The following is a 242,751-nucleotide window of genomic DNA, read 5'->3' as shown; positions in this document are numbered from 1 at the left end:
TAAAAGCAGACCTGGATTAACCCGGTAAAGGCTGGCTACCTCTCATAAACTGCTTTTCCTAATTCTCTACCATCTCTTCAACCTCCAGGACATCATTGATTGTGTGCCATAGTGTTGGGGGCACTTGTCACTCTCCTCACTCCCCAAGTCTCTCCATTTGATTTTCGATGGGAAAAAAAAATAAAAAAATCCATTTCTAATGACGATTCTTTTTCTTTAACATTAAACCACACTCAGAATGGTGTGAGGAGTGTAATCGTCAGCTGCGCAGCCATCCTCTGTCTTCTGAACTTTGAACTTTTCACCCCTCATGAACTTTATTGACCTTCTTCCTCCCCTTCTATGTTCATCAAACTGTTTGGACTTAAATCTCCATTCCATCACCAAAACTATTTGAGACTGTGCAATTCTAGTTGAAATGATTGGATTTTTTTTTGCTTGTTTCTCATCACTGGGGCAATTCTCAGAGATAAAGAATGAAAAATCATCCACACAAAAAAATACAGACAAACAACAACAACAAAAAACTAAACAACTGTTTCTCCACAATTTCATTTTTTCTCTCATTGTAAATATTTTTGTCAGATTTTGTTGAGCTGTAAAGAGAGGCGTGTTCAACAGAATGGGGCCGGCAGCATAAAACCCACCTAGTGGAAAGAGGAAAAGAAAGAGGCACCCCATACATCTACTCATTTGTTCTGCTACAGTAGCTTGTTGTATTGACATTGGTGTGACCTGCTGTATTTGTTGTTGTTTATTTCCATGCTAGCTCCACTTAGATAAAAGGATGTAAAAACGCAAAAGAGAATTCAGTTCTGGAGCTGAAAATCATCCTCATGATAGAATTGTTTACATTTGCTACCGTAGCTGTATTCGTTGGTGGTTTCATTTTGCTTAGTGTGAGTCGTAATTATTGTAAATGCTTGGTAGTTGGAAGAACATATCAATGTGGAGAACTTGCTAGACTCGGCACCTTACACTAGATGTGGGACACACAAGACTAGGGAAAACCTGTGTCGCTCCCAAACCACAAAAAGGAAGTTGAGCCCTCTTTAGTGCAATAGAGTAAAAGTGATATCGTTTATAACTACGATTATGTTAATTGGGCATATTGTAGGTGGGCGTTGCTGAATGTAAATGCCAACATGACAAAGGTGCCCGTAGTGCCAACTGAGACATATCTCGGTCAGTGGGTTTAGTAGATCGAAGAAGACTGAAAGTATTCATTTGACACAGCTAGACTGGACTGACCATATCATTGCTTAGCTTTGGGCTCCACTCACAATGCTTTATGCTGCCAGCCTCATTTTCTGATAACACTTCATGAGCTATTTATTTTCAACCTATTATATACTATTAATAAATGACAACACAACAAGAAAAAGGGAATGACTGGAAAGGTGAATTATTGTTTTGTTTTTTAGTATTTTAGTGGTTGCTTTTAACACCATTCATTAACTGACTTAAAGAGTATTGAATATTTAATGTAATTGTAGCATTGTGTTTGTAAAAAAAAAAGTTTAAAAAAGTAGTGAGCTGTGTTTATTGACTTGTGGATTACCAGTGAAGTCAGCAATCTAGTGCTAATATATATTTAATCTTTTTTTAAGGATTATTCTTTTCCGACAGCAACAACAGTCATTATAAATGTTCATTTTAGCATCACCTGTCTTCTGTTGTCTTATTCTTCACCTCCCACTACACTCAGTCTCATCCAAGTAACACATTGCAAGTTTGTGCCTGAAACCATGTGCTTGGTCTGGGGGCGGGGCCATATGGTATGAGTGGCGTGTGTGTATGTGAGTGCGTGTGTGTGTGTGTGTATGAGGGAGAGAGTGTGTGAATGGAAAGGCTGCTGTCTGAGCCTTGGTGGGTGGGTGTTCTGTCCAATGTCCACCAAAGCTAAAACCTGGAGGGCTTCCATTCACCAATGGAATCCCCTGACGTTATAGCTGGAACTTCATCATGTGACCTGAGCCGACTCTATCGTTCATAACCCTCCCACCCAACCACTCTCCACCACTACCCTATCCCTGAGTCATCCCCTACCACACGCCAGCACCATGTGATGTTCTCCATCGATAACATACTACTCGACCAGATCCACATTAACATGTCTCCTCCATGTTTCCAAAAGGAGCACGTTGCCAGTCAACCTGCTTCCCACATGATACTCAACCATCCTCTCTAGCTGCCGGGGCCAGGCCCATTCGTCTAAAAACAAGAGGATAGACAGACAGAGAAATAGTGATTCTCAGGGTATCTTCTTGATCTCCCTTTATATCCTGCCTTCTGCGGTTGTCCCACTTTATTCTGCCCTAATGATTTCTATGGAGCCCAAAGACGACGATGATTTCCAATGCTCATGTTAATGGTTGCTTAGCAATTATTCTGAGGGATGATGTGCACCCACTTAAAGGAGCAAGCAAATGCTGTATTGTTTACAACCTAAATGAGACCAACGCTGTTGAAAAGGAATGTGTAGGACAAAAAAAAATTATACGTATTGCAAAATGATGACATTTCAACAACAATTTGTGTGACATGAGTTAATGTAATTATGAGTCATTGCATGTTACTATTTTTTGCAATGAAAACATCTTTTTTTGAACTGTTAGAATGGATGGTACATTGTCAAATTAGTGCAACATTTAGACGCTAATAATAAAACAAACATTGGTGTCCGTGTTAATGTCACCATCAGGAGAGGTTTTGGACCAATGAATGCAAAATGTTGTAACGGTTTTGTTCATTTGTACATGGTAATAATGGGTCAAATAAACCATTGAAGCTAATTGTCAGGTAGACATCATTAGTCTTACTAATTAATTCATCAAGGCCCACACAATGGTTTACCATGTTAATACTCAAAGAGGTGCTTGAAAAACAGTTGATATTGGACAGAATACAGTTCTTACTATAACCAAACCCCAAAAGAGGTAAGTTAAACACCCCTTGTCCTGTAATACAACGTTGCACATGATATTGCTGTGTTTCACAAACACACATGTTTACCCGAGGCAGAAATAATATTTCAAAAAGGTTTAGGTATTTAAGGAGGACATGAATGACAATGTTGGACATTACCATGCTTTTGCTGAACAAGCAGCATAGCAATCAGAGGTTATGAGACGATCGGAAAGGTTGGGACTCGTCTCACCTCATCCAGTACACCCAATACAATAGAAATGACACAATCAAGATGGAGGCTATGTTGCTCTTTGACATTTTCATCCTCCCACTATCACTGTGCACCAACCAGTTCATCCAGCCAGCAAACACCACCCCCCGCATTCACCATGTCTCCACAGCCAACCTATCAGGATCTGTGGATGTAGGCAGATCCAAGCAACTTCTGGCCAATGGGCTTAGACCTCTCCATGCATTGGCTATTGGTTTATTGACCTGCAGCACAGCAGAGTCCCCAGGTTTATCAACATTCACGGCATGGTCTGAAAACCAAACCTGTCTCACAAACCTTCCATACATTAAAGAAGTACCTCCAAGGTTCAGAATGAAGCAGAGTTTATGGTTTACTGCACACACCTCCCAAGTCATTAAATCGAGGCAATTTGTAAGGCAGCTAAAATAACGTTATGGTACAATATGAAGCCAAAAGTTGTAATGAGCCCCTGAGCTTTCGTAATAGAGCAATGTCAGAACTTTGATGCACCTTTTGTTAGGCACTGCAGTAGATGTGTTTGTTTTGTCTCCTTGATAGCTTTGTAGTCATTCCAGAGCGTCAATGAACTGAAAGGAGGTAAGTTATGAGATTAATGGAGAATGACTGAACCTAAAAGGGATTGTTCACCCAAATTACAACATTACACATTGGTTTCCTTACCCTGTATGCAGTCTATGGACAAAGTATGACAGCAATACATGCTCTACGTTTTAGAATTTGTGGCACAAATCCCATTCCAGTCATGGGACCAGTATTAGCATTTTTCACTCATCATGTCCAAATCATCCAAGGTCTTTAAAATTGATTGTGAAGCTCAACAAATTCACATATACACCACCGTTCAAAAGTTTGGGGTCACTTAGAAATGTCCTTGTTTTTGAAAGATTTTTTATGGAATATCTACATAGGCGTACAGGGACCCGTTATCGGCAACCATCACTACTGTGTTCCAATGGCACGTTGTGTTAGCTAATCCAAGTGTATCATTTTCAAAGGCTAATTGATCATTAGAAAACACTTTTGCAATTATGTTAGCACAGCTGAAAACTGTTGTTCTGATTAAAGAAGCAATAAAACTAGCCTTTTATAGACTAGTTGAGTATCTGGAGAATCAGCATTTGTGGGTTCGATTACAGGCTCAAAATGGCCAGAAAGATAGTGTATGTTTCGAAAAGAATGCGCAAAAAATGACTTGAATGGGATTTGTGCTACAAATTTAAAAACGTTAGCGTGTTGAAACAGTGCTAGGGAAACCAAACCAAAGCATTGATTGCTGTCATACCTTGTCCATAGACTGCTTACAGGGTAAGGAAACCAACATTTCATTTTTGGAATTTGGGTGAACTATCCCTTTAAAGGGTGCGTTTGCACTGTATTATTCACTGTACGGAATACTACTCAATCCCTGTAAGCCCCATTTGTGGCTTGTGTTTTCCGTGAAACCTCTGGGCATCTGGTGAAGCCGCTACAATGACAGATTAGGCTCCTCCATATACCTCCCATCTATCTCTCCTGCCAGTTGGACTGGATTGGTGGTAGGACAGCTTGTGTTTCATCTTCGCCAATGCTGCCAATCCTGCTAATTGTGCATCTCTCCTGCCTGAGGCGACATTGATTTTCCTTCTCCTCCTAGCTGCTCTTTTTCCATTCCCTTGTTCATCCCAAGAATCCCTGTAAATCCCAGACCGGCTGTTCCATGGAATTCCCTAGTCCCATTCGGAAAGTTAGATAGGAGAGGTAGGATAGACGGGGGGGGGGGGGGGGGGGGGGGTTGTGCTACATTACACATATAGTAATGGATGTGTACAAAAATGTGTTGCTAATAATTCTTTTTTACCTGCGTTTTGCACAATCAGACTGTAAACCGGACCTGCTTTGACTGTGGCTACAGTACAGTAGCATTAGTCCCATCACCAGAACTACTGTATGTAGCTGTTCAGATTCCTGTCCGCAACAGCACACCCGTGTCCACCCACACCCTACTGCTCTGTTACCTAGGTCGCTGGTAAGGGGGCTATGCATTTGCCAGAATAAACAGCAGATGTTTTGAATTTGAAAAATACACAAGCACCTAATCCTTGGCAAATCACAGTGCCATACTGCCTAATTGAATTCCATGGAAGCTCATTTCTATTCTCTTGTGCTTGGCTATTCCAGGCACAGGTTGATACAGAGGATAAGAATAATAATGCAAACAGCCAATGTTTGAGATTTGTTCCCTTATGAGATATTTTGACCAAGAGTTAAGAGAAAGTTCTGACCAAGAATTAAAGATACAATTTTGACAAAAAAAATGAACATGGCTACAGAGACATTGAATGACAATTTCACCCTACCTCTGCTTGAATCAATAGATAAATGTATTTTTAATGCAATATTTTGTATAAAAATTAGGGAAGACAAATGTTTAATTATAGTAGACTACATCAGATTTTAAAGTATCGGCTGATAAAGGAGATTATTTGTAATTTAATTACATTTGAAATTGGAATGTATATTTTTGACAAACAGAATGCAATTTGTATTTCGACTGCCAGCGTAAGACCAAGTTTGTGTTCTAACAGTTATACCGAAATTTTCGAATTTTTACAAGGACTCAGGTCAATATTTGGGTTATTTCTTGAATGTTTTCATCTACTTATTGCATGTTTGTCTAGGAAACTAATACTTTGTCTTTGATTGAGGAAGATACAAATTGTAGACTGTCATAAGACTGAAATCTTGTAACTAAATCCACACTTGTTTTTCAGCATTCAATTGTTGCTGTCTACCATTTGCATGTACCTTCTATGCATTTAACAAGTATCCATCATTAAGAAAGTGATATCAAATTCCTGGACCTGGAAATGAGCTTAAAACCACTGAGCTACAACAAACCCCAAGGTTGAAGAAAACCTCAACGGACCTCTCCCACTTAAACTTGCCATCTGCACTGGTACAAGAGCTGTCCATATTTGACTAGCAACAATGCAAAAATGATTCCAACATCCTAAGCAACTAAAGTGGAAACTGCCTATTGTCCTTTGGCAACACTTTACATTACATAGGCATTGAACTTACTAGCCTGTTAGTGTAATAGGCTGTTCCACAGGTAGTTAAATTTGTATGAGGGCGGGGCCTATGCAATGACAGGTGTAGCCAATGATCTTATAATTATGATACTTTGCATCACGGCCAGTTTATAGATTATATTTCAGAACATTTATTATACAGACCAAAATCTGTATTTATTCCATCTGGTTTATCATTCTCTTTAAATCAAATTGATTTAATCATTTATGCCAGTCAGATAAGCAAAATACTGAACAATGATTGTACGTTTTTATATGTTTATTTTTGTTGTTGTTGCTGTTGTGATATTTCTAACCAACATTACAGACTATGTTTAAAATAAGAAACGCATTACATTCTTAACTATTCCAAAAAGTACTTTAAATGTAATTCATGTTTGATTATTATGTGTACAAATACAAGTTAGAATAATTACGTTTAAATTGCGATGCAAAAGCTGTGATTTTAAAACACTGTAGCGTGTACAGTGATTCCTTTATCAATTTTATGGTACATGATATGTTCTGCAATCTTGCAGTTGTTGTTTTCAGTTCTCGAGCATATGCTTTAATAAATACATTTTCTACGGTATACAAGGGAAGCCTAAGCAGTGCCTGCTGTATTATTCCAATATCCTATATGTGAACTGTCTCTGTGTGGTTAGTATCAACATGATCCTACAGGGAAATGAAGTGGGTGACAGTACAGCATACCAATAGAATTCTGAGCCTGGGTGGGTTGTGGGTGGGTTTGCATAATGGAAATGTTTTTTTGGGTGCATATAATTTGCCAACCGATGATGGTGTGTGTGTGTGTGGGGGGGGGGGGGGGGGGGGGGGGGGATGCTAGAGGGATGCGACAATGCCATCACTTCCGTCTGTACAATAGCTTTTCAATAGTTAATGTTTGTATGGTCCTTAACTGTCTTTGTAAATGATACTTCATTTCATTACATTATCCCAAGGGAACTGCATACTGTATTTACTAAATGCTCACATAATTGATTATCAACCATAGCTGTGCCATGTATAGTCATTGTCCCAACAATGTGTGTTATACAGCTCATTTGAACAATTACAAAACAAGGCAGACAGGTATATTAAACGTACACTGACTCACCCATTTGCTTATTGTTAATGAGTTCCAGCCAGGGCTTGCTAATCGATCACAGAGGTACAACACTGTGATTTCCTTACAGAGACAGCAGGGTACTCTTAGGTACTCTACACTGGTCGATACAGACTGCATGGTGAAATTCAAAGTCCTTTGACACCAACCGACCACTCATCACCTGACGCCTGACATCCTGTCTTGCTACAGACTTATACTGTACACCCGCCACCCGGAGACATTCCAAGGATGGCTTTAACCCTAAAGGCACACATTAGTCTTTTTCAGGCCGCGGGAAACACAAACATATTTGACCTTTCTAAGGAGCCCTGGCCTGACACTTAGGCGGCCGGAGATGGAAGATTCTGCAACATGCCAACGAACCATAAGGGAGAAGCCAGGGGAGATCCAAATAACTTGGCCCAGTTTGAGACAGACGGAGGCAGTTGTGGATTTTACCCCGTGGGCTGATGGGTAAGGAGCTGCTACTTTAGCCTTGAGCAGGCACACAGGGGAAGAACAGGGAGTCTGAGAATGGTTATACAGAGGAACACAGGGGACAAGAAGGTAAAGGTTGAAGAAAGTACAAAAGGTAAGACATTATTCAACTGGGGAAGGTCCTAGACTAGACACATTAAGTAGTACACAATGAATAGTGGATTAATGACCTTGATACTATCCCTTTTGGACTGAACCCCTCCGAGTTATTATAGGCTTTATGGCCATTCAGTAAGTCAGACTAATCTAATCAGATAAAATAGGCAGGAAAACAAAACGTCTGCTGTTTCTTCCTCCCAAAGACCAAGACAAAACATAACGGTTAGACAATCGACATCTGGCAGAAAAATGACTTATCAAAATAGATCAATTGTCAACTAAACTGACTTTTAAGGCTGAGGATTGAAGGGTCACCTTTGTATTACAAAACAAAAATGGATGAACACCACACAGAGAATTTAGAATGACAGGGGTATTTATGCAATACTTGCAGTAGACATAATCCTGTTTTACATAACTCAGATTATTGAGCCTGCTTTCTGAGAACTCATAATGGGAGGAAGTCCAGTTTCAGCCGAGATAAAAATGTTCTACTATCATACTAACATGCATGGAGTACTCTCTGATTGTAGGACCACTAATGTGTTAATATCCAGGACTAATCAGTGATTATTTAAGGAAGGAAATTAGCCTACTGCAATCTTGACCCACTTAACTCTAATTTGATACTATTCTGAACCAAAAACTCTGGCTCAAGCTTCATGCATACTGTAATACTGAAAATGGCAGGGGGAAAAAGCCTCTGCCATATTTGTAATTGGATCACACGTCAGGATTTCCACTTTGAGTCATATAAAATGCCTGTCCACGGTTCCAGTGACAGCAGCAAGTACTTGAAGGTTAAACCATACACATGGAGGAGGTATACAAAGCACCCGTGACCCATTTTCCTCCGCTGCTTCCCCATTTATCTAGTTCACCCCTAAAAAAAATGGAGACGGTGGGTGAAGACATGTAAGTGTGTGTGTGTGTGTTTGGGGGGGGGGGGGGGGGGGGGTACTGGACAGATGGAGCCGTGTGGGCATATTGCTGCCCAGCGGCAGATGGGTGCACAGCAGGGTTGGCAGGGGCAGCGGTGGCCCTCTTCGACAGGTTACGTGCTCCTCATCCAGCGCCCTGGCCCCTGAAATCTGGCCTTTGACAAAACGACGGTCCCCCAGGCCACACAGAGAGACAAAACTGTCCACAGCACACACACACAAACAAATCTCATCCACTTCTAAAACACATTGTGTTGGTATGACAATTTATACAAGGTTGAATTAGCTACACTGCTAAAAATAAGGATGTTGTGCAAAATAGACAATCCTTTTGTAGGGCTATATACAGTTGAAGTCGGAAGTTTACATACACTTAGGTTGGAGTCATTAAGATTTGTTTTTCAACCACTCCACAAATTTCTTCTTAACAAACTATAGTTTTGGCAAGTTGGTTAGGACATCTACTTTGTGCATGACACAAGTCATTTTTTCATCAATTGTTTACAGACAGGTTATTTCATTTATAATTCACTGTATTACAATTCCAATGGGTCAGAAGTTTACATACACTAAATTGACTATGCCTTTAAAGAGCTTGGAAAATTCCTGAAAATTATGTCATGGCTTTAGAAGCTTCTGATAGGCTAATTGACATCATTTGAATCAATTGGAGGTGTACCTGTGGATGTATTTCAAGGCCTACCTTCAAGCTCAGTGCCTCTTTGCTTGGCATCATGGGAAAATCAAAAGAAATCATCCAAGACCTCAGAAAAAAATTGTAGACCTCCACAAGTCTGGTTCATCAATGGGAGCAATTTCCAAACGCCTGAAGGTACCACGTTCATCTGTACAAACAATAGTACGAAAGTATAAACACCATGGGACCACGCAGGCGTCATACCGCTCAGGAAGGAGATGCGTTCTGTCTCCTAGAGATTAATGTACTTTGGTGCGAAAGTGCAAATCAATCCCAGAACAACAGTAAAGGACCTTGTGAAGATGCTGGAGGAAACAGGTAAAGTATCTATATCCACAGTAAAACGAGTCCTATATCGACATAACCTGAGAGGCCGCCCAGCAAGGAAGAAGCCACTGCTCCAAAAGCGTCCACAAAAAAGCGAGACCATGGTTTGTAACTGCACATGGGGACAAAGATCATACTATTTGGAGAAATGTTCTATGGTCTATGGTCTGAAACAAAAATCAAACTGTTTGGCCATAGTGACCATCGTTATGTTCGGTTGAAAAAGGGGGAGGCTTGCAAGCCGAAGAACACCATCCCAACCGTGAAGCACGGGGGTGGCAGCATCATGTTGTGGGGGTGCTTTGCTGCAGGAGGGACTGGTGCACTTCACAAAATAGATGACATCATGAGAAAGGAAAATTATATGGATATATTGAAGCAACATCTCAAGACATCAGTTAAAGTTAAAGCTTGGTCGCAAATGGGTCTGCCAAATGGACAATGACCCCAAGCATACTTCCAAAGTTATGGCAAAATGGCTTAAGGACAGCGAAGTCAAGGTATTGGAGTGGCCATCACAAAGCCTTGACCTCAACCATATAGAATATTTGTGGGCAGAACAGAAAAAGCGTGTGTGAGCAAGGAGGCCTACAAACCTGACTCAGTTACACCAGTTCTGTCAGGAGGACTTGGCAAAAATTCACCCAAATTATTGTGGGAAGCTTGTGGAAGGCTACCTGAAACGTTTGACCCAAGTTAAACAATTTAAAAGCAATGCTACCAAATACTAATTGAGTGTTACGTAAACTTCTGAACCACTGGGAATGTAATGAAAGAAATAACAGCTGAAATAAATCATTCTCTCTACTATTATTCTGACATTTCACATTCTTAAAATAAAGTGGTGATCCTAACTGGCCTAAAACAGGGAATATTTACTTGGATTAAATGTCAGGAATTGTGAAAAACTCAGTTTACATGTATTTGGCTAAGGTGCATGTAAACTTTTGACTTCAACTGTATGAAGTGGTACATTAAATAGTATAGCACACATTTCTGCTAACAATGTTTGTTTGATTCCTTCTGTTAAATGAGATACTATGAAGTCTTGAAAGATCGCAAATGATGCCAGTCAGACTGCATTAGAGACAGTGAGTTGATACATTATTAGGGACTTATTAGGTATGGTGTCATCTGGTCCTTGTGAAGTCCCAGGAGGAGATAGTGCTGCTCTGCCCTTGAGAAAAGCACTTAACCTGCACAGCTTGTCCAGCTGCACAGACAGATCAGCTGTGCAGTCCACTCTGAATTAATGGAGGAATTACGGTTACAATTGACTGTAGTTATGTGATCTATTTCACTGCATTGAAGTCAATGACGTCATTCTCGAATAAAAGTAACCCGCATTACTGTCCATATTCAATATTTACTGAATGTTTTAACATCCCACCAATATTATGTATATTCTATGCCATAATGTGTCTTAGGGTGTACAGTACATATACACATTCCATTCCATACCATACATGTGAAATGTTTAAACGCCACTGACATGGAACTAGTTGAAGTTCATATGTTGGAGTGAAGGAGGGAATGATCTTCAGTATTATATGGCTAATGCCACAGTGTTTAGTGGCACGGCACAGCATGCAGACAATGTAGTATCACCAAGGTTGATTTTTAGGAGTCTTAGTCTCCAGTGTATGGGCTACGGGGATGTTTGAACTGCTCACTGCTCCTTCTTCCCTGCTACTGTGAAGGTCAAAGCAAGGACTTTTCTCTCCCCGAGGGGACTGCTGTCTCTCTCTGCTGTCTTGTTCCTCCAAAAGTCTACACTGCCTACTGGGAATAACGACTAAGAATACATGCAAGCCCATAGAAGGACATCCAGGCTTTTACGAATTAGGGTCCAAGAAACGCTTTCAGGATGTCTAACGCTGGTCCAAGACAACAATGAGGGAAATAGCATTGAGGTTGTCATGGAGACTGGCTGCAAAGACAGCTCGGCTGCTTTCATAGCATATGTCTGACTTGACTTAGTGCATAGCAACAGATTTTCCTCAGTGCAGACCATTCCCCATTGAAGTTTTGTTCATTTGAATGGCTAACATCAAAAGTAAATACATTGTTTGTCAATCACTTTATCTTCAATCCTCAATTATCTACACGCTTATCTACATTAGATAGCCATTTGTGCTGAATGCTTTTTCCCTCAAGCACCAATAGGCACAGCACGTTCATGGTGTTCAGTTCTTCAAGTGACATTCAACAGAAAAGAAGTAGAAGTAGACAAGAGGAGCCCATTCAAATCAACATGAAGCCCAGGAGAAGAAAAGACCCCAAGCATCATCAGCGACAGCTTCCCAAACCCTCGTCCACCTGATCAACGGTACAAGGTTGGTCTCCGTTGACAGGACGTCTTATCATTCTGAGCACAATGTGTATTCAACACTTTTAAAGATGACGTACCTCTGTATTGTGTTTCTTCTAGATTGCAGAGGCGGCCTCAGCCTGTTCGGTTCAATGACATATTTCAGCTCTTTGAATGGGAGGGCTGAGTGTGCGTCATGTTAAGGCATTAGTATGCAATGAAGTTGCTGGTGTGGTAGGAGCTTGTTTTGGAGGCGCTCTCCTGCAGCCAAAGCAATGTCAGGGAGGCACTTATTCATCCAAGGGCAAACAGCGCCAGAACGCAATGCCAACTCTCATTACATTTAGCGACACAGACCAATTTCACTGTCATCCTTAAACCAATGGACCATTTCGCTCTGCATCGATCTATGCACTTTAATCCCTGTCAAATGCTGAGTGTTATGGGCTTGGAAAGAAAAGGACAGAGAGGAAAGCAGAGGGGGACTGCAGCTTTCCGAGACACCAATCTTAGCATGCCCAAAGTGGTGGAGCTCACGTATAATACATTGATGAGCCGAACCCCTCTCGCGCTTTCTCTCTCTCTCTCTCCATTGCCACAGAGCAGAGCACCATGGTCCTTGGCAGGTCTGCGTTGCCATGGAAACCCTCACATTGCAGCAGGCTGGCTAGAGAGCGCTGGTTGAAAAGGAGAGCACTACAGAGGGAGAGGGGAGAGGGGGAGAGGGAATCGCTGCAGTAATGGGGAGGGAAGAGGGGGGAAGAGAAGGAGGGGGTGGGTACAGCCGGCGAGATTGGTTCTCCAATGCATTACCCCCACTAGTCGCTCCCCTCTCCCTCCCCTCAAATCTTATCATTTACATCGGTTGGGGCGCGCAAGGCCCAATCCTGCTCTGCAGTCTGGACACGTTGTATCTTAACTTCAGACTGCATTCAATTATTAATCTGCTTCACCAGACAGCAATTACTGTTCAAGCTACTTGCAGCGCATATAGCAAAACCATCCCCATGAAACAATACATCAACGCATAGAGATAGAGGGGAACACACTAAGAATTCTACTAGAATTCTGTTTCACGTCCAGGTGCTTCACTTGAGGGCCTCATTGTCCCAGCTGTGACTTGACCTGGTGACCCTATGGCTAATCCACTGAACACTAATGACCGTGTGCACAATGTGGAGGAAGACACAAGCACCAGAATGGTTTGTTGCTGGAGGACAACGACTGCTCTCCTCAAGTGGATCAAATGGAAACGGACAAATAACCAGTCATGGTTAAATCTGTTAGCCCGTGAGACAGCAAAGGTGGGCAGTGGTGGTGTAAGAGACGCCCACAGAACAGGAGTCAATGTTCTGCTGTTGACCTGTTGTGTAACCCACTAGCTAGGAGCCAAGTTATCTGCAGCACCATACCTGAAGCAGATCCCTAACACACACACACAGACACACATTGCACGTGTCTGTGAGACGTGCAATGTGTGAATACATAGAAATATCGCATAAGATCCAACATCAAAGTTCTATTCTCTCCATACCAGAGCTACAAAATTGCAGCTGTTGTCTTCGAGATACTCTCTGAGCAGCAAGAACGAAAAAATTATTCTGATTCGAATTTCCATGCAAGTTTTTTAGTTATTCAGGAACAAAATAGTTTAAATTAAAAAATTTAAAAAACATAACCTTTTATACCATTTTTAAAAATGTGTTTTATGTTTTATGGATATTCAACAATATTTTACTCACAAAATCAAACCAACCAAATGCAACCTTCAAAAATACAATAATGTGTCTGAAAAGAGAGGGAAAAGCGGCTCTGCCACAGCCTTGCAGTGAGTAAGTGATGCATACATGTAGTGTAGTGGGAGGAAAGTACAGACATGGAGTCGGATAGCACCAGAGGTGTCTCTGAACTCATTAGAAAACAGGACCACACTCCAGTGCAGAGTGAGAGCAGGCAGAGGCAACCCACCGAATCTGTGTCCGGTAACCAGGGAAGAACCACTGTACCACAGCGCTATCTGCCTGTGGAGCCAGAGTATTGCAGGACTGCAGCAGAATCAATAGTTAATGGTAGCATTGAGGATAAATTAACTACACTGAACAAAGATAGAAACGCAACATTCAACAATTTTAAAGATTTGACTGAGTTACAGTTCATATAAGGAAATCAGTGAATTTAAATAAATTCCTTAGGCCCTAATCTATGTATTTCATATGACTGGGAATACAGATATGCATCTGTTGGTAACAGATAACTTAAAACAAAAGGTAGGGGCGTGGATCAGAAAACCAGTCAGTATCTGGTGTGACCAACATTTGCCTCATGCAGAGCGACACATCTTCTTCGCATAGAGTTGATCAGGCGATTAATTGTGGCCTGTGGAATGTTGTCCCACTCCTATTTAATGGCTGTGCGAAGTAGCTGGATATTGGCGTGAACTGGAGCACGCTGTTGTACATGTTGATCCAGAGCATCCCAAACATGCTTAATGGGTGACATGCCTGGTGAGTATATAGGCCAAGGAAGAACTGGGACATTTTCAGCTTCCAGGAATTGTGTACATACCCTTGCAACATGCAATATCATATTGAAACATGAGGTGATGGCGGCGGATGAATGCCACGACAATGGGCCTCAGGATCTAGTCACGGTATCTCTGTGCATTCAAATTGCCATTGATAAAAGGCAACTGTGTTCATCTTCCTTAATTTACACCTTCCCATACCATAACCCCACCGCCACTATGGGGCACTCTGTTCACAACGTTGACATCAGCAAACCGCTTGCCCACATAACGCCATACAAGCCATCTGCCCGGTACAGTCGAAACAGTGAATCATCCGTGAAGGGCACACTTCTCCAGCGGCCATTGAAAGTGAGCATTTGCCCATTGAAGTCGGTTATAACTCCTAACTACAGTTATGTCAAGACCCTAGTGAGGACGACGAGCAAGCAGATGAGCTTCCCTGAGACGGTTTATGACAGTTTGTGCCGAAATTTTTCGGTTGTGCAAACCCAGTTTCATCAGCTGTCCGAGTGGCTTGTCTTAGATGATCCCGCATGTGAAGAAGCCAGATGTGGAGGTCCTGGGCTGGCGTGGTAACACATGGTGAGGCCGGTTGGACGTACTGCCAAATTCTCTAAAACAATGTTGAAGGCAGGTTATGGTAGAGAAATTAACATTCAATTCCCACAGTTATCATGTCAATTGCACACTCCCTCAATACTTGCATTGTGTGACAAAACAGCACATTTTAGAGTGGCTTTTTATTGTCCCCAGCACAAGGTGCACCCATGTAATGATCATGCTGTTTAATCAGCTTCTTGATATGCCATACCTGTCAGGTGGATGGATTATCTGGACAAAGGTGAAACGCTCACTAACAGGGATGTAAACAAAGTTGTGCACAGAATGAGAGAAATACACTTTTTGTGAGTATGGAAAATTTCAGGGATATTTTATTTCAGATCATGAAACCAACACTTTACATGTTGCGTTTATATTTTTGTTTCGTGTGAATAGAGGCACAAGTCTGTACACTCCAGTATGTGTTATCGTCTCGGCTTTATTAGATGATCAAATTTCCCCCCCAAAATCCAAATGACAGTACAGTAGCATAATAATTATTTGTTGAACTGCTTAATTGAATGATACTATTATTATAATTATAACTTCACAAAGCCAGATTACCACAAAAAAACAACAGACTAGTCATCATCATGCCTGTTTTTCTTCACCTTTTTCTTCCTTTTTCCAGAATCTTCAACTTCACCATAGGAACTGTCCATTGGTTCAACTTTAACTTCCACCTCTTTTTTAATTACATTAAAAGATGAATATACAGTGTCCTCCACATCTCCCCTGTCCTTATCCTTCTTTTTCTTCTTCTTCTTCCTCTTCTCTTCTGAGAGCTCAGTTTCCTGCCCAGGAAGTTTATATGGCTCCTCTGGGCTGTGAGTCATCTCTAGCAGCTCCTGCTTCACCCTGACCCCCTCCTCCATCTCCTCAGTCTTTATAAGTTTGTCTTTCTTCTTTTTCTTCTTGCTCTTCCTCTCCTCCCCCGGGTCCAGTGTGACCCTGAGAGGCGTCTCTGGTGTAGACGGCAGCGGAGTATCCGGTGTATCCTCCATCAGTCTGGAGAGGGTGGGGGTCCTGCTTCCGAAAGGCTGGAAGCGCTGGCGGAGCCCCGGGGGCACAGTGGGGGCTGGGGTGGCTGGGATGGCAATGGGGGTCTGGTTGGTGCTGCAGTCACCGTAGCTCTCACAGATGTTGAGGAGCCCGCTGAAGGCCGGGGCACAGACCACCAAGTCGAGCGTCTGGGGGTGACTGGTGAGGAGATGGAGGTCCGCAGCACCAGAGGGCCCACCCAGCACGCTGTAGATCTGCCTGTTGTTCCCACCACTACACGACTGCTGGGCAGGGGCCTGCATGGTCTGCAGCCCAGACAGAGGCATCTTCAGACTGCTGAAACTGTGGGGGAGAGAGAGATTACAGTGTGTTAAGAGGTTACGCACACCAGATATAGACCATGTGGGTGTAAAGCAATGGGAGTGGATGGTGTCTCACTTCTAATAACTGACCGAGAAATTCTGAGGACTTTGTTAGATATCTCTGTCTGTTATTAGAAGTGAATCATGACACTTCTATGATAATTCATATAAATGGAAAGAAGGATAGCCTACCTGTCCGGGTTGAAACTGCTGGGAGCTTTGATGAGCCATAATTCTGTGTTGTCCTCACAAACCCTTTCGATGAGGGTACTGGCACAGGGTTTGTGGGCAAATGCCACAAAATCAGCTGGACACTGATACCTTGAAGCTGAAGGGTTAAACATAGTTATTGTTATTAGCTAGATAGCTAGCTAGCTAGCGAAGTGAACGTAATCTGTGTGTTTGTTTTGGAATTCGCCATATAATACACAATGCTGTCTGCCCATTGCAGCATCCCTAATTTTGATTCCTAACAGGATTTACTAGATACCTGGCAGACAGCTTTGATGGACTTGATTGTAGTGGCTAACATTAGCTAGATAGCTAGCTAACGTTTTTAAGCTAGAAAAAACTTACCCTGCTTCCTCCGTTTTTGCGGAACCTCCTCGGTGTCACTTGCCTCATCACTTGACGAAGATACATCGTTTGACATGACCTCTGTGTACTGCTAAAATGTGAAATGTAACTTAGTCCAACTAAATGCGCATGGGTGCAAGAACATGTGTTGTTAAAAAAAAGTAACCTTTGACCTGGATACACTAGCTAGCTCGGTTCGCGAGGATCTGGGCTGCGTGAGTTGCGCATGTCGGTTCCTTTGTAAATATATATTATTTTACATACAGTGTTTATTAATATCCATATGATAACTTTTCGTAAACATTGGTCTGTGTGCAGTCTATATTCGCATTTTAGACGCAACTGATGCTATTCACGAGGCACGTACTCACGAAGGCCCTCGCAGAACGAAAACAATAAATCCCAGAATGCATCATTATCATGGAGTTGTGTAAGTTCCAGCAAACACAGTCTTCTAGTAGAAACACTTCATGGGCGCAGGCGACCGAAAGGGGGTAAACACTATTTTTTGTGTGTTTATTACAAAAAAAGTGTATCGTATATATTTTGGGGGTTATTTGAGAAGTAACAGAAGCGGCGATTGTTCCTGAACTATTGAAAGCTAAATCTGTTTAACCAGGACCTCAGAAAGCCAGAAAGATAAGAGGGCCTATCAAATATGTCCTCCTCCCAGTCGTCTTCAAGGCGACAGTGGTGCTGTTACCTTTGCGATTTGCCTAAGATGCCATGGGCTATGATCTGGGACTTTAGCGAGACTGTCTGCCGAGGCTGTGTGAATTATGAAGGGGCAGACCGTATTGAATTCCTCATAGAGACGGCCAGGCATTTGAAAATAACTCATGGTATGCAGGGTGACAGGTCCCCGGGTCCACAGCCCACCAAACATGGCCCAGGTGGAAGAGATGGACCTATGGAGGGTGGTAGGCCACCTCCTGAACGCTTTGAAAGGGGTAGAGGGGACTACGGAGCCCCAGCACGGCTCCCCAACGGTCTGCACAGAATCGATGACGGGGTCCCACAACAAGATGTCAGTGGACAGAGCCCTAACAACGCCAGACGACCCATGGTGTGTACCGTTCCACCCAATTTAATGACACAAGGCCTTGTGGGGGCTCCGCACGGGTTGCTAGCAGCTGTGCCCGGTTTAAATACCAGAGTCGGGGGAACCCCCCTCACCCTCTCTGCCCCCATGCTGAACGAGATCACCAAGAGGCAGCTGAGCATGGGCATGGGTGTGGCCTCCTTCCTGAGCCCAGAGTTTGAGAAGGAGCTGAGGGAGAAGCAGAGGAACGCAGAGGCTCTGGCCGAGCTGTCAGAGAGTGTACGGAACCGAGCAGATGACTGGGCCGGCCGACCCAAGGCTGTACGAGGGGCCCTGCTCACCCTCTCCGGCTGCACCCCCTTCAACGTGCGCTTCAAGAAGGACCACAGCCTGGTGGGGCGGATCTTTGCCTTCGATGCCAAGCTGACGCTGGACTTTGAGCTGAAAATCTTTGCAGAGTACCCGTGCGGCTCGGGGTATATGTTCTCCAGCTTGGCGGCGCTGGTCAAGCAGATGTTCCACGACAGCCAGAAAGACTCTGGGAACAAGGTGATCAACTTGGGCCTGAAGTATGTGGAGTACGAGAAAAGGCATGGCGCGGGTGACTGGCGACTGCTCTCTGAGCTACTGAGTGATTCGGTACGGGCCTTTAAGGACATCCCCGGCCCTGACGTTCTCCCCCAGCCCTACCTGGACACCAGCTGCTCCATGCTGCCCACAGCGCTGTGTCACATGGCCCGCTCGGCACCACCAGCCCGCCTGCGCCGGAGGAAGGCTTCCCCAGAGCTCCAGGGTGGAGAGGTAGTGACCACAGAGGAGCAGCTCCGGCAGCACTGGCCCATGGGGATGTACCCGGGCATGGCTATCCACCTAGCTGCCTCCTCCCTACCCAGCACTAGCCAGCCACCTCCTCACCAGGAGGGCTCGGCCTCCCACTCCCACAGCAGTGACCCCTCCCCCATCACAGCACTGATGAGCGTGGCTGACAACGCGGGTGCAGCCGCTGGCCAGTCACCGAGAGAAGCCCCTAGCAGCAGCAGTAGTGGTGGTGGAGGCCTGGGCCACTCCTCCTTGGCAGTGAGACAAAGCAGCAGCAGCCCCATGGCAGCCTGCCCTGCAGGGCAGCAGCGCCACCTGGCCTCCAGGAACGGGGAACCCCAGGGAGCTAGCAACTCTACAGGGGCCACCACGGCAGCTCTCCCCCTGGCTGGGGCCTCGGACCAGGGAGCAGGGGACCCCTCCGGCTCCTCTGGTCCCCCTCTCTGCTGCACCATCTGCCACGAGCGCTTGGAGGATACTCACTTTGTCCAGTGCCCGTCTGTTGCGACCCATAAATTCTGCTTCCCTTGCACCAGAGACTTTATCCGGAGCCAGGGGGCCGGCAGCGAGATGTTTTGCCCCAGTGGAGAGAGGTGTCCCCTGGTAGGCTCCAACGTGCCCTGGGCCTTCATGCAGGGAGAGGTCACTACCATCCTAGCTGGAGACGTCAAGGTGAAGAAGGAGCGCGACCCCTAAATCCTCTGGGACACCTGACTGTAAGATGCAATTTCACTACATCTTGATTTCCTTTGAATTTGTTGTCTTGGAATCAGTCTTTAGGCCAAAGTATTCTCTATGTAGCTAGGCCATCGGCTAATTTAGTGTTTGTGACGTGCTTTATGATAGAGTATAATATATGATATGTAGTATAATTGTCACCGAATATGGTTAATCTGTTTGTTTATGTGATGTCTGTCTGGACAGAAGGCTGTTGACGCTTGAGTGGAGCGGCAGCCTGGTGCCTGCAGATAACGACAATCTCAACAGTTTCTCGCCACTTCACAGCCAATCACCACGACAATCCACCAGGTTTCCCCACCCCACAGCCAATCACCACGGCAATCCACCAGGTTTCCCCACCCCACAGCCAATCACCACGGCAATCCACCAGGTTTTCCCCACCTCACAGCCAATCACCACGGCAATCCACCAGGTTTTCCCCACCTCACAGCTAACCAACATGATAATCCACCAGGTTCTCCCCACCTCGCAGCCAATCATCATACACCTCTACCTCCATGGGGCAGGCCTTACACTACCACACCACTGTCTGGTTGGATGGAGGGTGACCATACCCCCAGCCCTTGCTCACCTCTAATACCTAATTCACCCCTTTGTCCCTCAAACATCAACTTATTAGTATTCGTCACTGACTTTATAAACCAGTGGACCATCTTTGGGAAGTATGCACTTCATCTAGGGCTTCTGAGTGGCGCAGCGGTCTAAGGCACTGCATCTCAGTGCTAGAGGCGTCACTACAAACCCTGGTTCGATTCCAGGCTGTATCACAACCGGCCGATTGGGAGTCCCATAGGGTGGCGCACAATTGGCCCAGCGTCGTCTGGGTTTGGCCAGGGTAGGCCGCCATTGTAAAATAAGAATTTGTTCTTAACTGACTTGCCTAGTTAAATAAAGGTTAAATAAAATACATCTGTCCTGTTTATAGTTGATTTTAGGTCTGTTTTCTGTTTCGTGGAACATCTTTCTAATAGATCTCTGAGTGGCATTGAAAAAGACTGATGACTTCCCTAAACCTTCCAGCAACGTATAGACTTGGACTGTTCCTCTTGTGACCGTTTTTTGGGAGTTTGTTTTGCGTCACATTTGCCCTTTACGTAAAACTGACTTTTTACTGTCACGGAGCTAATTGTTTGCTCTTTGCTGAAACCTCAAACCAGCAGTTAATGTATGTCGCCATCGATTTATAAGACAGAAACGGAGACTTTCAGTGCTACGCGATACAATAAGATGGCTTTCACAGTGCCCAACAAAGATGCTTTATCCAGCATGTAAGAAGTGGGATGGATACCTCTCTATTTTATACTGAATGTAAGACCATCTCTCTCGATGGTAATAGATGTGCAATCTATAGTTTTGATACGATACTGCTTGTGTAGCCTATACACGTGCGTAGAAACCAAAGATAGATTCATGGTAAAGTAGATTTACAGTGCCTATAGAAATTCTACATCCCCCTTGAACTTTCCTCACATTTTGTTGTGTTACAAAGTAGGATTGAAATAGATTTCATTGTAAAAATGGATCAACACAAAATACTCCGTAATGTCAAAGTGAAAATAAATTTTTTAAAATGTTTTACAAATGAAATAACAAAAAAAATGATTCACTGTTATTCAATGTTGCGTAATTATTCACCTCCTTTATTTAGGCGAGTCTAAATTAGTTCAGAAGCTTGACGTAGGCAAAGACTGGGGAGGTTTTCAGGATGAAAAGAAACGGGATGGAGCTGAGCACAGGCAAAATCTTGAGGAAAACCTGCTTCAGTCTGCTTGTACACCAGACACTGGGAGAGAAATTCACCTTTCAGAAGGACAATAACCTACAACACAAAGTCAAATCTAAACTGGAGTTGTTAACCAAGAAGACAGTGAATGTTCCTGAGTGGCCAATTTGCAGTTTTGACTTAAATCTGCTTGAAAATCTATGGCAAGACTTGAAAATGGCTGTCTAGCCATGATCCCAAACACCTTGACAGAGCTTGGAAGAATTTTGAAAAGAATAATGGGCAAATATTCCACAATACATGTGTGCAAAGCTCTTTTGAGACTTACTCAAGAGACTCATAATCGCTGCCAAAGGTGATTCTAACATGTATTGACTCAGGGGGGTGAATACTTAACCAATCAAGGTATATTAGTGTTTGATTTTTAATTAGTCTTAACATTTTTTTAAATAATGTACTTTGACATTATATTACAGTATTTTGTGTAGATTGTTGAAGAAAAAAAAAGTGAATCCAACTTTGTAATGTAACAAAATGTGAAAAAAAAGTTCAAGGGGGTTGTAGACTTTCTGTAATCTTACTATTTGAGTGTTAAATGACTTTATTATTTCAATATGTGCCAGGGAAATAGTGGGTGAAATGGTTCTTGTTAGGATAGTTATAGGTTATCTGTTAACTGAAGTTGTAGAGGGTGTAGAGATTAAACTAATATTGTGTACTTTTATGATGTTTAATTTAAAGGAATTTACTCTATGTAAAGTCAAAGGTTTTTTTTCTATATTGACTGAGATTCAAGTTTTTCACGTGATCCTCTTGATTATTTTTTAAAAAGTTCTATAAAATCCCTGTTTTATGCTCTGTTTTACCAATGAACTTAACTCTTTGAATTGTTTAAAAGATAATATATACATGTATATCAAAATACTTCTCTGTCAGGTTTTCCTTAACCTTTTATGTTCGTCACCAAAATTTTATATATTAATTGAATTATCAATTTGCAAAGCTGGTGCCAATCAATACCTTACCATGTGCATGTGTGAATATGAAATGGAATGAGGACAAGACATCAAGCCATTGCTGATCACATTGGCATGAATGTATACTGTACACTAGTAGCTGTATCTGAAAGTGTATGTAGTACTAAAATTAGGCCTCTTAGTTATCTAAAATTACAGTAAGTCAAATGTAGCCCTCACAACAAAAAATGAATTTCCTACAAAAGCACTATGTTCATCCTCAAGTGATTGGTAGTCCCATAGGGCAGCGCACAATTGGCCCAGTGTTGGCCCGAGGTAGGCCGTCATTGTAAATAAGAATTTGTTCATAACTGACTTGCCTAGCTAAATTAAAAAATACATTTTGAAAATGTGCATTTAATGGTTTCCTCTGTCTGAAAGCACTTGTAAAAAAATAAAATAATAATAATCATACAAAATAGGAGTATTTTGTATTTGGCCCCTAAATTAGTAAAGATTGTCTTGGATTGATTGTCTTGCCTTTCTATTATTATGGTCCTGTCTGCCATGGACTCCTGTTGAGTTGCTTATCTCAACACAGGGTTAAAGGTTAAAGCTTGTATATTCCAACTCTATTTCTACTTGACACTAGCCTATTTCTGCCCTTATTTTTTTGTTATTTAAAAAATAAAAATAAATCCTTGAATGGAAACCTACTCTGGGCGGCAGGTAGCCTAGTGGTTAGAGCGTTGGGCCAGTCACTGCAGGTTGCTAGATCGAATCCCTGAACTGACAAGGTAAAAAATCTGTCGTTCTGCCACTGAACGAGGCAGTTAACGCACTGTTCCTAGGCTGTCATTGTAAATGAGAATTTGTTCTTAACTGACTTGTCTAGTTAAATAAAATAAAACCCTGAATGTCGGCTATAGGACTGGGTGTCCCTTTTTAATTGTTCATGCAACTTTCAATTTCATTTCATATACAGTACTAGTCAAAGGTTTGGACAGACCTTCTCGTTCATGGTTTTCCTTTATTTGACTATTTTCTACATTGTAGACTAATAGTGAAGACATCAAAACTATGAAATAACACATGGAATCATGTAGTAACCAAAAAAGTGTTAAACAAATCAAAATATATTTGAGATTCTTCAAAGTAGTCACCCTTTGCCTTGACAGCTTTGCACACTTGGCATTCTTTCATTCAGCTTCATGGGGTAATCTCTTGGAATGCATTTCAATTAACAGGTGTGCCTTGTTAAGTTAATTTGTGGAATTTCTTTACTTCTTAATGTGTTTGAGCCTATCAGTTGTGTTGTGAGGATAAGTTCATTAGAGTTACCATCCTCTCAACATCAACTGTTCAGAGGAGACTGGGTGAATCAGGCCTTCATGGTCAAATTGCTGCTCAAGACTTGCTAGGGCCAAGAAACACGAGCAATGGACATTCGACCGGTGTAAATCTATCCTTTGGTCTAAATTTGCAATTTTTGGTTCCAACCGCCATGTCTTTGTGAGACGCAGAGTAGTTGAACAGATGATCTCTGCATGTGTGGTTCCCACTGTGAAGCATGGAGGAGGAGGTGAGATGGTGTGGGGGTGCTTTGCTGGTGACACTGTCTGTGATTTATTTAGAATTCTAGGCACACTTAGCTAGCATGGCTACCAGAGCATTCTGCAGTGATACGCCATCCCATCTGGTTTGCGCTTAGTGGGACTATCATTTGTTTTTAAACAGGACAATGACCCAAAACACACCTCCAGGCTGTGTAAGGGCTATTTGACCAAGAAGGAGAGTGATGGAGGGCTGCATCAGATTACCTGGTTTTCACCCAACCTTAACCCAATTGAGATGGTTTGGTATGAGTTGGACTGCAGCGTGAAGGAAAAGCAGCTAACAAGTGCTCAGCATATGTGGGAACTCCAAGACTGTTGGAAAAGCATTCCAGGTGACTACCTCATACAGCTGGTTGAGAGAATGCCAAGAGTGTGCAAAGCTGTCAAGGCAAAGGGTAGCTACTTTGAAAAATCTCCATTTTTTTACATTTATTTGTTTAACACTTTTTTTGGTTACTACATGATTCCATGTGTTCATAGTTTTGATGTCTTCACTATTATTCTACAATTTAGAAAATAGTTTTTTTTAAATAAAGAGAAACCCTTTAATGAGTAGGTGTGTCAACTTTTGACTGGTACTGTATATATTGTTTTTCTTCATTGGGTGTAAATGTCACTTTTGATTTGTTATTTTTCATGAAGCTTCTACGTAATTGACGACAAATTTGAAGCTTAAATAAAATGAAAATATAAATACTGCCACGGTTTTATACTGTGTTGCAAAGGTACGCTCGATGTTCATTGTCTTGCTATGTCCAGTAGATGGCGGACTTTAACCTGTGCAGATCTTGACTTTAAAAATGTTTTGTGAACTACTGCCCACTTTTCTTGTAGTCTACCAGGAGGGCACTTCATTTTCCAATGTTTAGATTTCCTTATATTGGAGGGAAATGGCACAGTTACCGGTTTATCAATTAGATGGCGTCATATTTGACATCAGCCATAATTTCACTTAGATAATAGGTTCCCATCATTACATGACAGAACCTTTGTTTCTCAATGTATTTTACTGTCGGCCTACACTTCTTAAAACCCACCCACATAAAGGTTACCCTAATTGAAAAACGCCGCATACCAAGATATTGTAGAGGGCGAATCTCAAGTCATAACTTCCGGCGCCGACAGAGATGGCCGCCTCGCTTCGCGTTCCTAGGAAACTATGCAGTTTTTTGTTTTTTTACGTGTTATTTCTTACATTAGTACCCCAGGTCATCTTAGGTTTCATTACATACAGTCGAGAAGAACTACTGAATATAAGATCAGCGTCAACTCACCATCAGTACGACGAAGAATATGTTTTTCGCGACGCGGATCCTGTGCTCTGCCTTACAAACAGGACAACGGAGCGGATCCCATGCAGCGACCCAAAAAAACGACTCCGAAAAAGAGGGAAACGAGGCGGTCTTCTGGTCGGACTCCGGAGACGGGCACACCGTGCACCACTCCCTAGCATTCTTCTTGCCAATGTCCAGTCTCTTGACAACAAGGTTGATGAAATCCGAGCAAGGGTAGCATTCCAGAGGGACATCGGAGACTGTAACGTTCTTTGCTTCACGGAAACGTGGCTCACTGGAGAGACACTATCCGAGGCGGTGCAGCCAACGGGTTTCTCCACGCATCGCGCAGACAGAAACAAACATCTTTCTGGTAAGAAGAGGGGCGGGGGCGTATGCCTTATGGCTAACGTGACATGGTGTGATGAAAGAAACATACAGGAACTCAAATCCTTCTGTTCACCTGATTTAGAATTCCTCACAATCAAATGTAGACCGCATTATCTACCAAGAGAATTCTCTTCGATTATAATCACAGCCATATATATCCCCCCCCCCCCCCCCCAAGCAGACACATCGATGGCTCTGAACAAACTTTATTTGATTCTTTGCAAACTGGAAACCATTTATCCGGAGGCTGCATTCATTGTTGCTGGGTATTTTAACAAGGCTAATCTGAGAACAAGACTCCCTAAATTTTATCAGCATATCGATTGCGCAACCAGGGGTGGAAAGACCTTGGATCATTGTTACTCTAACTTCCGCGATGCATATAAGGCCCTGCCCCGCCCCCCTTTCGGAAAAGCTAACCACGACTCCATTTTGTTGATCCCTGCCTACAGACAGAAACTAAAACAAGAGGCTCCCACGCTGAGGTCTGTCCAACGCTGGTCCGTCCAAGCTGACTCCACACTCCAAGACTGCTTCCATCATGTGGACTGGGACATGTTTCGTATTGCGTCAGACAACAACATTGACGAATACGCTGATTCGGTGTGCGAGTTCATTAGAACGTGCGTTGAAGATGTCGTTCCCATAGCAACGATTAAAACATCCCCTAACCAGAAACCGTGGATTGATGGCAGCATTCGCGTGAAACTGAAAGCGCGAACCACTGCTTTTAATCAGGGCACGGTGTCTGGTAACATGACCGAATACAAACAGTGCAGCTATTCCCTCCGCAAGGCTATCAAACAAGCTAAGCGTCAGTACAGAGACAAAGTAGAATCTCAATTCAACGGCTCAGACACAAGAGGCATGTGGCAGGGTCTACAGTCAATCACGGACTACAGGAAGAAATCCAGCCCAGTCACGGACCAGGATGTCCTGCTCCCAGGCAGACTAAATAACTTTTTTGCCCGCTTTGAGGACAATACAGTGCCACTGACACGGCCTGCAACGAAAACATGCGGTCTCTCCTTCACTGCAGCCGAGGTGAGTAAGACATTTAAACGTGTTAACCCTCGCAAGGCTGCAGGCCCAGACGGCATCCCCAGCCGCGCCCTCAGAGCATGCGCAGACCAGCTGGCCGGTGTGTTTACGGACATATTCAATCAATCCCTATACCAGTCTTCTGTTCCCACATGCTTCAAGAGGGCCACCATTGTTGCTGTTCCCAAGAAAGCTAAGGTAACTGAGCTAAACGACTACCGCCCCGTAGCACTCACTTCCGTCATCATGAAGTGCTTTGAGAGACTAGTCAAGGACCATATCACCTCCACCCTACCTGACACCCTAGACCCACTCCAATTTGCTTACCGCCCAAATAGGTCCGCAGACGATGCAATCTCAACCACACTGCACACTGCCCTAACCCATCTGGACAAGAGGAATACCTATGTGAGAATGCTGTTCATTGACTACAGCTCGGCATTCAACACCATAGTACCCTCCAAGCTCGTCATCAAGCTCGAGACCCTTGACCCTGACCCCGCCCTGTGCAACTGGGTACTGGACTTCATGACGGGCCGCCCCCAGGTGGTGAGGGTAGGCAACAACATCTCCTCCCCGCTGATCCTCAACACTGGGGCCCCACAAGGGTGCGTTCTGAGCCCTCTCCTGTACTCCCTGTTCACCCACGACTGCGTGGCCACGCACGCCTCCAACTCAATCATCAAGTTTGCGGACGACACAACAGTGGTAGGCTTGATTACCAACAACGACGAGACGGCCTACAGGGAGGAGGTGAGGGCCCTCGGAGTGTGGTGTCAGGAAAATAACCTCACACTCAACGTCAACAAAACTAAGGAGATGATTGTGGACTTCAGGAAACAGCAGAGGGAACACCCCCCTATCCACATCGATGGAACAGTAGTGGAGAGGGTAGCAAGTTTTAAGTTACTCGGCATACACATCACAGACAAACTGAATTGGTCCACTCACACAGACAGCATTGTGAAGAAGGCGCAGCAGCGCCTCTTCAACCTCAGGAGGCTGAAGAAATTCGGCTTGTCACCAAAAGCACTCACAAACTTCTACAGATGCACATCGAGAGCATCCTGGCGGGGCTGTATCACCGCCTGGTACGGCAACTGCTCCGCCCTCAACCGTAAGGCTCTCCAGAGGGTAGTGAGGTCTGCACAACGCAACTACCTGCCCTCCAGGACACCTACACCACCCGATGTCACAGGAAGGCCATAAAGATCATCAAGGACATCAACCACCCGAGCCACTGCCTGTTCACCCCGCTATCATCCAGAAGGCGAGGTCAGTACAGGTGCATCAAAGCTGGGACCGAGAGACTGAAAAACAGCTTCTATCTCAAGGCCATCAGACTGTTAAACAGCCACCACTAACATTGAGTGGCTGCTGCCAACACACTGACACTGACTCAACTCCAGCCACTTTAATAATGGGAATTGATGGGAAATTATGTAAATATATCACTAGCCACTTTAAACAATGCTACCTTATATAATGTTACTTACCCTACATTATTCATCTCATGTGCATACGTATATACTGTACTCTATATCATCGACTGTATCCTTATGTAATACATGTATCACTAGCCACTTTAACTATGCCACTTTGTTTACATACTCATCTCATATGTATATACTGTACTTGATACCATCTACTGTATCTTGCCTATGCTGCTCTGTACATCACTCATTCATTCATATATCCTTATGTACATATTCTTTATCCCCTTACACTGTGTACAAGACAGTAGTTTTGGAATTGTTAGTTAGATTACTTGTTGGTTATTACTGCATTGTCGGAACTTGAAGCACAAGCATTTCGCTACACTGGCATTAACATCTGCTAACCATGTGTATGTGACAAATAAAATTTGATTTGATTTGATTTGGAACTTCCCCCCACTAGAAAGCATATTGAAATCTCTGTCTTCCTCTATTAATGTCAACTCATTAAAGCTATTGTTAGCTAATTATTGAGGTGTTAATGAACGATCTACTGTCACATTGGCATTAGAAGCGGCCGACCTGCAGGAGGATGTAGGGATGTGTGTTGGGGGAATAGACCGTGTAAAGTCAAAGTATTAATGAGGAAGTAGTTCTGTCTACTCATTACTCAAATGCAGTACAGCCCGCACAGCATCTTCCTCCAAAGCTCTCCACAATGTAGTAGAATCATTGGACGGGTTATCTATATCTATCGAAATAGCTGGCCTTCGATTCAAAACAATATAGCCTAGCTATTTATTTGGCCTTGGGAAACAATTAAATAAAATGTTGGCCCATGCCTAAATATACTTGTTCAAAGCAGTGCTCAAACTTGTTTCTTATAGCCGACTTTAATCATGTACTTGGTCAGGAAATAATTGTTCTGTATAGCTTAATTACTATCATTACAGACCGCCATGTGACATCGGCTGATGTAAAAAGGGCTTTATAAATACGTTTGATTGATCTCATTGAATGTGTTAATCGACCTGACAACATTTTGCAAACGGGCGCAAATCGTTGGAAGTGTTAAGACCAATAGGCCTAATAGAGATCATGCATTCCTTAGTCCTCATGATCTTAATGTTGAATCAAAAATATTTATTAATGAACGAATTCGGTTGTATTAAAACTATTGATTAATTGTGTTGTTTTTTATACATTCAATTATTTTTTTAAACCAAAGTGTCCCGGAGTAAGCTATTTCTGCCTATTGCGCTAAACACGACGTGTCCTTCCTGCGTGTTTCCTTAGCACTTTTCTCAGCTAATCCTGTCGACCACCTATGCGCATCAATTACAGCTCCGTTCATTGGCAATTAGGAAATGCATTGACATTTAGATTTTACTGTCTGCGCCTGACAACGAGATGTGTATTCTGAATCAGGCCAAGGATAGGCCTACACACATTGGATTAGGGCTACATTATTTATTGTTTTTCGTTATTTTGGTTTGCCAATATTTTCATCACTTCATTTTACCTTCAAATGTAACCCTCTTATTGCAGACAACAGCCTGTATTGCACATAAATAATTCAATGTTTCGTTCATTGTAATGTTCAATTGGACTTAAACTGTGCAGGCCTACAACGAGGAAGAGCATAGGCTACGGGAGTTGGGGACCAAAGTGCTTCTGAGAAGTCAATTTCCCCAGCAACTAATCATTCTCCATATAGCCGATAGAGCTCCAGAGAAATGTTAGTCGGGGGTATTAACAGCTCTCCCACTGGTCATTCACCTCGGGCTCCCCTAATCAGACCTCCCACTGATGAAGTTAACCCGTGAGAAGGTTATACCCTCTGACTACATCAAGACCTCATCCAGGCCTGGAATAATCCTTTGAGTTGTCGTCTTCATTTCAGATCTTGACCTATTGAGCTGATCTTTTCAATGGTCAAGTGTATTAAAATGAGAGACAAATAAAATTATTTAATTTCCATTGAGCTACAGATTGACTTCAATTGGCGACTCAGAAGACGACTCAGCTTGAAGCAATACTTTATAAATTCTTATTCTAATAATTGAAAGCCATACATATAGTTTTGATTTTATAATTGTGGTGTAAAATAAATTATGAAAATAGCCTACAATCAGACACATCCAGTGAGGTTTAAGCAGCAGTTTGTCGTCAAGAAGTGGAGGATGCATGCTGCAATTGAGATGGATGTGTCTGTCCCGGGCCAATATACACCCTCACCAGGGGGCAAGAGAGGTCTTTTTACGATATTCAAATAGCCTTGGACGATATTCAAATGCCCTTATGGGGCGGGACCTTACCTGCGTTTTTAAGAAGGCACGTCCAACTTTTACTGTACTTGCCCATAGCACATTGACTCACACGGATCGGGGGTTGCACCGGAGCATTCTGCGGACTTCATACGGATCTAGCGTTCCCCAAAGAGAACGTCAGCTTAATATAAATAACCTGTTACTCTTGATTATGAAACGATGGATGATTGATAAATCAACGAATAAATATTGACATTTAACTGAAGACCTACTCATAGACCGAAGAAGCATTGTTTTTTATTTTTTTTATTCTAGCCTTCTATCTAGTCAGTGGAACTCTTTCGTTATCTTTGGATTTAAATTGTACTATTTTTTGCCGGTGTCCTGAATTTTGAGCAGACTCAAAGCTATTATAAACTCAAACAGGGATTTGCATTCTCATTCGCTCAAATATAGTTTCTTACTATAAAAAGTTGTATTTGGGATGTTGAGCTCGGTGAAGATGGAGTCTCATGAACTGCCAGAGTGGAATGCCTTCTACAGCGAAGCCAGTGAGGTAAAAACATTTTTTATATATAAGTTTACCATATGGGCTATGTGTGTGTGGATGCTGGATATATGTTTATTTAAAGTCTATTCTAGAGTTTCTTAAAATTAAGTCATTGAATCGAAAGCTCAGTATTTTACGAACACAACTGGCTTCATTTTTATATTTTTCACGTGTGGCTGCAATTTCGTATCTTTAATATAGTAATGTTAGAATTTTACAATTCATCATACAACACTGATGTGATATAATTTGGCTCAATTTGTCTATTGTGTGACCTGTTGAAATCGTAAATGTGACATTTAGAAGTCTGTTTACATCAAATCTATCATCTTTTCTTTTTTTTTGTTGCAATTCCCTAGTCTGTTTACTAACACGTATTGGCCAAACTATTTAAATATGCAAATTGTGAATGTTAACGCATCTCGGAAATTAAATTAGCAGTTCATTTTGTTAACGTTGGCTACCTCCGAAAGTTTAAATAAGCTATACATTTCCTCAAGAAATTCATGATTAAATGAAAGGCAACTGAAATCCTGTCTTTAATCAACATTATATGCTCTCAAATAAATATTAGGTTACTTAGATGATTGTGTATTTTACGGCTCTGTGATCCTTTTTTTACGCGTATTATATCACCGATAGCCTATGGTCAGATATTTTGGAACGTTTCATTAAAAGTTTGTTTTATTTGCTGTGGTTTTGTAGTACTTAGTAGTAGGAAAGCTACGAAATGAAAGGGAACGAATCCAGGACGCGCATTTTCAGTTTATTATTTTGAGTCGTATTTTTTTTCTCTCCCCGTTTTCAGGTTTATCAATGCTATGTGAAATCAATATCCCTTTCTCAGCAGTTCTATCATTGTCCGTTTATGCTTTCCATTAGTACAGGCTTTTGGACACAAAAATACAATTACATTATCTGTTGTCTAAACCTATATATCTATATTTTTTTGTTTCCAAATGACTAAATCAACTCTTTTCTGTTTTGTTTTCAGATGTATTCCTCTCCCAGTGTCATGAATTCAATGAGCTCAATGAGCACCATCAACAGCTATATCAACCTGAACCCAGCTTGTTCTCCAGCCACCATGAACATGGGCTATGGCAGCTCTGGGCTCAACAGTCAACTGGCCTCCATGGGCGGAGGGGCCAACCATATGAACATGTCCCCGGTGACTTCATCCCTCAACCCCAACTCTCTCTCCCAGCTGGGCTCCCCAGCCCCTTCCCTGGGCTCCCTCTCCCACTATCAGAACATGGGCCAGCCCATGAGCCAGTTGAACTACCCCTCTCCCACCTCCCTCAACCGGGCCAAGGAGGTGCCCAAGCCATACCGCCGCTCACTGACCCACGCCAAGCCACCATACTCCTATATCTCCCTCATCACCATGGCCATCCAGCAATCCGGCAGCAAGATGCTCACCCTCAACGAGATCTACCAGTGGATCATGGACCTGTTCCCCTACTACCGCGAGAACCAACAGCGCTGGCAGAACTCCATCCGCCACTCGCTGTCCTTCAACGACTGCTTCGTTAAGGTGGCCCGCTCGCCCGACAAGCCCGGCAAGGGCTCCTACTGGGCCCTGCACCCCAACTCAGGCAACATGTTTGAGAACGGCTGCTACCTGCGCCGCCAGAAGCGCTTCAAGATCGATCAAGAGAAGGCTGCGAAGAAGTCTGGCAAGGCCCAGGAGGGAGGCTCGGGGAAGGGGGGCCATGGAGACAGCCTGATGGAGGAGCACAGCCCAGCGGGGGGCTCGGAGGGGGCTGACTCTGCCCACTCTGACAACTCCCACCCTGGTTCCACCTCAGAGGAGCAGCAGCAGAGGAGCATGGTCCAGCTGGACTGCGCCCCACAGCCCCAGTCCCACGTCCAGAGCACCCCGGTGGAAATCCCCTCCTCCGTGCCCTCCTCCATCTCCCCCTCCGTCCCTCTCCTCCACTCCCAGATCATGGGAGGCAGCCCCCACCTCCTTCCCAGCGCCATGCATAATCTGGACCTGCAGAATGACCCTCTCAAGGCCATGGATCCCCACTACAACTTCAATCACCCCTTCTCCATCACCAACCTCATGTCTAATGAGCAGAAGATGGATCTGAAGACGTACCAGGACCAGGTGATGGCCTACAATTGCTACGCCTCCTCCTCTCCGATAGCAGCCAAGCAGATCTACGACAGCGCGGGACCCTCGGCCATGGACTCTGGGGCCTACTACCAAACCCTCTACAGCCGGTCGGTCCTCAATGCCTCCTAACATGGAGGCCTTCTGGACCACAGCCAAGTGGTGCTGACAAGGACTTTTAGCAGCCTTGAAATCCCAAAATGTAAGATGGCTGCCATTGAAGGGCTACTCAATAGAGACCAAAGAACATTTAGCAGTGCTGATACACACTTCAAAAGGGGAACCCTGCAGTTACATGAAGTCGAAGACAAAGGTAAAACCCAGTGCTGGATTGACACCTATTCATCAGAAGGTCTTTAAAACTGATACATTCATAAATTCACACAGAAGTCATGTCTCCCCTTTGCCATTTTGTTTGCTTTTCTCTTTTTTTAGACTACTTCAAACTGGGTTTTGGTTTGTTCAACAGACAAGCAGGACTACTTGGGTTGTACACATTGTAAATAGATGGAGCGGGGGAAAGGAGTTGTGCATTTATTTATGAAGGGAAGAAAATTAATATATCTTGTACAGTGCTGTATTGACAAGTTACAAAACAAATGTGACATGAAACAATTTGAGGGATTGTGGGAGTGAGAAAAGGTTCAGGTTACTGCTTCGAGGCAGTTGTTACTGCATTACAGGGAATTCTTGTTGTGTTTTACAACATATTGCTTCATTCCCATTTTTAATATGCTGTTTTAATCTCTTCAAATACCCATCCATAAACACAAATGTAGCTGCCATGGTTAATTTTTACAAGTGGTGGAAGGCTGTTGTTTTTACTGATAAGAGAGCCATTTCTTGTATTCTTTTACCAGGTATCCTTTTAAAGAAAAAAGATGGCGTCTGTTTAAAAATGGACGAAACTGTGGTAAATCTCATTTCAGCTTTGTTTGTCTGTTTTTTAAAACATTTTCAGAGACCCCCCTTTTATTATCAATAATGAGAGCCTGCTGTTCCCCAGCTCTTCATGGCATAGGATATTTTGGAATTGCTTCACATTATATTACACAACATACCAAGGGTTAGGAGGGAGAGGAGCTATGGTATGTCCGTCACTAAGATAGGAGTTGAATGGAAATGCACTAATAGGACCATTTACATACAGTACTTTGCACGAGATTTCCCACCATTTTACACAGCTGGGGAGGCCCAGTGTGTGTTACAACAATGGTATATAATAACCCCCCCCCCCCTTTTTTTTTTTAACTGCAAATGGCAAACTAGAATTGGATCACTGTAACAATGTCAATGCAACATTGAGCTTTATGTCGCAACCCTCATCCTCAAAGTGCCTTTCAAGATGTTTTGATAATGGAGGACCGATAACTGAATTTTCACTGAAGGAACACTTTTTCAAAGATAAACCATGAGTTTCAGGTCAGAAATGCTGTTTTTTTTTTATTTCTTGTATTTTAGTTTCAAAAATACTATTTAAACAATTTTGCTTTTCAGACTTATATATTGTATATATTGTCAGGTTGTTGTTTATGGTTTGAATGTTGTGATTGGAACTATTCATGTTTTTCTTATTAAAAAGCTAAACTTTGGGGGAGAAACACGATTGTTGCCTGTTCCGTTGAAATAAATATATACATGAAATTATCTATAGACTTGATGAAATGGGTGTATATGTTATTTGACAAAATCCTTATGTCATTTCCATGTTCATTTTGTTTATATTTACAATTGGATGGTAACACAGAGGCTCTGTGATGTAGGTCTTGCTGCAGGATGGACAGGTTCAGCTGAATTGTATAGGGTTGTTGAAACAGCTCCCTACCAAATGACTCTTGTATGTGACTTTTGGGTGGGTTAGACTAAACAGTGTTGAACTCACGCTGGCCCTCTGGCCCCAACACAAACTGGGCCAGGCTTCTAGACACTACTTTACTGTGATGGCCAGTGAATCATCTCACAGTGTTTTAATTGGGATTGGGTGCCTTCACATTTGAACAAAACGTATAATTCTAGTCATTAAAAACGCTCGAACTGCAGTCTGTTTTGTCCTGCTGTTTCAGGATATCCTAGTTTTACTGCAAATACTCCTAACTCATGAACTTCCCCTCTATGTATTTGGACAGTGAAGCAAACTTTTTTTTTAAAAATTCGGCTCTATATTTCAGCATTTTAGATTTGAGATAGAACTGTTTCGTGTTAGGTGACAGTACAGTATGTCAGCTTTTATTTGAAGGTATTTTCATACTTATCTGTTTTACAAGATAGAAATGAAAGCGCTTTAGTGCACGTTTAGTATTTGGTCCCGTATTCATTGCACACAATGACTGCATCAAGCTTGTGAGATGTCTTTGCAGTTTGTTTTGGTTGTGTATTGGATTGTGTTTTGCCCAATTAATAACATGGGAGTCAATGAGATGTAGACGTTAAAAATGATACTAACCATTCAGGCTAGAAACACCAAAACAACTTCAGGAAGATAGAATCACTTCATGAATTCATATTATTATATTAGATTTGCAACTTCAAAACATTGAGTCTAGTGTAAATGATGTTGCTTCTGTTCAGATTTTTTTTTAAATATTATTTATAATTTAGAAATGACAACCATTAAATATGTGCATAATTAACATGGGAGTCAAGGGTGACCATGAGAGCTAGATATTCAAAGTGCCACTGCTTTCTTAACCATTCATGCTAGAAACACCAAACCAACTTTGGGATGATGGAAACACCACGGCAAGACTTAATTACAGTAAACCTTAACATTTGCATACATGGAAAGTATTTTACAATGATTACACATCACACCATATTAAAGTGGCAAATAGCCTACGTATAATGATACTGAAGATAGGTAATGTACTGTAAGATAAGACACTCAACAGAACAGACTATTCCGACTTACAATAAACCTAGACTTTAGTCGAACATTTGAATTTGCTTGAGTTTCTATTGGTTGGACAAATTCCAGAAAGGATGGAATTGAGAATAAGATGATACATACATCAGTGCAGCATAAATAGATGTTTTTCTTAGAAACGACAGTCCTTCAAGTGACCAGTGATTGTCTTTGTGATGTGGCTCTTTGGTTCTTTAAAAAATATCATTTGTGTTATGTATCAGTCAACTGAGCTCTTTGTCATTGTCTGTGTCGTTCATGGATAGGTTATAACGGCATGTTATTCACTTTTTACAAGAAGGAGTCATCCAGGCAGAGGAGAACTTTATGTTGAGTTTTAGTAGAGACCAGCATTCCATTGACAGTAGGACAGCCTTCCACAGCCTTCTTGCTCAACACTGCCCTGTGTTTCCGGAGTTGTCACGTAGGGGTGCAAAACCATTCTCCAGTGTCACGTCGCACTGAGGGAGCCTTTGAAGCTGACCGTAGATCCCACACACACACCACACACACACACACACACACACACACACACACACACACACACACACACACACACACACACACACACACACACACACACTGGCCTGAATCTTTTAATAGGAATCTATGGCCGTTCGTCACCTTCCACACAACATGGTGCAGTTGGTTTGATAAGATAGGCCAGTATTTAGCTGATATGGTAGCCACAGCTACACAAAGGTGCATTGGGAACAAGGGACAGAGTCCTGCCCAGTTATGACTAACCTGGGACAAAATGTCACCCCCGTATATTAGCTGTGATTTGTCTTGTACTCTGTTGTGAACCATGATAACCCCATTCAAACACTTCTCAGATAGTTGTATGAACAGACCACTATTGATGATCAGAATCAGTTCACTTTTGACAACAGCATAATGAGACAAAAACGTTAGCCACAATTTGAGACATTTTTGCCAATTCAACCAACTACAGTCATGTCGCTGAAGTAAGATGAAATAGCAAGTCCATTATTTTGACTCAATCCAGTTTAACCCAGAGGGTCTAGTTTTGCAAAGTATCTCAAAATGTCCTCCTCAAGAGCAACTCCACTGTCGTTTCTCTTGTTTAACGTTTCGCCTAAGGCACAGGAACAGGTAACAGCAATTTGTGCTCTTGTCAGGAGCGCACAGGGGGAAAACACAATGCAACACTTTTTGGATGTTCTGTGCGCTGACAGAAAGAACACGTTAATAATGGCTTCCGGCTAGCTGGTTGATTGTTAGGGAACATGGGTGGATATACGACAAGGACACCGATAGAACAGATGTATTGTTCATCCAGACCACGTATCTAAATGAACTATTATTTGCCCCCTCAATTAAATTGTTGCTTAATGCACTTTGGATTTCCTGGCTTGTCAGCCATCATTCATCATTTGGGAAGTTAAAAGCTGTCATAGAAGGCGGTTAATGTCGGATACTTATGGCCTGGCTGTGTTTTTCTCTAGTCGTATGTACAGGTAACTGCCAAAATAAAGGAAACACCAACATAGAGTCTCTAAATAGGTAGTTGGGCCAGAATAGCTTTAATGCAGGTCGGCATATATTCTACAAGTCTCTGGAACTCTTTTGGAGGGATGCAACAACATTCTTCCCAAAGAAATGACATACATTGGTGTTTTGTTGATGGTGGTGGAAAACGCTGTCGCAGTCGCCTCCCCAGAATCTCCCATAAGTGTTCAATTTGGTCGCGATCTGGTGACTGAGACGGCCATGGCATATGGTTTACATCGGTTTCAGACCATTCAGTGACCACTCGTGCCCTGAGGTTGGGTGCATTATCATCCCATTGGGGCATAGCCATGGAGGCCAAAATAATGTCCGGACCAAATTTATGATACATAACCCTAAGCATGAAGGGATGTTAATTGCTTATTTAACTCAGGAACCACACCTGTGTGGAAGTGCCTGCTTTTCAATATACTTTTGTATCCCTCGTTGACTGAAGTGTTTCCTTTATTTTGGCATTCACCTGTAGATGTGACAGATAAAACGAGAGGGACGGGTGGCTCCTGGCTCATCCCTTGAAGATGTACTATGTAAATGAGAGCTGCATCCTGGATGCAACACTGCATCCTGTTGGATCGTATGTTGACATTTCCCAAGCAGTGAAAGAAAAGATAGAACATGCTGAGGCCTACAGTTCAACCCTCAGGCTATACTCTCATGTTGGATTGCTGGAGGAAAAAATAGTGGAATAATGGAAGACTTGTTGCACAGGTGGGATGACTGCACTTTTAAAAGTAGCTGCCCTTTGAAGCATATACTGAAATATTACTGTGAAATATAAAATTGCGATAATACATGTTTTGAAGTTATAATAGGTAGTATACATTCATCATTTAATCTCTTGTATGATAATTACATTAGATACGAGACTACAAAAACATGCCTTGTTATATATTTCATGTAGATAGTGTACATTAAGTATTGTGTTTATATCGTTGTACACTCTTAGAAAAAAAAGGGTTCCAAAAGGGTTCTCTGGCTGTCCCCATAGGAGCACCCTTTTTGGTCCCAGGTAGAACTCTTTTGGGTTCCATGTAGAACCCTCCGTGGAACGGGTTCTACATGGAACCCAAAAGGGTTCTACCTGGAAAAAAGGGTTAATCAAAGGGTTCACCTATGGGGACAGCCGAAGAACCCTTTTAGGTTCTAGATAGAACCTTTTTTTCTAAGAGTGTAGTAACGGGACACAGATATAGACATTTTATTTTAGACTTCATATCCTGCTCTAGCTCTAGCCTGTTGTGTGTTGTGCTGTGCGGAGGAGACCAGTCAGTGAGTGCACATGGAAGAGACAGAGGCAGAGGCAGAGATAATACGCTGGACTTTGCTCTTTGGGTTGTGGGTGTTGTTAAAGTGGCTCCTGATAAAGCAGGACTGGGAGACAACGAGACAGAGAAGGGGACTGATTACATTTCCCTGTGAGAAAGAAAGAACGAAAACTATTGGATTGATCAGGGTCTGAGTGTTGAGTCAACAATGCAGAGAGAAAAGCTCCATGGCCAGCCCAGTGCCACAGTCACACCTCTGGCTTTAACTCGGCACGTAGGAGCTTATGTCTGCTCGTATGTCTTGGCTGATGTCCAACTAACACATACTGTTGTTATGGCCTGTAATAGTTGCCCTCTGTACGTCTGATACAGCTTTTGTCGCTCAAAACGTCCATTAACCCTCATTTGCCTCTTGGTACTAACACTGCGACAGACGAGCTGACACATTTTGAAGAGGACATTCAGACAGAGGGAGGAATGCTTGTTTCTTCCTTTCCAAAAACACTCCACTCTCCGAGTCCAAACAGAGCAGTGTCTCGCTGCAGGGAGAGAGAGACAGTGTGTGATAGTGTAGCCGGTGATTTACGAGGCAGTGGACAGTGGCTGTCAGACCTGGCTGTGTTGTCTTAAGGTCTAGCCGGGGCTGACACGCTCTTCCTCTGCTCCCGCCGGGCCAGGTCCTGGGCCTGCCACCTCGTCCACATGGACCCCAGATGGCGGAGGACATTCCAGAGGCGTTCATCACCCACCCAGCCACTCCTGGGTGAAGCCACCACCACCACCTCCATCACCTCCACCACCACACTTAAGCTTCTGTTTCTAGTCCTGGAGAGTAAGAACCTGAACAGCCACAACACATGGCCCCTACACATTGCACAATACATGGTCGTTTTAAACGTTTTTTTTAATCATCCTTACAAAAAGGATGGACGGGTGGATTTGAATATATGATAGACCACATCAGGGTATCTTGCTCATGCACTGACACTGATGCATTCTGGGAAACTTAATGTGCTCAACTGTAGACAAGATAGGATCTAACTAGGATCTCACAGGCTTCAGGCCAAGTTTATTGGTCTGATGAAATCTAGATGAGGAAACCTAGAGATCCTCTTCCTGTTCTTCAAGCATGTTGCCAGAGATCACTGGTAGATAACGGATGTAGGTAACAACACTTCAGGAACCCAACAAGGACTTCTGGACTTTTGACACACCCAACCAACGCAATGCCTCCAAGCGGTTATGTGAGTGACATCCGCCCCAGGTGTGTGAGTGACAGGTGTGCCCCGCCCCTTTGCCGTTGCAGCATGTGACCTCGTTACTCAGTCCAATCAGATAAGCTTTTCTCTGTCTTGTCCTGTATCTGATACACACTAGTTTCCCCTGACCCACTGACAGATGTAGTAAAGGAGTAGTAAGGCTATTATGACAGACCTGGACTTTTGACCAGAGGGTTAGAGGTTGTCACATGGGTGTGAGAACTTAAAGTGAATGACCTTAGTGTCTATTCAGCTGTTCAAATGGATAATACCGGAGCTCTGTGAGTGGTGACTATATTACCCTGGAAATGGCAATCCTCCAGAATCGACTTATCATCAATAACACTGGCTGTATTTACTCATCGCGATCATGATCATTATGACCATCATTAGCATCATCCTCACTTACCTGGCAAAAGTCTAGCTAAAAGTACTGACACTTCATCTACCACCCACGGTTATTACACAATCTTAAAAATCGCACTTGAGGGGACAGTTATGGCTGTATAATGATGTTAGACATGTCAAGAGCCAAAGGCAGAATGATAACTCTAAACTGAGTCAGTCCACAAAAAGCCTCTCCTCGTGTCTTGACATGTATAAGAGCCTGTGGAGTATCTGGTTGGTCCATGGTTGGAGTCCCTGTGCGCTCCCCACCCCTGGGTCCTGGCTGAGTGAGAGGTCACAGTTTGGTGGAAGCAGCCCCTGTGGCCTGGTTCCCCGCCCTGTCACGAGCCTGTTACTGGGGGGTTTTGTTTTCATGGCCCCGCAATCCCAGGTCCCCCTCGTTTGCACCAATTAGCAACGACAGGAACCCAGCTGGGCCAGATTACCGACGTCCCGCCTGCCTCTCGGGTGACCGGTGTGAGGGGCTAAAAACAACATGAAGGCGTGAGAGAAATGGGAGAGAGGGCTGCCAGCAACAATCACATCATTCACCGGAGGAGCACAGGACAAATCCGGCATGCCTATCACACTCTCTCAGACACACACTCGGAGTGTCGCAAATTCATACACATACAGTGGCAAAAAAAAGTATGTGAACCCTTTGGAATTACCTGGATTTCTGCATAAATTGGTCATCCAATTTGATCTGATCTTCATCTTCAAGTCACAACAATAGACCAACACAGTGTGCTTAACCTAATAACACACAAATGATTGTATTTTTCTTGTCTATATTGAATACATCATTGAAAGATTCACAGTGTAGGTTGGAAAAAGTATGTGAACCCCTAGGCTAATGATTTCTCCAAAAGCTAATTAGAGTCAGGAGTTACCTAACCTGGAGTCCAATCAATGAGACGAGATTGGAGATGTTGGTTAGAGCTGCCTTGCCCTATAAAACACACTCAAAATGTGAGTTTGCTACTCACAAGAAGCATTGCCTGATATGAGCCATGCCTCAAACAAAAGAGATCTCAGAAGACCTAAGATTAAGAATTGTTGACTTGCATAAAGCTGGAAAGGGTTACACAAGTATTTCTAAATATAAAAGTGCACCTGGATGTTCCACAGCACTACTGGCAAAATATTCTGTGGACAGATGAAACTACAGTTGAGTTGTTTGGAAGGAACACACAACACTATGTGGAGAATAAAAAGGGACAGCAAAAGCTCATCCCAACTGTAAAGTATGGTGGAGGGAGCATCATGGTTTGGGGCTGCATTGCTGCCTCAGGGCCTGGACAGCTTGCTATCATCTTATCATAACTTCATCAACAGAAGTTGGGTGATGCAACAGGACAACGACCCAAAACACAGAAGTAAATCAACAACAGAATGGCTTCAACAGAAGAAAATACGCCTTCTGGAGTGGCGCAGTCAGAGTCCTGACCTCAACCCGACTGAGATGCTCAAGAGAGCAGTTCACACCAGACATCCCAAGAATATTGCTGAACTGAAACAGTCCAAAATCCCTCCTGACCGTTGTGCAGCTCTGATCCGCAACTACAGAAAACGTTTGGTCGAGGTTATTGCTGCCAAAGGAGGGTCAACCAGTTATAAATCCAAGGGTTCACATACTTTCCCCACCCTGCACTGTGAAAGTTTACAAGGTGTGTTCAATAAAGACATGAAAACGCATAACTGTTTCTGTGTTATTAGTTTAAGCAGACTGTTTGTCTATTGTGGTGACCTGGATGAAGATCAGATCAAACTTTATGACCAATTTATGCAGAAATCCAGGTATTTCCAAACGGTTCACATACTTTTTGTTGCCACTTTATGTACCGAGCCTACACCATCATTCACACTCACTCTCATTGGACCTATGTAGACACACTCCTACTCCTTCTGAGTTTGTTTCTCTCTTTCTCTTTCTCTCTCTCCCCCTCTCTCTCTCTCGATCTCACATACATGTTGACTCACATTTACCTTACTATTGTACACAACGACATCCCACCAACACATACGGTATCCCCTTCGACATGGCAGGACCCAGCTTTAACAGTGGAGCAGCAGTTTACGTTGGGTACCACTACTGGTTTGAACACCATGTGTTTGTCCCGGATGTGACCACCACGCATCCCCTGCCCTGTTTCGTCCCGCACACCTCTCCCTCCAGTCTGTTTTCGGGCTGTCGGGCACCATAAACGGCAGCGGTTGGGTGAGGGGGAGGAAGAGGAGGATGGGGGACCAAAAAAAAGCAGGGGAGGGAGCTGGGCCTTAAAGGGATGAATGAGACCTACTGTATGTCCACGGGCTCCTGAGTCGACGGCTCTCTCACAAACAGGACTTCACGAAAGCCCAGAACGTCTCATGCACCATAGACAAACTCAAGGTTTTCTCCACAGCACTGGTAGAACGGGCCCATTCTCACATCAACAACATCAAGTGTCCGTGAGATTTGCTTAGAACACCTGTTCCACACCCCACAATTTCCTGAATCTGTAGCTGGGACACAACGTTCAGTACAATTCCTTTCTGGAACTGCCATGATTCTCTATACTGCGTTCTGTATGTTTTTTTTGTCTTCTTAAAATGGCATTTCTGCCAAAAAAGATTTACATTTCTATATGAAATATACTGAACATTGGCCAATTCTCCCTGAACTGGCTTGATCTCAAAGGGGCATGGGCTGGTACAGTGATATAAACCTTACAGGGCCTTCTGAGTTAGTGGAAGAGAAGGGTCCCAGGCTCTCATTATATTGAGACACCTTGGCTCCCAGTCCACCCTCCACATTCCCTCAGGCTCTGATATTTGCATTCTAACATTTACGAAGTGCCTGAAAACATGTCTGCCATGTTGTCCATCTCAACAGACACTCAATGGAATGTTATTTTCAAAGAAGTGGAATGTCCTACCCCGAAATATCTATCTCTTCCCTCCTTCTTTTCTCTCTTCTCTCTAACCCCCCCCCCCCTCTCTCTCACTCCTCTCTGTCAAAACAAACAGATTGAGACCTCTTTTTTATTTATATGGCCTGAACACACGGTGCATGCTGCTCACTTTGCAGCGGGCATTTATAAACAGCTCAAAAGGTATTTTTCTTGAAAGGTATCTGACATAACTAGTGCTGGTTCTCTCTCTGCGTCCTCTCTCTCGCTCTGCGTTCCTGGCAGATAGGATCCTAACCGCTGCTGGGGGAACTTTCCTGGCTCCGTGGGACCCGGGACAATCAATCCTTTCATAGTGGGCAAAAAATTCGGCCCCTGGCTCCATCCTAGCAGTTAGGCCGCAGGGAGAAGTTCTCTAACTCTCACTTTCACTCTCTCAAGCCACCTTGGTTTACAAAGCTACCTTTTTACAGGTTTATATTTAGAACAACTTATTTTTCACCGCTGACCATTTTTTTAGCTACTGGGGTTGTCGTGGAGGAGGATTTTTTTTTGAAAGACATCTCTAAATGGCTTGCTTCGTGCAAACCAATTTGGAAAAGGTTTGGAAGCATGAGGGGGCTGGGTGTGATGGTGCGCTGTGTGTTTCCCGTAAACGAGCTGTGTGCCTTATTCAAAGAGTTGCGGTAAACGCCAAATGAAGATTAGATCAACAAAGACGCTCAGATTCAGGGGGATTTGAGATGAGTGTCGGTATTCAGTATATCTGAGGACGACCTCGCCGTGCCAAACTCAGACTGGAAACAGTAAACATCATTGATCATCAAAACATACATCACTGCTTCACATCCTGAATGAAAGACATACTGTCGGTAATGAAAGTGATCATTGCTTCCCATACCTTCGCATAGGTAGGACACAGACCTATCAAGTCAATGATAAGCAAGGCCGGATTCACTTAGGAATAAACCACAGCATAAAACCTTTTGGGTTGCTAGAAATTCACTTCATACAACCCACCATCCTTTTGTTTTTGCTTTAAATAGCCTTCTGTCTTACGCAACCACACCAAACACACAAATTTGAGGGTTTTGGATTTGCGTTCACTGTGTTACGTCCAGTCTGACCTTTGCGCTACTATCTTTTGAGTGGCTCTCAATCTCAACATTACAAATGAAATATCAGACATCTGATCAAAACATTGAATCAAGGAGTTTGACATGGAAAACAAATGTCAAAAACAAAAAGAAGTCCTAGCAGTCCAGTCTGTAGGCGAATGAGAATCCCTCTGTCGACTGTAGAGGAGGTAGAAGGCCTGGGGCAGCTAGCTGGATGCCTGGCTGCAGGCTGCGAGGAGGGGTGGGTGATCCTGTTCTCAGGAGCTGTCTTGCATCCTGGTGTCACGTAATACTTTTTTTTCTTCCAGGAACCTGTGAGGATTTTCACTGCGCTAACAATGTGTACTCATTCATGACTCACCGTCACTTATCCCTCACACAACCCACTGGCTTTCTCTCTCTCTCTCTCTCTCTCTCTCTCTCTCTCTCTGTCTCTCTCTCTCTCTCTCTCTACCACAGTAATGTGTGCTGTTAAAAAGAACTCTCTGTGTGCAGGCCTTTTTTCAAACTCACCATTATATCTCCTTATGAAGGTGTGCCTATGGTGTAGCATAATCATACTCTCAAAATGAAACCCCAGAGGATTATTTGATGTTACATGCATGAATCAGGTGATGCTGTTGTTCTCCTCTGTCTCTTTGGCTTTACTCTATCAATATGGGGGCCATTTTCCTTGCTGTTTGCGGCTGGCTGATGTCAATTGTTTCCCCTGTGTAACAAATGTATTATGACCTGTGGTTCAATTTTGCACTTGTCCTTCTTGAATCTGACGTTGGCCAAATGGTGGTATCCACGTGTAAGACCAAAAATGTGTGGCCACATCAGATTCAGGCCACTCCATCAGAAGAGGGCAGTAGTCAGGGGCAAAAATGTTGGTTTTGCACATGGCTGCCGAAATCCTTCATGTCCGGCAGGGCAGGGCACACAGGCTGGTTCTGTTCAGAGTTTCTTTCAGGGGTCTTTTAATTCCACAGGCAGCCGGAGGAGACAGAATTAGTGATACAGTGGGTGATTTTTCACTGCTAAAGGTTCAGGGCTCCAAACCAAATAAATAACACAGATGAATTTACTGTTTTTTTTCCTCTGGTCCACGCTGAAAAAAACCTTCCCCACATTCGACATAAATAGAAGAATAAATAGGAAAGCATAGAGTGGCATAGAGTGGCAATTTAAAGGTTATGGTTGAACTTCCACAGGTCAGACAAGTTCTCAGACTTTACCCAGCGCAAACACCTCAATTGGCCCAATGTAACATTTCTACCTTAAATAGTTTTTTTGTATTGTCAGGAAGGAAATCACCCTTTATTTGAATGTAATAAATGGAGGGTAGTGAATTTTACTTCTCTCGCAAATTACATATACCAGCTGAATGGCCTTTGGACACAGGCTTCCCAAGTCTATCAATGGGTGAATTATGTGTCCAGTTTAAGGCCATGCTTTCTAGTCCATTTAAAGAGGAGAAATAACACGTCTCACCACAGTTATACTTCAGGAACCTGGGAAGGAGACGGGCACAGAAACAGCCACTGGAAGGTACAGTTGGTGCAGCGACGTCCTTAGACAGTTTCCTTCAAAACATCCGCTCCATGAATTAGACATCTTATTTGCAGAGCCCCCCCCCCCCCCCCCCCCCACCGTCTTGACCACCTCCCTCTTCTGTCCAACTCTCTCTGGAATAAATACCCTGGTGTGTTTCCCTACTCGAAGCTGGGTAGAGAGACACCAACACTAAGCTCTTTGTACACTATACATATAAAATGAAAATATAATTACATTCCTTCAATTGCATCGTATATTCCTTTGTATGGGCAGGGGGGGGGGCAGGTGAGATGTACTGTGGACATTGATACGGTAACTCATAGGGGGTGTAGATATAGTTATAGGCCTTATTAAAGAGCACCTCCTCAGTCTGCCTTTACAGGGCTGTGATCGGAACATTGGGATGAAAGCAAATTAATATGCAAGTTCTTTGATATATCGTCATGAATGCAAGCATCAGATTCAAAGTCATTACTTGGTTTTGCCACAAAATAGTCCAATATCCATTTAGAATTGAATAAGCACTTGGTAACATTGTTGGTAAGCATGACTTACTGTTGTGTAACTTGGCTTTGGAATAATAGTTTTGATTCAGTTTCTACTACTCCCCCAACAGGTGCAGGGTGATTAGTAATGTGATGTCATGAGAATATTGTTTTTCCCTCTCTCTCTCTCTCACCTCATGTTGTCTCTCACTTCTTCTTCAACTACTTCCATTACACACTTTCCTCTTCACCTCTACCTCAATCTCTCCCTCACTCTTTCTTGCTCTCTCACTCTTTCTGTCTATCTCCATTTCCTCCTTCCTCCCTCTCTCCCTCTTTCTCTTTCTCTCTCTCCTTCTCTCTCTCTCTCTCTCTCTCTCTCTCTCTCCATTGTTGTAGGTACATTCAGGTGTCCCTGCGATAGAGCACTCAGTCTGTGGTTAATGGATAACTCACCGGGCCAAGGCAGCCACGATGAAACGTTGACATTTCCCTCCGATTATTCATCCCCCTTTGTTCTGCAGGCTGGAGTGTTTGCTCACGTCCTGGGCGCTGGGCGGAGGCAGGGGGGACCTATCTGAGGCACTCCCCGCTGTTTGTTCGTCCTGTTTGCTCAATATGGGCAGCAGGGCCATGGGGCTGGGGATGGGGCGACCACTGGTTGGGGAGAGAGAAGGGAGACAGCCTGAGACAGTGTCAGAACAGATCCCAAGGTTTAAAACTTAAAGAACCAGCAGTGCAGCAGGTTAACGGATCAGTTCCACAATAACAGAGATTTTTAGGCACAAATTGATAGATTATTGAATGGATATAGCTAGATACCTTGGGCTCCCGAGTGGCGCAGCGGTCCAAGACACTGCATCTCAGTTCAAGAGGCATCACTACAGTCCCTGGTTCAAATCCAGGCTGTGAGTCCCATAGGGAAGCGCACGATTGGCCCAGCGTCGTCCAGGTTTGGCTGGGGTAGGCCGTCATTGTAAATAAGAATTTGTCCTTAACTGACGTGCCTGGTTAAAAAAAAATATGGTAATAGAATAGTACACATTTATACAGCATTATAATGTCAGCTGGAGGTTTGTATCTATGATATAATTTTGCCATTTTGGGATGTACAGTACCTCAACATTTTATGTAACTCTACAGTAAACAATGCACAAACTTACAATATATTCACTAAATTACAGTTCATACAATATTGGCGTGTGATTCACATTGACGCACTTTAATTCAACATTTCAATGAGCGCACATTTTCTCTTGGGCCTAGATAAGGTCTTTATGACTCTTATTGAGGCGGTGCATGTAAAACAAGCCAATAGCTGACCCTCAAAATACCCATCTGCCATAAGGAGAAGCTTCCTCTCACTCCCTCAACACAGTACGTGAAGCCGGTTGTTCTCAGACACATTTTCTAGATGACATAAAACGGCTCTATAATCGATTATAGTTGGCTGGTGGCTAAGAGAGGAATTAGCCTCTGGTCTGTGTGAGCCTAGCCCTCCCTTGTGTTATCGCCTCTGTGAGGGGGCGGGTCCATAGTTCCAGATAGCCAGTGGGAGACTCTCCAGATAATTTAATCACCTGGGTGAGGGATAGGGGGCAGGGAGTGGGGGACAGCAGGGGGACAAGCTCAGGTAGATCACTCACATCCAGAGCCGGGGCCAAAACAATGCCTGGCTGCTCAGAGTAAGAGGAGAGTGGATGATCGGGTTGACTGGTATTGTGTCCACTATTTGCTCATTTACTCACCTGGCAGATAGCTCTATCTGTGAATGGATGGCTGGGATGAGGGTTTTAGCCCACTCACAATGCCTGGCTCAGGGATTAGGCAGCAGCAGGGCTAGGATGCATAGTGTTAGGAGATGAAAAGGTTATCAAATGGTATGAATAATATGGAGTATATGGAATTTATTGAATATACTATTAATGGCACAGTCTTTATATTCTGTGTGGGCTGTTATTGTACAGTACGGTTCTAGATGCTTCCCTGAACCAGTTGTAGATGTATCCATTTACAATGGGTTTTCCCATTTAACAGCATCAGTTACACTTCAAAACTTTGTGATTGAACCTAAAAGTTTCTACACTCTGAGAAAGAAATGTGCTATCTAGAACCTAAAATATTTATTTGGCTGTCCCCATAGGATAACCCTTTGAAGAACCCTTTTGGGTTCCATGTAAAAACCCTTTCCATAGAGGGTTCTACATGGAACCCAAAAGGGTTCTACTTAGAACCAAAAAGGGTTCTACCTGGAACCAAAAAGGGTTCTCCTATGGGGACAGCCGAAGAACCCTTTTGGAACCCTTTTTTTCTAAGAATGTAGGGTAAATTCAACAGTGCTGCTCATATTATCACCTGATGATGGAAGTTTCCCACCTGCCGAGACAACCAGTGCATCCTAGAGTTTGAGAGAAGGCTGTTTGTGTACACCTGATTCTGAGAGAAGCTGGGGGAGAGACACTTGGGGAAGGGTCCACTGTGGCTTTTACAACTGAGTCAACACACTGCTAATTGCTTTTAATGGGATCAGCGAGAAGCCTCTGTGTGAACCTGCCCCGGTCCAGCCCTTGTTTGGTCGTGAGGGCATCGGGTGATTGTCTTCTAGTGCAGGAGTTCTCAAACAGAGGTACTGCAGGGGGTCCCCGGCCAGAACTCCCCCGCACCCAAATTAGTTTTTCTTAAAACAAATCTTTAAAAAATGCTAGCAACATCAGATTAAATTAATTTGTGCAAGGGGTCTGTTAAACAAGTTTAGAGGGTGCATTACAATACCATGTAATATTATTCATCTACATTATAAGCTACAACTTAGATGCACAACATTGCCTGGGAGGGTCACAGGGATCCACAGTGCTCTATCAATGATCCAATGTTCAACTCAATACTGTATTGCACTGTAATTTAAGCTTTAAAACGGCAAAAGTGGCTCTCTGCCCCATGGGAAAATGTGTATAATTGCAGGACATTTGCTTTAAAACAGCAAAATGTTATTTCTGTCCCATGGCAAATGTATAAAATTGCAGGAAATTACCTTGGAAACTGCTAAATGTTATCTCCGATGCGAAGAGGGGGGGGAGGGGGGGGGCATTAAAAATGTTATTATCCAGGGCCCGAGACTTGGTTAGTCCGACAATGCACTGCAGAAGTTATAGTAAAACTCCTACTTTAATGCACTCTAAAGTCAGAGTTGTGCTCTGATTTTAAGGGGGACGTTGATGAATTCGCTATCTTTGTTTAGTGTGTCAACCAGGACAGGGAAGGCACACACACACACATGCACTTGCACGCACATGAACACACACACACACACACACACACACACACACACACACACACACACACACACACACACACACACACACACACACACACACACACACACACAGGTGTGTATGCCTCTCTGCCATAATGTGTAGGCTGTCAAGATTGTGAAGGGTGCAGTGTAACGAGACAATGACTCAGCAAGAAACAACGTGCATTGTGGGAAGGATGCACCTTAAGTTCACAGTGACGTCAACCGCGTGATCCCGCAATCTCTACATCTGGGTTACCCCAGATATATAGGTTATGTATTTTGGAAGTTTTCGATATACAGCATAAGCGTGAACCAGTGGTGTAAAGTACTTAAGTAAAATCACTTGAAAGTACTACTTAAGTAGTTTTTTGGAGTATCTGTATTTTACTTCACTATTTGTATTTTTGGCAACTTTTACTTTTACTTCACTACATTCCTAAAGGAAATGATGTACTTTTTTTCTCCATACATTTTCCCTGATACCCAAAATTACATTTTGAATGTTTAGCAGTACAATAAAATGGTCTAATTCACACACTTATCAAAAGAACATCCCTGGTCATCCCTACAGTCTCTTATCTGGTGGACTCACTAAACACATGTTTGGTTTGTAAAATATGTCTGAATGTTAGTGCGTGCCCATGGCTATCCGTAAAAAAATAAAAAATAAAAAAATAATAATGCTGTCCTGTTTGCTTAATATAAGGACTTTGAAATTATTTATACTTTTACTTTTGATACTTAAGTATATTTGATCAATTACATTTACTTTTGATACTTAAGTACATTTAAAATCAAATAATTTTGGTCTTCAACTCAAGTAGTATTTTACTGGATGACTTTCACTTTTGCTTGAGTCATTTTCTATTAAGGTATCTCTACTTTTACTCAAGTATGGTGTGAACCCAAAAAGGGGAAGACGTTATTCATTCAGACTTTTCCCCCCTCTTCTGCATTGCATTGGAATAGTATTGTGAGGAGTACTCGGGAGGGTCTGACTGCTCTCTGGAAATATAGAATGTGCTCTTCATTGTATTTGAACCCAGTTTACCATTGTGAGACTGTTTCGACAGGTGATGTGTGATGTATAACCACTTCATCTATAAACAGTGGTGAGAGTTGGAGGTAATACTAGACCAAGATGTTTGCCAAGCAAATAATAGCACAAACAATAAAGACATTATGATTACCATCACCATTAATGATAGCGGGTTCAATCAGAGAGTACACACATGCACTGTTGAAAGTGTAATTGTTTGGGTTTATCAGTATGATTTCCACCCCTTGTCATGGTGTCTTAATTAGAATAAACAGGAAAGCAATCCAGTCAGTGTTTGGTCTCCAATAATGTCAACAATAATGTGAGATCTGAAACTGAAGAGGGTAGAAGCAGGTATTGTAACATAAATGAAACGCCCATTCACTGTTTACTGAAGTGGTCCAAATCAGGGTCACACAGAGTGTTTCTTGGTCGTCTTAAACAAAACTACATTGAAACAAAAGTAAACATACACTTCAAGCACATGGTTATGGGTAGAAGCAGGTTTGATTTGATTTGATATGATATGGGCTTAACAAAAAATTGGACACCTCTACCAAGTCAGATACAGAGTTGAAATGTATTCAATTTTGAGTTTGCATTCCAATATTCCACTTTATATATATCCCAGAAGACTGAAATATAACAAAACTGTTTGACACAGGAACACCGGATTTGCAGCCTTTTTAAAATGTTATCATTAATTGTGAAAAATATGAATGACAATCCACCCATGAGGCCACTAGGTCATTTGATTGCAGGAAAGGGCTACGATCCATGAACTCAGCTCTGTAGATGATGTAAACCTCCATATTCAGACAGAATGATTAATTGCGCCGCAAATTACATTACAGCTCACTACTGATCCACGGACAGTTCATTTTCCTAGGCCAATGTAGTGGTTATGACCTGACACTGGGAAAAGGTCTGTAGCAACAGTTAATGTAATAACAGTAGTCCATTTAATAACTGTAATATTTTTTCTCTAATAAAATTGGTTATAATAGCGGGCTGATTCTGCTAGTGTGTCCGTTTTCTTTTCCCTTCACTGATCTGAACTTTTTTCGTACGTAATGTTTTCGCCATTGTTTCCTATGACCGAATAGAGCTTCTGGACATCAGAAAACCGATCACTAACCTCTTTTGGATGAAGATTTCTACTTCAACGAGTCGGCGGAGCTAGACATACTGCTCACCCCAGACAAGGCCCTAATCCCAACACTCGGAATACAAAGAGACGGTGATATAGAGGCCACCCTGATGAAACTACGGTGGTGAGTAAATAAACCTCCTCTACCCTCTGTTCTAATGGCGAATATACAATCACCCAGAGAACAAACTTGACAACCTCAGTTTGAGACTATCCTGAAGAGCTGTAATGTCTTACGCTTCTCTGAGTCGTGACTGAACAAGGACATGGATTATATACATCTAGCTGTTGTTTATGAAGCATTTGACGAATAAAATGTGATTTGATTTGACAATGTAATAACTTGCCCGGTTAAAGGGTCAATCAGCAGTTGAAACAATCACAAAGCTTACTGCACACCCCTTTTTTGGTTAAAAAAAAAACTCAGGGATGGGGCTAAAGAAATGTAACCTCGCTCAAATGCATAGAGAGAGTTAAAGATGCAAAGACAGATCATCCATAATATTCAAATGATGGTTTTAACCATGTTTTGAGGCTATAAAATGTTTGTTTACATTTATTTTGTTTACAAAAAATGGGTTATTACATTAACCGGTATGTAATCATTTTTGGGATGAATAATGTAATAACTTTAACCGATCATACAGTATAATAGCATAACAAAATCAATGTTTTTATGTAATAACTCCCTCAATTTGATGCACATGCCACCACCCACAGCCAATTATATAACAAACAAACTCATGCACATCATACAGGAATACTCATACATAGAGACACTCACAAGCACACTTTGAAATGCACACACATGCATAGTCATAGACACACACACACACACACACACACACACACACACACACACACCAAAGTAAGACATTGAAATGTATACACACACACATACACACCCGGGAAACATTGGCAATCGTAATAATAACACCTTTGTGAAACCATTCATTAATACGGAATGTGATTTCCAAAATAAAAGTCTCAATAGAACACAACTTTACTTAGGCCGGGATTCAATCTGATAACGTGATAAAATGTTAAACGATTAACGTAATAACTTTTTCTGACTATAATTACGTTATCCGGTGGTTATTTCATGTAGGGCAATTGGTGTCATTTTAAAATGTGTTAAATTCCTCCAGATATTTCTACTATAAAATGACTTGTAATACTGTAATGAAAACAGGACTTTTATTTCAAAGATTACATATGATTGATGTTGTATTAACGTGGGATGAAGGTTCATTTGAATGATACTGCAACATTCATGAACAACTTCATAAAGGTTTTATGCATTATGTTTACCCCTTTTGGTATTGCAAAAACAAACATACTGAGTAGTGAAATACAGTTGAAGTTGGAAGTTTACATACACTTAGGTTGGAGTCATTAAAACTCTTTTTCAACCACTCCACACATTTCTTGTTAAACAAACTATTGTTTTGGCAAGTCGGTTGGGACGTCTACTTTATGCATGACACAAGTCATTTTTACAACAATTGTTTACAGACAGATTATTTCATTTATAATTCACTGTATCACAATTCCAGTGGGTCAGAAGTTTACATACACTAAGTTGACTGTGCCTTTAAAGAGCTTGCAAAATTCCAGAAAATTATGTCATGGCTTTAGAAGCTTCTGAAAGGCTAAATGACATAATTTGAGTCAATTGGAGGTGTACCTGTGGATGTATTTCAAGGCCTACCTTCAAATGCAGTGCCTCTTTGCTTGACATCATGGGAATCTCAAAAGAAATCAGCCAAGACCCCAGAAAAAAAATGGTAGACCTCCACAAGTCTGGTTCATCCTTGGGAGCAATTTCCAAACACGTGAAGGGACCGCGTTCATCTGTACTAACAATAGTACGCAAGTATAAACACCATGGGACCACCCAGGCGTCACACCGCTCAGGAAGGAGGCGCATTCGGCCTCCTAGAGATGAACGTACTTTGGTGCGAAAAGTGCAAATCAATCCCAGAACAACAGCAAAGGACCCTGTGAAGATGCTGGAGGAAACAGGCACAAAAGTATCTATATCCACAGTAAAACGAGTCCTATATCGACATAACCTGAAAGGCCGCTCAGCAAGGAAGAAGCCACTGCTCCAAAACCGCCATAAAAATCTAGACTACGGTTTGCAACTGCACATGGGGACAAAGATTGTACTTTTTGGAGAAATGTCCTCTGGTCTGATGAAACAAAAATCTAACTGTTTGGCCATAGTGACCATCGTTATGCTTGGAGGAAAAAGGGGGATGGTTGCAAGCCGAAGAACACCATCCCAACCGTGAAGCACGGGGGTGGCAGCATCATGTTGTGGGGGTGCTTTGCTGCAGGAGGGACTGGTGCACTTCACAAACTAGATGGCATCATGAGGAAAGAAAATGATGTGGATATATTGAAAAAACATCTCAATACATCAGTCAGGAAGTTAAAGCTTGGTTGCAAATGGGTCATCCAAATGGACAATGACCCCAAGCATACTTGGGGTCTTGATCCAAGATGGCATAGCAGTCAGACGTCCTTGTCCTGTCGTGTTCCTTGTATGTATCGTTTTACATATTTTTCCGTTGCATATCCTTTAAAATATTTTGCTAAACCTCATCATCTAAATACTCTCCTGCAACCCACCTCACCCAATGTGGCGTGGATCTGCTTTTTTTTCCTAAAGTATTTATATTTACTTCGGATCTGGAATCCCTCAACTGAAGCTAGCCAGCTAACTATCAGATATCAGTCAGCAAACCATTGCCAGCGGTCATCAGCTAACCTTCAGCTCGGAAAGCTCTCGCCAGTTCGAACAACGTGACTCTAACCAGAGCATAACGGACCTGTTATTTTTATCCCCTGTTATTTTTATCCTACCGCAAACTGAACATTTTCATCTGGATCTTCACAACTAGCTAACCGCAATCCCGGATGACAACTCCTGGCTAGCATTTCCATCCCAGAGCAAGCACCAATTTAGCTTGAAGCTAGCCCGGCCAGGGCTCCTGTGCTACCACCGAAGCATACTTCTGGGCTACAATATCGGCCTGCTAGCTACCTAGAGCTACTTGGAACCCTACTAATTCCACGACTGGTCTATCAACGTCACCGCACAAAGAGGCAAAAACAGACTTACCCCCATCGTGACACCCCCCCCCCCCCAAAGGCTAACTTTCTAGCCCCTGCTATCTGTTTGCTTGCTAACTGCTAAACTGCCGGGCCCTGGTCTGCTAACTACTAGCTTGCCTGCCCGGTCTGCTAACTGCTAGCCCTTGCTAACTGCTTGCTTGCTAACCAGGTCTGCTAACTGCTAGCTAGCCCTGGTCTACTAGCTGCTAGCTTGTTTAGCTCCAGCCTACTAACTGTTAGCTTGTTAGCCTGCTAACTGTCTGAATCGCCGTGTCCCCAGCCAGCCCAACCACTCACTGGACCCATATGTTCACTTGGCTACGCATGCCTCTCTCTAATATCAATATGCCTTGTCCATTACTGTCCTGGTTAGTGATTACTGTCTTATTTCACTGTAGAGCCTCTAGCCCTGCTCAATATCCCTTAACCAACCATGTTGTTCCACCTCCTACATATGCGATGACATCACCTGGTTTAAACATCTCTAGAGACTATATCTCTCTCTTCATTACTCAATGCCTAGGTTTACCTCCAATGTACTCACATCCTACCTTACCTTTGTCTGTACACTATGCCTTGAATCTATGCTATCGTGCCCAGAAACCTGCTCCTTTTACTCTCTGTTCTGAACATGCTAGACGGCCAGTTCGTATAGTCTTTAGCTGTACCCTTATCTTTACTTCTCCTCTGTTCCTCTGGTGATGTGGAGGTTAATCCAGGTCCTGCAATGCCTAGCTCCACTCCCACCCCCCAGGTACTCTCATTTGTTGACTTCTGTAAACGTAAAATCCTTGGTTTCATGCATGTTAACATTAGAAGCCTTCTCCCTAAGTTTGTTTTACTCACTGCTTTAGCACACTCTGCCAAGCCAGATGTCTTAGCCGTGTCTGAATCCTGGTTTAGGAAAATCACAAAAAAAAAAAAACGAAATCTCCATTGCTAACTATAACGTTTTCCGCCAAGATAGAACTGCCAAAGGGGGCGGTGTTGCAATCTACTGCAAAGATAGCCTGCAGAGTTCTTAATTACTTTCTAAGTCTGTACCCAAACAATTTGAGCTTATACTTCTAAAAATTCACCTTTCCAGAAACAAGTCTCTCACTGTTGCCGCTTGCTATAGACCTCCCTCTCCCTCTATAGACCTCCCCCCATCTATCTTCTGAGCTCGTGCTACTAGGTGACCTAAACTGGGACATGCTTAACACCCCGGCCATCCTACAAACTAAGCTTGATGCCCTCAATCTCACACAAATTATCAATGAACCTACCAGGTACAACCCCAAATCAGTAAACACGGGCACCCTCATAGATGTCATCCTAACAAATTTGCCCTCCAAATACACCTCGGCTGTTTTCAATCAAGATCTCAGCGATCACTGCCTCATTGCCTGCATCCGTAATGGGTCTGCGACCAAACGACCACCCCTCATCACTGTCAAACGCTCCCTGAAACACTTCTGCGAGCAGGCCTTTCTAATCGACCTGGCCGGGGTATCCTGGAATGACATTGACCTCATCCCGTCAGTAGATGATGCCTGGCTATTCTTTAAAAGTGCCTTCCTCACCATCTTAAAGAAGCATGCCCCTCTCAAAAAAATGAGAATTAGGAATAGATATAGTCCTTGGTTCACGCCAGAACTGTCTGCCCTTGACCAGCACAAAAACATCCTGTGGAGTTCTGCATTAACATCGAATAGCCCCCGTGATATGCAACTTTTCAGGGAAGTTAGGAACAAATATACACAGGCAGTTAGAAAAGCTAAGGCAAGCTTTTTCAAACAGAAATGTGCATCCTGTAGTACTAACTCAAAAAAGTTCTGGGACACTGTAAAGTCCATGGAGAATAAGAGCACCTCCTCCCAGCTGCCCACTGCTCTGAGGCTAGGAAACATTGTCACCACCGATAAATTCACTATAATTGAGAATTTCAATAAGCATTTCTCTAAGGCTGGCCTTGCTTTCCACATGGCTACCCCTAACCCGGTCAACTGCACCCAACTGCACCCTCCACAACAACCCGCCAAATCCCCCACCATTTCTCCTTTACCCAAATCCAGATAGCCGATGTTCTGAAAGAGCTGCAAAATATTCCTCCATATATGTACATAATTTCTCCCAAACTGCAGACCTATATCTATCCTACCCTGTCTTTCTAAGGTCTTCGAAAGCCAAGTTAACAAACAGATAACTGACCATTTCGAATCCCACCATACCTTCTCCGCTATGCAATCTGGTTTCAGAACTGGTCATGGGTGCGCCTCAGCCACGCTCAAGGTTCTAAACAACATCATAACCGCCATTGATAAGAGACATTACTGTGCAGCCCTATTCATCGACCTGGCCAAGGCTTTCGACTCTGTCAATCACAACATTCTTATTGGCAGACTCGACAGCCTTGGTTTCTCAAATGATTGCCTCGCCTGGTTTACCAACTACTTCTCTGATAGAGTTCAGTGTGTCAAATCGGAGGGCCTGTTGTCTGGACCTCTGACAGTCTCTATGGGTGTGCCACAGGGTTCAATTCTCGGGCCGACTCTCTTTTCTGTATACATCAAGGATGTTGCTCTTGCTGCTGGTGATTCTCTGATCCACCTCTACGCAGACGACACCATTCTGTATACTTCTGGCCCCTCCTTGGACACTGTGTTAACTAACCTCCAGACGAGCTTCAATGCCATACAACTCTCCTTCCGTGGCCTCCAACTGCTCTTAAACACAAGTACAACTAAATGCATGCTTTTCAATCGATCGCTGCCCGCACCTGCTTGCCCGTCCAGCATCACTACTCTGGACGGCTCTGACTTAGAATACGTGGACAACTACAAATACCTGGGTGTCTGGTTAGACTGTAAACTCTCCTTCCAGACTCACATTAAGCATCTCCAATCCAAAATGAAATCTAGAATCGGCTTCCTATATCGCAACAAAGCATCCTTCACTCATGCTGCCAAACATACCCTCGTAAAACTGACCATCCTACCGATCCTCGACTTTGGTGATGTCATCTATAAAATAGCCTCCAACACTCTACTCAACAAACTGGATACAGTCTATCACAGTGCCATCCGTTTTGTCACCAAAGTCCCATACACTACCCACCATTGCGACCTGTACGCTCTCGTTGGTTGGCCCTCACTTCATACTCATCGCCAAACCCACTGGCTACAGGTTATCTACAAGTCTCTGCCAGGTAAAGCCCCGCCTTATCTCAGCTCACTGGTCACCATAGCAGCACCCACTCGTAGCACGCGCTCCAGCAGGTATATCTCACTGGTCACCCCCAAAGCCAATTCCTCCTTTGGTCATCTTTCCTTACAGTTCTCTGCTGCCCATTACTGGAACGAATTGCAAAAATCTCTGAAGCTGGAGACTCACATCTCCTTCACTAGCTTTAAGCACCAGCTGTCAGAGCAGTTTACAGATCACTGCACCTGTACTTAGCCTATCTGTAAACACCCCATCTATCTACCTACCTCATCCCCATACTGGTATTTATTTATTTATTTAGCTCCTTTGCACCCCAGTATCTCTACCTGCACATTCATCTTCTGCCGATCTACCATTCCAGTGTTTAATTGCTATATTGTAATTACTTCGCCACCATGGCCTATTTATTTCCTTAACTTACCTCATTTGCACTCACTGTATATAGACTTTTTGTTTTCTTTTGTTCTACTTTATTATTGACTGTATGTTTTGTTTATTCCATGTGTAACTCTGTGTTGTTGTATGTGTCAAATTGCTACGCTTTATCTTGGCCAGTTCGCAGTTGCAAATGAGAACTTGTTCTCAACTAGCCTATCTGGTTAAATAAAGGTGAAATAAAAAAAATAAAAAAATAAAAACTTCCAAAGTTATGGCAAAATGGCTTAAGGACAACAAAGTCAAGGTATTGGAGTGGCCATCACAAAGCCCTGACCTCAATCCTATAGAAAATTTGTGGGCAGAACTGAAAAAGTGTGTGCGAGCAAGGAGGCCTACAAACCTGACTCAGTTACACCAGCTATGTCAGGAGGAATGGGCCAAATTTCACTCAACTTATTGTGGGAAGCTTGTGGAAGGCTACCCGAAACATTTGACCGAAGTTAAACAATTTAAAGGCAATGCTACCAAATACTAATTGAGTGTATGAAAACTTCTGACCCACTGGGAATGAGACAGCTGAAATAAATAATTCTCTCTACTATTAATCTGACATTTCACATTCTTAAAATAAAGTGTTGATCCTAACTGACAGGGAAGTTTTACTTGGATTATATGTCAGGAATTATGAAAAACTGAGTTTAAATGTATTTATTTGTATGTAAACTTCCGACTTCAACTGTACATGTAGTTTGACTAGTAATTTAACTACATTTTGCAATAGCTTGGTGGTAGTTGAACTATATTCTGATCTTGGTAGTGTTTTCAGTAGTTAACAACTTTTTTGCCATTTGGCAGTTTAGCTGGATTATATGTCAGGAATTATTCCTTACAGCCGGAAGAGGAAACACCATGCACCTGGCAACCTTGGTTAGCGTGCACTGCGCCCAGCCCGCCACAGGAGTTGCTGGTGCACGATATCCCTACCTGCCAACCCCTCCCTAACCCGGGCGACGCTAGGCCAATTGTGCGTCGCCTCACGGACCTCCCGGTCGAGGCTGGTTACGACAGAGCCTGGGCACGAACCTAGAGTCTCTGGTGGCACAGCTGGCGCTGCAGTACAGCGCCCTTAACCACTGCGCCACCCGTGAGGCCCTCAGTGACACATTCTGTTAAGATCTGAGTACAGTGTGACACATTCTGTTAAGATCTGAGTACAGTGACACATTCTGTTAAGATCTGAGTACAGAGTAACACATTCTGTTAAGATCTGAGTACAGTGACACATTCTGTTAAGATCTGAGTACAGAGTAACACATTCTGTTAAGATCTGAGTACAGTGACACATTCTGTTAAGATCTGAGTACAGAGTAACACATTCTGTTAAGATCTGAGTACAGTGACACATTCTGTTAAGATCTGAGTACAGAGTAACACATTCTGTTAAGATCTGAGTACAGTGACACATTCTGTTAAGATCTGAGTACAGAGTGACATTCTGTTAAGATCTGAGTATAGTGACACATTCTGTTAAGATCAGAGTACAGTGACACATTCTGTTAAGATCTGAGTACAGAGTGACACATTCTGTTAAGATCTGAGTACAGTGACACATTCTGTTAAGATCTGAGTACAGAGTGACACATTCTGTTAAGATCTGAGTACAGTGACACATTCTGTTAAGATCTGAGTACAGAGTGACATTCTGTTAAGATCTGAGTATAGTGACACATTCTGTTAAGATCAGAGTACAGTGACACATTCTGTTGAGATCTGAGTACAGCGTGACACATTCTTTTGAGATCTGAGTACAGTGTGACCTACTCTTGCAATTTCAGATTTAGATATGACAATTTTTCACAAAGTAGTTTGTATGTAGTGAACTACTTTTTCAAAGTAACTTTAGTTAAATAAACTATTTTTCTTAACAGTAGCTTTAGTGTAACTTAACTTCCAGTGTGAAGTAATTGGTAGCTTGGTAAACTATCTTTTTTTTCAGCATTGCCCCCACAAACAGACTCAACATGTATTACAAACACACGCATTCATACACACTAACCGGAACACATAGGCATGTAACAAAATAACACACATACATACATTTTATTTCAAAATAAAAGTATATTGTATAATGGAGACGATGTCTTTTTGTTGTCAACGTACCCAACCCTATGACACACCAATCACAGAACAGGCTTGGAGCAGAACGGGGTCAGCATTGCTCTTGTAGTAGTTTAGGGTCAAAGTGGCTTTACTCATGGTCACTAAGGCAGTAGGAAATAGCCCCTGAAATGTGATGTGGGTGTGGTTAAACTTGTCTGAGACCTAAAGATTTGTGTAAGCTCCCTGTCTACGCTTAAGCTTAGCTTGGCCTGCAGGAACAGCCAAAATAAAGGGAACATTAGGAATCTGGTGGCTCTGTTATGGTATTGGGTGAATTTTCTTGGCATGGTTTAGGTCCACCCAATCCCATAGAGGGCAATGTAAACACCAATAAATACACAAGCATTCTGAGTGATCACCTTCTACCTATGGTGAAGCATTTCTATCCTGATGGGAGTGGTCTCATCCAAGATGACAATGCCCCCATCCACAGGGCAAGAGTGGTCACTGAATGGTTTGATGAGCATGCAAACGATGTAAACCATATTGCCATCTCAGTCACCAGATCTCACCCAAATGAACACTTATGGGAGATTCTGAAGCTGCGCCTGAGACAGCGTTTTCCACCACCATCAACCAAACACCAAATTATGGAATTCCTGGTGGAAGAATGGTATCGCATCCCTCCAATAGAGTTCCAGACACTTGTATAATTTATGCGGAGGTGCATTTAAGCTGTTCTGGCTGCACCCTAATAAGACACTTTATGTTGTGGTTTCCTTTATTTTGGCAGTTACCTGTAGGTTAAAAACCAGTTTGTCCCATTGGTGCGGTGACCTGGATAGGTATCTGTGAGGAGGTGAAATGGGTGGTGGAGTGTCACATAGGTGGTTCTGTAAGCCACGCTTGGGTGTTCAGAAACCTTTTTTGATACCTAAAGAGGTTAAAGTGGCAGGACAGTAACTGGATGGTTGCCGGTTTTAATTCCATTGTTGTCAGGGAAATATCTGGCTGGTGTGAGCCAGACAGTTGCTGGTGTTATCGACTTAGTTCAAACCTGGGTGACCTATAACCTTGCTGAACTATGGGGCACATGTAACCTAGATGGTAGAGGGGCAGGCCAACAACCGGAGAGTTGCTGGTATCTAATCCTAGATGCCATATCCTGTTGTTGTGCCCTCGAGCAAGGCACAACCACAAAACGGTTCCAAGGTGTAATGTTCTTCTTTATTTCAGGGGAGCTAAAAAAAAGTCTTCAGGTCTCACACAAGGTTACTTAACATGCAAGTTTGGTTCTAGACCCATCTGGGCAAAGACTAGATTCTAACCAAGGTCTCTATAACCCAGTCTACCACAAGGTCTCAAGCAAGGTTCCTCATCATGTAATCTACCTTAGCATGCGTAGAAAGGAGCCTGAGCGGAGTTCCCATAATTTCCCAGGCGAAACGGAAGTTAGGTTGAAAATACTGTATCCCTGAAAACGAGATGCTACAACACTTCCTGTTGTGTGTATGGTGTGTCAGGGGTTAGGTACTGCAAAAAGGGGTTAGGTACTGCAAAAAGGGGTTAGGTACTGCAAAAAGGGGTTAGGTACTGCAAAAATGACAAGATCCAGTTGAACAGAAATTGGGACGGTGACATCTGCAGCGTTTTGCTTTGAGTGCGATCTTCACGGACAACAGTGCCTTTAAACGCTACATAACCGAAAAGAAGGAGATCGGTTTGAATCCGGGCCTGAGTAAAGATGTTTTATGTCTTTATGTGTGAGTATTCCTGTATGATGTGCATGAGTTTGTTTGTGTTGTAATTGTCAGTCAGTGGTGGCGTGTGCATCAAATTGAGGGGAGTTGAACATAAAAACGTAGATTTTGGTATGTTATTACATGATTGGTTGAAGTTATTCAATTATTAATACAAAAAGTTGTTACTTACCGGTTCATGTAATAACTACCAGTTAATGTAATAACTTATTACATTTAGCGGAAAAAGTTAACCGTTCAACATTTTATTACGTTACCCTGCAAGTTATTACACTAACCGGTTTTATTTAATCAAATAAAAAAAAACACGATTACATTTAGAAAAGTTATTACATTAACCAGTGTTATTACACTGACCAGTGTTATTACATTAACCATTGTTACAAGGTCCTAGACCAGCACTTTCTCTTTTCCACACACACATTTCTCTTCCTGCAAAGCTTTTGTGCTACTGTATATGAATCTCTTTCACAGTGTGTGAGAGAAGAAATGTTTCAGCAGACCCATTCCCTTCTGTAAATTCTCAATTTTCTTTATAGCCCTTTCCAACTACCTCTCCGGGCTGCTGGAAAGCCTTCTCCTCTCCACCACTATTGACGGTGCCTGTAAAGCAGTGATGGTCTGGAATGTTTGCCGTTGATTGTTGAGCACTAGGTCAGTCACCTGTCTGATGGATGTGTTCTTTTGACAGCTGAAAACTCCCAAAAGAACACAAGGTGAATACTCCCTCAAAACCTGGCCCGAGAGAGCTAAGAGGGAGAGTTTGGACGAGGATACACTGGGAGGTGACATGGTGGAGGGTGAAGGATGGGGATTCCACGGCTCTCCGTAGACAATGGCAGCAAGCTTTTCTCCCAATTTGTCATGCACATTATTGACAGGCCAACGTTTGGAAATGTTCTCCATTGACGGTTGGGACCAAGGCACCTTGCCATTTTCTTATGGACTTTAATCACATTACCGAAACACTTCTAAATAGAAGCTTGAAAACACAAAGGAAGCACATCCTTAACTAAAGTAGCCTATCGAAGTAACTGCAATCTGCTAACAGGGTTTAACAAAATACTAATCAACACGGTTTGTTGTGTATCAAAAAAGGATGAGTCAAACATTTCAATCCGTTTTTTAAAAATGTTTCCTATGTCAGGGGTTGGCTGCTAGCAGACTTGCAATGTTGTTGTCCAAAATGAACTGATAAGGGCCTTTATATTTTGTTCAGTCCCCACACTGGCTGCTGCGCCAACTGATAAGACTGTCGCATACCACCTGTATTAATGATTGGTCAAGACCGCCTTTTACTCCAGCAGTTACCAGAGAACACGTCAGATTAGAAAAACAGTTGAACCCCTCTGTAAAATCGTAATATTTGAACAACTACAAACAAAACAACTTGAATAGAACTCAACAATCACAAACAGCAACACCTGTCTTTCCTTCTGTTCTTTCAGACGATCCAACCAAACCCAACATCAAAAGGAGTTCAACCCAAACCCCTCAGAGTAGCTGCACTGGAGCCATAGCCTATGTTTAAAAGGGATCTTTTAACAGGACAGCGCACTCCAGCTCACAGTTACTCAGTCAGTATTTGTTTGAAATGTAAAATTCCCACCTAATTATTAGGCCTCCCTCTCATGTTTCACTTGCTAACCTATGTATCATCCATCCTCCCTCCTCAGATTACCCTATTTGTCATATTTCATTGGAAAGGGGTTCCAGGCAGGACCGGCTCACTTCTACACCATGTTCCCTGTGTCTCAGTTTCGCCCCCGGTCCTGGCATTTGCACTAGGCGCTGACCCAGGGGCCGTCAGTCTGTGGTGGATAAAATAAAGTCCTAGTTAATGAGTAGCCCGTGGCGCTGTGGCCTGCTGCTACAGGTGTAGGGGCCAAGGACAGTGACAGATAAGGCCAGCCCAGCAGAAATGGCCAGGGAGAAGAGGGAGGGGACCAACTGCAAAGGAGCTTGTGTTGGTGAAATTGGAAGCCACCTATTGGAAGGTATAGCTTTTATCCTAATCATCCAACCATGTGAATCCTTATTCCATCTAGAGCTAATAGTTATTATTCCTGACTGTTGAGATATACTGTATTATAAGGGCCAGCGTGTGTGAGGTATCCATTACTACTGAGGTCTGTGACCTCTGAACTCTCACCCAGTTGGTCCAATTCAGTCTACTTCCTGTTATTTCCTCATTTTTAAAGTACAGTATATAATATAATCACTGTGAATTTACACAACAACAAAAAGTGAACAACTAACCGCCAATTCTCGGTTTGGCAAAACACACAGAATCCCAAAACTCTCAAAAAGCTTTGCTGGCGTAGGTGTTATTATAAAGCTTTATGCAACAGAAACAGGCACTTCACACTAAACCCTTGTAAGTCAAAAGGGTATCCTTTGTAATTTTCTATAAAGATGCTTACGCAAACACCTTTTGTCCAGAAAAATAACTGCCCGGAAAGCTTGGAGCAACATCTATTGGGGCTTTGCATTAATTTGGATCGATATTTCAGATAGTCCTCTTTCACCACCTCTTCCCGCTCACCGTCCTTGTTCGACCAGATTGGCTAATGAGTTACCTTGGATTTCTGCCCCATCCCACTCACCCCTTTCTCCTCCCCTACCTCTCTCACCCCACCAGCTCCCAGTCACTCTACTCATCCCGTCCATCCCTCCCATCCTCCTCTCTGACCCCCACACCCCCATACCTTAGTCCATTATCTGCCAGCCTTCACCCGGGTGAACAAACTGTTCTATGATCCGCTCTCGTTACCCTGTCCCTTATACACGTCTCCAGGTCACCAGGTCCAAAAAAGAGAGGGCCAACAGAAAGTTAACCCTTTCCAGTGCAGGCTGCCAACCAGGTTATCTCTAGGGCCAAAGACTACTGTCCTCTTAGAGATAGATTGCTCTACCCTATTCTCAAGCATAGGAATTTAACTTTGTTCTGGACTTTTGGATGTCACTTTGACTATAACTGGCAATTGACAGTTATAAAACATTAGTGTTGGGTTGCTGAAAAACTGGTACCTATATATCCAAAATAAAGGATGAAAATAATATTGCATATAATTTACGCTGCAGTTGTGCAAGTTTTCATCCAAGAGCATCATTGTTATGGCCAGAGCATAAGACTAGGTGGGCCCAGAGCTTGTGTTTGAATAGGCGTGCCACCCAGTTTCACACTCTACCAAGCTACAGGATTAGATCTGCACCGTTTCTGCTCCAAATCCTTACAGCTTACAGCGTGCAAAGGGCTTTCTCAAGATCCGGGTAGCAGTAAATGTGTGTGTGTGTGTGTGTGTGTGTGTGTGTGTGTGTGTGTGTGTGTGTGTGTGTGTGTGTGTGTGTGTGTGTGTGTGTCTGTGTGTGTGTGTGTGTGTGTTAGAGAGAGAGAGAGAGAGAGAGTCAGGGTGAGTTGTTTCTAAAAGTCTCCCTTACATTGCCCTGCTGAACATATGTGTGCACACCTTCAGAAAGAAATATTAATGTACACGGAGAGCTAACATGAATAATATGCACATCAATCTCTCCTGGCTCAAAGTAGAGGAGAGATTGGCTTTATCACTACTTACAGTATTTGTGAGAAGTATTGTGAGAAGTATTGACATATTGAATTTACCGAGCTGTCTGTTTAAACTACTAGCACATAGCTCAAACACATAGCTTAGACACACCCACCCACAGGGACAGGCACAGACACACACACATAATAACATGTGCACTATACACACACGTACACATGTATTTTGTCTTGTAGATATGTGGTAGTGGAGTAGTGGCCTGTGGGCACAAACTTCATGTATTGTGAAATCTGTTGTGAAATGTAATGAAATTATTTTAATTGTATATAACTTGTTTTGTACCTTAATTTTGCTTTGGCAGCAGCTAATGGGGATCCATAATACACAGAAATACAAATGTTGAGTTTGAAAGGAGGCCAAAACAGAGAGGTCTTTTTAACATCACACGTCACCATAGTGTGTGTGTGTGTGTGCGCGCGTGTGCACGTGTGCGTGTGCGTGTGTGTGTGTGTGTGTGTGAGAGAGAGAGAGATCCTAATGATGATAAGAAAATATACCAGGTTGATGAAAAATAACAAATGAGTCAGTCGGTGTGAGTTGTTTCTGAAGTCTCCCCTACATTGTCCTGTAGAAAATATTGTATGTGTTATCAAAAAATGTATTGAGACAAACGATTACAGCTATGTTTGACTTGAATACATCCAGCAAAGTGTCCTAAATTACATCAACTACAACTTCAGGCACTGTCTGTACTCATTAACCAAAACAGGAACACTCACCAAAGGTATGAGTACCACAGCGAGTCTCTGGTCAGGTGGTCACTGTGAGTCTGACATGATCTGCTGCATCGCAGGCTAGCTAGGCAGTTCAAAACAGAGCCAGGTGTTTGGCACAGATAAAAACATAATAAGTTAAACAGGTAGTATATGACTTATTTATAATGATGTTTCATTATTATATTATATGACATATATATAATGATGTTTCATTATTACAGCATGGGAAGTGAGAGAGAGAGCGAGAGCGAAAAAGAGAGAGAGATGGGGGCAGAAAGAGGGAGAGAGATAGGGCCCCGGGAGAGAGATAGGGCCCCGGGCGAGAGAGAGGTTGCATCAACAGCAACCTTGGGGAAATCCTCTGCATTATCATTAACAGCAGACTCGTACATTTCCTAAGTGAAATCAATGTACTGAGCAAATGTCAAATTGCCATTTTACCAAATTACCGTACGACAGACCACATATTCACCCTGTGAACCCTAATTGACAAAGAAACAAACCAGAACAAAGGAAAAGTCTTCTCATGCTTTGTTGATTTCAAAAAAGCTTTTGACTCAATTTGGCATGAGGGTCTGCTATGCAAATGGATGGAAAGTGGTGTTGGGGAAAAACATACAACATTATAAAATGCATGTACACAAACAACAAGTGAGGGAAGCAGCTTAAGCACCACCCTCTTCAACATATATATCAACAAATTGGCAAGGGCATTAGAACAGACTGCAGCACCCGGCCTCACCCTACTAGAATCTGAAGTCAAATGTCTACTGTTTGCTGATGATCTGGTGCTTCTGTCCCCAACCAAGTAGGGCCTACAGCAGCACCTAGATCTTCTGCACAGATTCTGTCAGACCTGGGCCCTGACAGTAAATCTCAGTAAGACATAAATAATGGTGTTCCAAAAAAAGTACAAATACCAATTAGGATCTGGCTAAAAATACTTTAATCAGTTATAGAACCCATTGCCCGTTATGGTTGTGAGGTCTGGGGTCCGCTCACCAACCAAGAATTCACAAAATGGGACAAACACCAAATTGAGACTCTGCATGCAAAATTCTGCAAAAATATACTCTGTGTGCCTCCCGAGTGGCACAGTGGTCTAAGGCACTGCATCGCAGTGCTAGCTGTGCCACTAGAGATCCTGGTTCGTGTCCAGGCTCTGTCGCAGCCGGCCGCGACCGGGAGACCCACCAGGCGGTATACAATTGGCCAGGTGTCGTCCGGGTTAGAGGAGGGTTTGGCCGGCAGGGATGTTCTCGCTCTAGCAACTCCTGTGGCGGGCCGGGCGCAATGCACGCTGACACGGTCACCAGATGTACAGTGTTTCCTCCAACACATTGGTGCGGCTAGCTTCCGGGTTAAGCAGGCAATGTGTCAAGAAGCCGTGCAGCTTGGCTGGGTTATATTTCGGAGGATGCACAGCTCTCGACATTCGCCTCTCCCGAGTCCGTATGGGAGTTGCAGTGATGAGACAAGACTGTAACTACCAATTGAATACAACAAAATTGGGGAGAAAAAGGTGCTATAAAGTCTAAATAAATAAAATAAATAAAAAAATATAAAATATCCTCCGTGTACATCGTAAAACCTCAAATAATGCATTCAGAGCAGAATTAGGCCGATTATCAAAATCCAGAAAAGAGACGTTAAATTCTACAACCACCTGAAAGGAAGCGATTCCCAAACCTTCCATATCAAAGCCATCACCTACAGACAGATGAACCTGGAGAAGTGTCCCCTAAGCAAGCTGGTCCTGGGGATCTGTTCACAAACCCCACAGAGCCCAGAACAGCAACACAATTAGACTCAACCAAATCATGAGAAAACTAAAAGATAATTACTTGACACATTGGAAAGAATCAACAAAAAATCTAAGCAAACTAGAATATTATTTGGTCCTACACAAAGAGTACACAGTGGCAGAATACCTGACGATTGTGACTGACCCAAACTTAAGGAAAGCTTTGACTATGTACATACCCATAGCCTTCCTATTGTGAAAGGCCGCCGTAGGCAGACCTGCCTCTCAAGAGAAAACAGGCCATGTGCACACTGCCCACAAAACGAGGTGAAAACTGAGCTGCACTCCCTAACCTCCTGCCAAATGTTGCCCTTTACCTCCGATTATACAGACCCACAAAGAAATCGAAAACAAACCAAATTTTGATTAACTCCCATATCTATTGGGTGAAATACCATATCGTGCCATCACAGCAGCACAATTTGTGCCACAAGAAAAGGGCAACCAATGAAGAACAAACACCATTGTAAATACAACCCATATTTATGTTTCCCTTTTGTACTTTAACTATTTGTGCATAATATGACATTTGAAATGTCTTCATTCTTTTGGAACGTTTTTTTTATTGTTTATTTCACTTTTGTTAATTATCTACTTAATTTGCTTTCGCAATGTAAACATGTGTTTCCCATGCCAATAAAGCCCTTAAATTGAATAGAAATTGAATTGAGAGAAAGAGGTAGGGAGGGAGAGTGAGAAGTAAAGGGAGAGAGGGGATGAAGGTGAGGGAGGGGCGAGAGAGAGGGGCGAAAAGGTATAGGTTCCCTCGGTCAGGTCACATACCGGGAAAGGACTTGAGTACAGCTCCACTGAGGGGAAATGCGTCAGTGGGTTCTGACTCACCCTGTCTGCGATAAGGGAAGTCTCCATGGTAATGCCGCCCCCACCCCCCCTGCCCCCTGCCCCCTGCCCCCTCACCAACCCGCCACATTCACCTGTGCCTCTCACATGAATTTATTATCACTCTGTCTGGTGATATCACCTCTGATATTCTTGGTATTTGATGTCTGGTTTTGCCTGCCCTCTAATTTTCAAACTACATTTGACCCAACGGTTTGGAAATAAACATGAATGAGACCTTGAATCTACACCTCAAGGGCCACAGATTGACAGTCATTCTCCTCCTACGATTATTTTTTGTTGTTTCTCTTTTGCACCCCAGTATCTCTACTTGCACATCGTCATCTGCACATCTATCACGCCAGTGTTAATGCTAAATTGTAATTATTTTGCCACTATGGCCTATTTATTGCCATACCTCCATAACCTTACTACATTTGCACACACTGTACATAGATATTTCTATTGTGTTTTTAACTGTACGTTTGTTTATCCCATGTGTAACTCTGTGTTGTTGTTTTTGTCGCACTGCTTTGCTTTATCTTGTCCAGGTTGCAGTTGTAAATGAGAACTTGTTCTCAACTGGCCTACCTGGTTAAATAAAGGTGAAATAAAAAATGAAATAAAAAAAATGCTCTGGATAGAGAGAAAAAGTCAAGCCAAAAAGGCAAAGGTGAGGACTTTTCCACTGCTGATAGGTGCAACAATAGCTGCCCGGCCACCAATCCTAGACTTTTAATCACACTATGTCAACATTGACTCAAGAGTGTACTCGGTATGCTTTTCATTTGGCCTGAACAGTTATACTGGTCCCACGAACCAGCATGCTAATTGAGCTAGCATGTGCAAAGAGCCTATTGTGAAGGTGTACACTTTGCAGAGGCCACCTACATAAACCAGGTTACATTTATCACTATGGAACCACCAAAACGCAAACATTTGACAGGTTTTTTCTCTCCTGTGGTCGGTCGGAGATTTGTTTGAAGCAGCTTTCCAAAGAAGGGTTTATTTGCCTGCAAAGATAGTTTAATAAAGTGTCCTTTCCTCTGTCAGGATATTGCATCAGCTTTGGGGGGGAGTTTTACAGTGGAGATGTCTCTTTTTAACTACACTGTTCTTGAGGAAGGTAGACTGTATGAGCCTAATGATTTAGTTTTAGTCTTCAGCCTCAAGTAGATTACAGACATTTCACACTGTGAGAGGGCATCCATCAAGTGAACCTAACCTTATCAACTGGATAACCATCCCTTGCAGAGAGGAACTAGTAAGCTTCAGCAAATTCACCATCTCCATCCCTCCTCTTTCAGACTTTCTGGCACCCATGTGGTTACAGTAGGTAGGCCTATTGTGGAAAGCAAAAACATATTTAGGGTCAAATTAAGGAGTCCCACAGGGCTCTGTTCTGGGGCCACTCCTGTTCTCTACATATGGTACATGCTGCCACTTGATATATTAATCAGAGGATTTGGACTACACATTTGTATGCTGACGACGCACACATACACTACGCTGGTTGAGAGAATGCCAAGAGTGTGCCAAAAGTGTGCCAAGAGTGTGCAAAGCTGTCATCAAGGCAAACGGTGGCTATTTGAAGAATCTCAAATCTCAAATATATTTTGATTTGTTTAACACTTTTTTTGGTTACTACATGATTCCATATTAGTTATTTCATAGTTTTGATGTATTCACTATTATTCTACAATGTAGAAAATAGTAAAAATAAAGAAGAAACCTTGAATAAGTAGGTGTTCTAAAACTTTTGACAAGTAGTGTATATGTCAGGACAAAAGGGGACACTGAAACGTTAACAACCAAACTGACAGACTGTCTAGATGCAATCAAGAGATGGATGCAGTTGAACTTCCTAAAATTGAATTGCAACAAAACAGAGCTTGTGCTTATTGGCTCTAAGGGTGCACGGAGAAAGATGAGCACATTCTAACTACCTCTGGATGACATCAAACCGCAAGTAAGCAAAACTCAAGCCCCTCATTTGAAGCACACATCAGCAGCATCAAGAAAGTTTCATTTTTCCACCTGCATAGCATCGCTCAAATCAGGTCATTCTTGCCCACTGCGGATGCTGAGAAACTTGTACGTGCCCTAGTAACATCTATGCTTGACTACTGTAATGCACTGCTGACAGGAATCACAGTCAGGCTCCTGTCTCAACTTCAGATGATCCAGACACAGCTGCCAGGATCCTCTCACAAACTACACAAAGAAAAACACATCACCCGTTTTATTCAACCTTCATTGGCTTCCTGTTCAATACAGGGTTAAATGTAAGATTCTGCTGCTCACCTTTAAGGCCCTCAAGGGTGATGCACCTAAATACATATGCCAACTTCTAGCAAACTATTCCCCAGTACGCACACAATGATTATCAGACTCAAACAGCCTGGTCACACCAGCAACAAACCAGTACATGTCAAAGAGGCCTCTTCAATTTCCTTGTTTAAAACACAACTGAAGACCTACCTATTCAAGCTAGCTTTTAATGTTTGACCGCTTAATCTGCAATGTGAATTTTTGGGGTGACCCAACCAAATTCACATAGAAATATGTTATAGATCTGCCATTCTACCATTCTAATTGAAGGCAAGTCTCATAAGCGGGTAATCTGGTCTATAGGTGCTTTTTCTATGCTTTTAATTCTTAAGTTTAGTTTTTTTTCTTACTTTGTGTTTTGTACACCAGCTTCAAACAGCTGAAAATCAAATATTTTGGGTTATTGAAAATATATTTCCCAACGGTTTAGATGGTACAATGATTCTCTACACTATTCATTGCTTGTTTTGTCAGATAAACTGAAATTAGGGAAACTATTCGAATTTTTGCAACCAGGAAATGGCAGAGTGATTTCGGCATATTAGCCATTAAAGTCTGTATTTTGTTTTAGTAGGTAATGGTATGATGGTGCTTGCTTTTCAATGTATGGTTGACAAATTTTGTCTGCGTTTTGTTTTCTACCTTATGCGCGTTGAGCGTCGGAAATGCAGTTTACAAATTTAAAAGTATTATTATTATTAGTAAATTGATTGGAAACTATACACCTCAGGATTAATTTTGATACGTCATTGTTCTGATTTGTAGGCTAAAATGTGATCTCTGAAAATAAACATCCCTCTGATCATAATAGACCTTCACTTGCGCAAACTGTGTTATTCTGTCATGGTCCTGAATAACTGTACTAACGGCCTACGAAATACCTTCCTGCATCAAGAAGGAATCAGATGGGTAGGCTAAGCAGGTGAAACTCCTTTTACAATAGCAGGTGTTCGATCTGGGTTAGGCTAGGCCCTAGTCAGTCTTCTAACCTGGAGTGTGTCTGGTTTGCCGTTGGCTAAACAAATGTCAGGTCAACCCTCGAGGGCATGAACGGGAAGTTATATCAGAATAGGTATGTATCGTCTTTGACTCTCAGGTGGGATAATTGTCGTGGGAGGGGGGGTCACCGGGTTCACATGAAAGGACCCGCAGACACCGTCCAAACAGTAGGCAAACATTTTGGTCTTGCCTGGTCTCTGGGCTGTCAAAAAAAAAAAAACACCCTAAATATTTGAATGTATGACTTTTCACATCATTTGGCCTAATAAAAATGTTAGATCTATTCTAAACGAATTATTTAAAACATTTCCATTAATACGTGTGCCTTGCAGTCGGCCTAAGAGAAGCAAAACAAGAAACAATAGTCTACATTATCCAACGTCACTTCCCTCACATGCAAGTGATCATTATTTACTTATGTTTATTTATAAATATATATATATATATATATATATATATATATATATATGTACTTTTTCATCACACCATTTAGAACTGGTCAGAGCACCATCGAGTATATGGACAATGTCCATACCTACAGAATAATTCATAGAGAAAGTATCGTTACTTGGTATGACGCGAGGAGTTATACACCTTATCGTATCCTGGATGAGCGGCAGTTTCAGAGTTATTCACCGGATCGTATCCTGGATGAGCAACAGTTCCCGAGGGCCTCGCCCTTCCACCGCTGTCCCCTCCCCGGGGACGTTGTTACCGCTTCGTTTTCCCGCACCTTGCCTCAATGCACTGAAAGACGCAGCCAATTACGCAACACTTTATGATCAAATAAACCATGTGTGGGTGTGTGTGTGTGTGTGTGTGTGTGTGTGTGTGTGTGTGTGTGTGTGTGTGTGTGTGTGTGTGTGTGTGTGTGTGTGTGTGCGTGTGTGATGATGTATAGATGATTGTTCTTTTTTGCTATTATAAGCATATATTTGCCTATTGTTTATGATCAACATTAATCTGAACAGAGTTGGGGTCTTTAGCGGCGCCATTATTGAGTTTGTGACATAACACCTTTGTTGGAGAGTACACACTACAAAAGGGACTTCTCCATTTGGCCTACGCATTACCTGCTTTTGGTATCAGTCACAGTAGTTGTGGATTGTTGCCATAATCAGTATAATCAGATAAAATGGGCCATCATAATAGGTACTGTATATACCTACTGCCTCCCTTAGAGAGGGTTAGACATAAAGCCCCTTTAGGCCTAGGCTACATTGGAGTAGAACATATGTTGAAAATGTGTAAATACATTTAGCAAAAGTTATAGGTGTATCATGAGCATAGGCTACATGGCCATGATGAATAAGTGGGCCTATATTTAGATTATTAGACCTGATACAATTCATTATTCCACAGTCAAGGGTTAGCCTAATCGTATTGCTGCTCTTCTTTTGACAGATAATCCAATAATGTCTGTCTGTAAACAACAGGTTTCTATGGCACTGCCAAGAATAAACCCAATAGGATTTGCTCTGATCTTACAGCGCCCTCATTCGGTTTTCAAAGTACATCGCGAGTGCAGTGAGGAGCTTTTGGTGTGATGTAGCCATAGAGTAGGATAGAGGCCTCCAGTGGTCAAAAAGCTATTTTAGCATGGGCAGCGCCATTGAGGTCTTCCACCATTTTAATGTAGTCAACTAGGTGGGACTTCCAACTTCATTGGCTGATCCCTCCTGGTGACCCTGTTGGTATCATGTCCAACTGGGTCATCAGAAGGGATCATCTAATCGTGAAGGATAAAATACTACTTCCAAATGGAGATTGCCTCAATGGCGCCGGCCATCCTGTCACAGACACTATAATGCCACAGATGAGTCATCTATGTATCTCTATGGATATAGCCTCTGTCTAGCCTGCAGAGTCCCCGACGACGGGATCTTCTGGTTTTCGGGGGCAGTGGAAAAAGAGCCTGTGACGCGACATCCGCTTTTGGCGTTAACAAGGCGACAGACTATTTTAACCACTCCGCCACATTTACCGGATTGGCTGAACCGGGCCGAAGATAACATACCCGGTAGTTTTGTTCTTGTCAATATCAGTATGTAGGGGAACTAGTTTCAGACTGCGATGCCTCACATATGACGTTGGGTTGGATTTTCATTGGTTGTTTAGACTTGTTCACATGACCACAAGCTCGAGACGATGTAGCCTATTTGGAACTGTTTTGCTCTGGTCGTTTCTCATTCTGGCATTGCATTTTGTTTATCCACATGTAACCGGTAAATAACATTAACGATACTTTACTCCATGAAAGATTTCACACGGACTGGCCACATGATTTCAGGTATGGATATGAGGGCCCTTTGTTGTTGTTTTACTCGCTTATATAGCCTTTGATCATCTAGGCACGTTCCAAACAATGTTATCGCTGTAACCTTTTGATGAAGGTATATTCATTATCAACGGGTACAATACTCATGCAATATGATATCTACTTGACTGGCAAGTTCAGCAAATAAAAACAGGCAAATGGCACAGGTCTACACTGGGTATTCCACCCAGATCACTTTTCAATGTGCATAGGCAATTCATTCGTGGTACGGCACTCCAATTTACTGGCAAGGGAGAAAGAGGAACGTAAACATAACATCTGAAACGATATGTCTTATCAGTCTTTATTTCATTATACCATGGATGTGGGAACAACGCATAACTTGTGTTTGTCCATGACTTATTGCCAATTACCATGGGTCAAATTCCAAAAGTAATCTTATCTTCCCTAATGACATGGTAGTTGAAGATAATGACATGGTGTAGTTGAAGAACCATTTCAAGGGTGAAGCTTGAAAGAAACAGTATTTTCTCTAACGCTGACTCACCCCATAAGCATTCTTCCTCGTATTTCCCTGCAAATTTAGATTCGTACGAAGAGAGAAACAGACAAGGCCAACCACAACAGACATGTTTTGTGCGAGGCTCCCTGTTGAATTTAGCACCAACACTATGTCATTTGTTAGACTAAAAGCACTTGTTATTGTTGTGTGTTAACCAAAATGGTCAACGTGATTCTGTTCATGTTCTGCCCTTTTAAGTTTTGTAGCTTGACAGCGTATTCATAGTCGCTAGAGCCCTGCCCTCAGTTGAGACGTGACTTGCAGCCCGGAGACAGCTAATTTAACTTCTCCTCAGAAACGGATGTTTCAGCATATCTAAAATGCTTCTGCTTTTCTGGAACATTTTGTCCAGAAAACGCATATTTTCCTATTGGAGTCATGAGCATGTGAAATACGTTCTACAAATTAAACGTTGAGCCATAAAATGTGCTCTGAAGGATCTCTCCTACTGTTTGTCAAATTATATCTATAGTGTGCACCATATAGGCCTGTGCATTATCGTGAACACCTGCCTGCAAATACTCCTGGCCTGTAGCTTTGACATCAGTCATTCTTCTTCTATATTGTTAATGACGCCCAGAACTTTCCTATTATGAATAGGTCTTGACACGCTCCCATAGAATTGGAGGGGCAGAGGCAGTGTGGAGACAATGGTGTGTCGTGGCTGGAATAACATTACTGACATAGTACTGTACTCCGCCATTCATTGTGATATAGGGGCACAGTGAGTAAGGTCACTCATCAGGCACCATAGAGACACAGCTCAACAATGTTCCTGTCACTTCAACATCAAACAGAAAGGCACTTATCCCTAATTCCTGCTGTAAGTTGCTCTGGATAAGAGAGTCTGCTAAATGACTAAAATGTAAAAATATAGCTTGGTCTTACATGATTTGATGTCATTTTCTTCTATTTCGTTTAGAGCCTTTTCTGAGCTACATTTTCTGATCAGAATCCTGAAGAACTTTGTCCAAAGAGAATACTCTGTAACAATGATTTCTGATATTCCATACGAGAAGGTGAGGTTTTTGTCAGTACTGTTGTCGTAAGTTTTGGTAGAATTTTGTCTAAGTTTTCTAACTTGTTATTATCTTCTTCTGGTGCAGATGTGTGATGTGGAGTCCAGGAGAGAAGAGTCCTGCAGGAAAGGACCGATGGTATCAAACGTTAATGATATTTACCAAGTAACCTAATGAAAATGGTGTCAAAATATGATTCAAACCTACAGTCAGACACACACTTTAGTCAATGGCCAAGGATGTGAGTCAAACCCTAAATCAATTTTCACGTGTATTTCTAGTCAATCCACCGTGCATTCAGTCTGGAAATATCATCATTTAGCATATGGTTGCATCATAAGCTATCAAAAAGTTGCATGTGAGACTTTGCACTTCCGCCCTGCTCTTCTGTGCCAGTGATTGTCAGAAAGCAGCACGCGCTGGTGTAACAGTATAGCTTCCGTCCCTCTCCTCGCCCCGAACCAGGGACCCTCTGCACACATCAACAACTGACACCCACGAAGCATCGTTACCCATCGCGCCACAAAAGCCGCGGCCCTTGCAGAGCAAGGGGAACAACTACTTCAAGGTCTCAGAGCCAGTGACGTCACCGATTGAAACGCTATTAGCGCGCACCACCGCTAACTAGCTAGCCGTTTCACATCGGTTACACTGGCTAACTTCACCTCTTGCGCTGTTCAACTGATGTTGGGCGCGTAATTCAAGTGATCTTCTGTGACCAATGTTTTCTAGAGCCCTGCCTGAGCCCTACCCATGCCAGCGAACTTCAGGCCCTACCCAGGCCAGATTGCTTTTACCCAAAACCCGAAATAACTTCCTCCATTAGCTATTCCTCTCTGGGTGTCACCTGCACCCTGCTCGCTCTGCATGCGCTCAGCTTATCTTGGCTCTGCCTGTGTCTGTGAATAGCCATAGTAATGGCTCTGCTTGGGCTGCTTAATGACGAGACTTGAGAGGGCACAGAGCATGGCTGTTAGATACTTTTCTTCACTCTAAACTCAGACAACTCGAGGAACCAGCCAGTTAGAGAGAGGGGAATCTTGGGAGTTGTAGGAATTGACTCAAACTGGCAATTGGGAACATCAGGACTGATCAGGACATTCAACGCTAAATATCTACTCGGGCATTGTTTTGAAATGCAATTTGTTGTGTGAATGTGTCTCCTATGGACTACTGAAAACAACAACCACTGAATTACAGAGGCAAAATAGTCCTTTACCCAAACAGATTCTCACAGGACTCATGGGGATTATATACAACCTCTGTTCCATAACCGTTATCTCATTCCTCTTTGGTCAGGGTCACCTCTACATGACTGTGCTCCTGATCCAGCCACCTCTGTGTGTAGTATTATAGGTGTCTGCTGGGTCTCACTGGAGTGGCCACTCTGCTATTGGCTGCCCTGTTCCTCCAGACCCTGCTGCTTCCCGTGGTTAACTCCTCCCCAAACAAGCCCGGCTTCAAGCTCCCACTTCCTCTCGCTGACACCTGCACCGACCCCTGCAAGTGAGTGGGACACTGTAAACATCTTATTCTGCTCGTTCATACTCTATTATTCTGCAGCTTTAACTCATTTGTGGTTGCGTGTTTAACCACCATGGTCATTTTTTGCAGAACAGGTCCTATCATTAACTGTTCAAGGTTGTAGTAAAACGCTGACGCTTCCTTTCTCTATTCCAGAATCGTTCTGTTGGAGAGCATCCCAGAGGGGTTAGAGTTCAACTCTAGTGTCACCAACCCATCCATCTACCAGGCTTGGCTCAACCTGATTAGTGAGGCTCGCAGTAGCGTGGACATTGCGTCTTTTTATTGGACGCTCACCAACAAAGATACAGGCACTCACGAGCCAACAGCGAATCAGGTGAGTGTGTTCTGTGATTGGCAGCCAATGCAATGTCAGATCTAACCTGTGGGTAGATGTGGGTTATTTTGGTCTAAACAGTTATGTTTTATCAATAGGGTGAGGATGTCCTGAATAGGCTAGTTCAGGTGTCTCGGAAGCTCTCTGTCCGCATCGCTGTAAATACACCAACAGAGTCCCAACCTCAGGAAGACATAAATCTCTTAAAAAGTTCTGGTAAGGGTTTCTCTGACTGCATTTATGTTTTCAATTCCATTGAATTTGCAAAAGTTAAATTGACACCAATCAAGCTGCGACCTACAGTAAGGAAGTATTATTCTGTTTGCTTTTTGTTGTGATAATGGTAGCTCATTTTTATCAGGTGCTGATGTAAGAGCCGTGAACATGCGGGATTTGACCACTGGAGTACTTCACACAAAGTTCTGGGTAGTAGACAACAAGCACATTTATATTGGCAGTGCCAACATGGACTGGAGGTCCCTTACCCAGGTGAGTCTTCTCTGTGCCCTCACACCCCGCCTCACCCCCATAATTTCAGTTTAGTTTTTATTTGTAAATAAAAACATCCATTGTTCAAAATGAGTTCCTTAAACTGTTTGAAGAGTTATGCTTGTGGTTTTTGGAGGAAGTAATTACATGTCCTTGTTCTTTTCTAGTGTAAACATATCACAAGTTTGTAGTGTTGGGGTATTGTCTAAAATTAGCACATCAAGTGGAGGGAAGGTAGCTTTGGTTTAATCTGTGAAACTTGTCCTCTGTTGCTGTCCTGTTTAGGTGAAGGAGCTGGGGGCTGTGGTGTACAACTGCAGCTGCTTGGCTGCAGACCTGGAGAAGATCTTCGAGGCCTACTGGTACCTTGGGCAAAAAGACACACCCATCCCTTCTCCTTGGCCCAGCAGTTTCAACACTCCTTACAATAAGGACACGCCCCTGCAGCTGCCACTCAACGGCACAGCCTCCAGCGTGTATCTGTCGGTAAGAATTGACTGAAGGTGCACATTTTCAGAGAAAGTAATCCAATAATTGGATCATATAATACAAATTGGACTGGTTTGTGAAGTCTGGTTATGAAATTCTCCATATTCATTTTCTCTGGTCCTTTGTTCAGCATACTACTATATTTCATTTGACTGTGCTGTACCCTCAGAGCTCTCCACCATCTTTCTGTGCTGCCGGGAGAACCAGAGACCTGCAGTCTATTCTCAGTGTGATGGAGGACGCACGGGAGTTTGTCTACATCGCTGTCATGAACTACTTGCCCACCATGGAGTTTACACAACCCAAACGGTAAGCCTTCTATTTTAATGTATTAACCTCACCAAAGTTTGCGATTTTTATGTATTCAGTGTATAATTAATAAAGCACACAAGGCCTAACCTTCTGTGTGGCGCCCACTGCAGTTACTGGGCAGAAATTGACACTCAGATCAGACGTGTGGCATACGAGAAGCGGGTGAAGGTGCGCCTGCTCATCAGCTGTTGGGCGAGCACTTCGCCTGTCATGATCCCCTTCCTGAAAGCCTTGGATTCAATGCAGGAACCCAAGGCCAAGCTGGATGTCCAGGTGGTGAGTAGGACCTCTCGCTACTCATGCACTTTACTTATCATCCTTAGTATGTCAAGCTCCTCCAGAAGAGCAATTGTTGGATAATAAACTCTTCACTGTTTACAGAAACTCTTTATTGTGCCAGCCAATCCAAAGCAGAAAGAAATCCCCTTTGCCAGAGTCAACCACAACAAGTACATGGTGACAGACAGGGTTGCCTACATAGGTAATTCTCTCTCCTAGATAGCATATGCACCAGTCATGCTTCTGTATCATTCCAATCAACAATTTCTCATGTTAAAACCAGAGGTAACTTCTCAGAATTTCTGCACATACCAGATCCTATGCACTACAAAATGCAACTCTATTGTGATTCCCATTGATCACCAGGTACCTCTAACTGGTCTGGAGACTATTTTGTGAACACTGCTGGATCGGCTTTGGTGGTGAACCAAACGGCTGCGCAGTCAGTGGAGCCTACGGTCCAGGCACAACTACAGGCCGTGTTCGAAAGGGACTGGGACTCCGCCTACAGCACCCCAATCCACCAGCACGCCGACCTCAAAATGGTGTGTTAGATACAATACTACACTCTAGACCAGTGGTTCCCAACTCCTCGAGTACCCCCAATAGCACACGTTTTTGTTGTATCCCCGTCAAAAAAAACAACTGATTCAACTCATTGAGGGCCTGATGATTAGTTGACAAGTTGAATCAGGTGTGCTTGTCTGGGGCTACAATAAAAATGTGTACTGTTGGAGGTACTTGAGGACTGGAGTTGGGAACCGCCGCTCTAGACTGTTGCAGGGCCTGTGTCCTCCAAGCCAGCATGGGGAGGAATTGGATGTAAGCAGGCCAATATAGCATGTCGAAACTGGATTCGAAGCCCAATTTGTTTTTTTTGTTGTTGCCAAGTATGCACATTTCTTCTCTCTGTCCCTGTACACTAGTTCTAATCAGCAGCAGTTTCTGGGACGATTTCTTAAATTGCAGCACTATTTTTTATTTGTATATAATTGCAGGAGTAGCAGTAGATATGTACTGTACCAGAAGATGGGTAAAACTATGCTGCCCTCTGCAGCGTCAGTGTGTCTTATCACCTCAACGATCAAAACACAAGCCTGTGTGTTTTTAATGAACTTTGGGTAACTCTTTGGGAATACATCCCAGTGAATCTCAGGGAAATTGCTATGTTATGTGTTGAATGTTTGGACTGATGTTTCTAGGCATGCTGGTTTGATCCTTTTTATTATATTTTATGTATGATTGGTGTGTTGTGCCTTGTTTTTCTATGTAGCCTAGACTAGTTTAAAAATATATATATATTCAATCATTCTGAATCCTTCTTCCTTTCAAACTAGTAGGTTTGCCATAGAATTGTGCAGTAACTGATTTCATATGTGTGCATTAAAGTCCAGAAAACGTATTTTTCTGGAATTTGCACTGCGTGGAGAGTGTCTTATGTGAGCAGTGCAGTGGAGAATGTTGTCAATGCAACTCAAAATAAGTGTTTAAAAGCACTGCACTGCGTATTATTTGGCAAGCACTAATATTGTACGATATTGATTGCATTTTGTACACACTACTTCCTTTTATGCGGCAATGTCCTAATAAATTGAATTTAGACAGTTGTCTATCATTTCATTTTTAGCAGTTGTATGCACAAGTGTTTAGAATAACTAAGTCTATCCTCCCTCTCTTATTTCATTAGCATGAGTAAAATTTGCAAGACTGCATGCATTACATTTATTTATCCATTGTGCAGTCAATCAATATGAAACTCATTACGACAACATTCTCAGAGGACTGTTTTAAAAAGTGGGTTTACTTGTATATTCAGGCCTGCTTTGCATTGGCAGAGTGTCTGATTTGTGTATTGAGGAGATCACATTGGATAAGAGGAGCTGTAGGAAGCCCTCAGCTTTGGTACGGTGCTGGCACATGTATCTGCTGAGCCCCCCCCCCCCCCAGGAGACTGCAGTGGAGGTAGTGCTGCTGCATGGCTACAGCAGGCTGGGGGGCCATAGCCCTGGTAGGAGGCCACCTCTGGATCCGAGGTCCATGCCAGCCACCATTGGCCACAATGACAGGAGTAGCCTTCAGGTTCAAAATGGAGAAACTGGATCTCCTGTGGGAGAGGGATACCAAAATGACAAACTGTTCCAGAATTGTAATCCCCACAGCATTTTATACAGTATTATGGTTTTAATCTCTACTGAACATGATTTTGTATCTCCAAAATGACATGCTCTAACCTCCAGGCCATAATCACAGGCTGCCTCCTTTGCCACTGCCTGTTCCCTGGGCCCTGCAAGGCCCTGTTGGGTGGTAGAGTCCCTAAAAAAAGAGACTGAAGCCTTTGGGCTCACCTGTTTTGTCCACCTGGGGCCCAGAGGTGTAGCTCAACCGATGGGTAAGATCGGACTGTGACGACCTGGCCGCTGACTGCCTCAGGCGCTGGCTCTCACACAGCCTGTTGAAATAGGACAGCATGGGTCCACTCTGCTGGTGGAGCCTCAGTGAGTACAGTCTAGCTCAGTCTCCTGGAAGGCACCGCTTTCACTTGTCTGGAGGCCGGCTTGGAGACCTGAGGGTTTCACAGAGCTGGACTGATGGGAGGCACACTGGGCGTCCTCCTCCGCCCATACCCCTATGGTGGCCTCGTCCACAATGCACAGGCTCTCCATCGGGTCTTCATTCAGTGCTGAGGACTGAGGCTCACTGGGGACTGGGGTCTTCTGGGAGAGAACCCCATTGTTACCTTGGAAGCCCTCTGAGGATGGTGGGTAGCTCTCCCTGTGGTCATGGGGATTTTGCCCTAGGGGACATGACTGGTGGGCCCCCTTCTCCCTGGGGTACAGGAACCGCTGGCCCCCCTCTGCATTCAGATGGTGAGACCTACAGCTCTGGAGCTGTATCCTGAATCAGGGCCTCAGGAATAGCCTGAGCGGACTTCTCATAGTAGCGGTTGTAGTCTGGGTACATGCGTACGTGGTGCATGCTAATGAAAGGATGGTGTAAGGCTGCATTGGGTAGGATCCTCTGGTGGGCGTCCAAGGTTAACATCTGCTTGAGGAGCTGCACCATGCTCCGGCGGTTCACAACTTCTGCTGTCACGTCTTCATTGCGGAGCTCTGGGTCGTGCTCTGTGAACTCCATGGTCTCCAGTTGGTCCAGGGAGGAGAGGATGTACTTCCTCCGATCCGTCGACCCCTGCTGCTTCCCCAGGGTACGGCCTTCTGTGCCTGAGGGGGGGGACGCTTCTTGTTAGGCTTGAGCTGCCATTTATTCTCTCCTCGACTGTTGGCAGTGAGCTTGAAGAAATTGTGAACCTTGCTGGCCATGTTGAGCAGACGGGCTTGCGGTAGTCCTTGCATCTCGCAGATGTACGTCACTTGATCAAACTATGAATAGCCGGGATACAGAGGCCATCCAAGGAACAACTCTGACATTACACAACCCAGAGACCACATGTCCACTTTCTCACAGAATGGAAGGCCGAGGAGGATTTCAGGAGACCTATAGAACCTGTGAGTTATTTCAAAACCAGGGTAAGACCAAATTTAAGTTATTTTTTTCTTTCCCAAAATGATTGTTTGTGGAAGTAGTCAGTTTGGGTTCACACAGACACCCTGAATTTGTTTTAATGATCACATTCATAAATACAAGATATCACAAAGCTTGTGGTGCAACATAGGTTCTACCTGGATTGGATGTATGGCTCCTTAACAAAATGCACCTCACTGAAAATACTTGCAGAACCAAAATCAATCAACTTTATGCTGAAGGGATGGCGACAATGATCCACGACCATTATATTTTCAGGTTTCAAATCAGCATAAATGATGGTGAGTTCCTTCAGCTTTGCTAGTACTTTTATCAGCTGACACGTGATGGTACAGATGTTGCTTACCGCCTTTGACTTCAAACCATTCTCTTTCTGAAACTGATACAGGTTCTTCTCCAATAGTTAAAAAAACATGTAATAATTAGTTTGGTCTCGACATGCCTCGTGAAATTGAACTATGTGGCTTGTCTTTAAATTATTCGGGGAAAGAGCACCTATACGTTTTAATTCATTTTCTATTTCGGTGTATATCAATTTTCATAATTTTTACCGCCACTACTTCTCCATCACCCCAACATTTTGACACTTTTCCGGAAGATGCCCTTTCCCACTATATCCAAAGTGTGGTAGACTTCAGTTTCAGAATAGAACACTCTCATTCTCAGCTTGCTTCCTTCTCTTTGTAGTGATTTTATTTATTTGAATTCTTAATTCAAAATTCGTATTGTTTATTATTATTTATTTTTTTAAATGAAAAAAGATATGATGCTGAAAAAAAAATGTAGTGATTTTAATTTCAATTATTAACATTTTGTCAATAGTTCTAAATCCATGGAACGTTACCTGGGCGATCTAACAATTCTAAGCATTCTATTTCGAAAGTTTCATCAGCAGTAAACTATTTGCATAAATTACAATACCTTCACTTGTTAAATGACCGATTTAAAAAAAATCATCATCATCCTCAATCATCATCGATTATATTAGTTGGTTAATACCGATAAGACAACAAATTAGGCGTTTATGATGATGATGATGATGATGATGATACATGATTAAAAATGTAAGAATACAGTATTATTATTACATTTTTGTATTATTGTTATTATTACAATAGTACATAGGCTAAATAAATAAATACATTTGTTCACTGTTTTTATTGCAGAAAAAAATGACAAGGCCTAACGAATGCCTACATACAGTAAGTAGCCTATGTTTGTCTATATGCATAATCCTTGAGACTACAATATAATTCCGATATCCATGGCCTCCATCTATCCAACCCTTTCCACATCATCAGACGAAGGAGGGGCATATGTTATGTCAGCAATTAGTTTGTGACCGGGTAAAAATGACGGTATATATAGGCCCATATCAAACACAATACATTTTGCCCTACAGTTTGTAGTTAATTATGGCAGTCGTTTATTGTTTTTCATTTTTTAAGAGTGGGTGGTAGGCTATAGAATTGTGCAGCTCATGCTCTATCCACGACAATTGTCCCGTTATCTAATGATGCTGGGTTAGGCTTCCAAAGTTTTTACAGATTGAATTTCGAGCGTCTAAGTCATCCACCATAAAGATGAGGTAAGAATACAAGTATTTCTGTTACAATTCATATTTTATTGGTGATTTGGTAGCCTACGTTTGTCACTATCCTTTTTGATCTCACACACAGTTCTCAATGCAAACCACTGGTAATTAAAGTTTCATAACGCGATAATAAGCTTTCATATAAATTGATGAAAAAAAATGAATTTATACATACATTTGAGTCTAACACAGGCAAATTATAGGATGTGTGTGGTTTGCCTTGACTTCATTGTAGACTCCGTATAAAGGTATCAGTAATGACCCTCTAAGGTGACTTTGGGGTAGCCTAACATTGGTGGACAAAACATTCGCAGAACCAGTGTTGGGGAATAGTGAACTACATGTAGTTCAACTAGTAATTTAACTACATTTTGCAATAGGTAGTAGTTGAACTAAATTCAAATCCAGAGTGTTTGCTTTTTTGTCATGTAGCAGTTTATCTAACTACTGGAACTACACACTACTTTCTTGTAGAAACAAAATAAAATATAGTTGAAGTAGGCAATCATTTCCTTTCTTGCCTAATTCTCTCTTTTTTTGTGTTGACAGTTTTTGTTTTTGTGTTTTTTGTGTGTTTTTGTGTAGGCTAAAGTTCATATTCTGTTAACATATGACCCCAAATTGATCTGACTTGCAATATGTAGTCTATGACATTTCACAAAGTAGTTTGGATGTAGTGAACAACTTTTTCAAAGTAACTTTTGTTAACTAAACAACATTTTTCTTAAGGGTAGGGTAACTTTAGTGTATCTTAACCAGTGGTGTAAAGTACTGAAGTAAAAATACTTTAAAGTACTACTTAAGTAGTGTTTTGGGGCATCTGTACTATACTTTACTATTTATTTACTACTTTACTTTACTATTTACTTTACAACTTTTACTTTTACTTCAGTACATTCCTGAAGAAATGTATGTACTTTTTACTCCATACATTTTCCCTAAGACCCAAAAGTACTCGTTACATTTTGAATGCTTAGCAGGATATGAAAATGGTCCAAAGTCACACACTTATCAAGAGAGCATCCCTGGTCATCCCTACTACCTCTGATCTGGCAGACTCACTAAACACAAATACTTTGTTTGTAAATTATCTCTGAGTGTTGGAGTGTGCCCTGGAGTGTGCTTAATATAAGGACCTAAAAATGATTTACACTTTTATTTTTTACCTTTAAGTATATTTTAGTAATTACATTCACTTTTGATACTTAAGTATAATTAAAACGAAATACTTTTAGACTTTTACACAGATAGTATTTTACAGGGTCACTTTCACTTTTTCTTGAGTCATTTTCTATTAAGGTATCTTTACTTTTACTCAAGTCTGATATTGGATACTTTTTCTAACACTGATCTTAACTTCTTCCAGTGTGAAATAATTGGTAGCTTGGTAAACTATATTTTCAGAGTAGCTCCCCCAACACTGCCCAGAATAATAAGATTGCTAAGATTATTTGTGATCATTAATATTTGAAGATTATTGAACAATACCCAGAACACCAGAGTATAATATTTGTCACACTTTGAACCATTTAGGACCCCAAACAAAATGATAATAGATAAGGGCTGCATTCAATCTTATCATAGAAGTATCATTATTGCTAGCTCGATTGACATTTAATGGCAATGTTTGCTGAGACTGCATTCATGGTAAACACATACTATATGTCGGAAATCACCTTTAAATTTGAACCAGGAGCTTCAGCCAGGGGCGCAACTTTCATTCGGGACGGGGGATATGTCCCCAGTTTTATAATTGGAATGTGATACAAGGTGTGCTTTAGGACCATGAGGAAAGTGGGCTGTTTGGAGTGTTTAAACGACTGGATAAAATAAATATAAACTCAGCAAAAAAATAAATGCCCCTTTTTCAGGACCCTGTCTCTCAAAGATAATTTGTAAAAAAATGAAATAACTTCACAGATCTTCATTGTAAAGGGTTTAAACAATGTTTCCCATGCTTGTTCAATGAAACATAAACAATTAATGAACATGCACCTGTGGAACGATCGTTAAGACACTAATAGCTTACAGACGGTAGGCAATTAAGGTCACAGTTCTGAAAACTTAGGACACCAAAGAGGCCTTTCTACTGACTCTGAAAAACACCAAAAGAAAGATGCCCAGGGTCCCTGCTCATCTGTGTGAATGTGCCTTAGGCATGCTGCAAGGAGGCATGAGGACTGCAGATGTGGCCAGGGCAATGAATTGCACTGTCGTACTGTGAGACGCCTAAGACAGCTCTACAGGGAGACAGGTCAGACAGCTGATCGTCCTCGCAGTGGCAGACCACGTGTAACAACACCTGCACAGGATCGGTACATCCAAACATCACACCTGCGGGACAGGTACAGGATGGCAACAACAACTGCCCGAGTTACACAAGGAATGCACAATCCCTCCATCAGTGCTCAGACTGTCCGCAATATGCTGAGAGATGCTAGACTGAGGGTTTGTAGGCCTGTTGTAAGGCAGGTCCTCACCAGACACCACCGGCAACAACGTTCTCTTCACTGACGAGTCGCGGTTTTGTCTCACCAGGGGTGATGGTCGAATTACCTCAAAGGAATGAGCGTTACACCGAGGCCTGTACTCTGGAGCGGGATCGATTTGGAGGTGGAGGGTCCGTCATGGTCTGGGGCGGTGTGTCACAGCATCATCGGACTGAGTATGTTGTCATTGCAGTCAATCTCAATGCTGTGAGTTACAGGGAAGACATCCTCCTCCCTCATGTGGTACCCTTCCTGCAGGCTCATCCTGACATGACCCTCCAGCATGACAATGCCACCAGCCATACTGCTCGTTCTGTGCGTGATTTCCTGCAAGACAGGAATGTCAGTGTTCTGCCATGGCCAGCGAAGAGCCCGGGTCTCAATCCCATTGAGCATGTCTGGGACCTGTTAGATCGGAGGGTGAGGGCTAGGGCCATTCCCCCCAGAAATGTCCGGGAACTTGCAGGTGCCTTGGTGGAAGAGTGGGGTAACATCTCACAGCAAGAACTGGCACATCTGGTGCAGTCCATGAGGAAGAGATGCACTGCAGTACTTAATGCAGTTGGTGGCCACACCAGATACTCTTTTTTTCAGGAGCACATTATTCCATTTCTGTTAGTCACATGTCTATGTCTCAGTTGTGGCATCTTGTTATGTTCATACAAATATTTACACATGTTAAGTTTGCTGAAAATAAACGCAGTTGACAGTGAGAGGACATTTCTTTTTTTGCTGAGTTTATATATATAAAATAAACATGTCCCCCCCCACTTCTAAAACTAAAGTTGCACCCCTGTCTTCAGCAATACGGATTGAATCCAGCCCTTACCAGCCTTTACACTATAAAGGTGGCACTCTCCTAGCCACACTAACCTCCCCCTCATGTGGGTGCTAACAAGCTATCAAGCAGCTAGCCAGTGCTACATATCAACAGGCATTGTCAGCCAATCCAGTAGGGGTTTGAAGCTATGGTGAGCTTCGATTGGTCACTCACATTGCGATATCGCGGAGGATTTGAATAAAATTCAGCTTTCCCCAACTTTACTTCCGCCCTGTTCAGCTCCCTCGCCCATGCTCGCATCGCTTAATGGTCCCCCGCCCACTCTGTTTCTCTTGCTTTCCTTCCATTGTGAATGGCTTCGATGTTTCACCGCGCAATGCCGCTTCCTGGTGTAAACTCACCGTTAGTGTCACTTCTTATATATCATTAATGGCTAATCCCTTTTAATCTCTGGAAATGCTTTCCTTGCTGGTCCAGTTTAAACACTAAAATACGTCCTCATATATTTCAGTGGAGCAGTCAATGAGGATCTTAATAGATACTAAATACTCCCATAATTAAAGCTACGAGGTTGTCTTTTTTCTCCCTGCATTTATCACTTTCATTATGTTAAACCTTCTCAAGGTCAAAAGAAGTCATACTTTATTTACAAATTTATTTAGGTTAACATGAACCATTTCATCATTCAGGTTCCTGCCTTGGATGACTGCTCCCAGTACCAACAGTAGATCAATGCCAATTATGGGCAGCTATTGTGTGCTGGGCATTTCAGACGCCCAGAAAGAAAATATGCATGTTTTTTTCTTTGCTAGTTTGGTCAGTTACCTGATTGGCCGTTCAGTATTTATTGATTCAGATACATTTGAATGTTAAACATTAGTTTTAGTCTGATTAGTAGAGTATATTGCCACATTGTAGTAGCAGCGTTTGAGCACTGGTAGGCAGCATTGATGCAGTTTCCATAGCTGTGGTGAGGTCAGATGGCGTGCAGTACTGCTTTGCGTTCTCATCATTAGCTCTAAGATAACATTTTTGACAAGACCATTTCTTTCATGTGTTAATAACCACGTCATGGCTGAATAACAGCCATTATCAATGCTTTGTGGATTGTCAGGGAAGGCTCTCTGTAAATGTAGCAATTTGAGGGTCTATGTGGAACTGTTCTACAATCCACCCAACCTAATCTCAGAGGCCTATCAGTCAGAATAAGGTATGCACTGGACCATGATAAGGTACAGTCTGCACTGGACCATGATAAGGTACAGTCTGCACTGGACCATGATAAGGTACAGTCTACACTGGACCATGATAAGGTAAAGTATGCACTGGACCATGATAAGGTACAGTCTGCACTGGACCATGATAAGGTACAGTCTACACTGGACCATGATAAGGTACAGTCTGCACTGGACCATGATAAGGTACAGTCTGCACTGGACCATGATAAGGTACAGTCTGCACTGGACCATGATAAGGTACAGTCTGCACTGGACCATGATAAGGTACAGTCTGCACTGGACCATGATAAGGTACAGTATGCACTGGACCATGATAAGGTACAGTCTGCACTGGACCATGATAAGGTACAGTCTACACTGGACCATGATAAGGTACAGTCTGCACTGGACCATGATAAGGTACAGTCTGCACTGGTCCATGATAAGGTACAGTCTGCACTGGACCCATGATAAGGTACAGTCTGCACTGGACCATGATAAGGTACAGTCTGCACTGGACCATGATATGGTACAGTCTACACTGGACCATGATAAGGTACAGTCTGCACTGGACCATGATAAGGTACAGTCTGCACTGGACCATGATAAGGTACAGTCTGCACTGGACCATGATAAGGTACAGTCTGCACTGGACCATGATAAGGTACAGTCTGCACTGGACCATGATAAGGTACAGTCTGCACTGGACCATGATAAGGTACAGTCTGCACTGGACCATGATCAGGTACAGTCTGCACTGGACCATGATAAGGTACAGTCTGCACTGGACCATGATAAGGTACAGTCTGCACTGGACTTCCTAGTGAACACAGATGTACACCAGATCTCAGAACAATTTCTGTAATGCCATGTCGTCAGGTAGAGAAGTATGCAAAGCAGAGACCAGAGTTTATTTTAATTTCCCTGTGCCAGTGCCTTCACCCAGTGGGGAAGAGGAGGGAGTGGTACGTGCCTACTGCCTACAGCCATGGTGGTCGATTGGCCGTGCAGTCCTCTATCAGGACACGATGCCTCTCTCTGAATGTCCTGTGTTTACAGTGGAGCCGCCGCTCTGAGCACCACCCTGGAACAGCCGCCCGCCAGCCCACCCTCCTCACCCCTAATCACTCAGACTACCCCCTACTTGCCTGCTTCCTGCCCCTTAGAGGGAGTCAACGCTGCATTCTCCAACTTTCCCACCGAATTTGATATTGATTCTGTAGGGCTAACAATTTGGTCTGAATGATGAACATGTCATATGGCCTTTCCCACACAGATGCTGGTGTTACTGGACTCCTTAATGGAACAGAAAGACCCCGAAGATGACCTTACATACCAGTAAGGAGGAAGGATCTTGGTTTGTGTGTAGGTACAGTAGCCAAATGGTGTTTTCCTTTGATAGAAATGTTCCTACTAAAAGAACAAATGCACTTTAATTACCATCCTGTCGTGCCAGTGGGCAGGTGTGGTGACGAGGGTGCATACAGTAGTCATCACCCTCCTCCCTGCCTGGCGCTCCCCATGCCGGGCCCAGGGCTTTTGGAATTCCCCTACAACCCAATGAGTGGCCCACCCATCTGGGTGGTTCTATTCACCCAGGGGAGTATGGGCAAGGGGTGGGTTTGGGATGTACTCTTTCCAAATGGCCTGGAATGAGATCTCTATCTTAATTGATATCTAGCCATGTAATCTAACATAGCATTCAGAACCCAAGCCTGATCTCACCTTTTGTCGCTCTCTATGAAAGTGTAGTTACTGGGCTGTAGTTTTTCACCCCCTCTGTCTCTATTATTTTAGCTCTCATTTTCTACCCCTATGATCCTCTCCAGTCCTCTGCCTTTCCAGATTCTTTAGGCTGGACCAGATGCAGACGAGGGGCATGCCTTTGCCGTGCTGGTGCCACAGGGGACTGTCTGTAATGTCTCCATCAGTGGTGTCTGGCTCCACCGTGGGCAGCAGATGACTTTGAGATTGGGTTTCTCTTCCACTGCGAGTTGGCTTCCCTCTATCCCAGCCTATAGCCCAGGAACCACATTTCTCTTCCAGTTACATCAATTAGTTCCATTTACACAGTTTCCAATCCACACACTTAGACATGGTGGGCTGCATTTGGTCCCGGAGGATTTGGTTTGTAGCCACAATGGTTTCTTTCATTACGGATGATGATTTTATTCATTCAACTATTGTCATGGTTTGCTGCTCGCTGATGTTCCCTACCCCTTTTCATGTTTTCCTTAGTTGTGTATTCTGCTTTGTGACTCTAATGTCTGTTATCGCGTAACTGTAGGACCAGTGGCTGGAGGATCTGCAAGCAAGTGATGGCAGCTGGAAGGACCATCTAAGCAAAGGATTGAAAAGGCATTGCGGAGGACCAGAGGATCAAAGCCCTGGTCTATTGACCAATCCTTTTTTCTTTTTAGAATTTTACCCCTTTTCTCCCCAATTTCGTGGTATTCAATTGTTAGTAGTTACTATCTTGTCTCATTGCTACAACTCCCGTACGGGCTGGGGAGAGACAAAGGTCGAAAGCCATGAGTCCTCCAAAACACAACCCAACCAAGCCTCACTGCTTCTTAACACAGCTCCCATCCAACCCGGAAGCAAGCAGCACCAATGTGTCGGCGGAAACACCGTGCACCTGGCGACCTGGTTAGCGTGCAATGCGCCCGGCCCGCCACAGGAGTCGCTAGTGCGTGATGAGACAAGGATATCCCTACCGGCCAAACCCTCCCTAACCCGGACAACTCTAGGCCAATTAAGCATCACCCCATGGACCTCCGACCGCGGCCGGCTGCGACAGAGCCTTGGCTCGAACCCAGAGTCTCTGGTGGCACAGCTAGCACTGCGATGCAGTGCCCTAGACCAATCCTTTCTAACACGATGTCCAGCACAAATCTATTATTGAGATGAGTAGCTCAGCCCAAAAAAGTAAAATCACTATTAACAATTTGTCCTGTTCATAGCAGTGAAAATGTTTACATTACTTGTTATAAACAGATTGTTTTGATGCAATTCTGTCACGTACACTATTAGTCATGTTTATGGAAATGCATTTGGCGACACCCTGGACCCAAACTGTTACAGACCTATATCCATCCTGCCCTGCCTATCTAAGGTCTTCGAAAGCCAAGTCAACAAACAGGTCACTGACCATCTTGAATCCCACCGTACCTTCTCCGCTGTGCAATCTGGTTTCCGAGCCGGTCACGGGTGTACCTCAGCCACGCTCAAGGTACTAAACGATATCATAACCGCCATCGATAAAAGACAGTACTGTGCAGCCGTCTTCATAGACCTTGCCAAGGCTTTCGACTCTGTCAATCACCGTATTCTTATCGGCAGACTCAGTAGCCTCGGTTTTTCGGATGACTGCCTTGCCTGGTTCACCAATTACTTTGCAGACAGAGTTCAGTGTGTCAAATCGGAGGGCATGCTGTCCGGTCCTCTGGCAGTATCTATGGGGGTGCCACAGGGTTCAATTCTCAGGCCGACTCTTTTCTCTGTATATATCAATGATGTTTCTCATGCTGCGGGCGATTCCCTGATCCACCTCTACGCAGACGACACCATTCTATATACTTCCGGCCCGTCCTTGGACACTGTGCTATCTAACCTCCAAACGAGCTTCAATGCCATACAGCACTCCTTCCGTGGCCTCCAACTGCTCTTAAACGCTAGTAAAACCAAATGCATGCTTTTCAACCGTTCGCTGCCTGCACCCGCACGCCTGACCAGCATCACCACCCTGAATGGTTCCGACCTTGAATATGTGGACATCTATAAGTACCTAGGTGTCTGGCTAGACTCTAAACTCTCCTTCCAGACCCATATCAAACATCTCCAATCGAAAATCAAATCAAGAGTCGGCTTTCTATTCCGCAACAAAGCCTTCTTCACTCACGCCGCCAAACTTACCCTAGTAAAACTGACTATCCTACCGATCCTCGACTTCGGCGATGTCATCTACAAAATTGCTTCCAACACTCTACTCAGCAAACTGGATGCAGTTTATCACAGTGCCATCCGTTTTGTCACTAAAGCACCTTATACCACCCACCACTGCGACTTGTATGCTCTAGTCGGCTGGCCCTCGCTACATATTCGTCGCCAGACCCACTGGCTCCAGGTCATCTACAAGTCCATGCTAGGTAAAGCTCCGCCTTATCTCAGTTCACTGGTTACGATGGCAACACCCATCCGTAGCACGCGCTCCAGCAGGTGTATCTCACTGATCATCCCTAAAGCCAACACCTCATTTGGCCGCCTTTCGTTCCAGTTCTCTGCTGCCTGTGACTGGAACGAATTGCAAAAATCGCTGAAGTTGGAGACTTTTATCTCCCTCACCAACTTCAAACATCTGCTATCTGAGCAGCTAACCGATCGCTGCAGCTGTACATAGTCTATTGGTAAATAGCCCACCCATTTTCACCTACCTCATCCCCATACTGTTTTTATTTATTTATTTTTCTGCTCTTTTGCACACCAATATCTCTACCTGTACATAACCATCTGATCATTTATCACTCCAGTGTTAATCTGCATAATTGTAATTATTTGCCTACCTTCTCATGCCTTTTGCACACAATGTATATATAGACTCCCCTTTTTTCTACTGTGTTATTGACTTGTTAATTGTTTACTCCATGTGTAACTCTGTGTTGTCTGTTCACACTGCTATGCCTTATCTTGGCCAGGTCGCAGTTGCAAATGAGAACTTGTTCTCAACTAGCCTACCTGGTTAAATAAAGGTGAAATAAAATAAAATAAAAAAGTCACCTGGAATGCATTTCAATTACATGTGTGCCTTGTTAAAAGTTATTTTGTGGAAATTATTTCCTTAATGCGTTTGAGCCAATCAGTTGTGTTGTGACAAGGTACAGTAGGGGTGGTATACAGAAAATAGCCATATTTGGTAAAAGACCAAGTCCATATTATGTCAAGAACAGCTCAAATAAGCAAAGTGAAACAACAGTACTTCATTACTTTAAGACATGATTAGTCAATACGGAACATTTCAAGAAGTTTGAACGTTTTTTTCAGTGCAGTCGCAAAAACCATCAAGCGTTATGATGAAACTGGCTTTCATGAGGACCGCCACAGGACCGCCACATGTGAAATGTCAGAATAATAGTAGAGAGAATTATTTATTTAAGCTGTTATTTCTTTCATCACATTCCCAGTGGGTCAGAAGTTTACATACACTCAATTAGTATTTGGTAGCATTGCCTTTAAATAGTTTAACTTGGGTCAAATGTTTTGGGTAGCCTTCCACAAGCTTCCCACAATAAGTTGAGTGAATTTTGGCCCATTCCTCCTGACAGAGCTGGTGTAACTGAGTCAGGTTTGTAGGCCTCCTTGCTCGCACATGCTTTTTCAGTTCTGCCCACAAATATTCCATAGGATTGAGGTCAGGGCTTTGTGATGGCCACTCCAATACCTTGACTTTGTTGTCCTTAAGTCATTTTGCCACAACTTTGGAAGTATGCTTGGGGTCATTGTCCATTTGGAAGACCCATTTACAACCAAGCTTTAACTTCCTGACTGATGTCTTGAGATGTTGGTTCAATATATCCACATAATCTTCCTACCTCATGATGCCATCTATTTTGTGAAGTGCACCAGTCCCTCCTGCAGAAAAGCACACCCACAACATAATGCTGCCACCCCTGTGCTTCACGGTTGGCATGGTGTTCTTCGGGCTTGCAAGCGTCCCCCTTTTTCCTCCGAACATAACGATGGTCATTATGGCCAAACAGTTCTATTTTTGTTTCATCAGACCAGAGGCCATTTTCCCAAAAAGTACAATCTTAGTTCCCATGTGCAGTTGCAAACCGTAGTCTGGATTTTTTATGGCGGTTGTGGAGCAGTGGCTTCTTCCTTGCTGAGCGGCATTTCATGTTATGTCAATGTAGGACTCGTTTTACAGTGGATATAGATACTTTGTGCCTGTTTCCTCAAGCATCTTCACAAGGTCCTTTGCTTTTGTTCTGGGATTGATTTGGACTTTTCGCACCAAAGTATGTTCATCTCTAGGAGACAGAACGTGTCTCCTCTCAAGCGGTATGATGGCTGTGTGGTTCCATGGTGTTTATACTTGTGTACTATTGTTTGTACAGATGAACGTGGTACCTTCAGGCTTTTGGAAATTGCTCCCAAGGATGAACCAGACTTGTGGAGGTCTACAATTTCTTTCTGAGGTCTTGGCTGATTTCTTTAGATTTTCCCATGATGTCAAGCGTTTGAAGGTAAGCTCAAATGATGTCAATTAGCCTACCACAAGCTTCTAAAGCCATGACCAAATTTTCTGGAATTTTACAAGCTGTTTAAAGGCACAGTCAACTTAGTGTATGTAAACTTCTGACTCACTGGAATTGTGATACAGTGAATTATAAGTGAAATAATCTGTCTGTAAACAATTGTTGGAAAAATGACTTATGTCATGCACAAAGTAGATGTCCTAACCGACTTGCCAAAACTATAATTTGTTAACAAGAAATGTGTGGAGTGGTTGAAAAAAAGTTTTAATGACTCCAACCTAATTATATGTCAACTTCTGACTTCAACTGTATATATCATTAAGTTAAAGTCGCATACAAACATGGTATATTTTTTGTTTATATTTAAAACGTCGGCTATTGGACATAAACGTTCCACAAAAAGTTGGAAATTGCAAATTCTACAATGAGTGGTTTGGGAGGAATCAGTGTGGATAATTGCAAGCACTGCAATGCAATCCTTAGCCTGCTATTCAGTGGAGTAGCTGTGTGGTCCCAAGTCTAAGATTAAGGGTCTGTTTTCGGCCTCCCGGGTGGCGCAGTGGTTAAGGGCGCTGTGCCATCAGAGTCCCTGGGTTCGTGCCCAGGCTCTGTCGTAACCAGTCGCGACCGGGAGGCCCGTGGGGCGACGCACAGGGAGGGATTGGTCAGTAAACTAAACATGGCGGTGTTCACCTTAGCAATCTCACTAGGATAAAGACCACCTCCATTCCTGTCATTATTGAAAGAGATCATGATACCTCACATCTCAAAATAGGGCTACTTAATGTTAGATCCCTTACTTCAAAGGCAATTATAGTCAATGAACTAATCACTGATCATAATCTTGATGTGATTGGCCTGACTGAAACATGGCTTAAGCCTGATGAATTTACTGTGTTAAATGAGGCCTCACCTCCTGGCTACACTAGTGACCATATCCCCCGTGCATCCCGCAAAGGCGGAGGTGTTGCTAACATTTACGATAGCAAATTTCAATTTACAAAAAAAAAATTGACGTTTTCGTCTTTTGAGCTTCTAGTCATGAAATCTATGCAGCCTACTCAATCACTTTTTATAGCTACTGTTTACAGGCCTCCTGGGCCATATACAGCGTTCCTCACTGAGTTCCCTGAATTCCTATCGGACCTTGTAGTCATAGCGGATAATATTCTAATCTTTGGTGACTTTAATATTCACATGGAAAAGTCCACAGACCCACTCCAAAAGGCTTTCGGAGCCATCATCGACTCAGTGGGTTTTGTCCAACATGTCTCTGGACCCACTCACTGTCACAGTCATACGCTGGACCTAGTTTTGTCCCATGGAATAAATGTTGTGGATCTTAATGTTTTTCCTCATAATCCTGGACTATCGGACCACCATTTTATTACGTTTGCAATTGCAACAAATAATCTGCTCAAACCCCAACCAAGGATCATCAAAAGTCGTGCTATAAATTCACAGACAACACAAAGATTCCTTGATGTCCTTCCAGATTCCCTCTGTCTACCCAAGGACACCAGAGGACAAAAATCAGTTAACCACCTAACTGAGGAACTCAACTTAACCTTGCGCAATACCCTAGATGCAGTTGCACCCCTAAAAACTAAAAACATTTCTCATAAGAAACTAGCTCCCTGGTACACAGAAAATACCCGAGCTCTGAAGCAAGCTTCCAGAAAATTGGAACGGAAATGGCGCCACACCAAACTGGAAGTCTTCCGACTAGCTTGGAAAGACAGTACTGTGCAGTACCGAAGAGCCCTTACTGCTGCTCGATCATCCTATTTTTCTAACTTAATTGAGGAAAATAAGAACAATCCGAAATTCCTTTTTGATACTGTCGCAAAGCTAACTAAAAAGCAGCATTCCCCAAGAGAGGATGACTTTCACTTTAGCAGTGATAAATTCATGAACTTCTTTGAGGAAAAGATTATGATTATTAGAAAGCAAATTACGGACTCTTCCTTAAATCTGCGTATTCCTTCAAAGCTCAGTTGTCCTGAGTCTGCACAACTCTGCCAGGACCTAGGATCAAGAGAGACACTCAAGTGTTTTAGTACTATATCTCTTGACACAATGATGAAAATAATCATGGCCTCTAAACCTTCAAGCTGCATACTGGACCCTATTCCAACTAAACTACTGAAAGAGCTGCTTCCTGTGCTTGGCCCTCCTATGTTGAACATAATAAACGGCTCTCTATCCACCGGATGTGTACCAAACTCACTAAAAGTGGCAGTAATAAAGCCTCTCTTGAAAAAGCCAAACCTTGACCCAGAAAATATAAAAAACTATCGGCCTATATCGAATCTTCCATTCCTCTCAAAAAATTTAGAAAAGGCTGTTGCGCAACAACTCACTGCCTTCCTGAAGACAAACAATGTATACGAAATGCTTCAGTCTGGTTTTAGACCCCATCATAGCACTGAGACGGCACTTGTGAAGGTGGTAAATGACATTTTAATGGCATCGGACCGAGGCTCTGCATCTGTCCTCGTGCTCCTAGACCTTAGTGCTGCTTTTGATACCATCGATCACCACATTCTTTTGGAGAGATTGGAAACCCAAATTGGTCTACACGGACAAGTTATGGCCTGGTTTAGATCTTATCTGTCGGAAAGATATCAGTTTGTCTCTGTGAATGGTCTGTCCTCTGACAAATCAACTGTAAATTTCGGTGTTCCTCAAGGTTCCGTTTTAGGACCACTATTGTTTTCACTATATATTTTACCTCTTGGGGATGTTATTCGAAAACATAATGTTAACTTTCACTGCTATGCGGATGACACACAGCTGTACATTTCAATTAAACATGGTGAAGCCCCAAAATTGCCCTTGCTAGAAGAATGTGTTTCAGACATAAGGAAGTGGATGGCTGCAAACTTTCTACTTTTAAACTCGGACAAAACAGAGATGCTTGTTCTAGGTCCCAAGAAACAAAGAGATCTTCTGTTGAATCTGACAATTAATCTTAATGGTTGTACAGTCGTCTCAAATAAAACTGTGAAGGACCTCGGCGTTACTCTGGACCCTGATCTCTCTTTTGAAGAACATATCAAGACCATTTCAAGGACAGCTTTTTTCCATCTACGTAACATTGCAAAAATCAGGAACTTTCTGTCCAAAAATGATGCAGAAAAATTAATCCATGCTTTTGTCACTTCCAGGTTAGACTACTGCAATGCTCTACTTTCCGGCTACCCGGATAAAGCACTAACTAAACTTCAGTTAGTGCTAAATACGGCTGCTAGAATCCTGACTAGAACCAAAAAAATGGATCATATTACTCCAGTGCTAGCCTCTCTACACTGGCTTCCTGTCAAAGCAAGGGCTGATTTCAAGGTTTTACTGCTAACCTACAAAGCATTACATGGGCTTGCTCCTATCTATCTCTCTGATTTGGTCCTGCCGTACATACCTACACGTACGCTACGGTCACAAGACGCAGGCCTCCTAATTGTCCCTAGAATTTTTAAGCAAACAGCTGGAGGCAGGGCTTTCTCCTATAGAGCTCCATTTTTATGGAACGGTCTGCCTACCCATGTCAGAGACGCAAACTCGGTCTCAACCTTTAAGTCTCTACTGAAGACTCATCTCTTCAGTGGGTCATATGATTGAGTGTAGTCTGGCCCAGGAGTGGGAGGGTGAACGGAAAGGCTCTGGAGCAACGAACCACCCTTGCTGTCTCTGCCTGGCCGGTTCCCCTCTTTCCACTGGGATTCTCTGCCTCTAACCCTATTACAGGGGCTGAGTCACTGGCTTTACTGGGGCTCTCTCATGCCGTCCCTGGAGGGGGTGCGTCACCTGAGTGGGTTGAGTCACTGATGTGGTCATCCTGTCTGGGTTGGCGCCCCCCCCCCCCCCCCCCCCCCCCCCCCTTAAGTTGTGCCGTGGCGGAGGTCTTTGTGGGCTATACTCAGCCTTGTCTCAGGATGGTATGTTGGTGGTTGAAGATATCCCTCTAGTGGTGTGGGGGCTGTGCTTTGGCAAAGTGGGTGGGGTTATATCCTTCCTGTTTGGCCCTGTCCGGGGGTGTCCTCGGAGTGGGCCACAGTGTCTCCTGACCCCTCCTGTCTCAGCCTCCAGTATTTATGCTGCAGTAGTTTATGTGTCGGGGGGCTAGGGTCAGTTTGTTATATCTGGAGTACTTCTCCTGTCCTATTCGGTGTCCTGTGTGAATCTAAGTGTGCGTTCTGTAATTCTCTCCTTCTCTCTTTCTCTCTCTCGGAGGACCTGAGCCCTAGGACCATGCCCCAGGACTACCTGACATGATGACTCCTTGCTGTCCCCAGTCCACCTGGCTGTGCTGCTGCTCCAGTTTCAACTGTTCTGCCTTATTATTATTCGACCATGCTGATCATTTATGAACATTTGAACATCTTGGCCATGTTCTGTTATAATCTCCACCCGGCACAGCCAGAAGAGGACTGGCCATCCCACATATGCTCTCTCTAATTCTCTCTTTCTTTCTCTCTCTCGGAGGACCTGAGCCCTAGGACCATGCCCCAGGAATACCTGACATGATGACTCCTTGCTGTCCCCAGTCCACCTGACTGTGCTGCTGCTCCAGTTTCAACTATTCTGCCTTATTATTATTCGACCATGCTGGTCATTTATGAACATTTGAACATCTTGACCATGTTTTGTTATAATCTCCACCCGGCACAGCCAGAAGAGGACTGGCCACCCCACATAGCCTGGTTCCTCTCTAGGTTTCTTCCTAGGTTTTGGCCTTTCTAGGGAGTTTTTCCTAGCCACCGTGCTTCTTCACCTGCATTGCTTGCTGTTTGGGGTTTTAGGCTGGGTTTCTGTACAGCACTTTGAGATATCAGCTGATGTACGAAGGGCTATATAAAATAAATTTGATTGATTGATTGAGTAGGGATCTCCTTGTCTCATTGCGCACCAGCGACTCCTGTGGCGACTCCTGTGGCGGGCCGGGCGCAGTGCGCGCTAGCCAAGGTTGCACGGTGTAGCCTCCGACACATTGGTGTGGCTGGCTTCCGGGTTGGATGCGTGCTGTGTTAAGAAGCAATTTCTTTCTGAGGTCTTGGATGATTTCTTTAGATTTTCCCATGATGTCAAGCAAAGAGGCACTGCATTTGAAGGTAAGCTCAAATGATGTCAATTGGCCCTGGTTGAGGACGCATGACATTCAGCCTTCGTCTTTCCCGAGCCCGTACGGGAGTTGTAGCCACGAAATTGGGGAGAAAAAGGGGTAAAATTAAAAAAAATTAAAAAAAGGGTCTCTTTTCCTAGTTTAAAATGATTAACATAATTCAACATGAAGTATTATTTGTGCTGCGGTCAAAACAGCTGTTAACTTGGAACTACAACATCTTTCTTTAGTGAGTTCAAGACAACTGGGAACTCAGGAAAAACTTTTATCCAACTCAGAATTGTAAATTCAGAAATTGGGCTTTTTTCTAGAGCTACGACCTGAAGATCATCATCATGATTAAAAAAAAATAAGATTTTGAGTTCCCAGTTGTCTTGAAAACACCATAAATCCAGAGAATGTCAGACTTTGATGACAAGGTTTGATGACAAAATTTGTCTGAGAAAAAATGTATTGTATGCTGCTGCATAAATTATGTAATATGCCAGGGAGAAATGTATACTGTAGCTAAGAAAGTAATACTAAGTGTACGTTGTGTAGTAAGCTGTTAGTAGCCCTTGTGCCTCACTCTAATAATTTGGTCTATTTTCACCTCTTAATTTTGCTTACTGTTCTGACTTGGTGGTGCACACGTAGCCTATAACCTGTTTTTGAGAAATGTCATAATCTAATATTGTAAGAACTTTCATTGTCTGCTTATATGCCCCCTTTACTTATCCTACGGTTCTGACTTGGTGTACAGGGAGAACACTGTAAGAACGGCCCATGTTCTGAATTCTGTTGCTGTACATTTCAAAAGTGCTGAACAAATAGTTATATTAACTACGTCCGTCCTAGCCCGCTCATTAATGTCTTAATCAAAAATACGGATGGCCTCTTATGCGCTTGTCGTCCCCTTGGGCCATAGTTTGTACATCTCAGTTGTCAGTAGAAACCACATTTGTTTAAGCAAGTCAGCCATATCCGCTATGTTTTTTTAAGAGGCAGTAAATGTTGCTGAATGAACTGTTTCACTGCCAGACAAGGCTTTTGTAACGGTTTTCTTCATGAGAAGGAGAGTCGGACCAAAATGCAGCGTGTAGATTGCGATCCATGTTTTAATGAACAAACATAAAACACGAATCAATACAAACACTACAAAATAAAGAACGTGATGAACGTAACAAAAACCTAAACAGCCCTATCTGGTGAAAACACAGACAGGAACAATCACCCACAAACACACAGTGAAACCCAGGCTACCTAAATATGGTTCCCAATCAGAGACAATGACGAACACCTGCCTCTGACTGAGAACCATATCAGGCTGAACATAGAAATAGACAAACAAGACATGAAACATAGAATGCCCACTCAGATCACACCCTGACCAATCAAAACATAGAAAATACAAAGTAAACTATGGTCAGGGCGTGACAGTACCCCCCCCCCCAAGGTGCGGACTCCGGCCGCAAAACCTGAACCTATAGGGGAGGGTCTGGGTGGGCATCTGTCCGCGGTGGCGGCTCTGGCGCTGGACGTGGACCCCACTCCATGACAGTTTTAATCCCCCTCCTAAACGTCCCTAAATAGGTTACCCACCACAATGATAACATGGGACAGAGGGACAGCTCGGGACAGAGGTAACTCGGGACAGATGGGTAGCTCAGCACTGAGAGGAAGCTCAGCACTGAGAGGAAGCCCAGGCAGGTAGTAGAAACTACCAGAACCTGGCTGGCTGGCGGTTTCAGCAGATCCTGGTCGACTAGCAGATCTGGAAGAATCTGGTCGACTGGCGGATCTGGGAGAATCTGGTCGACTGGCGGATCTGGGAGAATCTGGTCGACTGGCGGATCTGGGAGAATCTGGTCGACTGGCAGATCTGGAAGAGTCTGGACGACTGGCAGATCTGGAAGAGTCTGGTCGACTGGCAGATCTGGAAGAGTCTGGTCGACTGGCAGATCTGGAAGAGTCTGGTCGACTGGCAGATCTGGAAGAGTCTGGTCGACTGGCAGATCTGGAAGAGTCTGGTCGACTGGCAGATCTGGAAGAGTCTGGTCGACTGGCAGATCTGGAAGAGTCTGGTCGACTGGCAGATCTGGAAGAGTCTGGTCGACTGGCAGATCTGGAAGAGTCTGGTCGACTGGCAGATCTGGAAGAGTCTGGTCGACTGGCAGATCTGGGAGAGTCTGGTCGACTGGCAGCTCTGGCTGCTCCATGCTGACTGGCTGCTCCATGATGACTGGCAGCTCTGGCTGCTCCATGCTGACTGGCTGCTCCATGCTGACTGGCAGCTCTGGCTGCTCCATGCTGACTGGCTGCTCCATGCTGACTGGCAGCTCTGGCTGCTCCATGCTGACTGGCTGCTCCATGCTGACTGGCTGCTCTGGCTGCTCCATGCTGACTGGCTGCTCCATGCTGACTGGCTGCTCTGGCTGCTCCATGCTGACTGGCTGCTCCATGCTGACTGGCGGCCCTGGCTGCTCCATGCTGACTGGCGGCCCTGGCTGCTCCATGCTGACTGGCGGCTCTGGCTGCTCCATGCTAACTGGCAGCTCTGGCGGCTCCTTGCAGACTGGCAGCTCTGGCGGCTCCTTGCAGACTGGCAGCTCTGGCGGCTCCTTGCAGACTGGCAGCTCTGGCGGCTCCTTGCAGACTGGCAGCTTTGGCGGCATCCTGCAGAAAGGCAGCTCTGGCGGCTCTATGCAGACTGGCAGCTCCTTGCAGACTGGCAGCTCCTTGCAGACTGGCAGCTCCTTGCAGACTGGCAGCTCCTTGCAGACTGGCAGCTCCTTGCAGACTGGCAGCTCCATGCAGACTGGCAGCTCCTTACAGACTGGCAGCTCCTTGCAGACTGGCAGCTCCTTGCAAACTGGCAGCTCCTTGCAAACTGGCAGCTCCTTGCAAACTGGCAGCTCCTTGCAAACTGGCAGTTCCGAACAGGCGGGAGACTCCGGCAGCGCTGTAGAGGCGGAAAGCTCTGACAGCGCTAAACAGGCGGGAGACTCCGACAGCGCTGAAGAGGAGGGAGGCTCTGGCAGCGCTGGACAGGCGAGGCGCACTGTAGGCCTGATGCGTGGTGCTGGCACTGGTGGTACTGGGCCGAGGACACGCACAGGAAGCCTGGTGCGGGGAGCTGCTACCGGAGGGCTGGGGTGTGGAGGTGGTACTGGAAAAACCGGACCGTGCAGGTGCACTGGAGCTCTTGAGCACCGAGCCTGCCCAACCTTACCTGGTTGAATGTTCACGGTCGCCCTGCCAGTGCGGCGAGGTGGAATAGCCCGCACTGGGCTATGCAGGCGAACCGGAGACACCGAGCGCAAGGCTGGTGCCATGTAAGCCGGCCCAAGGAGACGCACTGGGGACCAGCTGCGTAGAGCCGGCTTCATGGCATTAGGCTCGACGCTCAATCTAGCCCGGCAGACACGCGGAGCTGGAATATACCGCACCGGGCTATGCACCCGCACTGGAGACACCGTGCGCACCACTGCATAACACGGTGCCTGTCCGGTCTCTCTAGCCCCCCGGTAAGCACAGGGAGTCTGCCCAGGTCTCCTACCTGGCATAGCCATACTCCCTGTTAGCCCCCCCCCCAAGAAATTTTTGGGGCTGCCTCTCAGGCTTCCATCCGCGTCGCCGTGCTGCCTTCTCATACCAGCGCCTCTCTGCTTTCACCGCCTCCATTCTACGGTAACCTTCCTCGCACTGCTCCAGCGAATCCCAGGCGGGCTCCGGCACTCTCCCTGGGTCGGCCGCCCACCTGTCGATCTCCTCCCAAGTAGTATACTCCATACTGTACTCCTCCTTGGGCTGTTCCTGTTGTTTCTTCTCCCGCTGCACCTTAGTGCGGCTACACTCCCCTGGTTTAGCCCAGGGTCCTCTCCCATCGAGGATTTCCTCCCATGTCCAGAAATCCTTATTGCGCTTCTCCTCGCGCTGCTCCTGCCTGTTGACACGCTGCTTGGTCCGTTGGTGGTGGGTGATTCTGTAACGGTTTTCTTCGTGAGAAGGAGAGTCGGACCAAAATGCAGCGTGTAGATTGCGATCCATGTTTTAATGAACAAACATAAAACACGAATCAATACAAACACTACAAAATAAAGAACGTGATGAACGTAACAAAAACCTAAACAGCCCTATCTGGTGAAAACACATAGACAGGAACAATCACCCACAAACACACAGTGAAACCCAGGCTACCTAAATATGGTTCCCAATCAGAGACAATGACGAACACCTGCCTCTGACTGAGAACCATATCAGGCTGAACATAGAAATAGACAAACAAGACATGAAACATAGAATGCCCACTCAGATCACACCCTGACCAATCAAAACATAGAAAATACAAAGTAAACTATGGTCAGGGCGTGACAGCTTTGCTGATAGCAAGGTGTAGCAGTGGTAAGGTGTTGGGACTGCTGTTGGGACTCTGCTGTTGGGACAGCTTTAAGGAGGCCCTAACAGTTTGTGGGCATCGTTTGTCACTGTTATAGTCCAATTAATGTATTATTCAATGTTGTGTTGTGTAGTAGCTTTGCTGGCATGCATCCCACTTGTTTTTTTGCCCCACCAAGACTTACATGCTAAAATCGCCACTGGGCATGCTTCAGATGCCTTACATGATCAACAATATGCTCTGGTAGTACTTCACTGCATTGACTCAGCTCTCAGTCCCTCTGAAGTGATTACACTATTTGGAATCAAGCTTGAAAAACGATCGTTGAACCCTTTCCCCAAGTTCTCACATTGTCCCTCCAGCCTCATGGCTCAGAGCTAGTAGTGGTACTAGTGTGTGACTGACTGTACAGTATGATCATCTTACTAGGCTGCCTGTTGGCCTGTTTACCACAGGATAGGCAGGGGGAATGTGTTTTTCTTTTGATTATATTGTGGCTTATTTTGAGCTCTGTCTGACATGGTGTCCATTGGCCAGTTAACACTAAGCCTGCTTGGGCTGGGGCTAAAGCCGCCCCGCCACCGAACAAAAGAGCAGGGCTTTACCAGGGGGACACCCAAACTGCTGACTCTCAACTTGAGCTAATGCGGCCCCATTCTGTCCCGTCTCGCTCCTGTCGGGCTCTCTCTCTCTCTCCATCCATCCATCCATCTATCCCTCCCTCTCTATCTATCCCTCTTGCTCTCTTTTTCCCCAGCCTGGGACACTCTTTTTACACGCTAGCCCAGCAACGGCCAGGTCTTCCACCAGCCTACTGACAGACAGAGTGCTAACCTTCAGATAATTATCTGTCCATCCAATTGCACCCATCTCTCTTTTTGTTGTTGTTAGTTTCTCAGTGTGTCAAGTGTGTTTGTGTGTGTGTGCTCTGTGGGTTTGCGTCTCTTCGTACCATGTGTGAGTGTCTACGTGGGATATTCAGAGTCACCTGGACACCCTCTTCCAATGCAGGTCAGTAGGGATGGGGGACGAGTGATGGGGGATCTGCTATTCATTAGCCCCGTTGTGATAGACATTGCTTTGTTGAGTTGCATTCAATAGATGAGTCTCTGGTGACACAATATTGATGAGTAACAACATTGACTTATTCTGTCTTGAATCAAATCTATTGGTTAATCCAATGTATTTTTATTTGGAAGAAATGTGTGTTCCAAAGTGGCTTTTATTTCACATGAACTGTTTTTTTTATGAAGAGATGCAACTCAAATCAATACTTGGTTTTAACCATCCACTTGCTTCAATGTCGTGCTGTGTGGTAGCACTAGCAACTCCTACCACTCCAGTTGACCTCCCTTCTGAAACATATCACAGACAAATTCCATCTCTTGCTCTTGTTATTTATGTTAAAGGGTGGTTCCCCACCAAGTCTCTTGACTATAAATACACCTAGACGGAGGGCCTTGTCATGGTGAAATGAGAAGAGGATATGAGCATTGTTTAGCTGACAGTTGTGTTAAGATAGTATAACCTTATCTGGCAGACATTCCTGGTGTTATATGACGTCTGTGCTGGCTTATCTACTGAGATCTGTTTCCTCCTTGTGTCTTTTTAAATGCTTGGATTTTGTCCTGGTCTGAGACAGGGATCCATAGCTGGAGGGGATGCTTAGCAGATATATGTTTTCTGGTTGCCATGTTTGTACATTTCATATTAGCTTTACCATATCAAATGTCTGAGTTTCTGTCCTCACATAGTGCAGTCATATTAGCTAGCTTGAAGAAATGCTTTTCTTCCCATCATCTATAGATGTTGGGCTTGTGTCTGCTCGGTCTATGTTTTTGTCAGTACACACGTGCACGTACACATACACGCACACACACACACACACACACACACACACACACACACACACACACACACACACACACACACACACACACACACACACACACACACACACACACACACACACACACACACACACACACACACACACACACACGGTTAAAGACCAGACAGATCATGTGACCATATGTGACCAACCTCTGGAGTCAGTCAACACTATAGGCTGCAGCTGTCCCCAGAGCAGAGCCCATCCCAGATCCCAGTGGGGTTGTTTTCCCCTGTAGCCCCCCACAGCCAGCCAGCTCCGGTTTCCCTGGCCCTGGCACACTGAACTGCTGACACGAAGGGATTGCTGTGCCGCTGGGACAATCTGTCCCGTGCCAAGCCAGCTGCCCGCCTCACCTCACCCCCCAATGTTCCTCACCCCCCTGTCTAAATCCTGGTTTTGTGTTAGCGGCGTAATGCAACAATGATATCCTTAGGACAATGCAAGCGGCCTGATCCCCCTGGCAGCCTTCAGCAGTGGGCTTTGGGTCCCTGGCCAGGGTCTGGTCTCACTGGGACCACCTGTGTGGCTCACCTGGGGGTCCAGCTGGCAGAATGGAGGCTATTACTCCATGTCTATGCAGGCACAGTGGTTACTAACCTTAGCTCTGAGCGCAGGGCAGTTTATAACAGGCCATGAAACGCACAGCACACTCAGTGTTAAGCTCACAACAACAGCTGCTCTCCCCAGAGGAGTCACACTTTCTCTAAATGAAGACCCCAGGCCTGTTCTTATTTGGAGCTCTGGGGATAAAATAAAATAGCCCAACAACATCATCTCCAGTACCCCAGATCTGAAGACAATTCCTTTTGTTATTCCATCACTTTGTTTGACTCCTCAGGGAATTTAAACCGTGTCACCAGCAGCCAGCCAGTCAGGCAATTTACATGTCGCTGAAAAAGAGTGGCCCCCTGCCCTTTTCTCAAATCTGCAGCAGGAGAAAGCTCATGCAACTCTGACTGAGTCCTGTCAAAGTTTTTGGCCCCTTCCTCCTCCTCCTCCTATCTTGATAGTCCTGCCCCTCACCTTCCTAATATGGGGGCATCCCTTTGCCCTCGTCCAATCAGTGCTCTCGTTGCGTCCCACCTAGAGATTTCCCCACTGAGGTTTCAGTGAAGGGACAGGCTGACTGGTAACAGGGTGATCAGGAGTTAGTGAGTGAGAGTTTGACAGAGAACAGTGTGTGATTTCAGCTCATCAGCCTGGTGAATCTCTCCCCTCTACCCAGGGAGGAAGCACACTGAGACAGTGGTATCAACCAGGTAGGATGAGTCTCAATCTCGCTACAGTGGAATTGTCTGACATCTGACTCCTTATGACTTCTTAGATCTGAGAATTTGTGGACAGTTCATGTGGAAGAGGTGGATTGTTGCAGTGGGTAGGTGCCTGTGGTGCATGTATCTCAGGTTAGGATAGTGGCAGGGCTTTTTTAACCTCTGTGTTATGGCTGTTCAAATGTTTGTACATAGTGCAGAATGGAATCAAGATCACTGGTGGTTATATACCTAAGTATTGTTCATGTCATATCTTTTCATCTAGTTATCTGCATCGTTGTTTGAGAATGTTCTTTCCCCCCTTATTTTATAGAAAAGTTTGTCCAACTGTGCTAAGGGTTGTGCAGGATAGACCGCAGTCTGGAGACTGCACACCCTTAGGTATTGAGAACATAGCTATTGTTTGTTGGATAAGTGCACAGGCCATTTAGAAGGACAAATGCCACTTGTATTGTTGATAACATAGGGCTATGTCACCACACAATACGCTCAGCATGGTTGCTGCTGCCTGCTGCTGTTCCCGCGTGCATACTGATAGGTAGCAGCAGCGCAATTGTTTCAAACACTTCGTCTTACTTTTACACAAGGGCAACAGCTGCTACCTGCCGGTCACAGGATCTGAGTGTTGCTCCCCAGCCCAACGGCTTGGGATGCCACGGCAAGGTGGGTAGAATGGCAAACCCACTATTGAGGGCAAGACCCACCCAGGGTTAAGGCTAGGTTGGAATGACGATAACAGACATATAAGTATTGTGTAAAAGTATAAGCTGGCCTCACAAGTGGCGCAGAGGTCTAAGGCACTGCATCGCAGTGCTGAAGACGTCATTACAGACCCGGGTTTGATCCTGGGCTGTGTCGCAGCCGGCCGCAACCGGGAGACCCGGAGACAATTGGCCCAGCGTCGTCTGGGTTAGGGGAGGGTTTGGCCGGCTGGGATGTTATTGTCCCATCGCGCTCTAGCGACTCCTTGTGGCGGGCCGGGCACAGTGCATGCTGACTCCGGCCGCCAGCTGTACGGCATTTCCTCCGACACATTGGTGCAGCTGGCTTACGGATTAAGCGAGCACTGTGTCAAGAAGCAGTGCGGCTTGGTGGGGTCGTGTTCCCAAAGCCCTCTCCTCCCTTTGATGGCATGTGCTGAATGTCTGTGTGTGTGATCCCCCTGCCATTCCTCTGAGGGGGGGGGGGGTCAAATGTGTTAATGGGACACCAGCACCATCCATGGGGGTGGGAGGTACAGTCTGCTCTGGAGTTAACGTCACTGCACGGACCTGTTATGAATGTTGTCGATATACTATGGTTAGATGTTTATACTACTGCATAGCGGAGGCTAATGCAGGCAGCTAACCCTCCCAAAATCACGTCTGAAATAGTTTGATAGTTTGTGGACAGTTCATGTGGAAGAGGTGGATTGTTGCGGTGGGTAGGTGCCTGTGGTGCATGTATCTCAGGTTAGGATAGTGGCAGGGCTTTTGGGACTGTATGGGACCCTCTACAATGCTGTGGATTCAGCCAAGCCAGAGGGTTATAGATAAATCATAAGATTTTAATGGAAATATGAACGTTTATGGGAGTTCTTATTTACTGGGAAAGTGTAGGTATAAGTGAAGGTATAAGTGTAGGTATAATATCACAGGAATCCTATCCTGTTTGCGCTGTAGGAGAGAGTTAGTATGAACTAATGTGTGTAGGACAGTTTCCTAGCGACAGGTTTCTTGAGCAGTGGGCGGGTCGGTAGTAGATGAGGAAGTAGTAGGGTCAAGAGGCGGTTGGGCGATTTGGAGGAAGCTGGGGAAACTCACAAGGAAACACAGTTTGACACAGGGAAACTGCTATCAAAATACACAGATAAAAGCTAGATTTAAGATGTATGCCAGTGCTTTGAATACATTATTCATCACCCAACAGTGCTATATTTGACATTATAAACTGGGTGGTTCGAGCCGTAAATGCTGATTGGCTGACAGCCGTGGTATATCAAAGCGTATACCACGGCTGTGACGAAACATTTATTTTTACTGTAAACTCTAATTACGTTGGTAACCAGTTTACAATAGCAAAAATGCACCTCAGAGGTTTGCGTTGTGCCTAAAAAACAGCCCTTAGCCGTGTTATATTGGCCATATGCCACACCCCCTTGGCCCTTATTGCTTAATTATCATGGGAGAAGGAAGGTTGTTTGTGTCTTGCCCTCCTTGTTGAGTATTTATCTCACAAAATATCCCAGTTTCCTGTTTACAAAGATATATTTCCTGTCCGCTCCAGGGTGTGGCTGATTTTTCCATCTGAGCTTTCAAAGGACAATAAGATCCTCTCTATGTCTGAACTTCAGTTCCCATGGTTCTCTTTCAAAGACATCTCTGGCTAAGACAATCACATTTTCAGTTCCCTGCTACAAGTTAGTTTATTCAGGTTGTGCTTTACCTGACTACAGACTCTGCTAATACTCTAATGTCTGACTGATGTTCAGGGTGCACATGATGCTTTAAGAATCCACACTGGGTACTACTATGCCATACCTCTCACCAGAGTCATAGGACTGATTACCTCTATGTTTAGACCAGACATGTATGTTTGTATGCATGTATTCACAAGTCACACTGACACTGAAACCGTATTTTGTCCTCATACTGATTTATTAACAGTCCAAGGCAACTGCTAGTGAAGAATAGAATATACCACGATAAGTGACAGATGTCTCCTGTTTCATAAAGTTCCGTTTTTAAATAGGATATTGTATCTGAGATATATGTACAGCGGTAAGAGAAAGTATGTGAACCCTTTGGAATGATCTGGATTTCTGCATAAATTGGTCATCAAATTAGATCTGATCTTCGTCTAAGTCACAACAACAGACAAACAACAGACACACAAATTATTGTATTTTTCTTGTCTATATTGAATACATCGTTTAAACATTCACAGTGTAGGTTGGAAAAAGAACCCCTAGGCTAATGACTGCCCTATAAAAAACACTTACAATATGTGAGCTTGCTATTCACAAGAAGCATTGCCTGATGTGAACTATGCCTCGAACGAAAGAGATCTCAGAAGACCTAAGATTAAGAATTGTTGCCTTGCGTAAAGCTGGAAAGGGTTACAAAAGTATCTCTAAAAGCCTTGATGTTCATCAGTCCACGGTAAGATAAATTGTTCAGCACTGTTGCTATTCTCCCTAGGTGTGGCCATCCTGCACAGTGCAAAATGCTAAATGAGGTTAATTAAGAAGAATCCTAGTGTCAGTTAAAGACTTACAGAAAATCTCTGGAACATGCTAACATCTCTGTTGATGTGTCTACGATATGTAAAACACTAAACGAGAATGGTGTTCATGGGAGGACACCACTGAAGAAGCCACTGCTGTCCAAAAAAAAAAACATTGCTGCACGTCTGATGTTTGCAAAAGCGCACCTGGATGTTCCACAGCGCTACTGGCAAAATATTCTGTGGACAGATGAAACTACAGTTGAGTTGTTTGGAAGAAACACACAACACTATGTGGAGAAAAAAAGGCACAGCACACCAACATCAAAACCTCATTTAAACTGTAAAGTATGGTGGAGGGAGCATCATGGTTTGGAGCTGTTTTGCTCCCCCAGGGCCTGGACAGCTTGCTATCATTGACGTAAAAAATTATTTCCAAGTGTATCAAGACATTTAGCAGGAGAATGTAAGGCTATCTGTCCACCAATTGAAGCTCAACAGAAGTTGGGTGATGCAACTGGACAACGACCCAAAACACAGAAGTAAATCAACAACAGAATGGCTTCAACAGAAGAAAATACGACTTCAGTAATTCCTCCTGACCGTTGTGCAGCTCTGATCCGCAACTACAGGAAAATGTTTGGTTGAGGTTATTGCTGTCTTTTGTTTGTGTTACCTGTTTACTGATGCTGTTCCTGACTCGTTCCATGTCCGTTATTTATTCAATGTTTCACTCCCCGTACCTGCTTCGTCTCTCCAGCATCATCTCACGTGACAGACATGAAAACGTATAATTGTTTGTGTGTTATTAGTTTAAGCGGACTGTGTTTGTCTATTGCTGTGACTTAAATGAAGATCAGATCACATTTTATGACCAATTTATATATAAGTCCAGGTAATTCCAAAGGGTTCACATACTTTTTCTTGCCACTGTGTGTACCTTATGGTATTACAGTAGCACAGTGTAGTCCAAATGAACAGTTTAAAGCAGGAGTAGGTAATAATTTTGTCTCGAGGGCAACATTTCAAAATTCAGCGGAGGGCCGCACAGATTTATTTCTTCACCGATGTGTTCGTCAAAGCAATTTGCGGGCCAGAAAAAGCGCAGTTATTTGAAAACGCATAGTTTCCTTATAATTTCTACATATTTTCTGTTTCGTTTTTTAACCAAGAATAATCTGTATGGTCTAAAGTCTCAAACATTTCTGGGAATGCCAGCTATGCAGAGTAGGGCTTCCCCTTCATTGGCCTGATAAACAGGGAATTGACAACATCCAGAAGTTAACGTCGTGGAGTTTAACGTGGGTTTGTTTTGGACACAGTTGGGGGAATACATTTTTTTTTGAATTTTTTTCATCACCACAACTCAAGTTGGCATAGGTCCCCTCTAGTGGAAGTAGTCCATCTTCATGGGAAAGTAGAGATCAATAACTGACGAAAACAGATGGGGGCATTTGGGAACACTTAAATCTATGTGTAGCAATTTTAGGAGGTCTCTTCATGAATCATACAGTGCCCCGGCATTGAACTGTTTGAATAAAATGTTCCTCCAAATCCAATAGCTTTAGACTAACTTTATCCCTGGTTGTACACACACTAACCACTTTTTCTGTAAATCGTGATGCTATTTGGTTGATACATTTGCACGTCAACTTATTACAGGAATAGTATTGATTAATAGCGTACACAAAGGGTCCTTCCTCTTCATCCTGGGTCTCATGACATTCATTGAAATAGCACCAATCAGGTTAGCTTTCTCCACACAGAAGGTCTGTAGCTGCTCTGTGTGTGTCTTAATACTACATACTATGGCTGTACATATGGGGTAACTGGTGGTAGACTGTCAATGTGATGGTTACTGTAGATGACTCTCCAATGTTTTCAGTCCAAGTGAAATTGATTTTCTTCACACTTTAGAGGACTCTCTTTTAGTTGCCTAGTTGCTAACCCAATTACTGTAACTTTCGAAATGATGGAGAAAAACAAACACAATTGATCCTCTGCAGAATTATATTAGTATTTGGACATGGTGTCTAGATGACTAGCCAAATCAGTGTCCAAAGTAACTGACCTGGAAGCCCCTAGGACTCAACTACTGCAAAATATACACAGAGCAAACGAGACACACAGCGCTTCCTATCAGAGCTATGTTTACTATATGTGGGGATATATAATATTCATTAGGTGAATATATTAGGCCCATTTCCTACTACATAGTACACGCACACTGTGTATTTGTTGGAACTCTGTGAGTGAAACAGTCTGGTCTCCACTGCTGAAAGCATCTCCCTGAGACCTCTCTAGATCTGCGCGTTCCCTTTGCTTGTAGTCCTTGAGCAATATTCTTCTTCAGAGAGACAATTCCAGTATCAAACACTATGATGGAAAAGGGTAGGTCTATGCTAAGAACTCAGTTGTGCAGGTATATTTTAAAGGGTATATTTATGAAAGCAATGCAGAGTACCATACTAAGGGCACAATACCAATATGGCAGAAACCTGACTTCATAACCACTCCACAGTAGAAACATATTTAAATTATAATTCGATTAGATGTTGCTCAATTGGAGATTAGATAGCTCATATCGCTTTCATTCCTCTGGCGTTGTTGTTGCACAATCCGCCGAAAACAAGGCCACACATCACAAGATCCCAGTCTTAACCCGTTCTTAACTAGTGTCCTGACTGATACCCTGCTGAGACTGGGATCAGGCTGCTTGATGTTGGGAGAATGCTAGTGAACTGTCCTGTCCTTTCCCATATCCTAGAAGCAAATAGCGTACCCCCAAGTCAAGGTCTGTTACTTCATTATCAAATCGGGGAGCCCCCCTCAATGCAACAAAAGTCAAACTTTGGGGCTGGGGGGGTCTCTAAATAATGCTACTTTAGCCATTCTCCTATTTGTTTAAAAATGAAATGTGTAGCCTACTGCTACAGTGGTAAATATTCAAGTGATAGCTTAATCCCGAATTAAACAAACACCCCCACCTCTGTGTCATGGTTTTAACAAATTATAATAATGTGGCTGCATTTGTCATCCCGGGACAGTCTTGTATTCAGCCCCGACTTTTCTTTCTACAAAAAAAAAGGTAATTTTGTCAGCAAAAGGCATCAATGAGTTCAGGCTACAAGAGTGTAAACCTAATGACAATCGCTGCATGTCATTACACTTGTTGGTGTTTTGTAACAGATGTCTCTTTCCATATGTCAAATGGGTGCACGGTGCAACTGTTTGGATGCTGAAATCATCTTAGAGTGGACGAACATGCGCAGGTAGCCTACTTTTTAAGTGATTTGTTTGACAATCAGGTGAAAACATCATGACTGGTTGTGTTCCTGTGTTCATGGCACATTAAGAGGTCATACATTTTTACCCGCTAAATGACATCTTTATGATTAGGCCCATCAAAAAAAATGTCAAGCTTGTGCACATAGAGACTAGGGGGTCCCATGAAAAAAATATATAGAGACTTCCCCCCCCGAATGTCACGGTATAATTTGAACTCTGTTTAACCTGGGTATTATGGACACAAGCTCAAAGGTTTGTTTAATTTAGCTATTTCAAGAAGTTAGTCATTTAGCTATTTCTTGATGCTGGTATTAACGTTATATAGATCATAAAAGATCAGATGCGTAACACCCTTATTATTGAAATGTCCAGTACTCATGAAGCATACTATCCAAGGCGGGTGTTGCTGCTTTCACAACGTTTAGCCATCTTGTACAAGAGCACTCTGAATGTCTAATTTGTTCTTGTGACCGGCTGAGACACCCGACACTCTGACACCACACATAGAGGCGTGAGAAATATGCCGACACTGAATACTGGATCCCCCTTGACAAACACGCACACACGCATAAACACACACGCCAAAGCTGATCAAAAAGCCATCACATGAAACCAAAAGGGTGGGACGTGCATGACATTGCTGGGGACCAAACCGTATAGTGGGAAAAATGTCAAGTGCCTCCTACCTATAAGTAGAAGGGTATTGAGGGGCTAGGGTGGTGCAGGGATATGCAAAACCGTGGAAATAATTCCAAGAGTGCCATAGCAATGCAACGCAGTCTGAGAGGCCGGTCACTAAACCAAATGGTTGGAAATCATCGAGCATGCCGCAAGCTAAAACATATCTAATAGAGAACGTATCATCTTGAATCCATGTGGGGTATCCATGTATCCATGACATTATGTCATGCCAATGTAGAAGTGGGTTCAAAGCAGACAAAGTAAAGCCACTGATGTCTACAAAGTGATGTAGTCTGGTTGAGATCTCTGATCTGTCCCCTGTCAGTGCCTCACATGCCAACATTGACCCAATCTCCTTCTGTCTGCAGACTCTGACAGAGAATTGGAAGAAAGTCATGTATTTACGCAGGCCAGAGAACCAGCCGTGAGTAGCCACTATCTGGCTTTCACTTGTTCCGGAGATGCTATGTACCATATATGAAGTGTTGTCCTGCAGTGCTGCTTACTGACCTGTTGAACTTGGTATCTCCTCTACTGAGCCAGGTGAAGGACAAAAGGTGGTCTCCCCCTTCGGACAGGCCTCCCACCGCCCCCCACGCCAACCCTCACCACAGTGCCTCCCCAGAGGACCAGGAGAGCCCAGAGAGAGTGGTGAGTGGAAACTGTTTGGATACCCTAACACACTCAAGCCAGGGAAGGATAGGAAATGGTGAACTTTAATGTCCCTGAGGGGAAATCTGTCTCAGACACACAGTTCTGATGTATACACAAAATAGTCACTGTACATTACACACTCAACATAATAGATGCATTGGATGTTACCCCTGTCATGCACATTGTACACTTCACATATAGCCACATACATAATACATATTGCACATTTCCCTTACATTCTGTCAGTGGCATACTAATCCGGCTCACTTTATGATAGACATGGGAATGGAGGAGAGCTTAGACCTGTTCAGCTTACATGTAGGACCCTATAGCGTCTGAGGGGAGGAGCTGACACTCGGAATTAAGTACATGGGAGGGGTCTAAATGTAAATTAGGAATGCAAACAATACACTGTGTGTTTATGGACATGCACTCGCTGGCGTATAATATTTTCACATCACTCGTATATCCTTTTTTTTTTTAATTTGAAAGGTTGAAGCATTTCAGAATTGACAACGGTATTATGCATTATAATAATGTTTATGACATATCCTCTAGTCCCCAACACCTGGTGTGCTAACACAAGATGTCAATTGTTGTTGCCACTGTGCCCTGCCACCTACTGTGTGGAAACAGTGGGATCTCTGCAGAGCTGGGCCAAATGAATGGTTGTTTAGGTTGAGAGAAGCGACCGGGAGAGAGAATGACTCAGCAGGTTTTGACTGTGTCATTGTACTTCAGTCAGTGAGGTTGGGGTCAGCGCTGCAGCTAACACAAAGCTTATAGAGTATGTCCAAGCCCATGTGATCAGAGAAATAATGTCTCTAATCTCAGAATGAGTGTGGCTATAATGAAGGTATTCAGTCAATCCCCAATATGTATTTTCTCTCCATATCCCATAGTATTCATAGGCTAATTTAATTGGTACACACACACACACACACACACACACACACACACACACACACACATCAAGCTCATTGGGGTTCAATCCCCTATGCTTAAGGTAATTTACCTGCCAAATACTTTAATCCAAAGGACTTACAGTTAACACACTATACCCTATATTGTGTTTATTTTATTTATTTTACCTTTATTTAACTAGGCAAGTAAGAACAATAAGAACACATTTTTATTTTCAATGACGGCCTAGGAACAGTGGGTTAACTGCCTGTTCAGGGGCAAAACGACATATTTGTACCTTGTCAGCTCGGGGGTTTGAACTTGCAACCTTGCGGTTACTAGTCCAACGATCTAACCACTAGGCTACCCTGCAGTGTGTGGCCCATGCTGGATTTGAACCCATGACGGAACTATTATCATTACTATCACGGTCCAATCAACTGAGCCATCAACACAGATACAATGCTTCCTTCCTTTTAGGTTCAGAAAGAGAAACTGCATGCAGAGCTGAAGCAGGTGCTGAGTCTGAAGAGAAGCCACATGAAAGAGACGTCTCATTTGGCCCAAACAGAGATGGATTCTTCAGCAGACACCCAAGCAGTGGTATAGAGCCAAGAAACAACTAGTACACATGAAACAGTAACCACGTTGTTTGGTGATATCGCTGTCGATATTTACACATGCCTAGAAAACACTCAGAATCGCGTGCCATTCTACAGTTTACGTTTGAAGACAAGAGAATTGTGAGGAAACCCTCTCCTCTGGTGTGTCTTTACAGGAGGAAACTGCATCTGAGGTGGTGGAGGTTGTGCTGGAGACAGAGGCTGAGGCTGGAGCCAGCGGCTACAGTGTCACAGGTGGAGGGGAGCGAGGCCTCTTCATTAAGGACGTCCTTAAAGACTCCACTGCAGCAAAGCATCTTAGCCTCCAGCAAGGTAACTGGACGGGGAGATTAGAGTTGCATGAATATAAATCTATGAGACACAGCTGAGGTAAATTAGTTGTGGACTAGTTTAATAGAAAGAAATAGAAATGAGAAGGTCAAACAGTGAGCTATTAAAACATATAATTAATTCCATACTAGAAAGAACTGAAAATGATGAAACCATCTTGTTTCTCCCCATCAGCATCCCTTTCGTGTGTCACTTCCATTAAGTGTATTGTGTAATTTATTGTAAGTAATGTCATTGATCAATCACCTTGTTTTGACGTGCAAACGGTACATTATCTTGTGCAAATTAAACGGAAACATCCAAAAATGCCATGCCCTTTCATATCCTCCCTTTGATTGTCAAAAGCAAACCACAACTATGAGACTTCAATATTTACCCCAGTTCCCTTTATCTCATATTCACTTTTGTCTGGTTGATTGGTGTCCTTGCAGGAGATCAGTTGCTCAGTGCAAGAGTCTACTTTGACAATGTGAAGTATGAGGATGCCCTGAAGATCTTGCAGTGTGCAGAGCCTTATAAAGTCTCCTTTTTCCTGAAGAGGACCATCACCGGCGCTGATGTCACCTTGCACCCTGGCACCAGCAGCTTGGAACTGAAAGGACCCAAAACCAAGATGCAGAAAATGGTACGGCTATGATCGTATTTGTAATTGCCATTTTGACAACTGGGTATTCCAGATTCATCAGCTTCATGTCCCCCTAACTGATACTTGCATCTCTGTTGCAGAGTGTCAAGAGCATCAAACCTTTCAAAGCGAAGAAAAAGAAGGGAGGACGTTTTGGATTGAAAAGGCTGAAGGAAAACAAGAAAGGGAGCACTGGAGCAGAGTTAGAGATGGAGGGATCCCCTTCCAAGGTGGAGCTCAACCCCATTGACGTGGAGTTTGCCTTCCCCAAGTTCAAGCTGGGGAAGGATGGGAAGGCAGAGGGAGCTGAGCAGCATGGAGGAGTGGTCGCCACTGGCAGGAAGCAGAGGACGATAAGGTGTCCCAGGATGAAAGCAAATGGTGCTGAGGCGGCTACAGGAGAAGTTGACATGACGCGACCAGAGGGACAGGCTGACGTCTCCCTGCCAGATGTGCCTGGAGCTAAGGTCAAAGTCAAAGGAAAGGGACACAGGTTCGGAATTCATTTCCCTAAAACAAAAAAGACTAAATCGGACACTGCCTTGTCTGGAGGGTCCCTGGACCTGAAACCTCCTGGTGTCAAATTCACACCACCCTCAGTGGAATTCAGTTTGCCATCTGGAAACAAGGACGTTGACCTACAGAAACGAGAAGTGAAAGTCAAGGAGGGGTCAAAATTGATGCACAGAGAGGTAGAGCTTTCATTAGGACTCCCCTCAGCCTGTCACTCTGATGAAATTGATGGTGAGATAAAAGCTAAAGGTTTAGCTGAAGGAGTTGAAGGGTCAACAGCCCTATCTGGCATTAAAATGCCAGTTATTGACATCTCTGCACCCAACATAGATCTGCAGCTGGACACCCGGCATACAGTGCCAGACGAGATAGAGGGACCCTTTTTTAAAGGGCCAAATATATCCATGCCCAAAACTGACATCTCATTACCAAAGATTGGATCATCTAACATGGATATTGAAGGTCCAGAAAAGGGTGGAAAAATTTGCCTGCCAATTGTTGACATTTCACTGCCAAAGATGACACCAGCAGAAGCAAACGTTGATGTGGAAGGACACATTGGAAAAGGAGGCAAGTTCAAAACGCCAACTTTCGATGTTTCACTTCCAAAATTCAAGTCTCCAGAGGAGCATACGAATATAGAGGGGCCTGAAGTCAAAGGGGAGTTCAACATGCCAAAAGTTAACCTCTTACGCCCAAAAGGTAAAGCAGAGGGAGAGGTGGACATTGAAGGATACTTAGGAAAAGGAGGTCAATTTCAGATGCCCACATTTGACATTTCTCTACCAAAAATGAAGTCATCAGAGAGAGAAAGGAATGTAGAAGGACCTGAAGTGAAGGGTGGCAAAATGAAAATGCCCTCTATTGACATATCTCTCCCTGAAGGAAAAACAGAGGGGAATATTAACATTGAGGGACATTCTGGAAAAGGAGGCAAGTTCAAAATGCCCTCATGTGACATTTCTCCTCCTAAAATGAAGGGTGATGCCAGTTTAGAGGGACCTGAATTGAAAGGGGGAAAGTTTGAAATGCCCACACTTGATATTTCCCTTGCCAAAGGAAAAACAGAGGGTGGAGTCAACATTGATGCAAATGTAGGAAAAGAAGGAAAGTTCTCTCTTCCAAAAATAAAGTTACCAAAGGGTGACATGAAAATAGAAGGATCTGATGTGAAAGGCATCACATGTCATATGCCCACTATAGATTGTTCACTTCCAACAGGAAAAACAGAAGGTGACATGAGCGTTGAAGGAGATGCATCTAAAGGTGGAAAGTCTCACATGCCTTCATTTGATATTTCTGCTCCAAGAGTAAAGTTACCAGAGGGTAAAGCCAAAGTAGAAGGACCTGAAATTAAAGGTGGAAAGGTTGAGATGCCAAAAATGGATGTTTCCCTTCCAAAAGGCAAAACAGCGGGAGAAGTTAACATTGAAGGCCATGTCAGTAAAGGGGGCAAGTTTAAGATGCCCACATTCGGCATTTCTTTTCCGAAATTGAAGTCACCAGAGGGTAAGGTCAACACAGAGGGACCTGAAGTCAAAGGAGGGAAGTTTAAAATGCCTACAATTGGCATTTCACTACCAAAAGGAAAATCGGAAGGTGACATCAATGTTGAAGGAGATTCTGAAGCAGGAGGCAAATTTCATATGCCCACATGTGACATTTCTCTTCCAAAAATGAAGTCACCAGATGCAGATATCAGTTTAGAAGGACCAGAAGTCAAAGGAGGGAAGTGTCACATACCAACAATTGACCTTTCCCTTCCCAAGGGAAAGGGAGCAATTGACACTGAAGGACATTCTGGAAAAGGAGGCAAGTTCCAAATGCCAGCATTCGATATATCACTTCCAAAAATGAAGACACCAGATGGTGAAGTCAGCCTAGAAGTCCCTGAAGTCAAAGGGGGGAACATTAATATGCCAACGATGAACATTTCTCTTCCAAAAGGAAAAATGGAAGGTGAAGCTAAGGGACATGCAAGCAAAGGGGGAAAACTTCACATGCCCTCAGTTGACATTTCCCTTCCAAAAATGAAGTTGCCTGAAGGCGAAGTCAATGTAGAAGGACCCAAAGCCAGAGGGGGAAAGATTGAAATGCCATCGATTGATATTTCACTTCCTAAAGGAAAGATGGAGGGGGAAATTGACATTGAAGGACATTCTGGAAAAGGAGGAAGATTTCAAATGCCTACATTTGATGTTTCCCTTCCAAAAATGAAGTCACTAGAACCAGATGTCAGTTTAGCAGGACCGGACGCCAAAGGAGGGAAGTTTCATATGCCAACAATGGACTTTTCCCTTCCCAAGGAAAAGGGTGAGATTGACACTCAAGGACATTCTGGAAAAGGAGGCAAGTTCCAAATGCCAGCATTGGATATATCACATCCAAAAATGAAGACACCAGAAGGAGAAGTCAGCCTAGAAGGCCCTGAAGTGAAAGGTGGAAAGTTTAAAATGCCAATGATTGATATTTCACTTCCAAAAGGAAAAACAGAAGGGGGAATAGACATTGAAGGACATTTGGGGGGAAAAGGAAACTTTCACATGCCCACATGCAACATGTCCTTGCCAAAAAGGAAGTCAAATGATGGTGACATGAAATTAGAGGGGCCAGAAGTGAAAGGCAGTAAAATACATATGCCTAAAATTGACAATTCTCTTCCAAAGGGGAAGGCAGAACGTGATATTCAGGTTGACGGGCATGGTGGTAAAGGCGGAGAGTTCCACATGCCCTCAATTGACATTTCTCTTCCAAAAATAAAGTTGGCTGAGGGTGAAGTCAAAGTAGAAGGCCTTGAAGCCAAAGATGGAAAGTTTGAAATTCCAACAATTGATATTTCACTTCAAAAAGGAAAAGCAGAGGGAGAAATTGACATGGAAGGACATTCTGGAAAAGGAGGAAAGTTTCATATGCCAAAGTTTGATGTATCGCTCCCAAAAATGAAGCTCCCAGAGGGTGACATCAAACTAGAGGGACCGGAAGGGAAAGGCAACAAAATACAGTTACCTAACATTGACATTTCTCTTCCTGAAGGGAAAACTGAAGGAGATATTGAGGTTGAGGGGCATGGTGGCAAAGGGGGCAAGTTTCACATGCCCTTAATTGACATTTCCCTTCCAAAAATGAAGTTGCCTGAAGGTGAAGTCAAAGTAGAAGGCCCCGAAGCCAAAGGTGGAAACATTGAAATGCCATCGACTGATATTTCACTTCCCAAAGGAAAGATGGAGTCGGAAATTGACATTGAAGTTCATTCTGGAAAAGGAGGAAGATTTCATATGCCTACATTTGACGTTTCCCTTCCAAAAATGAAGTCACTAGAACCAGATGTCAGTTTAGAAGGACCGGACGTCAAAGGAGGGAAGTTTGAAATGCCAAAGATTGATATTTTACTCCCAAAAGGAAAAACAGAGGGAGAAACTGACATTGAAGAACATTCTGGAAACGGAGATAAGTTTCATATGACCTCATTTGATGTGTCACTACCAAAGATGAAGCACCCAGTGGGTGATGTCAAAGAAGGCCTTGAAGTCAAAGGGGGGAAGTTTAAAATGCCCAAAATTGAAGCAGAGGGTAGGAGTGGAGTCAAGTTACCAACTGTTAAACTGCCAACAGTAGACGTATCTGCACCAAAGGTTGACTTCGACTCTGGGCTGTCAAAATCTGATGGAGATAATAGGGAAGAGCTACAAAAAGCAGAGGGTGAAAGGCCATCCTCTGGGTCAAGTTTTGACATGCCAGATATCTCTCTCAAAATGCCAAGATTTTCTCTCCCTAAATTTGGTGGAAAGTCTAGTGGAGATGTAAACCTAGAAGGATATGGCACAGAGGACGATATTGATATTAGCCCCCAGCGAGCGGATGGTGAGGGCAGACCAGCATCAGCAGAAATACGCGGAGAGGGAAAAATAGAAGGTAAACTAAAGAAGCCCAAAATGAAAATGCCAATGTTTGGAATGTCTAAGAAAGATGTATCAATAGCCAGCCCTGATGTGGAAATCAAGACAGAAAAAGAGAAAGTGGACATTCCAAAGCCAATTATCAGTGTAGAACATCCAGAGGACAAAGCAAATAGAAAATATAGACTAAAATTCCCAAAGTTTAAGAAGTCGTCTCCTAAAGGTAAACTACCAGAGGGAGAAATAGATGTCTCAATGGATAGTGGAATGGAAGGGAAAGGTGGCATTCATGCACCCGATGATACAATCAAAATGCCAAAGTTCTCCATGCCAGAGTTTGGCTCACAGGAGATAGACTTTGACAGTAGTGGACCCAGTGCTGAACTAGATGTCACAGGAAAGGTAAAAATACCATCAGTGGAGATATCCCTGCCAGCTGCCAAGAAATCTGAGCAAGAAGTGTTACTCCCAAAGGCTGAGGTGGATGTGTCTGAGGCTGACATCAGAGGTTATGAAGGAAACCTGAAAATCCCTAAAATGCCAACTATTGATGTATCAGCACCCAAAATTGACCTTGATGTAACTCTGCCTAAAATCAAGCATGAAACAAAAATTGAGGGGGAGGGAGGCAAATTTAAGATGCCAAACATCAAAATGCCTGATATAGATTTATCACTTCCTAAAGAAAAAACTGGGAACATTGATGCATCCAAGGTTGAAATTGAGGGAAGGGGTGGAAAATTCAAGATGCCTGTCATTAAAATGCCAAAGGTTGACATATCACTTCCAATAGGAAGACATAGAGCAATGGATGTATCCACAGTGGAAATTGAAGGAGAAGGTGTAAAATTCAAGATGCCACATATGGAAATGCCAAATGTTGATATATCACTTACCAAAGGAACAAGTGGAGGGATTGAAGGGCCAGAGATGGAAATTGAAGGAGGGGGCGGAAATTTCAAAATGCCACATATGAAAATGCCTGTGGTAGACTTATCACTTCCAAAGGGAAAGTATGGAGACATAAGTGCACCAGAAATGGAAATGGAAGGAGAAGGAGGAACATTCAAGATGCCACATATAAAAATGACAAATATTGATTTATCACTTCCCAAGGGAAAAAGTGGAGAGATTGAAGGACCAGAGGTGGAAATTGAAGGAGAGGGTGGAAAATTCAAGACGCCACATATGAAAATGCCAAATATTGATGTATCAATTCCAAAAGGAAAAAGTGGAGATGTTAATGTACCTGCATTCGAAATTGAGGGAGATGGAGGAAAATCCAAGATGCCACATGTGAAAATGCCAAATATTGCCATATCACTTCCCAAAGGAAAAAGTGGAGAGATTGAAGGACCAGACATGGTAATTCAGGGAGATGGAGGAAAATTGAAGATGCCACATATGAAAATACCAAAGGTAGACTTATCACTTCCGAAGGGAAAAAGTGGAGAGATTGAAGGACCAGAGGTGGAAATTGAAGGAGAGGGTGGAAAATTCAAGATGCCACATATGAAAATGCCAAATATTGATGTATCAATTCCAAAAGGAAAAAGTGGAGAGATTGAAGGACCAGAGGTGGAAATTGAAGGAGAGGGTGGAAAATTCAAGATGCCACATATGAAAATGCCAAATATTCATATATCCCTTCCAAAAGGAAAAAGTGGAGACATCAGTACACCAGAAATGGAAATGGAAGGAGGGGGAAAATGTAAGATGCCACATATGAAAATGCCAAATTTTGATATATCACTTCCAAAAGGAAAAAGTGGAGATGTTAATGTACCTGCATTCGAAATTGAGGGAGATGGAGGAAAATCCAAGATGCCACATATGAAAATGCCAAATATTGCCATATCACTTCCCAAAGGAAAAGGTGGAGAAACTGAAGAACCAGTGATGGAAATTGAAGGAGGGGGCAGAAAATTGAAGATGCCACATATGAAAATGCCAAATGTTGATATATCACATCCAAGAGGAAAAACTGGAGAGATTGAAGCACCAGAGATGGAAATTCAGTCAGAGGGAGGAAAGTTCAAAATGCCAAAGGTAGATATATCACTTCCGAAAGGAAAGTACGGAGAAATTAGAGCACCAGAAATGGAAGTCAAAGGAGGAAATTTCAAGATGCCACATATGAAAATGCCAAATATTGCCATATCACTTCCAAAAGGAAAAAGTGGAGATGTTAATGCACCTGAATTGGAAATGGATGGTGAGGGTGGAAGATATAAGATGCCAGAAATCAAACTGTCAAATATAGATATTACAATGCCAAAGGGAGATTCTGGTGACATTGATGCTGAAATGAAACAGCCCAACGCTGAGGCAGAAGGAAAGATAGAAATGCCTTTGATTGGTTTACCAAAGTTTACAACTCCGGACCTTGATTTAGACATGAATGTTGAAAAACCCAACCATGGAGCTGAGGTTCATGGGAAAAGTTCAGACAAAACTGGTTCACATTGTGAGGGAGACCATAAGACGAAAATCAAAATGCCAACAATAGACATAGAGTGCCCAAAAGGAGATCTGGAGCTGGATATAGGTTTCCATAAAGCTGAGGGAAAGAAGGACAGAAAAATAATAGAGTTGCCTGACTTAGACCTTAAAACTTCTGGTACCAAAGGTAAGGGGCCAAAAGTCAAAAGCACCAAATTCAAAATTGGATTGCCAAAAATGAAGAACACTGGAGATCAAGCATTAGATGCAACCACAAAGAAGACTGGGAAAGAGAATGAAGGGGCCAGTGGTAGATTTATGATTAAGAAGACAAAGCTTGGCAAAGGTGCAGATGTGTCGGCAGATGCGAAGGCAGGTGGTTCTGTGTTGCCAAACATCTCCCTCCCAGATGTGGGCTTCTCAGTATCCAAAGGAGCCAGCCAAGAGAATGAAGGTCATGGTCCAGAGATGAGTGCTAAATTGCCAAAATTCAAACTCCCTAATGTGGAGATCTCAGGTCCTTCAATGACTGGCCAAGGAGGAGCACAAATCAACAGCGGACAACAAGAAAACAAAGATGGTATCAAGTTTCAAATGCCAAAGGTTACTTTACAGTCTGTGGGACTGAAGAGCAAACAAGGCTCTGCCGAGCCCACTGGCACAGATGCCGGCACAGAGAATGGATTCACATTACCTAATCTTGGAATCAAAGTCCCCAAAATACCAGATATAGACTTTGATATTGGAGAACCTCAAGAAGAGGACCAAGTACAAGTACAAGGACCAAGTACAAGACAAAAAATCAAAATACCCAAGTTTGGGGTGGCTTTACCTGCTATGTCTTCACCTGAAGCTAGAGTACATTTGAAGGACCCAGAGGTTGAGTATGAAGGACCTAAAATGCCCAAAGTTAAAAAAGCTGTATTTGTTTTGGTGAATCCCCAAACAGACCACTCCACTATGTCCACTATGTGTGAAGCAAGTGTCGAGTCTGGAGAGGCTAAAATCAGAATGCCAAAGATCAAAATGAAGCCATCATTTGGAAAGTCAGGACCCAAGGAAAAGAGTGTTGCTTTGAGCATTGAAGGAGACGTGGATAGAGACGACAAGTCAAAGGGAGCAAAGCAAAAGATTCCCAAAGTCACCTTCTCTCCAGGCAAAACAGGTTCATTTGATGTAACCCTAAAAGGTGAGGGGTCTAGTTCCAGCCTCAATGGTGAGAAGGTTTCAACATACCAGAACGGATCCAAGGAGGATAAAGCTAAGTTTGTGAAGCTCAAGCTTCCAAAGATAGAGTTCTCCTCACCATATTCAAAAATAGGCAGAGGAGAAGAGGACCTTGAAATGAGTGCTAAGCTTGTCAAGGAGTCCTCAGGAACTGACGGAGAAACCAAGAGGAAGAAAGTGAAATCAGGCAAAATGTCCTTCCCGGGATTTAAGAAGAAGACATCAAAAGGAGAGGAGGAAACTCAAGACAGTGTGGTGTCCTCATCGGCCAGGACAGAAATGCTAGATCAGGATAGTTCAGAATCAACAACACCCATGGTCTCCATTGGCTTTGTTCCAGGGAAGTCTAGGGGGCAGGCAGAGGCTGAGAGCAGCAAGAAGGAGCTGGAAGGAAAGCAGTCGACCTGGTTCAATTCTCCCAAATTCAACCTGAAACCCAACTCAACAGGAATCCTCCTCATTACACCAGAAGGTTCTCCCCAGGGTAGCAGATCCTCGCTCCAATGCCAGGGTGTAGATGAAACTGCAGGTACCTTCCGGCTCCAGATGCCAAGCACGGGGTTCTCCACGCAGGAGGTGTCTGAGGAGAATGTTACCACAACAAAGGAGGGAACCGTAACTGTGGTGACAAAGACGACAAAAAATATGGTAACAGAGTCCAGAACTGGTCAAACCCACACATCGCTATCCCATTGTAATCACTGAAGTCCGAAGAGATGTGAGAGTAATATATTTTCCCTCTGTCTTGATGTGACAACGTTTTTTTTGTAAATGTTCCTCCATGTTTTCTTTCTATTTTAGTCTTTATCAACTTTGATCATTTGAGTGGTTTAAATCTGAATGTCAATTCGTTATGTATTGTTGTTGATATCTTTTTTTTATGCAAAAATACCACACATTTTAATTTCCCAAAGGAAATGTCTATTTTCAATGCCTTCCCATTTGATATACCAACATTTACTTTGGCATGATTGTAGAATTAGACTGACAAAGAACACAAACCAATTTACCAAAAGCAATTTGTATGTAAATACATTGACATGTTGCCTGCTTACTTAATGAAATATGTAATTATTTTCATATTACCGATGATTGGAATAGTATTAAGGATAGTAGTGATTTGTGTTAATGTAACTGAGGCTTGAGGATGGTGTGAGATTTGTGGTTTAATCATTTACTTACTTCAGCTTGTTTTTTCTTTTTCATATATGAAGATTTTTTTGTAATTATACCATACATTGAAATGTAAGTTTTAAAGGCTTCTACAATGCAATCCATTTCAACACTCTCTATGAGAATCAAGCTAAGTAGACAAAACCTAAAATAATAGGAAACTATCATCTGATATTAAGCCATGGTTTAAAGAAACAGATTGAAATATTTCAAAATGAATGCAAATCCTCTTGGACAAAACAATGTCTCAATGTCTCCATTTTCCTTTTCTTTTTTGGTGAGTTAGAAAGTAGGAATTCAATGTGTGTGCTCTACTGCATGGGAAGAGTCCCAGCAATCATCTGTCAAACAAGTTTACAACGTTTTCCTTAACCAGATTTAACGCCTGTTGGAGCTGAAAATTTGAAATAACCATCTAGAATGGTGCATGACAAGGAGAGAACATGTACATGACCAGATAACACAGTTTAACAGTGTTTATACGTATAGAGAGATTTTTTTTACAAATACCTTTGTGCTTGTGTTTTCAGTGCTTATGGCTTCACAATAAGCAGTTTTCAAAGCAAAGTGTTATCAAAGTGGCATTATCAATAATGTTGTTAAGAGATCATATTATTAATAAACCTAATATTCCTAAAAATAAAAAAAGTTGTATCGTCTTCCAAATGATTCTCTTTCTAGGCGAACAGCACCCTCTCCTGTCAAATACAGCAGACATTTCAAACATACTTCCTCGTCTTATCACAACATAGTCGTGGGCCTTTTATCAATTCCAATTGTCCTGCATCCTCTCTCTCCTGTCCCCGCCTCGCCTCCTTTTGAAAAAGGTCAAAGTTATTTGAGGAGAGTCGGCGAGGAGAGTAAACATGGATGGAAATGTGCTTGTGTGAAATTAGATGGTCTTTCTCCACCAGCCTGGTTTCAGACTAGACGTAACATAGTAGACGTAAATCCGGGACACTTAAATTAGTATGATATGTTACGTTTGATATGGTTACATAATACAGAAGGTGACTAAACAAGGGAGGGAGGGTGTATAACGCAAACTCCTAGCAAGTTATCATGAAGTATCATGGGCTCTTTGGTATTTAAGGGGCGTCGACCAAGACAGGTTTGGCATTTTACAACAACGTCCTCTATTTGTTTGCACATTCCAGGCTAAAACTAAATGTCCCGTGCTCTCTGTTTGCACTTTTGAATGCCCATGTGTCCAGCATGGATCTTCAACATCATCTCTTCTCTGAGAGTGTCAGGAATTATGATTTTCCCTCCCTTGAAAACAATTCCATTGATCTGTGACAGTTCATCACAATGGTTCCAAAACTCTGAGATGCTATGAGGGCATTTTCTCCTCTCAGGCCATCCATCCTGTATGACTTTCCTCAGCTGTGTGAGTTGTGTGTCCTTTTCTGTTTCTGCTCGGATCTCCTTCAGTTTTGTGTCACTAACAGGTAAGTTGATGTACACAGTGTGTACCTACATCTCTAATTTTTCCTTATGAAGCTTACCTGTAGTCCCCAGTCGCTTGGTGTTTGTTTACAAGCACACAACAATGAGAGACTAGAGCCTTGTGAGTGTTTAACAACTATTAAGTTAACTGTCTAAAATGTGCTAAATGCTCTGCAGTTGTGCATTTTGTTTGCTAATTTAGTAGCTAGTTAGCAATCTAGCTAAGTGGTTAGCTTCTTCCAAAATCAAGCTTTGCTTGGTAACAGCAGAGAATCCCCTCCTGGATCAAGAGCCTTGCTATCTAATATTTTTTTATGCGTGCAGCAAACTGTGAGTAGCATTCTTTAGTTACTGGGTTGTCTGTCCTGCAAATACATTTAGTTAGCATTCTCTATGGAATTTTGCATGTACTTGTTAGCACTGCTAATCTTCGGTTTACAGAGACTCAGTGGGGTTAGAAAATAGCTCCCCTTGTGTTCAGTGCCAGTATTACCGAATATCCTTGTATGACACAATGATGTATGAAGGTATGACAATCTGGATACCGCCCAAGCCTACTTGCATCCGAACAGAATGGCGTACAGTTCTTTTCGATTTGCACGTAGTTGATTTCACTGTCTGTGAGAGATTCGGAAACATAGCCGTTGGGCTTTACTTCTTGCAGTAGCACTACACCTAGTCCATACTTTGACGCATCCACTTGGAGTCTGAGTTCTTTGTTGGTGTCGTAGTAGGTAAGGATTGGTCCTGGTTCTCTCGTGATCAAGTCTTTCACTTTCCGGAAAGAAATATCATGTTGCTTGTCCCAGAGGAAATCACTGGATTGCTTTAGCAGCTGACACAGGTGTGCGTTGGTACCAAAGAGGCTGGGGGCGAACTTGGCTAAGTAGTTGACCATGCCAAGTACTGTTTCCAGCTCGGCGCGGTTCTTTGGTAGCTCCATCTCCTTTACGGCTGAAATCTTCTATGGATCTGGTTTGATCACAACCACTGTGAGACAATGTCTGAAGTAGCTGACCTCGGTGGCGCCGACTGTGCTTTTCACAGGGTTGAGCTATATTCCTCTCTCGCAGGACCTTTGCTGCATCGTGCAGAGATTCCTGTTGTGTCCCTTTTTTGTTCGACCATAGACAAGGATGTCCACAATCGTCCACAATCAATCTTTCGCTGAAACTCGTCTTGGGCTGAGATAATCCCGAAAGGCAGGCGACGACACCTCTAGCGTCCAAATGGTGTATTGAACGTTGTCAGCTTGGATGACACTCCACACTGCCCTTTTCCCAACACACTGCCCTTTCCCAAAAGGAGCACCTATGTGAGAATGATGTTCATTGACTACAGCTCAGTGTTCAACACCATAGTGCCCACAAAGCTCATCACTAAGCTAAGGACCCTGGGATGAAATACCTCCCTCTGCAACTGGATCCTGGACTTCCTGACGTGCCGCCCCCAAGTAGTAAGGGTAGGCAACAACACATCTGCCACGCTGATCCTCAACACGGGGGCCCATCAGGGGTGTGTACTTATTCCGCTCCTGTACTTCCTGTTGACACACGACTGGGTGGCCAAGCATGACTCCAACACCATCATTAAGTTTACTGACGATACAACGATGGTAGGCCTGAACACCGACAACGATGAGACAGCCTATAGGGAGGAGGTCAGAGAACTGGCAGTGCGGTGACAGGACAACAACCTCTGCCTCAACATGAGCAAGACAAAGGAGATGATCATGGACTACAGGAAAAGGGGTGCCAAACATGCCCTCATTCACATCGACGAGGCTGTAATGGACTGGGTCGAAGGTTTCAAGTTCCTTGGTGTCCACATCACCAACAAACTATCATGGTCCAAACACAACAAGAGAGTTGTGAAGAGGGCACTACAACACCTTTTCCCCCTTAGGAGACTGAAAAGATTTGGCATGGGTCCCCAGATCCTCAAAAAGCCCTACAGCTGCACCATCGAGAACATCCTGACTGGTTTCATCACCACCTGGTATGGCAACTGCTCGGCATCCGACCGTAAGGAGCTACAGAGTGCAGTGCGTACAGCCCAGTACATCACTGGGGACAAGCTTCCTGCCATCCACGACCTATATACTGTAGGCAGTGTCAGAGGAAGGCCCCAAAAATGGTCAAAGACTCCAGTCACACAAGACATAGACTGTTCTCTCTGCTACTGCACGACAAGTGCTACTGGAGCGCCAAGTCTAGGTCCAAAAGGCTCCTTAACAGCTTCTACCCCCAAGCCATTAGACTGTTGAACGATGAATCAAATGGCCAAAGGGACGATTTGTATTGACACCACCCCCCTCCCCCTTTGTTTTTACACTGCTTCTACTCACTGTTTATTTTCTATGCATATTCACTTTACCCCTACCTACATGTACAAATTACCTCGACTCACCTGTAATCCCTCACACTGACTCGGTACCGGTACGCCATGTATATAGCCTCATTATTGTTATTTTATTGTGTTACTTTTTTAAATATATATTTTTTTACTTTCATTTATTTTGTAAATATTTTCTTAACTCTATTTTCTTAAAACTGCATTGTTGGTTAAGGGCTTGTAAGTAAGAATTTCATAGTAAGGTCTACACCTGTATTCGGTGCATGTGACAAATACAATTTGATTCGATTTTTGATTGGATTTGACTATTCTGTGAGCTTTATAGCCCAGTAGCCTGATCTGGCATCCATGACACTAAAGTAGCGTGCTCCGGCTATCTTGTGTGTGATGTCATGCAGCAGCATCATGCTGTGGGGATGTTTTTCAGCGGCAGGGACTGGGAGACTAGTCAGGATCGAGGGAAAATGAATGGAGCAAAGTACAGAGAGATCCTTGATGGAAACCTGCTACAGAGCGCTCAGGACCTCAGACTGGGGCAAATGTTCACCTTCCAACAGGACAACGACCCTAAGCACACAGCCAAGACAACGCGGGAGTGGTTTCGGGACAAGTCTCTGAATGTCCTTGAGTGGCCCAGCAAGAGCCTGGACTTGAACCCAATCTAAAATCTCTAAAGAGAACTGAAAATAGCTGTGTAGCAATGCTCCCCATCCTACCTGACAGAGCTTGAGAGGATCTGCAAAGAAGAATGGAAGAAACTTCCCAAATACAGGTGTGCCAAGCTTGTAGCGTCACACCCAAGAAGTCTCGAGGCTGTTATCGCTGCCAAAGGTGTTTCAACAAAGTACTGAGTAAAGGGTCTGAATAATTATATAAACGTGATATTTCATTTAAAAAAATAAAAAAATAAATTAGCAAACATTTCTAAAAACACTTTTTGCTTTGTCATTGTGGGTTATTGTGTGTAGTTGATGAGGGGAAAAAACATTTTAGAATAAGACTCTAACCTAACAAAATGTGGAAAATGTCATGGGATTTGAATTCTTCCCTAAGGCACTGCAGATTGAGTTATATCATATTATTTTTAGATTATTTTGCTGGCAACATGTGGCTTGTCTGCTTACACTGAGTGTACAAAACATTAGGAACACCTTCGTAATATTGAGTTGCATCCCCCACTTTTGCCCTCAGAACAGCCTCAATTCGTCGGGGTGTCAAAAGCGTTCCACAGGAATGCTGGCCCATGTTGACTCCAATGCTTCCCACAGTTGTGCCAAGTTGGCTGGATGTCCTTTGGATGGTAGACCATTATTGATACACATGGGAAACTGTTGAGCATGAAAAACCCAGCAGCACTGCATTTTTAGACACAAACCGGTGCGCCTGGCACCTACTACCATACCCCACATCAAAGGCACTTAAATATTTTGTCTTGCCCATTCATCCTCTGAATGGCACACTGTTAAGAGAATTATGTTCTCAATGTTCATAAACTGAACTTCAATTAAACTACTCGGTCTATTACCAAGAATTTGTAAGGTTCTTGTTGAAATGAAACAGACAGAGGCCAGTCTACAATAGTCAGCAACGTTTATTTACGAGAGCTCTGACCATCCTTACATGTACATTGGTTTATATACCTCTCATTTCGTCATAACTGTCCCTCCTCCTCTAAGACAATGACAATATAGTTTGCAAGTCTTCATACATTGCTTATCACATCCTACAACATGTTACATAATCTACTGCAAGCCCAAGGTTTCTCCCCTCCCTAGGTGGGGAGACTTCCTTCCCTGTTATCAGTTTCACAGTGGTCACAAGTTGTCTGCCACAGTTCCTTGCCTGCTAACAGTCCCTCTTTCTTATGGACAAACATTATTTATCATTATACAGAGACAGGGTAGAATTATGTTAGTTATAGTTCTATGTTAAATGTATACATCATTTAGTCATTATTCATAAAATTCATAACACACACATACACAATCCATGTCTCAAAAATCCTTCTTTAACCTGTCTCCTGCCCTTCAGCTACTCTGATTTAAGTTGATTTTTAACAAGTGACATCAATAAGGGATCATAGCTTTCACCTGGATTCATCTGGTTAGTCAGTCATAATGTTTTTTACACTCAGTGGCCTACTTATCCCAAAACATCATTTTCAAATCCTTGTTTTGTGTTGTATATTAGGCCTAAATTAATATCATCAGTGGTGGAAAAAGTACCCAATTGTCATACGTGAGTAAAAGTTAAGATACCTTAGTAGAAAATGACTCAAGCAAAAGCAAAGTCACCCAGTAAAATACTACTTGAGTAAAAGTCTAAGTATTTGGTTTTAAATTTACTTAAGTATCAAAAGTAAATGTAATTGCAAAAAGATACATTAGTATCAAAAGTATAAATAATTTCAAAATGCTTATATTAAGCAAACCAGACAGTACACTTTTCTTGTTTTTATTTTATTTACGGATAGCCAGGGGCACACACCAACACTCAGACATAATTTACAAATGAAGCATTTGTGTTTCCTGAGTCTGTCAGATCAGAGGCAGTAGGGTAGACCAGGGATGGTCTCTTGATAAGTGTGTGAATTTGACTATTTTTCTGTCCTGCTAAGCATTCAAAATGTAGCATGTACTTTTGTGTGTCAGGGAAAGTGTATAGAGTAAAAAGTACATTATTTTCTTTAGGAATGTTGTGAAGTAGAAGTAAAAGTAAAAGTTGTCAAAAAATATAAATATTAAAGTACATATACCCCCAAAAAACTACTTAAGTAATAGTTGGAAGTATTTTTACTTTAGTACTTTACACCAGTGAATATTATGCGCCATAACAAGCATGCTCCACAATCACACTATTTCCAGGGCTTACATTAGTTATTAGTGCATAGGCATACACCCTAATGCAACATCACGTGCTTATGTACAATTATATTCAAGTCTAGTCTAGGCTGGAATCGTAACCATCATCACGTGTCGCTATTGTGTCTACTCGATTTTATGCCGCGTTCAAGTGCTAGTCGTAACAAGGAAACTCGGACATTTCGACTTGCTAACTGGTTGAACATTTCCGAGTTTGCGACTTGCTCTAACTGGTTGTAGTTATTCATGATACTGCATTAGTTCCGACTAGAACGAGACGCGGAATACCTCAAGAGTGGGCTACAGTGATGATGCGATGCTGCGTAGGCTACGTGTGAGTGGGATGCAAGTAGCTTGCCGCCGACATTCTCGTTGCTGGGTGCACGCACTGTAGGCTACTGCGGTAAGGATGCGTCTGCTGACTGGCTCGAATAAGATGAGCAAAGAGACTCACAGAAAAATATGATTTTATTTTTAAAGCAGCCTTTTGACTACGATGCAGGTATAGGGGACCTTTTCCACCTTGAAATGTATGTATAGTAGCCTAAATAAACCCTCGTCGGTCGATGCTCATGGAGTCGTGTTCGTGGGAGACGCATAAAATGATCCTACAGACAGACGCGAGTCAAATACGACAATTATGAAATGAAGGTTAACGTCAAGCAGACAACATCCAACAGCAATTAGATGTCTGGCAACGTCTTGCTCGGAGAATCTGAGTATGAAATGGTAAGAGAAGCAAGCAAGGACGAAGATGACAATATTGAACTGTGGTTGCTATTTAACAGCGTCCTTTAAAATCGAAAAATATTGTGACTGTTTTGGGTACCCTGATGCTAATTTTATTGTCTGAACAGGCACCTTCCTTATTAAATATTCATACTGGTAGGCTTTGAAACAAATGATGCATGTGGAATGACCGTTTGCGCAGCATAGTCTATTACAACTGTTTCTGGGCTAATCATACATGCATCACCCATATAGCAGCCTACTGTACCCTATTTACCATGGCCTATATGAATTAAATTTTTTGTTTGGTCAAGAACCTCCACTTCATAATATATCATGATAATGTCCACTATAACTATGCATTTTACATGAACATGAGCACATAAAATACGAACAAATTAACATTTGATTGAGCCCCAAAACACCAATCAAAGTGGGTAGTTAAGACTGTGTGAGAGGATCGATACATGGTTCTCACACAATGCCAGCCATTCAATCTCTCTTGTGGGCTCTAGCAGATATTGATTCGTAGCTTTATTTGATTATGAGAGTCTTTGTACAGTAACATCCTTTCCAAAATGAAATGAGGTGTTGTATCATGTTTTCAATGATATATCTGATCAATGTTTGTTTCTCCTCTAGGTTGTTTAGGTAGACTGAATTGGTTTACATGCCTGACACCCGTTGATAGAAGCTGCGTATCTGGATGGAGAACACTGTTGACAGCACTGTCACTGAATATTACTCAGAAATACACAGCGCGTCATTACTTTGAGTGTCTATTCTTCATGCGTTGAAGCCTCCTTGTTAAGGTACATAGATGTTTGAAGATTGCACATTGGCTAGTATTTTTTTGATACTATCTTAAATAATCTGAAGGCTGCAACAATGATCCAGCAGAACAATAACAACAACTACCCATGCCTGGAAATGTCTGGCTCCCCCAGGGAGGTGCTGCAGAAGTGCCAAAAAAGCAATCTTTCCTTCACCAGACGCTTGGAGCTTGGGGACATGCCCTTAGTCAAGGGCCTTCGGGCCTGGGCTGCGTGCTCCAAGAACCGCAGGAGGGCAGCACCTCCCCCCAGGTCCCAGGGAACGTGCCCCAGGCCTGCAGATGTCTACCCAGTGGGACAGTGGGGCAGGCTGGGTTATGGTCTGGGGCTACCGCTGGACTCCAACTATGCCTCCAACCCCAGACAGACAGGCCTGGGGGCACTGGTGACTGTGGCCACGTTGAAGGCCTCTGAGGGAGGTGGTCAGACTCAGACAAGCTGTCTGTTCCTCAAGACGGAGGGTGGAAGGTGCCTCTACTCTACAGGCAGTCCAAGGCCCTGCACTCAAAGTCTGGTCCCTCAGTCCCCCTCCACGTTGGTGGGCAGCTGGCTGAGGGATAAAGTGGGAGGGGTCAGGGACTCCTCCACGGTGGGGAAAATGGGGGTGCAGGATATGGGAGGGGCCTTGGGGTCATACCAGGTCAAATCGAGGTCAGCCCAGAGGTGGAGAACATCCTGCAAGCCTGTGGTTTCCATCCAGGGGAGAACACTCCGGAACAGGGAGAATGCTGGCGAGCATACCCTGGAAGGGAGCCAGGAAAGCAGGGACAAAGGGGAGTTTCCCAAAGCTGGTCAGGACACTCTGAGTGGAAAACAAGACCGAGGGAGTACTAGAAGCCCCAAATGCAGTCACGCTCAGACCAAGACCTGCACCCAGTGTCACGGGCGAAGAGGAGGGCAGGGGAGCAGCGGGGGTCAGAGGGGAGCTGCCTCTGTATGTGAGCAGGATCAGTCGAGCTGCGGTGTGGAGGGGATTAAGGAGAAGGAGGAGGGGAAAGTGCAGGATGGCACTGGTCTCACCCGGTCAAAGCCCTGTGACTCCTCCCTGCCTCCAGACAACGCTGACCCAGAAAACTGCAGCAGTGACGTCGGGGACCGGGGAAAGCCAGACAGCCCACGCGCACAGGAGGGGCTGCATCCTGAAACTTCTCTCAACAAGGAGCACTTCCAGGACAAACTATGGGATAAAGACATACATACTGGAGGCAACGATGTGGCCAGTGGTATCATGAGTCATGTGGAAGACTTTGATGGCATGGTGGGTGCTGTGATTGGGTTTGTGGATCATATCAAGTCTGCAGAGTGTGATTCAGAGAGGCTAAGGGGAACCGGGGAGATAGCTGAGGGGAAGCTGCCCAACAGGTGGATCGATAGTCAAACCTCAGAGAGCCACTGCTGCTCTGAGAGAAGCTGCCTCAAAGACTGCTCCACTCAACCACCCAGACCAGTAGAGGGCAGCATTTCTACTGCTCCTGATGAGACTGGCTATGGTCAGATAAATCAGGAAACTAAATCAGATAGTCAATACAATAAGCTTTGTGAGAAATGTCAGCCAGAAGAAAAATATCCTGTGGCAGTGGATAAAGAAGGTTTACAGGAATCTGTACATGGCCTCTGTGAGGAAGAGGAGATAGAGGGGGAGGAGGGGATCCAGTCAACAGCACCAGAAATTAGGGAGCTCTGTGGGGAGCATGGAGAGATACTGCCTGAGGTCAGGAGCACAGATGATGAGGCCAGGCTGGTAAAGGGAGACATCATATCCCAGAGAACTGAGCGAGGGCCTCACTGGGCAACGGAGGAACATGAGTGCGAGGAGACATGTAATATGGAAGCAAGGTGTTTTTCAGATTTACCAGCTAACCTAACTGAAGAGGCCGTAGTAGGGTGGAGGATGGCAGGGACTAGGCAGTTTAATTCCCGTTTACAAGGCTCTGCTGTTGCTGGCCCTGCTACCTCTGTCACACACTCGCCACCTAATCTGGCCTCCTCAAGAGCCATGGCAACAGGCCTCCCTGCTCCGAATGGGGGGCAGACAGACGCTGGAGGTGGGGCTCTGGTGCCTCTGCTACGGAGCCCAGGGGAGCAGGAGTGGAAGAGGGGCCCGGACGAGAGCAAGGTGGCCTCCAACAGGGGGTTCCTGGATGGGGGGCCAGAGGGGGAGGATGACTTTGGGCTTTTCATGCAGGCAGAGGAGCAGCTGCCCTGGGACGACAGCTTCACTGCATCACCCCTAGTGCCTTCTGGGAAAAGTGAGAGCGTTGGTAAGTCCCCAGCCTACGGCATCTCAGAAATGTGACAGGGGCTCTTTTTAAAGACATCCAGACACGACACACACATAACAGAAACTTCTTATGACTATCACATCCTCCAGTTAGATTATGCAAATGTGACAGAGGCAGCAGTAACAGCAGAGCATGAAAACGCTTTTGAAAACCACAAAGACAAGAGCTCCGATGTGAACAGTAGCGGTAATGGTTGTGGCTTGTTGTGGTCTCTCTTTGTTGTGGTTTGCACCATGCAGCAGCCAGGGCATGTAGACACGTTGCTCCCAATGCCCGAGTGGCGCAGCGGTCTAAGGCACTGCCTCTCAGTGCTAGAGGCGTCACTACAGACCCTGGTTTGATTCCAGGCTGTGTCACAACCGGCCATGATTGAGAGTCACATAGGGCGGCGCATAATTGGCCCAGCGTCGTCCGGGTTTGGCTGGGGTAGGCCGCCATTGTAAATAAGAATTTGTTCTTAACTAACTTGCCTAGTTGAATAAAGGTTAAATAAAATAAATAATCAGTTATTCTGGTCTGACCTGGATTCTTGAGGGCCCTCTCCTCTCCCATACTCATGTGAAGGTAGTGCTAGTGCTCTCTGCTTTGGGATGTAAGGCGTGTGAGCCTCAGGACATGGGGTTCCATGTTTAAAGAGACAGAGACCCAGGCAGGCAGCTCCTCCGTGATTGGGAGAGACCATGCAGGGTGACATCCATCTCAACATCCATCCCCATGTAACCTCAAACATCATGCAAAGACAAAACTCCCCATCATTAGTGTCTAATGGTAATAACACAGGTCTAATCATTGTTGTTGTCACGATTATGTCATATGTCAGTTAAAGCAATGGCACTTGCAATGGCAGTGACTTTTAACCAAGTGTATAAATCAAAGTTACAAAAATTGTTGTCAGATTATAGAAGGTAAAAAAAAAAAACAGGTCAACTACCCCAAAAAATAATGTTTATTTGTTGCCCATTCAGGCCATTTGAATGAGGACAGCATGCAAAATAACCGCCTATTTGGAGCATACACCAGGTCCCTGCACTTTGAGGTCGACTCAGTGCAAGGCATACAGATCATATAGAATCAATAGAATCTAGCTAGTGTCGTAATGATTCATGTCTGATGCCTTCCATGCTGCACTTGAAAACCATTCCATCACCAACGAGTCTACCCATTGGACCTCAGGTTGGACAGACAGCCCATTCCAACAATCAGAGGATGCCTGGACAGCCTTCCCAAAGGATACAGCGGGAGAAGGGCAAGACACAAGAGAACAGTGGTGGCCCACAAATGCTGTGGAGGAGACAAGGGGCAGATTCTCTGCCACGCAAAATGTGGTAGGCCTTTAAATCTTTCCATCTTTCCTTCGAAGTGACTACAAAAGACAAGGAGTCAATTTATTGCATATTCCTGTAATCTCCAGAGTACATGGTCCATGGGACTGACTGGAAATGATAGACATACACATTTGTTCTTCATTTTTCATTATTTCCATCTTTCAGAACAAAGTGTTTGTGGTGGCCTTCCCGTCACTGTCTACTCCCCTGTATGATCGTGATGCTGTTCCCACACTCGGCCAGCTCCTCAGAGGCATCTTGGATCATGAAAGCTCTGCAGAAGATCATGGGTAAGTGGGTCAAGAAACCATAATGATATTTTATTCAAATCCAGCTCCGGGAATGATTTGGAAGTTTGATCCTAAAATCCTACTTATATTTCCTTTCAGCTCGGATTTTAAATCAGTTAGAAGCATAATCTAGACAGTTTTATAATTCATGAAATTGGAACGATAAGGAACGTTCTGACATAGTTGTTATATATTGCCATCTAGTGGAAGAAATTATGACCTTCAAGATAGCGCCAGAGATAGCCTGAAATGTCACCACCACCGAACAATTACTCGACTGTTTGAACCCATGACCAGAGATAAGCTGCATGTTAGATAATATTTCACGCACTGAATCAGTATTGCTTTAGTGAAAGATTCAGTTTCACAATGATTTAATAGGCTGCGGTGTTATTCATAACCGTCGTGCTTACTTCTGCCATTCATTTGCATATCTGCGTTTGTCTTGTAGCTTACTCGATGGGTTCCATGACTTGAACAAGATGTTTGGCTTGAAATATAAGAGGGCAAATGCTGTTTCCCGTGAACGTCTTCTACAGTCGCTACATTTGGGCCAGTGTGACACGGTGAGTATTTACATCTGTAATGCTAGTGTAATGGGGCTGTTAAAAGTAATAACCAGGCCTACTCTGTTTCATATTATGAGGCTGAAATGATACAGCCTTATCTTATGTTATTATAGATTTTTAACATCAGGCTCTATCACCATGACAAATGCTACAGCATGTTAAACCAAACTGAAGTGCCTATAATCATAGAATGTATAATGGGTCATGCATCATAGTATGACATAGTCATTTGACTGTTCTCTGCACTGGCACTCAGATAACAACTGATGTAAAGTTTATGTCAGTTTAGAAGAGTTGTCATTTGTTCACCTCTGCAGGAAAATATGACTGGGCACCGAGCAGCCAACTACAGTCCCTCTCTTGGCCTCCCCTCGTCCAGTCAGCATGCACAGGCCTGTGGGAAGAGACGTTTATCGTATGTCAACAAGAACATCATGGAATAACCAAAATGTCCACTTTCCCTCACCTTCAACAACACATTTAGCCTTTTTCATGCATGTCCATGCCAAACCACTAATGGGACACAGTATTCATCTCCATGGGGAGAAATAACTAAACATTTCACAAGATTCAGAACTCGGAGGATGCTCTCCTTGGGCCGACTGGACCACCTGACTATATGGTGATCCTTAACAATGCCCTGTTTTGCTTTGCCTTCGCTGGAGTTAGATCACCGATGCATACCTGTGACAAATTTGATCAAATTAAGCACTAATTGTAATTTTTGTCTCACAGATATTTTTAAAATACATGCAAATATTTAACATTCTTATAAATCTTATTCTTATGGACTATAGGAAATGTTAAAGTAATTAGTGTTTGCCCGGAGAAGTGGATGTCTATACCCCCCCCCACCCCCCTTTGTTCACTCCCACCCTCTTTCTCACACACACACTGACATGGACACAAACAACAAACACACACTATCCTCTCCCTTCAACGTGATCTGGCCCACACGTGCCAGTGACAACTCTGGAGCAGAATATACTGTAGGTTTAGCAAACATTGGATCACAGCTCCTTTTCTTATTATCATAGTAAATAATGACCATGTTTTCTGAAATGATTACCTTTAAATTGGGGGTGTTTCTGGCTGTCAGAATACAGTTGTTTTGTGCTGGCAAAGAGAAAGTGTTATTTTACCAGTACATGTTTGTTTTAGATCACAAAAAGCAGTCAAGTCCTATTTAGATTCTATTTGTTTCTCTCTTGATTGTTGTTTGTGGGTAACCCAGGGCAACTCAGTAGGCCTACAGAAAATGTAGTGAATGTTTGTCATTTGTACATAATATGTATTCCTCAAGAAAAATGCAGATTTTCTGAGTTGTTCAAATTGATAAAACTAGATAGTCAACTTGTTAATTGATGTAATAAAATGATACGTTGATTACTGTTTTCCATCCTCAAAAGCTTTTGCTAATGTTATGATATACTGTATAGTTTTTGAAGTACCTAAACAGTCATCTTATTTGGGTGTTTGATGCAATACTCACTATAAACCAAAACAGCAAACAACAAAAGAAAGGGGAGAAAATACTACTCTACGGGCTACACATGTCAGTCAATTAGAATGGTCTACGGCGCTACAAAAAAAGTTTCATGGGTCAAAAGGCAACCACACCGGCAAATCAACACTTACAAGTGACATATTTGAATTAGCACACAATCAGCTGTAACCACTGGCAAGACTGTGCAAAGCCTTCAAGTCATTACCTAAGACTGCTAATGAGGAAAAACTGACAGAGCAATGCTGTTCTCAGTTCATTACCCGCTCTAACCTTGTGGCCAAGAATGCGCCCTACCAGAATGGCAAATTTGTGACGTCTCTCATGTATGATGATGACAGGTAAGGGGCCCAAAAAGAGGTAATGTACAAGATTTTGGTCTGTGGCCAGGGCCGATCAGTCACGCAGGACAGGTGACCAGGGGCCCATGACCTCCAGGAAATTTGCTTTAAAACTGCACAATTTTCCCTCAGCTTCACAGCAAAATGTGAAGAATAGCACGAGATGAGCTGTAAAACAGCACATTCTTCTCTTTCCCATGGCACAATATGTAGAAAAACAGGAAAATAGCTTTAATGCTGCAAAATTACCTCTCAGCCTCATGATGAAATGTAGAATAGCATTATAAAACAGTTTTTTTTTCTCTACCATGGCAAAATGTGTTGAAATTCAGGAAGTTAGCTGTTTTCCTAAAAAAAAAAACGTAGGTGCCCCGGGGCACCAAATGCGGTAATATGGGGCTGTTAGTCGTGCTGAATTGGTTAATAGGAAGTTGCTGAGTCAGAGGATCTATTTTCACCAGATATTGTGGCATTGATTGTGCTAAAGTGAAAATATGCAATTGGCCTTAGATTACCTTTTGGCAAGCTATCAAATAAAGTCAACAGTTTGTTTGCCTAATGCGCCACTGTGCACATTGCCCTGGTATAGTTCAGTGCATGGTTGGCAAGAAGAAAAACATATCCTGGTGTTGCTATTTTCTTCAGCTGCAGCATGTGATACGATGGCTCCCCTAATCACATGTATTAGTTTTACGTAAAAGTAAAAGCTCAAGGCGAAGCAATCTCTGTCTGCAATAACAACTATATGAAGCCATTATGGACATATGAAACTAGGAGAGCGAGGCAGTACACTCTAGTTCCTTTTTGGCCCGCCCCAGATGGTCTTCACTTTAGTGTTCACAGATCTTAGACTGACTGGATAATTTAGTCTATAGTTTCACCTAGGGATTGTTTGAGCCTTTCCCCTATATTTTCCTTATCCAGTCTTGTAAACACCAAAGAGAAAAGGGTAATGAAGGGGGCAGAAAAGGAAATGTGTTGTAGCTCACCTAACTGTTTCTGGTTCAGCTCTTGGACTATTTTCTGGGGCTTATTCAGGTGATTGAAACATCCACATGATTGCAGATAGAAATAGAACGTAAAAGACTACGAACATGCTGTTATCATGAGGAACAGTAGGGAGCAGTGTATTCTCAACATGTTTATTTGCAGAGTTCTAGGCGTTTGAACACATCCTTGTCAAAATTGTAACAGTGGGTTGGAGGACTGCCGACACTTTAAACTTGAGCAGACCGAGGCAGGGAAGTAGGCTACAAAGTCACAGTTTGGCGGATGACATTGAAAGCAGAAATCCAGAGGAAATGTCTTCGTGGTACAAATCTTGGATACTGCTTACAGGTTTTATATTGTTCTATGTTGCTTATCTGTTGTTTGGAGCGTTCGTTTTCTCCACCATCGAACGGCCTGTGGAGGACAAACTTAAAAGAGACATACAAGTCCTGAAAGAAGAGTTTCTCAACCAAAGTTGCGTCAATGCAACATCACTTGAAAACTTTTTGGAGAGAGTTTTACAAGCCAATAAGTATGGGATTTCTATCCTTCCGAATTCTTCTGCGAGTTCTAATTGGGACTTGGCTTCTTCTTTGTTCTTCGCCAACACTTTAGTAACGACAGTCGGTAAGTAAATAGCCTATAACGTTAACGTCACTTGTCTTTGTTAGGCCTACATAGTTTTCGTTTGGTTTCGGCTGGTTTGTGTAAGACGAATCCAAATAGACATTTCTAAACAATTTAAGTGCTAATATTGCAAGATACTCAAGGAAACACTGATTGGTTACAGATTACAATTACAGTTGTAGCTGGGCATTTATTTTGTACTCCGTGACCAAAACATGCCACGCATCAAATGGGCCCATGTGATTTTTCAGGTAAATGCCCCAGTATCAGTGCTTTAAAGGCGTTAAAGCAGGGATGGGTAACTGGTGGTCCTCCTTTTGAAAGCCCTCAGATCCATTTCCACTGACTCAGTCCAGGGTCTCAATTTACCGTTGCAATCTAGATTAGTAGACTGACTACACAAGGTGCAATTTCGAAATCAGGAGTTTTACTCTGTCAATCACTGATAGTCAGTCAATTAGCCCATGTCAGCTAACATTTTTTTTAGATTCCTAACTTAGTTTAGCGGCCAGCTATCTAATATTGTTATCATGGTTGAATTACCTAGCGAGGTCCCCCATTGATTTTCTAAGTTATTCTCACTCAGATATCATTTAAAAACTGCAAACATTTAGCTTCATGCAATGACTAAATGTGTATAATTGCAGGAAATTAACTCTAAAATAAAAAAATGTTGGTAAGCAGACCCAAGAGCAACTGCAGCCTCTCATTATGAGTTCAGATTTAAGTGCCTTTGAACTGGGTATGGTAGTAGGTGCTAGGCGTACCAGTTTGTGTCAAGAACTGCAATGCTGCTGGGTTTTTCGCACAAAAGTTTCCTGTGTATCAAGAATGGAATGATCCACCACCCAAAGGACATCCAGCCAATTTGACACAACTGTGGGAAGCATTGGAGTCAACATGGGCCAGCATCCCTGTGAAACACTTTTGACACCTTGTAGAGTCCATTTCTGACAGATTGAGGCTGTTCTGAGGGCAAGGGTGTTGGGGTGCAACTCTATATTAGGAAGGTGTTCCTAATGCTTGATATACTGTGTGTGTGTGTGTGTGTGGTGAAAACAGTAGTGGTCATAGAATGGAACCTTGAGGAACACCAACACTTACCATTGATTTGCCAGTGGACAAACCATCCAGAGACAAACTGATGTCATTCCAACAGATAAGATCTAAACCAGGCAAGAACCTGTCCATGTAGACCAATTAGGGTTTCAAATCTTTCCAAAAGAATGTGGTGATCAATGGTATCAAAAGCAGCATAAAGGTCTCGGTGCACAAGGACAGACGCAGAGCCTTCTAATGGTCTGTTGACATTAGAAGGTCATTTACCACCTTCACGAGAGCAGTTTCAGTACTACAATGGTTTCTAAAACCAGACTGGATGGTTTCCTATGAATTATGTCTTCAGGAAGGCAGTTAGTTGCCGAGCAACAGATTTTCAAAACATTTTTAGAGGAATGAGAGATTTGATATAGTCAAATATTTTGTTTATATATATATTATTTGGAGTTAAAGGTTTGGCTTTTTCAGGAGAGACATTATTGCCACTTTTAGTGAGCTTGGTATACATCTGGAGGCTAGGGAGCCGTTTATTATGTTCAACATAGGAGGGCCAAGCACAGGAAGTAGCTCTTTCAGTAGTTTAGTTGGAATAAGGTTTAGAGGCCATTGCTATTTTTGTGAATGTGTCCAAATGGCACAGGATTAAATTGATCTGAGGTCCTGGGTGTTCTGTGCAGACTCAGGACAACTGAGTTTTGGAGAATTACGCAAATACAAAGAGGAGTCTAATTTGTTTTCTAATGATCAGGATGTTTTCCTCTAAGAGGTTCATGAATTCATCACTGCTGAAGTGAAGGCAATCCTCACTTGGGGAAGGGAAGTTAGCTTTTCAACCGTATCACAAATAGGGTGATTGAGCAGCAGTGAGTGATTTTCGATATTGCACGGTACTTTCCTAGCTAGTTGGAAGACTTCCAATTTAGTGGAGCGCCATTTCCTTTCCAATTTTTAGAAACTTGTATTTTCTGTATACCAGGGAGCTAGTTTCTTGTGACAATTGAGTTTGTTTTTAACGGTGCGACTGCGTCTAGGGGATTATGCAAGGCAAATGTTTAAATTGTCAGGTAGTTGGTTAGCCCTTTAGAGCCCATAGCGGTCGTCAACTGCCTTTAAAAAAATAAATATCATAGCGGCTGCAAACGGCCTTGTTTTTCTAACAATATCTGCATCGATATCGCAGAATTAACTTCCTAACAACCTGTTGTCTTATTTGCGTGGCTGTTGTCATCCACCAGAAACAGGTTATGCTGTCATTTTGACTTTTAACAGAAAAAAAAATCACTCAATTACTCAAAATGACGATGCCAATGCGTCCACGACTTTTCGCTGTATAAGAGCCTGTATCTGTGTTGGTTGGTGATACGGATTCGGACCCGCGATGTCGAGGTGAAAGAAATGAGACAACAGCAGATATGTTGGATGCTGAGAAATTTGGGGTATAGCTCTCAGATTAGCAAATCCTGTCATGTGCTCGCCTGTACCAACCAAGTGATCATCATCGGAGGAGCTGGAATGATTACTCTCTGTAGTTGCAGTGTTTAGCTGTATATAGTCAGCTAACTATCTGGTTATTTTGTCTTGTTTTTACTGATGTATTTCATATGGCCCAAGCTGCTTGTTATAGGTAGCTAGCTAGTCTGTCAGGCAAGAAACGTTGTTTGGCTGTAGATTTGGCCTTCGCTTGTGAAGCGTCAACCTCAGCTGTCACTTTCACTAGCTAGCCATACATACAGCTAACTAGCCACCGAAATGGACTGTTGGTCGGGAGCTTCATGTAATGGGTTTCCATGGCCGAGCAGCCGCACGCAAGCCAAAGATCATGATGCGCAATATCAAGCCTCGGCTGGAGTGGTGTAAAGCTCGCCGCCATTGGACTCTGGAGCAGTGGAAATGCATTCTCTGGAGTGATGAATAACTCTTCACAATCTGGTAGTCTGACGGACAAATCGGAGTTTGGCGTATGCCAGGAAAACTAATAAGGACACAATGGTATATGGGTAAAAAAAAAGACTTTGAATATCATTTTGAGCATGGTGCAGTTATGAATTACAATTTGGATGGTGTATCAATACGCCGGAGAGGAAGGAAACCGCTCAGGGATTTCACCATGAGGCCAATGGTGATTTTAAAACAGAGTTTAATGACTGTAATAGGAGAACTGAGGATGGGTCAACAACATTGTAGTTACTCTACAATACTAACCTAATTAAGAGTGAAAGAAGGACTCCTTTACAGAATTAAAATATTGTAAAACATGCATCCTGTTTACAATAAGGCACTAAAGTAATAGTGAAAAGAATGTGGCAAAGTAATGAACTTTTTGCCCTGAATACGAAGCGTTATGTTTGGGGCAAATCCAACACAACATATCATTTATACTACTCTTCATACATTCAAACATGGTGGTGGCTGCATCATGTTATGGGCATGCTTGTCATCTGCAAGAATTTTTTTTTTTTTTTAAATAGAAAGAAACGGAATAGCTAAGCACAGGCAAAATCTTAGAGGAAAACCTGGTTCAGTCACCTTTCAGCAGGACAATAATCTAAAACACAACAAGTCAAAATATAGACTGGATTTGCTTACCAAGACAACATTGAATGTTCCTGAGTGGCCTAGTTACAGTGGCTTGTTTTGACTTTCATTTTGTTCAATGATAACCGACTTGTTCCCATAACTTTAATTTTTCTAAATGGCGAGTACACTAACCTCTCTGGCAACAGCATGTTATCTGCTATTGTACTGTGTTTGCTTGTATGGGATCCTAATAATTTCTTAGCTCTATAAACTTGCGCTCTGTCTCATTCTTTTTCTCTCATACTTTCTCTCCACCCTCCCCAGGATATGGGCACACTACACCCCTGTCGGACACAGGCAAAGCCTTCTCCATCTTCTATGCCCTGCTGGGAGTGCCCTTCACCATGCTGGTGCTCACCGCCTGCGTCCAGAGGCTCATGCACCTGGTGACCTACGGACCCATCAGCATGTGCCGCCAGAAGATCGGCCTGGAACCTCTCGCCGCCACTGCCGTCCACTTCGCCATCCTGCTGCTGGTGGTGGTGCTGGGCTTCTTTGTGGTACCCGCCGTGGTGTTCAGCTACATCGAGGACACCTGGTCCTTCCTGGACTCCATATACTTCTGCTTCATCACGCTGTGTACCATCGGCCTGGGCGACTACGTGCCCGGCGAGAATCCCGGACAGAATTTCAGGTCGCTGTATAAGATCTCTGTGATGGGTGAGTCATGAACTAGTCTGAGTGTTACTAGTCTGAGTGCATTTGATAACCGGGCAAGGCACCCTGACATGGCTCATGACACAGCTCAGACTAATATCATATAAATTCCGTGATAGTCATTACACACTCAACTTAAATATTGGTGTTCATGATTTCGAGTTAGAATTGTTTTTCCCCTTTTTGAATAGAAAACAAGGAAATAACTGTGAACAGTGACTGAACGAATGGGTGGAGTTTGCATCAATGTTTTAAACAGAGGGATGTGCATAGGAATAAGTGGACTTGACAATTTTGAGCGTGTGCAGACACTTGAGTGAAGTGGGAGACGCTCGGCCCCAACACCACCTCACATTAGAGAAGCCAGAATGTGACATCTTGACCAGAACTGAGATGGCTAGGCCCTCTGGTGGAAAATGGTGTTGTGTCTCTGTGAAACCGCAGGAACTTTCACACCTCGGATGTGAGAACTGGCGCTTCCTGAGTGCTCCTCCTCCTCTCAAGTAGTGCACTCCGGTCAAAAGGCTCTATATTGTCCAAGGAAGCAATTTTAAGAACTAGTAAATGCTGTTTTGTTTTAGTTTTTAAATGTGCTTATGTAAGATATATTTGAAATACTCATAATTTGAAGATGAGAGGACAGGACATCTCTGCCCTTCATTGTGCTCAATGTCCTGAGCCAACATTTGTGGGCCAAATGTCAGGAGATATTAGTCAGAATGCTGACTGCATGAGTCTCCTGATTTAACATGGTTCAGCCGATGAAAGAAAATTGCTGCATTCCTTATCCCTGTATTGACCCTAGACATGTAATTCTGATACTGAAAATATGCAGTACGGTTTATCGTTTGAGTACATTTGTACTGTACATTTGTAGAAGTCTGAGGACGCCCCCTTGTGGTTTTCAGGAGGAAACTAAAGTGTCGCTCCACTGCCCCCTCCATGTATCCCACAATGTCTGTGATTTGGTTGGTATACTGGATGGGTGAATTTGAATTGGGCTTCTTGTTTTGGGAAGAGTGCAATGTGTGGTGAAATTGCTCTCATCTTAAGGGCATGTTGCAGTAGGGAGTCAAGGATACCACACCATCTACCCAACTTGTACTTGGAAGGATTTCATATTGTCTCATGACATTTGTCAGTGTTATGCTCTTAGTTATGGTATAATTGAATTACTGGAATTACCTTTTTTTTATTCTGTCTCAAAATAACCTCACTGTTTTAGAGCCAAGTGGTGTTTGTTGTACTCTGTGGCGTTGTCTCAACCTTGTTTTAGGGCCCTGTGTTTTGGTTGATCATGTCACATGACCTGGATTTGAACTTTTATTTAAAGCTTGTTCATCACACTTTACCCTTTTCTTCTTTTTATGTCATATGGTCCAGCACCATTCTCAGACAATTGCTAAAATTGTGGGTGTAGTTCTCATTAAAGTTTCAACTACTGGGAAAATAGGTTGTTTTGCTCATGTCATAATATACTTTTCCTGTCTCAAAATACCTCACATGGCATGACAGAATTTAAGTCACAAGGGAGGTGTAAGTCTACTCTGCTTACTGAGCTGCAGTGAAACAACTGTTGAAACAAATGAACCATGATATGGCATATAAGCATAACTGTATCGTGAGGAAGCCCGTTGTAGAAGTCTGAAGACGGACCCCTTTGTGGTTTTCTTCTTGTCCAGCAGGAATACAGATCGAGCACACCAGTGTGGTGAATTTGCACTTTGTGAGACAAGTGACTGTGTCCATGTATAATGCTTCTTCCCACAGCGTATACTTGCTGATGTTGAATTAATGTTGTGGTCTCTGTCCTCTGCAGTGTACCTGTTTGTCGGGCTGATGATGATGTACCTGATCCTGCGTGCCTTCCACCGGATGGCCGACCTGCATGGCCTGACTTCTTTCTTCCAGCTCCCCCACTGTGACGAGGATATAGAGGAGGACAAGGAGCCCATCATCGAGGCCGGCCACGAGGACCAGCATGAGGCGGAGGACTCTGCCAAGCCCCTGGATCCGGCCTCCCAGACCTCCTATAACACCATCAACCGATAAGGACTCACTCCAATCTGGTCCGTTCTCCTTTACATCAGTCAGGTCAAACAGTTTAAACTACAGTCACTGTTTTACAGCAACACAGGGATGAGTTTAAAACCTGACACTATATAGGCACCAAAGACTATCTTTACCACTGTGAGGCAACTCATGGGTCAGGTCAGACCTTCCTGCTATGACAGCGCAACTAAACCAAAGAGAAACAAAAACTCTACAGCTGCACCAGTGCACCCAGTTGACACTTGGCGAGGGTTGTTCGTCAAGGAGGGAAAAGGTTGTTATTCCATAACCTACAGAGAACACTTCTGGTTGGGACTGATTCTGATTATTTATCACTTTTTTTTGGTTTCAGACCAAAAAATATTTAAGTATCATATACTGATATTTTCATGTACCCTTTTGTGGTTTTTAGGTCAGGGTTGATCAAGGAAGGTCATACAGAAATATCTGATATTTCAAAACTAAACAAACTCCTTATAGCGGCCATCTTTTGAAGGAGTTTGTTGCCCCTCCCTAGTAACTATGTGAAAAAGCCATTGCTTGAGACTTTGTCTTGAGTCATATGATGGATAACATTCCTAGGACTAGCGTGGGCTTTTCCCGGCTTTGTTTTTGCCTGTGGTGTGACATGGTCATGTGTTTAAAAAATAATAAGAAGAAAAAAAGACAAGGATATCATCTGAAGGATAACAAATTTAGGGAACAAAAGGATTGAAAATAAAAACCAAGTATATGTGTTCTGATGTGCAGTTGTCATTTGTTCAACGTTAGGAAGTGTCATTGTGAAAGCTATGTGACAGATTGTTCAGGATTAGCATGTAGGAAGTTTGTCAATGTACGTAGTGGCAAATGACAATGTAATATCTGCCAATAATGTAATGGCTGCTAATGTAATAACTTTTGCATTTGTTATAAATGCTGATAATGTAATAAATTGCTAAATGTTTGTGCATAATGTAATAATTATTACATTGTGTTGATTATTACAAAATTAAGTGGGTCACTTTTTTTAAATGAATGTAATAATTTTAAACAATGTAATAACACAATGTAATAACTAAATTCACTCTTGTCTCATGTATATCAAGTGTCATGCTTCAGTAATAGTGGACAACACACCACATTCCTGAATCCTTATTTGATATTACTAAGGGAACGTAATTGTCCAGTTCATTAAACCAGTGGACTAATGTTGGCGGGCCCAAACTCATGTTTCCCAGCAGACATAAAGGGGGAGATCGTGGCATTTTCATTACAGTTTGGGACTGTTATCTGTAATATCTCCACATGACCTGAACATACAGGGCATTCGGAAAGTATTCAGACCCCTTTCCTCATAAATCTACACACAATACCCCACAATGACAAAGCGAAAACAGGTTTAGAAATTTGTGCAAATGTATTCAAATAAAAAAACTAAAATACCCTATTTCACTCGGGTGCATCCTGTTTCCATTGATCACCCTTTCTACAACTTGATTGGAGTCCACCTGTGGTGAATTCAATTGATTGGACATGATTTGGAAAGGCGCACACACCTGTCTATATAAGGTCCCATAGTTGACAGTGCATGTCAAAGCAAAAACCAAGCCATGAGATTGAAGGAATTGTCCGTAAGAGCTTGGACGGGCTTGTGTCGAGGCACAGATCTGGGGAAGGGTACCAAAAAATGTCTGCAGCATTGAAGGTCCCCAAGAACACAGTGGCCTCCATTCTAAAATGGAAGAAGTTTGAAACCACCAAGACTCTTCCTAGAGCTGGCCGCCCGGCAAAACTGAGCAATTGGGTGAGAAGGGCCTTGGTCAGGGAGGTGACCAAGAACCCAATGGTCACTCTGACGGAGCTCCAGACTTCCTTGATGGCGATGGGAGAACCTTCCAAAAGAACAACCATCCCTGCAGCACTCCACCAATCAGGCCTTTATGGTAGAGTGGCCAGATAGAAGCCACTGCACAGGAAAAGGCACATGACAGCCCGCTTGGAGTTTACCAATAGGCACCTAAAGGACTCTCAGACCATGAGAAAAAAAGATGCTCTTATCTGATGAAACCAAGATTGAGCTCTTTGGCCTGACACCAGCAAAAAGGTAGAGACAATAATACATCACAGGAAGCAGCAACGGCCATACATGTTAGTGAGCATGTCTCCTTTGCCAAAATAATCCATCAACCTGACAGGTGTGGCATAACAAGAGGCTGATTAAACAGCATGATCATTACACAGGTGCACCTTGTGATGGGGACAATAAAAGGACACTAAAATGTGAAGTTTGGGTAACTGTACTTTACTATTTATATTTTTGACTACTTTTACTTCACTACATTCCTAAAGAAAATACTGTACTTTTTACTCCATACATTTTCCCTGACAACCAAAAGTACTCTTTTGAATGCTTAGCAGGACAGGAAAATGGTAAAACACACGGTCATCCGTACTGCCTCTGGCCTGGTGGACTCACTAAACACAAATGCATATTTTGTAAATAATGTTCGTACATTTTAAAAACAAGAAAATGGTGCGGTCTGCTTTGCTTAATATAAGGAATTTCAAATGATTTATACTTTTACTTTTGATACTTAAGTATATTTATAACCAAATACTTTTAGAATTTTACTCAAGTAATATTTTACTGTCTGACTTTCATTTTCACTCTATTAAGGTATCTATACTTTTACTCAAGTATGGCTATTGGGAACTTTTTCCACCACTGGGTATCTCTGACCAACATATGCATATCTGTATTCTCAGTCATGTGGAATCCATTGATTAGGGCCTAATGAATTTATTTAAATTGACTGATTTCCTTATATGAGATGTAACTTAAGTAAAATCTTTGAAATTGTTGCATGTTGCGTTTATTTTTGTTCAGTATACATTTTCCGTCACACAAGACCACGTGCTAACACAGCCCAATCACTGGCCGGCAGGCTATGAGGAAGCTTGCACCCTCATACCATAGACATTAAAGAAAATGTTCTCCCAAAACCACTCATTCCTTTAATTTACAGTGTTAAATAACACATGTTTTTTTTTCTTCCATTTTGGCATTGTAATAAGGTTGGTAGCAACATGGAAAATCGTTGTGGAAATCTGTTGCAGCTCAAGTCGACGACAACGTTCACAATGCAATGCTTGCTCTATGGGCTGGCTACACACAATAATACCAAAGACAATATCACCATGTAAAGTGTCTATTTAACTGTAAAATCGCTTAAATAAACTACACTATCAATTTAGGAGTCTAGTCTCACCATGTTCAAACTGCAGATCGATGAGTCTGACATTCGCAAGGGCAGATATACTTTTGAGATGGGAAACGTTGTCCATACTAAGGCAATGGGCCACGAGGTGCATGCTGGGCTATTATTATGGGACAAGAAGCGCTCTCCTTCAAGGGGTGAATGGGAGTCAATTGGGCGCTAGCTCAAAAAGTCAACATTAGCATGTATTTCGTCAACAAGATGTACAAAATTACAAATATTTTCCATGATATGAGATATTTAACTTGCTATATGTGATACTGTATAGCTTTGGAATCGTGACATTAAGTACTGTCGAGGAAAATAGCAGTTTCTCTACTCATACCCTGACACAGAGAAGAGATTGTGAGACGATTATTTTAGCAACCGTGTGACGCTGCATAACGACGTGAACGAGATTGGTAGACAGTCTGCTGGGTGGGGCGTTAAACGTTCCTCAATTCATTACCCAATGAGATTCCATCTCCTTTCTCTGGGCCCATTCACCAACATGGCACGCTTGAAATTCAAATTCTTTCGGCTTTATGAGCTACAAGGAGTTTTCCATATGAATACTTAGATGTCGTCAGCGCTATCGCTATCGATTGGTTTCAATGTCTGCAATCAAAGCATAATGTAATAACGATTACATTACGCGCAAAAAAGCTATCACGTTATGCGTTCAGTATATTGTCCATTTATTACATGATAAATACAAAAGTTATTACATTAGCAGCGATTACATTATTGGCAGTTAAGACATGATCAGTTGCTACAAACTTATTACACTTTTCACATGCACTTTAACAATTCAACAGCACAAGATCCAGCTACACTTGCATTGTTCTGACACTTATGTCCACTAGGTGTCAACACGGTACATTGAGTATTTTTCTCTGGCTGCTTGCTCGTGTTCTGCAGCAGGATCCCCACCGAAGAGGTGTGATTCTTCTGTCGCAGTTTAGACAAGTGAAACTGTTTGAAAAGACTGGCACAAACCCATTTAATTTCAGAATTTATGCTACGTCAATGGGCATAAATTAGACAGTGCACTTACATGTCTTTTATTGTCAAATGTAAGCATAATTTCCTTTTTCAGGGCATTAAGCCAAAATACATTATATAAACAAGAATATAAAACAAACTGCAATTGTGAAACAAAAAGATTACATATTTAGCTGAACATTTAAATATTAAGTTTCTATAAATAACTCGTCCTTTGAACCATTTCTGACACTGGTTAGACATTTTCTATAAAAATGCAGCACAATAGACGTTAATGAAATCCTTATTGATGAAACTGCTAAGTTCGTTTGGGATATTACAACAACCAAGTTACTGCAACAAAAAAAACACAATTTTCCCCCTTAGACATCATTGCACACACACAACAGAACCATATTGAGGAATTCCTCTATATTACCTCCAGCTGTTATAACCGGATATTGAACTACTGGTAAGCACCATGACATTTCACAGCCAGTAACTCGGGTTAAGGTAATATTTGTATTTGCTAATGGCTGAAGCTAACTGTAAGTTAGTGGCACAGCTCAATATGTAGCCTAATTATGCATACTGGTTAGGCAAAGTAGACTACTACTAAAGAACATACTGACAAATACAATGCAGTATTATTGTATTATAGGGCGGCAGGGTAGCCTAGTGGTTAGGGCTGTCGTTCTGCCCCTGAACAGGCAGTTATCCCACTGTTCCTAGGCCGTCATTGAAAATAAGAATTTGTTCTTAACTGACGTGCCTAGTTAAATAAAGGTATATGTACTTTTGTGATATTGAAGGATGTGAGAATGTGTTCAACATTAACCCACAACTTACCAATGAAAGGGATTTCTTCACAGAAGACATTTCCCCTCAGGTTAAAGTTTTTTTCACATTTAAAAACTGTCCTCTATCTTCCCTTTAATAGATGCCTGAGGCATGTAATGGTATTCCAAAATTCCAACTGTTTGAGTCAATTCTACACACAAATGAATTCATTGGACATCAATCTGAACTGCTTTGCTATTAGCAACATCCTACAATATAATCTATTGATATAGCTAGGCATAAGGGATATTACATTTAACATTTAAAACACCACTAATTGACTAATTAACATTCAGCCTTTCCTTCTTTTGTATAAAAACATCACATTTCAGTCATTAAACCATGTGATCAACTGGACAGAGTAAACACTACATTTCAACGTCTTGTTCTCTTAATAATGTAATAATTTCCTCAAAGCTCTGGTGATCAAGACTCTACCAGTATTTCCATGATGTGCTCCAGCTCATTCAGGTCCCTGAAGCTCTGGTTGAGGGAGAAGGGAGAGGGTGAAGTGGATGGAACGGAGGACAGAGAGGGTAAATACTTAAGCAGCTCGTCACTGGCTGCAGCAGAGAGTGCTCGGACCCCCATCTCCCTGTCAAACACAGACGTGTCAATGTCATGGAAAAGTTCATCCAGTTTCACATCCTGCAGGTAGCTGGAATGCATGACCTCCTCCACACTACCAAAAGCCACCCCCTCTGAGGTTCTAGAACCCCCAGGGCGCCACTCAGAACTCCAGTGCCATGTGGGGGCCTGTCTGGACCCCAGGTCTCCAGGTAGGTTCTCAATGGACATGAAAGGTGTCCTCTGAGGTGCCTGAGGCCCTGGCCCTCCATCAACGGCTAAGTCTAGTTCTTTCAGGATGGAGGAGACTGCAGCTGACAGGGAGAAGTCACTCTCTGAGGACATCCAGACCTCCTCCATGTCCTCGACACTGTTTACAACACCCATACCAGACTCCCGTTGGGTGCAGGGGTTAGATGGGACCATGGGTGGCACAGGTCCTGTCAGTTTAACTAACCCAGATGGAGGCTTGTTTTCTATGTGTATCTGCCGCAGGGTGTTGGCTATCAACACCGAGCGGCGCAAACTAGGCTCCACCAGTGCCTTCCCGCGGTGGTACTTGTCGAGGGAGATGCCCAGCACTGACTGCCGCTGGCTCTCCCAAGTGGCGCTACGCATGCACCCCACGACATCATCATGGAGTTTGCGCTTCTGTCCCTTGGATATCATCATCCTCCTCGACCAAACGTTGTTACTGTTAGCTAGAGGGAGAACACAAAACTTGGTAAGAATCTTTAAAGATCACATCACGTTACATGGTGAGCTGACTGCAGTTGTGGGATAATAATTAGCTAGTAATATAGCTATGTCCCGGTGATAATTGGCTAGTAAATAAATGCCTAGACAGCTAACGTTAGTACAGTAGCTAACGTTGGTTAGCTAGGTAGCTAGCAATAGCTTTCTCTCCACTTCCTAACGTTACTTTGTCGAAATTTGACAAAACAACAAACCTGTCGTGCGCAACTGTTCTTCTGGCTCCAGGTATCTTTTCAATATACAAATGTAAAGAATGCTGTTCGCTCCAAATATATTTGTTTGCCTAGCTCGCCAGCGCGGTACAAAATCCACCGGCAAACTAAAACGTAAACTTGTTCCCGCCCGAGATTTAAGTTTCACCAGAGAGGAAAAGGCGAAGCGAGAGGTTTGAGTCTCGCCAAAATCAAGTGAAGGAGAGAAGTGAACAATTCTTCATTAGTTCTTAATTTTCTCGAAATCTAAAAGCACACCGTAGATTCGAGCCAATATCTTAAGTAGTTGAACATATTATTACTCAAACCTCGTGACAAACTGAAACGTTTTCATTTTCGTCAAAATAACTTTTGCTTGTGATTTGTCGCGAGACGACCGTTAGACCCGATAACGTATTTCTACGCATGAGTTTAGCTAGCCACCGTCGTCATGCCTTCATCTACAATGGTGCGTTCGTAAATTGCCTCCAGTGTTGCAGAGTGTACCCAGGTCGTAAATCTGAGTAGATAGACAGAATTAATTTACGAACGCACCCCAAGTGTGATCAGCGATTTCTATTGGAGGAGAGGTTTTAGCTTATCTTCATAGTGTAGTATTTTCCCTGGGTGCTGGAAATAGTGACAAGCGGCGAGTTACACGAGTGCATTACATCACTAGGGTAGTCTACATAAGAATAAAAAATACATATTTAAAGCAAATTACTAATGCATGTGAATCGGATAACGTTTCTCAAATAATACTAAATTAAAATATAAGTAAATATAAGTTTTTAAAAAACTTTCTTGGGTTTACAGTAGGCTGGCCTATTTTGACAAAGCCAGCTATGGACTGTCACGAGCTATATTGCTCAACAAGTTACTGAATGCTTTGCATGCCCATGATACTGTGATTAGGCTTCGCAAGTCATTGCATGCCTACCTGTTTGTCTCTATATTCAAGCAGAAAGCTTCTAAAATGTTTGTCTCAATCGCCAAATTAGAAATTCAAACTCGTCAGAATTGCAGTAGATAATGGAAATGTCGTCTATGGTGTTGACAGTGGTGGGATAGTCCCAGCAGTCTCTAAGCTTTTGTTTGAAGTGTTCACAAAGGGGTTTGTGTATGTGACACTTCTAGATATCGGAAATAGTGACTCTGTATGTGAGTGTACTACTGCCTCTGCCAAGAAGACTTTTGAGACCTTCATGGCACAGGTCAGGTGCTAGTTCACCAAAAACCAGAGTTATTGGTTCAAGCTCAATTTTAGCTGTTCACCCTCAATGGCAACATAGTGCCAGCAAATACCTCTGATAAACATTGTCAACATGTTTTTCTAGAGAGAGTGACACAAAGACTGGCAACCCTTTATTTCAAAAGCAAGCTATAAAATGATGACATATTATATGATTCTTAGGAATATATACATTTGTAGTCTACATTTGTTGGCACAGCACACGGTCAGGCTACAAGTAGGCATAGGCTATCAATAACACATAGGCCTAATTGCTGACTCACTTGGTACTCATACTGTCCATTCAACATTAAATTGCTGTTCGGAAAAAAAAAATATTTGAACGATATAGTCTGCACAAAGTCTGAGGCCCACAACAACTACAAAGATGATTAACATATTACGTTTTTCCTACATTATAATATCCATTGTCAAGATAATGAAAATAATTACAAAACATTAGCAAAAGCCAAAGCTGCCATTTCTTTCAAGCAAGAAAGATTGGCCTGTAGAAATAAGATCTAAGTTGCGGTGTCTGATAGGCCAGCTGTGGTAACTGCTTCATGGAAACAGGGAAGGAGGAGGGCTCTGTCTTGTTAGGGTTAACTGTACTCCCCGCAAACCCCAACGGTCTTCCTGTCCCAGTCAGAGATGGACAAGCACTTGATGAAGAAGTGTCCCAGGTCATATTTGGAAATGACGCGCCCTTTCAGCATGTTCTCTGTCACTGTGTACTTCTCAGTCAAAGGGAACTTATCTGTTGGGAATAGCAGTGCATTTATATTTAGCAGTTTAATATAAGGCACCTAATATTATTAGATATTCAGAAAATGTTTATCTCAATATGTTTATGTTTAATATCAGCTGAATAAAAAGCATTAGCTGGAGCACCCCCAGAGAACATTATTTAATATACAGGTGCTGACCAACGGTGAATAAACTGTAAACTATTTTAGTTTAAATAAAAAATTGAGTGTGTGACTCTTTATTTATTTTAATATCAGTTGAATAACACTAATCCATCCAGTACATACCCACTGGGCACACACTTTGAATCAACGTTTTTCCCACATAATTTCAATAAAATTACATTGAACCAATGTGGAATAGATGTTGAATTGACATCTTTGCCCAGTGGGTTAGAGTGTGAGGAAGGATGATATACCTATTATGTCATTACTGGAATCACTTACAGTATGCGTCTATGGTAGTACAATATTACATTTCTCATGATTCAGGAAATGAGGAAGGGCGATGACTAACCGTCGATGTGAGGGGGCATGACAGCCACAAAATCCAGCCCTGACTCCTTCAGCACCATGTACATCCTATCATGGTCCTCCGTTACCGGCAGGAGCCTGGGTGGCACTTTAGACCGGTCCCATAGGAGGAAGGCTGTGAAGCAGAGAGGGGGACGATATAAGGATATGGTTTCTTTATGGTGGTTTATTGGAAGTTGGAAAGATTCTGTAACCCTGACTGTCCAAGATGTACCCGACATGCAGCCAACTACTTTGCGGATCCCCCCAGCCTTCATGGCGTCTAGGATGTTTCTGGTTCCTTCTGACATCATTGTTGTGGGACCTGTGGATTACAATTTAAACATGAACATACCGACCAATATCCTGGCCTAAGCAACCCCTAGTGCAGTTAGTTACTGCACTCTCACCCTGAATATTATTACAAAACATATTTTACCTCAGAGCAGAAAACATGTTTTAATGAGACTCCTGAACACTTCCATTTTGTTTTTCACTTGATTTCAACTTGTATAAAGGGAAAGGGGGATACCTAGTCAGTTGTACAACTGAATGCCTTCAACTGAAATGTGTCTTCCGCATTTAACCCAACCCCTATAACATATCTGTTATAACTTGTTTTTATTCACACAACTGCACATATGTTTTCACTAACTTAACATTCCTATAACTTATTAATGAAAGATTGCCTAAACTTACTGAGGTCAGTCCTGGTGCCTAGAACGATGATAACAGCATCCTGACCCTGTATAGTCTTTTTCACATCTTCCTTATTGAGGACATCTCCTACCACCACCCTGCAGGCTTTGTGTTCTGCAGGCAGCCTGGCAGGGTCCCTCACCAGCACTGTCACATTGTAACCTGTGGACAATGATGAACAAAGAAGCATTGTGAATTTATTGAGTCATCTTATCATTTATCAATGATCCATTGGTATTTCAGTCTGATTGGAATATGAAGATGAGTGGAATATGTAATTGGTTCATTTTTGACGAATCGATCTCAATTCTAGAGCACGGCCATGGATCGAATTGATGAGGCCATCCCAGTGTTATGGATAAGCACGATAAGCAAGACAGTGGACTTTATCACGTATCTGCCACGCACTCCAATGCACTCATAGCAATCACGAGTCAGCAGAACACTATAACGACTTGCATGACTCGACACTTTTGTCTCGTGATCTCAGAGCAAGGAAAGGAAAACGCTTGGGAATCAAATAAGCCAAATTATATCTGCATATTTTAGCACGTTAGCCACATGTGATTGAGTGTGCATTTTATAAATAGCATTGACAACTGGGTTACATTTTTAGGCTATTAATTTGAAACTATGTAATTAATAGCATAGATCAGATTGGAATATAATATAAAATAACAGCACAATATATAATACCTGTTTTTTCTCAGAGGAAGGCTGTGGCAAATAGCCCAGATGACCATTGATACTTCCAATTACACTAGCATAGCATATGTTAATGACAGATGTCTACTGTCCTATAGCATTGCATAGAAAACGTTCAGCATAGTTTAGAAACATGACAAAACACTCCGATCACCTTTGGACCAGTCTACACAGCAAATGCTATATGAGGGATTGTGTAAATAACATATCATTAACCTACAACCTACAATCATATCCTACAACCATTTGTAAATCATGTCATTTCGAAACGTTGCCTACCCGCTGCAACAGCCAGTGGTAAGGTCACCAGTCCGGTCATTCCCGTGGCCCCAAATATTGCAACATTCTTGATCGATTCTGACATAATAACAGATTGAGAAAATATCACTGGTCACAGAAGAATGTTACAATTTCTTGCTTCGTTGATCGTGTGCAACAATATCCGAAAACACACATGCAGAATGAACCTATTTGACACTTTGGGAAACGCCCCTTTTAGATAATCAAAAAAGGCTCACTTCCGCAATAGATCCGCCCAGCCCCATCAATTAAAGGAAAACGCACACAGTCACAACAGGGCTGCATTGTGCAGAAGTCCTGTTTTTTGTGTGAATTTCAAAACTTTATTGTCAGTTGATCTATCCAGATCAACCATAGCGCACGGTTGATTTTCATGGCAAGATATATTCCTTTTATAGAATTTTAAGTCACGTATTCTGTTTTTGTTCTCTGTCTGGAGATCCAAAGTTCTGAAAGGTTGGCATTTCCCAAAATATGTCAAGAGTGTCACGCCCTGATCTGTTTCACCTGTCCCTGTGATTGTCTCCACCCTCTACAGGTGTCGCCCCCCACTTTTCCTTGATAGATGCATTCCATAAAATGGTCCCTGTATGAAAGGCTCTTCATTATGGGACATTCATGTCATTTATAGATGAGGAGAGAACAATTACTGAAGGTTGAAGTAGATTCATTTTTATGTCACTTCAGGTACAAATCATTTATTTAGTTATCCATAGATGTATCCATAGGTGGGTGTGTTTAAAAAAAAATGTATATTGTTTTTTTAATTCAGATTTTCATGGGGTGCTGTAGCACCCTTAGCCCTCCTACTAACCTGCAGCTATGTAGTTAACCGTTAATTATCTGTTTACAGACCAGAAATACAATGAGTTTATGTGAATGCACTTTTAATAATATGCCTACTTGCCAATAATTCCACCTCCCAAGTGGCGAAGTGGTCTAAGGTACTGCAGCTTGTGCAAGAGGAGTCACTACAGTCCCTGGTTCGAGTCCAGGCTGTATCACATCCGGCTGTGATTGGGCGCACATAATTGCCCAAAAGCATTGTAAATAATAATTTGTTCTTAACTGACTTGCCTAGTTACATAAAAATAAACTAATAATAAAACAATTACACAACAAAAAAATCCCGGTATGACATAAACTACCTTCCAATAGTCGCAAACTATATGTTCTCAAATGAAATATGTCCACTGGGAATGGAATGGGGGCATCTAACACATTCAAACAATTTCATAGAGATAGGAAAATAATTATAATGCATCTCTATTTCTAAAGAAAATAATCCTAGGTCATCTCTATTTCTATCTGTAATCCCTTGGCACCAATTATAACGGGTAAAATCATCCCTCTCGCTGTCTCTGTCTCTTTCTCTCTCTCAATTCAATTTCAATTTCAATTCAAGGACTTTATTGGCATGGGAAACGTGTTAACATTGGCAACGCAAGTGAAGTAGATAATACCTCTCTCTCTCTTTCTCTCTTTCGCTATACGGAGGTGAGTTCCTTCGCCGCACTAATGCCGAATTCTCTCTAGCAGTATCACGAGTGGAGGGAGAGGGAGTGCGAGCGCGTAGGCTATCAAGTGGACAGGATATCGGAGCCCACCGGCTTGGATTATTTGATCAAGCATCTTTGCCTGGTTGCAAGACACCTTTCATGGCAGTCTCGTGGTCCCACTAGCCACAGCAGGGAATTTACATGTATTACCGCATTAAATGGCTTTATTAGCCAGATCTTTATACTGATCCCACAGTCCGCTGTATATATATATGTATAGGGTACTTGACTACTATGCCAGCGAAGAAACACGGCGTCGCGAGGCTCTGTTCATAATTTGCTCACTGGTTCATTGATACAGGCACCTCATCGACTGATTTCACGTCTATTTCGGTGAAAAACAAACTCATACCTGGAATTGGGGTTAAGGTAAGGTCGTTGTAGCGTATGCTGCATGTCTATATATATATATATATATATATAAAAATAACATTTCCAATATAATTGAGCATGAACAATTCGAGGTGCCTGTTTTCGTGGGAGATGCAGCAACACCGGCCTGCATTGGCTAAGGCTACTGCAGTGATTCTATAGGGCCGTATTTTATGCTGTTTCATTTTATATGGCTGGATATTAGGCATGTGCTTTTGTTTAGATCGCAGTTTGCCATATATACTAGTTAGGCTACTATTTGTGCATAGGCTTTGAATAGCAAATATGGACCGGTTAGGATAGGCCTTATACAATGTTTAATTATTTAGAATTGGTCCGCGCATGTTCCTGATCATTACGCACATAAATGTATTACATGTGCATGACACTTTTAGAACATGAATTGCATCTCACAATGAAGCCATATTCTTGAAAGCAGTAGTCTAAGGGAGCACCAAATAACATGCTTGTACATATAGTAGTAGTCTACAGCCATACGGAGCACACACTACGTTATTGGACCACAACTACATTAAAAGTAGTTCAAATGTAAAAGCTATTTGATCCAGCAGCAGATTAGCTATATGACAATTATAGCATAGACGATGTCATCTTAATGTAGCCACTTTCTTGCTTAAAAAAGTGTTAATCCAAAGAAACGCACCATGCACTTGATATGGGATGGTGCAGGGGACTGTGATCATAGCCTACGTTCGGAATGGACCAACGAGACGGCGGTGGTAGGGATGCACGTCGTATGTATCATTTTAAGGTTAAAAACGATTACACAATAGGGAGTTAAGCAGCCCGACAACATTTGTACCTTTCCACGCGTATTCCATAACAAAATATCTGTCATTGATATTCTCTTTTGCCCTGCCTTCTTACACATAGGCATGCACAGACAATTGCGTCGACACTGTAGTAGCCCACCTCAACATCACCATGGATAGTCACCACCAGGCACTATTATTGATAGCCTAATCATGCATCTTTGAAATTAGAAATATTTATCTAATGTGCAGAGCGTTTGTGTGGATCATTCCTAAATTCTGTTCACTGAACTATATATATTTTTTGTCGACCGTAGGGCTGGGCGTAGCCTGTTCTACGGATGTCAGTGTTGTCACAGTTGGTCACACACAGCTGTTTAAATTGTGACTTGACTAGAGCGATCAGTTGCAGTGGCGTACTGTGACGTCACGCTACTACGGGCTGTCCATTGTACGAATCTGTCACGGGACGCAAACATGTCAAATTCAGACACTTCAGCAAAATTTGTGTGCAAAAGGGATGTCAATAACTAATTTATTCTGAATGCAAATGAGAATTTATGGTTTAATATTAGCATATTTTGACATCCAGTCTTATAGGCCAATGTTGACTTTGAAAATAATAATAAGTTAATTAAAACTTATTCGGGATAGGGGGGAGCATTTTCACTTTTGGATAAATAGCGTGCCCAAATTCAACTTCCTGCTACTCATCCCCAGAATATAAGATATGCATATTATTAGTGGATTTGGATAGAAAACACTCTGAAGTTTCTAAAACTGTTTGAATCATGTCTGTGAGTATAACAGAACTTATGTATCAGGCAAAACCCTGAGGACAAACCATTCAGTTTTTTTTTTGAGGTCACTGTCTATTCAATGCGATTTCATTGGGAAACCAGATTTCTAAGAGACTTGTTTGCAGTTCCTACCGCTCCCACTGGATGTCACCAGTCTTTAGAAATTGGTTGAGGTTATTCCTTTGTGTAATGAAGAAGTACGGCCATCTTGAACAAGTGTCAGGTCATGTGTACTGTTTGATAGTTGCGCAAGACCAGAAAGCAGAAAGTGTGTTGTCTTCCTGTATTGAACACAGATTATCCAGTCTTCAATTTGATCGATTATTTACGTTTAAAAATACCTATAGTTGTATTACAAAAGTAGTTTGAAATGTTTTGGCAAAGTTTATAGGTAACTTTTGAGATATTTTGTAGTGACGTTGGTTAAGTTGTAACCAGTGTTTTTATGGATCAAACGTGCCAAATAAATGGACATTTTGGATATATATGGACAGAATTAATTGAACAAAAGGACCATTTGTGATGTTTATGGGACACATTGGAGTGCCAAAAAAAGAAGCTCGTCAAAGGTAAGGCATGATTTATATTTTATTTCTGCGTTTTGTGTCGTGCCTGCAGAGTTGAAATATGCTTCTCTCTCATTGTTTACTGTTGTGCTATCATCAAATAATAGCATCTTATGCTTTCGCCGAAAAGCTTTTTTGAAATCTGACATATTGGCTGGATTCACAACGAGTGTAGCTTTAATTTGGTATCTTACATATGTGATTTAATAAAAGTTAGATTTTTATAGTATTTTATTTGAATTTGGCGCTCTGCATTTTCCCTGGCTATTGGCGTCCCGCCTATCCCAGAGAGGTTTTAACAAGGCCTACTGTTCTAGTAGGCCTATGCTAGCCATCCAAACGGACACTACTGGAAGGCTACATTTCCCTGTGGTGAGACAGTGATACACGCCATTGATATAGCCAATTGGCCAATTTTGTGTGTTCTGGGTCTTCTGTCCCTTGAACACAGTAGATAACCTATTGTCTTTACATTTAAACACAATAAAAGGCCTGGCTCTCTACTGATACTACAGAAGTGTGCCTTCAGAAAATGACCTATAGCCAATACTCCCAGTGTTCTCCATTGTACGACAATTGACCGCAATATCGTGTGGAAAGTAAAGGTCAAAGTAATAAAAATGTCCTCTGATACACAAAGCTGTGTAAAAGATTGATGACAAGCAGAATGAAAAAGCAGGGGGAACCAGTAAGACCAGTCCCCAGCCTGAGGGGGACAGAATTAAAGGTCCTCAATTCTGTGGTGTGTAATGTGGTGTGGCATCTGTCTATCCTCATGTAACAGTATAACTTTAGTCCTTCCCCTCGCCGGGCTCCTCTGCACACATCAACAATAGTCACCCACGAAGCATCGTTACCCATCGCTCCACAAAAGCCGCGGCCCTTGCAGAGCAAGGGGAACCACTACTTCAAGGTCTCAAAGCGAGTGATGTCACTGATTGAAACACTATTAGCGCGCACCACCGTTAACTAGCTAGCCATTTCACATCCGTTACACTCACCCCCCTTTTGACCTCCTCCTTTTCCGCAGCAACCAGTGATCCGGGTCACAACACCAATGTAACAGTATAACTTTAGTCCGTCCCCTCGCCCCTACCCGGGCTCGAACCAGGGACCCTCTGCACACATCAACAACAGTCACCCACGAAGCATCATTACCCATCGCTCCACAAAAGCCGCGCACCACCGCTAACTAGCTAGCCATTTCACATCGGTTACACTCACAGGAACTTCTCCCTCTCTTCTCTTCTATCATCTCCTTTCCATAGTGGCTTAGTTTCTTTAGCTCACTTACTCCTTACACAGTGAAGAGAGCTTGGGGTCAGGGTGTCACTCGCGTATCTATTCCTGGAGCTGAAATTATTGACAACAAAACCGACCTGCTTCACTTTGATGATTGTCAAGATGTATTTATTTGATCGTGTACTGGAGGGGGATATTCAGGAAGAGAAATATGTTCACAATATTTAGCAACACTACTATGATACATTTAGGTTTTAAAATGTTCTGTACCTTTTACAGTATCAATGTTTGCAAAGAGGACACAAATGTAATCAAGACCAATGACATATTTTTGCAAGGTGGGGCTACTCGGGATAGAATAAACCCAATCAGATTTAATGCAGCAGAAAGAGATCCCTAAAATAATTCTGCATTTACATACATCTTAAATAAAGGGCAGTTTGTGACATTTCTACAATGGTTTTCACAGCTCCTCAAAGGACCTCTGCTTCTCTCTGACAGGAAGTAGGAAGTGAGAAGGTCACAGACAGCGCACTACTGGAGCACCTGGCTTGTTGCCTGGGAATTCTCTGGTGAGGAGATTGAGGTGTTGGGTGTTGTGAATTACTGTACCAGAGACCTCCTTTCCAGAAGCATGTTTGGGGCAGTGGGAAAAGGGGATGGGTGGGAGGATACAGCTTGAGTCTTACGCCATGCCGGCTGGCTGGAGATTTATAATTGTAGCCGGGTGACATGGTGTAGCCAAAGAGCAATAATAATGTTGAGTGCTTTGGAGGAGAATGCTGAACAAGAGCCAGAAACAAACTGGCGAAAACAAAGATGGCCGATCTGAATTGTGTATATGTCACTATAGAATATTACAGTATCTACAATTGATTTTAGCTACAAAGGGATGAGGCGGTCTGTAAAGAACAGAAGCAGCAGAACACAACGACACAGAAAATGATCAGGGCCAGACTAACCCACTAAGAGAATCCTGCATGTATGTTCAGACTTTTGTGGTCTGAATTGTGGCCACAGCATGGCTTCTCCTTCCCTGTACCATGCCCAAGTTGTAGCAAGAAACATGAAGGACTCAGTGTTTACTAAAGTTCAGTGGTTATAGCATGGTGATTGTGTTGTCAAAGGTGCAGTCGACTGTCTCTGACCTTTTCCCAGCACCAGAGGGATCAAAGGGCTTAGGCATGTTGCCTTGTCGTGTCTCTTGTGGAGGTGTCATGGACATGTATGGAACACTGTGTCGTCCCTTGTTTGCCAGAATCTGTTATTGCTTCATTTTAGTCTGATCACCATTGGATTCTCTGTTGAGGGCTAGCCTGATCACCACGCTGGTGGAAACAGTCATGCACCCCGGATAGATGAGATTCGTCAGTGAATTGTCCCGATAGCGGCAGAAGCATATGTGGGCTGGGTTATTGCTGGAGAGCAACAGTGTTTTTGTTTCCATGCGGAGCGTCTTGGATATGTGAGAGGGGCCTCTGGTACGCTGAGACACTGACAGGTGTGTTTGTTTACCAGGAAGAACCACATCACGTCAGTTAGTGGGATCCTTAAGCTAAAATACTGTCTTATTAGAGGGACCCCAGGTGGTGGGTCTAGGAAAGGCCTGCCGGAGCGACCTAGGTCTCTCGACAGCACAGGCCAATACGTTTGACATATATGACAGTGTGACAGTTTGGATGGAGCCTTAATGCATTGGCGACCATTGTGGCTGTATGGTGGCCTTCTGTCAGTGTTTACATCCTTCACTATACAGTACATGACCATGGAATTATAATGTGCGTGCGGTCCCTTGAAAAGGAAGTGGGTAGTGTGTTAATTTTTGTGACATGTGGGGTCTTTCTGTATAAAGGTGATGTTGTTCAGTAAGTACAGTGCAATGCGAAAGTATTCGGCCCCCTTGAACTTTGCGACCTTTTGCCACATTTCAGGCTTCAAACATAAATATATAAAACTGTATTTTTTTGTGAAGAATCAACAACAAGTGGGACACAATCATGAAGTGGAACGACATTTATTGGATATTTCAAACTTTTTTAACAAATCAAAAACTGAAAAATTGGGCGTGCAAAATTATTCAGCCCCCTTAAGTTAATACTTTGTAGCGCCACCTTTTGCTGCGATTACAGCTGTAAGTCGCTTGGGGTATGTCTCTATCAGTTTTGCACATCGAGAGACTGACATTTTTTCCCATTCCTCCTTGCAAAACAGCTTGAGCTCAGTGAGGTTGGATTCAGGTCTGGACTTTGACTTGGCCATTCTAACACCTGGATATGTTTATTTTTGAACCATTCCATTGTAGATTTTGCTTTATGTTTTGGATCATTGTCTTGTTGGAAGACAAATCTCCGTCCCAGTCTCAGGTCTTTTGCAGACTCCATCAGGTGTTCTTCCAGAATGGTCCTATATTTGGCTCCATCCATCTTCCCATCAATTTTAACCATCTTCCCTGTCCCTGCTGAAGAAAAGCAGGCCCAAACCATGATGCTGCCACCACCATGTTTGACAGTGGGGATGGTGTTTCCTCCCGAAACACAACCCAACCAAGCCGCACTGCTTCTTAACACAGCGCGCATCCAACCCGGAAGCCAGCTGCACCAATGTGTCGGAGGAAACACCGTACACCTAGTGACCAGGTCAGCATGCACTGCGCCCGGCCCGCCACAGGAGTCGCTAGTGCGCAATGAGACAAGGATATCCCTACCTGCCAAACCCTTCCTAACCCGGACGACGCTAGACCAATTGTGCGTCGCCCTATAACCTTTATTTCTTGATGTATTGGATGGTTGTGAATGGCTGTGTACAACAACACTTGCGATATATATATATATAATTACACTCCAATGGATCATGACCCTCAGCCAGTATGAGAATTACAGTTGGGAAAGCATTTTTTTAAATGCAGTTTTGTCCTGCTACAGTGGTAAATATGAAAATAAATAAAAGGTTGTTCCCTCTCTCTCTGTGTGTCTTGAGCTCTCGCTAACGAACTTGCAACATTATCAACTATCAGCTGCTTCACTTTGATGATTGTCAAGATGTGTTCATTTGATAGTGTACTTAAGCTCGAGGGGGATTTTCAGGAAGACACATATGTTCACTTGGAATATTTAGCAAGAGATCCCTAAAATAATTCTGCATTTCCATACATCTTAAATAAAGGGCAGTTCGTGACATTTCTGCATTGGTTTCTATAGCTCCTCAAAGGACCTCTGCTTCTCTCTGACAGGAAGTAGGAAGTGAGAAGGTCACAGACAGAGCGCTACTGGAGCACCTGGCTTGTTGCCTGGGAATTCTTCTCTGGTGTAGGGAATTGAGGTGTTAGGTGTTGTGAATTACTGTACCAGAGCCCACCACGCAAACAGGATGTTCTGGTGCTGCATCTTCTGGTGACCTATTGAAAACAGTACAACAATGATATGGCAAATTAACAAGTGTGATGTATGCCTTTTTGTTTTCATGACAAAAAAAAGAAGCCTAACACTCCTGTGGAAGTTTGTCGCTTTCAGGGTCCAATTCCAGCTCAGGACAGTATGTCAATATATTCAAATTTGCATGCCCACGCCCACACAGTCAGACTGAGCATTTCAGTGGCCGAAGGAGGCCCAGGGAAATAAATGATTGAGGATTGAAAAATACAATTAAAAGACAGCACGGGGTCTTTAATTCAGGCTAGACGAGTGTAGGCCTAATAATGACAATCGGCAAATGTTTTGTAACAGATGTCTCGTTCCATTCATTAAATGGTGAGTACAGAGGACGCTGTTTGGATGCTGGAATAATTTTTCAGTGGACCAACATGCGCAGGTAGCTTACTTTCTGAAGAGATTTATTTGAAAATCAGATGAAAACATTACTGGTTGTGTTCATGCCCCCTTTAAAAGCTAATACACGTTTACCATATTTACCGTAAACCCTATCAGTCCTGAGATCCCAGGAAACATTGGCTTTTCATTGATCGGTTTTATTTATCTGCATGTCGAGCCCTTATGTTCAGCCTCACAATGAAGTGTTTTACCATATTATTTTCCAGATAACCAGGGCTATAAATAGAACACAAAACAATTTGAAATAAACAGTTGCATTCATGACTTTTACTGAATGTCATTTTTAAAAAAAAGGTCTGCCAAAGCAAAAACCTCATCAAATGAATTTATATGAATACTGTACGTACAGAAATGGTTTGCTGACTGGGAAAAACATATCCAGCTAGTCAGTGACAAATGTGTGGAGTTTGTGACAGCAACTAAGTGAGCTCATTACAGTATTATAGACGCCATGTCCTGGGATTTCCAATGATCTTCTATGTAGAAGAACCCCTTACCCTTCGAACGACTTTTGTGTCGCTCGTGAGCGCCGTAGAGCACAACATGTTACATGTCCATGTTCGTGAGAGTCTCAACTTTTCATAGATAGCTCAAACTATTCGGAATCTACAGAATTTTTGTTAAATATAAAAGACCACTCTAGCTCAGCGCGTTAAATCACACAGACCTTTTAATCACACAGACCTTTTTATCACACAGACCTTTCAAACACACAATGTTTAAAAGGGGTTAGAAGTCCAAAATGTGCCCGGCTATAGGTCATATTAGGCCCATAAAATAGGAAGTCCTGTGAAATAAATAGAGACCCCCGAATGTTACTGTATAATTCACACGCTGCGGTGATCCCAAGCCTCACAGTTTCAGTAACACAGACTTCAGCTTCATATTGAATGATGACCTTAATTCCATAATCCTCTGAAAATTTGATTTCCAACCAGACTAGAATATTTCAACCTTTTAAGAGTGCTGAGCATGTACTTCAGTGTTTACTCTTGCCTTTCACGTCTTGACTGCTTTTGAAATCTTTGTGCTTTGTGAGGTGCCTCGAGGACCACAGCTGGTGTTGTAACAGAAAAGAGTTTAACCTCGCTCAGTCTCCCATTGCAAAAGAAAGTACATTTTTTCCCCCTCACAGATTCCCCGCACACTGACACTTTTACATGTCCATATTCACACTTAAGTGACTGTAACACGACAAAGAGCCAGAGGGATTGGAGGATAAGCGCAGCAGCTCTCTGGTTGATGTATCGTACTGTTTACTGACGGCACTGCTCTGATCTCATCTCGCCTGACGTGAAAGAGACACAATAGGAGCCAGTTGTTTCAATAAAGTTATTTTTTACGAGACACGATCAGAGAAGAAGACTGTGCCAAACTCCCTCTATGTATGTATGTTATGCAAATGAGTCATGAATGATCCATTATTCATAAGAATCACACATTTTTTTGATAAGTAAACGGACAAGAAGTGAATGAGGAATTATCATTAACATTAGCAAAGGGGTTTGATTCAATGCGTGATTTGTGCTTTGGAAATCATAGATATCTATGACTGTTCATAGCCCCACCCCTGGATTACTAAATATATGGTGTGGACTGGAGCTCTATCAAAACATGCATGCACTTTGCCCTTAAATACAGTTGTTGTGATTCAGATTTCCTGCATGGTGTTCGAGATTATGTATTTATATGTACAGTATAATGTGTTTCTATGGGGGTGATAAAGGGTGCATGTGATCCACATCCTAAATGTACTGTACTCTACCTAACTCTCTCACCGTGTGTCTGTAGGGTCGCTCAGGGAAACAGGCGCAATGGCCAATGCCTCCACAGACCTGGACAACGCGGAGGCCCAACGCCAGCTCAACAACAACAACACCCGTCTGGCCGGCAGCTCGGGACACTGGGAAACTGAGGTCACCAGCTCCAAGCTGTTTGAGTGTTCCCGCATCAAGGCCTTGGCAGGTGGGTGGATAGAGATACTGGACTAGAGGAACAACAGCACCTTCACCTGTCTCAGTCACAGCTCCATCACTCACAAAAGACACAAGCTTTATAGACCTCCCTGTATACCTGATGGAGGTTCAAAGTTATAGAAGGACTTGATTCATGTTCTATCTAACAGGGGCTACTGACAAGGGGGTATGGTTGATATATCAGAGCCAGTGCTATAGTACTTGAGTCCAGGACTCGGACCGGGCCAGCGGTGACTCGGACTCGGACTCTGAGTGGACAAGTAGTGACTGGGAAATAACTCAGATGTGAGTTTTGGTCACTACATCACTGATCATAGCTCAATCCTGATGAACTACAAATGTAGGATCTTCATTTGATCACTCTTGTGTTGCAGAGCATTTTCCTGCAAAGCTTGTAGTGTATTCCAGGTTTCAAAAAAGTTTGTAATTTCAACTTTAAAATGTCAGACCCCTACAAAAATGTCCATTCAATTCCACATAATAATTCACATTTCCTGTTGCTGCAGGATTATTTTCCTGCTGTAGCAAACTGGCTCAAACTAAGATCCTACATCTGTAAGCCATGTGTTTATCTCATCTCTCCTGCAGAAGAGAGAGATGCTGTCCAGAAGAAGACCTTCACTAAGTGGGTGAACTCCCACCTGGCAAGAGTGTCCTGTCGAATCGCTGACCTCTATAACGACCTCCGGGACGGCTACATGCTCACCAGGCTGCTGGAGGTCCTGTCTGGGGAGATGCTGGTTGGTCAACCCATTCTCTGGTTCCCAACCACAGCCTACCTTTCAGTCAGCAGATGCTAGGAGAACAAGCACAAAACTATTCAACAAAGAACTCTGCATTGTAGTTATTTTTGTACCAAATATTATTCATTCACGTCTAAATGTTTCATGAATGTTGTCAGCACTGCAGCTATATGTCATGTGTAATCGTATGAGAATAGTAGTCAGCATAATGGGGTTTGCCAATTGGATGGGTGTACAGCATTTGCACGCTTTCTTTGCCATTGTGTTTTTAATGAGAATAGTATTGTCTTAATATAAAGGCATTGAGATCAAAGTCTATATACAGTGCCTTGCGAAAGTATTCGGCCCCCTTGAACTTTGCGACCTTTTGCCACATTTCAGGCTTCAAACATAAAGATATAAAACTGTATTTTTTTGTGAAGAATCAACAACAAGTGGGACACAATCATGAAGTGGAACGACATTTATTGGATATTTCAAACTTTTTTAACAAATCAAAAACTGAAAAATTGGGCGTGCAAAATTATTCAGCCCCCTTAAGTTAATACTTTGTAGCGCCACCTTTTGCTGCGATTACAGCTGTAAGTCGCTTGGGGTATGTCTCTATCAGTATTGCACATCGAGAGACTGACATTTTTTCCCATTCCTCCTTGCAAAACAGCTCGAGCTCAGTGAGGTTGGATGGAGAGCATTTGTGAACAGCCGTTTTCAGTTCTTTCCACAGATTCTCGATTGGATTCAGGTCTGGACTTTGACTTGGCCATTCTAACACCTGGATATGTTTATTTTTGAACCATTCCATTGTAGATTTTGCTTTATGTTTTGGATCATTGTCTTGTTGGAAGACAAATCTCCGTCCCAGTCTCAGGTCTTTTGCAGACTCCATCAGGTTTTCTTCCAGAATGGTCCTGTATTTGGCTCCATCCATCTTCCCATCAATTTTAACCATCTTCCCTGTCCCTGCTGAAGAAACGCAGGCCCAAACCATGATGCTGCCACCACCATGTTTGACAGTGGGGATGGTGTGTTCAGCTGTGTTGCTTTTACGCCAAACATAACATTTTGCATTGTTGCCAAAAAGTTCAATTTTGGTTTCATCTGACCAGAGCACCTTCTTCCACATGTTTGGTGTGTCTCCCAGGTGGCTTGTGGCAAACTTTAATCGACACTTTTTATGGATATCTTTAAGAAATGGCTTTCTTTTTGCCACTCTTCCATAAAGGCCAGATTTGTGCAATATACGACTGATTGTTGTCCTATGGACAGAGTCTCCCACCTCAGCTGTAGATCTCTGCAGTTCATCCAGAGTGATCATGGGCCTCTTGGCTGCATCTCTGATCATTCTTCTCCTTGTATGAGCTGAAAGTTTAGAGGGACGGCCAGGTCTTGGTAGATTTGCAGTGGTCTGATACTCCTTCCATTTCAATATTATCGCTTGCACAGTGCTCCTTGGGATGTTTAAAGCTTGGGAAATCTTTTTGTATCCAAATCCGGCTTTAAACTTCTTCACAACAGTATCTCGGACCTGCCTGGTGTGTTCCTTGTTCTTCATGATGCTCTCTGCGCTTTTAACGGACCTCTGAGACTATCACAGTGCAGGTGCATTTATACGGAGACTTGATTACACACAGGTGGATTGTATTTATCATCATTAGTCATTTAGGTCAACATTGGATCATTCAGAGATCCTCACTGAACTTCTGGAGAGAGTTTGCTGCACTGAAAGTAAAGGGGCTGAATAATTTTGCACGCCCAATCTTTCAGTTTTTGATTTGTTAAAAAAGTTTGAAATATCCAATAAATGTCATTCCACTTCATGATTGTGTCCCACTTGTTGTTGATTCTTCACAAAAAAATACAGTTTTATATCTTTATGTTTGAAGCCTGAAATGTGGCAAAAGGTCGCAAAGTTCAAGGGGGCCGAATACTTTCGCAAGGCAAATCAAATCAAATCAAATCAAATTTTATTTGTCACATACACATGGTTAGCAGATGTTAATGCGAGTGTAGCGAAATGCTTGTGCTTCTAGTTCCGACAATGCAGTAATAACAAGTAATCTAACTAACAATTCCAAAACTACTGTCTTGTACACAGTGTAAGGGGATAAAGAATATGTACATAAGGATATATGAATGAGTGATGGTACAGAGCAGCATAGGCAAGATACAGTAGATGGTATCGGGTACAGCATGTACAAATGAGATGAGTATGTAAACAAAGTGGCATAGTATAGTATAAAGTGGCTAGTGATACATGTATTACATAAGGATACCGTCGATGATATAGAGTACAGTATATACGTATGCATATGAGATGAATAATGTAGGGTAAGTAACATTTATATAAGGTAGCATTGTTTAAAGTGGCTAGTGATATATTTACATCATTTCCCATCAATTCCCATTATTAAAGTGGCTGGAGTTGAGTCAGTGTCAGTGTGTTGGCAGCAGCCACTCAGTGTTAGTGGTGGCTGTTTAACAGTCTGATGGCCTTGAGATAGAAGCTGTTTTTCAGTCTCTCGGTCCCAGCTTTGATGCACCTGTACTGACCTCGCCTTCTGGATGATAGCGGGGTGAACAGGCAGTGGCTCGGGTGGTTGATGTCCTTGATGATCTTTATGGCCTTCCTGTGACATCGGGTGGTGTAGGTGTCCTGGAGGGCAGGTAGTTTGCCCCCGGTGATGCGTTGTGCAGACCTCACTACCCTCTGGAGAGCCTTACGGTTGAGGGCGGTGCAGTTGCCATACCAGGCGGTGATACAGCCCGCCAGGATGCTCTCGATTGTGCATCTGTAGAAGTTTGTGAGTGCTTTTGGTGACAAGCCGAATTTCTTCAGCCTCCTGAGGTTGAAGAGGCGCTGCTGCGCCTTCTTCACGATGCTGTCTGTGTGAGTGGACCAATTCAGTTTGTCTGTGATGTGTATGCCGAGGAACTTAAAACTTGCTACCCTCTCCACTACTGTTCCATCGATGTGGATAGGGGGGTGTTCCCTCTGCTGTTTCCTGAAGTCCACAATCATCTCCTTAGTTTTGTTGACGTTGAGTGTGAGGTTGTTTTCCTGACACCACACTCCGAGGGCCCTCACCTCCTCCCTGTAGGCCGTCTCATCGTTGTTGGTAATCAAGCCTACCACTGTTGTGTCGTCCGCAAACTTGATGATTGAGTTGGAGGCGTGCGTGGCCACGCAGTCGTGGGTGAACAGGGAGTACAGGAGAGGGCTCAGAACGCAACCTTGTGGGGCCCCAGTGTTGAGGATCAGCGGGGAGGAGATGTTGTTGCCTACCCTCACCACCTGGGGGCGGCCCGTCAGGAAGTCCAGTACCCAGTTGCACAGGGCGGGGTCGAGACCCAGGGTCTCGAGCTTGATGACGAGCTTGGAGGGTACTATGGTGTTGAATGCCGAGCTGTAGTCGATGAACAGCATTCTCACATAGGTATTCCTCTTGTCCAGATGGGTTAGGGCAGTGTGCAGTGTGGTTGAGATTGCATCGTCTGTGGACCTATTTGGGCGGTAAGCACTGTATCCCCTGCAGATTGCTTTGACCAATCAACCATTACCCTCTCACCATTCCACTCTTGTTCCCTCTATCTCCTTACCTTGCTGTCCTCTCACCCTTCCCTCCCCCATCCCTCCCCCCTAGCCAAGGCCCACGCGGGGTCGCATGCGTATCCACTGCCTGGAGAACGTGGACAAGGCCCTGCAGTTCCTCAAGGAGCAGAGGGTCCACCTGGAGAACGTCGGCTCTCACGACATCGTCGACGGCAACCACCGTCTCACCCTTGGCCTCATCTGGACCGTCATCCTTCGCTTCCAGGTAGTGACCTGGCCCACCCGTCCTGGTGCATGGTGTTGTTTGTCTCTGTGGCTTCTGTTGTGGTTGTATTTTGAATTGAATTTTTTTTAAATGCAGCCAACTCCTGTGGGGACGTTCCTGTCCCCTGTTGGGACGTTCCTGTCCCCTGTTGGGATTGTGCTTAAGACCTGCTGCTAGCTTAACCTCTTCTGAGGTATTTTTGGCTTCCAGTTCCTGCAGGCCTCTGTGTGTCTCATGTTGGGGATGGTATGTTCTCGTGCTGTGTAGCTCTATTCCGTCTTTGTTCCCCGTGGGGTACTTTTGAACTCAGTCAGCATGTGGATGATGAAGCTTACGTGGGTGGGTGTGCATCGTTGTTTCTACAAACTCCTGTTTCCGACTGGTGCATGACACCAGAGCCAATCTGCTGCAGTTCTAATACATCTAATTTAGTTTCCAGACTCTTCCGCACAAATAGTCAGGAAGAGTCTGGTGGATCAACGCATCAAACTTGGCCTTCTTTAGCCAATTCAGAATGACTGGGAGAAACTTCCGGCGCATAGGCATTAGCTTAGTCTCCCACAACACCTTCCCTCTAACCCTCCCCATGCCTCGCAGACGTGTGATTTGCTAAAATTAAATGATGACAAGTACTTTACTCGGTAGGTCACTCCCATATAATTCTATGGGCACCCCTACTAAGGCAGTGATCTTAATCAAACTTGATTTGGCCCCTGACCCCATTTTGATATAAAAAACAAAAATGTGCGACCCCACCATGTGGGGGCTCCAAGTGGCACAATGGTCTAAGGCACTGCATCTCAGTGCAAGAGGCGTCACTGCAGTCCCTGGATTGAATCCAGTCCCTGGAATGAATGTTTGCTTTTTATAATATGGGCTATGATAGTCTATTACAAATCAGTCTGACAGTACTTTTGACAGTATTTCTGAAGGAAGTATGGTTTGAAGTGACTGAAAACCCTCAGAAAGGCATTGGGAAGTTCAGAAGATCATCAGGCAATAATTGTGTATGATCTTCTGTGTAGAAAAGAACATCCTCATTGCATTAGTGCCTGGTCTTGTCCACTCTGTTCTAATGAGTCCTGCGCGGCTTGTGGGATTAAACAGTTCAAAAGATACAGCCACATTTGTACGAAGAAAACACAAACCGCTTTGTTTACTGCAACCGCATCTAGCAGCTATCGGAGGTTACTGACGTAACCCCGGTTCTATGAACCAAGCACATTTTTTATTTTTTAAAAAATCAGTCTTTCTCTCGCGAACCCATTTTAAAATCAGGTGCGACCCCTAATTTGGGAAACGCTGCACTCACGCCGACTTTGAATCGTTGATAGCCCAGGTTTATATGCGCTGTGCACAATAGCCTGGGGATGAGGTTGTAATGCACCTTCAAACACAAGAACAAAGTCTTATCCTACTTTTTGTCACTCTTTTTCATCAGTCTTTGAGCTAAGACAGATTTAGCACTGTTGGATAAAGGTATCCACTTCTTGTGTCCCAGCGGTAAACAGAAGTAGGCCAACATTCTGTGTATATTATTGTCATGGTTTTGACACAACAGGCATGCTGGTTTCAGCACTGTCTCAATTTAAGAGAGTAAGGGCAGAAATCCGACTGATTTATACACTGGCCAAAAGACTGTATGGAGAAGCCTTGAAACATGCCGCATCATCACTGTGTGACGTTACTAGCAATGTCACTCTGGTCCTGATTGTAGTTGGATCTCAAACAAGGACATACTGTCTGACATCCGCCTCAGAGACATACGCATACAATGGGCACAAGGCCTTACAGGACGCGATACCACAGACAAGTGACAGGCATGTAAGTAGCACAAAATCGTTTGGCTTTTGTTGTCGCCTTCAGGACAGTGGTGGTCTCAGCATAAACGCATGTCTTGCGTTGTTCAAATCAGCGTCACTCTGTAAATATGATTCAGGGACGCAGGCTAGTGGTGCCAATGGAGTCAGGAGGAGAGGCTAGCATGGCATAGCTTATCGCTCTGCCTTCTAACGGGGATTACAGGTTAGCTGGGGCACTTTTGGCCGGCATCCCATTCCACTGCACCGACTGTGGAGCCAGTGAGTCGATGGCCTCTTAAATTTAGCATGCAGTGAAAGAGGAGGAGCGCGTTATTGGAAACTGATTTGTGCTTTAGGGAGCAAGGGGTGGGGCTCCGGGCAGGGCAAGATGCAGTCAGCACCTATTCTCCTCCCCCACCTTCCCCCCCCTTCTCTCTCTGCCACTCCTCCTTCCTTCTCTGTCACCGATTCTGCAACCATTTGTGGTTGTCTCATCCCTCTCTCCTCACACTCCTCTTTTAGTTTACTACGTCTCTCCTCCCTTTCTGTTTCCCTCTTTATTTCTCTCTCTTCCTTTCTCTCTCCCTCTCCTTCCACCCCTCCCCTACCCTTGGACTGTTCCAGGTGACTTTGCCCAGTCAGCAGGCAAGGCCTAGCCACTGCAGCAGGCAGCAGACACAGCGAGAGAAAGGGGGGAAAGAGAGGAAAGGAAAGGAGGAATAGAGGCCTCCAGGAGGTAAATGATCTCCAGGAGCCGATTTTAAGACTAATAAACACTTGACACCTCCATTACATTTAGTAACTTCACGATCCTTTCTTGTTGCTTCACTCAGTGTCGTTGTGTTCATGCTACCTAATTGTGACCTGCGTGATGTATTCCTCTCTGTCACGGCCAGACGGTTTGTTTCTCTCAAGCATCTTGTTTACTGTTGGATGACATGCACTGCGATCAAGGCTATTTCAAATCTGCCTGATCTGAGGTATGAGCAGATAAGGTACATTTTAGAGATGGAATGTCCTCATTGGCTCTTGTGAAAAGTCAGTTTGGTTTTAGGCAGCAGTTCATTTGAACTATAGTTGTTCATTTGAACTATAGTTGTTCAGTTGTTCTCCTTGTAATTAGTAGTGCTATCCTACCATAATTGAATCACATATAACATATTCCCTGTAGGTGGAGACTAAACCGTGTATACATGCAGTAGAGTCCTATAAGCCTCCAGTTGCATTCCAGTGTGAGTGAGCGTGTCTGCTTGTGGATGAGGTGCGATTTGTCCATTAGAAACTCTTGTTTTCGTGGCAAAACGTTTTCCGTTTAAAGTCAACGGTTTCTGTTGCAAAACGTTTTGAAACATCCCAACCGGTTAACAACAGAATCGGTGTAATGAATACACTCCTGGTGTGGCTGTTGAATGGAACCGGGTTTTGTGTTCAGTGTGTTTGAAACTGATCAACAACATGGGCGTGTTTCCTAACTGTTTTCTTCTCAACTTCATAGTAACCTGGTGATCTTACTGAACTGAGGACAGTTTTGAGACTGGTTTCCTTGACCAAGGTTGTTTGTCGTCTGGTCTCTCTCCCTGTGCGCACAGATCCAGGTGATTAAGATTGAGTGTGACGACAACAGGGAGACGCGGTCGGCAAAGGATGCCCTGCTCCTCTGGTGCCAGATGAAAACTGCTGGGTGAATGTCTTCATTTAACCAAAGGGCCAAAACTTTGTGAACAGTTTCCACTTTCCATACATGTCTTTAAGGATGCTGACAGTTGTTTTACTACTGTTGATACATGCAATGTATTTAGTTGGATAGCATATATCTATTGGACCAATAGTTGTGAGTGTGTTCTGTGTCAACTGTCCCACAGGTACTCTGAGGTCCACATCCAGAACTTCACCACCTGCTGGAGAGATGGTCTCGCCTTCAACGCTCTCATTCACCGACACAGGTCAGCATTGGCTAAGCAATCAAGTCTTTATGTTTTAAAACATGTATTTATGTGACCATATAGAAAGTGAACTAAATGACCTACGTTGCATTACTACAGGCCTGATTTGATTGAATTCCATAAGCTGATCCGGTCAAATGCCACACACAACCTCCAGCAAGCCTTCAACATAGCTGAGCAGAACCTGGGGCTCACCAAACTCCTGGACCCTGAAGGTAAGACCGCACAGAGAATTGAAACAGTTCATGGACATTTGGTAACATATATCTCAGACTTACAAACCTTCACAGACTTTCAGCGACAGTGACCATAGTTTATATTTTAAACTACTGAAATGATTTCATGTCAAGGTGTGATTATGTTATATTGTAAATGTGTGCTGTAAGTGTTTGTGTATTGCTGTCCTTCCTGTTTGACTCTGCAGATGTGAATACAGAGAACCCAGATGAGAAGTCGATAATAACCTATGTTGTGTCCTACTACCATTACTTCTCCAAGATGAAAGCCCTTCGAGTAGAGGGCAAGAGAGTGGGAAAGGTAGGAGGATGCTGACACACTTTCTCAAACTCGACACTCTAATGTATTTGTCCTCTTGCTCAGTTGTGCACCGGGGCCTCCTACTTCTCTTTCTATTCTGGTTAAAGCCAGTTTGCGCTGTTCTGTGAAGGAAGTAGTACACCGCTTTGTACGAGCTCTTCGGTTTCTTGGCAATTTTTCCCATGGAATAGCCTTCATTTCTCAGAACAAGAATAGACTGACGCGTTTCAGAAGAAAGTTATTTGTTTCTAGCCATTTTGAGCCTGTAATCGGACCCACAAATGCTGATGCTCCAGATACTCAACTAGTCTAAAGAAGGACAGTTTTATTGCTTCTGTAATCAGCACAACAACCTTTTAAAATGATAAACTTGGATTAGCTAATACAACGTGCAACTGGAACACAGGGGTGATGGTTGCTGATAATGGACCTCTGTACGCCTATGTAGATATTCCATCAAAAATCAGCTGTTTCCAGCTATTAGATGTTATTTTAATGGACAATTTCTTTGTTGTTTTCTTTAAAAAATAAGGACATTTCTAAGTGACCCCAAACTTTTGAACGGTGGTGTATGTTTTGCACACACGGGTATAAATCAAATCAAATTTTATTAGTCACATACACATGGATAGCAGATGTTAATGTGAGTGTAGTGAGATGCTTGTGGTTCTAGTTCCGACCATGCAGTAATATCTAACAAGTAATCTAACCTAACATTTTCACAACAACTACCTTATACACACAAGTGTAAAGGAATGATAAGATATATGAAGGAGCGATGGCCGAACGGCATAGGCAAGATGCAGTAGATGGTATAGAGTACAGTATATACATATATGAGATGAGTAATGTAGGGTATATAAACATTATATAAAGTGGCATTGTTTAAAGTGGCTAGTGATACATTTATTACATACATTTTTTCATTATTAAAGTGGCTAGAGATGAGTCAGTATGTTGGCAGCAGCCACTCAATGTTAGTGATGGCTGTCTGATGGCCTTGAGATAGGAGCTGTTTTTCAGTCTCTCGGTCCCCGCTTTGATGCACCTGTACTGACCTCGCCTTCTGGATGATAGCAGGGTGAACAGGCAGTGGCTTAGGTGGTTGTTGTCCTTGATGATCCTTTTGGCCTTCCTGTGACATCGGGTGGTGTAGGTGTCCAGGAGGGCAGGTAGTTTGCCCCCAGTGATGCGTTGTGCAGACCTCACTACCCTCTGGAGAACCTTACGGTTGAGGGCGGAGCAGTTGCCGTACCAGGCGGTGATACAGCTCGACAGGATGCTCTCAATTGTGCATCTGGAAAAGTTTGTTTGTTTTTGGTGACAAGCCGAATTTCTCCAGCCTCCTGAGGTTGAAGAGGCGCTGCTGCGCCTTCTTCACCACGCTGTCTGTGTGGGAGGACCATTTCAGTCTGTCCTTTCCACCTTCTCCACTACTGTCCCGTCGATGTGTTTCCTGAAGTCCACGATCACCTCCTTTGTTTTGTTGACATTGAGTGTGAGGTTATTTTCCTGACACCACACACTGAGGGCCCTCACCTCCTCCCTGTAGGCCGTCTCGTTGTTGTTGGTAATCAAGCCTACCACTGTAGAGTTGTCTGCAAACTTGATGATTGAGTTGGAGGCGTGCATGGCCACGCAGTCATTGGTGAACAAGGAGTACAGGAGAGGGCTGAGAACGCAACCTTGTGGAGCCCCAGTGTTGAAGATCAGCAGGGTGGAGATGTTGTTACCTACCCTCACCACCTGGGGGCGGCCCATCAGGAAGTCCAGGACCCAGTTGCACAGAGCGGGGTCGAGACCCAGGGTCTCTAGCTTAATGACGAGTTTGGAGGGTACTATGGTGTTTAATGCTGAGCTGTAGTCGATGAACAGCATTCTTACATAGGTATTCCTCTTGTCCATGGGTTAGGGCAGTGTGCAGTGTGATTGCGTCGTCTGTGGACCTATTGGGGCGGTAAGCAAATTGGAGTGGGTCTAGGGTGTCAGGTAGGGTGGAGGTGATATGGTCTTTGACTAGTCTCTCAAAGCACTTCATGATGACATAAGTGAGTGCTATGGGGCGATAGTCATTTAGCTCAGTTACCTTCGCTTTCTTGGGAACAGGAACAATGGTGGCCGTCTTAAAGCATGTGGGAACAGCAGACTGGGATAAGGAATGATTGAACATGTCCGTAAACACACAAGCCAGCTGGTCTGCGCATGCTCTGAGGACGCGGCTAAGGATGCCTTCTGGGCCGGCAGCCTTGGGAGGGTTAACACGTTTGAATGTTTTACTCACGTTGGCTGCAGTGAAGGAGAGCCCGCAGGTTTTGTTAGCGGTCCGTGTCAGTGGTACTGTATTGTCCTCAAAGCGAGCAAAGAAGTCGTTTAGTTTGTCTGGGAGCAAGACATCGTGGTCTGTGATAGTGCTGGTTTTCCTTTTGTTGTCCGTGATTGACTGTATACCCTGCCACATACCTCTAGTGTCTGAGCCGATATCAAATCAAATCAAATTTATTTATATAGCCCTTCGTACATCAGCTGATATCTCAAAGTGCTGTACAGAAACCCAGCCTAAAACCCCAAACAGCAAGCAATGCAGGTGTAGAAGCACGGTGGCTAGGAAAAACTCCCTAGAAAGGCCAAAACCTAGGAAGAAACCTAGAGAGGAACCAGGCTATGTGGGGTGGCCAGTCCTCTTCTGGCTGTGCCGGGTGGAGATTATAACAGAACATGGTCAAGATGTTCAAATGTTCATAAATGACCAGCATGGTCGAATAATAATAAGGCAGAACAGTTGAAACTGGAGCAGCAGCACAGTCAGGTGGACTGGGGACAGCAAGGAGTCATCATGTCAGGTATTCCTGGGGCATGGTCCTAGGGCTCAGGTCCTCCGAGAGAGAGAGAAAGAGAGAAGGAGAGAATTAGAGAACGCACACTTAGATTCACACAGGACACCGAATAGGACAGGAGAAGTACTCCAGATATAACAAACAGACCCTAGCCCCCCGACACATAAACTACTGCAGCATAAATACTGGAGGCTGAGACAGGAGGGGTCAGGAGACACTGTGGCCCCATCTGAGGACACCCCCGGACAGGGCCAAACAGGAAGGATATAACCCCACCCACTTTGCCAAAGCACAGCCCCCACACCACTAGAGGGATATCTTCAACCACCAACTTACCATCCTGAGACAAGGCTGAGTATAGCCCACAAAGACCTCCGCCACGGCACAACCAAAGGGGGGGGGGGGGGGGGGGGCGCGCGCCAACCCAGACAGGATGACCACATCAGTGAATCAACCCACTCAGGTGACGCACCCCCTACAGGGACGGCATGAGAGAGCCCCAGTAAGCCAGTGACTCAGCCCCTGTAATAGGGTTAGAGGCAGAGAATCCCAGTGGAAAGAGGGGAACCAGCCAGGCAGAGACAGCAAGGGCGGTTCGTTGCTCCAGAGCCTTTCCGTTCACCCTCCCACTCCTGGGCCAGACTACACTCAATCATATGACCCACTGAAGAGATGAGTCTTCAGTAGAGACTTAAAGGTTGAGACCGAGTCTGCGTCTCTGACATGGGTAGGCAGACCGTTCCATAAAAATTGAGCTCTATAGGAGAAAGCCCTGCCTCCAGCTGTTTGCTTAGAAATTCTAGGGACAATTAGGAGGCCTGCGTCTTGGGACCGTAGCGTACGCGTAGGTATGTACGGCAGGACCAAATCAGAGAGATAGGTAGGAGCAAGCCCATGTAATGCTTTGTAGGTTAGCAGTAAAACCTTGAAATCAGCCCTTGCTTTGACAGGAAGCCAGTGTAGAGAGGCTAGCACTGGAGTAATATGATCACATTTTTTGGTTCTAGTCAGGATTCTAGCAGCCGTATTTAGCACTAACTGAAGTTTATTTAGTGCTTTATCCGGGTAGCCGGAAAGTAGAGCATTGCAGTAGTCTAACCTAGAAGTAACAAAAGCATGGATTAATTTTTCTGCATCATTTTTGGACAGAAAGTTTCTGATTTTTGCAATGTTACGTAGATGGAAAAAAGCTGTCCTTGAAATGGTCTTGATATGTTCTTCAAAAGAGAGATCAGGGTCCAGAGTAACGCAGAGGTCCTTCACAGTTTTATTTGAGACGACTGTACAACCATTAAGATTAATTGTCAGATTCAACAGAAGATCTCTTTGTTTCTTGGGACCTAGAACAAGCATCTCTGTTTTGTCCGAGTTTAAAAGTAGAAAGTTTGCAGCCATCCACTTCCTTTAGTCTGAAACACATTCTTCTAGCAAGGGCAATTTTGGGGCTTCACCATGTTTAATTGAAATGTACAGCTGTGTGTCATCCGCATAGCAGTGAAAGTTAACATTATGTTTTCGAATAACATCCCCAAAAGGTAAAATATATAGTGAAAACAATAGTGGTCCTAAAACGGAACCTGGAGGAACACCGAAATTTACAGTTGATTTGTCAGAGGACAAACCATTCACAGAGACAAATTGATATCTTTCCGACAGATAAGATCTAAACCAGGCCAGAACTTGTCCGTGTAGACCAATTTGGGTTTCGATGGTATCAAAAGCAGCACTAAGGTCTAGGAGCACGAGGACAGATGCAGAGCCTCGGTCCGATGCCATTAAAATGTCATTTACCACCTTCACAAGTGCCGTCTCAGTGCTATGATGGGGTCTAAAACCAGACTGAAGCATTTCGTATACATTGTTTGTCTTCAGGAAGGCAGTGAGTTGTTGCGCAACAGCCTTTTCTAAAATTGAGAGGAATGGAAGATTCGATATAGGCCGATATAGTTTTTTATATTTTCTGGGTCAAGGTTTGGCTTTTTCAAGAGAGGCTTTATTACTGCCACTTTTAGTGAGTTTGGTACACATCCGGTGGATAGAGAGCTGTTTATTATGTTCAACATAGGAGGGTTAAGCACAGGAAGCAGCTCTTTCAGTAGTTTAGTTGGAATAGGGTCCAGTATGCAGCTTGAAGGTTTAGAGGCCATGATTATTTTCATCATTGTGTCAAGAGATCTAGTACTAAAACACTTGAGCGTCTCTCTTGATCCTAGGTCCTGGCAGAGTTGTGCAGACTCAGGACAACTGAGCTTTGAAGGAATACGCAGATTTAAGGAGGAGTCCGTAATTTGCTTTCTAATAATCATAATATTTTCCTCAAAGAAGTTCATGAATTTATCACTGCTAAAGTGAAAGTCATCCTCTCTTGGGGAATGCTGCTTTTTAGTTAGCTTTGCGACAGTATCAAAAAGGAATTTCAGATTGTTCTTATTTTCCTCAATTAAGTTAGAAAAATAGGATGATCGAGCAGCAGTAAGGGCTCTTCGGTACTGCACAGTACTGTCTTTCCAAGCTAGTCGGAAGACTTCCAGTTTGGTGTGGCGCCATTTCCGTTCCAATTTTCTGGAAGCTTGCTTCAGAGCTCGGGTATTTTCTGTGTACCAGGGAGCTAGTTTCTTATGAGAAATGTTTTTAGTTTTTAGGGGTGCAACTGCATCTAGGGTATTGCGCAAGGTTAAATTGAGTTCCTCAGTTAGGTGGTTAACTGATTTTTGTCCTCTGCTGTCCTTGGGTAGACAGAGGGAATCTGGAAGGACATCAAGGAATCTTTGTGTTGTCTGTGAATTTATAGCACGACTTTTGATGATCCTTGGTTGGGGTCTGAGCAGATTATTTGTTGCAATTGCAAACGTAATAAAATGGTGGTCCGATAGTCCAGGATTATGAGGAAAAACATTAAGATCCACAACATTTATTCCATGGGACAAAACTAGGTCCAGCATATGACTGTGACAGTGAGTTGGTCCAGAGACATGTTGGACAAAACCCACTGAGTCGATGATGGCTCCGACAGCCTTTTGGAGTGGGTCTGTGGACTTTTCCATGTGAATATTAAAGTCACCAAAGATTAGAATATTATCCGCTATGACTACAAGGTCCGATAGGAATTCAGGGAACTCAGTGAGGAACGCTGTATATGGCCCAGGAGGCCTGTAAACAGTTGCTATAAAAAGTGATTGAGTAGGCTGCATAGATTTCATGACTAGAAGCTCAAAAGACGAAAACGCCTTTTTTTTTTGTGTAAATTGAAATTTGCAATCGTAAATGTTAGCAACACCTCCGCCTTTGCGGGATGCACGGGGGATATGGTCACTAGTGTAGGCAGGAGGTGAGGCCTCATTTAACACAGTAAATTCATCAGGCTTAAGCCATGTTTCAGTCAGGCCAATCACATCAAGATTATGATCAGTGATTAGTTCATTGACTATAATTTCCTTTGAAGTAAGGGATCTAACATTAAGTAGCCCTATTTTGAGATGTGAGGTATCATGATCTCTTTCAATAATGACAGGAATGGAGGTGGTCTTTATCCTAGTGAGATTGCTAAGGCGAACACCGCCATGTTTAGTTTTGCCCAACTCAGGTCGAGGCACACACACGGTCTCAATGGTGATAGCTGAGCTGACTACACTGACTGTGCTAGTGGCAGACTCCACTATGCTGGCAGGCTGGCTAACAGCCTGCTGCCTGGCCTGCACCCTATTTCATTGTGGAGCTAGAGGAGTTAGAGCCCTGTCTATGTTGGTAGATAAAATGAGAGCACCCCTCCAGCTAAGATGGAGTCCGTCACTCCTCAGCAGGTCAGGCTTGGTCCTGTTTGTGGGTGAGTCCCAGAAAGAGGGCCAATTATCTACAAATTCTATCTTTTGGGAGGGGCAGAAAACAGTTTTCAACCAGCGATTGAGTTGTGAGACTCTGCTGTAGAGCTCATCACCCCCCCTAACTGGGAAGGGGCCAGAGACAATTACTCGATGCCGACACATCTTTCTAGCTGATTTACACGCAGAAGCTATGTTGCGCTTGGTGATCTCTGACTGTTTCATCCTAACATCGTTGGTGCCGACGTGGATAACAATATCTCTATACTCTCTATACTCGCCAGTTTTAGCTTTAGCCAGCACCATCTTCAGATTAGCCTTAACGTCGGTAGCCCTGCCCCCCGGTAAACAGTGTATGATCGCTGGATGATTCGTTTTAAGTCTAATACTGCGGGTAATGGAGTCGCCAATGACTAGAGTTTTCAATTTGTCAGAGCTAATGGTGGGAAGCTTCGGCGTCTCAGACCCCATAACGGGAGGAGTAGAGACCAGAGAAGACTCGGCCTCTGACTCCGACCCGCTGCTTAATGGGGAAAACCGGTTGAAAGTTTCTGTCGGCTGAATGAGCGACACCGGTTGAGCGTTCCTACAGCATTTCCTTCCAGAAACCGTGAGAAAGTTGTCCGGCTGCGGGGACTGTGCCAGGGGATTTATACTACTATCTGTACTTACTGGTGGCACAGACGCTGTTTCATCCTTTCCTACACTGAAATTACCCTTGCCTAGCGATTGCGTCTGAGGCTGGGCTTGTAGCACAGCGACTGCAATTAGAAGGCATCATGTTAATGTTACTACTTAGCTTCGGCTGTTGGAGGTCCTGACGAATCGTGTCCAGATAAAGCGTCCGGAGTGAAAAAGTTGAGGAGGAAAAAACAAAAATATAAACGGTAATTAAAAAGTAAAAACTGTAAATTTGTCAGGTAGCAAAACAGGTTGGCAACAAAACGCACAGCAAATCGAAAACAAGTCTGCAAGTCAAATATCAATGCTAAGACATCAAATGCTAATAAAAAAAGTTATGAATTAAGTCACTCCTATGTAATATCCATCGATGCTAAATGTTTACGTTTTATACAGGTGTTGGACAATGCCATTGAGGGTCAGAAGATGATCGATCGATATGAGGCTCTGGCCTCGGAGCTCCTGGAGTGGATCGAGAAGACCATAGGCATCATCAGCAACCAGAAGTTTGCCAACTCCTTAACGGGTGTCCAGCAACAGCTTCAAGCTTTCACCACCTACTGCACCATCGAGAAGCCCATCAAGTAAGTCAACACTGTGCAATGACACATACAAGTATTAATTATATTGCATCAATTCTTTTTCAATCTATAGTGGTCCTATTCATTCACCAGAGGGTTTTAAACTTAAAACGTTTGTTTTATACAAATTATCACAAAATCATTTTTGGTTGCTTTGGTTTTAGGACAGGATTTAGGTTGAGTCAATAGTTGCATCCTTTTATAGTTCTTATAGCTTATGTTATATAGTATGTTATTTTCTCAGAGAATGCCTCCAGACAGATGCTTTTGATTTGTCTGATTCCCATTTGATGTGTGGTAAATACCATAACTGTTGGAGTATTCAACTTAAACCTACACATTGATGGGTGTGGGCACAGTAGTACTAGCATGAGACGCAGCATGAGGCCCCAAGCTGGCATGTCTGGCGTAACTAAGTACCCAGTTAGCCGTGCCATGTGACTCATGACCTATTTGACCAAAAGGGACTGGATCTAAGTGATTTGACACCCAAATGTGTCTCCAGACCCTTTCACTCTATGGCTAGAGGATAGACATCTCCTCTGGTGACTAGTATCTCTGAGGCCTTACCTTGGCTTCTCACCCAGCCTAGTTGCCCTGGCAGCCCTCGATGGCCAAGAGGTGGTCATCATGTGACTCTGAAATCTGCTCAGTGATGACCACTTATTATTTAGAATTAGGTTACAATTATACAGTGTGTGGAGCTAGGCCACGTGTAATGATGAATGCCTTTGCGGTGAAGGTCAAGTCTGCCGACAATGTCACAGAGAATATATTGATGAGTCGGGTAACTTACAGGGCTGGCACAATGACTGTATGATTGTGTAACCGACGACTATGGATGAAGACCGTCATGAAAAGAAAATAACCGCCATAAACCGTATTTTTGTGGGGAACAAACAGCTGACCGAAGACGGGGCGGCCGGGCATTCGTGCAGTTGTTTTGCGTTTCCGCGGTAACGTGGACTCTTTACAACGTGATGTAACTTTGCTGCTCCTTGCTGAAACAAGCAAGGTGTTGTATTGCAAACAAGTCTATGGTTGCCTAGGCAACGGCACCTCCCTGCAGCAGCACATGCAGTCAGGACAGGAGGAAAGGAGAGAATTTTTGCTATTCAAGCGATTATAATGGTGACCGCGGTCATTTGGCTGACCAATAACCGTCATCCAAAATTCCATGACTGTCACAACCCTAGTAATGTAATAATAAGAACAAATGCATGTCTTTTATCCATTTTTGAGCTGAGGGTTATTTTAAGGTACAGGATCTAGGATATGACACTTGTGATTTTACATTTCAAACGGATCCCACCTTGTGCAAAGTACTGTGTATCAGGGTATTTGTGAAACACACTTTCTGTCTTGTGCTAGGTTCCAGGAGAAGGGGAACCTGGAAGTGCTCCTCTTTACTATCCAAAGCAAGCTCAGAGCTAACAACCAGAAACCATACGTGCCTCATGAAGGGAAACTCATCTCTGATATCAACAAGGTAATGAATACTGGTATACGTGGGAATAAGGAGTGTCTCAAATGCCTGAACAGATAATGCAATAGCTGGACATGTCTTGGCAAATATAAAACCCTTCTTTATCAGTATCAGTTTTTTTTTAAATGTAGCAAATCAGTGCAAATTACTACTCTTTATGTTTGTCACCATGCTGCATTATGGGTACATTTTCCTCTGTTTTTCATTTGGCTAGGCGTGGGAGAGGCTGGAGAAGGCGGAGCACGAGAGAGGTGTGGCCCTACGTCAGGAGCTGATTCGCCAGGAGAAGCTGGAGCTGCTGGCCCAGCGGTTTGACCACAAGACCACCATGAGACAGGCGTGGCTCAACGAGAACCAGCGCCTCGTGTCTCAGGTAGGGACCACAGGGCCACAGTGACTAATGTCTCTAACATATCAGACAGGGGCCATATCCTAACAGTCTTAAAGCAATAGTCTTATAATGTAGCTGTAGATTGAGAATGAAATGTCTTTAAAATGTATTTTAAGAACAATGGCCAAGTATTGTATAACATGAATGACGTTTAAATGGGCAATGGTATATTAAGATTTATTTTCATATGACTGCATTGCCCCGACTGAGTAAACCCTTCCACAATCACCTGCCTGTAGTTAAGTGATCCTCTGCCTGACTGAATGTCCCGTCCCACCAGGATAACTTTGGCTACGACCTGCCAGCGGTGGAGGCCGCCATGAAGAAGCACGAGGCCATTGAGGCAGACATCTCGTCGTACGAGGAGCGCATCGGGGTGGTGGTGGAGCTGGCTGGGGAGATGGAGACGGAGGGCTACTATGACATCCGGCGCATCTCGGCCCGCAAGGAGAACATCCTGGGCCAGTGGAGCCTGCTGAAGGAGCTGGTGGTGGGGAGGAAGGCCCGGTTGGAGAAGAACCTGGCTCTGCAGAAGACCTTCCAGGACATGGTCTATATGATCGACTGGATGGAGGACATGCAGGTGAGACAAGTATTTTGTCTTGCATTTTACGTTACATGAACACTATACTGTCTCCAAGTTGTGTCGACTCAACAGCATAGACTGTGGGTTGACATTTGTGTGCAAATGAAATGATAATGTGGAGATGCAGTACATGAAAAAACAGTGAGAAATCCTTGAGACGTTGACTTTTTAAGTTTTAGTACAGGCTACATGGTCAGGGGAAGCAGTGCTGAGTGTCAGAAAGGTGACCAAGGTCCCTCTCACCACAGGTCCAGCTCCTGTCCAAAGACTTCGGCAAGCATCTGCTGGAGGTGGATGACCTGCTGCAGAAACACAGCCTCCAGGAAGCTGACATCACAGCGCAGGCAGAGAGGGTGCAGACCCTTAACTCAGCCGCTCTCAAATTCACCACCATCGAAGGTAAGACGTCAGATGACTATGTTCACAGATCAGCTTTAGTGAGAAGTGGAATGTGCTTTGATAACAACGAGGTGATTTTGAGGGATGAAATATTTGGATTTGATAGGATTAGAAACACTGACTGGGCTGTTATGTCTCCCTTGGTCCTGGAAAAATTTTAAGAAAAACAAATGTTTTGTATTAAGAGTGTGTAGGAGTATAGTTTACTGTACATTGAGTGGTGAAGTTGGTCGTGGCACTTCCAGAGAGATCCACAAGAGGGCAATCATGACTTTCCACAACATATTTTCTGAAGAACCATTTACAATACAAAAGTGAAGGTTATTTCAATTTTGTGGATATTACAGTTATTTGGAAAACCTTATGCTCGTTTTATATCAGTAATAGGGTTTTTGTTTACATGCAAATTTCATTGTGTTTAAATACAGTCCCCCATATACACCTTTAATACAGACATATATATTGAGTGCTGTCCCCTGTCCCCTATTCTCTCTCCTTCCCAGGCTACCAGCCCTGTGACCCCCAGGTGATCTGCAACCGGGTCAACCATGTCAGCACCTGCCTGGAGGAGCTCAAGCAGCTGGCGGCCAAGCGGCACTCGGAGCTGGAGGAGTCTCAGCACCTCTGGGCCTTCTTCCAGGAGGTGGAGGAGTCCGAGGCCTGGATCCGCGAGAAGAGCTCCATCCTGGCCACCCAGACCTGCGGCAAGGACCTGAGCAGCGTGCTGCGGCTGCTCCAGAAACACAAGACCCTGGCTGGGGAGCTGCTGGCCCACCGCTCCCTCCTCCAACAGACCATGAAGAAGGGCAAGCAGATCCTGATGGAGAAGAGTTTCGGCACGGGGGGCATCCAGGAGCGCATCATGGAGGTGAAAGGGGAGTGGAAGAGGCTGGAGGACCAGGCGGCGCAGAGACTGGGCCACCTGCAGGAGGCACTCCATTTCTTCCAGTTCAGCACAGAGACGGACGACCTGCTGGCCTGGCTGCAGGACGCCTACCGCCTGGTTTCCAGCGAGGACTTTGGCCACGATGAGTACTCCACCCAGTCACTGCTCAAGAAGCACCGGGGTGTGTGCGAGGCCGTGGACAAGCACCGGATGCACGTGGTAACTCTGCGCAAACACATGGTGGCGCTGCCACTGCATTACCGGGAGCTGGACGAGGTGCAGTCGAGGATGGGCGAGGCGGAGCAGCTGTACACCGAGGTGGCCGAGGTGGCCGTCCTGAGGCAGCAGTGGCTGCACGACGCGCTGGCCGTCTACCTCATGTTCAGCGAGGTCAACGCCTGCGAGGTGTGGATCGACGAGAAGGAGCAGTGGCTCAACAAGATGGAGGTTCCAGAGAGGCTGGAGGACGTAGAGGTCATAGCCCACAGGTACAGCTCCCGTCTGGGGTGGACATCATAGGCAGAATGTTATATTTAAGTCATGCTTTTAGTTCTAAAGTTAGTCATGCGTTTTTCGGGAATCCGTTGCTCGAACCCTCCCCTCATAAGGGCGACATAACACTGTCATAGCAATGTCGTAATCAGTCATATCTAACTGATGGCTCTATTGCGTTTAAAACACACATTCTCCCTCCTCTCATGTCACACTCTCTGTAGGTTTGAGAGCCTGGACCAGGAGATGAACAGCCTAATGGGAAGGATCCTGGACGTGAACCAGATAGTGCAGCAGCTCCTGGACAGTGGTCACCCCAGCTCGACAGAGGTCAGAGGCTGTCAGGACCACCTCAACAGCAGGTAACACCAGCCCACTGTTCTCTGACTGACCAACTCTGGGGTGTATTTCACTAGGAACCAAACAGAAGCAAAAGGTCAAAACGGGGAAGGACTAATCTGAACTTTACCAACAAGAATGTTTTGTTACAGTTTGCTATGGTCTGCAGCAATCAATGCACCCCAGGTCTATTCCACAAGAAGACAATATGGGATGAAAATGGGACTTATCTGCATTGCGAAATAACATGGGAATTATGTTTAGTTGGATAGAGATTCATCAACACAGGTCATTTATTACAAAACTAAACACTACATAGGCTGCGTTTATACTGGCAGCCCAATTCTGAAAATAGCTGAACTGATTTGTCAAAAGACCAATTAATAAAAATAAATTAAAAGATCAGAATTGGGAAGCCTGTGTAAACACAGCCATAGAAACACATCTGTCAATCTATGTACAACACATGGTGCATAGTGCATTTATGATTTTTTTCCCCCCAAAGTGTTCCAGTTACCTCATTGCTAATTTCCTGCCAAATAAGGAAAGGGGGGAGGGGGGGGGGTACAGATTGGGAGCAACAGGAGCCACGATGATCACATGCTCCCTGCTGATAGAACTGGAAGGGGACCAGAGACCCTAGTGACACCATGGTGACACAGACAGACAGATCCAGAGCCAGGGTAGTGGATGATGGTTTTGGTGAAATGCTCCAGTGGCCCAGTTCCTCCTGACCTTGGCATACAGAGCCTATCTCAGGGTGACCATCTGTGTCGACTGCCTACCACACCGGGTGCAAGACCAACATGCCCAAAATGTGTTCTCTTTGGCTTTACTATATTCTCCCTCAGTCTCAAACTGTTATGGTTTTAGTTGTGACTAAGTATAGCATTCATGGATATTGTACATCTCTATGACATAGTTTCGGTAGACTTTGTCCTCTCTTGTTCAGGTTTGCTTCATGTTTTGACTATATCTGGTCAATGGTCCTATATATTATTGCTACCCTTTGAAGCCTCTGGCTCGGGGGTTTTGGCATGACGTCATGTTGGATATGCTTCGCTGAAGGAGTATAATTCATGCCTGTTCTTTTGCATGAAGACCATATTAATTGGCGTGGAAACAAGCTAGACACAGCCTGTGTCAAGACAAAACCCTTTGAGATGCAAATGACAACTAACAAACGAAACCAATGTCCCTCATTAATGCATTCGATCAATTGCACTATTGATTCCATCCTCTTGGGCTCTGTTGGTAAGTGAAAATAATATATATTTTAATAGTCTATATATTTTTCAAACATGAATTGTGACAATTGTAACAATAGTTAGTACTTAGTGTATGTTTTAGTATACTGACTGAATTATATGTGAATTAAAAGCTTAAAACAGATGCAGACTGACCCAGCCCCCTTCCCCACCCCTGCGCCCCTGTCTGTCCCCCCCCTCTCCCTACCACTGTGCCCCTTCCTATTAACCCCACACCCCTGGGCCCCTGTCTGCCCACTCCCCACCACTGTGCCCCTGTCTGTTACGTCCCCCTCCCCACCCCTGCGCCCCTGTCTGCCCCCCCCCCCTTCCTACCACTGTGCCCCTTCCTATTAACCCCACACCCCTGGGCCCCTGTTTGCCCACTCCCCACCACTGTGCCCCTGTCTGTTACGTCCCCCTCCCCACCCCTGTGGCCTTGTCTTTCCCCTCCCCCTCCCCACCCATGTGCCCCTGTCTGACCTCCCCACCCCTGTGCCCCCTGTCTGTCCCCTCTAGATGGAACCGGATCGTGGAGATGGTGGAGCAGAAAAAGGATCACCTGGACTCTGTCCTCCGTCTCCAGAACTACCTGCTGGAGTGTGCTGAGATCAAGTCTCAGATCCAGGAGAAGCGCAAGGCCATCGACGCCACTCAGTACGTGGGCAGTGACCTGGGCGGGATGCTGGCCCTGCAGCGCCGACTCTCCACCATGGAGGGGGCCCTGGCCGTGCTGGAGCCCAAGCTGCTTCACCTGCAGCAGGAGGCAGAGGAGCTGGCCATCTCGCACCCGGCCAAGGCCATGGAGGTCCTGGAGCACTTCGAGGGCATCAGTGTGGAGTGGGAGGAGCTGAAGCGCACGCTGCAGGGCTGCGAGGACTCTCTGATGGTGGCGGGGCGGCTGCAGCAGTTCATCCAGGACCTGGACTCCTTCCTGACGTGGCTGGTGCACACACAGACGGCGGCAGCTAGCGACGAGCTGCCCAACGCGCTGGAGGAGGCCGAGAGGCTGATCAACCGCCACGCGGCGCTGAAGGAGGAGATCGGGAGGTACGAAGAGGACTACGAGCGGCTGCAGGCGGTCAACGAGCTGCTGGAGGCCGAGGAGGCTCCGCTGCCATACGCAGCGCTGCAGCAGTGGCTCCAGAAGCTGGATGTGGGCTGGAACAAGCTGCTGGAGATGTGGGAGAGCCGGAGGGAGGTGCTGGTGCAGGCGCACATCTTCCACCTCTTCCTGAGGGACGTCAAGCAGGCCGAGGCCTTCCTCAACAACCAGGTCAGTTATCCTCTTGTTAGACATCCCAACACCAATATATCTATCAGCAATATCTAGTAGTTAGGCCTACATACTGTATGTTATGTGCTGAGTCAATTCATCCCAAATCATCTTCAGCTAATCTGTGTTATTAGTCAGTAATTCTTATTAAACATGAATTGCTAAAGACAGTACAATATGACTTCTGACTGTACTAGATTTGGATGCTGTGGAAGCGCAGTGCTATTGCAGTGAGGGTCAGTGCTATTACAGTGAGGGTCAGTGCTATTACAGTGAGGGTCAGTGCTATTGCAGTGAGGCTCAGTGCTATTGCAGTGAGGGTCAGTGCTATTGCAGTGAGGGTCAGTGCTATTGCAGTGAGGGTCAGTGCTATTGCAGTGAGGGTCAGTGCTATTGCAGTGAGGATCAGTGCTATTGCAGTGAGGATCAGTGCTATTGCAGTGAGGATCAGTGCTATTGCAGTGAGGATCAGTGCTATTGCAGTGAGGATCAGTGCTATTACAGTGAGTGGCCAGTGTTCTATAGATGTAATGCTGGCAGGGAAAACCCCAGGAATGCAATCTTAGAAAACAAGGTGCTATCTAGAACCTAAATGGGTTCTTCGGCTGTCCCCATAGGAGAACCCTTTGAATCATTGTTTTTTGTTCCAAGTAGCTCCCTTTTGAGTTCCATGTAGAACCCTTTACACAGAGGGTTCTACATGGAACACAACAGAGTTCTAACTGGAACCAAAAAGTGTTATACCTGGAATCGAAAAGGGTGTGGAAAGGGCATTGTGGAAATAATCAGAGGGATATTTTTATAGTTACACACAGCACAGTATACAGTGTGCCTGTGATCCCTAGCCTAGATGTGGAATTCATAGGTGGCTCCATAGCAGGAAATCCCAGCAAGATGTGATATTGGATATGACAGCACAACCAACGACCAGTCGTAAACCCGCAACATTGCAGGCCTGCAGCAAAACTAGTAGCTATCTTCTTGCACACTATTGTGAGGGAGGCAAAGCTTTGGCAATTTGGTCTTCACTGTGCCTATTAGGGGTCACAGGCTTGAGTGTCTGTATGTGGGTGTTTATACAGTATAATTGATCATGTTAAAATGTAAAAAAATGACATTGTTTTGCATTTAGTATCACAGTATCTCTTCCTTTATGTCATGTGTGCGACTATGTACAGTATAATCTATAGGCTGTGCTCTGCAGGCTGGAATATATGCATACTTTATACAGTGCACTCCATTGCAGGGTCTTTACATGCAGAAGATTCCAGTTGAAATGTCAAAAGGCACGCATTTCCCCTGACTTCTCTGTCCGTGTGTCGGAGCAAGTCTCTTCTGGTTTGGTTACAGACCTTTACCACAGATCCAGTTCTCCCTTTAGACCCCACAGTCACCGAACTACAGGCCAACGGATTTATTTTTGAATAGTTGTCAAACAAGGTGCCGCGGACTCGTTTTTTTGGTCTTTCGCCCATGTTTATCTCAACCTGTCTACCATACATGTAGGAATGTCCTTACACTATCGCTTTGCTTTACCTGTCATTGTGTTGAACACAACAATTCAGCATTCACAACTCAGACATCTCGGGCAGAGCTTTGTGGTCTGAAATAGAGCCTGAGAGGGTTGCTATTCTCATGCCATTCATTGATCAGTAAAACATTGTAGGGTTCCTTGCCAATAATGACTGAAACCTGACCTCGTTATAGTCCTTAGAGATCAGTTTATTTGTCATTCAGCCTAAATAGAATCTGCACCTTTTGCATGTACTAAACATGCTAATGTAGTTACTGATAAAATGCCATGAGATGATACCCATGTCTGTGAGCAAGGTTTCCCCCTACATACCACATAAGAGCTTACTACAGTAATATTCCCATTTTCTCTCTCAGTTTTACTTATATTCCCTCTACTCTCTTGTCCATTCTCCCCGCCCCCCTACCAGGAGTCAGCCTTGGCCCACGTTGAGCTCCCCGCCACGGTGGAGACGGTGGAGGCTGCCATCAAGAAGCACAAGGACTTCACCACCACCATGGAGCTCAACCTGCATCGCATCAAGGCTGTCATCGAGGCCGGAGAGAGCCTCATTAGCCAGAGCAACATCTACTCGGACCGTATCAGGGAGCGTGTGGACACCCTCGCCAACAGGTGGGTGGCGACATATAGGACTGTTCTTGTCTGACCATGCTATTGTATGTCAAAGCCATGTACAATCTTTCTTAAACATCTTTGACTATACATAGAAGAGCACGGCGGAATGAAAATGGAGGAATGAAAATGAAATGTGAGCGTAGGCCGATCCATATAGCAGCATGGCTGAATATTGACCTGTCCTTATTTATACAGGGGAGGGCGCTATGGTAAAGTCTGAAACGCATGAGGTAAAGGTAGAGGTATCACTTGTCACTTAGCAGAGGCACAGTACCATGCAGTACCAGTCGAAAGTTTGGACTCACCTACTCTTTCCAGGGTTTTTCTTTTTTTTTGACAATTTTCTACATTGTAGCATAATAGTGAAGACGTCAAAACTATGACATAACACATATGGAATCATGTAGCAACCAAAAAAGTGTTTATCAAATCAAAATATTTTTTAGATTTTAGATTCTTCAAAGTAGCCACCCTTTGCCTCGATGACAGCTTTGCACGCTATTCTATCAACCAGCTTCATGAGGTAGTCACCTGAAATGTGCCTTTCAATTAACAGGTGTGCCTTGTTAAAAGTTAATTTGTGGAATTTCTTTCCTTATTACGTTCCTTCTTAACTGAGCCAATCAGTTTTGTTGTGACAAGGTAGGGTTGGTATACAGAAGATAGCACTATTTGGTAAAAGTCCATATTATGGCAAGGACAGCTCAAATAAGAAAAGAGAAACAGTCCATCACTACTTTAATACATGAAGGTCAGTCAATACAGAACATTTCAAGAACTTTTAAAGTTTCTTCAGGTGCAGTCGCAAAAACCATCAAGCTCTATGATGAAACTGGCTCTCATGAGGACCGCCACAGGAAAGGAAGACCCAGAGTTACCTCTGTTCATTAGTTACCAGCCTCAGAAATTGCAGCCCAAATAAATGCTTCACAGAGTTCAAGTAACAGACACATCTCAACATCAACTGTTCAGTAACAGACACATCTCAACATCAATTGTTCAGAGGAGACTGTGTGAATTAGGCCTTCATGGTTGAATTGCTGCAAAGAAACCACTACAAAAGGACACCAATAATAAGAAGAGACTTGCTTGGGCCAAGAAACACGAGCAATGGACATTAGACCGGTGGAAATCTGTCCTTTGGTCTGATGAGTCCAAATGTGAGATTTTTGGTTCCAACCGCCGTGCCGTTGTAAGACGCAGAGTAGGTGAATGAATGATCTCCGCATGTGTGGTTCCCACTGTGAAGCATGGAGGAGGAGGTGTGATGGTGTAGGGGTGCTTTGCTAGTGACACTGTCAGTGATTTATTTAGAATTCAAGGCACACTTAACCAGCATGGTTACCACATCATTCTGCAGCGATACGCCATCCCACCTGCTTTGCGCTTAGTGGGACTATAATTTGATTTCAACAGGACAATGACCCAAAACACACCTCAAGGTTGTGTAAGGGCTATTTGACCAAGGAGAGTGATGAATTGCTGCATCAGATGACCTGTCCTCCACAATCACCCAACCTCAACCCAATTGAGATGGTTTGGGATGAGTTGGACCGCAGAGGGAAGGAAAAGCAACAAGTGCTCAGCATATGCAGGAACTCCTTCAAGACTTTTGGGAAAGCATTCCCGATGCAGCTGGTTGAGAGAATACCAAGAGTGTGCAAAGCTGTCATCAAGGCAAAGGGTGTCTACTTTGAAGAATCTAAATTAGAAAACATATTTTGATTTGTTTAACACTTGTTGGTTACTACATGATTCATAGTTTCATAGTTTTGATGTCTTCACTATTATTCTACAATGTAGAACATAGTGAAAATAAAGAAAAACCCTTGAATGAGTGGGTGTGTCCAAACTTTTGACTGGTACATTATATGAATGCACTATGGGTATTGAAATATTAAAATGCTGTTCAAATATGAGTTAGTTATACTGTAGTGATAACGAAGTGGTCTTAGGAGCAGGTGGGCTTCATAAACACAACGGTACACAGAGGAGACAAAGCATAAGCAACCGAAAAGAAACTCCCCTCGTTGATACTTTCTTTAACAGCAGAGCATGACATTCATACTGATGGGTGAGGCAAGGAGGGGCCTAGTTACCCCGTATTCAGCTCTCCACCCCAACAATAGCATGGGGCGACCACATGTTAGGGAGATATTTAGATGAGACCGTTGGGGGCGACTCATGCCTTTACAATGGACTGTTGTTCATTGTTGCTCGGTGTGCTGCACCAAAGCCATCGACATCATAGACTTACAGTTGCAGATACCAGTAGAGTGATTGATGAAGTGTGTGGATGAATCGAGCAGTGTGTGAATGAATGGCTTTATGTTTCTCTCCTCCACAGAGGCAACCAGAACCGGGAATTGGCCCAACAGTGGCTGGAGAGGCTCAACGGCCAGTGGGGGCTCCAGAGGTTACTACAGGACTGCCACGAGGTAGGACAAAACACAAATAGTGTCATGACCAACACTGGCATATCAATAACCAATGGGAGGTTGTATGGGTTCATGAAATGGCTGGGGTACAGAGCTATACTGTACTGTACATGTCTCTGCCTGGGACCACATGGGGTCAGGCTTAAACCTCCAGATGAATATCATATTGCGGGATCCTTCAGTGATATAAACTGAAACTCTGCTTAGCTGGGTGGGTTCTTGTCCTTCCTCAATCTTTATATCAGGGGTGACAAAATTGTTAATTTGTTTCAATGTAAGTTGAAGGATTTGAGCCAGCCGGCTGCTGTGTTAAATGCTTAACTTGGGGATGTGAGTGACAGACGAACTTGACTCATCTGAAGTTCCGACGTGATTGGATGTTGCTGGATCTTTCTGACGGGACAGTCCACTTCTGGCAAACCCGTTGAGAGAGGCTGACCTAGTTGATAGATACTTGTCATACGGTTGTAATTTGGTTGCAAAGGAAGAGGATGCTTTGCTGCGACATGACTTTGACTGCCATGTTGAAGCTGTGTGTCTGTGAGTCAGGACAGCCATATTCAGTGTCCAGTGCCCAACCTGGACGCATCAGCTGTATCAGGGGTTCCCGAGTGGTGAAGAGTCGCTGCAGACCCTGGTTCGATTCCAGGCTGTATTGCAAGCGGCCGTGATTTGGAATCCCATAGGACGGCACACGATTGGCCCAGCGTCGTTAGGGTTTGGCCGGGGTAGTAAAATAAGAATTTGTTCTTAACTGACTTGCTTAGTTTGATAAAATGTTTTAAATGAAAGGGTATTATAGTGTGCCCCAGAGCTACCCTAACTAACCCGGAGCTTTATTCCGTTTCTGCAACTTTCTCTCTGCCTGCCTTGCATCGAATAATTCACCACCACCTCCCTTCATCGTTTGTTCAGGGGAAAGGGCAGTGTATCTGTGTGAGAAGGCTTCCCTGCCTGTGTGTGGCCTACTGTATGAGAGGGATACACACTGCGACAGTTTGTACGAACGTGCAGAACCAAGTCGGTAGTGTGTTCTTAACTTTTACGCTTTCTATACAGCTGTACTGGCTTGGGAAGAAAGGGTTGATGCACGTCCAGCAGCTGGTTGTTACCCTGCTCCATTCTGAACCACAATTCCAGCAGAATTCTAGACTTTCCTAGTTCACTTGTCTATTGGCAGCGTCCCAAAAAACGTAGTGCATTATACACTTTAAAGGGAATCGTTTCCCTATAGATATGAGATGGCCCTTTTTAGCTCTATCTGTCCTGTTCTTTGAGTGAGATGGTAAGATGGAGCCATGAGGGGGAGGCCTGGTCACCCTGGTGATGACCCCCATGTAGGGACATCACATTGACCTGACTGTGGACTGGAGGCAGAGGCTCATCATCTCTAATAGCAGTGTTACCACTGGAGTCCATTTGATGAGCACCATTCCTATACTTCCACAAGCTGCTGCCTCCCAGTCTGCACATGGGCCCAATTCATTTGGAGTCCCAGGGGTGCTTTCTGCCTGTGATCCCCACTGAGTTCCTCTGGTCAGGAGGGCAGCATCCAGGGGTGAAAGGTTGAGGGGAAAAGCGGGGGCGTTGGAGAGGAATATGCCATGGACCCTTTGCACGACAGCAGAGCAGTAAATCTATCAAACCACAAATACAGTGGGGCTAAAAAGTATTTAGGCAGCCACCAATTGTGCAAGTTCTCCCACTTAAAAAGATGAGAGAGGCCTGTAATTCTCCTCACAGGTACACTTCAACTATGACAGACAAAATGAGAAAAAAAAATCCAGAAAATCACATTGTAGGATTTTTAATTAATTTATTGGCAAATTATGGTGGAAAATAAGTATTTGGTCACCTACAAACAAGCAAGATTTCTGGCTCTCACAGACCTGTAACTTCTTCTTTAAGAGGCTCCTCTGTCCTCCACTAGTTACCTGTATTAATGGCACCTGTTTGAACTTGTTATCAGTACAAAAGACACCTGTCCACAACCTCAAACAGTCACACTCCAAACTCCACTATGGCCAAGACCAAAGAGCTGTCAAAGGACACCAGAAACAAAAATGTAGACCTGCACCAGGCTGGGAAGACTGAATCTGCAATAGGTAAGCAGCTTGATTTGAAGAAATCAACTGTGGGAGCAATTATTAGGAAATGGAAGACATACAAGACCACTGATAATCTCCCTCGATCTGGGGCTCCACGCAAGATCTCACCCCGTGGGGTCAAAATGATCACAAGAACAGTGAGCAAAAATCCCAGAACCACACAGCGGGACCTAGTGAATGACCTGCAGAGAGCTGGGACCAAAGTAACAAAGCCTACCATCAGTAACACACTACGCCGCCAGACGTGCCAGACGTGTCCCCCTGCTTAAGCCAGTACATGTCCAGGTCCGTCTGAAGTTTGCTAGAGAGCATTTGGATGATCCAGAAGAAGATTGGGAGAATGTCATATGGTCAGATTAAACCAAAATATATTTTTTTTGTAAAAACTCAACTCATCGTGTTTGGAGGACAAAGAATGCTGAGTTGCATCCAAAGAACACCAAACTTACTGTGAAACTTGGGGGTGGAAACATCATGGTTGGGGGCTGCTTTTCTGCAAAGAGACCAGGACGACTGATCCGTGTAAAGGAAAGAATGAATGGGGCCATGTATCGTGAGATTTTGAGTGAAAACCTTCCGTCAGCAAGGGCATTGAAGATGAAACATGGCTGGGTCTTTCAGCATGACAATGATCCCAAACATACCGCCCAGGCAACGAAGGAGTGGCTTCGTAAGAAGCATTTCAAGGTCCTGGAGTGGCCTAGCCAGTCTCCAGATCTCAACCCCATAGAAAATCTTTGGAGGGAGTTGAAAGTCCGTGTTGCCTAGCAACAGCCCCAAAACATCACTGCTCTAGAGGAAATCTGCATGGAGGAATGGGCCAAAATACCAGCAACAGTGTGTGAAAAAAAAGACATACAGAAAACGTTTGACCTCTGTCATTGCCAACAAAGGGTATATAACAAAGTATTGAGATATACTTTGGTTATTGACCAAATACTTATTTTCCACCATAATTTGCAAATAAATTCATAAAAAATCCTACAATGTGATTTTCTGGATTTTTTTTCTCAATTTGTCTGTCATAGTTGAAGTGTACCTTTGATGAAAATTACAGGCCTCTCTCATCTTTTTAAGTGGGAGAACTTGCACAATTGGTGGCTGACTAAATACTTTTTTGCTCCACTGTATATCACCCCCCCCCCGCTCAGAGATGTAATTGTGCAGAGCATTCCCCCTGGTGACGCCTCACAGCAGCGTAGGATCTCTCTCTCTCTCACTCTCTCTTTGCTGCTCAACCACTCCCCCCTCCCTTCCTTTCGCCCCTCCTCTCTCCCTCTTTGGCTCTCCCTCTTTGGCTCTCCCTCACTGGCTCTCCCTCGCTGGCTCTCCCTCGCTGGCTCGATCCAGTGCAAGCTTTCTATCACCTCGCTCTGCTCAGCCACTGCAGCAGCAGCAGGGTTGGGGAAACTGGGGCTTGTGACAGCCCGGAATACAGCCCTGTGCAGCTGGAAGAGGCAAGGACTGCAGCAGAGAGACAAACCAAGAGAGAGAGAGAGAGGCAGGAAGGCAAAAGGAAACGGGTTGGGGATTGGGGGTGGAGAAGAAGGGCAATACGAATGTGATAGAGGAGTCGTGAGGTGCTCTGAAGAGCGATGAGCGAGTCTGGATTTATTTGGAGCCAGAGGAGCAGAATCTCTCCACCATCCTCCCTCCTCGACACTATCAAAAACCAGCCCCCTCCTCCCATATCCCATCCCTCCCTCCCTCCCTCTCTTCACAGCATCACTACCCACAACCACTGAGCCTCCAGGCCATCGCTGATGCTTCCGAATCCCAGCCCGTCCTCCACCAGACTGCTCGCTGTAGGTGGGGGCTGAATGAGGGGGAGAGTAGAGGGTTCATGGGGAGGGGCAAACCTGCTTCTGGAGCCTGCCATTTTATTGTTTTGGGGAGATTTTTAATTTCTCAATTTCTCATTCTCTCGTCACTGGTCCGCCTCCTCCTCGTCTTTATCCCTTTCTCTGGATTGAACATGCCAGCCACGGCAACGCGCCACGGCAACACGGCAACGCGCCACGGCAGAAGAGAGGCTAATGTAGCTTCTGCATCATCTTATCCCCGTTTTTTTTATTTCTAGGAGCAGCTTTGCCTTGCTGCTCGTTTGTTTTGATTCCTCCAGCGTCTCCCTCTCTGACTGTGGAGGATTTGTGCTTTATTCCTACCTGGACGGGCAGGTCGAGGATGTGGATACGTACGGCCACCCGTCACAACCCGATGGGCCGTCCCTGTTAAACGCTGCCTGCCGGTAAATGAAACATTTCCCGTTAGATGTTAGGGGAGTAGCAGTCAAGGACGGGAGAGCCTAGTGCAGAAGATGGGGGTGGAAATATGTGGGTGGCAGGCAGGAGATAGAGATATTTTGTTCTTTTTACATTGCTTGTACAGATGATGTTGAATGGGCAGGGATATTTGCAAGTTATTTTTATATGTTTGGCCTTGACTGTAATGGTCAGCTTGCTTTTGTACCAAATGTGCCAATGGATTATGTGCTTGTGTAGAGGTGTGCTTTTGCGTGTTCTGTGTACATGTGAATGAATTCCTGTTACCATGTGTATGCTTGTGTGGTACAACACACGTGTCTGCGTACATGTGTCTGCTGTATGTGTTTAACATGCATGTGCTTGACATTGTGTGTGTCTCTGTGTTCATGCGTTTGGATGATTGCTTTTCTATTCTTTCTCTGCGTGTTTATTTTTGACCCGTTGTTTGCATTGATCTTTTAGTTTTTCACATGACTATGGTCATATGTTCAGCCTGAATACATCTCTGTGTGTGCTTGTACAGGTATTGTGTGTGTGTGTGTGTGTGTGTGTGTGTGTACAGACGTGACTGCATGTGAGTGTGTGTGTGTGTGTGTGTCTCTATGTATGTGGGCATCTATGATACTCTGCATGCATCTGTTAGTAGCCTATATTGTAACCCTAGATGACAGTACAAATGCATTGAGTGGCATGATCGTCCTGTACTGACAGCTCCCTTGTCCCTCAGCTTGGAGACTGGGTGGCAGAGAAGATGCTCATGGCTCGTGACACGTCCCGCGATGAGACGCAGAAGCTGCACAAGAAGTGGCTGAAGCACCAGGCCTTCATGGCCGAGCTGTCCCAGAACAAGGAGTGGCTGGAGAAGATCGAGAGGGTGAGTAGAGTATAGTACTGCTGGGGCTCTACACAGAGGCGGAGGTGGGTATCTACCATGGGCTGATGCTCAGGAATGGGGAAGGGGAGACTGAGCTGGCTGCTCTGTTGGTGGTGGTGTTGGTGGTGGTGGTAGAGTTTTGGGTGTGTGCTAATTGGGGATGGGGGGCGAGTTAGTGTCAACTCATTATTGCTATGTCATTTGTTTTGTTTGTAGGATAAAAAATAAATACAAAGTTCCTTGTTACAATGTGATCAGACCAGTGTTTATGTTGTATATAATCAAATAACGACATTATCTGCAATATTTGTGGTCCGTAATGATTTGATTTGCTCTTAAAGGATTCTAAGGATTATTATTCTTTTAAAGGATTATTTCTAAGCCTGTTTCGAGAGTGACACAGCAAACGAGCACAAACTTGACGAGAATTGCCATCTGGTTTACCATTAGTTGAATTAAAGGACAATCACAGGCACTGAGAGTTGATGGTTGAGCGTGTCAGTGAATCGTCTCTAAGAGCTTTGATGAACCCAGAGATGCCCTGATGTGCCTATGAGCACGAACGGCTTCGCCTGAAATCGCCACTGGTCACATCACCACATCATATCTGTGGGCCCTGCCTGCCCTATCAGATTGATACAAACTGTAACATCAGTGGAATAATTGCTTTAGGCAAGTAGTACAAGTACACCCACTGGCTCGGACGTGGCTCATTATACCCTGCGATATCAATCCTATTCCCACTAATCGGAGCAAGGCTGCACGAGATGCACATGGCGTGGAAAAGCAAACGTTTTCATCGAAAGTTCGGACACTGTGCATTTGTACACTGTGCATTTGTACACTGTGCATTTGCACACTGTGCATTTGTACACTGTGCATTTGCACACTGTGCATTCGCACACTGCGTTCGTACACTGTGCAAATGGATTTGGGAACATGGTTGCCATTAGACCTAAGTATATCCAGAAGTGTAATATAGCAGTGGAGGCTGCTGAGGGGAGGGCGGCTCATAATAATGGCTGGAATGGAGTCAATGGAGTGGTATCAACCACATGGAAACCCCACCTTTTGATGTGTTTGATGTCATTCCATTGACTCCATTCCAGGCATTATTAGAAGCCCCTCAGTGACGTCATCGAGGCTGAGTCTAAGTGGTACGGTCCGTTTTGGATTCAAATTCAGGTCATCTGCATAGCTAGATACTGGAGTGTTATTGGAAGGTGCTTACTGCAGCTGCTGTGCAAGGGAACGATCGCTTGGAGGCACACCCATTGGCATGCCTATGATCTCAGTAGAATAATTGGCAGCATGTAATTTGTATACAGCTCCTCTTACAGTAAAGTATTTCTAGGTACAGTGTGATTAGCCACGTCTCCCAGCGATGCTGTGTATCCAAACAGAAACACAGTTTACTCCCCCGGGGCTCCGTCATAGCGTTGGTGGGAAAACAAATGAAACGCGGAGAGACAGGCACCCTAAATGCACCGTAACACAGCTGCACTGTGTGTGTGTGTGTGTGTGTGTGTGTGTGTGTGTGTGTGTGTGTGTGTGTGTGTGTGTGTGTGTGTGTGTGTGTGTGTCATTTGAAACCATGTCAACTGGTGACCTGCTCTGTGTGTGAGAGAGTCTGGGGGTCGGAATGCCTGATATCTGAAAAATCCAATTAAAAATCGAATATTTATATTATGGATGACTCTAGGTCGGAATCCATTAATGTTTAGAACCATAGTGGTTCATGGATATACACTATCTTTGCTTGACAATTTCAAACTCAGACCAACGATTCAGGATAATGACCAGGGTTTTGTTCTCAGATTGAGACATGAATATCGGATATGCCTTTATATCAGAGTATTTTAGAAAGAGTAGCCTTTGTTCTGAATATTTAAACCTACACTGCATATATATAAATCTGTAGGTATTATATATATTAACACTGTAGGCTATACCATAATATTGAATAACAGTGGAGAGGTTTCATATTTGAAAACATTCTATTGTACTTACACAGCTTACATTTTTCTATGAAATCAGAATAGTTTGTAATACGGGCAGTTTTCACTGGTATTCTGTCTCATATATTTTCTCATCTGGGTTGGTACACTCTGACCTGCCTATAGATTTCCCTCAGTAACGGCAACACTTTGAGATCGCGGTACGTAGCCCTCTGTAAAGGGCAAGTTGGTGGTCTTATGTGAGTTCAAGTCTATTGCATAGAGCCAATGTATAGATAAAACTACCCAAAGATTTCCTGAGGGGACAGCCCTAGCAAGCTGGAGCTGTGATAAATCTGTTGGGTCAGCGCTGGTGTTACAACCATATTGGTTTGAGTTAGGGTGGTCCTGGGAAACATTATTTTCCCCCTCCTGGATTTTCATGAGCTGTGTTCTCTATCGAACAATTTACCCAAAGCAAATCGGTTATATACAGTTGAAGTCGGAAGTTTACATACACCTTAGCCAAATACATTTAAACTCAGTTTTTCACAATTCCTGACATTTAATCCTAGTAAAAATATCCTGTCTTAGGTCAGTTAGGAACACCACTTTATTTTAAGAATATGAAAAAATTTAAGAATAATAGTAGAGAGAATAATTTATTTCAGCTTTTATTTCTTTCATCACATTCCCAGTGGGTCAGAGGTTTACATATACTCAATGAATATTTGGTAGCATTGCCTTTAAATTGTTTAACTTGGGTCAAACATTTTGGGTAGCCTTCCACAAGCTTCCCACAATAAGATGGGTGAATTTTGGCCCATTCCTCCTGACAGAGCTGGTGTAACTGAGTCAGGTTTGTAGGCCTCTTTGCTCCAAATGCTTTTTCAGTTCTGCCCACAAATTATCTATAGGATTAAGGTCAGGGTTTTGTGATGGCTACTCCAATATCTTGACTTTGTTGTCCTTTTTGCCACAACTAAAGGAAGTATGCTTGGGGTCATTGTCCATTTGCAAGACACATTTGCGACCAAGCTTTAACTTCCTGACTGATGTCTTGAGATGTTGGTTCAATATATCCACATAATTTTCCGTCCTCATGATGCCATTTATTTTGTGAAGTGCACCAGTCCCTCCTGCAGCAAAGCACCCCCACCACATGATGCTGCCACCCCCATGTTTCACGGTTGGGATGGTGTTCTTCGGCTTGCAAGCCACCCCCTTTTTCCTCCAAACATAACGATGGTCATTATGGCCAAACAGTTCTATTTTTGCTCAGATCAGAGGACATTTCTCCAAAAGTACGATCTTTGTCCCCATGTGAAGTTGCAAACCGTAGTCTGGCTTTTTTTATGGCGGTTTTGGAGCAGTGGCTTCTTCCTTGCTGAGCGGCCTTTCAGGTTATGTCAATATAGCACTCGTTTTACTGTGGATATAGATACTTTTGTACCTGCTTCCTCCAGTATCTTCACAAGGTCCTTTGCTGCTGTTCTGGGATTGATTTGCACTTTTCACACCAAAGTACGTTCACCTCTAGGTGACAGAACGCATCTCCTTCCTGAGCGGTTTGACGTTTGCGTGGTCCCATGGTGTTTATACTTGCGTACTATTGTTTGTACAGATGAACGTGGTACCTTCAGGCGTTTGGAAATTGCTCCCAAGGATGAACCAGACTTGTGGAGGTCTACAATATTTTTTCGGAGTTCTTGGCTGATTTCTTTAGATTTTCCCATGATGTCAAGCAAAGAGGCATTGCGTTTGAAGGTAGGCCTTGAAACACATCTACAGGTACACCTCCAATTGACTCAAATGATGTCAATTAGCCTATCAGAAGCTTTTAAAGCCATGACATCATTTTCTGGAATTTTGCAAGCTGTTTAAAGGCACAGTCAACTTGTAAACTTCTGACCCACTGGAATTGTGATACAGTGAATTATATGTGGAATAATCTGTCTGTAAACAATTGCTGGAAAAAATGACTTGTGTCATGCACAAAGTTGATGTCCTAACCGACTTGCCAAAACTATAGTTTGTTAAGAAGAAATGTGTGGAGTGGTTGAAAAACGAGTTTTAATGACTCCAACCTAAGTGTATGTAAACTGACTTCAACTGTATGAAAGGGTCTAGGACTGTCTCCAAGGTTTTGAGTAGCTAAAGTATAGGCCTTTATAGCAGCTAGAATCTCTGGTGTTACTGAACGCCCCAGCCTTTTGATGCAGGTGACCCTCTTACCCTGTAACTGTCAGGTGATTTACATTTTTTCGTGGTGGATTTTCTCCCTGACATCACATGCCCGGCAGCTATTGGAAGGTGCAACTTTGCCAAGTGGACGGATATGTGCCCGAGCTTGCACTGGTTGCCAGGCAACAGCCTGTCCCCTCCCAGAATACCTCATGTATGAAGGTCATTTGTCCTGCTTCTCTCCCATATCTCTGAAACCAGGAAGTGAAACCAGCAGGAAGTGACATGTTAAAGGGCTACCGTGAAGAGTATCATAAAATGTTTGACTGTACAGATAAAGGATGAAAAAGTGTGAAAATGTTCTGGAAAGAGCATCTGCTAAATTACTAAAATGTGAGAAAATGTCCTATAAATAGAGGTGTTAATTACACGGATCTGATGCAGGTGAGAAGACTGGATGTGAGAACAACCCGTGTCTGTGGGTGTCTTAACCTAATTTTGGAAGTGCAGAATTGAAGATGCTTAAAAGTGCTTGTCCCTGCAGTGTGGATTGTAATCATTGGATCTAGTGCTTGTCCCTGCAGTGTGGAACTTTTTATAAATGGGGCCTGCCACTGTTTCTCTCAAAGCTGTTGCTACCCAAAGCCCAATGGGCTCCTATTTACTCTTTCCCCTCGTTTTTCAGTTATTTCATTGGCCCCTTACTATTTTACAAGGGACCTCCGGGACAAGTTGCAAAAGTGACTCTCTCTCTTTTGTTTCGGTGTTTGTGTGTGTGGTTGCATTGAGCATGCATGCGTGCATGCGTGTGTGTGTGTTTGGGATTATGTATGATGGAAAGCAGTCATCATTACCAGTAGCTACCCTGACACTACATTAATAGTGATGCCATAACAACAACATAAGCACTGCATTTTATAATTGCATCTCCATCTGTTTAGGTCCTTGGCGTCCCACGACTAGCGTCCTACACACACACTCACCCTCTTTTCTTAACCCCTTTGGGAGTAAAGTTTGACCCATGTGTTTTTGCCGGCGCTGCAATATAAAGGGGCTTGTGAGCTGAGAGGGAGAGTGAGCAGAGAGCAGGCAGAGTGGGAGAACAGTCAGAGCCTCCTCAACTACAGCACATAGCAGGGAGGTAGAGGGAGGCAGATAGACAATTATGTCAAACAGTTCCATGTTCCAACACTGTCAGGACATTGCTAATACCCAGCTATCACAGTGTCCTCATAACGGTTTGTGGAACATTGCTGTAACGCTGTGGCACCGATTCTTCACAATATATTGGCTACATTTTTGCTTTTCTTAATACAGGATACTGTGCTACAATATTACGGGAAAGCCAAGTGTATTATGTAGGCTTGTGAAGTTGAACCAGTGGTAGGCGCGACCTGTGCACAGTCAAAAGAAAACGCCATGCTTGCTAACTTAGTTAGCTATGTGATTAAATGGAACTGTTATAGACTGTTTTTTTCTTTTACAAGCAAGAGAAATAAACACTCACACTGTACTGAGTGAATGAACAAAAACAATCAAGATTATGAATTAGGCTGCTTGAGAAGGTTGGAACAACCTGCCTGCACATTGCTGGAAGTACAATAGACCAGTGCATTCAGAAAGTATTCTCACCCCTTGACTTTTTCCACATTTTGTTGCGTTACAGCCTGAATTTAAAATGGATGAAATAGAAATTTGGTGTCACTGGCTCTAGACACAATACCCCATAATATCAAAGTGGAAGTATGTTTTTAGACATTTTTAAACATTAATTAAAAATTAAAAGCTGAAATGTCTTGGATCGATAAGTGTTCAACCCCTTTGTTATGACAAGCCTAAATAAGTTCAGGAGTAAAAATGCGCCTAACAAGTCATACTAAGTTGCATGGACTCTATGCTTGCAATAATCATGTTTTAACATGATTCTTAAATGACTACCTCACCTCTTTACCCCACACATACTGTACAATTATCTGTAAGGTCCCTCAGTGAAGCAATGAATTTCGAACAGAGATTCAACCACAAAGACAAGGGAGGTTTTCCACTGCCTAGGAAAGGAAGGCACCTATTGGATGGATTGGGTAGAAAGAAGCAGGCATTGAATATCAAATCCAATTGAATGTCATTTGTCACATGCGCCGAATACAACAGTGAAATGCTTACTTACAAGACTTTAACCAACAATGCAGTTTTAAGAAAAATAAGTGTTAAGTAAAAAATAAAATAACAAATCATTAAAGAACAGGAGTAAAATAACAGTATTGAGGCTATATACAGGGGGTACCGGTATAGAGTCAATGTGCGGAGGCACCGGAATATCCCTTTGAGCATGGTGAAGTTATTAATTATACTTTTGATGGTGTATCAATTATACACCCAATCACTACAAAGATACAGCCTTCCTAACTCAGTTGCCGAAGAGGAAGGAATAAAATTTTAAAAAAGTACAACTGCCAAAAATGTACAACTGCCAAAAGGAATGAACTTTACATTCTGAATGCAAAGTGTTATGTTTGAGACAAATCCAACACAATCCATCACTGAGTACCACTCTTCATATTTTCAAGTATGGTGGTGGCTGCATCGTGTTATGGGTATTCTTGTCATCGGCAAGGACCAGGGAGTTTTTTAGGATAAAAATAAACGGAATAGAGCTAAGCACAGGTAAAATCCTAGAGGTAAACCTTGTTCAGTCTGTTTTCCATCAGACACTGGGAGACAAATTCACCTTTCAACAGGACAATAACCTAAAACCAGAGGCCAAATATACACTGGAGTTGCTTACCAAGATGACATTGAGTTGCCTATAGTTACAGTTTTGACTTAAATCAGAATAGAAATCTATGACAATACTTGCTGTCTAGAAATGATTAACAACCAACTTGACAGAACTTGAAGAATATTAAAAATAATAATTGGCAAATATTGCAAAGTCTCAGTGTGCAAAGACTTACCCACAATGACTCACATCTGTAATTGTTGCCAAAGGTGATTCTAATTTGTATTGCCTCAGGGGTGTGAATACTTACACTCTGTACAGTTCATTTGTAAAGTATTCAGACCCCTTCACTTTTTCCACATTTTGTTACATTATATCCTTATTCTATTTTTTTTTATTTCCCCCTCATCAATCTACACACAATAAAAATAAAAAATAAAAAACAGAAATACCTTATTTATATAAGTATTCAGACCCTTTGCTATGAGACTCGAAATTGAGCTCAGGTGCATCCTGTTTCCATTGATCATCTTTGCGATGTTTCTACAACTTGATTGGAGTCCACTTGTGGTAAATTAAATTGATTGGACATGATTTGGAAAGGCACACACCTGTCTCTATAAGGTCCCATAGTTGGCAGTGCATGTCAGAGCAAAAACCAAGCCATGAGGTCGAAGGAATAGTCCGTAGAGCTCTGAGACAGGATTGTGTTGAGGCACAGATCTGGGGGGGGGTACTTAAAAAAATTCTGCAGCATTGAAAGTCCCCAAGAACACAGTGGCTTCCATCATTCTTAAATGGAGAAGTTTGGAACCACCAAGACTCTTCCTAGAGCTGGCCGCTCGGCCAAATTGAGAAATCGGGGGAGAAGGGCCTTGGTCAGAGAGGTGACCAAGAACCCGATTGTCACTCTGACAGAGTTCCTCTGTGGAGATGGGAGAGCTGTCCAGAAGGACAACCATCTCTGCAGCACTCCACCAATCAGGCCTTTATGGTAGAGTGGCCAGACGGAAGCCACTCCTCAGTAAAATGCACACAACAGCCCTCTTGGAGTTTGTCAAAAGGCACCTGGTCTGATGGTTCACCTTCCAACAGGACAATGACCCTAAGCACACTGCCAAGACAATGCAGGAATGGTTTCGGGACAAGTCTCTGAATGTCCTTGAGTGGCCCAGCCAGATTCCAAACTTGAACCCGATAGATAGAACATCTCTGGTGAGACCTCAAAATAGCTGTGCAGCGACGCTCCCTATCCAACCTGACAGAGCTTAAGAGGATCTGCAGAGAAGAATGGGAGAAACTCCCCAAATACAGGTGTGTCAAACTTGTAGCATCATACCCAAGAAGACTCCAGGCTGTAATTGCTGCCAAAGGTGCTTCAACAAAGTACTGAGTAAAGGGTCTGAATACTTATATATAGATGTGATATTTCAGTTGTTGTTTTTTTATTCATTTGCAAAAATGTCTAAAAACCTGTATTTGGTTTGTCATTATGGGGTATTGTGGGTAGAATGATGAGGGGGGGAAAAGTCTTTAACACATTGTTGAATAAGCCTGATAACAAAATGTGGAAAAAGTCAAGGGGCCTGAATATTTTCCGAATGCACTGTAATTTAGATATTTCTGTATTTTATTTTCAATACATTTGCAAAGAAATTCCCCCCAAAATACTAAAATGAATCAGTTTTGAGTTCTGGCTGTAACACAACAAAATGTGGACTAGGTCAAACGGTATGAATACTTTCTGAATGCACTATAGCTTCTGTGGTAGGTCAAAGCTGTGTGCTGGAAAACGTTTATGGGTGAAATACTCATCGTGGTGCTCATGTGAATTTCATTTATTTTTCGGCTTCAGACCAATTCCTACATAAAACATTTGTTTTTGTTTTTAATAGGCCATGGTATTTGCACTGATATTGGGGCTAGGCCTACTCTAAATTGCAGTCTGGACATTGACATGCCAAACGTAGTCAGTAAGTAAGATTAAATTCACTAGGCCTAAAAAGACAGTGTATAATTCTAATCAAAATTATAATTAAACAAAACAACTTATTTTAAATAGGCTATCTCTAAATATAGTTACAGTCACTGTCATTTCTCCCTGCGGGTGTATAATACGGACAAGCCAACTTAGACTATGGAGGGTTTTACGGACACCCACACTTTTCACAGGAGCTGGATGGAAATCCAATACAGTATAAAGAGAAAGGGGGAATGTCCACACACCGTTATACCACTCGCAAATGTCACGTTTTCTAAACATCACGGAACCATTGCAGATCTAATTTGCACATCTCCAGAAATAGCAGACAAAATTGCATTTGAGCCGTGGACGCTCTCACCGTTAACCTATGGACGGTGATGATATCATGAACCGCATCTCTCGTTCCGTGAGCATAAGGAAAAATGTGCACACGTACAGTTGGCCTAAGGGCTCTTAGGCAGAAGGATGCCTGACTGTTTTGCTGCTCTTGATATTTTCATAATAGGCTACTGATTACGCTACTGTGCGCCTCCGCTGGCAAAATCGATGTGATAACCAATTGCGGTACTGCTAAGACCAGCTTTCGGTGAGTCTTAAGTATCACCAGGAGCGCTGCAAAATATTGGCACATTGGCGCACGTTTTTAGGGTCACGGCTCAAATATTTCCACCCCTCCCACCTCAGCGCAAGCTGATATAAGACAGGTAAATGACCAACTCTGCCACCAGGGTTGGAAAATAGAAGAGCGCAGGCTTTTACAAGTCGATATTGCCAAAGAGCGTTTGACACTAGCAACACCCTTAACGCCAGCCGGATGTAGAGCCCAAAGAGCGAGCGTTTGACACTAGCGACACCCTTAACGCCAGCCGGATGTAGAGCCCAAAGAGCGTGCGTTTGACACTAGCGACACCCTTAACGCCACCCGGATATAGAGCCCAAAGAGTTATATACTGGCCTGGGCGACGCTCAAAGCCAGGTTTGCACGCTCAACCAATTGACGGCGCACGACAACAATCTCTAACATGTTTCTTTACTTCCCCAGGTGATCAACCATCAAAAGGACTCACTATCCACACACAAATATCCCATGAATAAATGTGCTTCTCAGAATCAGTTTCATAGACAATGTCTGGCTTCATTATAAGGCATGGCTTTAGATCAAGTGACGAAGGACGTAGGACAGTCTTCACAAAGCTTGACATTTCCTTCAAAACACTCATACATGTTGGCTCCTCTTGGTGCCTGCTGGCCATTGCACCCCCCCCCCCCCCCCCCCCAGCCGAATCATGTGACTGTGTCTGGTCCTCCCAGGCAGATTTATGCCTCCAGGGCTTCACACATGGAGTAATATTGACACATGGACACAACCAGCCAAACGCGATGGCCACACTTTATGTAATTGTCATTCAATAACAGATTGGTATTGCGTACGTGATCTTGTAGTGATGATTCTTTTTTTTCCCGTTGCCATCTGTTATTTTTCTGTGGTCATTATAGTAATTCTCCTTTTCCCCTGTCCTTTGGTTACAAGCAACTTGTTTTCAACATTATACTGCCAACATCTACGAGTTGGGTAGAGTACCCTTGCTGCCCCACGCATCTGGAGATCAAAAAAGCAACATATGCATCCGGAGCTATTTTGGCACTGTTGGGAGTGCGTCCCTTCACAGTGCAGCTGTGGTGTGGTCTCCAAATGAGGACATCCTTTGTGTGGGCAGATCATGAGAAGGCCGACCGAGAGGGATCAGAGGGAAGAGGATGCTCCACTGATGGTGCGGCCGTTAAGCACAGTAGCCGAGCAAATGTCCTCCCAACTGGAATATGCAATAGAGATATTTCAATGCATTCTTGTTCTGAGCCTTGAGCAGAAACCGTTATGTGTTTCAGAGGAACGAGACGCCGATGTTTTTAACTGAGCACAAAGTGAATTAACTAACTAGCGTTTCAATCATTCCCCGTGAAATGCACACTTATCTCCAATCAGTGAATTACATTAAAGGGGTTTAAAATGCAAATAGATTTGTTTTTTTCCCGACCGGTCCTATAGACTCTTTATGGTGCCTTGGGGAAACGGTGACACAGAATGAATTACTGTGTGTGTGTGTGTGTGTGGGGGGGGGGGGTTGATCATGGGTAGGTTAAATCTCCTCTTCGGTCGTCATTGGCTGATGTGTCTCCCTGGCGGTGATTATGATTGCGTAGTTTACAACCCCCAGTGCTCGGGAACACTTGTGTGCACTCAGGCGCACAGGACAGAGCTGGAGAGAGGTGGAGGGATGGGAAGATAGAGGAAGGAATAAAGCACATATGTTGGGAGAGAGAGAGAAAGAGAGAGAGAGCGTGGGGGGTGGCAGAGTGCTGCAGAGAAAGGGAGCAAGTGTATGTCTGTCTGCCTCTCCCCTCTCTGAGTCTGTGATGGTGTGTCATGGCAGGCAGCAACTCAGTGTGCTCTCCTCTCATTCGCTGGCTGAGTCTCTGGGGTTGCGGTTGTTATGCGATTACATTGGGCTTACTGGAAAGAATCTGTATCTATTCTGAAAACACCTGAGAGTGTAATGAATGAAATCAACAAGAGATGAGTCAAACCTGAAATCCTCCAAACCAAACCGATGAAGACAGACAAAGGAGAGATCCGTACCAGATTATTCTATCAGGATGTAAAATGATGATAAGAGAAGCGCATTTTTATCTGTGAGCCCTGACCTCTAAAGTTGAAGTGGTTTTCTGGGCTGCCAGGGCCGAGCCAGCCCTTTAACCCAATTTCATGTGCACTGATGGGCCAGAGTCAGGAGCTGCTGATCTGGAGCCCAGGCTGTAGCACTCAGGCCTCTTAAAGGTGTACCACTGAATTACAGCTCATGCTTACAAGCTAACAATGGTAGACAAATAGAACATTTTCTTTGGCATTTAATGTGGTTGCTTAGAATCCATTTTATTTACCTGCCAGATTAAGGATATAGGGAAACCATAGCCAACGCCATATCAATCAAATTTACATCAGCACGTGTCACAAAGTGCTTAAATGTATGTTCCGATATGGTGAACTGCCAACGTGGTAATCACAAATTGCTGCTGGCTATGAACTATTTACAGAATGATTTCAATGGAAAAAATCCAATGTTTGTGGCAGTAGATTGTTTATGACCCCATGTTCCATAAGTGATATAAATATGACTTTATTTTCAAGTTATTAGAATTTCCACTCATCAATGTCTCCCTTTACCTCTCTGCTCCCCTCCTCATGCTCCCCTCCTCATGCTCCCCTCCTCATGTTCCCTCTCCCTTACCCTAACCTTCAACCCCCCATTCTATTTCTCTCTCTCAACGTCTTCTTCCTATCCTACACCTGCCATCTCCACCCCCCACTACCCTCCCTCTCCATCCTCCAGGAGGGCCAGCAGTTGATCCAGGAGAAGCCCGAGCTGAGCCCGGTGGTGCGGCGGAAGCTGGGGGAGATCCGGGAGTGTTGGCAGGACCTGGAGAGCACCACCCAGGCCAAGGCCCGCCAGCTGTTTGAAGCCAACCGGGCCGACCTACTGGTGCAGAGCTACGTCAGCCTGGACCATCGGCTGCACCAGCTGGAGGGACAACTGTGCTACGTGGACCAGGGTCAGGACCTGACCAGCGTCAACAAGCAGCTCAAGAAGCTCCAGGTCTCTTCCACTTCATTATATGATCCAACTACTGTTACAGTTTTTGTTTTTTGTGATCAGTTTAGAATAGTTGGGAAATATCGTTGGGTGTGGTGTTGCTATGGTATCGTAGTTAGGTTTAAGCTGTTGAATATCGCAGTGTATCTCTATATATAAAGACCTAGGGTTGTTCTGTGTGAATTACTAATCCTTTATCATCCATTTTCTCTGAATACCTTGCTGTTTTCTCTTCATTTACGTGCCTTAAATGAGCCAGGCTGCCATAGGCTTTTGTTTAACAAGAGCAATTGGCACTCAACGCGTCACCAGTATGCTTGGCCTGCACTCCCAATGTGCTGTCATTGGAGAGTCAGACCATTCCACCCAAAGCATGGCTCTACAATACATACAGGGTTAAAGTAACTGTCCAGTGTTTCCAGACTTCTATGAAATATGACCTATATTTAATTACAATATGAGTTAAATAATTGTGTATGTTAAAAAGCAGCTTTTCTGTGTTGGAATAGTGTGGGTGTACCCCAACAACAGAAGGGCGAGGGGCGTATACCGGTCCTAAAAAAATATTCATGCTAGTAGACCACTGATTGGCCAGCTCATCCTCCTCAGGAAATAGCAAGCATTTTATAAACGGTCTGTTTGGGATACAAGTTTGAGGTGTTTTTAAAAAAAAGGTGTTTTAGAAACGTTATTTTATTCTTATATGAGTATAGGATGAGTCAAAAACATTATCTGGGTATGAGTTAACAGAATATGAACTGTTAAAAGTGAGATTTTCACTGGACAATTACTTGTAGACAAAATGTAGCCTATGCTACATGTTAACAAACACTAATGTTAATGCTAGCCAACAACCGATACAGTAGGAAGAGGTTCATGTTTTTTCCTGTCCAGGATGCTCTACCCCTGTTCTGTCACTACTACTGGATCCATCCCACAGCTTATTATTTCATCATGCGTCTCTCATTCTCCTCTCCAACAGCATGCTGCCGCTAAGGGCTGCTTTACAGTTCCATTTCAGCCTGCCATTGTGCTTTGTGTACAGTACGCTCCATCACCCAACCTCCATCCAGGGGTACAGTACCCTTTTCACTTCAGTTCATTTCTCTCATGGGTACTCTGATCTTCTTTCCTTTCTTCCTTTCCTTTCATTTCCTTTCCTTTCCTTTGATTTATTTTCCTTTCCTATTTTTTCTTTCCTTTAAATGTCCTTTCTTTCATTTCTTTAACCTACCTGTCTTTTCCTTCTTTCTCTCCTAATTTCTTTCTTTATCCCTTTCGTACTATTTTTTTTTTTATCTTTCTTTCCGCTTCCCTCCATCCACTACCTCATCCTGTCCTGCTGCTCCTTCTGTGATCTATGGTGTGAGCAGAATCACTGTCTCATCCTTGAAACTCTAACCTTTCGCTTCACATGGAAATGTATGAAAATCTCCACTCGACTGTGCGAAATTGTCCTGTTTGTCAATTCAAGGACCATTTCTGTCAAAGTTAGAAATAATGTTCAATTCCCATGTTTTATTTTATTTCTCTAAAGTGGTGATTCAATGCATACGTGTTGGGGTAACATTTTGTGTATTAGCCAATTGAGAGTGTGCTTATTCCCGTGCTAGTCTCTGATATGTGTCTCTGAGAATGTCAAGGGATTCATTTAACCAGATAGAAGGTACCGAGGCAGCCGTCCCGAAGGCTCTTTTCCTCCCAATTCCTAAGAAGTCAAATCGTCATGTGAATTCGTATGAGATTGATCGGCCTCATTCTGCCTCCTACTCTAATTCACTTTACCATGGCACTCATACAGCAGCTCTTTGCATCTGGCCCACTTTTCAAATTAGTTATTGACACAACTCCACCTCCCTGGTGATCTTAACCTGATGTTTCTGTCCCAAAATGAGTGTCACCGCCTTAGTGAGAATCACCATTCCCCTCTGAATTACCTAACAGCTACAGTATATGGCCACTCTGGAGGAGTAATTGCTTTGTAGTCAATTGCGGTAGATCTAACAGCTATCATCCAAACACTGTTATGACAGACTGACAGACAGAGCAACTTATCATGTACACCTAGGAAAGCCATGGATTTCCTAGGTGGCCGACTCCCGAGTTGGATGTTACCAGGATATTTTGGTGAGAGCTGATTGATACAGGGACCGATGTATCCTCTCCATACTCACCAGGCCTCTCGCTGTCCTGTGGACTTCCTCCCTCTCTTTAGTTCCTAACCTCTCCGTCCTCCCTCTCTCCCTCCTCCCTTCACTCACCCCTCCTCAAACGCTTCAATTCCATCCCCCTTTGCTTCCATTCTATCTCCTCTCTCACTCCCTGTCCATTCCCTTGCTCCCTCTCTCCAGACGATGGAGTGTCAGATGGAGGAGTGGTATAAGGAGGTGGGGGAGCTGCAGGTGGCGGCGGCCTCCATCCCACAGCAGGGCCAGGTCATGGAGACGGTCGGCGAGCGCCAGGCCGCCGTGGAGACGCGCATCGTCCGCCTCATCGAGCCGCTCAAGGAGCGACGGCGCATCCTTCTGGCCTCCAAGGAGGTTCACCAAGTGGGCCGTGACCTGGAGGACGAGATAGTGAGTGGCCGTCCTGATCCTCCTCCGATTATACCCACACACACACCACGCACACTTACAGACACTTATAGACATGTGACTTACAAGTGTCATCGGGTAAAAGTGTTGCTTAAGTTGGTGACTAACCCCCTTTCTTGTTTGTGAAAGGCGTTATCTTGATAAAATATGTTATGTAACACTAAACTGATGCAGTGCCATGCTGGTGATAACCATCAAAGTTACCAGTGTTCGCAAGTGCTCCTTTGCTAGTTTCACTTGTGATGTGTTTGCAGCTGTGGGTGCAGGAGCGGCTGCCTGCCGCCACGTCTCAGGAGCACGGCTCCAGTCTCCAGGCTGTGCAGCACCTCATGAAGAAAAACCAGGTGAGTGACAGCTAGCTGAGGCTAATCACACCGTTACAGTACATGTCTATCATACTGTAACATATCTAACTGGACATCGTCTTTCTGTCCCGTCCCTTCCCCCAGACTCTGCAGAGGGAGCTGCAGGGCCATCGGGCGAGGGTGGAGGACGTCCTGGAACGAGCTAATGTCATCGCCTCCATCCGCAGCCCCGAGGCTGACTGTGTGCGGGCGGGCCTGGAGCAGCTCAGCGGGCTGTGGGGTCTGCTGTGGGCCGAGACAGAGAGAAGACAGCTGGTGCTGGATGCCATGTACCAGGCCCAGCAGTACTACTTTGACACGGCCGAGGTGGAGGCCTGGCTCAGCGAACAGGAGCTGCACATGATGAACGAGGAAAAGGGCAAGGTAGGAGGCTAGGAGCCAATCACCAGGCGCTGATGTACTTAATCTGCCCAGTTACCATTTTGAAGTACGAGATGATTGGCTTTTTGGAAGAGGAAAAGGTTGTATCTGCATAGGTGTAATGCAATGTGATTGTGTCCCTCCAGATATCAGCAACTGTATTTGAACACAAGTGGAGGCTGCTGGGGGGAGGACGGCTCATAATAATGGCCGGAACAGAGTAAATGGAATGGCATCAAACACATGGAAACCATGGAAACCACGTGTTTGATACCATTCCACTGATTCCGCTCCAGCCGTTACCACGAGCCCGTCCTCCCCAATTAAGGTGCCACCTTCTGTGATGAACATTGCAGGCACTTGAATCGTTAGCATGCCAAGGTTTGTGAGAATGGACTGTAAGTGTGTTGTGGACACCCTCTCAGGATGAGCCCAGCACCCTGCAGCTACTGAAGAAGCACCTGGTACTGGAGCAGACGATAGAGGACTACGCTGAGACGATAGGCCTTCTCTCCCAGCAGTGCAGACAGCTACTGGAGATGGGACATCCAGACAGGTCAGTGTTGGTGCCCCACAAACCTGTCACCACGGTATTACCAAGGCTTTCGTGGGATCAAAAGTTGGTTATAGCAGCTCTAAAGGGAGTGTGCCATGAAATACCCATTTAATATACTGCCTTAACAGCTCAAAGGAAATCCCCTATATGAGAACCAAGGATCTCAGTTTGTGACTTGATTGAAGAAGATCAAGGGCCTCTCCAGTCTTAGTCTTCTGGGTGCTGAGGAGTAACCCGGTAGTAAATGGCTTGAACGACATAACCCCTGTAGAGAAGGTAGTACAGTCCAGTAAAGTTTGCCGGCCATGGACTCCTGTTGCTCTGTTTATGGCAGCAGAGTGAGTCATGGTGACAGCAGGGTCAGCACTGGGCCCGTATTGCTACTCTGTCTCTGGTGTCAGAGCTAACGCTAACGGCTCTATCATCTTAGCTGTTAGCCGACGCCGGCGTCTCTGCACTAGTAGGGTATGGATGTTTTTAGGGGTTGCCCATGGTTGTCTCATGTTGTTCCGTTTGCTTTGTAAGTCTTCTCCTCACATTTACTCCTCCTGCGAACTCAACACTGTAAAACCAGCTCGTGGTTTTTCATGTCTAAATGTGTTTCACTCCCACACATTCCCCCGCAATTTCACCCTGTGTTTACTACATGTCTCAAACCCCGTCTCTGGTGTGTGTGTGTGTCTGCGTGCCTACCTGCCTGCGTGTGTGTATGTGTCTGTCCGTGTGTGTGCGTGTGTCTCAGTGAGCAGATCAGTAAGTGTCAGTCTCAGATGGACCGGCTGTACGTGTCTCTGAAGGACCTGGTGGAGGAGAGGAAGTCTCGTCTGGAGCAGCAGTACTGGCTCTACCAGCTCAACCATGAGGTGGACGAGCTGGAGCAGTGGATCGCTGAGAGGGAGGTGGTGGCCAGCTCGCCAGAACTGGGACAGGACTTTGAACACGTCACGGTCAGTGGGACCACTCTCAGAGCATGAATGGACAAAGGCTTCAACAATATGATAGGGCTGGTGGTCCTCTGTAGCTCAGTTGGTAGAGCATGGCACTTACAATGCCAGGATAGTGGGTTCAATTCCTGGGACCACCCATATGTAAATGTATTTGATCATGACTGATAAGTCGCTTTGGATAAAAACGTCCGCTAAATGGCATATAGTGTTTGTCTAAAACCTTTTGGGAAGAGGGTTAATATGTCTACCTGTATGGCTCAAAGAAGGGCATGCAGTACACTGTAATATTGCTTAGTAAGGAAGTAGTATGTATTTCAACGCAATTTGTTTTGATAAGTAGCCTATTACTGCTTTAGCAACAGTGCTTAGCTTGGCTAACTAGATATTGATCGTCCCTTCATCCCTCTCCTCCTCTCTCCTCCTCCTCTCTCCTCCCTTCAGATCCTGCAGGAGAAGTTCACAGAGTTTGCGTCGGAGACGGGCAGTCTGGGTCAGGAGCGTGTGACGGCGGTTAACCAGATGGTGGATGAGCTGATCGACTACGGCCACGCCGAGGCTGCCACCATCGCCGAGTGGAAGGACGGCGTGAACGAGGCCTGGGCCGACCTCCTGGAGCTCATGGAGACCCGGGCACAGATGCTGGCCGCCTCGCACCAGCTCCACAAGTTCTTCACCGACTGCCGCGAGGTAGCGTTTGAACCATAAGAAGAGCTACGGGATACAGGTCTGTGTCGTGTTTTGATGTGTCTCTGATGGGCCGTTATCGCATTGTGCTGCAGGTCTTGGCCCAAATCGATGATAAGCAGCGGAGGCTGCCCGAGGTGCGGGCGCGCCAGGGTGGCACTGCCAACACCAGCACCCTGCAGAGGCTCATGCACAGCTTCGAGCACGACATCCAGCTGCTCGTCACTCAGGTGAGCCCCCCCCCCCACTATCACTTTATTTTATTAGCACATGAGACTAAAAAGGAAGACAGAACAATACAGGAGGTCAATGTGGTAATACTTCACGTGAAGTTTCTCTCATACTTGTTCAGTAAGTACTTTTCCACAGTACTTTTAGTTATTCCTATGTCATTTATCACCCGTCCCTGTCTATCTGTGTCCAGGTGAGGCAGCTCCAGGAGAGTGCGGGTCAGCTCCGGACCATCTACGCCGGGCAGAAGGCTGAGGCGATTGCCGGCCGGGAACAGGAAGTGATGCATTGCTGGAAGGAGCTCTTGACGTCCTGTGAGGAGTGCCGAGTGCAGATCACCACGGCAACAGACAAGCTGCGGTTCTTCGGGGTGGTGCGAGACCAGATCATGTGGATGGACAGCATCATCTCTCAGATCGGCACAGGGGACAATCCAAGGTATATGAGTGGACATGGTTACAATTGTATTTTTATGGTTTAGGCCATACACATTTTATGAAAGTGAGGTGAGCAAGAGAAAAAAAGTGAACCTTTTTTGTTGAAATACTATAGGCCCAGCAATGTTAGTTCAACACCTAGCGACCTAGGATAGGCTGAAAGACGTATAGTTCAGCTATAATCCAAAAGGAAGTTGTGTGTCTCTTTCCTGGAAGATTGTATTTTTTAAATGTGAAGGGGGCGTCCGTTAAACATTAAATGAAGTGTGTACGGCCTTATCTATATTTACAGTTTGTATCTCATACTGCTCCATCTCATCCACCTGTCCATCTATCAGATGTGATTGATCTGCATGTTCAGGGGCCTGTTTTGATTTTGTGGCATTATCGTAATATAAGTAAATAAGGGAATTTATTTACGTTACGAAAATGCCAAATATGGAGAGCTGCACAGAGAGCAACAATTATAATGAACACATTTCAAGCAATGCACTGTAAGCATGTTTTAATATAGCAATTAACAGTGTTATTTTCAAAATGGCTGCCTGGTGGTGTAAATGAGGCTGACCTGGCCCTTGTCTTCCGGGGTGTGTAACCCTGTGCTATTCTCCCTCACTGTCAGCATTCCCCACAGCGATATAACGGGCTCTGGACTCTCTGGTCCTTTCAGGGATGTGTCCTCAGTGGAGGTACTGATGAACTACCACCAGAGCTTGAAGAGCGAGGTGGAGGCGCGCAGTAAGAGTGTGCTGCAGTGCATCGAGATGGGCAAGACGCTGCTGGCCGCACGCAACCCTGCTGCTGAGGAGGTAACAGCACTGTTGACAGGGTTCTGCCATAGAACATAGAGGATGGTACTGTAGTTTAGATTACATTTACAGTCACTAGTTTGGATGAAGCTCAATGGAAATGTATTTTTAGATCAAGGAGAAGCTGGATAAGGTGGTGGCCAAGCAGTACGAGCTGTCTGAGAAATGGGACAAACACTGGGAGGTCCTGCAGCACAGTGAGTCCCCCCTGATTTTACCTGAATGTAACTTACTCTAGTACCTGGCACCTCAAGTCTCTGTTTGATATTATCCCAAGCCATTCCATAATTTGGAACCACAGTAAGCTACAACTGAGCAACAGTGTGAGGGATGTGATACCAATTCTCAGACACTGAGTTCCTCTTTCTCCTCTGCCTCAGTGCTGGAGGTGCACCAGTTTGCCCAGGAAGCGGTGGTGGCCGAGGCCTGGCTCACGGCCCAGGAACCCTTCATCAATAGCAAGGAGCTGGGTGCCAGTGTGGACGAGGTGGAGCAGCTCATCCGCCGCCACGAGGCCTTCCGCAAGGCCGCCGCCACGTGGGAGGAGCGCTTCAGCTCACTACGACGCCTCACCACGGTCCGTCACTATCCCTAGCCTACTAACACTCCCCTTAGCTGATGCCGTCTTTATCCTGGTTGCTTACAAGAGGTTGTAGAGCACAGCTTGTTTGAAGTGACTTGTCAATTGGCTTCATGTTTACGGTATGCTTAATTTTGTTGTGGAGGAGATTCTACTATGAAGTGCTGATGTTTAGTTAACCTCGATTTGGTTCCAGGTGGAGAAGATGAAAGCAGAGCAGAGTAAGCTCCCTCCCACCCCCCTGCTGGGTCGAAAGGTGTTCCTGGACCCCCAGGAGACGTCCCCTGCCCGGAGCCAGGGCTCCCCCCTAATGAGACGGATCATTTACGAGCAGGTCGAGCACAGAGCTGAAAGGCCCTCCCAGGAACCCTTGCCCTCCTCCGTGGCCCGCCGCTTGGGATCCACCGTGGCCAACTACACCCCCATCATGAACGGCTCCAGTGGCTACCGCAACAGCCTGGAGGCCTGGGCCATGCCCGTGATGGGGGGAGTGGTTGGAGGTGTAGTGGGGGTGGCAGCTGGCCTGGGAACAACCGCCATGGAGGCCAGAGGGGTAGCAACAAATTTAGGGACCACAACTGCCATGGAGGTCCGAGGGGTGGCAGTAGGGTTGGGGACTGCCGCCTCGGAAGCCAGAGGGTTGGCCGTAGGATTGGTCACCCCCGCGGTCGAGGCCAAAGGGATAGCTGCAAGCTTGGTGACTGGTGCAGCCACGGCAGTGGAGGTGAAAGCCTCACAGTACCTCCGGCAGCCTAAGATCAAACACATGGACGACATGGTGACGCCCATGCTGGTGGCCTGTAGGCTGGAGAAGGTGAGAGAGAAGGAGGTGAGAGAGAGGGAGCAGAGAGAGAGGGAGAGAGATATTTTGTTAATAGAGCCAGCGCCGGTGATGCCGGTGATGGCCGAGGTGGTGCTCCAGGAGATGGGGAGGGAGGGGATGGGCAGGGAGAGGTTGAACAGTGAGCCCAGCAGCAGAGACCACCGGGCGGGGAGCAGCCGGTCAGAGCCCCAGCAGAGAGACAGGGACAGAGACAGTAGGGACAGTAGGGACAGTCACAGGGAAGCCAGGCTGGAGCGCCAGCACTCTAGTGAGGTGCTGATGATTCAGGCACGGCGGGATGAGCTGCCCCAGGAGGTGTGGCGGGAACGGGCCGAGCGCAAAGAGAGGAAGCTGGAGAGGCAGACGTCCAGCGAGCAGGAAGGCCACGGACACGAAGGCCGGAGGAAAGACCGCCACCGGACGGAGAGACAAGAGTCCAGTGAACACGACACAGCCAAAGAGCAGTCAGACAGACGTTCTACGTGAGTACTACATTGTGCCTTGGAGTCGTTAAGTGCTGTTATGGTGGGAAAATTACAAACTCTGTTATGCATATGCACTGAAAAAGTCCACGGTCTATTTCTCTCATTTAAGAAGAAGCTAGTGTTCTTCCACTCTTGTCTTTGTGTAACTTGGTCACGCGGGCGAAGACTAAGGGCCATATGAGAGTGACCACAGTTTGAGTCCATCCTGTTCTTTTGGTATCTTTCAAGGGCACAGCTGTGTGGAGATATGAAGAGACCAGAAGCTAGCTTGAGCGGCAGCAGTTAGATTGTAACAAAACTGCCGTTATCACGTGTTTGTACACTACGTTCCGATCAAGATCTCACACACCTGCTCTTTGCCACGAAGACAAAGAGGTTGTACTTTCTATAAAAGCGGAGAGCCAACTCTGTTCGTTGGGCTCTTAACTCTGCACTGTTGAGGAGATTGCGAACTTCTCCAGATTTGCAAATCTTATAATAAAGTTGTTTGAAGAATCTATAGTCCCTCTCCTTTTGGTTAGAATTTCCACGACACTGTTTGCAGAAAGGTGTATCACTTTTTATCTTGGTTGATTACAGGGAGAAAAGGTCAGGCGGCCAGACCTTGTTTGACATAGTGGAGCAGCTAAAAGACAGAGAGGCAGCAACGGTGAGTCTTCTGTTCACCAGGTTTGCCGCCTTTATTACACAGATAGAGTTATCTATACATAAATGCTATTAATGAGGGTGTTTAACGGCTACACGTTGTATTTACAGTCTGAACTCTGCCCTCTCTCTTCTCTCCTCAGGCCCGAGGGGAGGTCCCTAAAGTGCCGAACGGCGTGCCAGAGAAGTCTTCCGGACGTCCAGACCGGCCGCGAGCACGGGACCGCCCCAAGCCCCGGCGGAGACCCAGGCCCAAGGACCACTCTGCAGGAGAGGCCACCACCCGGCGGTCACGCTCGGCGCCAGAGCCAGGGATGGCCCAGAGCGTGAGCCCCTCAGTCCTCCAGCCGCCCAGCCACACTGCCCACCACGAGGGCTTCCTCTTCCGCAAGCTGGACATCGAGACCATGAAGAAGAGCTCTAACAGGTGGGCAACCAGGTTCCTAGCGGGGGAGTATGTTGATATTACAAACAGGCATGATCTTATGAGCATGCTAAGCTAACAAAACAACTGACTTTACCTACGAAATGTTCAATTGGTGCATGTCACTGGCATTAACATATGTTCCAGCATCTGATTGGTGCCTTAGGTCTCGGTCGACATATGCTCATCCTATTGGAGCTTTTGCACTGGTCTGACATACTGTATGTTCAGACATTCCTATTGGAGCTTAACGACCCGAGTTGACATATGCTCTTGTAACCTATTGAAAATAGAATTCTGGATTGACATATGTTCTAGCATCCTATTTGAAAATAGCCATTTGCTTTAACATATGCTCTTCTAGCATTTTATTGAAACTTCAGATCTCTGTTTAGCCTCTGATCAGAAGTGTATCAGAATGAGAGTTCAACCAAGAGATAGCCACCAGCCATTCCACTGCTTGCCACATGCATGGTGCCTAAATCAACACTGGCCCTGACGGAGAGCAGTCTGGTTGATGGATGTTGTTGCTGAGCCTTAGGTCGAACCTGGTGCTGGTTCTGGCCTGGCCCATAGCCAGTACGATATGCAGCCATAGCCAGGCTACCCGCACAGGTCCCTGCAGTGGCCACACATCACTCCGCTTCCTCCCCGAGAGACGTTTCGTTCAGTCGGTCATGCTTGGTGGCCTACCATGGGTCTCTGGCCCCCGGAGACTGAACCGCCCGCCTCTCGCTGCCGCACTGCCCCCTGGAGGCCATGGCTGACACGCAACGCAACAGACTCATCCCACAAATGAGTCCCACTGCTCACTCACCAATTGGATGAATGTTTCCGATGTACATGTAATGCTATGTACATGCCAAGGTAAAGCCTAGCTTTTTTATGTGTTTCACTCAATCGTCTTAAGAGGATAGATGAAAGTTCACGAATACCAATACTGTGATTTAACCAGAGTCTCTGTGTTTTTCTCTCTCCTGTTGCTCCTTGCTGCTGGCTGTTCTTCCTACCTCGCCACAAAGGTAAGCCACGTGTATGCACCTATGCACGCTACGGTCGGCGGTTCATTTGTTTGTTCAGCAGTGTGTTCTCCCTCGGCCCACTGCGGCCAGTCATCTTGAACGCCCCCAGGTGAGTGAGGTTAGGTGGCATTAAGCCTGTGGTTGGTTTTGGCTGAACACTCCCTGTTTCCCCCCCCCCCCCCCCCCCCCCCCCCCCCCCACTACAGCAGATCCTGGGTCAACCTGTACTGTGTGCTGAACAAAGGAGAGATAGGCTTCTATAAGGATGCTAAGAACACCGCCACACCTTACAACAACGAGCCCATGCTCAACCTCGGCCACTGCCACTGCGACGTCACCCTTGGATACAAGAAGAAGAAAAACGTCTTTACACTTAAGTTAGTACTCTGCCTTCAATCGGGGACATGTTGTGTAGATGACCATTTTGTGTGTTACCCTCAACTTCTCTGTCCTTCTGTTTCAGAACGAAAGACGGAAGTGAATTTCTGTTCCATGCAAAGGATGAGGTAAAAGGCGTTCGAATGGTTGACTGCTCTTTCATGGAAACACAGTCATATAATAGCGATGTGATACTGCAATGCTTGTCCATGTGCCAAATAACTTTCTCTCTGTCTCTCGCCCTCTCTCTTTTCCTTTCTCGTTCTTTATCATTCGTCCTGTCCCATGCTCTCTCTCATCTCCCTTTCTCTCTCCGAGTCACAGGATGATCTAAAGGCCTGGACCACCAACATCAACAAGAGCATCGCAGAGCATGAGGAGATTGCCAAATGGGGTCAGCCCCAGCCTACTACCTCATCCACGGACGAGGGCACGCGCCGGGACGGCAGCAAGGCCGATAACAAGTCAGACCGGGGGGAAAGGCCGGAGAGGGCCGAGCGCTCTGAGAGGTCGGATAAGGGTGAGACCAAATCGGACACCAAGCGTTCAGAAAAGTCCAGCAAGAAGAAATGAGTTTGATGTTGTGCGCTGGGTGGGGGAAAGGGAGAGCGGTTTAAAAGACTCCCAGTCAAGACCCATCCTTTTCACCTCGTCCACCTGCTTCAGTTCTGTTTAGTGTCAAAAAGGACAGGAACATCACCCTGGTGAACTGACATGAGGGATTTGAAGCACAAATATCAGTGTGCCCCTCATCGTTGCCCTCTCTCTTTATCTCTGTTGCTCTGAGGGTGTCAGTCTTGGGCACTAACACTTATTGCCCGGCTTGTTCCACCCTCTGGTAGTGACATTGGTGCACTGCAGAAAGCAGATGCTCCTAGTCAGGGCAGCAGTGTGAGAGAGATGGACACATGTAACAAGAGGGTTGTTATCACTGGTGGTATGAAGAAGTAGCTCATAACGTTTTAAGTTTATTTTTTTGTAAGAGATGAGCTGTATCTGTATGTAACTCTTGTCTGTCTATTTATGTATTGTATGTCTAGAACATCCAATCTTATACTCCCAAACAAAAGTGAATGAAATATGCCTAAATGTTTTTCACAACTGGCCTCTTTTTGGAGAACAATTATTTTATGTTGTTTCCTTTTTGTATTTCTGCTCATTCACTTTGCCTTCATTCTTTTCTGGGCTTTTCTCACTTTTTGGATTTTCTTCAGCACAAAACTGTAATGTCATCAAACTCATCCTAATTGAATTTGTACAATTCAACATTGAGCCAGAGGACAAAAAGAAGAGGCAGAGAACATCAGCCTTCACAGAGCTTGTTCTGGCTTTTGGATGGATGAGCTGGAACCTTTACCTGGAGGCTGGCCCCCACGGCCATACTCATCTATGCCTTCATCTGGGGCCCCCAGGGACCCAGCAGCCATAGCCACCCAGCATCAGAGGGACAGGACTGGAAGCCATCTGGCAAGACCTCAAGCCTCCTTCCTTCTCAAAGACCATCAGATGGTGGTAACCGCACTCCACATACCCAGTCAACATTATTTTTGTCCATTCAGAAAATATCACAATGCTTTTTATAGACAGTCAAAAAAAATAGAAATTAAGTTGTGTGTGTCTGAGCATGTGTGTGCGGATGTGTGTGTCTGTTCAGCTTCTCACCACTCCCAGGGTTTTCATAGCTCAGGTTTTTTTTGTTCACATCTGCGTCCTCAGTTCTCCCTCAGTCTTCCAGGCACTGCCGTTCCACAGGCCAGGCTTTTAACCACAGGAGTTGAAGAGGACACAGCAAGAATCAGGGGCCACACAGAAATTACACGGTGCCGATTGGTCACTCCAAGGCCTCAGGAGTGCAAGTCGATGTCAGACGGATGTAAACAAAAGCTTCCTATCTTCTGGATGAATGAAACACATGCATGTCTTGCTTGAGATACATCTCTTGTTGATAGGCTTTGCATAGCAGTCCGATCATATGTTCCTCTCACAGTATGTAGCTATCAGCGACGATGTTCACGTTTGTTCCTCTCCATGCATCATACAATAAAATGATCTGTTTGTCGTAGCACTGCAAAGCCATATTTGGTAACGGGAAGTCTTACATTATGGAAGCTAGTGGACAAATCTTTTGCCTGTTCCTTACATCAGAGATTTGTACAGAAGTGAGGAGGGGCGAGGACGAGATAGTACAGTGCAAATATCATGAGATCTTTCCCGAGTAGCTTTTTCTACCATGTTTTTTAAAACACATTTTATGCATCTATACAGGCGTTGAATGCCAAATCAATGCAATCCATAACGCATGTTGGACACAACAAGGCAAGGATCAGCAGAACTTATTTTTGAATGAACATAACTGTCACACGGAATGTGAAATACAGTACAATATATGACACAGGACACAGCCAGATAGGGCGCTGTGGACATCTGTGAGATTCTATGGCGAGTTCTTAGATTCGTATGACATACTTTACTGAGTGGCATACAGTACAATTATCATAGTGTAGTTGGAGGATACTAACGATAAAGTGCTAGTTTGCTGAAGTCTTGCATTCAGGAGTTTCACTGTGCATTCACTACTATCTATTGTTTAGAGTAGACTTATCTTGCCTGGGCAGCTCATATGGAGGATGCCTCATTCCAAAAACAATATGCTCAATAAAGACGAATTGGTTTCAAATTGATGGACGTAATTGTGTTAGTTCTGATTTAACACTCATTTGGATGTCTCTGAATGGTATCTATGTTTGGAAATGCTGCTTACCATTGTACAGATGTCACAGATATCCTATTTGTATGCCATAGTCTCACTCGAAACAGATTGTATGCCGTCAAAGTATTATGGTGGCTTAGGGAGGTTGACCGGAATGTGAATAGAGAATTTATGCAACTTATCCCTTGCACTTAAACATTCCCCCATTGCGCAGTGCTATTGAGGAGCAGTGGAGCTTGAGGGTCCAAGAGGGAAATGTTTTTATTTGCTTACTGGAGAATGAGTTTTGAATTATCTTCATGAATGAACATTAAGTACACCAGCCGGAAAAGTATGAGAGTATCATGCTCAACCATGATGTGAGATATTTCACATGGCAGTTTTTCATGCTCGTCTTGCTTGTTACACATTACTAACAGCTGGAATTCCAGCCACAGTGCATGAAAGTACGAGTTTCACAAATCTCTCACGTCCTAACAACCAAACATGCCTATACAATATTTCATCCATTTAGTCATGCTAAGGTTTCATTCAGTAGTTATCTGTTTAAATGACCAGTGGTCATTTTCCAAATGTGGGCCGGCAAGTCTGTTGGCTTGGCCAAGGCCCGATCCATGTTATCTTTTCTGTTTCACAGAGGGTCATTTGAGTTTATAGACTTTCAAATGACAAACCAGCGGAATGTTGTTAATACCTAGAAAGCACAATTTTATAACCTACAGTTGATATACACACAAGCATTCAGTTGTTACAGGGAGACTTGTGAAAGGAATCCCATTATTGATACAATGCATCTGTATTAGCCGTGCAGTCATGATTTTTCAGGTGTGTGTGAAGTGCGTTAAGTCCTGGAGTGCTTCCTTCATGAAAGCAGTACCACCTCAAAGGTTACAAATCAATAGTCTTTGGCCATTATTTTATTTCAGGGAATAATAATTACATTTCAGTTTTCATCCCAGATGTTCCACTGCTGTTTGTGGACAAGTCAATGCTCAACACCTACCATTCATTTCCTGACCTTTGACCCTAGAGCACCACTGGTTTTTAGGGAACTACTGAATGGACGTTTTTGCAAAGTTCAACAGCTTGATGACCTGTACAAAATGTAATTGCTTAAAGTATTTTCTGTAAAAAAAAGAATGACATTTTCTTCTGTTCTGCTGTGAAAGGGAGGTTTTTAAACAAATGTAAATATTCATGGGGAAAATGGTTCATTGGTACAACATCAACAGAAAACATCACAATATCAGGACAAAGAAGTTGCATGAATAACATAGTCCCTATTATGATACTGCTCTGCATGTTTTGAAGTCTCATTCTGCCAATCACTGTACAATAATGGGGTGACACACTTGCTTACACGGAAAAGGTGAATGAATGAATAATAATGTATAAAACAGATCCAACTTAAAACCATTGACGCTGTACAGTTGTTTCTTTGAATTGATAAATACAAATTGGGATACTGAAAAAAAAAACACTGTGTGGTGTTCATTTGGATTGCATGCGAAGTTCAATGCCATTGTCTTGTCAATTGGCTCTTCAAATATATTCAGGCCAAAGGACCATGTTGGACCAATACTAATTCCAGTTACATTCACTCTTCTTCGCATAATTTATTTAAAAAAATCTGTCCTGTATTTACTGTATTTGATACAACATGTTTTAGTATTAACGCTGCTCATGCATAAAACCATACATGAATGTATCACTGCTGCTACAGTTAGGGACAAAATAGCAGCAAGTTCTCATAACATTATTGAAGCTAACAACTACAGACCTTCAAACATCTTATCTGTTCACACAGTTGTACATGTGTTGAATGAATAATGCTTTGATGAATTGTGATAATGGTTTACAGACATGCTGAACAATGTACCTAGAATCTTGGAGCCCCAACTTCCTGTTTCTTCTTTCTGTCTGTTATGTCACTGTCACCTACACCCTGAGTAGATACACTATATGTACAAAAATATGTGGACACCCCTTCAAATTAGTGGATTTGGCCATTTCAGCCCCCCCATTGCTGACAGGTGTATAAAATGAGCACACAGCCATGAAATCTCCATAGACAAACACTGGCAGTAGAATGGCCTTACTTAAGAGCTCAGTGACTTTCAACGTGGCACCGTCATAGGATACCACCTTTCCAACAAGTCAGGTTGTCAAATTGCTGCCCCTGCCAACTGTAAGTGCTGTTGTTATTGTGAAGTGCAAACATCTAGGAGCAACAACGGCTTAGCAGCAACGTGGTAGGCCACACAAGCTCACAGAACGGGACCACCGCATGCTGAAGTGTGTAGCGTGTAAAAATCGTCTGTCCTCGGTTGCAACACTCACGACCAAGTTCCAAACTGCCTCTGGAAGCAACGTCAGCACAAGAACTGTTTGTCAGGAGCTTCAGGAAACAAGTTTCTATGGCTGTGCAGCTGCACACAAGCCTAAGATTACTATGCGCAATGCCAAGCGTCGGCTGGAGTGATGTAAAGCTCTCCGCAATTACACTCTGGAGCAGTGGAAACGCGTTCTCTGGAGTGATCTGGATTTGGTGGATGCCAGGAGAACGCTACCTGCCCCAATGCATATAGTGCCAATTGTAAAGTTTGCTGGAGTAGGAATAATGGTCTGGGGCTGTTTTTCATAGTTCTGGTTAGGCCCCTTAGTTCCAGTGAAGGCAAATCTTAACGCTACAGCATACAATGACATTCTAGATGATTATGTGCTTCCAACTTTGTGGCAACAGTTTGGGGAAGGCCCTTTACTGTTTCAGCATGACAATGCCCCCGTGCACAAAGCGAGGTCTATACAGAAATGGTTTGTCGAGATTGGTGTTGAAGAACTTGACTGGCCTGCACAGAGCCCCGACATCAAACCCATCGAACTCCTTTGGGATGAATTAGAATGCCGACTGCGAGCCAGGCCTAATCGCCCAACATCAGTGCCTTGTGGCTGAATGGAAGTAAGTCCCTGCAGCAATGTTCCAACATCTAGTGGAAAGCCTTCCCAGAGAGTGGAGGCTGTTATAGCAACTCCATATTAATCCATAATTTTGGAATGGAATGTTCGACGAGCAGGTGTCCACATACCTTTGGTCATTTAGTGTGTTTACTGACCAGATCATATGTATTATGTCAGACGAAAGCTTGTAGCCTACAGTAAAAACAACACTTGGGTAAATCGCACCTGTACTCCGCACTCCAGAACACCCTGTGGCGCGGCGACGATGAAAATATGGTTGTTGTTGACTGTCAGACACCACAGAAGAAGAAGGTTCTGTTTCAGGAAGTTGTAACAGGAATAATTATGTGTCTAACGTTGTCGTTGGTTAAATAGTTTTTGTGATGATTAATTCAAACGTTAACTTTGTGGGCAATGCATGAACATTCACACAGCTTACAATATGGCTAATATAGCAAGGACCGGAGACATTATCCATTTAAACGTTGGAGGAAAAAGGTGAGGACTGGCATTTCTTTGAATAGTTAGCTACCGCCTGCTAGCTATTGTTGTTGGGTGAATGCTAGCTAGCTATGTAAAAGTTGCTGGCTGGCTAGCTAACTAGATATTTTTGGTAATCAAATAACGTTAGTAACATTGTCTTAAGTTAGCAAACGAACTACTGTTAGTTAGATATTTTACCAGCTAAACCTTATGTCTCTGACAGTAAAGTTAGCAACTACTGACTTCACAGTGCAGCCGGAAGTGCAAAGCTAGCTAGCTCGGTAATGTTAGCTTGCTAGCTTTTCAATGGATTTGAACTTGATCAAACTTGAGTCTGTGTGTATGCTCATTTGAGTGATCATGTTGTTTCAGGTTCAGCACCTCCAGACAGACATTGACATGGGTCCCAGACTCCTTTTTCTCAAGGTAGGTAGACTCTCTTTATTTTGAGACCTAGGCCAATGCCTTTTATTAAATTCACAAGTGTCTTCATAATGACCCACTCCAACTCATTAATTACCGACCCATAGAGATGGCATGTGGTCATTTGCTGTAGCTCAGTACGGTCTAACTAGTGAGATGTGTTGTCTCTGCCAGTCTTCTAAGTGGGAGGATCTCAACCTTGAAGGATGAAACTGGAGCTGTAAGTTGTCTGAAATCGATTTTTAAAAAACTAGGCTATGTGTATATAAACCTATTTGATATTGGCAACCACTTAGGCCTACTTATAACATATTTGTAATGTGCTGCTGACCTTTATCTCCCACAGATCTTCATAGATCGGGACCCATCTCTCTTTACTCCCATACTGAACTTCCTGCGTACCAAAGAGTTGTTTCCCAGGTGCTGATTCCTTTGTTTACATTTGTTTACAATTAGAGTTTAAAAAAATCAACAAAAAAAATCTATTCAGCCTTGAGGGCAGGTTGTTTTCCAAATTACATTTCTTAATCTTTCTTTTTAGGTCTATAAATGTGCACCTGCTCATGCATGAAGCGGAGTTCTATGGCATCACTCCGTTGGGTAAGAAAGTAGCCAGTAGCTAGTCCAATACAGCTGTGAATGAGAGGCTGTCTTTCTTTGTGTGTGTTCGTGTCTGTACCTTGGTTACTTTTTTTTCTCTCACTCAGTGCGTAAGCTGCAGCTTTGTGACGAACTGGACCGATCTTCCTGTGGAAACGTGCTCTTCAATGGCTATCTGCCGCCTCCAGGTAGATTTGACTTCACTTCAAGGACAGTCAAAGTGTGTGTTTTTAATAAGTTTGATTTCCTGATCGTCTCCTCTTGTTCACCAGTGTACCCGGCAAAGCGGAGAAACCGCCACAGTGTGGCGGGACCTCAGTATATGGTGGGCTGTGCCTTGCCCATGGAGAGGGCTCCAGTGAGACGCAGCAACACCATGCCACCCAACCTGGGCAACGCGGGCATACTGGGTAAAGCAACGATTGAGGAGAGGATAAGTGGTGGTAAGGCCTCAGAATCACATGCACATTTAACATACACATTTTACAAGCATTTCTCTACACCTGCAATATTATCTGCTAAATATGTGTATGTGACCAATAAAATGTCATTTGAAAAGGTGCAGCAAAATGCTTATGTGGTAGTTTCCTCAATAGTGCAGTACAATCAACATCAGTAATAACAATGAAAGAGTCAAGTAAAAAAATAACTAATAGAAGAGGTAGTATGCATTAGGGATGTGACAAACGTTTCAACTTGCCTTTTGTGGGGGGGGGGTTACTGTAGATTTTTTTTTTTTAAATCACAAAATTCCACGTCAATTTACAATACATATGTAATAGGAACATTATTCTGCATGACAGCTAGGGCTCAATGAAGTTTCATCTCCCGCAGTCATATACAGTGGCAAGAAAAAAGTATGTGAACCCTTTGGAATTACCTGGATTTCCGCATAAATTGGTCATCAAATTTGATCTGATCTTTATCTAAGTCACAACAATAGACAAACATAGTGTGCTTAAACTAATAACACAGAAATTATTGTATTTTTCCTGTCTATAGTGAATACATCATTTAAACATTCAGTGTAGGTTGGAAAAAGTATGTGAACCCCTAGGCTAATGATTTCTCCAGAAGCTAATTGGAGCCAGGAGTCAGCTAACCTGGAGTCTAATCAATGAGACGAGATTGGAGATGTTGGTTAGAGCTGCCTTGCCCAATAAAAAAACACTCACAAAATTTGAGTTTGCTGTTCACAAGAAGCATTGCCTGATGTGAGCTATGCAACGAACAAAAGAGATCTCAGAAGACCTAAGATTAAGAATTGTTGACTTGCACAAAGTTGGAAAGGGTTACAAAAGTATCTCTAAAAAGCCGTGATGTTCATCAGTCCACAGTAAGTCAAAATGTCTATAAATTAGTACAGCACTGTTGATGCCTGCAAGAGCTAGGCACAGAATGCTCAATGTGGTTTAAGAAGAATCCTAGAGTGTCAGTTAAAGACTTACAGAAATCTCTGGAACATGCTAACATCTCTGTTGACAAGTCTACGATACGTAAAACACTGAACAAGAAGCCACTGATGTCCAAAAAAAACATTGCTGCAAGTCTGAAGTTTGCAAAAGTATACCTGGATGTTCCACAGCGCTACTGGCAAAATATTCTGTGGACAGATGAAACTACAGTTGGGTTGTTTGGAAGGAACACACAACACTACGTGTGGAGGAAAAAAGGCACAGCACACCAATATCAAAACCTCATCCTAACTGTAAAGTATGGTGGAGGGAGCATCATGATTTGGAGCTGTTTTGCTCCCTCAGGGCCTGGACAGCTTGCTATCATCGACAGAAAAATTAATTTCCAAGTTTATCAAGACATTTTGCAGGAGAATGTAAGGCTATCTGTCCGCCAATTGAAGCTCAACAGAAGTTGGGTGATACAACAGGACAACGACCCAAAACACAGAAGTAAATCAACAACAGAATGGCTTCAACAGAAGAAAATACACCTTCTGGAGTGGTGTATGGAGTCCTGACCTAAACCTGATTTGAGATGCTGTGGCATGACCTCGAGAGCGGTTCACACCAGACATCCCAAGAATATTGCTGAGCTGAAACAGTTTTGTAAGGAGGAATGGTACAAAATTCCTCCTGACCGTTGTGCAGGTCTGATCCGCAATTACGGAAAACGTTTGGTTGAGGTCATTGCTGCCAAAGGAGGGTCAACCAGTTATTGAATCCAAGGGTTCACATGCTTTTTCCACCCTGCACTGTGAATGCTTACACGGGGTGTTCAATAAAGACATGAAAACGTGTAATTGTTTTTAAGCAGATTGTTTGTCAATTGTTGTGACCTAGATGAAGATCAGATCAAATTTTATGACCAATTTATGCAGAAATACAGGTATTTCCAAAGGGTTCACATACATTTTCTTGCCACTGTACCCTTGAAAGCGCATTGGCTACGGCATGTCTGTATGTCTGGGTACACGACGGCTTTGCCGACACAACCTTCTCTGGAGATCGTTTCGAAGCGCCACTGAATGGGCATTTTACTGGTCTGTAAAGGAATGCCGCTTCTTGAAGCGGGACTAACGTCCATCGCTAGGCGACCGGAACTGTCAATCAAATAATCGAGGAGCCCACTCCTAAAAAAGTACTTAAAAGTTTTTTTTTAAATACCATGACTTACCAAGACATTTAGTAGATAGAAAATACTTAGTCCTCTAGGAATCTACTCCTAACATTCAGTATTAGGCTAAATGAATTCAGGCTTTCGTTCATTTAGACCGTAAGCAGGCTATATAAAGTTTAAACGCCTGCGGCTGGTAAAAGTTTGAGTAGCCAGTAGCCTACTAAATGAATACAGGCTATTTTTGCAGCCTATAGCCAATTTGATTTTGGGAATTGTATATCTAAGTTTCAATTAAACTATTTCGTTATCTAAACAATATTTAATATAATGGTGTTTTATGTTGGCTATATGCTTTCATTAGGTAATTAGAAGGCTCTTTTTCAAAGCAATTTGGGTTGTCAATGTGTTGCATCGTGTAACTAAGAAGATAGGCCTATCGCTCTTAATTCATGGCATGGTTTCCTTTTATCCTAATGTTGAATAGAGATGCAGTCAAATTCATTCATGCAGGGAAGGGGAATGGCCTAGTAGCCTACTACTCTGGAGTCATAAAAAACAATTAACTAAATTGATGTTATTTGGCGGGTGGGGTTGCAGAGAAAAATCTGTCCTGTTGCTGGATATGGGGTGGGGCTCGGAATTGATATGGCTGGCGCGGGGTGAGTGTGGCTCCAAAGAACTGACCCGTGCGGGTCTGTGTTTATGTATAAGGGGTTGGCTGTGTGGGACGTCGGTGCAAACAGTCTCCAAGGTGCAGGTCTGTGTAAGGAGACCACCAGGGCTAGAGTGAACCGTCCGTGACTCAGACCGTGACGATCTTTCGGGACAGTATTTTGACATTCTATTTAGCTTCAATATATATATATTTATTTATATTTCAATCAATATGTCTTGTCTGGTTGCAATGGATTGAAAGTAAAAGCTCTAATCTGGAGCCATTTATTTGTTAAGGGAATATTATCAACCTGGAGGGTTCACCTTCACCCACGCCTGTTCATCTTTCCCTTCCGACACAGCTCAGCTTGCTGACCCAGGCATGGTCCGCATCATCTGTGGCCACCACAACTGGATCGCTGTGGCTTATGCCCAGTTTGTTGTTTGTTACCGGTAAGAACACAGGACTTCCGTGTACAATATCACAGCGTCGTATGAATCAGTCTTTTTTTGGGGGGGGGGGGTAAGGACCGTCGAGGGTGTTAAACTGTGCCGTCCTCGTCCATCAGAGTGAAGGAGTCTACGGGCTGGCAGCAAGTGTTCACCAGTCCCCGCCTGGACTGGGTGATTGACAGGGTGGCGCTCAACGCCAAGGTGATGGGCGGCTCCCTGGGAGACAACGACAAGATGGTGGCCGTGGCCTCGGGCACAGAGATCATCCTCTGGACTATCTGTCCCGACGGCAACGGCAACGAGATAGGTCAGTCCGCAAACGGATGAACGCACAGTGTTAAAGCAAACGTTACGGGTATAGTTTTTATCGCTCAAAATGTTTATTTGTTGACTTGTCGTTTTAGTACTTTAAGAGACCACGTCATAGGTAGTTGTGGGGGCTTATTGTAAGGGCCGTGCTAATAGGTCTCCGTTGTACCTGCTTCCCTCCAGGTGTGTTCAGTCTGAATGTCCCCGTGGAGGCTCTCTTCTTCGTGGGGAACCAGCTTATTGCCACCAGCCACACAGGGAAAGTGGGAGTATGGAATGCAGTGACCAAACATTGGCAGGTAAAGTTGTGTCCGTACGTTCTGTAAGAATGCCACGTCAAAAGAGCATATTATGTATATTAATAGTATATGTGGTCTTGTATGGCTCAGTTGCCAACGCCAGGATTGTGGGTTCGATTCCCGGGGCCACCCATATGTAAAATGTATGCACACAGGACTGTAAGTTGTGTTGGCTAAATGGCATATATTATATGTATTGTACACCATTTCATGTTTTCCTTTTGTCTTTCCCTTCTCAGAATCAAGATGTGGTTCCCATTAATAGCTATGACACTGCCGGATCGTTCCTCATTCTAGGCTGCAACAATGGGTCCATATATTATATAGGTAAGGGAAGTCATCTTTTCTACCTATGACGCAATAATGGACAACTATTGAAATAGTTTTTCTGTGTAGAAGAATGCAGTGTTTTTGTAGTACATCATTCAGTATAAGTATATGAATACAGTTGCAAAATATAGACCTCTCATGGACGTGTTCTTGTCAAACAGATGTTCAGAAGTTTCCATTGAGGATGAAGGACAATGACCTCCTAGTCACAGAGTTGTACCGCGACCCCACGGAGGACGCCATCACTGCTCTCAGTGTCTACCTCACGCCCAAAACAAGTATGTCTGCCCGTTTCGATTTTTACCTTCACTCAAATTAATTTCTTTTTTCTGCATGTTTTTAAGGATTAGCCAGTATCAATTGGTCAATTGTGGTTATTGGAAATAGAAACTTAATAAATACATGTTGCAAAACAATTATTTTCTGAAAAACTTGTTTGCCGTGTTACTTCATTTATGGTCAGCAATGGTCATTTTATAGGCAGCTGGCAGATTTTGAATGGTTCCCGGTGGCGTTTCGCTAACTCTTTACCTAACGTTAACCTTTAAACTAATCTTGACCTTTACCCTAACCTCACGTCCCTAACATGAACACTAACTTAAACCAATTTCGATCCTAATGCCTCAACCTTAACCTTTTTGGGTCTACCGGCTGACTATCCACTTCCATTTCTTGATATGCACGGTACATAACACCGCATGC

At 43.8% G+C, this 242,751-nt stretch overlaps 11 protein-coding genes across 27 annotated transcripts in view; 8 read left to right on the top strand and 3 right to left on the bottom strand.

Moving 5' to 3' along the window:
• Positions 1-15,645: 15,645 nt before the first annotated feature.
• LOC110503600 (DNA-directed RNA polymerase I subunit RPA34) lies at positions 15,646-17,687 on the bottom strand. Its single transcript, XM_021582015.2, has 3 exons — positions 17,286-17,687; positions 16,902-17,037; positions 15,646-16,689 (listed from the first exon to the last, which is right to left on the bottom strand). Exons 1-3 carry the CDS (start codon positions 17,359-17,361, stop codon positions 15,927-15,929), a joined length of 975 nt encoding a protein of 324 aa, XP_021437690.1. The 5' UTR covers positions 17,362-17,687; the 3' UTR covers positions 15,646-15,926.
• A 150-nt stretch (positions 17,688-17,837) lies between these two features.
• On the top strand, positions 17,838-22,970 carry LOC110503599 (interferon regulatory factor 2-binding protein 1). 3 transcript variants are annotated; one of them, XM_036961414.1, is made up of 2 exons: positions 17,838-19,862; positions 20,152-22,970. In XM_036961414.1, exon 1 carries the CDS (start codon positions 17,944-17,946, stop codon positions 19,840-19,842), a length of 1,899 nt encoding a protein of 632 aa, XP_036817309.1. In that variant the 5' UTR covers positions 17,838-17,943; the 3' UTR covers positions 19,843-19,862; positions 20,152-22,970. The 3 variants fall into 3 exon arrangements, with proteins under 3 accessions (XP_036817309.1, XP_021437689.1, XP_021437687.1); XM_021582014.2 differs by having other exon boundaries at positions 20,074-22,970; XM_021582012.2 differs by having other exon boundaries at positions 20,071-22,970.
• Positions 22,971-30,665: 7,695 nt separating this feature from the next.
• Positions 30,666-34,918, top strand: LOC110503598 (hepatocyte nuclear factor 3-beta). The gene is made up of 2 exons (XM_021582011.2): positions 30,666-31,149; positions 32,138-34,918. The coding sequence occupies exons 1-2, from the start codon at positions 31,078-31,080 to the stop codon at positions 33,395-33,397; spliced, it is 1,332 nt and encodes a 443-aa protein (XP_021437686.2). The 5' UTR covers positions 30,666-31,077; the 3' UTR covers positions 33,398-34,918.
• A 39,936-nt stretch (positions 34,919-74,854) lies between these two features.
• On the top strand, positions 74,855-81,869 carry LOC110503597 (5'-3' exonuclease PLD3). Of its 5 annotated transcripts, none has more exons than XM_036961551.1 (13): positions 74,855-74,993; positions 76,531-76,636; positions 76,736-76,832; positions 76,920-76,970; positions 78,181-78,338; positions 78,513-78,693; positions 78,792-78,909; positions 79,055-79,182; positions 79,468-79,668; positions 79,841-79,980; positions 80,094-80,259; positions 80,365-80,464; positions 80,629-81,869. In XM_036961551.1, exons 3-13 carry the CDS (start codon positions 76,806-76,808, stop codon positions 80,814-80,816), a joined length of 1,458 nt encoding a protein of 485 aa, XP_036817446.1. In that variant the 5' UTR covers positions 74,855-74,993; positions 76,531-76,636; positions 76,736-76,805; the 3' UTR covers positions 80,817-81,869. The 5 variants fall into 5 exon arrangements, with proteins under 5 accessions (XP_036817446.1, XP_021437684.1, XP_036817445.1 ...); XM_021582009.2 differs by having other exon boundaries at positions 74,860-75,263; XM_036961550.1 differs by having other exon boundaries at positions 74,860-75,263; positions 76,414-76,636.
• Positions 81,870-108,645: 26,776 nt separating this feature from the next.
• On the top strand, positions 108,646-129,015 carry LOC110503595 (periaxin). Of its 2 annotated transcripts, XM_021582007.2 has the most exons (7): positions 108,646-108,796; positions 116,350-116,405; positions 116,525-116,632; positions 118,019-118,141; positions 118,317-118,473; positions 118,923-119,116; positions 119,218-129,015. In XM_021582007.2, the coding sequence occupies exons 4-7, from the start codon at positions 118,079-118,081 to the stop codon at positions 127,897-127,899; spliced, it is 9,096 nt and encodes a 3,031-aa protein (XP_021437682.2). In that variant the 5' UTR covers positions 108,646-108,796; positions 116,350-116,405; positions 116,525-116,632; positions 118,019-118,078; the 3' UTR covers positions 127,900-129,015. The 2 variants fall into 2 exon arrangements, with proteins under 2 accessions (XP_021437682.2, XP_036817941.1); XM_036962046.1 differs by lacking the exon at positions 119,218-129,015 and having other exon boundaries at positions 118,923-119,143.
• A 6,110-nt stretch (positions 129,016-135,125) lies between these two features.
• Positions 135,126-142,468, top strand: LOC110503594. The gene is made up of 6 exons (XM_021582002.2): positions 135,126-135,761; positions 136,404-138,855; positions 140,050-140,201; positions 140,367-140,491; positions 140,943-141,057; positions 141,378-142,468. The coding sequence occupies exons 2-6, from the start codon at positions 136,650-136,652 to the stop codon at positions 141,501-141,503; spliced, it is 2,724 nt and encodes a 907-aa protein (XP_021437677.2). The 5' UTR covers positions 135,126-135,761; positions 136,404-136,649; the 3' UTR covers positions 141,504-142,468.
• A 1,236-nt stretch (positions 142,469-143,704) lies between these two features.
• LOC110503593 (potassium channel subfamily K member 6) lies at positions 143,705-152,062 on the top strand. Its single transcript, XM_021582001.2, has 3 exons — positions 143,705-144,522; positions 148,423-148,818; positions 150,635-152,062. Exons 1-3 carry the CDS (start codon positions 144,207-144,209, stop codon positions 150,865-150,867), a joined length of 945 nt encoding a protein of 314 aa, XP_021437676.1. The 5' UTR covers positions 143,705-144,206; the 3' UTR covers positions 150,868-152,062.
• Positions 152,063-155,838: 3,776 nt separating this feature from the next.
• On the bottom strand, positions 155,839-157,901 carry sertad3 (SERTA domain containing 3). The gene is made up of 2 exons (XM_021582000.2): positions 157,448-157,901; positions 155,839-157,198 (listed from the first exon to the last, which is right to left on the bottom strand). The coding sequence occupies exon 2, from the start codon at positions 157,167-157,169 to the stop codon at positions 156,357-156,359; it is 813 nt and encodes a 270-aa protein (XP_021437675.2). The 5' UTR covers positions 157,170-157,198; positions 157,448-157,901; the 3' UTR covers positions 155,839-156,356.
• An 895-nt stretch (positions 157,902-158,796) lies between these two features.
• On the bottom strand, positions 158,797-161,857 carry LOC110503591 (flavin reductase (NADPH)). Its single transcript, XM_021581998.2, has 5 exons — positions 161,618-161,857; positions 160,634-160,795; positions 160,170-160,259; positions 159,939-160,070; positions 158,797-159,432 (listed from the first exon to the last, which is right to left on the bottom strand). The coding sequence occupies exons 1-5, from the start codon at positions 161,700-161,702 to the stop codon at positions 159,278-159,280; spliced, it is 624 nt and encodes a 207-aa protein (XP_021437673.1). The 5' UTR covers positions 161,703-161,857; the 3' UTR covers positions 158,797-159,277.
• Positions 161,858-163,134: 1,277 nt separating this feature from the next.
• On the top strand, positions 163,135-234,382 carry LOC110503306 (spectrin beta chain, non-erythrocytic 4). 8 transcript variants are annotated; one of them, XM_036961357.1, is made up of 38 exons: positions 163,144-163,566; positions 172,569-172,742; positions 173,342-173,493; positions 177,138-177,311; positions 180,703-180,794; positions 180,976-181,056; positions 181,156-181,271; positions 181,481-181,593; positions 189,323-189,510; positions 190,879-190,996; positions 191,208-191,366; positions 191,665-191,967; positions 192,219-192,369; positions 192,873-193,743; positions 193,972-194,109; positions 195,853-196,609; positions 198,553-198,755; positions 201,106-201,196; positions 206,296-206,442; positions 218,656-218,919; positions 219,899-219,991; positions 221,268-221,492; positions 221,765-221,854; positions 221,960-222,238; positions 222,661-222,791; positions 223,534-223,738; positions 224,180-224,425; positions 224,518-224,652; positions 224,847-225,091; positions 225,713-225,899; positions 226,012-226,096; positions 226,280-226,476; positions 226,676-227,784; positions 228,367-228,436; positions 228,576-228,859; positions 230,085-230,255; positions 230,342-230,384; positions 230,575-234,382. In XM_036961357.1, the coding sequence occupies exons 2-38, from the start codon at positions 172,592-172,594 to the stop codon at positions 230,827-230,829; spliced, it is 8,319 nt and encodes a 2,772-aa protein (XP_036817252.1). In that variant the 5' UTR covers positions 163,144-163,566; positions 172,569-172,591; the 3' UTR covers positions 230,830-234,382. The 8 variants fall into 8 exon arrangements, 7 of the variants coding, with proteins under 7 accessions (XP_036817252.1, XP_036817255.1, XP_036817253.1 ...); XM_036961360.1 differs by having other exon boundaries at positions 163,145-163,566; positions 225,761-225,899; XM_036961358.1 differs by having other exon boundaries at positions 163,145-163,566; positions 230,088-230,255.
• A 1,830-nt stretch (positions 234,383-236,212) lies between these two features.
• LOC110503590 (SH3KBP1-binding protein 1) overlaps positions 236,213-242,751 on the top strand; it is an 11,385-nt gene continuing 4,846 nt past the window's right edge. The window contains exons 1-12 of one of the 3 annotated variants that reach the window (XM_021581996.2): positions 236,213-236,422; positions 236,780-236,833; positions 237,005-237,050; positions 237,177-237,250; positions 237,372-237,430; positions 237,538-237,618; positions 237,703-237,873; positions 241,021-241,111; positions 241,228-241,418; positions 241,604-241,719; positions 241,959-242,046; positions 242,211-242,327. In XM_021581996.2, the coding sequence (XP_021437671.1) occupies positions 236,343-236,422; positions 236,780-236,833; positions 237,005-237,050; positions 237,177-237,250; positions 237,372-237,430; positions 237,538-237,618; positions 237,703-237,873; positions 241,021-241,111; positions 241,228-241,418; positions 241,604-241,719; positions 241,959-242,046; positions 242,211-242,327 (1,168 nt within the window). In that variant the 5' untranslated portion in view covers positions 236,213-236,342. Of the gene's footprint in view, positions 236,423-236,779; positions 236,834-236,937; positions 237,051-237,176; positions 237,251-237,371; positions 237,431-237,537; positions 237,619-237,702; positions 237,874-241,020; positions 241,112-241,227; positions 241,419-241,603; positions 241,720-241,958; positions 242,047-242,210; positions 242,328-242,751 lie in introns of all 3 variants that reach the window. The other 2 variants (XM_036961596.1, XM_021581997.2) reach the window with 2 other exon arrangements.

Source organism: Oncorhynchus mykiss, chromosome 24 (genome assembly GCF_013265735.2).
Source record: "Oncorhynchus mykiss isolate Arlee chromosome 24, USDA_OmykA_1.1, whole genome shotgun sequence".
Classification (NCBI taxonomy): Eukaryota; Metazoa; Chordata; class Actinopteri; order Salmoniformes; family Salmonidae; genus Oncorhynchus; species Oncorhynchus mykiss.
This window is presented reverse-complemented; position numbering and strand designations above follow the sequence as displayed.

Coding starts and splice junctions, on each gene's coding strand:
- sertad3 (XM_021582000.2), bottom strand. CDS start 157,169: ATGATGATATCCAAGGGACAGAAGCGCAAACTCCATGATGATGTCGTG.
- LOC110503597 (XM_036961551.1), top strand. CDS start 76,806: ATGATTTCTGATATTCCATACGAGAAG. Junction 76,833..76,919: donor CTGATATTCCATACGAGAAG/GTGAGGTTTTTG, acceptor CTTCTGGTGCAG/ATGTGTGATGTGGAGTCCAG. Junction 79,183..79,467: donor ACTGGAGGTCCCTTACCCAG/GTGAGTCTTCTC, acceptor TGTCCTGTTTAG/GTGAAGGAGCTGGGGGCTGT.
- LOC110503306 (XM_036961357.1), top strand. CDS start 172,592: ATGGCCAATGCCTCCACAGACCTGGACAACGCGGAGGCCCAACGCCAG. Junction 221,493..221,764: donor GTGACCTGGAGGACGAGATA/GTGAGTGGCCGT, acceptor ATGTGTTTGCAG/CTGTGGGTGCAGGAGCGGCT. Junction 226,097..226,279: donor CTGGGAGGTCCTGCAGCACA/GTGAGTCCCCCC, acceptor CCTCTGCCTCAG/TGCTGGAGGTGCACCAGTTT.
- LOC110503593 (XM_021582001.2), top strand. CDS start 144,207: ATGTCTTCGTGGTACAAATCTTGGATACTGCTTACAGGTTTTATATTG. Junction 144,523..148,422: donor CACTTTAGTAACGACAGTCG/GTAAGTAAATAG, acceptor CACCCTCCCCAG/GATATGGGCACACTACACCC. Junction 148,819..150,634: donor GTATAAGATCTCTGTGATGG/GTGAGTCATGAA, acceptor TGTCCTCTGCAG/TGTACCTGTTTGTCGGGCTG.
- LOC110503591 (XM_021581998.2), bottom strand. CDS start 161,702: ATGTCAGAATCGATCAAGAATGTTGCAATATTTGGGGCCACGGGAATG. Junction 160,260..160,633: donor AGGCACCAGGACTGACCTCA/GTAAGTTTAGGC, acceptor TGTAATCCACAG/GTCCCACAACAATGATGTCA. Junction 160,071..160,169: donor AGTAGTTGGCTGCATGTCGG/GTACATCTTGGA, acceptor TCTGCTTCACAG/CCTTCCTCCTATGGGACCGG.
- LOC110503599 (XM_036961414.1), top strand. CDS start 17,944: ATGTCCTCCTCCCAGTCGTCTTCAAGGCGACAGTGGTGCTGTTACCTT.
- LOC110503595 (XM_021582007.2), top strand. CDS start 118,079: ATGAAAGAGACGTCTCATTTGGCCCAAACAGAGATGGATTCTTCAGCA. Junction 118,474..118,922: donor GCATCTTAGCCTCCAGCAAG/GTAACTGGACGG, acceptor GTGTCCTTGCAG/GAGATCAGTTGCTCAGTGCA. Junction 119,117..119,217: donor AAACCAAGATGCAGAAAATG/GTACGGCTATGA, acceptor TCTCTGTTGCAG/AGTGTCAAGAGCATCAAACC.
- LOC110503594 (XM_021582002.2), top strand. CDS start 136,650: ATGATCCAGCAGAACAATAACAACAACTACCCATGCCTGGAAATGTCT. Junction 140,492..140,942: donor AGCTCTGCAGAAGATCATGG/GTAAGTGGGTCA, acceptor TTTGTCTTGTAG/CTTACTCGATGGGTTCCATG. Junction 141,058..141,377: donor ATTTGGGCCAGTGTGACACG/GTGAGTATTTAC, acceptor TCACCTCTGCAG/GAAAATATGACTGGGCACCG.
- LOC110503600 (XM_021582015.2), bottom strand. CDS start 17,361: ATGTCAAACGATGTATCTTCGTCAAGTGATGAGGCAAGTGACACCGAG. Junction 17,038..17,285: donor GCAAAAACGGAGGAAGCAGG/GTAAGTTTTTTC, acceptor TTAACCCTTCAG/CTTCAAGGTATCAGTGTCCA. Junction 16,690..16,901: donor AGCAGTTTCAACCCGGACAG/GTAGGCTATCCT, acceptor TCTCCCCCACAG/TTTCAGCAGTCTGAAGATGC.
- LOC110503598 (XM_021582011.2), top strand. CDS start 31,078: ATGTTGAGCTCGGTGAAGATGGAGTCTCATGAACTGCCAGAGTGGAAT. Junction 31,150..32,137: donor TCTACAGCGAAGCCAGTGAG/GTAAAAACATTT, acceptor TTTTGTTTTCAG/ATGTATTCCTCTCCCAGTGT.